The following is a 276,600-nucleotide window of genomic DNA, read 5'->3' on the forward strand; positions in this document are numbered from 1 at the left end:
AAAGGCTCCCATAGACTTCAATGTTAAAGGCTCCCATAGACTTCAATGTTAAAGGCTTGTGCAATTTGCGCTTCAATGCACTGTGTTATTTTACCCGGTAAGGCCAACTGAGCTATGAAGCTCTTTTTTCAGAAGCGACCTGGCCACAAATGATAGCTCAACGAAGTGGCTTATCGCGTGGAAATGTATCGAGGCCAAATACTCTAAACGTACGTTGATTTTAAACGTCGAGGAAAAAACCGGAGGATACGGAGAAAACTCCACTCGACCACGGGGAGAACATGCAGACTGCAAATATACAGGTCGGAATTTAACCCACGAACTCCTCACCACCGTGGTGCCTATAATTTCCGCAGCGCTGGACAGGGTTTAGACGTCATGTTGCGTAATTGGACAGATGAAGTGTTTTGGCCACTGGGCATTTGGGTAAGGTGTGCAGTGTCCAGACTTGTTTGTCCTGTAGATAAAGTGAGTTTGGAATGCAGCTACGTGTGCGTGGTGAACTCGCCTGTGTGCATACACAGGTACAAAAAAGACAAACAGATGCACGCAGATACACAACGATAACATTAACACACGCAAAGAGAAAGATTCCCCATATAACCTTATACATAATACACATTTTTTTGTGTTAGCGTAAATATAAATTAATAATAATTACGCGATCTAACCAAAAAAAACTATCATGGATTATATTGGTTGCGAAAGCCTACGTGTTTAACATCCTTAACATACTTGTGGGGTAATTGATGTGGGCGAGCACCTATGAAGGCCGGCACGGGCCACGACGGGGTGGGTGGCCTTTTTTGTCTTCCCAAGTGGCGATGTTTACAAACCGCACTCGGTACTGATTTGAGCCTGAGTCGACGTAGGGGAGGGTCGGGACCAGGCGGAGTTGTGGCGCGTTATTTGCGCAGGGGTATGATCCGATCACCGCCATGACGAACACGGCGTGAGGAGGCCTTCATCCAGCAGTGGATTCACAAGGGGCTGCTGTGTAAGTTTGAAAGTGCCAAAAGTTGAAAATGTTTTTTTTAGATGGATATATTTGTATGTATGTTGAACTTCTTTCGCACCGTACGTAACCAACCGTGCTAATCGGAGGTGAGATGGAAGGACAACAAACTAAACACAAAAAGCAGTTCTAAAGAAATTGGTTTTCAATTTGGGAAGAGCGTTTCAGACGGTCACAAGTTTCAAGTTTCATTTATTAGGTTTTGCCCTGTGAGCCATTCGGCTCTTGAATCGGGTGCAACCGCAACAAACAAACAAAAACATGAACAAGAAAACATCTTAAAGTGACTATGTTCAAACAGAAAATCCAAGAAAAGACAGCAAAATATTGCAGAAAAAGCACCGTGGGATGCAAGTCAAACAACAACAACCAACGACAACTTAGATTAAGGCACAACTTAGATTAAGGCAGAAGGGCATCTGAAAGCTTGCGATGCAGTGGCCGTCTTTGTTCGATGGCCAACCAAAAGCCGCTCCTGCGAGGGTGATAACATCTGCCAAACCTTTATTATCATCATCATCATCATCCATGATCAATCCACTGCTGGATGAAGTCCTTCAAAAGCCGCCGCCTATTCTCACAACCCTCCATTGATGCAACAATCCAATCAGCACCGACTCCCCACGTGCTGATTCCATCGATCCGTTTCCTCGGTGGCATTGCTCTCGGACACGTTCCAACTCCTTGGCTGCAACTCAACACGCAGTTGCTTTTTAAATATCCGTACCAGAGAATGAAAATCTTAATTTATAGTGCAGGAGGAATCTGATGAGCTATAAAGTTTTTATCACGTATGTCCAAGTTAGGGAGGAGGAAGATGACTGATAGTATCATTGACCATATTCCATAAACGTTCTAGATTTGAAGCTTTCGTGACTGCAAGGATTCATATTCTTAGTTTTTTTTCTGGTAAAGTCACGTTGGTAAAAAATTCAAATTAATAAAAAGTAAAATAAAAATAAAATAAAAATCACGACGTTTCGGAGCCAACACAAGCTTCCGTCTTCAGGTGGAACAGTTTGTGTTACCTCCGAAACGTCGTGATTTTTTATTTTATTTTACTTTTTATTAATTTTAATTTTTTCCATTAACGTGTTGGATGCTGCCATGAATCTCGCGTGTGCGCTGTAATTCACGTGTGTCCCCCCCTCCCCCCATGCGAATCTCTCAATGTAATTCAAATCGTGCATCTCTCCCCGTGCATTTGTAGTGAGTTGCAGGGAGACTGACGACGGAGTTGAGGCACACTCTTTTTATTAACTCAAGGACAGACACAATAGTTGAAGGGGTAACGGCCCCTTCACCCGTACTAGCTGGGAAACCACCCCTAGTACTAAGTCCCCTGTCCTGTTCCCAGTCCTCCTCTAATAGGCTACGGGAGGCTGTCTGACCCGGCCCTGGTAAGCACAGATCCCGGCACCCAGCTAAGCCGGCCTTGCCCTTACAAGAGCAGAGGTCCGGAAGCTCTTGGGCCGCGCCGCTGGCTTACCCAGCTCGGCCCTGACAAGGGCAGCGAGACAGGGGAGTCCCAGGGCCTATTCTGCCGTTCTTCAGAATTCACTGGTCAGCTTCTTCTTAAACTGGCCCCGAGCTCTCTGGCTTCCCGCCTTTTATAGGGATCCCCTCGGAGGGGCGGGGTTATGGGGGATCACAGAGCCCCCATGGCCCCCCAGTGGTTAACGAATGCGGACGTTGGTGTAGACACCCGTGTGTGTGGGTGCAGACACCCTTGTGTTTCCCGTCCGCCTTTTCTCCCGTAATAACCCCTACACATTGTTCTTCAAGTGTCACGTCTAGATTTGTCGTTAACGACCACGCGTGTTTTCTTGAACCGAATTTCACGGCAGGTAATAACACTCTTTACAGCCGCCTTTCTACAATCGGAATTCACGTTAGAATAGCTTCCGACCGTCTGGTTTCCTGTGAGTATGGGGTTGTCAGATTTGTAGGTCTGTGTCTGTGCGTGATCTCCGTGCATGCTGTCTGTATCTCAAAGTGCACCTCGCCTGGGACAAGCGCCGTGGTGATGCCACGACCATTTAGTGGCGAATGGCCGTTTCTGTCTTTTTCTTTTATGTCTGCAGCCTCAAATGAATACCTGCTGCGGTGTGTAAAGATGGCTACTCGGGAGACAAAGGCGGCCGGGCGTGGTGCTGGCCACCCATCTCCTCGTGTGCCGTGCCGGTCTTCATAGGTGGTGCTTTTCGCTACCTCGTGTGCCGTGCCGGCCTTCATAGGTGGTGCTTTTCGCTAACGGCACTTGCCCCAACAGTCTGTTAAGGCTATACAGGCTACCTTTGTCTGCGCGTGTGCATTGGCTGTGCGTAACCTCGCGTGCCTCACGTGGGCTGTGTGCATTGTGAAGTTACTGGAATCGGATTATTAAGGCGATCGTATGGGCCATTCAAACGCCGCACACTGCAAAACACAATGATCTATTGGCTCTATGGTTAAGCTTATAGTGCGTAGATTGTGCAGGTTTTGCAAGATCCCCTCGCCCTCATCACTTTACTTCCGTCGTAATCATCATCAGCCGTGACCATTCATAGGGTGACAACATTGTACAAAGGCAACGATCTCCCGCGTAGCCTGCATAGACTTTTGGGGGCAAGTGCTGTTCGCGAACACCTCCTTAAAGGCCGACACAGCAGACGAGGTTCGTTGTGTGTTCCACAATGCTGATGCTTACACACCGCACAAGGTACGTACTCCACGTAAGGATGCTTCAACCGAGGGGAGGCCCAGCCTTAAAATATTCGCCAATCACTGCACCACCACTCCGCATAAAAGACAAAGATCCCCCGTGTAGCCTTAACAGACTGTTGGGGCAAGTGCTGTTAGCGAGGAGCAGCTATGAAGGACGGCTTCGGCACACGAAGGGGGTGGGTGGCCAGCACCACGCCCGGCCGCCTTTGTCACCCCAGTGACGATGTTTACACACCGCACCAGGTACTAATTTGAGGCTGAGTCGACCTCGGGGAGGTCCAGGACCGGTGCAGATAATCGTCACTCGGTGTTGGCCAGGAGCGGGAATTGAACTTTGGAAGCTGGGTTCGTAGCGCAGCGCGCTAACCACTACACCTCCCATCCCCATACACACAGACAAGCCAGGGACGTGCGGTCAGGTGAGGCAGGGGAGGCAGAGCCTCACCTGTCATACTCCAAAGAAAATAGCTTTTACGAAAAGTAAAAAAAAAGAATAATCAAATAAAATAAATATTAATATTTTCCCACTGATCTATGTGTTAAAAATGTAATTTCTGTACGATTCCAATAAATTTCATCGTCAAAATCGCAAAATTTGCGGAGCTCCGCTGCGAATACAGGAAGAGACGAGAGGTGAGGCAGCGACGAGCTCTGCCTCCCCTCAGATTGCGCAACCCCTCAGTAACTGGATGGAGCGCGGCCAATAAGCGCGTGCCTCTTTTTGGTTCTGTCGGTAAAGTCACGTAGAATGGAAATAATAAAATAATAAAAATCAAACATAATAAAATAATTCTCACGACGTTTCGGCCACAACGCAAGCAGCCGTCCTCAGGTGGAGGACAGGTCTGTCGGGAAGACAGCGTCTGAATGACAGACCTGTTCTTCACCTGAGGACGGCTGCTTGCATTGTGGCCGAAACGTCGTGAGAATTATTTTATCATCTTTTATTCTTATTATTTTATTATTTCCATTCTACGTGACTTTACCGAAAGAACCAAGAAGATGCATCCCTGCAGTCACGAAAGCTTTAAATCGAAATTTAAGCGCGTGCCTGGTACTCTCTCTGTATGTCATCAATGTCATGTTTGTAGACCCCTTCAGTTCATGTCCTCCCCTTCCATTCTCCAGGTTAACTTATTGCACGTGTGTGTGTACAGAGATATTTAGGCTCGCTGGTCTCGCCATGAAACTGCAATGAAAAAGCACCTCGCACCGCACGCCACTGATACATGCACACAGACACGCACGCACACACACAGAGAGTCCGATCGGTGTGCACAAGACAACTCAGCCCGTCACGTTGCGTAAGCCGGTGGCGTGTGAGTGAGCTGAATGAGATCGAATTGGATGTCATGCGAGCCACGGTGCCATCGCTATAGGCCCTGGGGCTCAATGTACACGCCGAAGATGGGAGGAGACGCTGGGAGTTCATAGAGATTTTTTTGGTGTTAGATCGCGTAAAATATGTGTCGTTAAAACCCGCCACCAGCCGACACAGCCAACTGGTAAGGGTTGTCACGTAAACAGAACATGCCTGTACTAAATTTCGATTTAAAGCTTTCGTGACTGCAGGGATTCATCTTCATGGTTCTTTCGGTAAAGTCACGTAGAAGGGAAATAATAAAATAATAAAAATGAAACATAATAAAATCATTCTCACTACGTTTCGACCACAACGCAAGCAGTCGTCCTCAGGTGAAGACCAGGTATGTCGGAGAGACAGCGTCTGACAGACCTAGTTGTGGCCAAAACGTCGTGAGAATTATTTTATTATGTTTTATTTTTATTATTTTATTACTTCCCTTCTACGTGACTTTACCGAAAGAACCAAGAAGATGAATGCCTGTACTAGCGTTGAATTGGCACGTTTCGTTTACGTGACAACCCTTACTAGTTGGCTGTGTCAGCTGGTGCCGGGTTTTAACGACACATTTATATATTTACACGATCTAACCCCCCAAAAAAACCTCTATTGTGGATGATATTGGTCGCGAAAGCCCCCTTACGTGTTAGACTGCACTGGGAGTTCTTAGCTACGATCTCTCTCCACACCGCGCGGGTCTTGGAGGGGTGGTGTTCATTGGCCATACTTCACTCCGCTGGCCAATGTGGGTTGATGAAGGTCGGGCTAACAGAGACTTTAAACACAACAACGGATTTCGCTTAGCAGTGCCATCTGCTGCCTCGAGCCGCCGAAAAACACCGGTTCAATGTGCACAGTGCATCGCCCGTCCATGCGCTGTCCAGGCTCACTGCCTGCTGAGCTTTCGAGATCTGGCGAGATCGTGCGCGTTCCTGGTGACAGGGCGACAGGGACACGGGGAGACAAAGAGACAGAGGACACGAGGAGGCAGGTGCACGAGAAGACAGAGACACGGGAGACACGGAACACAGGGAGACAGAGACAAAGGGAGACGTGGTTACAGGGACACGTGGAGACAGGGGACACGGAGACAGGGACACGTGGTTACAGGGACACGTAGTTACAGGGGACACGGAGACAGGGACACGGGGAGACAAAGAGACAGGGGACAAACAGAGGACACGAGGAGGCAGGTGCACGAGAAGACAGAGACACAGGGGACACGGAACACAGGGAGACAGAGACAAAGGGAGACGTGGTTACAGGGACACGTGGAGAGAGGGGACACGGAGACAGGGACACAGAGACAGGGACACGTGGTTACAGGGACACAGAGACAGGGACACATGGTTACAGGGACACGGAGACAGGGACACTTGGTTACAGGGACACGTGGAGACAGGGACACTTGGTTACAGGGACACGTGGAGACAAGGGACACGGAGACAGGGACACGGGGAGACGAAGAGACAGGGGACAGACAGAGGACACGAGGAGACAGGTGCACAAGAGGACAGAGACATGGGGGACACGGAACACAGGGAGACAGAGACAAAGGGAGACGTGGTTACAGGGACACGTGGAGACAGTGGACATGGAAGACAGGGACACAGAGACAGGGACACATGGTTACAGGGACACGTGGAGACAGGGACACGTGGAGACAGGGGAACACAGGGAGGCCGGGACGCTTGAGACTCGACAAGCGGACGGGAGAGATGAAGGGAAGGAGTCACCCACCCTGGTGGTGCTGGGGGACCTCACGCAACCGGTTCTCAGGCCCGAGGTCACGCGAGCTCAGAGCGACAGCGACACGGGGGGGGAGAGATTTATGCGGCTCCTCGGGGCAAGCGGAGGAACTCTGTGGTGGTAGTGGTGGGGGGGGGGGGTCACGATGGTAGCGCTGTGGTTTAATTTGATTTGCCGCTGTTGTTTTCATAGCGCGGTCACCTACCGTGCAAATGCATTGATCGTTTCTCAAGTTCGTACTCGCCTTTGTCATCATCGTAACCACAAAACATTGATGGTTATCACCAAGCGAGAGCCCCTTGAGACGATACCCTTTTAGAGGACATGGCTTAAAAACAAACAGCCGAAATAAATATTTATCACCACAATGATTATTATCATAATCCTTATCACCATCACAATACTCATCACAACATTTATCACCACTATCATTTTGCACCTCCGATTAGCACGATTGGCTACGTACGGGGCGAAATAAGTTCAACATACATATATCATCATCTCCAACATCAGCATCACTACCATCACCACAGTCTTCATCATCACCACAATCATCAGCAAGTTTCAAGTTTATTTTGTTTGAACCAGGTGAGAACTGAAGACGCAAGGATAAGTCTTACTTGCAAGAGTAACCTGTCAGCACAATGATAAAAGCCATACACATCATAGCAGAGTACAACAATGAAGCACATATTAATAAGAGCAAAAACTACCAAATATCAACCAAAAAGCAGCAAAATAACAACCTTACATACATTTCGATTTAAAGCTTTCGTGACTGCAGGGATTCATCTTATAGGTTCTTTCGGTAAAGTCACGTAGAAGGGAAATAATAAAATAATACAAAATAAAACATTATTAAATACAATTCTCACGACGTTTCGGCCACAACGCAAGCAGCCGTCCTCGGGTGAAGAACAGGTCTGTCGGAAAGACAGCGTCTGAATTATTATGTTTTATTTTTATTATTTTATTATTTCCCTTCTACGTGACTTTACCGAAAGAACCAAGAAGATGAACCTTACATACAGGTACGAAGCAGTACATTGGAGTTTAGATTGATGTCGCGCCTAAGGGCTGTACAGACACCGTCGGAGTTACAGAGAGACAGCGAGTCGTAGGCAATGGGTAAGAGGAAAGAAGGTCTTGGGCTTGGACTTCAAGTTAGTTCAAGTTCATGTATTAGGTATAGCCCTGTGAGCCATTCGGCTCTTGAATCGGGTGCAACCGCAACAAACAAAAAACAAAAACATGAACAAATAAACATCTTAAAGTGAATATGTGACTGAGTGCAAACAGAAAATCCAAGAAAAGACAGTAAAATATTGCAGGAAAAATCACCGTACACCAACGCTGTGTGCAAAAATCCCAGTGGGATGCAAGTCAAACAACCAACAACAACCACGAGACAACTTAGATTAAGGCCATCAGTCTAACTCTGTACTACAACAAACAAACATGGCTAAACCAATACACTTTTCGAAATCACCAAAATAAAGCCATAAAAGCAATGAAACATGTGATCATAGGAATTGTGACGGAATTTTCACAATAAACGACATAAACATGTACTACCAAAAACTCTGCAGCCATAGCTGGCTGCATGAGTCACTCCACAACAGCAGGAGCATCAATCGGAGTATTAGAATGTTTCAATGCACATTTAAGATCAGCACACTAAACTTGAATTGAGGCATGGAGCCGACAGCACGGGCGACTGGGGGGAGCCGGGGGGGGGTGGGTGGCGATGACAGACACGTGACCTGTCATCCAGCACTGTGGAGTCAGCAGCGAGATTGGGTGGCTCGCACGATTCCCGCTCCTGGCCGGTCCTGGGCCTCTCCTAGGTCGACTCGGTCTCAAATGAAGACCCGGTACGGTGTCCATAATCAACGTTTTTGGGTTTAGATCGCGTTATTTATAAATGTGTCGTAACCCTCCACCACCCGACACGGCCAATCAGTAAAAAAGTGTCACGTTGACAAAAGACAAATAGTTCACTGCTTTAGCCCACCGGTGTGTTGAAGCGTGAAACCACAACATTTACAATTTGAGTACGACGTTTCGCTGGTAATTGCATCCAGCATCATCGGGCAATTCGCCAGTGTGTAAACATCACCACTGGAAGACAAAGACGGCCGGGCGTGGTGTTGGCCACCCCACCCCTTCGTGTGCCGTGCCGGCCTTCATAGGTGCTACTCGCTAACAGCACTTGCCCCTACAGTCTGGTGACGGCTTCACGTGCAAAAGGTTGATCTTGACCTGTTACTGCGCGTGTGTTTGCTGAAAGGCGTGGGTTTCTGCCAAGACATGTCAGATGTGTGCCTCACTTATCCCCCCTCCCCCCATCCCCCCCCCAAAAAAAAAGTTGAACCTCATTATGAATTAGAGGAATGCGGGAGTGACCCCCCCCCCCCCTCGTGTCAAACAAGATCACGTGATGCTCACGACAGGGCTGGGTCCCTGTCCCTTCACTGATTTGTGCGTATCTGTTAGAGCGGTGTAGAGGAGTAAAATGGGGACGTGACGTCAGGTGTGCCGTTCAGTGCGATGACGTCACGTCTCCTGGGGTACTTAAGGGATACCCCGTGACGTAAGCGGGGTCACTGTGGGAACGGGTGGAGTAAGCAGGGTGAAGAGGGAACCAGGGGTAGAGAGAGGGATCGAGTGGTGAGTCTGGGGAGAAGCCGGTGGTAGCCGTAGAGGTGCTTCTCTCTCCGCTCGGTGGAGCGGTGGTTCTTAACCTTCTACTACAGTCTGCATCCATTTGGTTCTCAACCATTAACCACTGTGGCAACATGCAAAATGGTTAGGGGGCCTGGTTCAGTTATCACTCGGCAATGGATGCGACCAGTGTCCCTGGATCGAACCCAGGTCACTGGGAGGGGGGAGGGGGGGGTGTTTGTTTCGGAGCGAAATGTTCCAAAAGCTGCGCCACATCGCAGCAATGTCCTACGTTTGGTGTGTTTGCTCTGTGGGATGGTGACATCACCACGCGCTTGGGGTTGGGGGAGCCGGGGCAGCAGGGGAAGAAGGGAGGAGGGAGCGAGGTGTGGGGGAGAGGGGTTACCTGGGCGAGGAGGTGCACGGATAAGTGGTCGCAGATTATGTGGAGTGAGCAGTGATGAGATGATGAGGATTGTCCCCCACCCACCACCCACCCACCCACCGCTCCCATGACACTCCCCAAGGCGCTGTAATTAATTGGGGGGACAAAAAAGAACAGCAAGGAACTCCTCTTCCTCCTCCTCCTCCCTCCTCGTCCTGCGGGTAGGCCAGCCCAGCTCGCCAGGGCAAGACGCCGCAGCGCGCACACCTCAATCCCCGTTCTAATTCACAGCCCCGCGGCCAAATTTGAGGACGGTGATGAACGTAACATTTCAACTGGGAACGCCGCCGCCGCACAGAATTCACTTATTAAAATACATGTTTTTTTTTTTCTTTAACAGGTAAGGCACACTGACCTATAACAGCTCTTTTTCAGAAGCGACCTGGCCACACACGTGATAGCTCAATGAAGTGTTTTTATCACGTGGAAATGTGTAACAGCCAAATACTATAAACGCATGATGTTGATTCCCAATGTGGAGGGAAAAACCGGAGGACCCCGGATAAAAATCCACGAGACCACATGGAGAAAGAGAGACTTTTAAACTCAGAATACACAGCCGGCGTCAGGGTCGAGATCGAACCCATGCCCTCCTGCATACCAGGCGAGGTAGTTAACATTTCCTAGCCACTGTGGTGATGATGAGAGAGAGAGAGACGCAAATATACAGCAGCAGGCGTCAGGGTCGGGATGGAACCCATGACCTCCTGTATACCAGGCGAGGTGATTAACATCTCGCAATCTCTGGCGCCCTCTCTTTTGTTGCGTGCAACTTCATTGTCACCAAAGTCGCCTCCAACACCGAAGCGATCTGTTGCGTGACAAAATCGCTCATCCCGAAATCCGTGTGATTTCATTGCTACCTGCAACTGCTTTGTCCACATCTGAGCAAGCAGGCGCGCAGCAATTGAACGAAACAGCGAGTGTTGTGGTCAGTATAGTAGCGACCAACCGGAGGTTTGCAAATGTCCATCACGTGATGACGAAACGCGTTGCCGCAGATCGCTCGCTTGAAAACTGAGTGTGTCTCTACTGCGAGCAACCGGTTGCGCAACTCGACTGGAAAGAAGAGAGACCCCAGGTTTACAAAAGCGATGCAGTTCCATGCAACCAAGTTGGACACAGCTGATCGCTCGGGTGAGGAATGTGCGTTTATGTATGCGTGTGTGGACCCCCTCTTGCAACCAATCGCGCAATCAGTTGCTTGCAGTAGATAGTCAAATTCGGCTTCTCAATGGATCTGCTCGGCGGCGATTTGGAGCGATCCGTTTCGTACCAACGCGTGCCGCGCGTTCGCAGACTCCGACCGGAGCGTCCCGATCGTCAATAAACGGGCACGCTCCCTTCGACCGTTCCTCGTGGTGCTCGCCGCTTGCTTGGATGTGGACAGGGGAGTCTATCCCAGGGTTTTAGATTTGAAGCTTTCGTGACTGCAAGGATTCATACTCTTAGTTCTTTCGGTAAAGTCACGTAGGTAAAAAAATGAGATTAAAATTAATAAAACATAAAAACAATAAAATCACGACGTTTCGGAGGCAACACAAGCTTCCGTCTTCAGGTGAAACTGTCACAGCAAAAAATCTGCATCAAGTGGACTTGATACAGAGTTGTTATTTCGGTAAAGTCACGTAGAAAGGAAAAAAACAATAAAAAGTAAACAATAAAATCTGTATCAAGTCCACTTGATGCAGATTTTTTGCTGTGACAGTTTCACCTGAAGACGGAAGCTTGTGTTGCCTCTGAAACGTCGTGATTTTATTGTTTTTATTTTTTATTAATTTTAATTTCATGTTTCATCTACATATCTATCCCAGGGGTTGTTAACCTTGAGGTGCAATCACCCCCTTGGGGTTGCGAGATGCCCTTTCTGAGAACCACTGCGCTGTCCCGTCGCGTTGAAACCTCCCGCCCCAGATTGCGCGAAAAACGAGCAGATAGATAATGAACATGTCAAGATAATTACCAGTCCTAGGAGAGCCCCGGGGTTTTGTTCTATCGTTTTATTCCTTCTTTTATGACTCTCAACCGAGCTGGTATTTAATGTTTATCACCAACTGCGTCGACTTGTTTGCTTGTGACCGACACCACTGTTTGTTAGCATCGTCATTCTTGCTTCACACCCAGAAGGTCCTGCGTTCGATGCCTGACACGGGCGCCTTAAACTATTTGGAGTTGGTATGTTCTCTCCATGATTTTGAGGAGTGTGTGTGAAAGCGTGCGTTCATGGTCTCAACCCGGTCACCAATTACTGCAACGAAAAAAAATATCCGTATTATATTTTGTGGTTTCACTTATATTTTGGATAACTTCCAGCTCTGAGAATAAAATGTGTTTTGTCATGCGACTGAGGCTAATCTCAAAGGCAGAGTGGGTGATGAAGTGCTGCCCCACGGTATGTGAACCCGAGGTCACTTAGAAGGGATCTCAGAGGTAGCTCTGTGGTATCGGCTTCAGTTGGCCGCTTTTTGACACGAAAACCAAAATATGAGTTTGATCGCCACATAGATAGATGGGTTGCGAGTTCACTTGCGGATTTATAAAGCATCACAACATATTCTTGGTTATTTCGGTAAAGTCACGTAGAAGGGAAAAAAACAATAAAAATTAAACAATAAAATTGTTTATTATTTTCTCTTCTACGTGACTTTACCGAAAGAACCAAGCATATGAATCCCTGCAGTCACGAAAGCTTTAAATCGAAACATAACAACAAAGCGAGTCGTGGCTATCAGAGAGAACAGACAGGGACGAGACAATTCTAGCCGTGGAGCTATCCAACGTTTCTCACATTGCCGATGACTGCCCAACCAAGTCCAGCGGAGGGGCTGACGAGAAAACGCACAGGACCACCGAGCACACTTACCGCCGAGTGAATGTTGTTCATGGACACTCCCCCACTGCGGCGCAGGTCAGGGGGACTCGGGTTAGGGTTGGGTAGCGGCTGCGGGGAGAGGGGGGTGTTGGTCAGGATGCGGCGGTGTGGGGGATGGGGAGCGCGTTGTGTGTGAGGTGGGTGTCTGTCGAGACCGGCTTACGCATTTCTCCGGTGAGTTTGCGCGGAGCGTGCGCGTCTACTGCTCAGTGGAGCGGCGGGTGTCGTAGCGGTCAGCGCTCTGCACCGCGAAAAACCTCAGCGACGCCGGGCTCTATTTTCACGCTCACAGCCGCCAAGACCGCCGGCGACTATCTGAACCGGTCGTGGTTCTCCCCTTAGGTCGACTCAGCCTCAAATTAGTAGTGTGTAGTCAACATCGTCACTCGGCAAAAAAGCGGCCGGGCGCGGTGCTGACCACCCATCCCGCTCGTGTTCCCTGCCGGCCTAATAACACTTGTCCCCAACAGTCTGCTAAGGCTACAGGGGTGGGAGGATCTTTGTCTTTGTGTCTTCTACCAGTGGACGACGCTGACAGGCTCGTGATCAACAGAAGTTTCGACGAACTGAGCGCGGGGGTCATGGCGCGCGTATGGATTCTCCTCTGTCTCTGTTGTGGGGTGAGTGCCAAAGTTTGTTGATTTTTTTGTGGGGGTCATTTAACTACCCAGAGTTCATCCCAAATTGTGCTCTGGGCATCACGCCCAAGGGAACAATAATCCCCTTTTCGGGATCTCTCTCAAACAAAATGCGATGGAATTGTATTCGCAATGTATTCGCATGGGCGATGTGTCGCGAGGATTAGAGTTTGGGATACCCTGATTCACATTTTTGGTAGAATCAAATATTTGACTAAACCAAGTTCTTTCGCATAGCGAGGGAGCGCTTGGTTTCAGCCATGCTCTGATTTGCATTTTTCTTGCTTCTTAAAATATATTTTTTTAAACTCCTATTGAGACGGCAGGTGGAAATTCCACATTCCCATGACTGAGATCAGTCTACTCATAGTACGATCGCTGAAACGGTTGTGGAATAGATTCGCATTTATTGGGCGCTTACATTACATGGTCGCACTCATCTTCTTGGTTCTTTCGGTAAAGTCACGTAGAAGGGAAATAATAAAATAATAAAAATAAAACATAATAAAATACAATTCTCACGATGTTTCGGCCACAACGCAAGCAGCCGTCCTCAGGTGAAGAACAGAGCTGTCGGAAAGACAGCGTCTGAATGAGCGTTCAACATACGTTCAACATACGTACATACATTCAGACGCTGTCTATCCGACAGCCCTGTTCTTCACCTGAGGACGACTGCTTGCATTGTGGCCGAAACGTCGTGAGAATTGTATTTTATTATGTTATATTTTTATTATTTTATTATTTCCCTTCTACGTGACTTTACCGAAAGAACCAAGAAGATGAATCCCTTGCAGTCACGAAAGCTTTAAATCGAAAAAAATGCTCGCACTCATTACAACACACAATGCTTGCCATAAATGCACCGCAAAACCTTGCTGATCGTCTTGGTTCTTTCGGTAAAGTCACGTAGAATGGAAATAATAAAATAATAAAAATAAAACATAATAAAATGATTCTCACGACGTCAAGGAGCATAAACCATCAACCACGTGAACTGCGGTCACCCTCGCAGCAGCAGCAGCAGCGCTTTTGTCGAACCACCGAACAAAGACGGGTTTCACCGCGTCGTGCGGCGCTTTCAGATACGCTTCTGTGGCCGTCTGGAACGCTCTTCCTTCAGATATCAGGAAGCCGCTGGAGCTAAGCACTTTAAAATAAGCTAGGTTGACAAACTCATTTCTTTAGAACTGCTTTTTTGTGTTAAGCGTGTCCTTCCTCCGCAACTCCGATTGACACGGCTGGCTACGTACCGTGCGAAAGACGTTCAACATAAATTTCGATTTAAAGCTTTCGTGACTGCAGGGATTCATCTTCTTGATTCTTTCGGTAAAGTCACGTAGAAGGGAAATAATAAAAAAGATCATGTTTTATTTTTATTCTTTTATTTTTTCCCTTCTACGTGACTTTACCAAAAGAACCAAGAAGATGAATCCCTGCAGTCACGAAAGCTTTAAATCGAAACGTTCAACATACGTACATACATGTGCTCGCCTCTCAACGTGTATCCCGTCTCATCTCCATCATTCTACTGCCCGGCTTTAAATTTTGATTTAAAGCTTTCGTGACTGCAGGGATTCATCTTCTTGGTTCTTTCGGTAAAGTCACGTAGAAGGGAAGTAATAAAATAATAAAAATAAAACATAATAAAATTATTCTCACGACGTTTCGGCCACAACGCAAGCAGCCGTCCTCAGGTGAAAACCAGGTCCGTCGAAGCGACCTTGTTTTCACCTGAGGACGGCTGCTTGCGTTGTGGCCGAAACGTCGTGAGAATAATTTTATTATGTTTTATTTTTATTATTTTATTACTTCCCTTCTATGTGACTTTACCGAAAGAACCAAGAAGATGCCCGGCTTTACTTTGCACGTGGTCTATCGTAGGAAACCCCGTGATTGAACGCTGTCCCCGTGCGCCACAAGGTGAACGCAAGCAAGTAGGCATTCCTCTATCAGTAGGCGGCGATGGTTATTCCATTGAAGTAATTCGGCAAATGTTGGGTATGACGCCAGCACACATGGTGGTGATGATGATGTTAAAATGTTGACCTGCTTGGGTGTGTACTTGTTTTGAGAATAGGTTTTCTACTTTTTTCTGGCAACAAAACAGGTGTTAAGATGTTAAAACACCAAACTGAAACCTTTTACAAGTAACCATGTCTGCATTAACCACAATACTTGTGGTCAGAATGCAAACAAGAACATACTCTGATAATCTATGCATTGCCTTTGAAACTGATGGGTCCACACCAGAGACAGCTTTCGTTTGAGCCTAGTCTCAAACGGTGTTCGACCAGAGGACGCCAAAAGGGGGAAAACCGATTCTTATATTTTGGTACTGGCAAAGGAGGTCCCATGATGTGTACTTCTTGTTGAGTAGATTAACAACACCCACCCACTCATCAACAAACCCTCCCACCCACTCACCCATGCATACACACAAGCACTCATCCACCTACCCACCCAGCCACTCGTTTATCCACCCATCTGCTCATCCATCCTTCCACCTATTCACCCACTTATCCATCTATCCACTCAACCACTCAATCATCCACTCACCTATGTACTCAACCACCCACGCACTCACCCATCCATCCTCCAACCCACCTGTCCACCTAGCTACCTACCATTCACTCATCCACCTACTCACCCACGCACGCACGAACGCACTCATCATCCACTCACCCTTCTATCCACCCATCCATTCATTCAATAACCCACCCAATATCTCACCCATCCACCCACCCACCCAACCATTCACTCATCCACCCACTCACCCACTCACCCACACACGCACTCATTCACCCACCCATCCACCCATCCACCCACCCAAATACAAAGATCCCCCGTATAGCCTTGACAAGACTGTCGGGGCAAGTGCTGTTCGCGAGCACCTATGAAGGCCGGTACGGCACACGAAGGGTGATTGGCCAGCACCAGGTACTCATTTGATGCTGAGTCGGCCTAGAGGAGGTCCAAGACTGGTTAAAATAATCGTCGCTGGTGTTGGCCGTGAATGGGAACCGAACTTGGGATGCCGGGTTTGGAGCGCAGCGCGCTAACCACTGCACCACCGCTCCCCACCAATTAATTAACCATATTTCAATCCACTCACCCACTCACCCACCCACCCCTGACCACGAGGGCGATGCTGCATTCCACTGCGTCTTTCTTTCTCTCCCCCTTTTTTTACGATCAGTGGAAACAAGAAGATGCTCGGTGTATTCGGCACTTTGCTTCGTTCATCATTTCGTAATTTTTTTTTATTTAAATTTATTTTTTGTTACTTTGCTTTATATAAACCCCCACCTCTCGCTCGCTCTCTCGCTCGCTCTCTCGCTCGCTCTCTCGCTCGCTCACTCTCTCGCTCACTCTCTCGCTCACTCTCTCGCTCACTCTCTCGCTCACTCTCTCGTTCTGCACGCAGCCCTTCTCGCATTCCGACGGCCTCCGACGGGTAGCTCATATCAGCATGTCCGTGTCCCCCCACCGCTCTCACTTATCCCCACGCCAACCCCTTCCCCCTCTCCTCTCCTCCCGAAATCCAAACTCTGCCTCTAGGTGTCAAAGTGGTGGGGTGCGGAAGGATCCCCCTCCTCTGCCATCAGACGACGCAGGAGCTGGGGGACCCCTCCCATCGCCGTCACCGAGGGCGATGGGCAAGGAGTGCCCAGATACCTCAGATTCGTAAGGAGGAGGAGGAGGACGATGAAGACGACGATGATGAATGCTGATGATGATGATGATGTTTTTTCTTGGTTCTTTAGGTAAAGTCACGTAGAAGGGAAACAATCAAATAATAAAAATAAAACATAATAAAATAATAAAAATTAAACATAATAAAATAATTCTCACGACGTTTCGGCCACAACGCAAGCAGCCGTCCTCAGGTGAAGAACAGGGCTGTCGGAAAGACAGCGTCTACGTGACTTTACCGAAAGAACCAAGAAGATGAATCCCTGCAGTCACGAAAGCTTTAAATCGAGATGATGATGTTGTTGTTCTTGCTGTTGCTGATGGCGGTGGTGGCGATGGTAATTGATGGGAGGCTGACTATTGTGGTTGCTAAGGGATCGTCCATAAATGACGTCACGCACCTAGGGGGGGGGGGGGGGTCAGACATTTGTGACGATGTGTGACGAGGGGGGGAGGTTGAGAAATGTGACGTCACATCAAAATGCGCAACTTTAAATAAATATAGACAACACGTTCTACTTAATTAAATTGACTTTTTAATAAATGTTTTCTCCTACAACATCAGAGTGCAGCGCCACATTAAATACGCACTACAATGACAATAGTTTAAAGCGATTTGAAGCATTTTTTTTTTGGGGGGGGGGGACAGAGCTTTGTGACGTCATATTTGAGGGGAGGGCTCTCACTTTTTGTGACGTCGTGTGACGAGGGGGGGGGTCAAAAATCGTCCAAAATCGCGTGACGTCATTTATGGACGGCCCTAAATGGTGGAGTTGCTAGCGGTGAAGATTATATCCGTTGCTGCGATTCTAATGATGATTGTGATGGCGGTGATGATCATATCTGGCTCTGTGCTTAAACATCGCCACTGGGGAGACAAAGGCGGCCGGGCGTGGTGCTGGTCACCAGAGGTGGGACAAAGTCATTGTTATGCAAGTCCAAGTCGAGTCGCAAGTCATCAAATTCATGACTCGAGTCTGACTCGAATCCAAGTCACATGACTCGAGTCCACACCTCTGCTGGTCACTCATCCCCTCGTGTGCTGTGCCGGCCATCATAGGTGCTCGCTAACAGCACTTGTTCCAACAGTCTGTTAAGGTTATAAGGGAGATATTTGTCTTTGATGATCATGATTGTGATGATGATTGGAGTGGTGATGATGGTTATGGTGATGGTAATGATTGTTGTGATCGTGATGATTGTGTTAATGAATGTGGTGATGATTGTAATGATGATGATTGTGGTTATGATGACGATTGTGGTGGCGTTGATGGTTATTGTGGTAATTCTAATGATAATGATGATTGTAGTGATGATTGTGGTGATGGTAATGATTATGGTGATGATTGTGGTGATGGTAATGATTATGGTGATGATTGTGGTGATGATTATGGTGATGATTATGGTGATGATGGTAATGATGATAATGGTGATGATTGTGGTGATGGTAATGATTATGGTGATGATGATGGTAATGATTGTGGTGATGATTGTGGTGATGGTAATGATTGTGGTGATGATTGTGGTGATGATTGTGGTAATGATTGTGATAATGAGTATGGTGATGATTGTGGTGATGATGATGGTGATGATTGTGGTGATGATTGTGATAATGATTATGGTGATGATTGTGGTGATGATTATGGTGATGATTGTGGTGATGATTGTGGTGATGGTAATGATTATGGTGATGATTGTGATAATGATTATGGTGATGATTGTGGTGATGATTATGGTGATGATTGTGGTGATGATTGTGGTGATGGTAATGGTTATGGTGATGATTGTGGTGATGATTGTGGTGATGATAATGGTGATGATTGTGGTGATGATTGTCGCGATTTCCGCAGGTGATCTCGGACATCTCAAAGCTCATGGAAGTGACATACGTGATGACAGGGGAGGGGGTCGACCGACCCCCGCTCGGGGTCTTCTCGATGGACCCCAAATTCGGACGCATTTACCAGCAGAAGGTGGTGGACCGTGAGGAGATCCCCACTTACACCGTAAGGCTCACTCGCTCACTCTCTTGACAGCTCAATCACCCAGCCAACCACCATCCTAACCATTCATTCACTCAATCACTCACTCGCTCACTTACTTTCTCACTTGCCTGCTCGCTCACTTTCTCACTCGCTCGCTCACTTACTTCCTCGACGGCTCAATCACCCAGCCAACCACCATCCTAACCATTCATTCACTCAATCACTCACTCGCTCACTTACTTTCTCACTTGCCTGCTCGCTCACTTTCTCACTCACTCGCTCACTTACTTCCTCGACGGCTCAATCACCCAGCCAACCACCATCCTAACCATTCATTCACTCAATCACTCACTCGCTCACTTACTTTCTCACTTGCCTGCTCGCTCAATTTCTCACTCGCTCGCTCACTTACTTCCTCGACGGCTCAATCACCCAGCCAACCACCATCCTAACCATTCATTCACTCAATCACTCACTCGCTCACTTACTTTCTCACTTGCCTGCTCGCTCACTTTCTCATTCGCTCGCTCACTTACTTCCTCGACGGCTCAATCACCCAGCCAACCACCATCCTAACCATTAATTCACTCAATCACTCACTCGCTCACTTACTTTCTCACTTGCCTGCTCGCTCAATTTCTCACTCACTCGCTCACTTACTTCCTCGACGGCTCAATCACCCAGCCAACCACCATCCTAACCATTAATTCACTCAATCACTCACTCGCTCACTTACTTTCTCACTTGCCTGCTCGCTCAATTTCTCACTCACTCGCTCACTTACTTCCTCGACGGCTCAATCACCCAGCCAACCACCATCCTAACCATTCATTCACTCAATCACTCACTCGCTCACTTACTTTCTCACTTGCCTGCTCGCTCACTTTCTCATTCGCTCGCTCACTTACTTCCTCGACGGCTCAATCACCCAGCCAACCACCATCCTAACCATTAATTCACTCAATCACTCACTCGCTCACTTACTTTCTCACTTGCCTGCTCGCTCACTTTCTCACTCACTCGCTCACTTACTTCCTCGACGGCTCAATCACCCAGCCAACCACCATCCTAACCATTAATTCACTCAATCACTCACTCGCTCACTTACTTTCTCACTTGCCTGCTCGCTCACTTTCTCATTCGCTCGCTCACTTACTTCCTCGACGGCTCAATCACCCAGCCAACCACCATCCTAACCATTCATTCACTCAATCACTCACTCGCTCACTTACTTTCTCACTTGCCTGCTCGCTCACTTTCTCACTCGCTCGCTCACTTACTTCCTCGACGGCTCAATCACCCAGCCAACCACCATCCTAACCATTAATTCACTCAATCACTCACTCGCTCACTTACTTTCTCACTTGCCTGCTCGCTCACTTTCTCATTCGCTCGCTCACTTACTTCCTCGACGGCTCAATCACCCAGCCAACCACCATCCTAACCATTCATTCACTCAATCACTCACTCGCTCACTTACTTTCTCACTTGCCTGCTCGCTCACTTTCTCACTCGCTCGCTCACTTACTTCCTCGACGGCTCAATCACCCAGCCAACCACCATCCTAACCATTCATTCACTCAATCACTCACTCGCTCACTTACTTTCTCACTTGCCTGCTCGCTCACTTTCTCACTCGCTCGCTCACTTACTTCCTCGACGGCTCAATCACCCAGCCAACCACCATCCTAACCATTCATTCACTCAATCACTCACTCGCTCACTTACTTTCTCACTTGCCTGCTCGCTCACTTTCTCACTCGCTCGCTCACTTACTTCCTCGACGGCTCAATCACCCAGCCAACCACCATCCTAACCATTCATTCACTCAATCACTCACTCGCTCACTTACTTTCTCACTTGCCTGCTCGCTCACTTTCTCACTCGCTCGCTCACTTACTTCCTCGACGGCTCAATCACCCAGCCAACCACCATCCTAACCATTCATTCACTCAATCACTCACTCGCTCACTTACTTTCTCACTTGCCTGCTCGCTCAATTTCTCACTCACTCGCTCACTTACTTCCTCGACGGCTCAATCACCCAGCCAACCACCATCCTAACCATTCATTCACTCAATCACTCACTCGCTCACTTACTTTCTCACTTGCCTGCTCGCTCACTTTCTCATTCGCTCGCTCACTTACTTCCTCGACGGCTCAATCACCCAGCCAACCACCATCCTAACCATTAATTCACTCAATCACTCACTCGCTCACTTACTTTCTCACTTGCCTGCTCGCTCAATTTCTCACTCACTCGCTCACTTACTTCCTCGACGGCTCAATCACCCAGCCAACCACCATCCTAACCATTCATTCACTCAATCACTCACTCGCTCACTTACTTTCTCACTTGCCTGCTCGCTCACTTTCTCACTCGCTCGCTCACTTACTTCCTCGACGGCTCAATCACCCAGCCAACCACCATCCTAACCATTCATTCACTCAATCACTCACTCGCTCACTTACTTTCTCACTTGCCTGCTCGCTCACTTTCTCACTCGCTCGCTCACTTACTTCCTCGACGGCTCAATCACCCAGCCAACCACCATCCTAACCATTCATTCACTCAATCACTCACTCGCTCACTTACTTTCTCACTTGCCTGCTCGCTCACTTTCTCACTCGCTCGCTCACTTACTTCCTCGACGGCTCAATCACCCAGCCAACCACCATCCTAACCATTCATTCACTCAATCACTCACTCGCTCACTTACTTTCTCACTTGCCTGCTCGCTCACTTTCTCACTCGCTCGCTCACTTACTTCCTCGACGGCTCAATCACCCAGCCAACCACCATCCTAACCATTCATTCACTCAATCACTCACTCGCTCACTTACTTTCTCACTTGCCTGCTCGCTCAATTTCTCACTCACTCGCTCACTTACTTCCTCGACGGCTCAATCACCCAGCCAACCACCATCCTAACCATTCATTCACTCAATCACTCACTCGCTCACTTACTTTCTCACTTGCCTGCTCGCTCACTTTCTCATTCGCTCGCTCACTTACTTCCTCGACGGCTCAATCACCCAGCCAACCACCATCCTAACCATTAATTCACTCAATCACTCACTCGCTCACTTACTTTCTCACTTGCCTGCTCGCTCAATTTCTCACTCACTCGCTCACTTACTTCCTCGACGGCTCAATCACCCAGCCAACCACCATCCTAACCATTCATTCACTCAATCACTCACTCGCTCACTTACTTTCTCACTTGCCTGCTCGCTCACTTTCTCATTCGCTCGCTCACTTACTTCCTCGACGGCTCAATCACCCAGCCAACCACCATCCTAACCATTCATTCACTCAATCACTCACTCGCTCACTTACTTTCTCACTTGCCTGCTCGCTCAATTTCTCACTCACTCGCTCACTTACTTCCTCGACGGCTCAATCACCCAGCCAACCACCATCCTAACCATTCATTCACTCAATCACTCACTCGCTCACTTACTTTCTCACTTGCCTGCTCGCTCAATTTCTCACTCACTCGCTCACTTACTTCCTCGACGGCTCAATCACCCAGCCAACCACCATCCTAACCATTCATTCACTCAATCACTCACTCGCTCACTTACTTTCTCACTTGCCTGCTCGCTCACTTTCTCACTCGCTCGCTCACTTACTTCCTCGACGGCTCAATCACCCAGCCAACCACCATCCTAACCATTCATTCACTCAATCACTCACTCGCTCACTTACTTTCTCACTTGCCTGCTCGCTCACTTTCTCACTCGCTCGCTCACTTACTTCCTCGACGGCTCAATCACCCAGCCAACCACCATCCTAACCATTCATTCACTCAATCACTCACTCGCTCACTTACTTTCTCACTTGCCTGCTCGCTCACTTTCTCACTCGCTCGCTCACTTACTTCCTCGACGGCTCAATCACCCAGCCAACCACCATCCTAACCATTCATTCACTCAATCACTCACTCGCTCACTTACTTTCTCACTTGCCTGCTCGCTCACTTTCTCACTCGCTCGCTCACTTACTTCCTCGACGGCTCAATCACCCAGCCAACCACCATCCTAACCATTCATTCACTCAATCACTCACTCGCTCACTTACTTTCTCACTTGCCTGCTCGCTCAATTTCTCACTCACTCGCTCACTTACTTCCTCGACGGCTCAATCACCCAGCCAACCACCATCCTAACCATTCATTCACTCAATCACTCACTCGCTCACTTACTTTCTCACTTGCCTGCTCGCTCACTTTCTCATTCGCTCGCTCACTTACTTCCTCGACGGCTCAATCACCCAGCCAACCACCATCCTAACCATTAATTCACTCAATCACTCACTCGCTCACTTACTTTCTCACTTGCCTGCTCGCTCAATTTCTCACTCACTCGCTCACTTACTTCCTCGACGGCTCAATCACCCAGCCAACCACCATCCTAACCATTCATTCACTCAATCACTCACTCGCTCACTTACTTTCTCACTTGCCTGCTCGCTCACTTTCTCATTCGCTCGCTCACTTACTTCCTCGACGGCTCAATCACCCAGCCAACCACCATCCTAACCATTCATTCACTCAATCACTCACTCGCTCACTTACTTTCTCACTTGCCTGCTCGCTCAATTTCTCACTCACTCGCTCACTTACTTCCTCGACGGCTCAATCACCCAGCCAACCACCATCCTAACCATTCATTCACTCAATCACTCACTCGCTCACTTACTTTCTCACTTGCCTGCTCGCTCAATTTCTCACTCACTCGCTCACTTACTTCCTCGACGGCTCAATCACCCAGCCAACCACCATCCTAACCATTCATTCACTCAATCACTCACTCGCTCACTTACTTTCTCACTTGCCTGCTCGCTCACTTTCTCATTCGCTCGCTCACTTACTTCCTCGACGGCTCAATCACCCAGCCAACCACCATCCTAACCATTAATTCACTCAATCACTCACTCGCTCACTTACTTTCTCACTTGCCTGCTCGCTCACTTTCTCATTCACTCGCTCACTTACTTCCTCGACGGCTCAATCACCCAGCCAACCACCATCCTACCTATTCACTCGCTCGCTCAGTGGCTCGCTCATTCGCTCACTCAATCGACGGCTCACTCGCCCACCATTTAATTCACCATCTATCGCTTCACTCACTTATCTATTCGCTCACTTGCCCATCTACTTGCCTGCGCGCCCACTCACGCGTTGACTCACCTGTTGACTCGCTCATCCACTCGATCGCTCTCTCACTCAAACACGTTCCTTCGGAGTGGACAGGTAGGAACTTATTAAACAAATAATAATTCCTGCAGTCACGAAAGTTCTAAAATTAAGGTAGGAACTTGGTTGGACAGCGCATTCGTGCACGACAGAAAGCTCGCGGTCACGTGAATCACTTCAACCAATCCGGGGGCGTGCTTGTTTGGGAGGGGCTATGCACGACAGACAAATAATCCCTGGTGGGCAGTGTGGAACTGTTGTTCCTACCTGTATAATCCACCGACCTACTCACTCACCCATCCATCCACTAACTCAGTCATTCACCTAGTGACTTACTCACCCATCCACTCTTTAAATGGAGTTTTATTTTTACCGAAATCTAAAAAAAAATTGTTTTTTCTTATTTTGGTTGCCAACCCCTGGTGTAGGCTATATCATACGGTGGCAAGATGTTAACTCCCTCGCCTGGTATGCAGGAGGTCGTGGGTTCGATATCTACAATTACGCCTGTTTCTTTGGAGTTTGCATGTTCTCCCCGTGGTCGCGTGGATTGTTATCCGGGTCCTCCGGTTTTTCCTCCACATTAAGAATCAACATGCGTTTAGAGTCAGTTTAACACGTAGGCTTTCGCGACCAATATCATCCAAAATAGAGTTTTTTGGGGGGTTAGATAGCGTAAATCTAACCCACAAAAACCTCTATTATCGATGCGCTTAGAGTATTTGGCTGCTATACATTTCCACACGATGATAAGACACTTCGTTGAGCTGTCATTTTTGATAGCCAGGTCGCTTCTGAAAAAGAGCTACACACAGCTCAGTGACGCCTTCCCGGCCGCGGTGATTGAGATGTTAACTTCCTCGCCTGGTATGCAGGAGGTCAGTAGTAGGGGCCTTGTACATGTGTGGGTTGGTGACCTTGGTGTTAATTCTAGATTTGAAGCTTTCGTGACTGCAAGGATTCATATTCTTAGGTTTTTTCGGTAAAGTCACGTAGGTAAAAAATTTAAATTTAAATTAATAAAAGTAAAATAAAAATAATATAAATATATTTTTCCCCTTTTATTTTTATTAATTTTATTTTTTTACCTACGTGACTTTTTACTTTTAGTAATTTTTATTTTATACCTACGTGACTTTACCGAAAAAACCTAAGAATATGAGACCTTGGTGTTGTTCACGTGGTGTGTGTGTGTGTCGGGCGGCAGCTGAAGGTGCAGGCCTACGATGAGCAGGGCAACGCGCTGGAGACTCCGTTCGACCTCGTCATCCACGTGAAGGACATCAACGACAACGCGCCGGAGTTCTCGCGCGCCACATACCCGGCCAGCGTCACCGAGGGTGCCGCCAAGGGTACGTCCTCACCACCCCACGGGGCTGCGTGTGGTCGAGCAGTGGAGTGGATTTTTATTTATTTTATTTTGTTACAAAAAATTGTATCAGGTAGAAAGGTCCCCCCACCTCCCCCTCCCCAACTAACTGGAGCTATGTACAGTAGTTTGACACGTAAGGCTTTCGCGACCAATATTATTCATAATAAAGGGTTTTGGGTTAGCTCGCGTTATTTATAAATGTGTCGTAACCCGGCACTACCCGACACGGTTAAAACAGTAAAACATGTACTCTTAGGTTTTTTCGGTAAAGTCACGTAGGTAAAAAATTAAATAAAAAATTACTAAAAGTAAATGTAGAAATAAAATAAAATAATAAATCACGACGTTTCGGAGGCAACACAAGTCTCCGTCATCAGGTGGGACCGTCACAGCTAGATTTGCTGTATCAAGTGAGGCAGAGATTCCAAGATGCAAGTTCTTAAATACAAGTTAAGGGGGGAGTAGGGAGGGAGGGGCTCATCACGAAAGCTTCAAATCTAGAAGTGAAACATGTGTCACGTTTACAAAGGACAAATAGTTCACTGCTTTTACAGGTAGGAACAACAGGTTCCACACTGCCCACCAGGGATTATCTGTCTGTCTGTCTGTCGTGCATATCCGGAATTCCGCCCACCCATGCACCTCCCCACAGAGCACCGAGCTACGCCGAGATTGGCAGTGGATTGACTCTGGCCGACGACAATCGTGATGAGGGTTCGTTGCATGCACGCCATGTGCGTGCACGCCATGTGCGTGCAGGTACATTCGTAGTGCAGGTGATGGCATCGGACCGGGACGAGCCCGGAACCCCGGCCACTGCCCTCGCCTTCCGCCTCATATCCCAGCATCCGCAGGGGACCGACTTCAGGGTCAACCCCGCGGACGGTGTCATCCGCACCAATTCCCAGCTCGACCGCGAGGTCAACCCACTTTGATCGCTCGCTCACTCGCTCACCCACGCAACCACTCGCTTGGTCACTCAGCCACTCACTCGCTTGGTCACTCAGCCACTCACTCACGCAATGATCAGCAGCTCACTCACTCGCTCGCACGCACAGTCACTCAGCCGCCTGTGAAACAATTCAAGCATCCAAACGCTCAGCTACTTAACGGCTCACTCAGCCACTCGACCACTCACTCGCTCATCCGTTCACTCATTCACTCACACAGCCATTCACTAATTCACTCACTCAGCCACTCAAATGTTCACTTGCTCATCCACCCAGTCATTTGCTCACTTGGCCACGTGAGCATGTGAGAGCGTGGTCACGTGTGTGTATGTGTGTATGTGCGCACCTGGGTCTGCCCCGTGACCTCCTGCCAGCGGGCGTTCGACACTTCACGTGGCCTCAACGTGCACATGGCCTGGCACAAGCGTCGTGGTGACGTCACTTCCACTTAGTGGCGAATGGCGGTTGTTGTTGTTGTTGTTGTCTGGTACCACAGTGGTTGGCGCACTGCGCAACGAACCAGGCTAACCGACTTGAATTCCCACTCACGGTCAACGTTCAGGTGTTGAATATCTGAACCAGTTGTGGGCCTCCCCTAGGACAACTCAGCTTTGAATGAGTACCTGATGAGTTGTGCAAAACATCGGCATTGGGGAAGACAAAAAGGCCAGGCATGGTGCCCCCCGCCCCTCCCTCCACCCTTGTAGGTGTGCTACAGTCCCGGCCTTAATAGGTGCTCGCTAACTGCACTTGCCCCCAACAGCCTGCGTAGGCTACAAGGCCGTAATTATAATATACATTGGGGGGGACACATCCCCCCCCAATTTTCAAATGTGCTCAAAATGTCCCCCTCAATATATTGCTGTAAACAATATTTTTTGTTTTAATAGCTATGCTGTGTAAATAAAAATAACAATTTGCTAACCCTTGGCCACAATATCTGGACTTGTCTTCATGTAACAATGCATAGATTTCTGTTTTTATGATTGTAGTTATGGTTGTACTTTATTCATCCCTAATCTCTGCCATTACATACAATGGAACAAGAAAAGGTGAAAAACAGAGCAACGTAATACAATACACTATTCGACATTATTGTAAAAAAGAATAATGACAAGTCCATCCAATGTGTTAGTGAATTTTGAAATATTTTAGGCAGGAAATTAGTTTTCGAATTTAGATTTTTTTTCTGGGGGGGGTGACCTCTAGACCCCCTGGAAGATTTGGTCCCCACCAATGTTGACTCCATGGCTACGGCCTGCGTAGGCTACATGGGTGTTGAGAGATCTGTGCCTTTATCTTTGTGCACAGACGGTGGAGTACTACGCGCTGGTCATGGAGGTGGCCGACAACAACGGAGATGGAAGCGGATTGTCCAGCACGGCCACCGTCTCCATCACTGTGGCTGACATCAACGACAATGCCCCCAAGGTCGTGGCCAAGGAGGTGCGGTAGAAACTTCCCAACGCCCCTCCCATGTCCAGGCTCACGAGTAGGTCATTCGAGGCAGACTGGAGGTCACGAGGCGGAGCGTACAAAGAAGAGCGTGGAAGCTAAAATATGACCGGTTGCCCCAGGGTGTGTGTGTGTGTGGTTTGTATGTACGTAGGTATGTATGTTTAACTTCTCCTTGGATCTTTCGGTAAAGTCACGTAGAATGGAAATAATAAAATAATACAAATAAAACATAATAAAATATATTTTTTTATTATGTTTTATTTATATTATTTTAAAATATATTATTTTATTATGTTTTATTTGTATTACTTTATTATTTCCATTCTATGTGACTTTACCGAAAGAACCAAGAAGATGAATCCCTGCAGTCACGAAAGCTTTAAATCGAAAAAAAACATGTATTTATATGATAGGCGACGTTTCGGGCAAGGGCCCTTTTTTGCAGCTATTCCACAAACAAGGCAGGAGAAACGTCGTCAATACTCACTTCTATTATTTGGGTCTTTCGGTAAAGTCACGTAGATAAGTTCAAAGAAAATAACCAAAAAACTACGACGTTTAGATCGCTTGTGTTGCCATCGAAACGTTGTAGTTTTTTGTTATTTTCTTTGAATCTATCTATGTGACTTTACCGAAAGACCCAAATAACATGAAATGCTGCAGTCACGAAAGCTTTAAATCGAAATATGTTGAACTTATTGCGCAATGTACGTAGCCAACCGTGTTAATCGGAGGGATGGATGAAATGTGAAATTCGAAATTCGGGCTCTGACCTCACAGGACGATAAGAATCTTGAGACGGGTGGTCGGTGTGATGAGCCACCCAACTGTTGCTAGGTCACTGCCACAGCTGGACTTTAAGCTGATGGTTTAGGGTTTGATAACACTGGTCAACACACTTTTTCTGGTATGAGGTATTCCAACGGGTTTAAGGTAATTTTGGGGTGCTGATTCCAAATCTGGCATCAGTTTTTGTCTATCACGTCAGGTTTTTGAGATATAAAATATTGCATTTTCAATAAAATCTGCGGAAGAAAAATATTAAATAAATGTGGATATCTACATAAAATGATATTATAAACACACTATCCTAAAAATACAGCACCATATTTTAACACTAAAGCAGTCACTGACTCGCAACAACTTGCAATCATAAGTGACAGAGTTAATTTCGGGTAAAATCAATGAAAATGGGGTATGCCGATAGCATAAAAATCGATGTGATAGAGCAAATCTGAGATCAGATTTGGAATCAGCACCCTGAAATTAGTCTAAAACAGTTGCAAAAGTCCAGGCCAGAAAAAAATGTTTTTTTTTTTGTTGACCAGTGTTATTATTATTCTTTATATTGGCCGTGAAATCCTATGTATAACATATTGCACTATTGTTGTTATCATCTATCAATACGCGTGTATGCGGTGGATCAGTGGTAGAGCGACCAGCTCACAATCCTTATTTCCTGCGGGGGTCGATAAAACGAGTACCAGTTTGTGGGGATATCAACAATGGGTGTCCCGTGGATAGACTCGGCCCCATCGTATGTGTTGAACTTCTTTTGCACAATATGTAGCCAACCATGCTAATTAGAGGCCAACAAACAAAACACAAAAAGCAGTTCTAAAAAAATGAGCTTTCAATCTAGATGATTTAACAGTGCATAGCTCAAGTGGCTCCCTCATATCGGAAGCAAGAACGTTCCAGACAGCCCGGGAAGCGCATCCAAAAGCGCCGCGATGCGGTGACCACCGTCTTTGTTCGATGGCGAACCAAAAGCCACCACCGCTCAGAGGTCGCAACCGGGTACCCGATACCCGTACCCTACCAGATACCCGGCTACCTGTACCCGGCCGGGTACGGGTAGCGTTTGTCACTCATTTCCCAACGTCTTGTCTCTTCTCATAATTCAAGTTCCTAGAATCAACCCACCCGCGCCTGCAACATGGCTTCATCCCAGAGGTCGCAATCGGGTACCCGTACCCTACCCGATACCCGGCCGGGTACGGGTAGGGTACGGGTACCCGTTTTTGACCCTGGTGCGGCCGGGTACGGGTAAGGAATCAAAACCCGTTTGCGACCTCTGCGACCGCTGCAAGGAGTTCGCGACTGGGAGCAAGAGACAGGGCATCAATTACCCCGACGCCCATTGTTATTGAATCAGCACAACAGCCCCAACTCCTAACCCTGACCCTGTCCATCTCCTCCTCCCCAGCTGTCCGGGGAGGTGGACGAGAACACGAAGGAGGTGGTGGTGGGGCGCGTGCGCGTGTCGGACGCCGACAAGGTGAACACGAGCGCGTGGCGAGGGCGCTACACCATCGTGCGGGGCAACGAGGGAGGCCAGTTCCGCGTGGACACCGACCCCGTCACCAACGAGGGCGTCATCACGCTCATCAAGGTGCCCAGCCACACCCCCACACCCAGCCCCCACCCCCCCACCCCACACCCATATATACAGATAGTCCCCGAGTTACGATGGGGTCCGACTTACGATATTTCGAACTTACGATGGCGATAGCGATTCGACAAAATTGCCATCAACAACCTAACATCGTATTCTTGGTTCTTTCGGTAAAGTCACGTAGAAGGGAAATAATAAAATAATATAAATATGAAAATATATATAATAAAATAAAATAAAAATTTGTTTTAATAATAAAATCATATTAATATACAACTATTTTTATTTTTTAAAGTCACGTAGAAGGGAAATAATAATAAAATAATATAAATATAAAGAACCAAGAATATGAATCACTGCAGTCACGAAAGCTTTAAATAAAAATTTTACCTAACATCGTTCAAGTATGCAGACGACGGACAGAATCTTGGTGAGTACAGTACAATATGATACGTTACGATACGTTCAATGCATGTATGATACGTAGCTTTAGCGATTTCATTTTAAGGTTACCACGATACGATACGTTCAATGCATGTTAAACGTTTTTTTAGCAGATAGGATTGTTTCCTGAAAAAACTTTCTATTAAATTGCAGTTCATATAGGTAGGCTAAGAATTTACCTTGTTTTTTTTTGTTTACACTGTACTGTGCAATACAGTATTGTAATTAATAAATGCATACAGTGGATAGTTTATACAGTACGGTAATGTAAATTGCTGTTTTGCTAAATTATCACCATTCTTTAAGACTCTTGGGTAGGCTAGGCCATCTTCGACTTACGATATTTTTGACTTACGATGGGGTCGTCGTAACGCATCTCGATCGTAAGTAGAGGACTACCTGTACTACACTAAACTATTTTTATTTTAGCAGCAGATGAGGCTCACACTGAGCTACGTAGCTCAGAAGCGGCCTGGCTATCACTAATGGTAGCTCAACGAAGTGGATTATCATCGTGTGGAAATTTATAGCAGACAAATACTCTAAACGCATGTTGATTCTACCACTACTACCAGGTAAGGCCCACTGAGCTATATAGATATGTTTAGAAGCGATTTGGCTACCATAAATGAAAGCTCAACGATATTGGCGAAATTGTCATTTGGAAATTGATAGCAGCCAAATACTCTCTAAATGCGTGACGACGATTCTAAATGTGGAGCGTAAAATTGGAGGACCTGGAGAAAAAATCCATGCGACCATGGGGAGAGAGACATGGATACTCCAAATGTACAGGTGTCAGGGTCGGGATTGAACCTCCTCCTGCATTCCAGACGAAGGAGATGTATTTATGTTGAACTTTTCTTTCACACTGTACATAGCCAACCATGCTAATCGGACGTGCGGTGGTTAAACACAAAAAGCAATTCTAAAGAAATTAGTTCCAGTGGCCTCCTAATATCGGAAGAGCATTTCAGACTCGCTCCACCACTGCTCCCCACCCAGAGGTCGCAACTGGGTACCCGATACCCGTACCCTACCCGATACCCGGCTACCCGATACCCGGCCGGGTATGGGTACGGGTACCCGTTTGCGGCCCTGGTGCGGCCGGGTACGGGTAGGCCGTGAGTCACTGGTGAATCACCGTTTGTCACTCATTTCCAAACGTCTTGTCTCTTCTCACAATTCAAGTTCCTAGAATCAACCCACCCGCACCTGAAACATGGCTTCATCCCAGAGGTCGCAATCAGGTACCCGATACCCATACCCAGGCAAGTACGGGTAGGGTACGGCCGGGTACGGGTGCAGGTACCCGTTTTCGACCCTGGTGCGGCCGGGTACGGGTAAGGAATCAAAACCCGTTTGCGACCTCTGACCCCACCCCACCTCACTGCCGCCTCCCCCCCCCTCCCCACCAGCCACTGGACTTTGAGAAGGTGAGCTCGCTCAAGCTGGCCGTGCTCGCCGAGAACGAGGTGCCGTTCATGGGGCCCCCCCCAGACTCGGCCACGATCGCCTCCTCCATGGCCAAGTTCACGCTGCGCGTGCGCGACGTGGACGAGCGGCCCGTGCTCACGGCGCGTCACTTGGACGTGAAGATGCTGGAGGGCATCAGCTCGGGGGGCACGATTGCCACAATGCACGCCGTGGCCTTCGCGCGACCTGATGGTCCGGCGCAGAGCGACATCAGGTGGGGGCAGGTGTTTGTCTCACGGTGTTGTGTACGCGTGCGCGTGCGTGCATTTGGTATGTGTAGCGGTTAGCGCGCTGCCTTATGAGTTCGATTCCTGCTCACGGCCAACACCAGTAACGATTATATTTCGATTCAAAGCTTTCGTGACTGCAGGGTTTCATCTTCCTTGGTTCTATTTGATTATGATAAACGTTTTTTTACCCTTCTATCTGGCAACAAAACTGACACCTTTTTTTCCAAGGTGTCATGTTTGCATAGACCAGAATACCTGCAGTCATAATGCAAACAAAAAACATAACTCTGATAATGTATGCACTGTCCTTGAAGTTGATTGGTCCACACCCGAGACAGCTTTCCTTAGAGCCTAGTCTCACATGGTTTGGACCAGATGACGCCAAAAGGTGTCAGTTTTGTTGCCAGATAGAAGGGTAAAAAAACAATTATCATATTTTTTTACTGGCAAATGAGGTTCCCATGGTGTAAATCTATTTTATTATGTTTTATTTTTATTATTTCCCTTCTACGTGACTTGACCGAAACAACCAAGAAGAGTAACGATTATCTGAACCGGTCCTGAGCCTCCCCTAGGTCGAGTCAGCCTCAAATTAGTACCAGGTGTGGTGTGTAAACATCGCCACTCGGGAGACAAAGGCGGCCGGGCGTGGTGCTGGCCACCCACCTCCTCGTGTGCCGTGCCGGCCTTCATAGGTGCTTGCGAACAGCACTTGCCCCAACAGCCTCTTTGGGCTATACCGGGGATCTTTGTCTTTGGTGGCTTTGGTGGTGGCTCCCTACCACCAGTATCCACTTGGCCGAATTGATCTTAATAGGTGCTCAGTCATTACTCTTCTTCCTGGCAGGTATGGTGTGCTGTCTGACCCGGCAGGATGGCTCATTATCGACCCAAAGACCGGCGCCATCACCACAAAGCGTCCACCCGATCGCGAATCGCCCTTCGTGGTCAACAACACCTACACGGCCACCTTCATAGCAGTCGACCCAGGTGTTGCCACGTGGGCGCCGCAGTGGCGAGATGTTAACTGCCTCGTCTGGTATACAGGAGGTCGTGGGTTCCATCACGACCCTGACGCCTGCTGTGTATTTGGAGTTTGCGTGTCTCTTTTCCCGTGGGCACGTGGTTTTTCTCGGGTCCTCCGGTTTTCCCCTCCATATTTAGAATCAATATTGGCTAATAGAAATGTCCACGTGATAAACCACTTTTTGTGAGCTATCATTTGTGGCCGGGTCATTTCTGGTAACGAGTTATACAGCTCGTTGGGCCGTTCCTGATAAAAAAATAAAAACACTTAAAATATGTTTTAGTTTATCCGCCCTATCCCATAGACATCTACCCTAGAGCCAGGTCCGCATCTGAGCCATCAGTTGCACAACCAAATCGCTTTCGACATCACGCAACATGATCGCCTGCAATTGCTTCGTCCGTGTCTGAGCGGGGCTGCAACAAGGAGCTTGAACAGCTTGCGCAGGATTTTAACGACCAATGTTGGTTGCCTCAATATTGCTACGTGATTAAATACATCACTGAGCAGATCGCTTGGAGGGTGAGTCCGTCTCTGATCGCAGCAACCGGTTGCACAACTGCTCACAACCGGTTGAGTTGCATGCAACCAAGTTGTGCAACTGATTGCTCAGGGTGTGGACACAGCTTAAATGGGACACATGGTAAGCTGTCAGCCTCTTCCTCTGTCAGTTTAGCCCCTTTATCAATAACCACGCCCGCTCAATTTCTTTTTGTTACAAACTATTATTAACATAATTACTTTTTACGTAATAATTGGTGATCAAACGTGGTCTAGTTAAACTAACTTGAAATGCTACCCTGCTACAAGCAAAGTGTATTCATGAGTAATTGGCCCAGATAAATGAGTCGTGAATAATATCATTGGTCAATAATACTAATTAGTTGTGAATAATATAAATCGTCACACCGATCGCGAATCACAATATTGCCAATTGTGAATCACAATATTGCCTGCAAAATCCTGCCTGCTAAGAGACTGTGACGACGATGATGATGACAATGATAACACTGGTCAACACACTTTTTCTAGCATAAGGTATTCCAACGGGTTTAAGGTAATTTTAAGGGGTGCTGATTCCAAATCTGGCATCAGTTTTTGTCTATCCCATCAGGTTTTTGAGATATAAAATATTGCATTTTCAATAAAAACTGCAGAAGAAAAATATTAAATAAATGTGGATATCTACATAATATGATATTATAAACACACTATCCTAAAAATACAGCACCATATTTTAACACTAAAGCAGTCACTGACTCGCAACAACTTGCAATCATAAGTGACAGAGTTAATTTCTGGTAAAATCAATGAAAATGGGGTATGCCGATAGCATAAAAATCGATGTGACAGAGCAAATCTGAGATCAGAGTTCAGGCCAGAATTTTTTTTTTTTGACCAGTGAATCAATGAGAGGACAGCGTCACACGGAAACCGGCCGCCGTTTCAATCCCACGTCCCCCCCTCCCTGTGCAGATTCTCCTGGAGGCACGAGCACAAGCACCCTGACCATTCAACTGGACGACGCAAATGACAACCCCCCTGCATTGGTACAGCCTGCCGTGGCCCTGTGTGACACGGGGCCCAACTATGTCAAGGTGAAACCACTTCGCCGCTCTGTTGGGGGTGTTTGGTTTTGGTTTTAAAATGAAATAATAATTTCGATTTAAAGCTTTCGTGACTGCAGGGATTCATCTTCTTGGTTCTTTCGGTAAAGTCACGTAGAAGGGAAGTAATAAAATAATAAAAAATAAAACATAATAAAATACAATTCTCACGACGTGAGTCCTCACCTGAGGACGGCTGCTTGCGTTGTGGCCGAAACGTCGTGAGAATTTTTATTTTATTATGTTTTATTTGTATTATTATATTATTTCCCTTCTACGTGACTTTGCTGAAAGAAGTCCAACATACGTACGTGTTTCGATTTAAAGCGTTCGTGACTGCAGGGATTAATCTTCTTGGTTCTTTCGGTAAAGTCACGTGACTTTACCGAAAGAACCAAGAAGAGGAAACAATAACCCGCACTGTGCATAAATCTTGCTCCAGGGTTCAATGAATGTGGGGTACATCGAGCTACACTCGGACGCACTTCATGCTCCTTTAATTCACCAGCAGATAAAGTGCAGTGCTCTTCTTGCTTCTTTCGGTAAAGTCACGTAGAATGGAAATAATAAAATAATAAAAATAAAACAAAATAAATAATTCTCACGACGTTTCGGCCACAACGCAAGCAGCCGTCCTCAGGTGAAGAACAGGTCTGTTGAGAAGACAGAGTCATTCAGATTCTGTTCTTCACCTGAGGACGGCTGCTTGCGTTGTGGCCGAAACGTCGTGAGAATTATTTTATTATGTTTTATTTTAATTATTTTATTAATTCCATTCTACGTGACTTTGCCGAAAGAACCAAGAAGATGATTCCCTGCAGTCACGAAAGCTTTAAATCGAAAAAGTGCAGTTCCTTTGGGACACTTGCAACATCGCCCTGCCTTGCAAGGGTGGCCTGGGTTACGTCGATACAATTTGTTTGGCGAAATAATTAGACAATTTTTTAAAATATATATATATGCATTACAATTCTTAACGTAAATGTAACGATCATTTAGCACAGATGTTAATACGGCGAAGAAGGTGAATTGAACTTCACGGAAATCCCAAGGAAACCTGTGGCACACGCACGAAGGCCAGGAAAATCTATATATTGTTGATATTTACCGGAGAAAATACATTTAATGTATACATATATTTATTCATGTAGGGACTCTGTTTAGAAAAAAATACATTACAGACCCCCCCCCCCCGCCCATTCCAGCACTGTGTATTCATATGGTGCTATAATGAAAGATATAAACCATACATCCTTTACTACATTTCATTATTTTCTGTAAGGGGAGGAGAAAACATTTAATGCTCTGGTTTTCCCAGAAAAGATTCCCAATTCCAGCCCTGGTCATCGCCAATACCCAGAATATTGATATTTACGGGAGAGAACACAGTGCATGTTTTTTTATTTATATCATTATTATCTTCATGCAGAGAGGTCAATAAAAAAAAATCTGAGAGTTCAGGATTCCACACTCCCACCCTTTTCCACTCCTTAACGTTTTAAATCAGGCTCTGGCAGGATCTCTGTTGACGTGACACGTGGTGTGTGTGTGAGTGCGCGTGTGGGTGTGTGAGTGCGCGTGTGGTGTGCGTGCGGTAGTGTAGCGGTTAGCGCGCTGCGCTACGAACTCGGCGACCCGAGTTTGATTCCCCCTCATGGCCAACACCAGTGACGATTATCTGTACCGGTCCTGGGCCTCCCCTAGGTCGACTCAACCTGAAATGAGTACCTCGTGCGGTGTGTAAACATCGCCACTGGGGAGACAAAGGCGGCCGGGCGTGGTGCTGGCCACCCACCCCCTCGTGTGCTGTTCCAGCCTTCATCGGTTCTGGCTAACAGCACTTGCCCCAACAGTCCGTTAAGGCTATACGGGGATCTATGGCTTTAGGGTGTGTGTGTGGTGTGTGTGTGTGGTGTGTGTGGTGTGTGTGTTTGTTGTATGTGTGTGTGGTGTGTGTGTGTGGTGTCTGCCTGTGTGTGTGGTGTGTGTGTGTGTGGTGTGTGTGTGTGTGTGTAAGTGCGCGCGTGTGTGCGTGCGTCTCTGCGTGTCCACAACCCCCATGTGCTCGCAGGTCACGGCCAACGACTCGGACTCGGACGCCAACGGAGCTCCGTTCACGTTCGAGATCCCAACGGAGGCTCAGGAGACCTGGGCCATCACCGAAACTGATGGTGGGCAGTCCGACTGACCCATAGTCCCAACAAAATTCGTCACGGCCGGATTCCCATCCGAGCACGATCTCTCCCGCTCACACGAACCATGCCACTAAGCCTACCTCTAACACAAGCTGGACTATAACACGAGCCCTACCATTGAAACTAACCATGTCACGAACACTAGCTCTACCACTAACACTAACCATCCCACTAACACTAGCCCTACCTCTAACACAAGCTGTACCATAACACGAGCCCTACCATTGAAACTAACCATGTCACTAACACTAGCTCTACTGCTAACACTAACCATGTCACTAACACTAGCCCTACTGCTAACACTAACCATGTCACTAACCCTAGCCCTATCTCTAACACAAGTTGTACCATAACACTAGCCCTACCATTGAAACTAACCATGTCACTAACACTAGCTCTACTGCTAACACTAACCATGTCACTAACACTAGCTCTACTGCTAACACTAACCACGTCACTAACACTAGCTCTACTGCTAACACTAACCATGTCACTAACACTAGCTCTACTGCTAACACTAACCATGTCACTAACACTAGCTCTACTGCTAACACTAACCATGTCACTAACACTAGCTCTACTGCTAACACTAACCATGTCACTAACACTAGCCCTACCACTAATACTAACCATAACATTAGCACTAGGCCTACTACAAATCTTGCCCCACAATTAACCCACTACAACTAACCGAACCACGACACTAAGACCTACCACCAAATCTGTCACTATCTGGTACCATTACTGCGCCACTGACACTAACCGGGACTTTTTACTGTGTCTGATGGGATTATCAATCCCAGGGGAGTTACCTTTTGTTCTGGATTACAAGGCACACTTACCCTCCCCTCCCCACCTCCCCACTTAGTTTAAAGTAAAAAGTCGGGTGTGGGTCTTACAATCTGGTGCGTGCGCGCGTGTGTGTGACAATATTTGTGTAACTTTATTGGCACCTTGTACAAGTTTGGGGTGCATTTTGCTTTGCGAAGCATCTTATGTATGCATTTATGTTGAAACTTCTTTCGCACCGTACGTAGCCAACTGAGGATTTGGTACTCACTACCTGCTATGATGTATGGTGTGTAAATATGGTCACGAACAAAAAGTACACAAAGCAGCGTGGAGAAATGAATGCTTTGAATTACACTGAGAAACAGGAAGAGGAACCACGTGGATTAGAGAGCACAGGCTATGTACCAACATCATCCAAACTGTTAAATATACATTTTTTTAATATGTTGTGGCTTGGCTCTACAACACACCGGCGTGCTGTACTAGTGACGAATTGGCATGTTCTGTTTACGGGACAACCCTTACTCGTTGGTTGTGTCGGGTGGTGGTGGGTTTCACGACACATTTATATATTTACGCGATCTAACGCAAAAAAACCTCATGGATGAAATTGGTCGCGTACGCTTACGCGACCAATATTTTTTTTCTCTCCACCTGAAGAAGGCCGCTTGTGTTGCGATCGAAACGTCGTGGGTTTTTTGCTTTTCATTTTCATTTTGGTTTTCTATCCACGTGACTTTACCGAAAGTACCATGGATATGTAAGCCAACGTGTTAAACCAAAAAAAAATTAAGTGGGGACTTGGGCAGGACATGTCATGGCTAAAACGGATGATGGACGGTGGTCAAGAATAATGAGAGAGGGACAGCCAAGGAATGGGAACGGCATTTTAAAACGCGTCCACCAGGGAGATGGAGTGACAAAATCCGTTCATGTGCGGGTGCTTAATGGATTATTGCATCGCGGGATCTTCAGAGGTGGTGGTGACTTTGTTATGCTTTCGTGCGGAATGATCACGGCTGCTGCTGATGATGGTGATGGAATGTGTGTATGTATGTTGAATTTCTTTCGCACCGTACGCAGTCAACCGTGATCATTGGCGGTGCGGGGTACCTTAGATGGAGGGCGACTCTGGGATAAGTAAAACCGGGGCGGGCACTTACTCAGAGTCAGAATATTTATACTGGAGGAATCCGATGAGCTATTAAGCTCTTTTGCACACATGTTTCCACTGGTACGCGCACGCATGCGCACACACACACGTTGTTTAAGCTTTATTTTGGTGATTTCGAAAAGTTTTTTGGTTTAATTTCGATTTAAAGCTTTCGTGACTGCAGGGATTCATCTTCTTGGTTCTTTCGGTAAAGTCACGTAGAATGGAAATAATAAAATAATAAAAATAAAACATAATAAAATAATTCTCACGACGTTTCGGCCACAACGCAAGCAGCCGTCCTCAGGTGGAGAACAGGTCTGTCGAGAAGACAGACCTGTTGTGGCCGAAACGTCGTGAGAATTATTTTATTATGTTTTATTTTTATTATTTTATTATTTCCATTCTACGTGACTTTACCGAAAGAACCAAGAAGATGTATTGGATTAGCCATGTTTGTTTGTTGTAGTACAGAGTTAGACTGATGGCCTTAATCTAAGTTGTCTTATGGTTGTTGTTGTTGTTTGACTTGCATCCCACTGGGATTTTTGCACACAGCGTTGGTGTACAGTGATTTTTTTCCTGCAATATTTTGCTGTCTTTTCTTGGATTTTCTGTTTGCACTTAGTCACATATTCACTTTAAGTTGTTTCTTGTTCATGTTTTTGTTTGTTTGTTGCGGTTGCACCCGATTCAAGAGCCGAATGGCTCACAGGGCTATACCTAATAAATAAACTTGAACTTGTTGTACCCGTGCGTGCGTGCGTCCAGGCGTGTCGGCGATTGTGAAGTACCGTGGAGGCCCCCGAATTCCACGTGGCCTCCACTCGGTGCCCGTGCACGTGTCGGACCGAGCCGGCCTCGGGGCCACGCGGACCCTCAACGTCTCCGTGTGCCCATGCGACACCAGCGATCATCCCGAACCGGACTGCGTCGTTGCGGCCGGGGAGGCTGGGAAGGCCTTGGGCAGCCATCTCTCGGACGGCGCCATCGCTGGGATCCTGGCCGGGCTACTGGGACTGCTCTTGGCCGGTGCTGGTTTTTGCACGCGCAAAGACAATGCACACTTACACAAAACTAACACACAATCACATGCAATCACACTCACAAAACTGACACATTTTTTACAAGGAGTCATGTTTGCATTGACCACAATACCTGCGGTCGGAATGCAAACAAAAAACACAACCCTGATAATGTATGCACTGTCTTTGAAATTGATCGGTCCACACCCGAGACAGCTTTTCTTAGAGCCTAGTCTCACATGGTGTTGGACCAGATGACGCCAAAAGGAGGTTCCAATGGTGAGTCTCTTGAGCTTATATGGGGGGGTGGACGGGGGGCCTTTTTGTCTGTTTTGTGCACCACAGCAATCCTGTTGCTCTGCTGTTGCTGTAAGCGTGGGAAGAGCGCCAAGTCGGTCCTCTACTCGCTGGTGGACGCCCCCCACAGCTCGCTGTCCACCTGGACCAAGGGCGAAGAGGTGGACAAGGTGAGCACCCGTCCACCTCTATAGCCACAGCTCACTTCCAGCCCCGCTCGCACGTGGGCCCTCTTAGCGCTCGACCGCCCAGGTTGCTGTGGTCACAATATAGGGAGGGAGAGAGAGAGGGAGATCTGCATGTCCACGTGTTGTGTCAACACTGGGTTAGTATAAGGTACGTGGTAAAAATGTTTTTTAAACTCAACAATTTTTTGTTATTTTTCCAGGTAAGGCCCACTGAACTATTATGTTATTTTTCAGAAGCGACCTGGCCACAAATGATAGCCCAACGAAGTGTCTTATCATCACGTGGAAATGTATAGCAGCACAAATACTCTAAATGCATGTCGATTCTAAACGTGGAGGGAAAGACCGGAGGACCCGGAGAAAAATCCACGTGACCACGAGGAGAGAGACACGCAAACTCCAAATATACAGCAGCAAGCATCAGGGTCAGGATCGAACCCACGTCCTCCTACTCTTAGTTTTTTCTGTAAAGTCACGTAGGTAAAAAATGAAATTAAAATTAATAAAAAATAAAATAATAATAAATATCACGACGTTTAGGAGGCAACACAAGTCTCCGTCATCAGGTGGGACCGTCACAGCCAGATTTGCTGTATCAAGTGAGGCAGGGATTTCAAGATGCAAGTTCTTAAATACAAGTTAAGGGGGAGGAGAGGGGGGGGGGGCTTATCAGAATGTGGTAGCCAATGAATGGAACGTATACCAGGCGAGGCAACATCTTGCCACCAACAACGCGGCTGCACCAGCAAAATTAATTACGAATCATTATCGTTGTTCCTCCTCCCACAGGTTCCGATCGCAGGAGCAGTGGCGGCAACATCGCTAAATGCGCCCAACGGGACCCAGGTTGCAATGGCTGCAGGGTCCAGAGCCGCCGTCCAAGAGTCGCGCTTTGTTTCCGAAACCAAAACGTTCACGGCGGCAAATGGAGCTCGCGCGGCACACGGATCATCTGCGGCAGCGGCGGCCGTGGCAAATGGAGGCGCAGCCGTGAGAACGGAGGTACGTTTCGTGGGTATATGTGGCGGTACCAGCGGTGCCAAAATCGGCCTCCATGGGGGAGGCTCGTAAAGGACACTATTGGGCGGCTTGGGGCGTCCACCTCCAACAATAGGGAGGGGGCTGGGGGGGGGCGTGAGCGGAGGAGCGATGTTCACAACAACGAGCAGAGCGACGGGCGGATAAAACGCAGCGAGTTTGCACAGTTGCGGAGCACAGTTGGTGCATCTGCTAGTCAATTGAGTCAGTTATCCCATCATAATACTTTAGATTGTTTGCCTGCTATAAATTGCCACATGATAAGCTATCATTTGTGGCCAAGGGCGCTTCTGAAAAAGAGCTACTCTATATAGCTCAGCGAGCATTACTTGGTAAAATAAAGATTTTGTTTTATTTGTATGTATTTTTTGTGTGATTTCATTACCTTTCTTATACTTTACACTCCTATCGTGTTTTTGTATCGTTTGTCGTTGTAACGCTTTGACCCGATCCCTACTGGACATCTGTGAAACAAGAGTTTTACAGCTCATCGGATTACTCCTTCAGTCTAAACAAATATTATGATTTCGATTTAAAGCTTTCGTGACTGCAGGGATTCATCTTCTTGGTTCTTTCGGTAAAGTCACGTAGAATGGAAATAATAAAATAAGAAAAATAAAACATAATAAAATAATTCTCACGACGTTTCGGCCACAACGCAAGCAGCCGTCCTCAGGTGGAGAACAGGTCTGTCGAGAAGACAGTCTGAATGACCGTTTTCCACCTGAGGACGGCTGCTTGCGTTGTGGCCGAAACGTCGTGAGAATTATTTTATCATGTTTTATTTTTATTATTTTATTATTTCCATTCTACGTTACTTTACCGAAAGAACCAAGAAAATATGATTCCGATTCTCGAACAGGTATCCGATTGCGAAAATGGTTGCAAGGTGAACCGGCTGTTGTTGAGCGAGCCTAATGCCACGAAAACACCCCCTGGGCTTCCCTTAGCAGGGCACCACGGTCGGGCTGGGAAGCGCCGCTCACATCACCGCCGCCGCCGCTACGGACGACGGAGCTCAGAGATTGGGGGGTTGGGCCGTCGCGTCCGGCGGGACAGGGGCCGCTGTGGGAGGCATGACGGCCCTGCTGGGGGGCGACGGTGCGGCCCTGGTGAGTGACACTCACGGACCACCACACCCCCCCCCCCCACTCCTCTACCCCCCCCCCCCTTTTCCCCAAATAGTCCGTGAGCCAAAGGGGGTTAATCGGCACCGTCTAGGGTGGCAAATGCTACCACCGTCCTCCATCATGGACTAATTGGGCTGTAAAATTTCGATTTAAAGCTTTCGTGACTGCAGGGATTCATCTTCTTGGTTCTTTCGGTAAAGTCACGTAGAATGGAAATAATAAAATAATAAAAATAAAACATAATAAAATACTTAATAAGAAAACATGAAACATTATTTATTTTACAATGTTGTATTTTTATTATTTTGTTATTTCCATTATTAGGTTTTATTTGTATTATTTTATTATTTCCATTCTACGTGACTTTACCGAAAGAACCAAGAAGATAATTTGGCTGTGTGCACCCTGGGCAAAGTCCACCATATATACCAGCTGTTTTATAGACACGCTCGACTATGTATTTTGATGTTTCGTAGATGTTTCACGTGACATTTAGTGACGTATTCAATCTCCGCACCAATAATCAAGATCGCACGTACTCCAGTGCCCTTGTGTGACGACATTTCTGTCATACAAGGCTACGACGCTGACCTTGCTGTCATACATGTGTAGTTTAGAGGTGAAATTCTTCAAGAAAATCGCTAATTAACTTGGCCACCCCGAGGGGTCCTGATAACGCATGTCTTGAGTTTGATGGCTCTAAAGGACATCTCTGCACTCCCACGTTCCCATGACGAATGGGAAAGGAGATAACTGGCCTCGGTTTACAAATTTATCTTAACGAACTGGTTCCAACTTCTGGTGAAATAACGATTGGATTGGACTGCATTTAATAAATAAAAACGTTGATAATATGAATTTCAAGGTCAGGCCAGGTCAAAGTGATTAAATATATTTCAAATGAGTTGTTTACCTTTCCGCTACTTTGCACTGAAATAATGTTTTTGTATTGTTTGTTGCTATAACGTTCTGACCCGCCCTCATTGGACATCTGTGAGAAAGAGCTTCGTACCTCATCGGATTCCTCCAGTATAAATACTCTGATTTCCAGCTCAAATGAGCGAGCGGTGCTGATCGCCCGCTTGCAGCTCTGTCCCTAGCGGTGGACATTCCTCATTCCTATGGCGGGGGACGGGGTGGTTGAGTCTATCCATTGGAGAAGCACTGTTGACTCCCCCACCTCAATCAAACGCTCGATCTTTATTTTACTAAAAGTGGCCATCAGTGCGCATCGAAACAGCCGAATGGGAAATTGTGCTGGGGGGGATGGGGGGGGTAGAGAGCAGCAGCAGGGAGTGAGTAACGCCGACCGAGCAACAGCCAAATTGCAGCCGCGCGCAAAATCACGTGCAGCCGTGCACAGCGAATCGCGTAAGAAATGTACGTCGTGAATAAAAAAATTAATTAAAAGTACCACCCTAAGTAGTACTCGTTTTATCGACCCGGAGGGTGACGATGGGCTGAGACGAGTTGCGGTTTATAGGGTCGCGGATAAAAAGGACCTCCACCGCATGGCGCTACGTGTGCAGGAATCGTGGCCGATAACCACACTGGGCTCCTCGGGGTTCCGCGCGGGAGTCGCGACTTTGAGCCAAGAGAACAGAGGATGGGCGGACAACGAGGTGAGAGATCCTGGAGGAGGAGGTGGAGGTGGTGATGATCACTGCCATCATCATCGTCATAATCGAAACCATCTTTACCATTACCGTCATGGTCATCAATGACCACAACAACACTGCTGTCATCACCACTAACACTACCGTCATCATCATTATCATCAACACTGCCAACACAAGAGCACTGGCCGTGATGATGATTTTTTTTCACTGTTGTTGTTGTTGCCGCTGTCGATGTTGTTGTTTATTATAGTCGGTTATTGTTGCTTGTTGATTTTTAATTCATATTTTTGTCGTTGTTTGTCGATGTTGCGTATTTGTTGTTATTGGTTGGTATTGTTGTTTGTGTTGTTGTTGTTGCTGCTGCTGCTGCCCATTGACGTTGTTGCTACCGTGCGTACATCGCGAGCAGCACTCCGAGTTTGCGTCTATGGGCCTCGCCTCGGAGGGGATCCTCGCCTCCGCTGTGGATCGTCGCGATGGCGCGTTCGTTGACGCCTCGAGGGACAGCCAGATCTACAGCTTCATGGCCGAGGTGTGAACGCCCCAACCATGAACATGTGTTTCTTCATCATAATCTACATCAACGTCGTCATCATTTGTGTATGTTGAACTTGTTTCACCCGTACATAGCCAACCGTGCTAATCGGAGGTGCGGGGGAAGGACAACAAACTCAAAAACAAACAAAAATGCACGCACCCTGCGATTGAGATGTCCGTCGTATGTAACGCTTAACTGATTTTTGTATTCCTTTTCGGGTGAGAGAATGGCCCACAGAAGTGGATACCACAGAGCTGCCTTTGAGATCCTTTCAAGTGACCTCTTATCCCCACTAGCGGTTGCTGGACTTTTCCACACAGCCTGCTATTGAGAAATGTTAATTGCATGGCAGTAAAAATAACGGCTTGATTTTAAGAACCATGAATTTAACGAAATTAAGTGAAAAAACCCAACTCTTCTTCCTCCCTCCCCTCCTTCTGTTCTTCTTCTTTCTTTGCCCCCCCCACCTCCCAACTAAAACACTCAAAACCCCACCCCATATATTCCGGCATCCACCACAACCAACGACACACACACACAACACGCACACGCACGCAGAGCCTGCGGATTATGGACTCGGACTCCAGTAACGCCGCCGCGGACTCGCTGCTCATCTACAGCAGGGAGGGCCAGGGAGGGTCCCTGCTGTCCCTCTCCTGCAGCGAAATTCTGCCCCGACAAGAGCCCCTGTGACCCCCCGAGCCGCCCCGTTTTTTTCATGCGAGCGGTTCAAGATGGTCGCAGTTAAATGTCACGTCTGGGTCTTGTTCGGGTATCGCCGTCCGCAACTTTTTTTATTTTTTATATATGTTGAAAAAAAAAAGCTTTTATTCTCATTCAAGAAAGGCAGAATACAAAGTAGATTTTAATGAAAGGGGGAAGGGAAAAAAAACCCAGCAGGCAACGCGAAACAAACTCGGGCAATACATTCCCCATCGATTGGGATGTGTCCGGGCTCGCTTCCCCACCGCGATTAGCACGGTTGGTTACATTCCGTTCAAGAAGTTCAACATACATACGTCCGTAGGGGTAATGGTCGGGAACAGTATATTTAAGGAGGAAGGGGTGACGATGGAAGAAGGGAGCAGGAAATAATGTAACTCCGTTTGCCACTTTTTAAAAACGTTGATGTTGTGTATTTTTTAGATCCCTTTTCACACCACTCCTCGGTTTATATTGGTTGCGTCGACGGCAATCGTTGCATGGATGAAGAATCCATTCCGAAAGAGGGCATCTAAAAAAAATAGAGCCTAGGATAGGGCGTCACAGTGGCTCGGAGATGTCGCCCCCTACTGCGATAACGTAGTGGCACCCTCCTCGTTCTAGAGCCTTGAAAGTCAGTGAGGGTTGTCATTATTTAGTTTTGAACAAGTTTTGAACACAACTAAATAAAAACAAACAATACAAACTAGGTGCTAAAAATAAGACAAAAAAATATTGAGATTATTAAATTGCAACCTCATATGGTGACAATATAATGTCTTGGTTGCTGGGTGTAGTTAATCGCTCCACGCTTAGTGGTTCGTACATTTTTATTTTTCAAGCACTGGTAAAAGACCGACCACTGCCATAAGGAAGAGTTAAATTTCCAATCTCAGTTCTGGTCTGCCAGTGGGACACGAGTACTGCTCATTGCTTATATTGAGCAGGGAGACCGCGACGCATATTGGCTTTTGTATCGGTAAATTTGCTGGAGTGGGTGGCTTTTAATTTCCGTCTGAGACAAACGTTTATTACTCGTACCGTAATTAGATACTTTTCTTTAAAAATTATATATTTTTATGTCAGACCATGTGGTTAGTATAATTACGCTTTTGTCAATTTCGCTGCTGGATTAAGGCCTCCACATGCCTTGTCAGCCGTTGGCCGTCTTATCATATTTCGCTAAACTGGTCATTGTGGGTTGGGGAAGAGGTTGCTCTGGACTGGTTCAACTTATCGCCACTGGTGTTAGCCATGGACAGTCATTCTCACTCAATTCACTGCTTGATCAGAGCCTGCCCATGTGGGTCGTGGGGGTTTTTTTTACCATATTTCACCACTCTGGTCAAGTGTGAGTTGGTGAAGGCGGGGAGTGTATTTACGCAGGATCATTGAGGTACAGTCTAACAATGTATTTTTGCTGCGCTGCCCGCAATGTAGCCCTGCTGTGGGTTAATGTTTATCGAATAACAATCACTACTGATAATTATGAATGGTTACCCATTAAAGCGAAAGTCACGGAGTTTGTCATTCATAACCAATTTCCCAAGGTCTAATACTCAATAGGAGCCCACCTAAAAGACAAGACGATATTATTTCAGAGAGAGCAGGACTCTGTATTCATATCGTGTTAAACTGAACGATATAAACCACACAACCTTTGCTACCTTCATGAATTGCTGTAAGGGGAATGGAAGGTTTTTTCTGTTCTGGTTTCCCCATGAAAGTTACCTGATTCCAGCGCTGGTCGTCGCTGATTCCCCGAAAACGTGTGTTTTATTGACATTTACAAGAGAGTATCGACACTCTATGTTTTATGATGAATGTAGAGCCCAATAAAAAAAGAGTTAAAGTTCAGGCCTCCAGCCCTCTGACCCCACAACTTGGAACGTTTCTCAATCCACCTCTCCCGTGATGAATTGATCAGGTGTAGCTTATTTTGACGTTACGCTTATTGCCACCTTTATGAATGCTAGCATTTGCCGAAATATATCGGACACGTAAATTTGCTGTATCCCATTCACGAGCAGGATAAGTATTTGGAAGGACAAAAACATTCTCATGTGTCCTGCCTATTTACCAAAACATTTCCATTGACAAAAATAAAACACTGATTAAAATAAAATTGTGTGAGTGAAATGTGTGTCAGGACTCTTTTATAGGCGGGTCTGTCTTGGTCCGTTCAACTAATAATTTGTATTAGAAGAAAACTTGAGTACGCGGAGAAAACCCATACACATAAGGGGACTGAAACACTAAAATTGCAGATGAGCCTCCTATAACTCAAAAATCACATAAAAAATAAGTGAATAGTATGTCTTTAAAAAAATATATTTTACGTGTTGGGATTTATTTTGTTATCTGTGTCACGAGCACCCCTAGGAGTACTTGCACTTTCGTCTGGTTGGGAACCAGAGTATGGACAAATGTCAAAAATGGACGAATTTCAAGGCAGAGCCTTTATTTAGCCTGCAAATGTATTATGCCCCGCGAAAAACGTACATGCAAATAACTACAGTAAGTATAAAAACGTACGTGCAAATAACTACAGTAACTATATAACACATGCGTGCGAAACCTAAATAAACAAATACAAGACAAATAAACAAAACTAAATAAATAAGCAAAACTAAATAAATAAGCAAAACTAAATAAATAAACAAAATGATACCTTAAAATATTTTTATTCACCAATAAAAATGTGCCGTTTTCTAATGAGTTTGGTATGCACTGGCGTAGCGTTTTTGATTTCCACTAGCTTTATTCTTCAGAATTGTCCCGTTGTGTGGGGTACGCCGAGCTTGCGACTTAGGGGCCGTCCATAAATGACGTCAGGCACCTAGGGGGGGGGGGGGGTCAGACATTTGTGACGATGGGGGGGGGGGGTTGAGAAATGTGACGTCACATCAAAATGCGCAACTTTAAATAGATATAGACACGTTCTACTTAATGAAATAGATTTTTTAATAAATGTTTTATTCTACAATATCAGAGTGCAGCGCCACATTAAATACGCACTACAATGACAATAGTTTGAAACGATTTGAAGCATGCTTTTTTATGGGGGGCGGGGCAGAGCTTTGTGACGTCATATTTGAGGGGGTGTCTGATCTTTTGTGAAACCTGATGACGAGGGGGTGAGGGTTAAAATCGTCCAAAATCGCGTGACATCATTTATGGACGGCCCCTTATATCAGCAGGGGAACTACCTTGCTAATTACGTTTGTCAAGATTTTCTTGCAAATTGAGAACCTTATGGGATATTTTAGCTTTACTATCACCATACTTAGGACCCATTATGAATATATTAAAGTACAAAAATTAATATTTTACAGTAATCACGAAAATAAGCACAACATGAATACTGTACACGTGTTTTATATATAACTATGAACACTGTAGTATTATACGATTATCACAAAAATAACTATGAATTGTTTACAATATAATCACAGAAATAAGTATAGTATTAATAATACATGAATAAACACAAATATAAGAGATGCTCACTGAACGACTTCTATTCAAAGACTGAACGAAAAAGATGATGCGTGGCGCGAACGTCGTGGAAGGTTTGGGGATGAAAAAGAGAGCCACGTGGACGAAATTACAAATGTGGTTATTATTGAAAACGGCCGAAAGAGCGAAGCGACGAAAGTCAAGGTATCGCTGTAGTTTGATGTCCTTGCGCCGCACCTCCGATTAGCTTGGCTACGGACGGTGCGAAATAAATATGCCTGACGTATACGTGACGTCACTATGGGGGTGTGCGCGAAATGACATAATGGCGGTTGCCAAGTGTGGTACAGTTACGTGGAGTTACCAAGCAGTGTCGCTGTGCGTGTGTAATTAATGTCAATTCTAAGCTATGTCAAGTCCACACTTATCTGTGGTATAGAATTCTGCCTCATTCTTCCACGTGCCCTGTTAGAGCTATCGCTCATTTTTTCACATTTTACAACTGCACAAAATAAGTTCGTTAAGTCCCGTCGGAAAAAAAAGTTTCAGCATTCCACTTCCAGTGAACCTCAGCCTCCCCCTTTGCTTTTGACACATCATTCGATCGAGATGTCGGAAGTGCGGAGCCCTTAGCTCAAAGGCCCTCGTGTCCCAGCCTGAACAGGTGAGCGTTGAGCTGATGCTTGAAGGTGGGTGGTGCTTGGATGCTGTCTGTGATTGATGCACCAACAGAGAAACACGACTCAGCCAGGACAGTCCTGGTTCTGAGTATGATCTTCTGGCGTATGGCAAGTGTTTGTCAATTATGTGTCCAGGTTTAAGTTTGTGAGCCATGTGATAGCTTTAGTAGGAGTGCGACGAATACTCTCCAGTCTGCCGGACAACATGCGTAAGATGTAATTGTTTGGGTAATTGTTTGGGCTGTTTTCAGGCATTAAACGTGATTCCAATCGGGTATGGCCATACATATTCAAATCATGTTGTAAGCGGATTTTAGTTTTGTCACGTATTTTTTAGATATTTATGAGTTGTCTTTCCGACAGACCTGTTCTTCACCTGAGGACGGCTGCTTGCGTTGTGGCCGAAACGTCGTTAGAATTGTATTTTATTGTTTTATTTGTATTATTTTATTATTTCCCTTCTACGTGACTTTTCCGAAAGAACAAAGAAGATGAATCCCTGCAGTCACGAAAGCTTTAAATCGAAATGTTTATGAGTAATTTGAGGTTTTTGAATAAACTTAGATATTCGCTAGAAGAACACATGCATCAGGGTGTCATGGTATTTTTGTGACGTTTATAAGGAATTTCGAGATTTCGGAATAGACTAGGAAACTCAGATATCTGTTAGAGGAAAAGAAGTTTCAGTGTGATGGTGGCCGAGTGGTTAAGGTGTTGGACTCGAAATCCAATGGGGTCTCCTGGCACAGGTGCAAATCCTGTCCATGACGGTGTGAGGTTTTCTCACTTATTGTGAGAAGTTTATACGTAATTTTTGCTGTTAATGGACCGGACTAATAAACTTAGATATTCGTTAGAGGAACATATGGATCAAGGTGTCATGGTGGCCAAGTAGTTCAGGCGTTCGACTTGATTTCTAATCGGAATTGGCCACACACATTCAAATCCTTCCGACTAAGGTTTTAAGTGTTCTCACATATTTTTGAGATGTTTACGAAGCATTTTGAGTTATTGGATGAGACTAAGAAACTCAGATATGTTAGAGGAACGTTAGGTGACAGTGTCATGGTGGCCGAGTGGTTAAGGCGTTGGACTCGAAATCCAATGGTGTCTCCCTGCACAGGTTCAAATCCTGTCCATGACGGTTTGAAGTTTTCTCACTTATTGTGAGAAGTTTATACGTAATTTTGATGTTAATGGACCGGACTGATAAACTTAGATATTCGTTAGAGGAACACATCGATCAAGGTGTCATGGTGGCCAAGTAGTTCAGGCGTTCGACTTGATTTCCAATCGGAATCGGAAATGGCCACACACAGTCAAATCCTGTCGATGATGGTTTTAAGTGTTCTCACATATTTTTGAGATGTTTACGAAGCATTTTGAGTTATTGGATGAGACTAAGAAACTCAGATATGTTAGAGGAACGTAGGTGACAGTGTCATGGTGGCCGAGTGGTTAAGGCGTTGGACTTGAAATCCAATGGGGTCTCCCCGCACAGGTTCAAATCCTGTCTATGACGTTTTGAAGTTCTCTCACTTTCTTTTTTCAATGTTTATAAGCAATTTGAGGTTAATGGACCGGACTAATACACTTAGATATTCGTTAGAGGAACACAAGTTTCAAGGTATTCTGGTGGCCAAGTAGTTCAGGCGTTAGACTTGATTTCCAATTGGGTATGGTCATACACATTCAAATCCTGTTGTTAGCCGATTTGCGTTTTTCACGTATTTTTGAGATGTTTATAAGTAATTTGAGGTTATTGAATAAACTTAGATATTCGCTAGAAGAACACATGCATCAGGGTCTTCATGGTGGCCGAGTAGTTAAGGCATTCGACTTGATATCGAATGGGGTATATCCACACAGATTCAAATCTTATCCTTTGAAGTGTTCTCACGTATTTTTGTGACGTTTATAAGGAATTTTGAGATATTGGAATAGCCTAGGAAACTCAGATACCTGTTAGAGGAATATCAGTTTCAGTGTCATGGTGGCCGAGTGGTTAAGGCGTTGGACTTGAAATCCAATGGGGTCTCCCCGCACAGGTTCAAATCCTGTCCATGACGTTTTGAAGTTCTCTCACTTTCTTTTTTCAATGTTTATAAGCAATTTGAGGTTAATGGACCGGACTAATACACTTAGATATTCGTTAGAGGAACACAAATATCAAGGTATTCTGGTGGCAAAGTAGTTCAGGCGTTTGACTTGATTTCCAATCGGGATTGGCCACACACATTCAAATCCTGTCGATGATGGTTTTAAGTGTTCTCACATATTTTTGAGATGTTTACGAAGCATTTTGAGTTATTGGATGAGACTTAGAAACTCAGATACCTGTTAGAGGAATATCGCTTTCAGTGTCATGGTGGCCGAGTGGTTAAGGCGTTGGACTCGAAATCCAATGGGGTCTCTCCGCACAGGTTCAAATCCTGTCCATGACGGTTTGAAGTTTTCTCACTTATTGTGAGAAGTCTATTCTTAATTTTGATGTTAATGGACCGGACTAATAAACTTAGATATTCGTTAGAGGAACACATGGATCAAGGTGTCATGGTGGCCAAGTAGTTCAGGCGTTTGACTTGATTTCCAATTGGGATTGGCCACACACATTCTAAATCCTGTCGATGATGGTTTTAAGTGTTCTCACATATTTTTGAGATGTTTACGAAGCATTTTGAGTTATTGGATGAGACTAAGAAACTCAGATATGTTAGAGGAATATAGGTACCAGTGTCATGGTGGCCGAGTAGTTAAGACATTCGACTTGATTTCGAATGGGGTATATCCACACAGATTAAAAGCTTATCCTTGGAAGCTTTGAAGTGTTCTCACGTATTTTTGTGACGTTCATAAGGAATTTCGAGATTTTTGAATAGACGAGGAAACTTAGATATCTGTTAGAGGAAGATAAGTTTCAGTGTCATGGTGGCCGAGTGGTTAAGGCGTTGGACTCAAAATCCAATGTTGTCTCCCTGCACATGTTCAAATCCTGTCCATGACGGTTTGAATTTTTCTTACTTATTGTGAGAAGTTTATACGTAATTTTGATGTTAATGGACCGGACTAATAAACTTAGATATTCGTTAGAGGAACACATGGATCAAGGTGTCATGGTGGCCAAGTAGTTCAGGCGTTCGACTTGGTTTCCAATCGGAAATGGCCACACACATTCAAATCCTGTCGATGATGGTTTTAAGTGTTCTCACATATTTTTGAGATGTTTACGAAGCATTTGGAGTTATTGGATGAGACTAAGAAACTCAGATATGTTAGAGGAACGTAGGTGACAGTGTCATGGTGGCCGAGTGGTTAAGGCGTTGGACTTGAAATCCAATGGGGTCTCCCCGCACAGGTTCAAATCCTGTCTATGACGTTTTGAAGTTCTCTCACTTTCTTTTTTCAATGTTTATAAACAATTTGAGGTTAATGGACCGGACTAATACACTTAGATATTCGTTAGAGGAACACAAGTTTCAAGGTATTCTGGTGGCCAAGTAGTTCAGGCGTTAGACTTGATTTCCAATTGGGTATGGTCATACACATTCAAATCCTGTTGTTAGCCGATTTGCGTTTTTCACGTATTTTTGAGATGTTTATAAGTAATTTGAGGTTATTGAATAAACTTAGATATTCGCTAGAAGAACACATGCATCAGGGTCTTCATGGTGGCCGAGTAGTTAAGGCATTCGACTTGATATCGAATGGGGTATATCCACACAGATTCAAATCTTATCCTTTGAAGTGTTCTCACGTATTTTTGTGACGTTTATAAGGAATTTTGAGATATTGGAATAGCCTAGGAAACTCAGATACCTGTTAGAGGAATATCAGTTTCAGTGTCATGGTGGCCGAGTGGTTAAGGCGTTGGACTTGAAATCCAATGGGGTCTCCCTGCACAGGTTCAAATCCTGTCCATGATGTTTTGAAGTTCTCTCACTTTCTTTTTTCAATGTTTATAAGCAATTTGAGGTTAATGGACCGGACTAATACACTTAGATATTCGTTAGAGGAACACAAGTATCAAGGTATTCTGGTGGCAAAGTCGTTCAGGCGTTTGACTTGATTTCCAATCGGGATTGGCCACACACATTCAAATCCTGTCGATGATGGTTTTAAGTGTTCTCACATATTTTTGAGATGTTTACGAAGCATTTTGAGTTATTGGATGAGACTTAGAAACTCAGATACCTGTTAGAGGAATATCAGTTTCCGTGTCATGGTGGCCGAGTGGTTAAGGCGTTGGACTCGAAATCCAATGGGGTCTCCCCGCACAGGTTCAAATCCTGTCCATGACGGTTTGAAGTTTTCTCACTTATTGTGAGAAGTCTATTCTTAATTTTGATGTTAATGGACCGGACTAATAAACTTAGATATTCGTTAGAGGAACACATGGATCAAGGTGTCATGGTGGCCAAGTAGTTCAGGCGTTTGACTTGATTTCCAATTGGGATTGGCCACACACATTCTAAATCCTGTCGATGATGGTTTTAAGTGTTCTCACATATTTTTGAGATGTTTACGAAGCATTTTGAGTTATTGGATGAGACTAAGAAACTCAGATATGTTAGAGGAATATAGGTACCAGTGTCATGGTGGCCGAGTAGTTAAGACATTCGACTTGATTTCGAATGGGGTATATCCACACAGATTAAAAGCTTCTCCTTGGAAGCTTTGAAGTGTTCTCACGTATTTTTGTGACGTTCATAAGGAATTTCGAGATTTTGGAATAGACGAGGAAACTTAGATATCTGTTAGAGGAAGATAAGTTTCAGTGTCATGGTGGCCGAGTGGTTAAGGCGTTGGACTCAAAATCCAATGTTGTCTCCCCGCACATGTTCAAATCCTGTCCATGACGGTTTGAATTTTTCTTACTTATTGTGAGAAGTTTATACGTAATTTTGATGTTAATGGACCGGACTAAAAAACTTAGATATTTGTTAGAGGAACACATGGATCAAGGTGTCATGGTGGCCAAGTAGTTCAGGCGTTCGACTTGGTTTCCAATCGGAAATGGCCACACACATTCAAATCCTGTCGATGATGGTTTTAAGTGTTCTCACATATTTTTGAGATGTTTACGAAGCATTTTGAGTTATTGGATGAGACTAAGAAACTCAGATATGTTAGAGGAACGTAGGTGACAGTGTCATGGTGGCCGAGTGGTTAAGGCGTTGGACTTGAAATCAAATGGGGTCTCCCCGCTCAGGTTCAAATCCTGTCCATGACGTTTTGAAGTTCTCTCACTTTCTTTTTTCAATGTTTATAAGCAATTTGAGGTTAATGGACCGGACTAATACACTTAGATATTCGTTAGAGGAACACATGGATCAAGGTATTCTGGTGGCCAAGTAGTTCAGGCGTTAGATGTGATTTCCAATTGGTTATGGTCATACACAGAGGTGTGGACTCGAGTCATGTGACTTGGACTCGAGTCAGACTCGAGTCATGAATTTGATGACTTGCGACTCGACTTGGACTTGCATAACAATGACTTTGTCCCACCTATGAGATGTGGACTCGAGTCATGTGACTTGGACTCGAGTCAGACTCGAGTCATGAATTTGATGAATTGCGACTCGACTTGGACTTGCATAACAATGACTTTGTCCCACCTATGGTCATACACATTCAAATCCTGTTGTTAGCTGATTTGAGTTTTTCACGTATTTTTGAGATGTTTATAAGTAATTTGAGGTTATTGAATAATCTTAGATATTCGCTAGAAGAACACATGCAGCAGGGAGTCATGGTGGCCGAGTAGTTAAGGCATTCGACTTGATATCGAATGGGGTATATCCACACAGAGTAAAATCTTATCCTTTGATTTGTTCTCACGTATTGTGACGTTTATAAGGAATTTTGAGATATTGGAATAGACTAGGAAACTCAGATACCTGTTAGAGGAACATCAGTTTCCGTGTCATGGTGGCCGAGTGGTTAAGGCGTTGGACTCGAAATCCAATGGGGTCTCCCCGCACAGGTTCAAATCCTGTCCATGACGGTTTTAAGTTTTCTCACTTATTGTGAGAAGTTTATACTTAATTTTGATGTTAATGGACCGGACTAGTAAACTTAGATATTCGTTAGAGGAACACATGGATCAAGGTGTCATGGTGGCCAAGAAGTTCAGGCGTTCGACTTGATTTCCAATCGGGATTTGCCACACACATTCAAATCCTGTCGATGATGGTTTTAAGTGTTCTCACATATTTTTGAGATGTTTACGAAGCATTTTGAGTTATTGGATGAGACTTAGAAACTCAGATACCTGTTAGAGGAATATCGGTTTCAGTGTCATGGTGGCCGAGTGGTTAAGGCGTTGGACTCGAAATCCAATGGGGTCTCCCAGCACAGGTTCAAATCCTGTCCATGACGGTTTGAAGTTTTCTCACTTATTGTGAGAAGTTTATACGTAATTTTGATGTTAATGGACCGGACTAATAAACTTAGATATTCGTTAGAGGAACACATCAATCAAGGTGTCATGGTGGCCAAGTAGTTCAGGCGTTCGACTTGATTTCCAATCGGAATCAGAATTGGCCACGCACATTCAAATCCTGTCGATTATGGTTTTAAGTGTTCTCACATATTTTTGAGATGTTTACGAAGCATTTTGAGTTATTGGATGAGACTAAAAAACTCAGATATGTTAGAGGAACGTAAGTGACAGTGTCATGGTGGCAGAGTGGTTAAGGCGTTGGACTTGAAATCAAATGGGGTCTCTCTGCACAGGTTCAAATCCTGTCCATGACGTTTTGAAGTTCTCTCACTTTCTTTTTTCAATGTTTATAAGTAATTTGAGGTTAATGGACCGGACTAATACATTTAGATATTCGTTAGAGGAACGCATGGATCAAGGTATTCTGGTGGCCAAGTAGTTCAGGCGTTAGATGTGATTTCCAATTTGTTATGGTCATACACATTCAAATCCTGTTGTTAGCTGATTTGAGTTTTTCACGTATTTTTGAGATGTTTATACGTAATTTGAGGTTATTGAATAAACTTAGATATTCGCTAGAAGAACACATGCAGCAGGGAGTCATGGTGGCCGAGTAGTTAAGGCATTCGACTTGATATCGAATGGGGTATATCCACACAGAGTAAAATCTTATCCTTTGATTTGTTCTCTCGTATTTTTGTGACGTTTATAAGGAATTTTGAGATATTGGAATAGACTAGGAAACTCAGCTACCTGTTAGAGGAATATCAGTTTCCGTGTCATGGTGGCCGAGTGGTTAAGGCGTTGGACTCGAAATCCAATGGGGTCTCCCCGCACAGGTTCAAATCCTGTCCATGACGGTTTTAAGTTTTCTCACTTATTGTGAGAAGTTTATACTTAATTTTGATGTTAATGGACCGGACTAGTAAACTTAGATATTCGTTAGAGGAACACATGGATCAAGGTATTCTGGCGGCCAAGTAGTTCAGGCGTTAGATGTGATTTCCAATTGGTTATGGTCATACACATTCAAATCCTGTTGTTAGCTGATTTGAGTTTTTCAAGTATTTTTGAGATGTTTATAAGTAATTTGAGGTTATTGAATAAACTTAGATATTCGCTAGAAGAACACATGCAGCAGGGAGTCATGGTGGCCGAGTAGTTAAGGCATTCGACTTGATATCGAATGGGGTATATCCACACAGAGTAAAATCTTATCCTTTGATTTGTTCTCTCGTATTTTTGTGACGTTTATAAGGAATTTTGAGATATTGGAATAGACTAGGAAACTCAGCTACCTGTTAGAGGAATATCAGTTTCCGTGTCATGGTGGCCGAGTGGTTAAGGTATTGGACTCGAAATCCAATGGGGTCTCCACGCACAGGTTCAAATCCTGTCCATGACGGTTTTAAGTTTTCTCACTTATTGTGAGAAGTTTATACTTAATTTTGATGTTAATGGACCGGACTAGTAAACTTAGATATTCTTTAGAGGAACACATCGATCAAGGTGTCATGGTGGCCAAGTAGTTCAGGCGTTCGACTTGATTTCCAATCGGAATCAGAATTGGCCACGCACATTCAAATCCTGTCGATGATGGTTTTAAGTGTTCTCACATATTTTTGAGATGTTTACGAAGCATTTTGAGTTATTGGATGAGACTTAGAAACTCAGATATCTGTTAGAGGAATATCGGTTTCAGTGTCATGGTGGCCGAGTGGTTAAGGCGTTGGACTCGAAATCCAATGGGGTCTCCCCGCACAGGTTCAAATCCTGTCCATGACGGTTTGAAGTTTTCTCACTTATTGTGAGAAGTTTATACGTAATTTTGATGTTAATGGACCGGACTGATAAACTTAGATATTCGTTAGAGGAACACATCGATCAAGGTGTCATGGTGGCCAAGTAGTTCAGGCGTTCGACTTGATTTCTAATCGTAATCAGAATTGGCCACGCACATTCAAATCCTGTCGATTATGGTTTTAAGTGTTCTCACATATTTTTGAGATGTTTACGAAGCATTTTGAGTTATTGGATGAGACTAAGAAACTCAGATATGTTAGAGGAACGTAGGTGACAGTGTCATGGTGGCAGAGTGGTTAAGGCGTTGGACTTGAAATCCAATGGGGTCTCCCTGCACAGGTTCAAATCCTGTCCATGATGTTTTGAAGTTCTCTCACTTTCTTTTTTCAATGTTTATAAGCAATTTGAGGTTAATGGACCGGACTAATACACTTAGATATTCGTTAGAGGAACACATGGATCAAGGTATTCTGGTGGCAAAGTAGCTCAGGCGTTAGATGTGATTTCCAATTGGTTATGGTCATACACATTCAAATCCTGTTGTTAGCTGATTTGAGTTTTTGACGTATTTTTGAGATGTTTATAAGTAATTTGAGGTTATTGAATAAACTTAGATATTCGCTAGAAGAACACATGCAGCAGGGAGTCATGGTGGCCGAGTAGTTAAGGCATTCGACTTGATATCGAATGGGGTATATCCACACAGAGTAAAATCTTATCCTTTGATTTGTTCTCACGTATTTTTGTGACGTTTATAAGGAATTTTGAAATATTGGAATAGACTAGGTAACTCAGATACCTGTTAGAGGAATATCAGTTTCCGTGTCATGGTGGCCGAGTGGTTAAGGCGTTGGACTTGAAATCCAATGGGGTCTCCCCTCACAGGTTCAAATCCTGTCCATGACGGTTTGAAGTTTTCTCACTTATTGTGAGAAGTTTATACTTAATTTTGATGTTAATGGACCGGACTAGTAAACTTAGATATTCGTTAGAGGAACACATCGATCAAGGTGTCATGGTGGCCAAGTAGTTCAGGCGTTCGACTTGATTTCCAATCGGAATCAGAATTGGCCACGCACATTCAAATCCTGTCGATGATGGTTTTAAGTGTTCTCACATATTTTTGAGATGTTTACGAAGCATTTTGAGTTATTGGATGAGACTTAGAAACTCAGATATCTGTTAGAGGAATATCGGTTTCAGTGTCATGGTGGCCGAGTGGTTAAGGCGTTGGACTCGAAATCCAATGGGGTCTCCCCGCACAGGTTCAAATCCTGTCCATGACGGTTTGAAGTTTTCTCACTTATTGTGAGAAGTTTATACGTAATTTTGATGTTAATGGACCGGACTGATAAACTTAGATATTCGTTAGAGGAACACATCGATCAAGGTGTCATGGTGGCCAAGTAGTTCAGGCGTTCGACTTGATTTCTAATCGTAATCAGAATTGGCCACGCACATTCAAATCCTGTCGATTATGGTTTTAAGTGTTCTCACATATTTTTGAGATGTTTACGAAGCATTTTGAGTTATTGGATGAGACTAAGAAACTCAGATATGTTAGAGGAACGTAGGTGACAGTGTCATGGTGGCAGAGTGGTTAAGGCGTTGGACTTGAAATCCAATGGGGTCTCCCTGCACAGGTTCAAATCCTGTCCATGATGTTTTGAAGTTCTCTCACTTTCTTTTTTCAATGTTTATAAGCAATTTGAGGTTAATGGACCGGACTAATACACTTAGATATTCGTTAGAGGAACACATGGATCAAGGTATTCTGGTGGCAAAGTAGCTCAGGCGTTAGATGTGATTTCCAATTGGTTATGGTCATACACATTCAAATCCTGTTGTTAGCTGATTTGAGTTTTTGACGTATTTTTGAGATGTTTATAAGTAATTTGAGGTTATTGAATAAACTTAGATATTCGCTAGAAGAACACATGCAGCAGGGAGTCATGGTGGCCGAGTAGTTAAGGCATTCGACTTGATATCGAATGGGGTATATCCACACAGAGTAAAATCTTATCCTTTGATTTGTTCTCACGTATTTTTGTGACGTTTATAAGGAATTTTGAAATATTGGAATAGACTAGGTAACTCAGATACCTGTTAGAGGAATATCAGTTTCCGTGTCATGGTGGCCGAGTGGTTAAGGCGTTGGACTTGAAATCCAATGGGGTCTCCCCTCACAGGTTCAAATCCTGTCCATGACGGTTTGAATTTTTCTCACTTATTGTGAGAAGTTTATACTTAATTTTGATGTTAATGGACCGGACTAGTAAACTTAGATATTCGTTAGAGGAACACATCGATCAAGGTGTCATGGTGGCCAAGTAGTTCAGGCGTTTGACTTGATTTCCAATCGGAATCAGAATTGGCCACGCACATTCAAATCCTGTCGATTATGGTTTTAAGTGTTCTCACATATTTTTGAGATGTTCACGAAGCATTTTGAGTTATTGGATGATACTAAGAAACTCAGATATGTGAGAGGAATATAGGTTCCAGTGTCATGGTGGCCGAGTGGTTAAGGCGTTGGACTTGAAATCCAATGGGGTCTCCACGCACAGGTTCAAATCCTGTCCATGACGGTTTGAAGTTTTCTCACTTATTGTGAGAAGTTTATACGTAATTTTGATGTTAATGGACCGGACTCATAAACGTAGATATTCGTTAGAGGAACACATCGATCAAGGTGTCATGGTGGCCAAGTAGTTCAGGCGTTCGACTTGATTTCCAATCGGAATCCTGTCGATTATGGTTTTAAGTGTTCTCACATATTTTTGAGATGTTTACGAAGCATTTTGAGTTATTGGATGAGACTAAGAGACTCAGATATGTTAGAGGAACGTAGGTGACAGTGTCATGGTGGCCGAGTAGTTAAGGCATTCGACTTGATATCGAATGGGGTATATCCACACAGAGTAAAATCTTATCCTTTGATTTGTTCTCACGTATTTTTGTGACGTTTATAAGGAATTTTGAGATATTGGAATAGACTAGGAAACTCAGATACCTGTTAGAGGAATATCGGTTTCAGTGTCATGGTGGCCGAGTGGTTAAGGCGTTGGACTCGAAATCCAATGGGGTCTCCCCGCACAGGTTCAAATCCTGTCCATGACGGTTTGAAGTTTTCTCACTTATTGTGAGAAGTTTATACGTAATTTTGATGTTAATGGACCGGACTGATAAACTTAGATATTCGTTAGAGGAACACATCGATCAAGGTGTCATGGTGGCCAAGTAGTTCAGGCGTTCGACTTGATTTCTAATCGTAATCAGAATTGGCCACGCACATTCAAATCCTGTCGATTATGGTTTTAAGTGTTCTCACATATTTTTGAGATGTTTACGAAGCATTTTGAGTTATTGGATGAGACTAAGAAACTCAGATATGTTAGAGGAACGTAGGTGACAGTGTCATGGTGGCAGAGTGGTTAAGGCGTTGGACTTGAAATCCAATGGGGTCTCCCTGCACAGGTTCAAATCCTGTCCATGATGTTTTGAAGTTCTCTCACTTTCTTTTTTCAATGTTTATAAGCAATTTGAGGTTAATGGACCGGACTAATACACTTAGATATTCGTTAGAGGAACACATGGATCAAGGTATTCTGGTGGCAAAGTAGCTCAGGCGTTAGATGTGATTTCCAATTGGTTATGGTCATACACATTCAAATCCTGTTGTTAGCTGATTTGAGTTTTTGACGTATTTTTGAGATGTTTATAAGTAATTTGAGGTTATTGAATAAACTTAGATATTCGCTAGAAGAACACATGCAGCAGGGAGTCATGGTGGCCGAGTAGTTAAGGCATTCGACTTGATATCGAATGGGGTATATCCACACAGAGTAAAATCTTATCCTTTGATTTGTTCTCACGTATTTTTGTGACGTTTATAAGGAATTTTGAAATATTGGAATAGACTAGGTAACTCAGATACCTGTTAGAGGAATATCAGTTTCCGTGTCATGGTGGCCGAGTGGTTAAGGCGTTGGACTTGAAATCCAATGGGGTCTCCCCTCACAGGTTCAAATCCTGTCCATGACGGTTTGAAGTTTTCTCACTTATTGTGAGAAGTTTATACTTAATTTTGATGTTAATGGACCGGACTAGTAAACTTAGATATTCGTTAGAGGAACACATCGATCAAGGTGTCATGGTGGCCAAGTAGTTCAGGCGTTCGACTTGATTTCCAATCGGAATCAGAATTGGCCACGCACATTCAAATCCTGTCGATTATGGTTTTAAGTGTTCTCACATATTTTTGAGATGTTCACGAAGCATTTTGAGTTATTGGATGATACTAAGAAACTCAGATATGTGAGAGGAATATAGGTTCCAGTGTCATGGTGGCCGAGTGGTTAAGGCGTTGGACTTGAAATCCAATGGGGTCTCCACGCACAGGTTCAAATCCTGTCCATGACGGTTTGAAGTTTTCTCACTTATTGTGAGAAGTTTATACGTAATTTTGATGTTAATGGACCGGACTCATAAACGTAGATATTCGTTAGAGGAACACATCGATCAAGGTGTCATGGTGGCCAAGTAGTTCAGGCGTTCGACTTGATTTCGAATCGGAATCCTGTCGATTATGGTTTTAAGTGTTCTCACATATTTTTGAGATGTTTACGAAGCATTTTGAGTTATTGGATGAGACTAAGAGACTCAGATATGTTAGAGGAACGTAGGTGACAGTGTCATGGTGGCCGAGTAGTTAAGGCATTCGACTTGATATCGAATGGGGTATATCCACACAGAGTAAAATCTTATCCTTTGATTTGTTCTCACGTATTTTTGTGACGTTTATAAGGAATTTTGAGATATTGGAATAGACTAGGAAACTCAGATACCTGTTAGAGGAATATCGGTTTCAGTGTCATGGTGGCCGAGTGGTTAAGGCGTTGGACTCGAAATCCAATGGGGTCTCCCCGCACAGGTTCAAATCCTGTCCATGACGGTTTGAAGTTTTCTCACTTATTGTGAGAAGTTTATACGTAATTTTGATGTTAATGGACCGGACTGATAAACTTAGATATTCGTTAGAGGAACACATCGATCAAGGTGTCATGGTGGCCAAGTAGTTCAGGCGTTCGACTTGATTTCTAATCGTAATCAGAATTGGCCACGCACATTCAAATCCTGTCGATTATGGTTTTAAGTGTTCTCACATATTTTTGAGATGTTTACGAAGCATTTTGAGTTATTGGATGAGACTAAGAAACTCAGATATGTTAGAGGAACGTAGGTGACAGTGTCATGGTGGCAGAGTGGTTAAGGCGTTGGACTTGAAATCCAATGGGGTCTCCCTGCACAGGTTCAAATCCTGTCCATGATGTTTTGAAGTTCTCTCACTTTCTTTTTTCAATGTTTATAAGCAATTTGAGGTTAATGGACCGGACTAATACACTTAGATATTCGTTAGAGGAACACATGGATCAAGGTATTCTGGTGGCAAAGTAGCTCAGGCGTTAGATGTGATTTCCAATTGGTTATGGTCATACACATTCAAATCCTGTTGTTAGCTGATTTGAGTTTTTGACGTATTTTTGAGATGTTTATAAGTAATTTGAGGTTATTGAATAAACTTAGATATTCGCTAGAAGAACACATGCAGCAGGGAGTCATGGTGGCCGAGTAGTTAAGGCATTCGACTTGATATCGAATGGGGTATATCCACACAGAGTAAAATCTTATCCTTTGATTTGTTCTCACGTATTTTTGTGACGTTTATAAGGAATTTTGAGATATTGGAATAGACTAGGAAACTCAGATACCTGTTAGAGGAATATCAGTTTCCGTGTCATGGTGGCCGAGTGGTTAAGGCGTTGGACTTGAAATCCAATGGGGTCTCCCCGCACAGGTTCAAATCCTGTCCATGACGGTTTGAAGTTTTCTCACTTATTGTGAGAAGTTTATACTTAATTTTGATGTTAATGGACCGGACTAGTAAACTTAGATATTCGTTAGAGGAACACATTGATCAAGGTGTCATGGTGGCCAAGTAGTTCAGGCGTTCGACTTGATTTCCAATCGGAATCAGAATTGGCCACGCACATTCAAATCCTGTCGATTATGGTTTTAAGTGTTCTCACATATTTTTGAGATGTTTACGAAGCATTTTGAGTTATTGGATGAGACTAAGAAACTCAGATATGTGAGAGGAATATAGGCTCCAGTGTCATGGTGGCCGAGTGGTTAAGGCGTTGGACTTGAAATCCAATGGGGTCTCCACGCACAGGTTCAAATCCTGTCCATGACGGTTTGAAGTTTTCTCACTTATTGTGAGAAGTTTATACGTAATTTTGATGTTAATGGACCGGACTCATAAACGTAGATATTCGTTAGAGGAACACATCGATCAAGGTGTCATGGTGGCCAAGTAGTTCAGGCGTTCGACTTGATTTCCAATCGGAATCCTGTCGATTATGGTTTTAAGTGTTCTCACATATTTTTGAGATGTTTACGAAGCATTTTGAGTTATTGGATGAGACTAAGAAACTCAGATATGTTAGAGGAACGTAGGTGACAGTGTCATGGTGGCCGAGTAGTTAAGGCATTCGACTTGATATCGAATGGGGTATATCCACACAGAGTAAAATCTTATCCTTTGATTTGTTCTCACGTATTTTTGTGACGTTTATAAGGAATTTTGAGATATTGGAATAGACTAGAAAACTCAGATACCTGTTAGAGGAATATCAGTTTCAGTGTCATGGTGGCCGAATGGTTAAGGCGTTGGACTCGAAATCCAATGGGGTCTCCCCGCACAGGTTCAAATCCTGTCCATGACGGTTTGAAGTTTTCTCACTTATTGTGAGAAGTTTATACTTAATTTTGATGTTAATGGCCCGGACTAATAAACTTAGATATTCGTTAGAGGAACACATGGATCAAGGTGTCATGGTGGCCAAGTAGTTCAGGCGTTTGACTTGATTTCCAATTGGGATTGGCCACACACATTCTAAATCCTGTCGATGATGGTTTTAAGTGTTCTCACATATTTTTGAGATGTTTACGAAGCATTTTGAGTTATTGGATGAGACTAAGAAACTCAGATATGTTAGAGGAATATAGGTACCAGTGTCATGGTGGCCGAGTAGTTAAGACATTCGACTTGATTTCGAATGGGGTATATCCACACAGATTAAAAGCTTATCCTTGGAAGCTTTGAAGTGTTCTCACGTATTTTTGTGACGTGCATAAGGAATTTCGAGATTTTGGAATAGACGAGGAAACTTAGATATCTGTTAGAGGAAGATAAGTTTCAGTGTCATGGTGGCTGAGTGGTTAAGGCGTTGGACTCAAAATCCAGTGTTGTCTCCCCGCACATGCTCAAATCCTGTCCATGACGGTTTGAAGTTTTCTCACTTATTGTGAGAAGTTTATACGTAATTTTGATGTTAATGGACCGGACTAATAAACTTAGATATTCGTTAGAGGAACACATGGATCAAGGTGTCTTGGTGGCCAAGTAGTTCAGGCGTTCGACTTGATTTCCAATCGGAATCCTGTCGATTATGGTTTTAAGTGTTCTCACATATTTTTGAGATGTTTACGAAGCATTTTGAGTTATTGGATGAGACTAAGAAACTCAGATATGTTAGAGGAACGTAGGTGACAGTGTCATGGTGGCCGAGTAGTTAAGGCATTCGACTTGATATCGAATGGGGTATATCCACACAGAGTAAAATCTTATCCTTTGATTTGTTCTCACGTATTTTTGTGACGTTTATAAGGAATTTTGAGATATTGGAATAGACTAGGAAACTCAGATACCTGTTAGAGGAATATCAGTTTCAGTGTCATGGTGGCCGAGTGGTTAAGGCGTTGGACTCGAAATCCAATGGGGTCTCCCCACACAGGTTCAAATCCTGTCCATGACGGTCTGAAGTTTTCTCACTTATTGTGAGAAGTTTATACTTAATTTTGATGTTAATGGACCGGACTAGTAAACTTAGATATTCGTTAGAGGAACACATCGATCAAGGTGTCATGGTGGCCAAGTAGTTCAGGCGTTCGACTTGATTTCCAATCTGGATTTGCCACACACATTCAAATCCTGTCGATGATGGTTTTAAGTGTTCTCACATATTTTTGAGATGTTTACGAAGCATTTTGAGTTATTGGATGAGACTTAGAAACTCAGATACCTGTTAGAGGAATATCAGTTTCCGTGTCATGGTGGCCGAGTGGTTAAGGCGTTGGACTCGAAATCCAATGGGGTCTCCTCGCACAGGTTCAAATCCTGTCCATGACGGTTTGAAATTTTCTCACTTATTGTTAGAAGTTTATACGTAATTTTGATGTTAATGGACCGGACTAATAAACTTAGATATTCGTTAGAGGAACACATCGATCAAGGTGTCATGGTGGCCAAGTAGTTCAGGCGTTCGACTTGATTTCCAATCGAAATCAGAATTGGCCACGCACATTCAAATCCTGTCGATTATGGTTTTAAGTGTTCTCACATATTTTTGAGATGTTTACGAAGCATTTTGAGTTATTGGATGAGACTAAGAAACTCAGATATGTTAGAGGAACGTAGGTGACAGTGTCATGTTGGCCGAGTGGTTAAGGCGTTGGACTTGAAATCCAATGGGGTCTCCCCGCACAGGTTAAAATCCTGTCCATGACGTTTTGAAGTTCTCTCACTTTCTTTTTTCAATGTTTATAAGCAATTTGAGGTTAATGGACCGGACTAATACACTTAGATATTCGTTAGAGGAACACATGGATCAAGGTGGCATGGTGGCCAAGTAGTTCAGGCGTTTGACTTGATTTCCAATCGGGATTGGCCACACACATTCAAATCCTGTCGATGATGGTTTTAAGTGTTCTCACATATTTTTGAGATGTTTCCGAAGCATTTTGAGTTATTGGATGAGACTTAGAAACTCAGATACCTGTTAGAGGAATATCGGTTTCAGTGTCATGGTGGCCGAGTGGTTAAGGCGTTGGACTCGAAATCCAATGGGGTCTCCCCGCACAGGTTCAAATCCTGTCCATGACGGTTTGAAGTTTTCTCACTTATTGTGAGAAGTTTATACTTAATTTTGATGTTAATGGCCCGGACTAATAAACTTAGATATTCGTTAGAGGAACACATGGATCAAGGTGTCATGGTGGCCAAGTAGTTCAGGCGTTTGACTTGATTTCCAATTGGGATTGGCCACACACATTCTAAATCCTGTCGATGATGGTTTTAAGTGTTCTCACATATTTTTGAGATGTTTACGAAGCATTTTGAGTTATTGGATAAGACTAAGAAACTCAGATATGTTAGAGGAATATAGGTACCAGTGTCATGGTGGCCGAGTAGTTAAGACATTCGACTTGATTTCGAATGGGGTATATCCACACAGATTAAAAGCTTATCCTTGGAAGCTTTGAAGTGTTCTCACGTATTTTTGTGACGTTCATAAGGAATTTCGAGATTTTGGAATAGACGAGGAAACTTAGATATCTGTTAGAGGAAGATAAGTTTCAGTGTCATGGTGGCTGAGTGGTTAAGGCGTTGGGCTCAAAATCCAGTGTTGTCTCCCCGCACATGTTCAAATCCTGTCCATGACGGTTTGAAGTTTTCTCACTTATTGTGAGAAGTTTATACGTAATTTTGATGTTAATGGACCGGACTAATTAACTTAGATATTCGTTAGAGGAACACATGGATCAAGGTGTCTTGGTGGCCAAGTAGTTCAGGCGTTCGACTTGGTTTCCAATCGGAAATGGCCACACACATTCAAATCCTGTCGATGATGGTTTTAAGTGTTCTCACATATTTTTGAGATGTTTACGAAGCATTTTGAGTTATTGGATGAGACTAAGAAACTCAGATATGTTAGAGGAACGTAGCTGACAGTGTCATGGTGGCCGAGTGGTTAAGGCGTTGGACTTGAAATCCAATGGGGTCTCCCCGCACAGGTTCAAATCCTGTCCATGACGTTTTGAAGTTCTCTCACTTTCTTTTTTCAATGTTTATAAGCAATTTGAGGTTAATGGACCGGACTAATACACTTAGATATTCGTTAGAGGAACACAAGTATCAAGGTATTCTGGTGGCCAAGTAGTTCAGGCGTTAGACTTGATTTCCAATTGGGTATGGTCATACACATTCAAATCCTGTTGTTAGCCGATTTGAGTTTTTCACGTATTTTTGAGATGTTTATAAGTAATTTGAGGTTATTGAATAAACTTAGATATTCGCTAGAAGAACACATGCATCAGGGTGTCATGGTGGCCGAGTAGTTAAGGCATTCGACTTGATATCGAATGGGGTATATCCACACAGATTCAAATCTTATCCTTTGAAGTGTTCTCACGTATTTTTGTGACGTTTATAAGGAATTTTGAGATATTGGAATAGACTAGGAAACTCAGATACCTGTTAGTGGAATGTTGGTTTCAGTGTCATGGTGGCCGAGTGGTTAAGGCGTTGGACTCGAAATCCAATGGGGTCTCCCCGCACAGGTTCAAATCCTGTCCATGACGGTTTGAAGTTTTCTCACTTATTGTGAGCAGTCTATACTTAATTTTGATGTTAATGGCCAGGACTAATAAACTTAGATATTCGTTAGAGGAACACATGGATCAAGGTGTCATGGTGGCCAAGTAGTTCAGGCGTTTGACTTGATTTCCAATTGGGATTTGCCACACACATTCAAATCCTGTAGATGAGGGTTTTAAGTGTTCTTACATATTTTTGAGATGTTTACGAAGCATTTTGAGTTATTGGATGAGACTAAGAAACTCAGATATGTGAGAGGAATGTAGGTTCCAGTGTCATGGTGGCCGAGTGGTTAAGGCGTTGGACTTGAAATCCAATGGGGTCTCCCCGCACAGGTTCAAATCCTGTCCATGACGTTTTGAAGTTTTCTCACTTATTGTGAGAAGTTTATACGCAATTTTGATGATAATGGACCGGACTAATAAACTTAGATATTCGTTAGAGGAATACATGGTTCAAGGTGTCATAGTGGCCAAGAAGTTCAGGCGTTTGACTTGATTTCGAATCGAAATCAGAATTGGCCACGCACATTCAAATCCTGTCGATTATGGTTTTAAGTGTTCTCACATATTTTTGAGATGTTTACGAAGCATTTTGAGTTATTGGATGAGACTAAGAAACTCAGATATGTTAGAGGAACGTAGGTGACAGTGTCATGTTGGCCGAGTGGTTAAGGCGTTGGACTTGAAATCCAATGGGGTCTCCCCGCACAGGTTAAAATCCTGTCCATGACGTTTTGAAGTTCTCTCACTTTCTTTTTTCAATGTTTATAAGCAATTTGAGGTTAATGGACCGGACTAATACACTTAGATATTCGTTAGAGGAACACATGGATCAAGGTGGCATGGTGGCCAAGTAGTTCAGGCGTTTGACTTGATTTCCAATCGGAAATGGCCACACACAGTCAAATCCTGTCAATGATGGTTTTAAGTGTTCTCACATATTTTTGAGATGTTTACGAAGCATTTTGAGTTATTGGATGAGACTAAGAAACTCAGATATGTTAGAGGAATATAGGTGCCAGTGTCATGGTGGCCGTGTAGTTAAGACATTCGACTTGATTTCGAATGGGGTATATCCACACAGATTAAAAGCTTATCCTTGTGTAATAAACGACTGGACCACGATGTCTGGCTCAGTGTCCTTTATTATTCGGTTCGTGCTGTACACCCACACGGCTGTCTTTACTCTGTAGCTTCTCCACGGTGCTGACTCCAATGTCGGCCCGATCCACAACAGCAGCTCCGCTGCTGTTTCTCTCACACAGCCCCCCTTGGCTGTACTCTCTGCTGCTCTTCTCCCTCCGCAGCTCTCACAGCTTCTTGCTCTCTCTCTCTCTCTCCGCAGCTCCTCCTGGCAGCCACACCGCTGCCTCTAACAAGCAGCCCCCTCTCTCTCTCTCTCCGCAGCTCCTCCTGGCAGCCACACCGCTGCCTCTAACACGCAGCCCTCCTGGCTGTCTCCTCCCCAGCTGCACACCACTCCGCAGCTTCCTCTTATCTTCGGGGTTGGCTCCCGATGGCCGTCGGCGCCCCCCCTCTCCACACTTGCCCGCGTGGCCTCACTCTTTTCCGCTCACACCCCGACTGACTTCCCCTTCCGGTTTACCCGCTTAAAGCCCCGAACCTTCCCCCCACGTCACATGACTCGACCCCCCGTGACGTCACATCCGGAAGGTCGCTTACGCCCGCATTACACCACCCTCCCCCGTAGAAAAATCCCAGCCGACCTCGGCTGACCAATAGCAAATCGTAATGCGGCGAACCGAGCTTCCCCCCCTAAAGGACACTAAGCATACAATGTAACAGCAAGAACAACAACAACAACGCAATTAACATCAACGAGCGTACAAAAAGCATGCAATAAATACAACTGTAAGAAGAAAATGACAAGACAACAACACTCAACGAAACGTAAGCGATTTGGAACGTGTGCGGGTCGCCGGCCCGTCCCGGACGGTCGGCGGCCCACTCGCAGAACGGGAACGCGATGAAAGTCGAGGAACGACAGGGGGTAATCCCCCTGTCGCAGCTGGAAGTCCACCGCCGTCCCGTGTCTCTAAAGAGTTAGTCTTGGGCTTGTCCTGTGACCGTGCCCGCAGCTGGGTCGGAAGGGCTGCAGGGCTCGAAGGTCCCGCAGACCTGGCAGGCGTCCTCCGAGCAGGGCCCCTCGTCCCTCGCAATGTCACGGCCGGCCTGTTTCGGAGGATCTTTAGCCGACTTGACCGGTGCCGAGGCCTCCTGCTGCGGCGGAGCCGGGAAGCGGGCCCAGCAGTCTCTGGCGTAGTGGCCCCTACGCCCGCAGCGGAAACATTCGGCCTCGTTGCGCCGAAGCGCAGGCCTCGCCTCCTGACGGCCCCGTTCTGGTAGCACCGCGCGCGGTCTCGGCCCGCCGCGTCCCGTCCATGGAGCGGAGGCGGCCGTCAGTTGTTGAGGGCCCCGGTCATCCGGAACATAGACGGCCTGTGCAGGGTTCCACCCCAGCGCATCCCCATCTTTGACGGGCCCCCCCGTCCACGCCGTCACTTGTTTCCAGCGACGGAGGTTGAATTGCGCATCGAGACACTTAGCAGCCATCCGGGAAGTTAGCTTCTCATGCCCACACACAGGCATGGGGATCCCTAGATCCCGAGACAGCTCCAACATTTTCCCTAATATGAGAGGCTCAAGCAGGTCCTGTGGCGTCTCAGGATAAGCTGCCATGGCCAGCTCCAGCACCGCACCCCTGAACGCCACGGGCGACTCCTCTGGTGCTCGTTGTCGTTGAGCGAATCGCCGATGCGCATCATCTGGTGGCTCATAAGCATCGGCCATTTCTTGAAAAACACCACATAAAGTTGCCTTCTTATCGGTCGCTATGGAACGGAAGAATCGGACAGATTCGTCGTCCAGGAGAGTCGGCAACACCTCCAAAGCCTCCGCATCGGTCCATCTTGCTGTGCGTACCGCCGCCAAGAAGCGGCAGGCGAACGCGCTCCAGTCCCCACCGACGGAAAATTCTTTAACTGTTGTAAGGTGGCGACTCCGACTCCTCTTCCCGCCGTCTTCCAATGGTGGTGGTTGTGATGGCCAATTCAAAATGGCGTCGGCCCGCGGCGTGGCCAAGATGGCGGTTTGGCGCCACGGAGCGCGCAAAATGGCGGCCTCTTGCCGCGTGGGCAATGGCGGCGGCAGGACAGGCAACGTGGCGGCCCGCGGAGCACCACTTGCATCATCCATCGTCCCTGGCGCGACGAGATGGCATAGATGCGCCAGGACGTCCTGAAGTGCCTCCAGTTGTACCGCCATCGCTTGCCATCGTTGATCCGCGTCTGATGATGTCGACGGACCCGCCACCGCGCCAACATCCTCCACTCCCGTTCCCGTGGTCGCCTCAGCCGGGCTCTCCTCCACCACCCCAACAGGATCCGCGGTTGGAGGGAGTTCGTCGTCGTCGGACGAAGAAGCCGATGCAGGCGCCGGATTAACTTTCTTCCTCACTTGTTTCGACATGCCGTTGCACTTCCGACACCAGTGTAATAAACGACTGGACCACGATGTCTGGCTCAGTGTCCTTTATTATTCGGTTCGTGCTGTACACCCACACGGCTGTCTTTACTCTGTAGCTTCTCCACGGTGCTGACTCCAATGTCGGCCCGATCCACAACAGCAGCTCCGCTGCTGTTTCTCTCACACAGCCCCCCTTGGCTGTACTCTCTGCTGCTCTTCTCCCTCCGCAGCTCTCACAGCTTCTTGCTCTCTCTCTCTCTCTCCGCAGCTCCTCCTGGCAGCCACACCGCTGCCTCTAACAAGCAGCCCCCTCTCTCTCTCTCTCCGCAGCTCCTCCTGGCAGCCACACCGCTGCCTCTAACACGCAGCCCTCCTGGCTGTCTCCTCCCCAGCTGCACACCACTCCGCAGCTTCCTCTTATCTTCGGGGTTGGCTCCCGATGGCCGTCGGCGCCCCCCCTCTCCACACTTGCCCGCGTGGCCTCACTCTTTTCCGCTCACACCCCGACTGACTTCCCCTTCCGGTTTACCCGCTTAAAGCCCCGAACCTTCCCCCCACGTCACATGACTCGACCCCCCGTGACGTCACATCCGGAAGGTCGCTTACGCCCGCATTACACTTGGAAGCTTTGAAGTGTTCTCACGTATTTTTGTGACGTTCATAAGGAATTTCGAGATTTTGGAATAGACGAGGAAACTTAGATATCTGTTAGAGGAAAATAAGTTTCAGTGTCATGGTGGCCGAGTGGTTAAGGCGTTGGACTCAAACTCCAATGTTGTCTCCCCGCACAGGTTCAAATCCTGTCCATGACGGTTTGAAGTTTTCTCACTTATTGTGAGAGGTTTATACATAATTTTGATGTTAATGGACCGGACTAATAAACTTAGATATTCGTTAGAGGAACACATGGATCAAGGTATGATGGTGGCCAAGTAGTTCAGGCGTTCGACTTGATTTCCAATCGGAAATAGCCACACACAGTCAAATCCTGTCGATGATGGTTTTAAGTGTTCTCACATATTTTTGAGATGTTTACGAAGCATTTTGAGTAATTGGATGAGACTAAGAAACTCAGATATGTTAGAGGAACGTAGGTGACAGTGTCATGGTGGCCGAGTGGTTAAGGCGTTGGACTTGAAATCCAATGGGGTCTTCCCCGCACAGGTTCAAATCCTGTCCATGACGTTTTGAAGTTCTCTCACTTTCTTTTTTCAATGTTTATAAGCAGTTTGAGGTTAATGGACCGGACTAATACACTTAGATATTCGTTAGAGGAACACAAGTATCAAGGTATTCTGGTGGCCAAGTAGTTCAGGCGTTTGACTTGATTTCCAATCGGGATTGGCCACACACATTCAAATCCTGTCGATGATGGTTTTAAGTGTTCTCACATATTTTTGAGATGTTTCCGAAGCATTTTGAGTTATTGGATGAGACTTAGAAACTCAGATACCTGTTAGAGGAATATCGGTTTCAGTGTCATGGTGGCCGAGTGGTTAAGGCGTTGGACTCGAAATCCAATGGGGTCTCCCCGCACAGGTTCAAATCCTGTCCATGACGGTTTGAAGTTTTCTCACTTATTGTGAGAAGTTTATACTTAATTTTGATGTTAATGGCCCGGACTAATAAACTTAGATATTCGTTAGAGGAACACATGGATCAAGGTGTCATGGTGGCCAAGTAGTTCAGGCGTTTGACTTGATTTCCAATTGGGATTGGCCACACACATTCTAAATCCTGTCGATGATGGTTTTAAGTGTTCTCACATATTTTTGAGATGTTTACGAAGCATTTTGAGTTATTGGATGAGACTAAGAAACTCAGATATGTTAGAGGAATATAGGTACCAGTGTCATGGTGGCCGAGTAGTTAAGACATTCGACTTGATTTCGAATGGGGTATATCCACACAGATTAAAAGCTTATCCTTGGAAGCTTTGAAGTGTTCTCACGTATTTTTGTGACGTTCATAAGGAATTTCGAGATTTTGGAATAGACGAGGAAACTTAGATATCTGTTAGAGGAAGATAAGTTTCAGTGTCATGGTGGCTGAGTGGTTAAGGCGTTGGGCTCAAAATCCAGTGTTGTCTCCCCGCACATGTTCAAATCCTGTCCATGACGGTTTGAAGTTTTCTCACTTATTGTGAGAAGTTTATACGTAATTTTGATGTTAATGGACCGGACTAATTAACTTAGATATTCGTTAGAGGAACACATGGATCAAGGTGTCTTGGTGGCCAAGTAGTTCAGGCGTTCGACTTGGTTTCCAATCGGAAATGGCCACACACATTCAAATCCTGTCGATGATGGTTTTAAGTGTTCTCACATATTTTTGAGATGTTTACGAAGCATTTTGAGTTATTGGATGAGACTAAGAAACTCAGATATGTTAGAGGAACGTAGCTGACATTGTCATGGTGGCCGAGTGGTTAAGGCGTTGGACTTGAAATCCAATGGGGTCTCCCCGCACAGGTTCAAATCCTGTCCATGACGTTTTGAAGTTCTCTCACTTTCTTTTTTCAATGTTTATAAGCAATTTGAGGTTAATGGACCGGACTAATACACTTAGATATTCGTTAGAGGAACACAAGTATCAAGGTATTCTGGTGGCCAAGTAGTTCAGGCGTTAGACTTGATTTCCAATTGGGTATGGTCATACACATTCAAATCCTGTTGTTAGACGATTTGAGTTTTTCACGTATTTTTGAGATGTTTATAAGTAATTTGAGGTTATTGAATAAACTTAGATATTCGCTAGAAGAACACATGCATCAGGGTGTCATGGTGGCCGAGTAGTTAAGGCATTCGACTTGATATCGAATGGGGTATATCCACACAGATTCAAATCTTATCCTTTGAAGTGTTCTCACGTATTTTTGTGACGTTTATAAGGAATTTTGAGATATTGGAATAGACTAGGAAACTCAGATACCTGTTAGTGGAATGTTGGTTTCAGTGTCATGGTGGCCGAGTGGTTAAGGCGTTGGACTCGAAATCCAATGGGGTCTCCCCGCACAGGTTCAAATCCTGTCCATGACGGTTTGAAGTTTTCTCACTTATTGTGAGCAGTCTATACTTAATTTTGATGTTAATGGCCAGGACTAATAAACTTAGATATTCGTTAGAGGAACACATGGATCAAGGTGTCATGGTGGCCAAGTAGTTCAGGCGTTTGACTTGATTTCCAATTGGGATTTGCCACACACATTCAAATCCTGTAGATGAGGGTTTTAAGTGTTCTTACATATTTTTGAGATGTTTACGAAGCATTTTGAGTTATTGGATGAGACTAAGAAACTCAGATATGTGAGAGGAATGTAGGTTCCAGTGTCATGGTGGCTGAGTGGTTAAGGCGTTGGACTTGAAATCCAATGGGGTCTCCCCGCACAGGTTCAAATCCTGTCCATGACGGTTTGAAGTTTTCTCACTTATTGTGAGAAGTTTATACGCAATTTTGATGATAATGGACCGGACTAATAAACTTAGATATTCGTTAGAGGAATACATGGTTCAAGGTGTCATAGTGGCCAAGAAGTTCAGGCGTTTGACTTGATTTCGAATCGGGTATGGCCATACACATTCAAATCCTGTTGTTAGCGGATTTGAGTTTATTCACGTATTTTTTCAATGTTCGTAAGTAATTTGTTATTGGACCGGACTAATACACTTAGATATTCGTTAGAGGAACACATGGATCAGGGTGTCATGGTGGCCGAGTGGTTAAGGTGTTAGACTTAAAATCCAATGAGGTATGTCCACACACATTCAATGCCGATGACTTGTTGCAAATGTACTTTCATTTATTTTTTCATTGTAACTATGGCTGCGTTTAAGAGGCTTTTTTTTGCTTCTTTGGGTCAGCTGTTGTTAAGTTGCTGACCTTTTGATTTGCTCTCGGAGAATCAGGGGTCCCTTTGCTTTTGCTCCTTGGGTCATCATTGGCCAGTTGCGGTCCTTTTTATTTCCTCTCACAAAGCAGCTGTTGCCTTGAGGTCATGAACCCTTTTGTGTCTGGGTGTGTGTCTTCACCACCGCCATGTTTGGTTCGCTTGTGAGCAGGGTTCACAGCACTCGCATCGCAGTTGGAACTCTTGCATGGTACGTGATCAATCATAGGGAGGCCCTCCCCACATAACATAATTTTCTGCTACCACGTGCTATGATAGCTACTGGGAAGACAAAGGTGGTTGGGCAGGCTCTGGTTATACCCATGGAATACATATTATTTTGGTCATGGAGAATTGACATAATTTGTATTGTATATCTTTTAAATGATCCTTTGGTTCACTACTTCAATACAAAACTTCCATAATTCGTTATCATGTGTAACCCAGATCTCATGACACTTATGTATAAATAGGTGGGTGTTCACAAACATGCAACTCGTTGTATTCAAAACCTCCTGAGCTACATCATATAACAATACATTCTATTAAGTTAAATATTACGATGAGGTGGTGGTCAATCCAACTTTACCACTTTCCCAAGACAAAGCTTGTGAATAATTCATCTCCAGATGTCTTTTTTGTATGGAGCGGGGCAGCGGGGGGGGGGGGGGGCTCCTCTCCATTACTGCGTTTAAAAAAAAATCCTTTATATTAAGTTCGCTTGCTTGCTTGCGTGCTTGCGTGGTTGCTTGCTTACGACCGTGCAAATCTTTCGGTCGTTTTTTTAACCCACTTCTCGTCCCCAATCGAGCTGACATTTTCCACACAGACTCGTTGTGCGTGAAAATGAATTTGTGAAATTTTTTTTCCAAAATTGTACACTGTTTAGGGGATATTTATTTATTTACCAATTGCTTAATGCTGGCAGACAATCATCTGACCCATAGGTGGCAGCCATCTCAAGCCAGAGGACGAGAGGACTCTAGCCGCCACGCATATAAAGGATTTAAGAGTGATAAACTTAATTTTTACGGGTTAATTTTTTCACTCGCTAAATTCAGCGAGGTTGTTGACCGAGACCCCACCTCCTGGGGCTGACTGAAGGGGGGGGGGGGTCTCCTCTTCGTCCTCTTCCTCATCATCCAAAGTCGCTTCAGGTGGGTTTTTTTGCCGGTTATATCGTGACATAATGATATCAGCACTTCTGACACCAGTTGTAACGACTCCAGGAGACACTGCCTTTTGATGATTCTTTTTTGAAGACACAGTTGTAACTTGACAGGCGAAGACCCCGACTCCAGCAGCAGCCTCAGTCTCTCCTATAGACCCCTTTTATCCCCAGCGTGGCCATCCCTTGACTCTTGGCCACGCCCATACTCTCGAACCCTCTCACTGGCTCTCAATCCTTGATCCACACCTGTCCCCTTCGATCACTTGGCCACAGCCCTTATTCTCGATCCTTCTCGTAGACCCTAGATCTTCCCCTGTCTGTCCCTAAACCTGTGATTACCCCCTGTGGCCCCTAGTCTCTTCCTATGATAATTCCGCTGTCATTACCCCGTGGCCGCTAATCCCCTGTACTGTCTTTACAAATGCATTGCTTTCTCTGGAACGTTAACAACAGCGGCTACTCAAAAACAATAAATATAAGTGCTACTCTATATGTAGATATAAAAATATATATTAGTTTGGAGCTGGAGAGTTCTCCCGCAAAACGACTTGCCGAACATAAGCATATACATCAGAACGGAGGTCAAAGTTATTCAACAGGACAGAAGATTACTTCCAAAAAAATGAACTGGAGTAACAGAGGTATAAATATGAATGGAGAAAATATTAAGAATCATAAAAATACGACAAACACATGTATACAATATCTCTACATTAATGTGTTTCATGAAAGAGGCAGTGTTCTGATATTTCCCAGTTGAATTGTATTGCTGGATGGACGGTGTGAGCATAAAATCTTGACTCAAAGCATAAGGGATTACTAAACAGGAAACCGAACAGTGTTACTCGAACTTATATATTTAATATATACACACAATCACACATACGTTTAGTACTATACAATCTTATAAAAAACGCACAAACGTGTATGTTACATTGCAAAATAAATTTGACGCACTGCTGAGTTGACCAGTACTCAGTAACAACATATATCGGTTCCCAAACTTTCTTGGCCCTTTCTGAGCTCACAGAACTTTGTTTACCCTCACACATATTTCACGGCCCACCAATGCAGTAAAAAATACGGGTTTGTGAAAAAAATCCTATCTACAAACGTGCCAGGGAATACTTCCAAAGGTCTTGCGGACCCACCAGTGGTCCGTGGCAACCACTGATCCCAAGGTTTCCGAACTGCCATGCAACCTTGCCCAGTGGACCATATAGTAAACCATTGTCGTCTGCACTCCGTCAATGGAGGAATAGCAAAACTACACAAATTCTTTCCTGAAACTTATTTAGCTCTTAAAGATATTAGAATGAAGAGCTCTGCTGACCGACTATGCTGTGGAGGCTATTAGGTTTTCTGCTGTGGTGGACATGTCTAATTTACTAAAACTAAGGCTGGTGATGGTCTCAGATCCACCTTGCCTTGAGATATAGTCATATATGACCAATTAAAACGTAGATTTTCACAACCAATATGTTGCTTCATTATTGATTTTTGGATGAGGCGACGTCATGATCTGTCCAAATGTATGTGGAAAGACCCTCCACCACCCGACAGCCAAACCATGCAGCCTCGCGCCCCGCACGTGGCTCAGCTGACTAACTTGCGCTGCCTCTTGCCGGCGGCTGGGCTGGCGTAGTCACCTGCGCCGCTGCCCCCGGCCGGCTTGGCGCGCTTGCCCATCTGCACCTGCGACTGCGCCGTCAGCTGCAGCTTGATGGCGCTCGTGTTGAGCTTGGCGCTCACAAACAGCTCCTTCATGCCCTTCATCTTCTTGCTGAGCAGGGCAAGGCCTGGGTTGCCGGTCGCCGTGGGGACGGGCGGGGGAAGCTGCTGGTGGCACGTCGCGGCCCGATCGCCGTCTTCCGAGGGAGCTGGCGGCGCTGCGTCACCAGAGTTCTGGCGCGACACACGGCGGCTTGCCGCTGCCTCGTCACGGCCGCCCCTCCCTGACGCGGCCGACGCTGTAGCTGCCGCGGCCGTCGCAGCCCCCTTCTTGCCGCCCGCAGCTCTGACCCCATCTTCGCGAGCCCCGGCCTCCTCCTGGCTCTCGTCCGAATCCGATTCTGGGTCCTGAGACTCCACCGTCACCAGCTGCCGTGCCTAAACCGATCATCACACGGTACAAGTGCAGGAGCAAGGAAATTATTGCGTGCGTTTATGCTGGCTAGGTGTGTAGGTATATTTGGTTGTGTGCTGGTTGTTGGGCGGAGTGGTAATGTCATCGGTTAGTGCACTGTGCTGCGAACCTGGCGACCTGTAATCAATTTCCGCTCAAGCCAAACATCATTAACGAATATATTAACTAGTCCTGGGCCTCTCCGAGGTCAACTCGGCTGTAAATGAATACTGCAGTGTGTTGAAAACATCACGATCCCCTCGGGCGCCTTGCTGGCCTTCATAGGTGCTCGTCAACAGCACTTCCATACTGTGCACCTGTATATCCAGGTTTTATCCGGTCATGCCTAATATAAGTGGGAAAAAAGCTGTATAATTGCTGAGCCTCGCCTGGTCAACTCAACCTAACATAAGCACTGGAGAGATGACGGCGATCAGGCGTGGTGCTAGACCAGAGGTCGCAATCAGGTACCCGATACCCGTACCCTACCCGATACCCGGCTACCCGTACCCGGCCCGGGTACACGTTTGCAGCCCTGGTGCGGCTGGATACGGGTACGGGTAGGCCGTGAGTCACTGTTTGTCACTCATTTCCCAACGTCTTGTCTCTTCTCACAATTCAAGTTCCTAGAATCAACCCACCCGCGCCTGCAAACATGGCTTCATCCCAGAGGTCGCAATCGGGTACCCGTACCCTACCCGATACCCGGCCGGGTATGAGTAGCCGGGTATCGGGTAGGGTACGGGTACCCGTTTGCGACCCTGGTGCGGCCGGGTACGGGTAAGGAATCAAAACACGTTTGCGACCTCTATGCTAGACACACCATCCCCACATGTTCTGTGCCAACCTTCACAGCTGCTCACTACCAAGCACTGCCTCAAAAGCCTGTGAAAGCTGCGAGCTGGGTGTGAACATGCGAGCATGTGTGTATGTGGGAAGCGGTAATGTAGCGTTTAGCGTGTTGCACCATCAACCCAGCGACCTGAGTTCAATTCTCGCTCACGGCCAACACCAGTGATAATTATCTGAAACGGCTCTGGACCTCCCCTAGGTCGACTCAGCCTCAAAGTAATATCTCGTGTTGTGTGTAAACTTTGCCACTTGGAAGACAAAAACGTGGTGATGGCCACCCACTCCCTCATGTCCTGTGTCGGCCTATAAAGGTGGTCGCTAAGAATAGAATTTATCTTTCGATTTAAAGCTTTCGTGACTGCAGGGATTCATCTTCTTGGTTCTTTCGGTAAAGTCACATAGAATGGAAATAATAAAATAATAAAAATAAAACATAATAAAATAATTCTCATGACGTTTCGGCCACAACGCAAGCAGCCGTCCTCAGGTGGAGAGCAGGTCTGTCGAGAAGACAGTCTGAATGCTGCTTGCGTTGTGGCCGAAACGTCGTGAGAATAATTGTATTTATGTTTATTATTTTATTATTTCCATTCTACGTGACTTTACCGAAAGAACCAAGGAGAAGAATTTATCTTGTTTTTTATGGCCAACAACGGCGACAAATATCTGAACTGGTCCTAGGCCTCCCATAGGTAGACTCAGCCTTCAAATGAGTAACTGGTACGGTATGTAAACATCAGCACTGGTCAGACAAAGGTGGTCGCGTGTGGCGTTGGCCACATCAACCTCTAGTGGGCCGTGCTGGCAGCTCCCGCCGCTGCTGGCCATCTGTGCAAAAGAGCTTCACAGATCTTCAGATTCCTGCTCCAGTCTAAATAAAGATTCTGATTTAACAACTCTGGCACCCCCCCCTCTCAGCCAGTCTACATAACAAAGGCTCAGTCCTTTGTTATGTAGACTAGCCGTAGTTTCAGCCGCACCAACCTTACCATAATAATAAAAAGGGGGCCTGTCCTGGCTCCTCCCCCCTCAACCAGTATATATACGGGGTCGGATCTCTTGGAATTTCTCATTTACTTGATACAGCGAGCGTGCTGTGACGGTTCCACCTGAAGACGGAAGCTTGTGTTGCCTCCGAAACGTCGTGATTTTTATTTTATTTTTATTTAACTCTTATTAAATTTAAATTTTAAATTTTTACCTACGTGACTTTACCGAAAAAACCCAAGAATATGAATCCTTGCGGTCACGAAAGCTTCAAATCTAGAATTCTGATTCCGCTTTGTAGCCGCCACTCACTAACAGCGCATGCCTCAAACATTTTGTTCGGGTCACGTGGATGGACCTTTGCGTGCATGCGTGCGTGCGTTTCGTGTGCGCGTGCCTTGCTGTCGAAGCGCGACACGGACTGCACGAGGAAGGTAGCCCAGCCGACGTGCAGCACGGGCGTCGTGCTGCCCTCCTCCCACTTGCAGATGCCGTCGTAGAAGCGGAGTAGGTGCGCGAACGCCCAGGGGTCGTGGAGCCCCGTCGCCTTCCCCGCTGCTCCCACCGCACCGTCCTGGTCACGGCCAGCAGCATCGGATCAACAGCAGTAGCAGCAGCAGCAGCAGAACTAGCAGAGTGGCCAGCTAGCGGTGTGGTCGGGGTGGAGGTGTGGCTGTGGGTGAAGGGGTGGCTGAGATGGTGGCGTGGCCAGGATGCCCGGGTTTGCGGTGTGGCCCAGTTGGCAGTGTGGCAGGAGTCTGGCCAGTGTAGTTAGCGTGGTGCGGCAGCTACCTTGCCCTCGCTACCTTCTGCCTCCACCTCCTCCTCGCTGCTCGCCATCTCCTTGAGCAGGCTCGGGATCACATCGTTGGCGATGTCAAAGAACTCCTTGTATATTTCTTCATCCTCCCGGTTATAATTGTAGCTGCCAAGACAGAGAGAGAGAGAGCATCGCGCCTTGACCAATTGCGAACGCCGACGCGTGGACTGCCGTGACCCTTCAACGCTACGGAACAATACAACGAAATGCATTTACCTGACGTCTACAACGGGACTGTATCTCACAACGATGCTCAGAGACGTTGGGCATGTTTACAGAGACCGCTGGTCAGGCATGAGCAGAGGATAAAGCGAAGGTCTTTAGCCCTGAACTTGGAACAGCACGGACAGGTAGGGAAAACCCAAGAGGAACTTTCCACTATTTAAACTATTTTTAGTTTACCAGGAAAGGCCCACTGAGATATGTAGATATTTTTCAGAAGCCACCTGACCACAAATGATAGATCAACAAAGTGGCTTATTACGTGGTAATTTATAGCAGCCAAAACACTCCTTAATACCAGCGAGGCAGTTCAAATCTTGCCACCGCTGCACCCCAGACCCATCACACACTGGACACAAGACCCATCACAAACTGGCTCACACAGTGCTTTGCCTCCTTTTCCCCCCATCTGTTTTGCCCACTGAACGAAAATCGGGAGTTGGTGCAGGTGCCCATTTCCACAATGGCAGCATGTGACATAGAAACCTTAGTACGTGATATCCGTAACTCAGCGCGTGGTAGGGAAACCTCAGTCCATGATATCCAGAACTCGGTGTGTGGGTGGCTGTGTCTCGAGATACCTTGGCAAAGTCTTCGCCATTTTCTCATTAAATGTCTGGGTGGTCCAGGTAAGCACTGCCTGATATGTGGAACTCTTTTGCACCATACGTAGCCAACCGTCCAAATCGGAGACTCTTGGGCAAGTGCTGTTATCGAGCACCTATAAAGGCCAACAATGCATACAAGGAGGTGGGTGAGCAACACCATTCCCGGTCGCCTTTGTCTCCCCAGTGGTGATGTTTACGACACACCACACCAGTTAACTCATTTAAGGTTGAGTTGACCTAAGGGAGGCCCCGGACCTGTTCAGATAATTGTTACCGATGTTGACCGTGAGCGGGAATCCAGCGCGTGTCACCGGGTTCGTAGCGCAGCGCACTAACCGCTACACCACCACTCCCCGGCACTGCCTGACACAGCACTGCCCGACAAACACGGCCGGGTAAGTACTGTAGCTTAGTACTGTGGGTTGGTGCTGTGGGTTAGTGCTGTAGGTTAGTGCTGCGGGTCAGGGATGCGGGTCAGTGCCGCGGGTCAGTGCAGTGGGTTAGTGTTGTGGGTCAGGACTGCGGGTTAATACTGCGTGTTAGTACTGCGGTGGCTTAGTACTGCGGATCAGGACTGTGAGTCAGTACTGCAGGTAATTACTGCGGATAAGTACCGCGGGTAAATACTATGGGTCAGTACTATGGGTCAGTACTGCCGGTTAGTCCTGCCAGTTAATACTGCGGGTAAGTATTGCTGGTTAGTACTGCAGGTGAGTACTGCAGGTCAGTACTGCGACAACTCACGTCTGCACCACGCTTGCTGCCTCGCCCCAGGCCTGCAGCGCGCTGCGCAAGTGACGGTGGCGCTGGTGGAAGCTGGCCAGGTACAGGTACGGGTAGACGTGCTGGTTCCGGTAGAACTTTTGAGCCGTACCGATTGCCTGCGAGGTGAATAAGAAATATATAATAATAATAATCGCCGCCAATGATGGGTTACACAATTCACGTATTCTCCCGAACCGTGACTCCTGCACTCGTACAGCTCAAGAGTTCGGTGGTGCACCTGCTGATAGAGGGCGAGGGGTTCGGGTCGGCCTGGCGTCGCCTCCATGTCCTCCAGGTCGGCGAGCGTGCCCAGCGCCATGGGATACCTACAAAGACAAAGATCCCCCGTGTAGCCTTAACAGACCGTCGGAGCAAGTGCTGTTCGCAAGCACCTATGAAGGCCGGTACGGAACACGAGGCGTTGGGTGGCCAGCACTACGCCTGGCCGTCTTTGTCTCCCAAGTGACGATATTTACACACCGCACCAGGTACTCATTTGAGGTTAAGTTGACCTTGGGGAGGACCAGGACTGGTTCAGAAAATCGTCACTGGTGTTGGCTGTGAGTGGGAATTGAACTCAGGTTGCGGGGTTTGTTGCGCAGCGCACTAACCGCTACACTACCGCTCCCCATAGTGGACACACATACACAGTAACACACACACGCAGAGACACCGCATTGATAAGTGTACACACACACAAAGTCACTCGCGGACACAGGCAGATGACACATGGCACCGAACCAAACCAAGAGATGTGCTCACCTGTCCAGGTGGCCCAGGTCATAGAGCAGCCACAGGAGTTTCTGTGGAATAAAGCACAAACATAATCATCTACACAACAAAGGCTCAATCCTAACAGCGTCCTTCAGCCTCACAATAATAATATCCAGGGCCTACCTTGGCTCCTCCCACCCTCAACCAGTATATATACAAGGACTGTTTTCTTGGAATTTCTCTTACTTGATACCGCTATCGTGCTGTGACGGTTCCACCTGAAGACGGATGCTTGTGTTGCCTCCGAAACGTCGTGATTTTTATTTGATTTTTATTAATTGAAATTTTTTACCTACGTGACTTTACCGAAAAAACCTAAGAATATGATCATCGGGGTTCCACTCAGAATTCAAGTTTGCTATTTTCAAGGTCACACCGCCCAGTGGTATTCATTCCCCCGTTAAACTGAAGCCACTGCGCTATAGAGGCGAAGACCCAGAGAAGAGTAGGAAGTTCTGAATGAGCGGGTGAGTAGGTACGTCAGTAGTTTAGGTGAGCGAATAGGAGAGCAGGTGCGCGAGTAGGTGAGTTATTAGGCGAGTGATTAAGTGAGTGAGTAGGTGAGTTGTAGGGTGCAACTCAATGCACACAGAGTCGTGGTATAGAGGAATAGACGCAGAGAAGGGGAGGAGGGGGGGGGGGTCCAAGAGCGAGCTGTGATGATGAGCAGAATAGAATGTGACACGTTGAGAGGAAGGGGTGGGATCCCAGAAAACTGACTTCACTTTTCCCACGTGCACATCGAGGGCTTCACCGAGTGTTTCTCGTCAGTGTGACACCGAGCCCCTGCTGAGCTGACATCATCACGTCCCTCACCGACTCCCCCGTGTTTCACTTTTTACTGCATTAAAATCGCAACTAATTCCACACGTCTATACGCTCGCCTACAACATTAGCTTATGACCACATCTCTTAGGTATGTTGAACTTATTTTTCATCGTACGCAGCCAACCGTGCTAATCAGAAGTGCGGGGGAAGAACAACAAACTTAACACAAAAAAGCCACTGCCGATGACGGTAGTGGCAAGGATGATGGTGGAAAAATCTTCCAAGAATTTTCAGAATTTTATTGGATTTTTTAACGCACGTCCAAAATAATTTCGAGCAGAATTATTTTGTGTGTGTTGGTGTAATGGCTCGTTAGGCAGGGCCCATGGCGGCCATCGGCAGGCTCCCACCTGCTGCAGCTGGCACAGCTCCAGGCTGTCGGTGTGGCTGTCAATGGACGGGTTGATGGCCGCCACCATGCACGCCACCTCCATCTTCCTGGTGCACCGCAGATACGCCCCGTTCAGGTACAGCCACATCTGTTGGACAAACATCACAGAGTGGGACCACAGAGCTCGGGCAATTGCTGGTGCCGGTTCTGGCTGCCTTCCTGCGGGTTTCCCCCCCCCGCCCCCCTCCGTATGAAAACGGTGCGCATTACAAATCCAGACTCACGGCACAACCCATCATTTTCTCATCAAGGAACATAAACCATCACGCAAAATCGCAGCAGCTTTTGACCAGCCATTGAATAAAGACAATGACCGCATCGCGTGCTTTCAGATGATCTTCTGCGGCCATCTGGAATGCTCTTCCTTCCGATATTAGGAAGCCACCGGAGCTATGCACTTTTAAATCATCTAGATAAAAAAAGTGCGTCTTGTATTTAGTTTGTTGTCCTAGCCCCACACCTCCGATAAGCACGGTCGGCTATGTACGGCGCGATAGAAGTTCAACATACATAAGTACAGGTAGGTAGTCCTCTACTTACGATGAAGATGCGTTACGACGACGCCATCGTAACTCGGGGACTACCTGAGCTTGGCTCCGCGCCTCTGAGTTGCGGCCACTACGTCTGCAAATTTGCGCGCGTTACAAATTGAACTATTATTATTATTATTAAACCCATGGCTCTTGGCAGTGTCTTCTCAGCTACCGGTTAGGAGCCTCAGCCCCCCCCCCCCCCCCCCCCCCGAGAGGCTCCTAACTGTGAGCAGCGACCTGTTACCACCCAGCCGCGGCTCGCTCACCTTCTCGGCGACCCCGGCGTCCACCGTCTGTCCACGCTTGTCCTCGTTGCCCTTGCCGTGCCACGTCACCTCCACCGTCTCCTCGCCGACGGGGCCGAACGCGAGCCACGCGTGGTCCTCGGACAGCGCCAGGTGAACGTCGCGCAGGCCCAGGGCCTGGCACGCGGCTGACACGGCGAACGCGACGCCGAACGCATCGAGTTTCGCTCCCGAGAAGTTCACGGGCTTCTCAAAGCCTGCACCGGCACATGGCAGCGGGGGGAGGTGGCGAATCATCAGTATAGGCATTCACTCATTGCCGGATCATCGTTATGTATTATGCACAATGTCATCACCATCACCCACACAGCATCTTCATTCGTATAGCATTAAAAGCGAGCTGGCCACAAACCATAGCTCAATGAAGTGGCTTATCACGTGGAAATGTCTAGCAGCCAAATACTCTTAAACGCATGTTTAGAGATGTGGAGGGAAAAACCAGATGATCCGGAGAAAAATCTACGCTTCCACGGGGAGAACACGCAAGCTCCAAGTATGCATGTTGAACTTAATGCGCACCGTGGAGCCAACCATGCTAATCGGAGGTGCGAATTACATGGTCAGCTAAGGAGGTCAGAGTCGGGATCGAACTCACAACCTCCTGTATACCAGGCGAGGTAGGTAACATCTTCGCCACCAGAACAACCAGCTTTTTACTCATCCTAATCTACGACTCTCCTGAAGGCAGGATCAACTTCCTTAATGAACTTTCAGACTTTTTTTTTTATCTCCAACGTGACCAAACGGTTGGTATTCACAGGCGACTTCAATTGCCCAGGCCTGACAGCTGTCTCGAGGTAACTTTGGCTCATGCTATAATGTGGCAATTACCACCGCTGACCCAATCCGAATATCACCATCAGCACCTCTTCATTGAATCTGATCTTGGCTGTTGACCCTCTCCGGTCGGGTCGTTCCAAGTCAGCTATTCTGACCGACCACCTGATCGTCACTTCTCCACAATCACCCAGACCTCTCGTCATCAAAACTACCCACTACCTGCACATTCTCAAAGGTATCGAATTTTCCACTCTCTTATCCCCTTCACGCAAACTGTGCGTTTGCGCCCATCAGAGCAAAGCTCATCTCAGGACAGCGTTGATCAAAACTGGCTGGACTCTCAGACCTGGAACCACCCCACGCATCATTCCATGACTCCTGCTGGCTATCCGCTAATTTCATCCACGTTGAGGGATTCAGGAGGCGATCGGAACGAACCTACTCCCAGTGGGCTCACCAACGACTGGACCCGTTGCAAGATAGCCAACAAGCTGGGTCTTGATTCACACACCTCCTGTATCATAACTCACATCGAAACTGCCTCGGGATGCCCTCGCGACCTCAGGAAAGTCCTCAAAGACCTCCTCCATCCCAGCAGCAGCCTGGTGCCTCAATCACAATGCTCCACAAGCATCGTTGAAGCTCACAGCCTCCTTCAGCACCGACTTCATCGACAAACTTGTCACCTTTAAATTTCGATTCAAAGCTTTCGTGACTGCAGGGATTCATCCTCTCGGTTCTTTCAGTAAAGTCACGTAGAAGGGAAATAGAAAAATTAAAACATAATAAAATAATTCTCACGACGTTTCGGCCACAACGCAAGCAGCCGTCCTCAGGTGAAGAACAGGTCTGTCGGGAAGACAGCGTCTGAATGAAACACCCCAGTCTTGTCACCATCATCGCCGAAACCATCAACGCATCCCTCAAATGTCACCCAAACCCATTTTGTGGTTTGGGTGACGTTGGCTACGCACACCCCAGCCCCCATACCGCAGACTCTACCTCCCTCGGCGAGCCCTAGCCACTTCAAGTGAAGTGTACCTTGCCTGGCGTGAGCGTTGCGGCGACGTCACCGGCACTCTGTGGCGAAACAGCGGCTGCCAGAGGTCGCAAACGGGTTTTGATTCCTTACCCGTACCCGTACCCGGCCGGGTACGGGTACCCGTTCCCTGTACATACCCTACCCGAAATGAGTGACAAACGGTTACTCACCAGTGACTCACGGCCTACCCGTACCCGGCCGCACCAGGGTCGCAAACGGCTACCCGTACCCGGCCGGGTACGGGTAGCCGGGTATCGGGTAGGGTACGGGTATCGGGTACCCGGTTGCGACCTCTTGCGTCTGCCGCCGTGGTCCTACCAGTGAGGTAGCTGTAGAGCGAGTGGATGTGCGCACGGTCCTTGTTGTAGGAGCGGTGCAGCGTGCCCCACACCACGTCCGACACCTTGTTCACGAGCTCGCGGCCCGTGCCGCCACCCGCGCCACGCCGGAACTGCGTCAGGTCGACGGTGCCGAGCACGTGGCTCACGAAGCGGCAGCGCAGCGCCTCCACGGGCTGCCAGGGAACGGGCGGGAATGAGCACGCCGCCTCTTCCTCCCCCCTCTCCTCCTCGACCGCCTCTCCCGGCGGTGGGGCGGCGGCTGTTGTTGTGGCGGCAGTGGCACGGGCCGCGACGGCCACCGTGAGCTGGTGCTCGACGTAGCCCAGCACGATGGAGAGGAGCGCGAGGTCGGGCTCGTCCGAGCCGAGCTCGAGCGCGAAGAGGCGCACGACGCTGTCCACGCTGAGCAGTGGGAACAACCTCCTCGCCTCCTTCATGCCCATCGCGGCGCAGGGAAACGGCGCCGCACAGCACCACACGGAGCAAACCTGCACCGCACAGATCCACACCACAGCGTACCACACAGCACTACAATGCACTACACCACACCAATCCCTGCACCACACCACCACCACACAAAATCACAATCACACAGAACCACACCACCCTATACCACACCGCTCCACACTGCACACTACACCACACCGAACCACATTACACCAAGGGTGAACCGGAAGAATGAGAATGGTTCATAGAATCGAACCGACGACCTCTGATTGCAATTCTCGTATGCTAACCATCACAGCTCTATGGCAGCTCCCTTCATTTCTTAGTTGACAGGTTAACCCGTTGTGTATTGCCAGACACATCGATATACGTATTTGCAAAAAACAGTGTTTTTTAAACACATTCCTGCGGAGGAGGCTGGTAGGAACGTTGGGTTGCTCGGTCAATGGCCAGGGTCAACGGCGGCGTGGTGTATTCCGCAAATATGCCCGACCGTGAGGGCGGGCACAAGCCGGTGCGAGTAGGTTAAACGTTGAGTTTTATAAGGGCACCACGGGGTGACCAGCCCCTACCCACCCCTCCCACCCTCCCCACCCAGCCCCTCCCTCCCGACCCAGCCCATCCCTGCACGACGGACGGGCACAATAATCCCCTGTGGGCTGGTGTAACCAGGAGGGTCCTACCAGTAATCCACAGTATATAGGTGCTACTCGCTAACACTTGCCTCAAAGGTCTGTGAATTAAAGGTTTTTACAGCACAACATATGGGGGTGGGGGGGATATTTGCGTTGGTGTGACCGACACGCAGCGTGATGGTTGTGGTTGAGCATCGTGTGTGGGTGCGATTAAGGGCCGTCCATAAATGACGTCACGCACCTAGGGGGGGGGTCAGACATTTGTGACGAGGTGGGGGGGGTTTGAGAAACGTGACGTCACATCAAAATGCGCAACTTTAAATAAACATAGACAACACGTTCTACTTAATTAAATAGACGTTTTGATAAATGTTTTCTCCTACAACATCAGAGTGCAGCGCCACATTAAATACGCACTACAATGACAATAGTTTAAAGCGATTTGAAGCATGTTTTACTTTTTGGGGGGGGAGGGTGGGGGCAGAGCTTTGTGACGTCATATTTGAGGGGGGATCTGACTTTTTGTGACGCCGTGTGACGAGGGGGGGGGGTCAAAAATCGTCCAAAATCGCGTGACGTCATTTATGGACGGCCCGTTAAACAGCCGGCTGGGGCAGTCGACGAGCTGCGTGCGAGATGCGCTGTGCGGTGTGTTCCGTTACCACCAAATCGTTAAAACACGACGGTGGAGGAATCAATGGGTTCACGTTCATGGGGGGAGGGGGGTACAGGAGAAACGCACGACCCCTGCGCGTAGCGTGGGTTGGTTAGTTAGGTGGTGAGTGGGTTGGTGAGTGGGTTGGTGATTGAGGTGATGAGTGAGGTGGTGAGTGAGGTGGTGAGTGGGTTGGTGGTGAGTGGGTTGGTGAGTGGGTTGGTGAGTGAGGTGGTGAGTGAGGTGGTGAGTGGGTTGGTGAGTGGGTTGGTGAGTGGGTTGGTGAGTGAGGTGGTGAGTGGGTTGGCGAGTGGGTTGGTGATTGAGGTGATGAGTGAGGTGGTGAGTGAGGTGGTGAGTGGGTTGGTGGTGAGTGGGTTGGTGAGTGGGTTGGTGAGTGAGGTGGTGAGTGAGGTGGTGAGTGGGTTGGTGAGTGGGTTGGTGAGTGGGTTGGTGAGTGAGGTGGTGAGTGGGTTGGCGAGTGGGTTGGTGATTGAGGTGGTGAGTGGGTTGGTGAGTGAGGTGGTGAGTGGGTTGGTGAGTGAGGTGGTGAGTGGGTTGGTGAGTGAGCGAGGTGGTGAGTGGGTTGGTGAGTGAAGTGGTGAGTGAGCTGGTGAGTGGGTTGGTGAGTGGGTTGGTGAGTGGGTTGGTGAGTGAGGTGGTGAGTGGGTTGGTGAGTGGGTTGGTGAGTGGGGTGGTGAGTGGGGTGGTGAGTGAGGTGGTGAGTGGGTTGGTGAGTGAGTGAGTTGGTGAGTGAGGTGGTGAGTGAGGTGGTGGTGAGTGGGGGTGGTGAGTGGGGTTGGTGAGTGGGTTGGTGAGTGGGTTGGTGATTGAGGTGGTGAGTGGGTTGGTGAGTGGGTTGGTGAGTGGGTTGGTGAGTGAAGTGGTGAGTGAGCGAGGTGGTGAGTGGGTTGGTGAGTGAAGTGGTGAGTGAGCTGGTGAGTGGGTTGGTGAGTGAGTGGGTTGGTGAGTGGGTTGGTGAGTGGGTTGGTGAGTAAGGTAGTGAGTGAGGTAGTGAGTGAGGTAGTGAGTGAGGTAGTGAGTGAGGTGGTGAGTGGGTTGGTGAGTGAGGTAGTGAGTGCGTTGGTGAGTGGGTTGGTGAGTGGGTTGGTGAGTGAGCTGGTGAGTGGGTTGGTGAGTGAGTGAGGTAGTGAGTGAGCTGGTGAGTTACCTGCGCAGGAGTCGGGGCTTGTCGTCACACAGCTGTTGGTGGATGGAGCCGAGTTGAACGAAATGAATGAACGTGAAAAATGCGCGGGAAAGCGCAGCTCGGGGTGGAGGGGATTACTGCAAGTCGATGAAGAAGCTGTTTCTACACCAACCTCCTCAACCTCCAACACCGTGACCACGACGATGATGATGATGATACCGCATGCTGACTGATGGCGATGATGATTGCCGGTGGTTGTTTGCACGATGGCGTGGTTTTCTCACCGCTTCTCTTAACGGGAGTTGCGCAGGCCGCCGAGGTGGTGTGGATCGATTCCCGGTAACGATTAAAATCGCGAACGAATCAATTCTCGGATTGTAGGGAGGCGCGCATTGAATTCCGATTCCTCGCGATTCCATTAATCGTAGGATCGATTTAGAAATCGATTACTTTGACGGATTAAGAGCCCCTCCTCCCCCAGCTGCCGCGAGGGGGTTGTTTGACCATACTTCACCACGCTGGTAAGAGCGGTTGGATGAAGTGGATCGTGCCGTGGCCGAGAATTGAGCTTAGATTTGCTTTTGGGGAGAATCGATTAGACCTTTTCAATTCTCGGATCGCGATTCTTAACGTTAGTGAAGCCAAATGATCGATTCTAACGATTTCCTCGTGTACGGAGAATCGTAAGGATTGATTCATTCATGAAAGTAAACAATTCCAAATGTGTCTCACCAAGTGCAAATTTCGATTTAAAGCTTTCGTGACTGCAGGGATTCATCTTCTTGGTTATTTCGGTAAAGTCACGTAGAAGGGAAATAATAAAATAATAAAAATAAAACATAATAAAATAATTCTCACGACGTTTCGGCCACAACGCAAGCAGCCTTCCTCAGTTTTATTTTTTATTATTGTATTACTTCCCTTCTACGTGACTTTACCGAAAGAACCAAGAAGAAGTGCAAATTAGTTTTGGTATTTGCATTTTTTTTACATTTAATCAGCCTTCACAAGAGGGCCTTCATTCACGTTGTGCAGAATTTCAGCATCCATTGGTTCAACACGAGCAGAATCAGAATCTGTATTTATCCTTTGAGGAATCCGATGAGCTATCAAGCTTTTTTTCACGTCGCCATTGCGATGGTGACGTCACCATAGCGCCGGTGCCAGGCTAGGTGCACCCCGAGACCATGTGGCATTGTAACGGGCGAGTTCAGCTTCAGCTGATGCTCTTATTTCAGCCAATGAGAGCCTAGCTTTCACCTTCACTGCAGCCAATGGGAGGCCACGTCTCACTCCCTCCCCCCCCAGCTACGACCAGTCGCAGCCAATGGGGGAGCGCGCGTCTTCCTCCCGGTCGAAGGCTCTCAGCCAATGGGAGCTCGCGTCTCATCCCTGGTGTCAAGCTCCTGGCCAATGGGAGAGCGCGTCTCATCCCACTGCAACAGCTCCCCCCTTCGTCTCGAGCTCTCAGCCAATGGGAGCTCGCCTCACATCCCTGGTGTCAAGCTCCTGGCCAATGGGAGCTCGCGTCTCATCCGCTGGTCTCAAGCTCTCAGCCAATGGGAGCGCGCGTTTCATCCACTGTCGCTGGGGTGGTTGTTTACCCCACCGCAGCGCGTCCAACCTTCCCCGCGTCTCCGTCTTTTCGTCTCTCCTCCTCCTCTTCGTCGTCTCCTCGGGCCCCCCTAGACACTTCCAAGGTGAGGGGGGGATGGGGGGGGCTCTTGCGCAGCGATGCAATTGTTGAGAGGCGAGGTCTCGGCCATAGGAACGTGGAAAGCGCTCTCGAGGCGAGGCGGGAGTTTCCGTGCTGGATTTTTTTTGTTGCGTGAGACTCGACGATTCGCGTCGTGACGCAGTTAACGCCGCGCTAATTTATTCTCTGCCACGTTACCCCCCTTCCCCTCCTGCGTTACGTTACACCGTGTGGCGTTACATTTGCGTTACAATGTAACATTCCTCTCTCGTTGCGTTACGTTACTCTGCGTTACGTTACTCTCTCGTGTTCACGTCAATCTGCTGCTGCTGACACGAGATGCGTTTCGTGGGTCCCCGTAGCATTTCGAGTTTGTAGGAAATCGGGCGTGGAATCACATGACATGGATTCGACCATTAGTTGTATTTATCTGATAAGTCACGGGCCTCCCCTAGGTCGACTCAGCCTTAAACGAGTGTAGTGTGTACTGGGGAGATAAAGGTGGCCGGGTGTGGTGGTACTCGCTCACAGCACTTGCCTCAAAGGTTTTTGTCTTTGTGTGTGCGAGTGTATGGGGAGCGGTAGTACAGTGGTTAGCGCACCGCGCTATGAATCCGGCCATCCAAATTCGTTTCCCGCCCAGGACCGATAACACTGATCAACACACTTTTTCTGGCATAAGGTATTCCAACGCTTTTAAGGTAATTTTGGGGTGCTGATTCCAAATCTGGCATCAGTTTTTGTCTATCACATGTTTTTGAGATATCAAATATTGCATTTTTTATAAAAACTGGAGAAGAAAAATATTTAAATAACGTGGATATCTACATAAAATGATATTATAAACACTATCCTAAAAATACAGCACCATATTTTATAACTAAAGCAGTCACTGACTCGCAACAACTTGCAATCATAAGTGACAAGTTAATTTCGGGTAAAATCAATGAAAATGGGGTATGCCGATAGCATAAAAATGAGATGTGATAGAGCAAATCTGAGATCAGATTTGGAATCGGCACCCTGAAATTAGTCTAAAACAGCTGCAAACGTCCAGGCCAGATTTTTTTTTTGTTGACGAGTGTAATCAGTGGCGAATATTTGAACCAGTCCTGGGCCTCCCCTAGGTCGACTCAGCCTCAAGTGAGTACTTGGTGCGGTGTGTAAACGTCAGCAGTGGGGAGACAAACGCGGCCCGTCGTGGGGTGTGGACCGCCTGCCCCGTTCTTGTGCCACATTAGCGTCTAAAGGTGCATTTCTAACAGCACTTTCCTAGTCTAGATTTGAAGTTTTCGTGACTGCAGGGATCCATACTCTTTGGTTCTTTCGGTAAAGTCACGTCGGAATAAAATAAATTAAATCACGACGTTTCGATTGCAACACAAGCAATCATCGTCTGATGATGATCATCGTCTGATGATGATTGCTTGTGTTGCAATCGAAACGTCGTGATTTAATTTATTATATTTTATACCTAAGTGACTTTACCGAAAGAACCAAAGAGCACTTTCCTAGTCTGGTGAAGGCTACATGGGGGACGTCGTTGTTGTTGCTGCTGCTTCTTGTTTGTGTGGCCGCAATCACCCCCCGTTATTGCAGCAGTCGTAGTGGTGCCGGTGATGTCCTCGGTGGAAGCGATGGACTCCCTGGAGGTGGCACCGGTGGCGCCTGAGCTCCACGCTGAGGCGCACTCCGACGACCAGGACCCGGACGTCGTCGCCAGGAAGGGCAAGGCCAGGAAGGCCAAGGTGGCCATCAAGGTGGGCGTCAAGCCGTCTCCCACCAAGCCGCCCTACCTGCACGTCGGTGGCGGCGGCGGTAGCATTGGCGCCGGCGGCAAGAAGAAAAAGAAGAAGAAGAACCAGCCGGGAAAATACAGCCGGCTGGTGATCGACGTGATCCGCGCGCTGGGTGAGCGCGGCGGTTCATCGCTCGCCCGCGTGTACGCCGAGGCGCGCAAGGTGGAATGGTTCGACCAGGAGCACGGGCGCACCTACCTCAAGTACTCGGTGAAGGCACTGGTGCAGAATGATACGCTGCTGCAGGTGAAGGGCACGGGCGCCAACGGCTCCTTCAAGGTAAGTGGGGTCGGCGGGCGGGCGGGCAGGCGGTCGGGTGGCAGTCGGCGCCTCTAGGATATGTTGGAAATTGTCAAAAATTTTATTGGGCTTTGCAGCATTCTGGTGTTGCTGAAAAACGGAATCAATTGGTACATTTGCCCACATGACAACTACATTTGATTCTCCGTCGCAAAGCAGAGGGTTATAGTAAAAAAATTACATACTTGCACGGCGATTCAAACCCAAAATAAACGAATTCTAATTGGTAAAACTTTTAATTGAGTCTCTGTGCATTTCATTTTGTGATTAAAATGAAATATGCTGACTTAAATTAAGTCAGCAGACTGAGACTTGACTACAAATCCACAGGTGGTCCTCGAAGGAACGGAATTCTGTCTAAATTTACACTGAGGACCGATGTTTGTCCCGTACTATACTGCATGTCCACCCTGTGTGTGTCTCCAGCGCGATTGAATTGTCTCACTAGGCTGTCGGCTGATTCTCTTGAGCTCGTGTCTCCACCTCGTGTGTGTGCGAGAGTCTCTCAATGTTCTCACGTCATTTTCCGGCAGCTGAACAAGAACAAGCTGGAGAAGAAGGCGGCGGAAGAGAAGGGCAAATCCAAGCCTCCCGCCCCCACCTCCTCCAAGCCGGTGGTCAAGAAGAGCGTGGTGAAGGCCGAGCCCAAGGCGCTGAGGGGCATTGCCGAGGAGAAGAAAAAGAAGAAGGAGCAGAAGCAGAAGAGCCTCAAGGAGAAGAACAAGAAGGCTAAGCATTCCAAGAAGTCCGTGAAGACCTCGGTGGGAAAGTCGGTGTCCAAGGCCATCGCAAAGGGGAAGAAGCCGACCAAGGTGTCAAAGGTCAAGAGGGTGTAGGTCCCCCGCGGCCAGCGCTGGCGTTCTGTAACCAGCCCCGGGCTTTCTAGCGTCACTGAGTTAAGGAGTAAATGCCGTCGTCGGTTTTCGCCGCCATTATTACGGAGCGTAATTGATTTTTTCGGTAATTCGGCCAAGTTTATTTCGCGAGACCTTCCACCAGCAGATAAAAGCCAAAACCAGGTCAATGGTCGCGTGTAAGAGTGTTTAACAATGCGCCGATTATTCATGCGTCGGGTCCCTCACTGGAGATTTGACGAAACATTTTTCGAATGGCTGAATTTAGCAGCAATTGGGTTCTGGAATTTGGTTCTGAAAATTACGTAGCCTAACCCGGAGCTCGCTTCTCAGTTGCCAGCATTAGTCTCGCGCTGCTGTGGTTGTCAGTTTGGTTCTCGGTTGGTTATTGAGTACACTGAGTAAACGTGACATTCTTGTCGGGTGGTAGAGGGTTAATGACAAGACATTTGGCATAAAACTATAACGTGGCCTAACACCCAAAAACAATGGGATTGTCTTATTGGCTGCAGACACCTACATTTCATACGTTTTCTATTTCATTGGGATGGTCAGCGACCAGAATCAGAATCTTATTTAGACTGTAGGAATCCAATAAGCTATGAATCTCTTTTTCACAAATGTCCATTATTTCAAAGGTGTCCAGATTAACAATCAAAACGAGGCGTAATTGATCACACACACATAGTCAATGCAGCTCTACATTGACGCAGTCATTAATGTTGGGTTGTTTTTTTTTTTCTCAAGGCTTATGTTGCTATAATTGTGCGTGCTCCTCTCTACAGAGCTCCCTTTACCCTGCAAAAATATCCGAGCTCAACTATTTTCATAATGTATGTCCGCCACGGTATCAAAATATTCTATTGTCCAGCGCTGGGGGATTGTGAATCGGTCACTCCGTGCCCTCGCTCAAGAGACAAATTCGCTTGGCGAGAATCGCTTAGCTGGCATCCCCTGAGCCACGAGATCGGCAGCAGTGTCGTACACACTCAGTGCCCGCCCACTCCACTCTCGCCAAATTGACCGCCGCCCCGCCTTGGGTTCCTTACAAATTCGGGATCACTCTGAAGATAACGTTACCTCGGACGACTCTCACACCAACTCGGAATCGTTTGCGGTTGATGCTGTTGCTACGGCAAAGTCCTTGAGTTGGTGCTTTGGTCTTGCTGGGTGTGTGGGCTTAATGCCGCTGTGGTTGCTCACGTTGGCTGGCCGTGCTGCCCCCCCGCCCACCCACCCTCTCCCGCTGAGTGAGGACACCAGAAAGTAATTTTAAAATTTGAATTGAACAGTTTAATGGGCAAAAACATTGAACAGAAAGTCACATCTGTCAATAACGCCTCAACAAAAAATATTTTAAAGAAGTTCATGAATAACACTGAGGCCTTAATAGGAAAAGTATACGATAGGCCATGTTTCGGGCAAATGGTCCTTTATCAAAGCTAAGTATTCAGTAGTGCACAAGCACAATTCATAAACTCGCATTCGTGAACAACAACAGCGTCTCCACAAAAAACAGATCGTTGTGCGCAAATCAAGTTTAATGTTGCACAAAATTAACTGCATTGTACAAACACTTCCATGGGTGGTATCTCGTCAAGGAGCACAAACCATCGCGTGACCTGTCATCGCTCGCAGTGACGGCTTTTAGCTCATCAGCGAACAAAGACTCCACGTATTGCGCTTTTGCAGATGCGCTTCTGCGGCAATCTGGAAAGCTCTTCCGATATTAGGAAGCCACTGGAGCGATGCGCTTTTAAATCATATAGATTGAAAACTCATTTATTTGCAACTGCTTTTTGCGTTCACTTTGGTTGCCCTTCCCCTACACCTCCGATTAGCACGGTTGGCTATGTATGGTGCGAAAAAAGTTTGACATACGTACACACGTAGGGTGGACCGCCTGATTCGAACTGCGTACTCTGGACTCCAGGGTGCATGAGTGGCCAATGTTTTTTATTCTAGGTCAAGGCTTGAACGTCATGGGCTGGGTCAGTGTCAAGTAGGTCAAGGTCAACGTCTGGGAGGCCTACACCATAATCCACAATCCAGATTCTGGACTCCAGCGTCCTGAATCCAGTCTCTAAACCCAAGAATCTGGAGTGCAGGTTTTTGTATTCCAAGCTCCATGGTCTGGGTCTTTAGGCGAAACTCTCCTCGCTCAGCACGGAGGCAGAGAAGCAGAGCCAGGAAGTGAATTTGACATTGGTGTAGATCAGGGGTCAGAAACCAAAATAACAAGAAGAGCCTTTTTCGAATTCGGAAAAAAATGCAATATTTGAAGAGCTGCAATACATGTGAATATGAGACGGTGATCCTGAATACATAACATCACGAAGCAGTCCTGAAAGAGCCGCAGGTTTCTGACCTCTGGTGTTGATGAACCGAGGCAGCTTGCACGATCCAAATGTCAAGTGTAGATCCCTGTGTGATGTCTTTATCGAGTGTACATGTGGTGCAGCTGCACCAGACCTATGAGCCGGAGGGTTCCAGGCATTCAGCTTAAGAGAAGGGGGTGGGGGAGGGATAGTGGACACTGCCAACCACGCTACGTCACTGATGCCAAAACACGGCTACCCCGGTGATCTGTGCACCTATTTGTGTCAGGTCACTTTGCTGCACAAATTACCATCTGGTGAAGTGGAGTTTTCTCATCATTTTGGTCAAGCACCGCTTGGAGGGCAATATGTGTGTAGTTAATAGGATGATGTAGTGAACCACTGCATGTGCGGTTTATTTGTCAGTCCGCCGCTGCATGATGGCCTCTCCATGCCATGCGGTTCGTGAGGGTTATTTGACCATACTTAACCGTGCTGGTCAGTGTGGGTTGGTGAAGGTGGGGAGCAGAGTTGTCAGACTCGTACATTACGTAGCTGAGCCGCCCTGTCCCTGTGGGGGACAGGTTAGCTCAATAGACAAAAAAAAGTTCGGAGACGATGAGTAGATACTGTGTGTTGTGTTCTGTCCTCCAGAGAAGTGGGCGACTCCATAGCAGTTGAGCACCAAAGGTTTGTCGAACGGCTAAACGTTATTTCAAAGTGCTCAGCACGAAGTCCGCCTAAATTTATATTGAGGGCGTGCCACGTGCTCTACAGTGCATGTGGGGCTCGCCGTCCTTTCCCTAGTCATTGCCTTCTCATATAATACAAAAACGCACCTGTAGCAATTAGAGTACACAATTATAAGTGTAATTGATCAAAGGTGAGCTCACACCGGCTACAATTAAAACTGCACGTTTCTGCACTACCCTCTGCTGATAATGTAGCGAGTGCCGTGCAGGAGTGTGGAGACAGGACATGGACAAGGGAGGTCGTTTGAATGGTCACCTTCAGGGTTTGTGAGTGATATCTCCCTGCTCCCTCGTGTTTGGCCAGTCCTACGAATGGACCCTTTGCCTTGTGTCTGGGGAAGCGGTGCGATAGTGATCGTGCAGCGGTAGTGATCGTTGCCCCTTCAGTTTTACAACCACCGGCTGAAGCTTAAGAAATGTTTAAATGATACCTTTTTGCAAACAGGTAAAGCCTTATATTTACTTGTGTGGCCATATTACAACATCTGGGCGGTGGTGACTATGCACGTGGCCTGCAATCCATCACTGTGAAGGCAGTAAGGGTTCGTGGATCACCGCACACATTTTGCATAACTTCTTTCCCGTGGGAATCAAGGAGGAGCCATACCCTGGCTCGCCAGCAAAAGGGAGTAATGCAAAGTACGGACAAATATCTGTACTGGATAGAGTGTTTCCCCCTCGCACGGGTGGGTTTTCTCCTAGGTGCTCCGGTTTCCTCCCACACGTAAAAACGCTCATCAATTGTCAGAAAACATCTAAATATATAGAGGACCGCAGAGCTTGGGCAATTGTTGGTAGTGCCGGCTCCGTGCGTGATTGCTACCTTCCAGCTTTTGTGGTTCGCAAGGAGATTGGGAGATGCTATTTGTATGGACGATGACGCTATATGTAATACTAAACAATTATGCATTGGCAATTTGCATTATTATTGTTGTGACTGGCCGCTGCGTATTAAAAAACGATTGCAATACAAAGGTGAAACATTTTAAATTTCTTGTAAATAACAGACCCAGGACCAAAAGCTTTGCCCACCTGGGGTGTCGCAAATTGGTGTCACATAAACCCTGTCACATTCTAATTTTCTATCATTTGTCCAATCCAAGTTCTTTTGCAGAACATTTTCACCAAGCAGACACTTGCTGCCACAACAAAAATTGTATAACCCGCGTACAAATATATTTTCTTGGGTTGCCACACTGACGATCACACCTTCAACTCCGTGACTTAGAGGTAAAGGTTGGTGAACCACAGAGATCGGAGATCTGCATCGGGTTAGGTGACATGGCTCAACGTTCGCGGAGACAACCGCTTATTGCAGATGTTCCCAGCTGAAATATGGCAAGCCGGCCTGGTTAATACTATTAAGTGTCCGTATACTAAGCGCCGTCTGCATCACTTAGTGGACAGTAAAGATCTTGTGATGTCATTCGCAAGAGAAGGCTATCGTGTGCTGGCTTCGTGATCCAAATTCTGAAATATTTAGTAAATTTCAGATAATTTTTCAGCTTTCGGATGTCTTGGTGAATTCCAGTTTACTCAATTGAGATTACACAGCAGCAACCATCGCCCCCCTACTGGCAGACTAATGGACTCATATTCTTAGGTTTTTTAATAAAAGTTAAATAAATTGTATTTTATTTTACTTTTATTAATTTTAATGTTTTTACCTACGTGACTTTACCGAAACAAACCTAAGAATATGAATCCTTGCAGTCACGAAAGCTTCAAATCTAGACTAATGGACTTTGCTGCACTGCCCTCTGCTTTTAATATAGCCCAGCAGCAGCCTACCACCACTGAATCCCTGCATGATGGTTGCCCATCCAGGCAATAGCCAGGCTGCAACTTGTTAAGCTTCTGATATCTGATTAGATTGGCCACATTCTGGGTGATTTGGTCGTCGGCTCCCTATGGAGTCAAAGTGTCCACGTGTTGCCCCCGACTCGAATGAGCCGTCCAGCGTCATCGGACCGACGGCTGACCCGATGGTTTAGCTTGCCTGGCTTTGTGCTGTCCGCTTACCGTTTTGCGAAACACGTTTTTGTTGTGTTGTTTGATTTTTATCGCTTTTTTTCTATACATAAAATGTTTTTCAATATTTGTCAGTTGTGAAGACCATTTTTGTTTAATTTTTTTGGCCTTTACAGTACGTCTGGGTGACGCGGTGGCGAGATATTCACTCTCTTGCATGGTATGCAGGAGGTCGTGAGTTCAATCCCGACCCTGACGCCTGAATATTTGGAGTTTGCGTGTTCTCCCCGTGGTCGCTTGTATTTTTCTCTGGGGACTTCCGGTTTTCCCCTCCACATTTAGAATCAAAATGCGCTCAAAATATTTAGCTGTTATACATTTCCACCTGATAAGCCACTTCATTGAGCTATCATTTGTGTGACCAGGTCGCTTCTGAACAAGGGCTATAAATGCAAGTTCCTTTGTCAAGGCGCTCTTCCCCCTCCAACCCAGCTTAAATATACGCTGCCAAGCGTGGTGCTGTTCATTCAGACGCTGTCTTTCCGACAGACATGTTCTTCACCTGAGGACGGCTGCTTGCGTTGTGGACGTAACGTCGTGATAATTATTTTATCATGTTTTATTTTTATTATTTCCCTTCTACATGACTTTTACCGAAAGAACCAAGAAGATGAATCCCTGCAGTCACGAAAGCTTTAAATCGAAATTTAAGGACTATAAACTTCAGTGGTGCTTACCTGAGTACTGCAGATGTTGGGCAATTGTTGGCGCCGACACGCCGCGTGGCTGCCTACCAGAGGTTTTGATTCCTTACTCGTACCCGGCCGCACCAGGGTCGCAAACGGGTACCCGTACCCGGCCGTACCCTACCCGTACCCGGCCGGGTACGGGGTAGGGTACGGGTATCGGGTACCTGATTGCGACCTCTGGGATGAAGCCATGTTGCAGGTGCGGGTGGGTTGATTCTAGGAACTTGAATTGTGAGAAGAGACAAGACGTTGGGAAATGAGTGACAAACAGTTACTCACCAGTGACTCACTGTCTACCCGTACCCGGTCGCACCAGGGTCGCAAACGGGTACCCGTACCCGGCCGGGTACGGGTAGCCGGGTATCGGGTAGGGTACGGGTATCGGGTACCCGGTTGCGACCTCTGCTGCCTACCTGTTTGTGGTTCCTCGTGCCTCCGAGCCTGCCATTAGTTGAAATTGTCATGCTCATTGCACAACCCACCACGTTTATGCCGCTCTCACATTTATTATGAATGAATCGTCGCTACGGCCTTGCCTTCGTGTCCTCAAGATGTCATCACCAATGCCACTGCTACGAACCCGGCCGCCCGAGTTCTATCCCCACTCACGGCCAACACCAGTGACGATTACCTGGGCCTCCCCTAGGTGTACTCAGCCTCAAATAGGTACCTGGTGCTGTGTAATCATTGCTGCTGGGGAGACAAAAGCGGTCGGGCGTGATGTTGGCTACCCACCCCCTCGTGCGCCGTGCCGGTGTTCATAGGTGCTCACTAACAGCACTTGTCCCAACAGTATGTCAAGGCTATACGGGGGATCTTTGTCTTTAGTTACTTCCCCACACCTTGCAATCCGTTTCTTCTAATGGCAGGTCTCACAACTGCCACATGATGAACTCAACTCTAAAGGGCCTGTTTTATTGTCTCAACGCCATCACCAGCAGACAATTTAGTTTTTGCTCACACCCATCACATGAATTATAATCACTAATTAAAAATGCTATACAATGAGAAAATTATATACACTATGCAAAATATTCACGTGTTATATAATGTTTACATCCAACTAGGAACCAATATCTTTATTAATAGTAGTCAGACTTGCCTGGATCATGGCTGGTCAACTCGGCAAGGGCCCCCTGTTAGAAATGGGTCACAGTTCCACGCAGCAAACCGAATTGGATTAACACGACAGCTTCGCCCAGGCATGTCCAAAGTCCGGCCCGCGGGCCAATAACGGCCCGCGGTTAGATTTCATACGGCCCGCAGCTTCGGTCTTATAATGTGTTATTTATGGCTCGCTAGCTCTGTCAGAATAAATACATCATAAAACTCATGGAAATGTAAGGTATTCTATACAGTTTGTTCAATGTTATCTGACTGAATGAAAGGCAGAATTGCGTTTTTAGAGTTGTTCACGTTCTGCCTGAGTGGTTTATATTTGATTTTTCGATTTAAAGCTTTCGTGACTGCAGGTATTCATCTTCTTGGTTCTTTCGGTAAAGTCACGTAGAAGGGAAGTAATAAAATAATGAAAATAAAACATAATAAAATTATTTTATTATGTTTTATTTTTATTATTTTAGAAAATTATTTTATAATAAAATTATTAATTTAGGAGCTTTCGTGACTGCAGGAATTATTCTTTGGTTCTTTTCGGTTAAGTCACGTCTAAAAATAAAATAATAAATTAAAATAACATATTACGACGTTTCGATTGCAACACAAGCAATCATCATCAGGTATAAAAGAAATAGCAACAAAAATCTAACTAGAAAACTATAGACAGACATACAAGCAGACAGACATCACAACGGCACACAGAGAGAGGACACAAATCGGCACAAAGAGAGGGGTCGTTTCTGTGACGGTCCCTTAAATATAGAGAGGGGGGGCGGGGACGGAGAGAGGGAGGGGGCAGAGAGAATTAGCATATCAATGAGTGTACGGCAACGTACTGCTGTTGCAAGTAAGATGACAATGTGGAACGGGCACGCAAAATTGAAAACGGGCACGCAAAATTGAAAATTAGGAGACAGGCACACGAAAATTAAATAACCTAGCAAAATATCGAAATATGATGTAATACAACACAGAGAGTCGGTTAACACACAATTAACGCATAGCCTGGTTGATTACGTGTTTCAAAATTTGCTAAGTTAGAATTTTAAGTGTGAAAATTCCAAAGAGAGGACACAGGCAGAGAGAACAAATTGCCAGAAAGAAAAAGGATAAGCTTAAAACTTCCCCGTAGAAGTGGTTCAATCTTAATTTAGGAGCTTTCGTGACTGCAGGAATTATTCTTTGGTAATATGTTATTTTAATTTATTATTTTATTTTTAGACGTGACTTAACCGAAAAGAACCAAAGAATAAAATTATTATGTTTTATTTTTATTATTTTATTACTTCCCTTCTATTATTTTATTGCTTCTCTTCTACGTGACTTTACCGAAAGAACCAAGAAGGTTTATATTTGGTTGCATTGTCATTTGAAAAATAAGGGTAATTGTGACAATGAAATTGTTTTATAACAGTGTGTATTTCCACGTAACTTTTGTGGTTAAAAAAATGTCAGAAGGAACTATAGTCCCCCGGGCATCTTCACTTTATCAAATGTGGCCCTCTTTGCAAAAAGTTTGGACACCCCTGGCTTACTGGCTTAGCCAATCGGATAGGGGGTGTGGTCACTGGACATGGGGTGTGACTTGTGTAGGAGGTGCAGACTATTGGGCAGGCCGCGTGACGACTAATTAGGGGGCGTGGCAACGGCCCACGTTGCCACGCCCCCAAATGCGTGCACACTGGATAGGGGGTGTGGCCTTATAGAGGCACCGTCACGTGATGCCGCCCGAAAGGGCACAGTATTCTTAATATGGGCAAACCTTACTCCATATATGGGACTAAAACATTAACATAATTTATCATTCTGTCGCGGATTCATTTCATTTGGTGCAGCGCGCATCCCCACCCCCCCGGCCGTGTTGGGCTTGTTAGCATAAGAGGGTTGGTGTGGCTACCGGGCAGGAGGACACTGGAAAGGGGACGTGGATATTAATGTAGGCGTGGCTATTGGACAATTGGGGGGGCGTCAAGAATGTGAGGGGCGTGGTTACTGAACAAGGGGGCGTGGCGGTTGGGCGAGAGGGCGTGGCTGTGGAGTAAGGGGGCGTGACTACGGAGTAAGGGGGCGTGGCTACTGAGTAAGGGGGCGTGGCTACTGAGTAAGTGGCGTGGTTACTGAGTAAGGGGCGTGGCTGTGTAGTAAGGGGGCGTGGCTACTGAGTAAGGGGGCGTGACTACTGAGCAAGGGGGCGTGGCTGCGGGCTAGGAGGCGTGGCTGTATTAGGGGCACGTGGGTTGCCGGTCTTAGGCCGCGGTCCGAGGCCGCGTTGTTTGTGTTTGTGCGGGTGGAGGCCGGGCCGCTTGGACGGAGAGAGACGCCGAGAGAGAGACACCGAGAGAGAGACGCCGAGAGAGACGCCGAGAGAGGAGAGGCACTTGAGTACGGCGGAGCGAGACACTGGGGCTGCGAGCCCCGTGTGGAGGTGGACCCCCCTTCGCCTGTCTCCCTTCCTCGCGGGGCAGTGAATCTCCCCCTCGTCGCGTGCGGCTCCAGGCGAGGAGAAGGCTCCGGTGCGTGCCCCGTGTGGTTTGAGGAAACAATCGGCGGGTTTTTGTTGTTGTGTCAACACCGATAACCAAAAAAAAAACCACAACCGGTCATCGGTTTGCCGCGCGGCTGAAATGTCGAGCGATACACGCAACACGTTTACGCCTTTTTGACCGACCCTACCATCCCTGTATTAGGCAGATCGCATATTTGGTGGGGTAAAGTGTGGGTACGCCGAACCTCTTTACAAGACGTCTCGTAAACGTGGAAGAGGAGACCAACACATACAACCACCCTCTAGCGCAGGGCTGAGGCCCGCGAAATCATTTGGGTCTGGCCCTGCCAAAGCAACCACAGGCGGGACTCGAAATTCAATACATCTAAGAGCAAACCTGGAAAAGCATACTATTAGTTCTTTCGGTAAAGTCACGTAAATTTTTGTTTTAATTATTAATTTAAAATTTTTCTACCTACGTGGCTTTACCGAAAGAACTAAGAGTATGAATCCTTGCAGTCACGAAAGCTTCAAACCTGGAAAAGCATACTATTAGTTCTTTCGGTAAAGTCACGTAACATTTTTAATTAATTTTAATTTTTTCTACCTACGTGACTTTACCGAAAGAACTAAGAGTTTGAATCCTTGCAGTCACGAAAGCTTCAAACCTGGAAAAGCATACTATTAGTTCTTTCGGTAAAGTCACGTAAAAAATGTTTTTAATTATTAATTTTAATTTTTTCTACCTACGTGACTTTACCGAAAGAACTAAGAGTATGAATCCTTGCAGTCACGAAAGCTTCAAACCTGGAAAAGCATACTATTAGTTCTTTCGGTAAAGTCACGTAAAACATTTTTTAAATTTTAATTTTTTCTACCTACGTGACTTTACCGAAAGAACTAAGAGTTTGAATCCTTGCAGTCACGAAAGCTTCAAACCTGGAAAAGCATACTATTAGTTCTTTCGGTAAAGTCACGTAAAAAATTTTTAATTATTATTTTTAATATTTTCTACCTACGTGACTTTACCGAAAGAACTAAGAGTATGAATCCTTGCAGTCACGAAAGCTTCAAACCTGGAAAAGCAGTTGCGAGTAGCGGCAACATCATCAATAGCAGCTAACATCACACACACCTCGCTAAAGAGAAGCAGTTCCAGCCATCGCATTAGGGGCGTGTTAATTAAATGTTTGACCAAATTTCACAGGCTAATTTTTAAGTTGATACTTTTGTATGGCCCGCGAATGATGTTATACATATTCAAATGGCCATTGGCAGAAAAAAGTTTCCCCACCCTCGCGAACGCTACAGAAACGAGAGGGCAGACGTGCCACTACTGATATTCTATTGTAAACGGTTACCGGTTTACCGGTAGAACCAATGATACATCCCACCACAGCTGATCTTCGTAGCGTGCTCAGGGCGCCGCGGTGGCTAGGAGATGTTAACTACCTCGCCTGGTATACATGAGATCGTGGATTCCATCGCGACCCTGACGCCTGCTGTGTATTTGGAGTTTGTGTGTCTCTCTATCTCATCATCACGGTGGCTAGGAGATGTTAACTACCTCGCCTGGTATACAGGATATCGTGGATTCCATCCCGACCCTGACGCCTGCTGTGTATTTGGAGTTTGTGTGTCTCTCTATCTCATCATCATCACGGTGGCTAGGAGATGTTAACTACCTCGCTTGGTATAGAGGAGATCGTGGATTCCATCCCGACCCTGACGCCTGCTGTGTATTTGGAGTTAGTGTCTCTCTCTCATCATCATCACGGTGGCTAGGAGATGTTAATTACTTCGCCTGGTATACAGGAGATCGTGGATTCCATCCCGACCCTGACGCCTGCTGTATATTTGGAGTTTGTGTGTCTCTCTCTTCCTGTGCACGCTTGGATTTGTCTCCAGGTCCTCCGGAGTTTCCGTCCACATATAGAAGCGTGCGTTTAGAGTATTCGGCTGCAGTACATTTCGTTTTACGCTGCCCGTTCGCCACACGAGACCGATTCCTCGTTATCCGGCTACCGTAATCCGAGTGCCAGTTCTCAAATGTATTTTGTCTAAACCAGGTGTGCGAACTCGGAAAGAGGCCAGCCAGGATGAGTCTGGTTTGCAGGAATCACCCGTGGCATTAGTCTCCCATTCCTGGGGGAGCGGTGTGGGGAGGCGGTAATTGCAGCTGTGTTGTTCGTGTGTGTGTGTAATCCAAATGTAGTTGATTTATAGTGACAATTCCGAACGTGGCAAATTTGAAATGCCATCACACGATGGCTTACGCTTGCGATATATGTTTGGGGGGGGGGCAGCTTTAAACATCTACTGTGAATGAAGCAGACGGCATGTGTTAATATGGTGAAACATCGCATATTAATTAGGGCGGCTGCTGGATTTGAACCGTGCACCTCTGGTGGATCACGATGTCACCTACCCTGCAAGCATCTTAGCTCCACTAATCCGGGCGGGGGGATGTTATATGTTTGACCTGCAAGCAACAGTGCCTAATTCTGGTGCACTGCTCGCTTTAAGTGACAGAAGTGACCGCCTTGGAATATCATTAGGCCGATGCGTAGTAACATCACCTTCGTGAACGGAACATGAAAGACCCCCACTGCGGTTGTGGCCATGTAACCCCAACTATGGATCGTGCAGTCAACTAAAGCACTGTGGTTTTAAGTTTGTTTTCTCTCTGTGTTGTCTCTCTCTGCCCGTGTGTCTGTCTTTGTGTCTCCGTGTCTGTGTTTTGTCTCTCTCTCAAATTTCACACTTAACTTCTAATTTAGCAATCCTTGGAAGAACGTAATCAACCAGGCCATGCGTTAATTGTGTGTTGACCGACTATCTGTGTTGTATTGCATTATATTTCTAGGTTTTGTTTTCTCTTTCATTTGTACCTGATGATGATTGCTTGTGTTGCGATCGAAACGTCGTATGCTATTATTTAATTTAATATTTTATCTTTCTACGTGATTTTACCGAAAGAACCAAAGAGTAATAGTGAAACTATACACAAACTCTCTTCCTTAAGCCCTCTAGTCGTGCCTGTGAGACCTTGACATTGGCGTTTAGCTCCTGTACATATTGCTACCATACGCAAGAACAGAGTAGAAACAAAATTGACCGAGGTGCGAATGTTAATGTGTGGCCCCTGTTTAAATATTCACCCACTGGTATGTTGCGGTTATTAATTAATATACAAAGCAAGCACAGGTGGACGCCACAGAACCAGTGGTGTCATGCCACCCAGGTCACATTAATTATGTGACCGTACTTCACCACGGTGGTTGCTACGGTTGGTGATGGAGTGGGGGAGCATAGACGGAGCTTAGACGTACAGGACAACAATGGATTGAAAAATATACCCCCATATATTTATTTCATTATCGTCTTGGCCTTCCCAAGACTTGTGTTAATTAAGGAGTCAATCTTTGCGCGCTGGTTTCTCTCTTCTGGGTCTCATCAGTGCAGTCAGGCGTTTTAACATTTGCTGGTTTGCCACTAGTTATTGGCTGGAGCCCTCTCTTGACACCATGGGCTGTCTTCACCATGAGCGTAAAAACAACTTGGCGTAAAACATTGTTTAAAAATAAGGCTGATTTTACTGTTGAGCCCCATCAGTCAGCCAGGGATTTTTAACGACATTTCCCGGTGAGCAACATCGTAATATTGCTGGTCTGCTAGCATCCACATCGACGTTATAACTTTCTGAGCCACCCTTACTGGACATCTGTGAAAAAAGGCTTCGTAGTGCATTGGATTTCTCCAGCATAAATAAATATGATGATTCTGTAGTAGTAGGTTTTTACCCTTTAAACTGGTACAAAAACTGACACCGTGTACCAGTTTATAGGGTAAAAACCTACTACTATATTTTGCCACTGGTAAAGGAGATGTCTCATGGTGTAAATGATGATTCTGATTCAGTAGTAATGTGTAATCTCCATCATTGTCTCGGCCAGGCTTGGTGGAGCAGGAATCTCTGCATCTTGGTCGTAACGCTCAGCTGCGGTGTCGCGACAGACGGCCCCACGGATTTCGCCCGTGTATAGGCCGGTGCCCGGGCCCAGGCGGCGGGGGGGGGGGGACCCCGGTCGTGAACCGCCCGCCGCCATGAGCGGCTCCCGGCCGGATGTGGTGTGGTGCCCGCAAAACGGCAACCGCTTCGTGATCTGCGACTCTGAAATCTCGCTGTACCGCGTGGACGCGGCGCGTGGCGGCGGCGGGGAGGCGCGCGATGGCAGCCACCGCCTGTCGGAGGATTCGACCGCCACCCTCCTCGACGTCAACTCGGAGACTCCCTACATGAAGTGCATGGCCTGGTGCCCTTGGCAGAAGTCCGAGTGCCTCCTGGCCGTGGGCCAGGCCAACGGGCGCGTCGTGCTGACGAGCTTGGGCCAGGACGGCCTGGCTCGCCACAAGGAGCTCGTGGGCAAGGAGTTTGTGCCGAAGCACGCGCGGCAGTGCAATGCGCTGGCGTGGAACCCGCACGACCGCAGCCTGCTGGGCGCCGGACTCGACAAGCACCGCGCGGACTTCTCCGCGCTGGTGTGGGACGTCAACGCCAAGTTCGCGGCCTCCGAGGGCGCCTCGGCCGCCGCCATCATGGAGCGCGGGCGGCTGCTGCTGTCTGGCGAGGCCGAGACGAACATGGTGGTGACGAAGCCCGTGTGCGAGTTCGGGCAGAACGACGCGTGCCTCTCGCTGGCGTGGCTGCCCCGGGACGCCCGCCTGCTGCTGGCGGGGATGCAGCGCAACCTGGTGACCTACGACCTGCGCGACACGACGCAGAAGAAGCTGTTTGCCAACACCAAGGCGGTGCAGGGCGTGACCTTCGACCCGCACTTCCCCGACCGCTTTGCGTCATTCTTCGAGGGCCAGGTGGCCGTGTGGGACCTGCGCGTGCCCGACAAGCCGGTGCTCACGCTCAACGAGCCGTCGCGCCAGCTGAGCAAGGTAGCGTGGTGCCCGACGCGCACGGGGCTGCTGGCGACGCTGGCGCGCGACAGTGGCGTCGTGCGGCTCTACGACATGCAGCACACGGCGCCCGGCGCGCTGGGGGACGAGGCGGAGCCGCCCATCATCGAGCGCAGCGTGCAGCCGTGCGACGGCGCCGTGGCCTCGTTCGCGTGGGTGCCCACGTCGCAGAACGGCATGCTGGCGCTCAGCCAGTCGCGCGCGCTTGTCGACTTCACGGTGTTCGAGCGCATCGCGCTGGACTGGTGCCCCGCCGCCTCGCTTGTGTGGGCCTGCGGCCGCCAGCTCTACAACTGCGCCGAGAGCCCTGCGGGGGCCGGGCAGGCGGCCGAGCAGGACATCTCGGCGAAGATGAAGCGGCGCGCGCTGAACCGCTACGGCGTGGAGACGGAGCTCGTGTGGACCAACCACGTGCTGGCCATGGACGACGACCCGCAGCTCAAGTCGCTGTGGTACACGCTACACTATATCCTTTTTGGCGCAGAGGCCGCGGGAAGCAAAAAGCCCCATGCGCTCGCTCGCTCGTCCGCTTGCTCGTCCGCTCGTTCGCCGCTCCCTTACCGCTCGCCGGTCGCTCAAACAGCTGCGAGCTTCACGGGAAGGAAGGGGATGAGCGGTGTGGGGTAGCACAGGGGTGCCCAACCTCTCTGGGCCCATGGACCGCCACCACACAGTGAATGAAAATGTGGCTTTAGGTGAAAATAATTGGTGTCTGCAGAGTGGCTGTGTGGACCGCCTCCACCCCTCCGGCTGTGCGGATCACCAGGGGTTCCGCAGACCATGAGCACGCCGATAGTTTAGAACGTAGGTTTTGGTTGCCGATACTTTTGAGTGGTATTTGTGTTCAGCTTTGGGCCGCGTGGTAATAGTTTAATGCCAAATTTACCATCCTTAACCATGCACCACACGGATTGATTGCAACCTTGACAAAGAAATGACTTTTACGTGCGATGAATTGGTTGTATGTATGTTGAATTTCTGTTGCACCGTACGTAGCCGACCGCGTTAATCGGAGGTGCGGGGTAAGGACAAACAAACTAAACACAAAAAACAGTTCTAAAGAAATTCGCTTTCAATCTAGATTTAAAAGTGCATAGATCCCAGTGGCATCCGAATATTGGTTGATATAATGAGTACCACATTGTCAACAGTGGTGGTCCACTAAGGAGTCTCATAGCGCCCCACAATAGGAATGGGTAATGTTCGCCACTGGCTTTGCAGAGCTGTGTATTGGATGAGCACTGATGCCGCAATGCTCACGTGAGCAAGGGAATCACTTTGATTTGATACATTGGCGGCAGGTGTGATGTTGCTCCCTCGCCTCATATACAGGAGGTCGTGGGTTTGATTTGGACCCTGATGCTTGTATGTTTGGAGTTTGCGTGTTCTCCCCAAGGTCGCGTGGATTTTTCTCCGGGTCCTCCAGTGTTTCCCCTCCACATTTAGAATCAACACGCGTTCAGAGTATTGGGCTGTTATAAATTTCCACGTGATAAGCCACTTCATTGAGCTATCATTTGTGATCGCCAGGTCGCTTCTGAAAAAGAGCCACATAGTTCAGTGAGCCTTACCTGGTAAAATGAAAAAATGTTTAAATAGTCTTAGAACCTTACCTGCACGCCTCTGCATTCATCACGAGTGTAAGAGTTAATACAAATTGACGAGTCGTTAAATTCTGCGTAGGTTCTTTCATGGATGGGACTCCCCCCCCCCCCCCCCCTCGTACGACTCCCCTCCGATGCGTTTACGTTTCGCTCCATGTACCATGTGCCGCTGCTGCTATTGGGAGCATGGAGCGGAACATCGGACACCTTGCCCAATAGCACACGGTTCAACCCGCGGTGCGGCGATCGTCGGTTCACAGGCAAGCACAACTCGCGGTTTGCGAATCCCACCTCCTCCCACCCACCCCGTAGCCATCGGTCGCGTCCCCCACGGCTGTTGCTGCTGTAGGGGACGCAGCATCATCGCCGTCCGTCGTGTTCATCGTCCTTGACGGGAGACACTCATGAAGCGCTACGTGCAGGAGCAGGAGGACAAGCCCGGCAGCCAACCGCCCGCCGTCTACCAGGGCATCAAGGCCATCGTGCGGCCAGATCCCGGTGAGCTCCAACCCTCACCCGTACCGTGACCGCGCATGCTCACTCAGGGGGTGCTGCGCGATGAGTTTAATGCCGGCCCGGTCTAAACTCCTGCCGATGTGATGTGTGAGTGATTTGTGTGTGTGTATGGTGGTGAGCTCGCTGTGTTACGAACCTGGCGATCCGAGTTCGATTCCTGCTCAGGGCTAACACCAGTGATGATTATCTGAACCAGTCTTAGGCCTCCCCTAGGTCGACTGGTGCAGTGTGTAAACATCGCCACTCGCGAGACCAAGGCGGCCGGGCGTGGTGCTGGCCACCCACCCCTCGTGTGCCGTGCTGGCCTTCATAGGTGCTACTCGCTAACAGCACTTGCCCCAACAGTCTGTTACAGGCTATATGGGTAATATAATATATAGTATCGTAATTGTATAGTGAATATACAGCAGTGTGGTATACAGTAGGGTGGGTAGAATAATACATAGTGTAATATTACAATGTTTAGTCTAAGGTGGTGTACAGTAATGCAGTATGTGATTTAATGTTGGGTTTGTCTATGGCAGTATATAGTACAGGGTAGATCCGTGTGATGTAAGAAAAAAGTTTAGCTGGAGGCATATTATATTTTTTGCGACATAGAATTGTAATGTATGACTGACTGTTAGTAGCTCAGCTTATTGGAGAGTATATTTAGTATATTGATGATATTGATGTAGTTTATATTTTAGTTTTTTACGTGGTGGTTTGGGCTGCTGCAGCTCCTTACTATTAAAATTCCTTCCCTTTATTACTGCTAACCCTACTTCCTCCCTTTGTTGCTGCTAATCCTACATACTACATAATGCACGGGCATAATATGACTTTGAGACCCCCCCCCCTTACCTACTACACATTCCACAAGTAGTGACTAATCCCATATCTGCATTTTCCATAAATATGCTAAATCCCTCTGTTTATATGCAAATTCCTTTGTCAAGGCGCCCTTCCTCTAACCCAGCTTAAATATACGCTGCCAAGCGTGGTGGTGTTCATTCAGACGCTGTCTTCCCGACAGACCTGTTCTTCACCTGAGGACGGCTGCTTGCGTTGTGGCCGAAACGTCGTGAGAATTGTATTTTATTATGTTTTATTTTTATTACTTTATTATTTCCCTTCTATGTGACTATATGGGGGATCTTTGTATTTGCGCGCGTCGCAGGGAAGCCGGAGAGCCTGCGCTTGTCGTGCTCGGACCCCGAGCGCCGCCTCGAGGTCTACACTTTCGACAGCGCCGAGCGCCGCTTGGCGCTTCGGCTCTGCGGGTGGACTGGGCCCCCGGCGCTCGCCGGGGACGAGCGCGATGACCAGGGGGGCGACGAGGCCTCCACCGTCACGTCCGCCGCGGCGCCGTCGCGGCCCTCTCCGGGACCCGCGCCGGGCCCCGCTCAGGAGCGGCCGCCACTGCGCTCGGCGCTGGAGCCGGACGAGGAGTGGGAGCGCCGCGCCGCGATGGCGCTCTTCCACCTGCGCATGCGCGCCGCCATTGACATCCTGCAGCAGGGGGCGGCCTGCGCGAGCGGTGAGCGGGAGCGGTGAGCGCGAGCGGTGAGCGCGAGCGGTGAGCGCGAGTGGTGAGCGGGAGCGGTGAGCGGTGAGCAGGAGCGGGGAGGGCGCGCGCCGAGCTGAAGCGGGAGTCCTACTGTTTCGTGCGCGTGATGGTGGTGCCGGTAGCGGTAGCATGGGTATCAGGAGCTAGATGCCCATCTTCTCGGTTCTTTCGGTAAAGTCACGTAGAAGGGAAGTAATAAAATAATAAAAATAAAACAATCAAATTCTCACGACGTTTCGGCCACAACGCAAGCACCTGAAGACGGCTGCTTGCGTTGTGGCTGAAACGTCGTGAGAATTGTATTTTATTATGTTTTATTATTTTATTATTTCCCTTCTACGTGACTTTACCGAAAGAACCAAGAAGATGAATCCCTGCAGTCACGAAAGCTTTAAATCGAAATTTAGATGCCCATTGTTGGCAGCGGACTCCATGGTGGCGAGATGTTAACTACCTCGACTGGTATGCGGGAGGGGCTATGGTTTCGATCCCGACCCTTTGGAAGTTCGTGTGTCTCTCTCCCCGCTATTGCGTAGATTTTCTCTCCAGGTTCTCTGGGACAGGGTAGCCTGGGGGTGAGGGAAGAGGGGCAGCGTGACCCTATATCGACCCCCTTGTTAACCTCACCTGTGACCCCCGCGTTGACCCCTGGCGCCACCACCACCACAGGCGACGTGAACCTGAACGTGGTGGCCATGGCGCTGTCTGGCTACTCGGCAGAGCGCGCGTCCCTCTGGAGGGAGATGTGCGCCGCGTTGCGTCTGCAGCTCTCCAACCCGTACCTCCGCGCAGCCTTCGCCTTTCTCACCAGCGACGCAGGCAGCTACGAGCACGTGCTGGTGAGGGGCCTACGCGGACACTCGGCGACGCACGCCACGTGCAGGCGTGTGCGCGTCTTTCTGTCTGTTGGGGGAGCGGTAATGTAGCGGTTACTGCGCTACGAACCTGGCGTGACCCGAGTTCGATTCCCGCTCACGCCAAACACCAGTGACGATTATCTGAGCCAGTCCTGGGCCATCCCGAGGTCGACTCAGCCTTGAATGAGTACCTGGTGCGGTGTGTAAAACATCGCCACTAGAGAGACAAAAGCGGTCGGGCGTGGTGCTGGCCACCCACCTGCTCGTATACCGTTCCGGCCTTCATAGGTGCTACTCGCTAACAGCACTTGCTCCAACGGTTTGCTAAAGGCTATACGCGGGATATTTGTCTTTTGTGTATGCGTGTGGTCTTAAAATGCACACAGCCTGGCACAAGCGCCGTGGTGAAGTCACCGCCGCTTAGTAGCGAATAGCAGCTGTTGTCTTCGTGTGCATCTATATATACACCCTCTATGGGGGTCTTGGTACAGAATTTGTCTTAAATAAGTGCCCGCTTAAAAACACTTTCTCCAAAAGTCTAAGCATGCTGTATGAGGATCTTTATATTTGTATGTATCATGGCGTGCTGTGTGTGTTCACATCTATCTATCTATCATGCCAATTTGCTCGCAATTGCCCACCAGTGTGCGGGGGCTCTATGGGGGTCTCTTTAAGATGTCGCTTTAAGATGTTTTCTTGTTCATGTTTTTAGTTTTTTGTTTGTTGCGGTTGCACCCGATTCAAGAGCCGAATGGCTCGCAGGGCTATACCTAATACATGAACTTGAACTCTGTCTCTGTGCAGAACGAGCGAGGCATGGCTGTGCGTGACCGCGTCGCCTTCGCCTGCATGTTCCTCAGCGATGCTCAGGTGAGAGCGGGGGGGGCGTAGTGTGGGGCTGCGAGTCAGAACATCGCTCGTAGATCGGCATGTGTGAGTGGTCACGAGATGTTCACTACCTCGCTTGGTATGCAGAAGGTTGTGGGTTTGATCCCGATCCCGACGCCTGTATATTTGCAGTTTGCGGTGTCTCTCTCCCTGTGGTCGCGTGGATTTTTCTCTGGGTCCTCTCGTTATACCCTCCACATTTAAAATCAACATCACAAGTTTAAGAGTAATGGCTGCTATACATTTCCACGTGAGAATCCACTTTGTTGAACTATCATTTTTGGCTAGGTTGCTTCTTAAAAAGAGCTCAGTCGGCCTTCCCTTGTAAAACAAAAAAAATGGTTTAATGAGTGTGTTTAGGGAGCGGTAGTGCAACGGTTAGGGCGCTGCACTACAAACCCGGCGACCCGAATTCGATTCCCGCTCATGGCCAACACAAAAACAAAGCCACCTGCCTGGCTATTTTATGTCATCAAATGGTCCCCTCTGCTGAATTCCCCATGAGTAATGGGGGCAGTTGTTGTGGAGGAGTTTCCATACCTGGGCAGCGTGCTCATGGCCAGCTTTGTTCTGGCAGTGGGAGGTCTCGCTACTAATCAGTCGAGCTGCATCTTTTCATCAGTTGCTTCATGCTGTGTGAAAAGCTACCCGTCCTGTTGCTCAGTACGAAGCTCCGAGTCTTCTCAGCCACAGTTTTGCCTTTTCTGCTTGCTTGCAAAACATGGGCCCCTTTAAATGAAAATCTGCACTGGTTTGAAACACTCAGGCTGGTCTGGCAATTATCGGTCAAGGATTCAATCAGACTGGATTGAGCTCAGAGATCCCCTGAAAGATCTGGACCAAGTCCCATCAGTGAGCTCCTCCAGCAGGCAAGGATGCATTGGCTGGGTCATGTAGCTCACATGCCCAGCCTCCACATGCCCAGGCAGTTTCTGTTTAGCTGGATATAGGGGGACTAATTTGGCACTGTACAGGCTGGAGATATAGGCTCATGTGGTACAGAAAGATGTGGAGCTGAGTGAACTTGCCGATGAATGGAACCAGCAGTGTCAAGATCAGTCTCTGTGGAGAAGGAGGTTCATGAAGGACGCTACTGGACAGTTTATAGGAAGTAACCCTCCAGCAATAATGGTGGTCAGAGGAGCGGTGCTCACAAGTTGGCACAGTGGGGAGTACAGCTGGTGCATCTGCCAGTCCAACCCACACCACCTGGGTCTGTCACGTGACCTCCTGCCAGCAATGGTGTCAAAGCGCACCTAGCCTGCCACAAGCCCTGTGGTGACGTCGTCGTGTGTGCATGTGCAGCTGTCGCGCTTTGTGGAGAAGCTGGCTGTTGAGATGCGGGAGGCAGGGAACCTGGAGGGGATGCTGTTGACCGGCCTCACCAGGGATGGCATCGACCTCATGGAGAGCTACGTGGACCGCACGGGCGACGTGCAGACGGCATGCCTCTACATGCTGCAGGTGCTGGCCCTCGCTCACCCCGGTTACTGTGGTCCCTCACCCGCCGCTCACTCGCCCCGCTCGCTCGCCCCACTCACTCGCCCCGCTCGCCCCAATCACTCGCCCTGCTCACCCCACTCGCTCGCCCTGCTCGCTCCACTCGCTCGCCCCGCTCGCCCCGCTCACCCCACTCACTCGCCCCGCTCAGTCGCCCTGCTCGCCCCACTCGCTCGCCCCACTCGCTCGCCCCGCTCGCCCCGCTCGCCCCGCTCACTCGCCCCGCTCGCCCCACTCGCTCGCCCCGCTCACCCCACTCGCTCGCCCCGCTCGCCCCGCTCACTCGCCCCGCTCGCCCCACTCGCTCGCCCCGCTCACCCCACTCGCTCGCCCCGCTCACTCGCCCCGCTCGCCCCACTCGCTCGCCCCGCTCACCCCACTCACCCGCCCCGCTCGCCCCGCTCACTCGCCCCGCTCGCCCCACTCACTCGCCCTGTAAAGAGCGCCGCTCTCTGCTCGCGCGCGTGCCCCAGGCCTCGTCGAGCGACATCGTGATGGAGGCGCGCGTGCAGCACTGGGTGGAGAGCTACCGCACACTGCTCGACACGTGGCGCCTTTGGCACAAGCGAGCCGAGTTCGACATCCACCGCAGCAAGCTCGACGCTACGGCCCGCCCCCTCCAGCAGGTGTGCACGCACGCGCACCCGGCTCGCAAGCGGAGCCTTCCGCTCTCTCTCTCTGCCTTCACTACGAGCACCAACAGCAGCTGCTGGCAAGTGCTGGCAGCTGCTGGCAGGTGCTGGTAGTGCTAAAAGCAGCTGGCAATAGCTGACAGTGCTAACATCAGCTGGCAATTGCTGACAGTTGCTGACAGCATCTGCCAAGTGCTGGCAGCAGCTGGCAGTGCTTGACAGCAACTGGCTGTGCCGGCAGCAGCAGAAGTGGGGGCAACCTGTTCCTTACCGAGCGTCAAACAGGGAATAGAGCGCACGCCTTGGCGAGGCAGTCCAATAGAAACAAGGGCCTGCTCCCCGCTCTACCCTCGCGCTCACATGGCGTTGTCGGTACGTCACATCCCAGAAAAGCAGGGCGGCGCATGGTGGAGGTGAGGACGGTTTGTGTTGTGATAGCCCCTCTCAATGGCTCGGGCGCACGGAAGCGATTACAATTCTCCCTCGTTTATCAGTTGAACGGTAAAGCCGTAGTCCTGCAATTGCTTTCTCACGGTGCTGTTTGAGGGAAGGGCCATCGCTTAGAGGGAGCTCTTGGGGATATTTGGCCTACTCTTCCAAGCTGAGCAGACGTCTTGGAAGAGGAGGGGCGTACACATACTTTACCCTCCCGTACCTCCGATTAGCACGGTTGACTACATATGGTGCGAAAGAAGTTCAGCATGCAACACCTAAACGTGCCGACCGTAGACTCAACTATGGCGAACCCTGGGCGGACAGAGGCGGCGGGATTGGGGCGAGGGAAGAAAATTTAAGAAGCTTCCACCGTTATTTCAATTGCCTCGCCGGTAGGTGTAGTTTAACTGGTGACTTGGTACGCTGACTTTCATCCCAATGGTGGTGGTGGTGGTGGCGGCAGCTGCCTCCGTGTCTCTACTGAAGAGGACGTTTCCATTGTATGGCAAGTAGAAACCCGATGTTAACTTCCTCGCCTGGTGTGCGATTCCGGCCCTGACCGCCTGCTGTATATTTGGAATTTGCGTGTCCCTCTCTCCGCTTGGTAGTGTGGATTTTTTTCCAGGGTCCTTTAGTTTTTCACCTCCACATTCAGAATCAACATGCATTTTAGAGTATTCGGCTGCTACAAATTAACACGTGATAAGCCACTTGTTGAGCTATCATTTGTGATAGACAGGTCACTTTCAGAAAAGACCCAAAGCGGGTAAAATAAGAAGTTTAGTTTATAACTTACTCCCCCCCCCCCCCCCACCACAGGTGTTTGTGAGCTGTAATTTCTGCGGGAAGTCCATCTCCTTCAGCGGCTCGACCACCACTCACCCCACCCGCAGCGGCTTCTCGCAGTATGGGGGCAGCGGCTCCCCCGTCAAGTCAAAGGTCACGAGCTGCCCCGGCTGCCGCAAGCCCCTGCCGCGCTGTGCCCTGTGTCTCATCAACATGGGCACGGCGGCCTCCAACTACACAGGTGCCGCGGGGGAGGGGCACGGGGACAGGGATAGGGGGACAGGGACAGGGGGATATACGCAGACATGTGGATATGGGGCAGAGGTCGCAAACGGGTTTTGATTCCGTACCCGTACCCGGCCGCACCAGGGTCGCAAACGGGTACCCGTACCCGGCCGTACCCGTACCCTACCCGTACCCTACCCGTACCCGGCCGGGTACGGGTAGGGTACGGGTATCGGGTACCTGATTGCGACCTCTGGGATGAAGCCATGTTGCAGGTGCGGGTGGGTTGATTCTAGGAACTTGAATTGTGAGAAAGAGACAAGACGTTGGGAAATGAGTGACAAACAGTTACTCACCAGTGACTCACGGTCTACCCGTACCCGGTCGCACCAGGGTCGGGTACCCGGTTGCGACCTCTGATATGGGGTACAGGGACAGGGTGACACGGAGAGGAATAGAGGGCAGGGGAATAGGGTGACGTGCAAACGGGGATATTGGGTCAGGGATGGGGTGGACGCAGATAGAGGGGGACATGAGCCACCTGGACACACCACTGGACGTGGCGACGCAGGGGCTGGTGCTGTGGTTGACGGCTGTCACCAACTGCTGTGGCTGCCGCTGCTCTCAGGTCTATCCAAGCCGGAGGCGAAGGGAGGCCTCAGCAAGGAGCGCAAGCTCTCGCAGTTCAACAGCTGGTTCACCTGGTGCCAGAACTGCCGGCACGGTGGCCACGCAGGCCATATGATGAGCTGGTTCCGGTGAGCTCAATCTCCGTCTTTGTGCCTCTCCGTGGCAAGCTCGTAGCTTGACTGTTAGCTGCAGGGAGGTCTTGGTAAAGTACTGCAATATCGATTTAAAGCTTTCGTGACTGCAGGGATTCATCGTCTTGGTTCTTTCGGTAAAGTCACGTTGAAGGGAAATAATAAAATAATAAAAATAAAACATAATAAAATAATTCTCACGACGTTTCGGCCACAACGCAAGCAGCCGTCCTCAGGTGAAGAACAGGTCTGTCGGAAAGACAGTCTGTCTTCCCGACAGACCTGTTCTTCACCTGAGGGGGATGGCTGCTTGCGTTGTGGCCTAAACGTCGTGAGAATTGTTTTATTTTTATTATTTTATTATATCCCTTCTACATGACTTTACCGAAAGAACCAAGATACTGCAATATCATCGTCGTCATATCCATTACCCCTATAGTTTAACCCAACGCTGCAGGAAAGTCCTCGAAGTGCCGACGTTGTGTCTGTGTGCCGCCCCCCCCCCCCACCTTCCCGTGTCTCAGAGAGCATGCCGAGTGCCCCGTGTCCGCCTGCACCTGTAAGTGCATGCAGCTCGACGCCACGGGCAGCCTGGCCCCCGCAGAGCCACTCTGAAGCACGCCGTGTGGGCCTGGGACACTTGAGACCTGGGACACGGAGCCCTCGGCCACAGCGATCTTGGCAACGGGAATTCTGATATCGCCACTGTGCTTGCTGACCCTGACACTACCAACCTCTTCATTGTTAAATGGACATGAGGGTTTCCCCAGGGCGTCTCCTTGGGTGAGGTTGTGTGAGCGAGTCTGTGCATCTGTGGGTTTCGCCGTGTGTGTGTGTGTGAATCCAGTGCCTTGTTAGCTGGGTTTGTGTGTAATACATGGGGGCGATATACACACACACTGCGTGAAGGGCAATGAGAGGTGTGCTGGTCGCGATAGTAAAGTAAGGAGAATTCTGTTTTGGGTTGGTGGCGTATTAGCACACTGTGCTCTCCGAACTTGGTCATCTGAATTTGATTCACAGCCACGGCCAACGATACCTGCACCGGTGTGGATAAAGCAAATTAGGTTGAGTTGTCAATAAAAGTGAATTGTAACAGTGTGTGGAATGTTTTTCTGTGTGAATTACAATGGGAAACAGATCCCAAATGAAGTTAAATATGCACCTATCACAAAGGAAGTGTACGTGAATGACACCAATTATACCTGCGCAAAAATAATTTACATCAAAGAATTAAAAAGACTAATGGACATTTACGACTTAATAATTGTAAATATTTACCAAGGAGACCCTCGCCCCTCCTCGCCCTGTCTCAATGGCTATTGGGAAGAAACCGCTGACTCGGGTTTGATCTCTCGTCCCAGGCAGAGCTTAGTAAATCAATGATTGTGTTGTCTTATATAGTTTAGCATCTAACTCAAGGACCCATAACGCAAACGTTAACCTGCTTAGCAGGCTCGGGTGAACGTAACAACACAACAAGAGGGGAGACGGACTCGAAACAGACAACGCAACAGAGACGGACAGAGATTAAAAAAAAATGATTATTTTGAATCACACTGACCTTGAATCGTGACAATTTATCATACATGCCCATTCTCGAACGCGACGAGACCAAAGTGCCGGCAGCCAGCACTCTGCTCCACTGCACACAAAACAAGGCGTGCTGCTCATCACCACTTGACGATGGGTGTGAGCAAGTGGTGGAAATTCCACATTTCTCATGACGGGAACCGGTCTTTCCACAGGAAAACAGGCGTACACATGTACAATTAACACCTCGATGGAAACATCCACGACGCTACTCATGTTCATAAAAGTGTAAATGGCACGGATCAAACCGCTACTGGTGCCTGGTCACTCAAGTCTTTTATTAAACCACAGGCTCTGCTCCAAGGCATGACAACCACAGTTTCGACAACACTGTCGCAATCGTCATGCTTCAGTGAAAAGCGGAAACAAATAAAAATGCACTCAAGACACTCGCGACGTAAGAAGCGGACACATTACAAATCCCGCGGTTCGTGGGGGCAGCCAATATTCTACATGGGCAACGTCGCCACTCGGGCCCTGTAACAACACACGGACATGCCCTCGACCCATATTGGAAGCCAAGTCTTGTGAAAAATGTTGTGCTTTGTAACGCTGCCGAGAGAGGAGGAAAAAAAAAAGTCTTGAACCGTGTTGAATCCACACGAAGACCTTACAAAAAAAACCCTTGGCATGCGGCCCACCCAGTGAATGTGGTCAACACCCCACTGATGTGTGACCATTTCACCTGGGGGTCAAACGCAGGTGCGAGGGAGCCACCGGAGAGAGTGTGCAATGTCACGAGAAAAGTTGACACATAATCTGCTTTGAATGATGAAGCTTAAATGGAAGCTTTTGACAACGTTGGGCCAGAATAATACAAACCCTCACCTTGGACAGACACTCTCGCGAAAATGATTATCATATTCAACTTGTTTACCCACGAGAGCCTCAGGACTCTTTTTGCAAGAGGGTCCTGCCAAATGTTTGCGGGAGGGGTGACGTTGTTGTGCGTCTCTGTGTGATCACCAATTGAGTAATTTGATTGGCCGATAGCATTTACATTAGCCTTTTGTTGTTCTTAGCTACGAAAGGAAACCAGAGGACTCGGATGAAACCCATTCAGAACGGAGAAAGGCGCCTCTCCCATCCCCCCCCGCCCCCCCCGAGTAGGGGATTAAAGCCAGGCCCTTCTTGCGAGTGTTCCCGCTGCGCCATTCGAGTTTAACCGCGACAAGAATGGATCTCGTCTCTGCCGAGCCTACGCACGTGTATGTACGCAGATGTTTCTTACGTTCAACTGAATTTTGCGCCATGCGTAGCCACACCCGTGCGCCGATGTTGTGTGCATTTCGGAGCACATTTACGCAAAGGGAGACTTTCTTGATACTCTTAAGTTTTTTCGGTAAAGTCACGTAGGTAAAAAATGCAAAAAAAAAAATTCTTATTTAATTTTTATTTTTTTTTCAAAATGAAATTAAAATTAATTATGTTATAATTTTTGTATATTTTTTAAAATAAATGTTTTATTTCTAAATGAAAAAAAACATTCATTTTTTACCTACGTGACTTTACCGAAAAAACTATGAATCCTTGCAGTCACGAAAGCTTCAAATCTAGACTTTCTTGAGCCTGGCGACTAAACACGCCGAGGGCATGGGCCACGCGGACGGCCGACATGGCCCAGTGAAGGTGACCGCGTGACAGCAAAACAACAGGAGGAGCCAGTGGCGGCGAGTGACGGGACGCTTCAGATGCCACCAGGACACCGGGGCATGAATCCGCACAATAATCCAGCGTCCCCCCTGGCGGTTACAGAGACCTATGTGGCCAAGGGCAAAATCGGGATGGTTTCGCAGTCAGTACATTTCAACTGAAATTCACTTAAAACATCGCACTAACACTTACTAATAAGAATACTAGTACGAGTAAATTGAAAGCTCGACCGAGCAAAGCCTCGGCTGAGTCTTCACGCCTCTTTGCAGAGAGGCCCTGCTGGTAAATGTCAAGAACCAAGTCCTTTTTGATTTATACTTTGCACGAAACAAAGCAACAAAAAAATCCCACCCTCCCACACACACACAGGAGAGCACCACTCAAACTCGGCTATCGCAAACAAAACATCCAGCCAAAAACCTACTTGCCACAACTACCCCCATCGCAGGCAGAAACTCGTGAAAATGTCTCGCGTGTGCGCAACACACCAACTCTAACAGACATCGACTACACGCGTACCACCGCACAAGGGGGGCCAGCTCAATATGTTGCTGTCTTTTCTTGGATTTTCTGTTTGCACATAGTCACTTTAAGATGTTGTCTTGTTCATGTTTTTGTTTGTTGCGGTTGCACCCGATTCAAGAGCCGAATGGCTCACAGGGCTATACCTAATAAATGAACTTGAACCACCCACGGGTGAAGCCACCCAGACCTGGGTCGAACGCGGGCTATTGCGTTTACACGACCTACGGTGGACCAAACCTGCACAGATGCTGAAGGGCAGGTGAAATGTCACGCGCCATGCAACCCAGTGACCGGTCTAGCGCAGTGTTCTTCACTGCAATGCCACCGCGGCCCCCTGATTTGCTAGCCCCCGACAATACGCAAATGTGAAAACACTCCCTCGTGCTGTCACAAATCAAATTGTTTCAAATGCGTGGCGGCCCTCGGCGAAAGCCGCATACGCCGCTCCCTGTGAAAATTAGTGAAGAACGCTGGCCCAGGGGCACGGCAGTTGACTCGACGATCAATATTGCACTGCGTCATTTCAAACGTGAAATGTCCCGTTAAAAGGAACTCTAGTGGCACTCCTGGGTTTCGGCGTATTGTGTGCATACGACACGTTAAATGACCGCGCAAAATGTATGCTTGTGACACGTGGGTGATCGATGCAGTAGATACGAAGGTCGCAGCTTTGTGAACTACGGCGCTTGAACGAGAAGACCGTCGCGTGAACATCATGAATAAGCAACGGAGGCGTACGGTGAAAAAGGAAAACCGCCAGAACTGTGCACCGTGATGGAAAGCTGGAGAGTGAAGTATTTATGGACGCGTAGCTATAGGACCTATGGGGCCAACACTTGGGATTCAAAACGACGACAGCGGGGAGGGTGCTTAAAATTCAGCTCCGATTGTAACCTGGCATGAGATTTGCCCTGAGCTGCCCTGGCGACTTGAATCACATCGCAGCCGTTTGGCAAACCTCGTCAGTGCTACCTGTGGAAATTATTTTCTAAATTAGCGACGCCCTTTCATCGTCAGTGTACCCCAGCAGCAGTAGCAGCAGCAGCAGCAGCAAGCGAGCGACTGCGACCACAGGGCAACACGGCTGAGCCGAGGGATTGCCTCGGCCAATCGCGCACGAAGGGCTTGACACGTACATCGAATCCTCGTTTAACGCGGCAGTAGTAGATGCGTTCCTGAAATGTGCCACGCCAAGCGAAAACAATTTTCCCCATAAAAAATGTGACGATAAAGTTTGGTTGCGATACGATGCTACTACGACTACGCACACCGCGCGGTGAGGTGGTGGGACAGATAACGGAGGGAACCCCGCCACTGCGTTACTGTTTCATTCTGCGTTCTGTAGCACTCAGCTGCTCAGCTCAAGAAAGTAGTTTGTCGTCGACCGCGCAGAACCGCGTTATAACGGGGCGCGCGTCCGGCGTTATAACGGGGGGGGGGGGGGGGACGTCTCGCGTTATAACAGGGGAGGGACGCACACTTTCGCGTTGTGCGAAAAGTGTTCCCGAATGGAAGAACCGCGTCACAGCGTCACGTGGGCAAGCGCGCGTTAAGCGAGGAGGCTTTCCGTATGGTGGCGCCTCCCTCAGCAACTCAAAAGCACCTTACATCTCGCCCCCCCCCAGTGGCATTCGTCCCCTCGCGGCACAATGCCGCGGCACCGGCATGCGTCTAAAACGTCGGTGGTCGCCGTTCCACATAACGGCGTTAGTGGACTTTGGCTATACAGGGGGGGGTTTGGTAAAAAAAACCACGACGGCCGTACGGTTCGTCTGTGTGCGCGCGTTCACTTGGCGGCGTGCGTGTGCATGCGTGTAGTTCAGCGTTAACCCGAGGAATAAATCGGACGTCGTTGACCGGGAGGTGTCCTCGCCGAATTCCCCGGGGGACTTTGAACGGCAACATCCCGCATCTCAGGGTTAACTGCCCCCCCCACCCCATGCCCCTCTCTCCGCGTTCCGAGTAAATCTGCGCATGAGTGGTGGTGGTGGTGGTGGACTCGTGCAAAAGCTAGGCGGGTGTAACCTCATCCACGGCCTCATCGATCGCGATCCATCCTTAGCGCTCATAGTGCCACGCGTGCGAGAGCCGATCGTTTAGAATGTATGCAAACTATAAGCAGTGATATGCTGTTAAGATCAGGCTAATGGAGCAACAACAAAACTGTACAGAATGAGACGTAATACCTAGGAGACAATAAAAAAAAAACATGAAATTCTTGAATCGTGCACCGAGTCAAGACCATTCACCGAACTACTTTGGGGTTTCATTGATACCTGCTTATTACATACCTACTTGCTGTACCTCCCCCGTAAAATCAGGCAGGCACAGTGCTATTTACCACTCACTTTGCTCCTCGGCGGACCTTTCTTGTTATCGTAACGCTTGTGACCCATTGCTCGTTTTCCAGTTTAAAAAAAATTGACGTATTCTTGAAAATGACAACAGTTCTAAGTGTATAAAACATCAGAATGGGTTGGGTGCAACAGGGAGGGGGAGAGAGACAGGGTCGATGGAAAAACGCGCAAATGAGAGCTGGACAATGGCTTCATCGTGAGCGAGACGACCAAGGCAACAGCCATAATCACCAATGGTTCAAACTGCAAACGCCAATGAGAAAAGTAACTTAGTAATACAAACCTGTCAACCCCTTATCGGTGCCTACCTTATTACAGACCAATTCAGACCTTATTGGTCACCCCGTGCTCCTTATAAATCTCAACGTTCATCCTACAAAGTCCCATCGCAAGGGAGAAACACAAACAAATAGAAATGTTTTTCTTTGCCCGTATTGAAACGGCTGTACGCCGTATGGACTTGGAAACTCAATTTCCCTGTACAAGAATGCGGGGTAAATCGTAGGGGCAGACAGGGATGTGACATCATCGTTTCTCTCTCTCTCTCATCTTCTCGTCGCAGGGTAAAGAAACGATGAATTGAGTGCGCGCACGTTTTTGCGTTCCGTGCCGACCGCGTCCGAACCGCGGGCAGAGCATCTGGACGCGAGCGAGAGGCCAAAGCGCGTTTTTTTTCCGGCACGGAAACTCCCGAAGGACACGAGACCCAAGAGACGCGTCCGTAGGCCTTGGCGCAACAACGTTCCCGGAACGACTCTTTAACCACCACCTCTAAAACCAGGGGGGGGTCCGGCAACCAAAATAACAAAAGAGTCATTTCTTTTCAAATCCGTTAAAAAAAAAAACAAACTCAATATTTCACGGGCCGCAACACATTGTGAAGAAGACGTACATACATGCGTTACGTCGCGAAGCAGTCCATAAAGATTCTAGATTTGAAGCTTTCGTGACTGCAAGGATTCATATTGTTAGGTTTTTTCGGTAAAGTCACGTAGGTAAAACATCAAAATTAATAAAAATAAAATAAAATGATTTTTATTTTATATTAATTTTGATGAAAATGATTTTTATTTTATTATATTTTTATTCATTTTGATGTTTTACCTACGTGACTTGACCAAAAAACCTAAGAATATGAGTCCATAAAGAGCCGCGTGCGGTTCTGGAGCTGCAGGTTTGCCGACCCGACCCCTCCTGCTCTAAGCTGTGCTCTTTAGCTGCGTGGTGGGACACAAGTGGTCACTACTCTGTGCCTGTCCGTAACGCGCTACGTCCCCCCCCCCGCTCCCTGCCCCCGCACAGGTGGGCAAGACCAAATTAAGTGCAAAAAGAAAAATGGAGGGTGTTTTGTGCAGTGTACTCCGCTCGCAAAGCTGGTTTGTGAATGTGAGCCCAGGGTATGAGCCCTGGGCACGAGCGACGCTGGTTCAGTGGCTCCCCCGACGACACCCGCCGTCGACGCGAGCCACCTGAGCCGCCCACTCGTGGACGCTTGAGGAGGTAGGGCCCAAGGTTACGACAACACTTGACTGCGCGGGTCACGGACCAGCGTGCGGGCTTCGTTTAGAGATTCCGTTTGCGTGTTGGTCGGGGGGGCGGGGGAGGAGGAGGGGGAAGGAGGGGACTGTCCGCCGAACTCCTCGCACGGAACGAGCTGCCATCACTCCCCGGTGAAATGTTCGGCGGTCGAAGAGTTGATTTTTCATTGACGGACTTGACACGACGGAGAGTGCGAGGATGATGCTTCGGTTCTTCTTTGGCCAGCGGAGAGCCGTGTCGTCGGGTGGGGCGGGCGGGCGGGGTGGGGGAATGGATTGGGGAACACACGCCACTTGCAATTGTGCGATTTCGGCCGGAAACCAAATTCCACTTTAGTGCAGGGAATGAACGGGCCCCCCCCCTCTCCCCTCCTCACTCCCCAAACTTCCAATGATTTCCCCCCCACAAAAGGAATCGGGAAGGAAAAAAAACGGTCTCCTCCGGGGCTTGGGTCATTCAGCATCGTCAAGTGGAATTTCGTTTGGCCTTTAAAACGAACGCAGTCGACGGCACCACGAGGATCTACGAGGACAACCCGGTGGGGCGCGCCGGGTAGCTGCGTCGCCTGCTCAACCAGCGACAACCTGTGGACGACTAATGCTCCATCTAGCCTGGGCGGGTTTTTAGTTTTAGAGTGGAAGCTGGGGATGGGGAACCTTAGGGAATTCGCAGTGGTAAAATGCGTGGCTCACTTCAGCCAACACATTCCCCAGCTCCAGAAGAACCACCGTTTTGGTTCTGCTCAAAGCTTTTTTATTATTTTACTTTTTACAATCTGGGCTTTGTGAACCTGTTCCGGATCTCTGTGTCCACACACACAGAGCCACGTGCCAACTTTTGGGAATAACCCCGAAAATGAGGCGAGGGATCTTCCTCCTGTAACCCCTTACGCCATTCTTCTACACCGTGCTGGCTGAGCGCTGTGCAGTCAAAAGTGAGCGGGTTTCACCGGTGCCTGTGTCCGCTAAAATAGACCCTCAGGGATCTGGAAAAAAGCCAAACAAGGAGGTACAAAACCGAATTCATATTTTCTTATTGTTCATTCGCTGCTTGCTTGGCCGACTCTACAGCGCCCTCTCCGTGCCGGAGAGTCCGGTGAAACCTCCGGTAGGTCGGTGAAGCCTGAAATGTGGACCTTGCGTAGGCGCTGGCTTCAGCACTTCCCGGCACAGACCTCGGCCTCCCGACACAGACACCCCCCCGGGGCCTCCCTGAACCTGACGGCAAAAAAAGGCCCTCCCGCAGACACGCCTGCGCGCTGCTCGCATGCGTCGCCAGCATTTGTGGGGTGTTTTTAAACCAACGGCCGCCAATTGTTGGCGGCCCAAACCTGACATTACTCTGACGCAGGGGTTCCCTTGTGAAACAAAAACCCGGGGTGGCTCGTAGTGTGAATCGGATCTGGAGCGGAGCTGCTGCTGCTGCTGCTGGCGTCAGTCTGTGGGTTCATGCGTCGTTGTGACGGACACCGCCCACCGCCCGGGGCCAGTAGAGCGTCACCGACGCAATGTGTCCGTTCGCCATCACCTACCGCGCACACACACACACACACCACAAAGACAAATTTCCCCCGTATAGCCTTTAATTAACTGTAGGGGCTGGTGCTGTTAGTGAGTAGCACCTATGAAGGCCGGCACGACACACAAGGGGGTGGGTAGCCAGCACCACGCCCGCCCTCCTTTCTTTCCCCAGTGGTGATGTTTACTACACACCACACCAGGTGCTCATTTGTGGGCTAAGTTTGACCTAGGGGAGGCCCAGGATCGGTTCAGATAATCATCACTTGTGTTGGCCGGATTGCTGGCAACGGTGCGTTGTGTGAAGAGTGTTCCCTGACAGAAGAACTGCGTTAAATCGAAAACGCATCGCGTGAACACCGCGCGTTAAGCGAGGATTTTTCATGTTCCCCTCTAGCACCCGAATAGCGTGGCAAGTCGCTTCAATGCCACAGCCATGCGAACTGAAGCCACGAAGCGTAGGTGAGAAACCCCCCCACCCCCATCCCCCACCTCTCCAACTACGGTGAGCGCTAAACGCACACGACTTCAAATCCCGCTCATGGGTTTACTCGGCCCATCATCCTTCCAGGACGGATTCAATAAGTACCACAATGTGAGAAGCCAACTGTGGTCATCCTACAAAAAAAATCCTGCTTCACCCTACCTCCCCCCCCCACCTCACCACGCTAATGCCAATAGAGATGAGAGCCACTGCTGGTACGTAGCGTAAATCACCGTCACGCGAGCTCCGGTCATCCTCGCTAGCAGCGACGGCTTCTGGCTGGCCGTCGAACAAAGACGGTCACCACATCCCGCGCATTCAGTTCTGCTTCCGCGGCCGTCTGGAACGCTCTTCCTTCAGATATTAGGAAGCCACTGGAGCTTTACACTTTTTAAAATATTCCAATTATCAAGGTCGGCTACGTACGGTACGAAAGAATTTCAACTTATATACATATATGAGCAGGGAAGCAGCCTTCACTTGCACTGAAAACAAAGGGGCAAGCAGCATCCTCACCTCAAATATCATCCTTTGGAAGCCATAGCAGAAGGTGGAGCCAAATGGGTTCGTGTTGTTAGCAGACGACGACCTGAATACACACGTGTGAGATTGCGCAATCCACAGTTTTACAAACTATCATGCCGACCACTTTGTGCTTCCGATAAGAGCCCCCCCCCCCCGCCCTCCTTAAACGCCAGGGCCGTCTCGGAGAGCTCATTACACCACACACAAAGGGCACGCCACCAAATGAACCGCAATACCTTGCTGCGACCTTGTCAAGGAGCATAAACTATTTATCGCGCGAACCCCGGTCATCCTCTCAGCAGCAACGGAGGCTTTGGGTTAGCCGTCAAAAATTAACCCGTCAAAACAAAGTTTTTCACTATAAATCCTTTATATGCGTGGCATCGGGGCGGCTAGAGTCCTCTCGTCCTCTGGCTTGAGATGGCTGCCACCTATGGGTCAGATGATTGTCTGGCAGCATTAAACAATTGGTAATTAAATTTTTTTTTTTTTCCCTAAACAGTGTAAAATTTTGGAAATGTTTTTTCACGAAAATGCATTGTCACGCACAACGAGTCTGTGTGCAAAATGTCAGCTCGATTGGATAACGGGAAGTGGGTTAAAAAACGACCGAAAGATTTGCACGGTCCTAAGCAAGCAAGCGAACTTAATATAAAGGATTTTAAAAAAACAAACGGTGGTTACCGCATCGCACGGCGCTTTCGGATGCGCTTCTGCGGCCATCTGAAACACTCTGCTTTCCAATATAAGGAAGTCGCTGGAGCTATGGACTTTTAAATCATCGAGAGTGACTGACTAATTTCTTTAAAACTGTCTTCTTGGTTCTTTTAGTAAAGTCACGTAGAAGGCAAATAATAAAATAAAAACATAATAAAATACAATTCTCACGACGTTTCGACCACAACGCAAGCAGCCGTCCTCAGGTGAAAAACAGGTCTGTCGGAAAGACAGCGTCTGAATGAGACAGACCTGTTCTTCACCTGAGGATGGCTGCTTGCGTTGTGGCCGAAACGTCGTGAGAATTGTATTTTATTATGTTTTATTTTTATTATTTTATTATTTCCCTTCTACGTGACTTTACCGAAAGAACCAAGAAGATGAATCCCTGCAGTCACGAAAGCTTTAAATCGAAATTCTTTAAAACTGCTTTTAGTGTTGTTTGTTGTCCTTTCCCCACACCTCCGATTAGCACGGTAGGCTACGTACGATGCAAAAGAAGTTCCACATACTTACAGACTAAAGACTGCTCGCAGGCCAATATCGATACACATCGTGCCCACAGGGACAGCCACTGCTGGAAGTCCCCCTTTGAATGTTTGAGCTGAGATGTGATGCAAAAAGGCACTTTCAGTTGCCGAGGAATTTCAGTAACGCCAGATAAATGCAAAGAGATTATTATTCATTACTAGCATTATTGTTCATATGTTAAGCATTGTCTATGCAACAAAACGTAAACTCCTGCACTTGTGGTCGCAGCCAAATGTTTTGCTGTGCGCTGAGGGGCTACTCGTATAGGGCTGAGACAGCGTTAGTGGCACAACTGGCGCGGTAGATCCCTCCACGGCATCGTCCCAGCTGATTTTGCTTCTATCATCTCTCGCTGCTGTCCCGTCCTCTATGCTACCAATCTCCACTGTCCCTCTCTGCGCCGCCCTCGCCCTGCTGCGGCCAATCTCGCTCCCGCGCTCCTTCTCGGAACCAACTCCCCTGGAACCAACTCCCCCTGCAGGACTCGGAGCAATCATCTTCACTATCACCTTCTTAGGTTTTTTCGGTAAAGTCACGTAGGTAAAACATTAAAATTAATAAAATAAAATAAAAATCACGACGTTTCGGAGGCAACACAAGCCTCTGTCTTCAGGTGGAACCGTCACAGCCACGACAGCTGTATCAAGTAAATGAGAGATTGCAGGAGCTACCACCTGAAGACAGAGGCTTGTGTTGCCTCCGAAACGTCGTGATTTTTATTTTATTTTTATTAATTTTAATGTTTTACCTACGTGACTTTACCGGAAAAAACCTAAGAATATGAATCCTTGCAGTCACGAAAGCTTCAAATCTAGAATTCACTATCACCGGCTTCTGTTCCTTAAAACAACCCCCCATCGCTTCTCCCCGAGCCCATCATCATCCTGCTACTGCTGCTCCTCCCTGCCTCTCCCCCCCAGGTACGACCAGGCCTAGCCCTATCACTACCCCTTATCACCACCCCTACCCCCTATCATGACCCCAATCACTACCCCTTATCACCACCCCTACCCCCTATCATGACCCCTATCACTACCCCTTATCACCACCCCTACCCCCTATCATGACCCCTATCACTACCCCTTATCACCACCCCTACCCCCTATCATGACCCCTATCACTACCCCTTATCACCACCCCTACCCCCTATCATGACCCCTATCACTACCCCTTATCACCACCCCTACCCCCTATCATGACCCCTATCACTACCCCTTATCACCACCCCTACCCCCTATCATGACCCCTATCACTACCCCTTATCACCACCCCTACCCCCTATCATGACCCCTATCACTACCCCTTATCACCACCCCTACCCCCTATCATGACCCCTATCACTACCCCTTATCACCACCCCTACCCCCTATCATGACCCCTATCACTACCCCTTATCACCACCCCTACCCCCTATCATGACCCCTATCACTACCCCTTATCACCACCCCTACCCCCTATCATGACCCCTATCACTACCCCTTATCACCACCCCTACCCCCTATCATGACCCCAATCACTACCCCTTATCACCACCCCTACCCCCTATCATGACCCCTATCACTACCCCTTATCACCACCCCTACCCCCTATCATGACCCCTATCACTACCCCTATCACTACCCATATCACTACCCCAACCCCTATTACAACCTCAACCTCTTCTTAACCACTCCCACCTGTTCTTCAGTCATCATAACGACACCACCACTTTTAATAACAACCCCACTTCTTTATTTCAACCACTGACATATTATGTACAATGCTATTATTCTTCTTGGTTCTTTCGGTAAAGTCACGTAGAAGGGAAATAAAGTAATAAAAATAAAACATAATAAAATAATTCTCACGACGTTTCGGCCACAACGCAAGCAGCCGTCCTCAGGTGAGGAACAGGTCTGTCGGAAAGACAGTGTCTGAATGAACACCACCAGGCATGGCAGCGTATATTTAAGCTGGGGTGGTGTTCATTCAGACGCTGTCTTTACAACAGCCTGTTCTTCACCTGAGGACGGCTGCTTGCGTTGTGGCTGAAACGTCGTGAGAATTATTTTATTATGTTTTATTTTCATTATTTTATTATTTCCCTTCTACACGAGTTTTACCGAAAGAACCAAGAAGATGAATCCCTGCAGCTTTAAATCGAAATTTAATGTTATTATTTTTATAAAGCAGTCGTGGGATAAGGTGCCGCTAAATAAATACATGCAAAATACGGGACAGGAAGGTAAAGATGCCAATCCTCACCTGTTGAGCACCACGGGATGTTCCATGGGATGGGGGAGGACCTCCTGCACCGAGTCCCACTGCACAGCACAACATCACACACGCAACAAAGATCCCCCGTGTAGCCTTAACAGACTGTAGGGGCAAGTGCTGTTAGCGAGTAGCACCTATGAAGGCCGGCAAGGCACACGAGGGGGTGGGTGGCCAGCAATACGCCTGTCCGCCTTTGTCTCTCCAGTGGCGATGTTAACACACCGCACCAGATAAACATTTAAGGCTGAGTCGAACTAGGGGAGGCCCAGGACCGGTTCAGATAATCGTCACTGGTGTTGGCCGTGAGTGGGAATCGAACCCTGTTTACTGGGTTCGTAGCGCAGCACGCTAACTGCTACCTTCCCACAACTATCAGCTCACACAAACAATCATCAGCTCACACACTGCACACACACAACTATCAGCTCACACACACGATGCCGGAAACGCACACAACAGCGCTGGCAATATAGGGGGGTTTCCACCATGGCGAGAAGATGTTATTTATCTCGAGGCCGAGGATTCGATACCAGAGCCTTGCGATGCCCGTGCAGTATATTAACCAAATAGGAGCGCCAAAAAACGATGCAGAGGCTTCAGAAGAGAAAAAACAGAGGACGATACAATGTGGATGTACACTAGACTGTTGCATTACAGACACGGTGGTAACAATGATATAAGAGAGTGTGAGGCAGTCAGTCGTAGGCAGAAGAAAAGAAAAACGTGTTGCGCCTAGACTTGAATAGGGGGGAACAGGGAGCCGACAGCACGGATGGAAGGGGTGGAGGAAGACAGCCCCAGACTGTGGGTGCCGCAGAAGAGAACGAACGACCATCGATCGGATCAACAGCAGAGCTCGCCGTACAGACGGTGCTAAAACGAACTAGTATTTTTATCTTACCAGGTAAGGCCCACTGAGCTATGTAGCTATTTTTCAGAAGCGACCTGGCCACAAATGATAGCTCAACGAAGTGGCTTATCGCGTGGAAATGTATAACAGCCTAAATACTCTAAAAGCGTGATGTCGATTCGAAACGTGGAGGGAAAAACCGGAGGACCGGGAGAAAAATTCACGCGACCATGAGGAGAGAGTGATATGCAAACTCCAAATATACAGCAGGCGTCAAGGCTTGGGATCGAACCCGTGACATCCTGCATAGCAAGCGAGTTAATGATGACGTCACCCTGCTGCTGCTCTCTATAAGAATGGGAGACAGAGCAGAGCCTCACCATTCTGGCGAATTGCCCGATGATGCTGGATGCAATTACCAGCGAAACGTCGTACTCAAATTGTAAATGTTGTGGTTTCACGCTTCAACACACCGGTGGGCTAAAGCAGTGAACTATTTGCCTTTTGTCAACGTGACACTTTTTTACTGATTGGCCGTGTCGGGTGATGGAGGGTTACGACACATTTAGAAATAACGCGATCTAAACCCAAAAACGTTGATTATGAATACCAAGCGAGGTAGTCAACATCTCCTAGCCATTGTGGCGCCCCCCCACTCGCCACTGTGGTGCCGAGCCACGGAGCGCTGCGCGCGTAAGGGGACAAACCCCCGCTAGGCCGTCTCTTCGCGCGCACCGCTCTCTCTCTCGTCACGCACGGCACTCACCTTGGTGTAAGCGGTGATGACGAACGGCTCCTTCTGCAAGTCGCTCGAGTCTGCGAACACAAAGCGGCCCGTCACGATGCAGTCCCACTAAACGTAGTTGCGGTCGCCCGACTGAAGGTCGCGGACCTCGCACACAGTCAGTCACCACCGGCGCTACCAGGACGTGGAAATTGAAAGGCCTCTGAAGCTATGAAGAGATTTCTCCACGTGTGGATAAAAAATATAGTTTGTTGAACTATCGCTCCATCTCCACGGAAAACGTCCTATCGGGGCGTGTTCTCCTCCTTTGACTGCCACTTCTTTTCCGGTCTCGACCGGCGGTCATCATCGTGCCTACTGGCGACGACGTGTGCACACTTTTCAACTTTTATCACAAATAAGAAGTTGCGCTCGGAAACCAAGACTGTCTCAAGCTAATACAACTGTCGCCGGAAAAAACATTTGATTGTGAAAAAAATTACCCTGCGAAAACATTTCTCAAATGGGATTCTGCAAAGGGGCAATATCGTCCCCCCCACCTGCGAAAACTTGACAGGAACATCCTGACAAAGAGTCTTTGAGATTCAGTTTTCATGGGTAAATTAGCCGGGCGGTTGGTGGCTATGCACGTGGCTGCCTGTCATTCAGCACCGTGGAGGCGGCAGCAGCGAGGATTGATGGATCACCGCACAGATGTTGTGAAACTGCCTTTCCGTGGGCGTTGAGGTGTCATGCCCTGGTTTGCCAAGAGGAGGCAGTACAGCAAGAGGACTAATCGCCATCTGTTTGTATCTGTACGGTGGATAGAGCGTTGTCCCCTCGCACGTGTGGGTATGCTCCGGGTGGATCAGGTTTCCCCCCCACATGGATACACACTCATTCATTAATTGGCTGAAAACAACTTAACCCTTTCCCATTCCAATGTACGTACGTGTACGTCATCAGTTTTTCTTCAGATTCTCTTCCGGTGATGTATGTGTAGATCATCAGAACAGAACCGGAAGGAAAACAAAGATAACTTTATCGTCACCGAGACTCCCACAAGGCCATACGGTGAGGAGGTGTGGCACAGTTTGGCATCAGCTATCATAGAGTGCGGTCGTGTCACTACAGTTCTGTGCGGTGAGTAGTGTTTTATAAACAGCGTTGCTACGCCCCTCTAACTAAAGCTAATGCTGAGCCGCTCACACGTTCCGAGATTCAGCGGTGAACGGGAGCCACACCCTGCAACTTGCGGTCGTCTTGGAACGGAAAATGGTTCAAATAAAAACCCAACGTAGCGGCAGGAGCCCCCTGAAAATGAGCCCTACGACTCGATGTGGCTCTCCTGGAATAAAAAGCAAGTAAACCGCAAATAAAACAAACGTGAAGTGCGAACCAATTGACGAAACACGTTTCTCCGTGCAAGAGCGACGTGCACTTTTCAAGTCGAAGTGAACGACAGAGACGCTGGTTGCCCTCTGCTGGTGTTTGCGCTTTGAATGGGCCCTGGGCGAAGCCGACGAATGTTGAGGGGGTGGAGATGAGAGTGAGTGCTCACCGAATCGAGAAGAGATTGGGATCCGGAAGTCGCATCGGTGGTATCTGTGGATAGAGGAGCACCAGCGACATTCTTAGCCCTAGTCATCGCTGTGGGTGTATCAGACGCTTCGTGTGCTATTTCAGAAAACAAAAGTTTTGCTGGCTGGTTTCCAGCCTAGACTCCTGGCTAGCTGTTGCCGCGCAAGCACGCGTGTGTGCGAGGTTGACGTCACCGGCACATCTACGCGATATCGTCACCTGAATCGCAGGGCGCTGCGCCGTGTACGTGACGTTATGCCCGCCCCCTATCCACCCTCCACCCCGGCTGTGGATCCACGGCGATCGTACTAACATCCTACTAGATTGAAAAACAGTTGCTGGCCGGCTGGATAAGTCCACAGGGCATGAGGGCTGCTAGTTTGGTAATGAAGACACGTGCTAAACATTTTCAAGCCTTTAATTCAGCTCCCAAAACCAGTCTTTAAAACAGTAGTACAGTCATCATTATACGGCAACTCAAGAACTGCTTTTTGTATTTAGTTTGTTGTCCTTCCCCCCCCACTCGCGACTTGAGTACTATTATTGATTTCTTACCAGAAATTATCTTTTCCGCATTCTTAAGTGTCATTTTATTTCGTCTTGGGGCTGAATCGGTTTTCCCAAGGAACGCGTACTCCCAATTGCAAATCGTAAGTCAATGGGTAAAAAAACAGGGCTCGACAAATGGAATTTCACTTTACGGACAAAAGTATTAGGAACGTTTCGATTTAAAGCTTTCGTGACTGCAGGGATTCATCTTCTTGGTTCTTTCGGTAAAGTCACGTAGAAGGGAAATAATAAAATAAAAACATAATAAAATAATTCTCACGACGTTTCGGCCACAACGCAAGCAACAAACTCCTCTTGATATGCAAATTATTTTGTCAAGGCGCTCTTCCCCCCCTCCATCCCAGCTTAAATAGACGCTCCAAGCCTGGGGTGTGTCATTCAGACTCTGTCTTCTCGACAGACCTGTTCTCCACCTGAGGACGGCTGCTTGCGTTGTGGCCGAAACGTCGTGAGAATTATTTTATTATGTTTTATTTTTATTATTTTATTATTTCCATTCTACGTGACTTTACCGAAAGAACCAAGAAGATATTAGGAACGTATCCGTTCGATATATCATGGAGGGATGGCCAGGACTAAACGATGGGCATGTGACTCGATGAAGAGACCGCAGGCGATCGCACCACGCGCCGCCGGCGTTTGGCGCGGCACTCACATATTGAAGTTGTAATGTCCCGGGTAGTTTGTGTGCAGCACAAACTTCTTCACCTGATGAGATGCCGCGTCAAATAGAATGTCCTGTGGTGGAGGCGGGGGGCGGATGGGGGAAGGGGGGGACGCACACAGATGGCAGATGGCGTTAACTGCTTTGCCCGTCGCGTGGGAGACGTGTTTCATCCTTTCCCCTTCAGAGACGTCTGCAAGTTGCAGGGTGGTGGGTGTCCCGTTCATCGCCAAATTTCGGAACGCACAAGCGGCTCAGCATTAATTTTACTTTGAGAGGCGTTGCACCGCTGTTTTTATAAAGACATTGTGCTCGCCGCAGAGGTCCGTAGCTACACGACCGTTGCACTTTACGATCGCTGGCGCCAAAACTGCCACGTGCCCTTTCCCTGCACAAACATGAACATGTGTACGTCATCGGAATGGGAATCGGAAGCCAAATTGATGACGCGCATGCACGTCATCGGAATAGGAAAGGGTTAAGATGATCATCATTGGGTGTGTGCAGCGTGTGCAGCATGGAACGAGTCAATTTGTCTTTGAGTGCGGAGGAGTGAGGCCTTCTGGCTAGTGGTGGTGGTGGCAGTGGGCCGTGATGGACTTGAGTTTGTGAATTTCTGCTCGACAGCGAAGTTAGAGAGCCCCCCCCCCACCCCCGTGGTGAGTGCTCAGCCAAGAGCTCACCACTCCCAGAGTGAAGTAATTGTAGAAGTAGTCGTTGCACTTGGAGGGCACCTGCTTGTGTGGAGACGCCGAATGAATTTTCATCTAATGAGGAGAACAGAGAGCGGGGGAGAGAAACCATCGTAAAACACCCTTTCTCTCCGACAGGTGTCATTTCTCCACGGAAATTGATTATCCCACGAGCTGTAACGCGAATCAAAACCTGCCACATTGGAGTAATTCACCTCCGAGTCTACCTTTTAAAGCTATTTCAACTATTAAACCTATTTTGATTTAAAGCTTTCGTGACTGCAGGGATTCATATTCTTGGTTCTTTCGGTAAAGTCACGTAGAAGGGAAAATAATAATAATAAAATATATAGTTTAATATATTTATTATTTTATTATTTCCCTTCTACGTGACTTTACCGAAAGAACCAAGAATATTAAAACTATTGTTTATATTACCGGGAAAAGGCCACTGAACGGTTAGCTCTTACTTTAGAGATGACCTGGCCACACATGATAGCTCACCATCTCAGTGGCTGACATCACCACATGTGGGAATCTATAGTCGCAGACAAAGCATCTGTGCGTGTTTCTGAAATGTGGAGGGGAAAACCGGACACCAGGAGAGCAATCCACACGACCACGAGGAGAGAGACACGCAAACTCCAAATACACAACAGGTGTTAGGGTCGAGATCGAACCCACAACCTCCTGCATAGCAGGCGAGGTTGTTAACATTTCGCCACCGTAACAGGGGGAAATCGGTGTGCATCCGTCTCCCTGGGCGTGACAACGCAGTGCCAGCATCAGAGGTCGCAAACGGGTACCCGATACCAGTACCCTACCCGATACCCGGCTGCCCGTACCCAGCCGGGTACGGGTACCCGTTTGCGACCCTGGTGCGGCCGGGTACAGGTACGGGTAGGCCGTGAGTCACTGGTGAGTAACCGTTTGTCACTCATTTCCCAACGTCTTGTCTCTTCTCACAATTCAAATTCCTAGAATCAACCCACCCGCACCTGCAACATGGCTTCATCCCAGAGGTCGCAATCGGGTACCCGTACCCTACCCATACCCGGCCGGGTACGGGTAGCCGGTTATCGGGTAGGGTACTGGTATGGGTACCCGTTTGCGACCCTGGTGCGGCCGGGTACGGGTACGGAATCAAAACCCGTTTGCGACCTCTGGGCAGCATGCGTCACCGCCGCGTGAAGACGTAGGGGCAACGGGGGGGGGGGGGGCGGGGGGGGCTCACCTTGTCCTCCGATTTGTAGAAGACCTTGTGGGGGCAGCCCAGGGCGGAGGACACTTCCTGGCAATGATCGCCGAAGCGCACGCAGCGGTCGAACGCCTGCAGCTTGGTCTCGGCTCGCATGACCGGGCCGCATCCTGAACGGTACGCACCGCGCGTCATGAGCCACGCGATGCTGCCGTGACGCCGCTGCCTGCCCCCCGCTCATCGCTCCGCAGAGACAGCAAGGGAGGCGGACAAGCCTATGGCCGCCGCTTCGCTTCGTACGGCACACACTAAAACTCATAATCAACGTTTTTGGGTTTAGATCGCGTTATTTATAAATGTGTCGTAACCCTCCACCACCCGACACGGCCAATCAATAAAAAATTAACCCGTAAAAACAAAGTTTTTCACTATAAATCCTTTATATGCGTGGCATCGGGGCGGCTAGAGTCCTCTCGTCCTCTGGCTTGAGATGGCTGCCACCTATGGGTCAGATGATTGTCTGGCAGCATTAAACAATTGGTAATTAAATATTTAAAAAATTTTCCCTAAACAGTGTAAAATTTTGGAAATTTTCACGAAAATGCATTGTCACGCACAACGAGTCTGTGTGCAAAATGTCAGCTCGATTGGATCACGGGAAGTGGGTTAAAAAACGACCGAAAGATTTGCACGGTCCTAAGCAAGCAAGCAAACTTAATATAAAGGATTTAAAAAAGTGTCACGTTGACAAAAGACAAATAGTTCACTGCTTTAGCCCACCGGTGTGTCGGCAATTCGCCGATGATGCTGGATGCAATTACCAGCGAAACGTCGTACTCAAATTGTAAATGTTGTGGTTTCACGCTTCAACACACCGGTGGGCTAAAGCAGTGAACTATTTGTCTTTTGTCAACGTGACACTTTTTTACTGATTGGCCGTGTCGGGTGGTCGAGGGTTACGACACATTTATAAATAACGCGATCTAAACCCAAAAACGTTGATTATGAATAATATTGGTCGCGAAAGCCTGCTATGTGTTAAACACATTAAAACTACACTTTTCTTTTTACCAGGTAAGGCCCACTGAGCTATGCAGCTCTTTTTCAGAAGTGACCTGGCCACAAATGATAGCTCATGGGAAGTTGGCTCATCACGTGGAAATTTATAGCAGCCAAATTCTCTAAAAGCGTCATGTGTATTTCAAATTTGGAGGGAAAAACCGGAGGACCTGGAGAAAAATCCATGCCACCACGGGGGAGAAAAACACGCAAACTCCAAATACACAGACGTCAGGGTCGGGATCGAACCCACGACCTCCTACATGCCAGGCAAGACAGTAAACTACCGTGGCCTATCGGTGAACAAACGAGATGTATCAGTTGTGCTTGCATAGGTGTGGGTTTGTATTTGCATGTGTGTGTTTAAATATATATAATTGCCATGGTGGTGGGAAGTGGTGGCGCAGTGGTTAGCGCATTACGCTACGAACCCGGCGACCTGAGTTCTATTAACGCTAATATTTGAACCAGTCCTGGGGCTCCCCTAGGTCGACTTAGCCTCAAATGAGTACCTGATGTGATGTACAAACATCGTCTCTGGGGAGACAAAGGCGGCCGGGTATGGTTCTGGAAACCGATCTCCTTGTGTGCCGGTGCTCGCTAACAGAACTTGCCCAAGAGAATCAGAGCCAGACAACTCGGATACTGGAGGGGAATATATTTGACCCGGGCAACAAGGCTGTGTTCCTAAATTGTAGCGCCATATCTCCGTCAATTGTGTCACTTCAAGAGGCCTGGTGAGTGGGTAGCGGTGTTGTGAGCTGGAGAGTGAGTAGTGTCCCGAGTCACCTGGAAAGCGGTGTTAGTGAGGCGGGGTAATGCAGTGAGTGAATTGGTGAATGGGTAGCGCGGTGAGCTGGAGAGTGGTGCTAGAGTAGCGGTGGTGTACAGTGAGCTGTGTATGTTGAACTTCTTTCGCACCGTACGTAGCTAACTATGCTCATTGGAGGCGCGGGGGAAGGATAACAAATAAAACACAAAAAAAGCACTTCTAAAGAAATTCGTTTTCAATCAAGATTATTTAAAGTGCGTGGCTCTAGTGGCTTCCTAATATCAGAAGGAAGAGCATTCCAGACAACCGCCGAAATGCAAATGAACGCGCGCGATGCGGTAACCGTCTTTGTTCAACGGCCAGCCAGAAGCCGCCGCCGCCGCTGCTGCTGCTAGCGAGGATGGCCGGAGCTCGCGTGACGGTGGTTTACGCTCCGTGCGGTGTCGAGCCCTTGCCTGTCGTCTGCAGTTTGAAGCGAAGACCCGTGGGTCCTGAGCTGTCCCTGAGCACGTCCACACTCTCCGCATACACGTTTCCACCGAAGCAACTGAGCGGCATTAGGGGGGCCCTGGGGGGGGGGACGGCGAGTGAGGGGGGGGGTTGGGCGGAGGTGGGTGAGGGTCAGAGGTCGCAAACGGGTTTTGATTCCTTACCCGTACCCGGCCGCACCAGGGTCGCAAACGGCTACCCGTACCCGTACTCGGCCAGGTACAGGTAGCCGGGTATCGGGTAGGGTACGGGTATCGGGTACCCGGTTGCGACCTCTGGTGAGGGTGCAAGAGACATTGACCAGAGCAGATATGTTAAACCTTTACTGTTCCGAGATGCCTGCAAGTTGCCGGGTGGGGTGTCCCGTTCACTGCTAAATCTCGGGAACACGCAAGCAGTGAGCGTTAATTTTATTTAGAGAGGCGCCGTTCTTTTTAAAGACACTGCACTCAATGCAAAGACCTGTAACGACACGAATGCACTCTATGATAGCTAGCACCAAACTGTGCCACAAGTCCTCCCGCATGGGCTTTTACTTCCGATCCCGTTCCGATAGGTGGCCGCCTTTGTCTCCCCAGTGGCGATGTTTACACACTGCACCAGGTACTCATTTGAGGCTGAGTCGACCTCTGGGAGGCCCATGACCGGTTCGGATAATGGTCACTGGTGTTGACTGAGCAGGAATAGAACTCGGGTCACTGGTTTCGTAGCGCAGCGCGCTAAGCACTACACTACTGCTCCCTATAACGTACAGACACATGCACGCACGCACACACACACCTGGTGTCCTGTAGCGAGTTCCCTGTGTAAATGTACATCTTCTCCACCGTGGCCCCATTGGGGATCTGCAAGGACGCGAGGCCATGCGCGTAGTGAGGCTGCAAAGGAAACGGGAGAGCAACCGGTGACGTGTGGCACGTGGCGGCAGGCAAAGGCGGCACGATGCTCCACAGCGCAGGGATCGCTGCCACGTTAAACTATAAAAAGTATAAACTATTTTTCTTTTACCAGGTAAAGCCCACTGAACTATGTAGCTCTTAAATTTCGATTTAAAGCTTTCCTGACTGCAGGGATTCATCTTCTTGGTTCTTTCGGTAAAGTCACGTAGAAGGGAAATAATAAATTAATAAAAATAAAACATTATAAAATAATTCTCACGACGTTTCGGCCACATCGCAAGGAGGACGGCTGCTTGCGTTGTGGCCGAAACGTCGTGAGAATTATTTTATGTTTTATTTTTATTATTTTATTATGTAGCTCTTTTTCAGAAGCGACCTCGCTATCATAAATGAAAAGCTCAACGAAGTGGCTTCTCATCATGTGTAAATTTATAGCAGCCAAATACTCTACAATGCATGTTTCTGAATGTGGAAGGAAAAAAACGGAAGACCCAGAGAAAAATCCGCGAGGCCACGGGCAAAACACGCAAACTCCAAATATACAGGTCGGGATGGAACCCACGACCCCTGCATAACAGGCGAGGTCGTAAACATCTTGCCACCGTGGCAACCCGTTGACTGCTTTCAGAATCTGTCAGCGGTTCCAGAAGTCGGCAGCCAACGGAGATTTCCTTTCGGACGCACGGATTGGCATGCGCGGACGTAAAATTAAAATACGGCAGCGTGGGTTACGTTCGCCCCCTTGTTTCTCAGCTACAAAGTAAAGGCGCAACCCTGCAACTGCTCGCTCACGCCACTGCTGACGGGTCGTCACTTCTCCGTGGCAGCCCCCACTGTCTGGAATGCCATGATCCCACTGCACATTCACAGCAGCAGCAGAAGTGTTCAATCAACACCGACTTTGAAGAGATACATCTTCTTGGTTCTTTTGGTAAAGTCATGTAGAAGGGAAATAATAAAATAATATTAATAAAACATAATAAAATACAATTCTCACGACGTTTCGGCCACAACGCAAGCAGCCGTCCTCAGGTGAAGAACAGGGCTGTTGGAAAGACAGCGTCTGAATGAACACCACCAAGCTTGGCAGCGTATATTTAAACGTCGTGAGGATTATTTTATTATGTTTTACTTTTATTATTTTATTATTTCCCTTCTACGTGACTTTACCGAAAGAACCAAGAAGATGAATCCCTGCAGTCACGAAAGCTTTAAATCGAAATTTAAAGGAGACACTTAAAGGTCCCACCAGTTCCCCCGCGACAGTGAACTTGGTTCCGCACCTTAAGAGTCACGGTCAATTATGTCTGTGAAATATCGCGTGTATTACAAATCGCATTCTTCTTGATAATTGGTTTTTTACCCTTCTATCTGGCAACAAAACTGACACCGTTTTACAAGGAGTCATGTTTGCATAGACCACAATACCTGCAGCCATAATGCAAACAAAAAACATAACTCTGATAATATATGCACTGTCCTCAGAATTATGTTTTTTGTTTGCATTATGACTGCAGGTATTGTGGTCTATGCAAACATGACTCCTTGTAAAAAAAGGTGTCAGTTTTGTTGCCAGATAGAAGGGTAAAAAACCAATTATCATATTTTTTACTGGCAAATGAGGTTCCAATCACATTCTTCTTTTTTATGACTGTTGATGAGTACGACTTAGTGTCCTCAAAAGCTGCCCCAGACAGTAGGAGCACAGCTGCTGTGTGGTAACGGCAGCGCGGAGTAAAACGTTAACATCCAGGTGTCATGGGCCGATGCCTGGCGGACACCGGGGGAGACGACTCTTCCACGGGAGACATCGGGCAGCAGCGCTTACCGCAAACTTGGGCGCCTCGTAGCCCGTGTCGAGCTGGAAGGAGAAGGAGAGGCCGCGGAAGTTGAGGTGGAACAGCTGCTCGGCCGAGTTGTACACTGCAGGGGGGACACACACGCAAGCGCACACACTTGGTTTTTGATTTTGCTTGGTAGTAGGGGTGTTTATTTTCTTGGTATGTGTGCGATTAATTAGATTATTATGGTGCGATAAACGTCCAAATGATGGGTAACTTCATTGAGCTATCATTTGCGGCCAGGTCGCTTCTGAAAAATAAGTTAATACATCAGCGGGCTTTGCCTGGTAGGATGTTGAAGTTGTATTGGTATGTGTTTGGGCGATTTGTTTAGCTTTCTCGTACTTTGCACTACTCTCATGTTTTTGTATTGTTTGCTGATGTAACGTTCAAAACCTGCCACTACTGGACACCTGTGAAAAAGTTCTTTCTAGCTCATCGGATTCCTCCAGTATAAATAAATATTCAGATTCTTATTCTGTGTGTTTTGAGCTTCTTTTGGGCCGTATGTAGTCAATCGCGTATATGTTATTTGGTCCTCCTATATAATTAATGTACAGGGTTGTGGGATGCTGTTGGTGTGAATGATGCAATATAAAATTAAAGTACGATTAAACTAGCAGAATAAATGAATAAATGAGTAAGCCGTGGTGAGTTCATCGGCATGGAGATGCAGGTAGGGGTGTGTGTGTGTGTGCGTGTGCGTGTGTACGTACCGCCAGGGTGTGTCGCTCCAAACGACTGGTCGATTTGCTCGATGGTCGGAGGGATGGTCGGGGAATTAAAGTGCACTCCGCTGCAGTACAGCGCACACACAAAGACAAATGTCCCCCTGTATAGCCTCAACAGACATCTGGGGCAAGTGCTGTTAGCGAGTACCGGCACACAAGGGGATCGGTTTCCAGAACCATACCCGGCCGCCTTTGTCTCCCCAGAGACGATGTTTGTACATCACACCAGGTACTAATTTGAGGCTGAGTCGACCTAGGGGAGCCCCAGGACTGGTTCAAATATTAGCGTCAATAGAACTCAGGTCGCCGGGTTCGTAGCGTAATGCACTAACCACTGCGCCACCACTCCCCACCACCATGGCAATGATATATATTGACACACACATGCATATACAAACACACACCTATGCAAGCACAACTGTGAAGAATACACACAGCACAGCAGAATATTGTACACACAGCAGAATACACACGGAGCACAGCGGAAGCCTCAATGAGTCTCAACGAATAATTTTCAGGAGGATCCTGCCAAGTCTTTGTTCGCAGTAGCAAGGGGTGATGTTGCTACATGTATAATCCCAATTGAGTAAATTGCAGCGTGATTCATCTTCTTGGTTCTTTCGGTAAAGTCACGTAGAAGGAAAATAATAAAATAATAAAAATAAAACATAATAAAATAATTCTCACGACGTTTCGGCCACAACGCAAGCAGCCGTCTTCAGACTCTGCCTTCTCGACAGACCTGTTCTCCACCTGAAGACGGCTGCTTGCGTTGTGGCCGAAACGTCGTGAGAATGATTTAATGTTTTAATCGTATTATTTAATTATTTACCTTCTACGTGACTTTACCGAAAGAACCAAGAAGATGAATCCCTGCAGTCACGAAAGCTTTAAATCGAAAATGCAGCGTGATTGTTTCAGCGTCTAATAATATCTGGTAATCCAGCAGCAGTTGTTTAACAAGGCTGACTCAGAATATGAATCGTTATTGAGACTGGAGGAATCTGATGAGCTATGAAGCTCTTTTTCACAGATGTCCAGTCGGGGCGGGTCAGCAAGTTATTCTGCAGATGAGACACAGAAGGTTGAAACCGGTCCAGTTCGCCTGCTTAACAAAATGCTGCTTAAATTTCGATTTAAAGCTTTCGTGACTGCAGAGATTCATCTTCTTGGTTCTTTCGGTAAAGTCACGTAGAAGGGAAGTAATAAAATAATAAAAATAAAACATAATAAAATAATTCTCACCACGTTTCGGCTGCTTGCGTTGTAGCCGAAACGTCGTGAGAATTATTTTATTATGTTTTATTTTTATTATTTTATTACTTCCCTTCTACGTGACTTTACCGAAAGAACCAAGAAGAAAAATGCTGCTTGATATTTGAACCTTATGGCGGTACCCCGGCTCCCGCACAATGTCCGTGATGCAGTCATTTTTAGTCTGTTCATGGTCGGCGATGCGGCAATCGACTCATCTCGACGAGCTGGACACGATGCACTACTACGGTGCGTACGAGCGTTCAGGGTTTCGGCGCTATCGTCCTCGCTGCGTTTAGACATCGCGGAGTGGCAACGATTTCGGATTGATTGGTACCCCCAGTCGTGGAGTTGAGTACCCCCCTGGACAAAAAAAGTGTCCCAGAAATAAAATATTTAATTGCCTCGGCCAGTTTGTATTATTTGGTACCCCCGGGTACCGCCATGAGGATCCTTTGTCTGGAAAGCCAATAGGTTCTAGATTTGAACCTTGATGCAGCAAATCTGGCTGTGACGGTCCCACCTGATGACGGAGACTTGTGTTGCCTCCGAAACGTCGTGATTTTTATTTTATTTTTATTAATTTTAATTTCATTTTTTACCTACGTGACTTTACCGAAAGCACTAAGAGTATGAGCCAATAGGTTAATGGATGACAGTTATTTGTATGACATATGTGGAAACAGAGGTCACTTACAGTATTTAATACGAGAGAAATAAATGTAGTGTTTACGTGCAGAATCCAACAGGAGTGACTCACAAGGATTGAGATATCTAAGGTTTTAAAACTATAAGGTAAAATATCAACTGCCAACTAAAGTTTGGATGGTTGACCCAGTCTCAAGTGGGTTAACCGGAATTGAAAATCAATACAAGGCAGTTTGTTGTGCACACCCAATCATGTGCCATGCCCGCCTAAGTTGATATTCGCGAACAGCATTTATCAAAATGGCATAATGGGTTCAGAAGGAGAGTCTTGTCTGTTTCTTTTTAGAATGCTTTGTGTTTTAAAATCCTTTATATTAAGTTCGCTTGCTTGCGTGCTTGCGTGCTTGCTTGCTTGCTTACGACCGTGCAAATCTTTCGGTCGTTTTTTAACCCACTTCCCGTGATCCAATCGAGCTGACATTTTGCACACAGACTCGTTGTGCAAGACAATTAATGTTCGTGAAAATTTTTTTCAAAAATTTTACACTGTTTAGGGAAAACAAATTAAATATTTAATTACCAATTGCTTAATACTGGCAGACAATCATCTGACCCATAGGTGGCAGCCATCTCAAGCCAGAGGATGAGAGGACTCTAGCTGCCACGCATATAAAGGATTTATAGTGAAAAACTTTGTTTTTACGGGTTATACTTATTAGATTGTTGTCCTTCCCTCCGCACCTCTGGTTAGCATGGTTGGCTATGTACGGTGCGAAAGATGTTCAACATACTAAACTCCAAACTAAACTAAGGCTAAGCTGAGCTATATAGCTTTTTTCAGAAGCGACCTGGCCACAAATGATAGCTCAACGGAATGGCTCATCACGTGGAAATTTATCGCAGCCAAATACTCTAAATGCATGTTTCTAAATATGGAGGGAAAAAACGGATGGTACTCCAAATACACAGGTGTCAGGGTCGCGATTGACGCACGACCTCCTGCATACCAGGTGAGGGAGTTAACATCTCGCCACCGAAGCACCCATACATACATACATATAACCAAGAAGAACAGGAGTCACAGAGGGGATACATTTAACGTGTGCGAGTTTTAAGAAGGCAGACACATACTCAAGCAGTGTTGCATTCCCGTTCGTCCCACTGCAAAGCCAAATCTAGCAATTTCACTTGAGACCACGTCAAGCATCATCGGGACAAGATCGAGGAAGCCAGAGTAACAATCCAGGAAATCAGAGTCGCTGTGTCACCTGACCCCGCTAATATGTAAACGTGGCAATCACCACGACATTAACACAACAGCCCTGTTAAGAAAGATCGATGAAGAAAACACGACTTACCAGTATTTAAGCTTCACCTTGCTTAAATTGTAAACTTCAATTATCTGTAACACACGGGGGAGACAGTGGTAAGGGGGCTAACGACCAGGCGAGGTAATTAACATTTTCCCATACAAGACCGGGCAGGAACAACCCGTGGCTATGAATTCTGCTTCTTTCGTACGGCTGCTGATGTAGATGCAGAGCAACAACTACAATTTCACATTCAGGTGGTCAAGCCAGACAACCATGTCAGGAGCAGCGGAATGTATCGCTGTGTCCTTTGTATTTGGTGATCGGGGTATTGCGGTGTTATACGTTGGATGGTCTATACTCTTTGGTTTTCACGGTAAAGACACGTAGGTAAAAGAAATACAATTAAAATAAATTAAATCCCGACGTTTCGGAGGCAACACAAGCTTCCGTCTTCAGGTGGCACCGTCACAGCAAAATTACTGTATCAAGTGTGACGGAAGCTTGTGTTGCCTCCGAAACGTCGTTATTTAATTTATTTTAATTTTATTTTTTTACCTACGTGACTTTTACCGAAAAAACCAAAGAGTATGGACCCTTGCAGTCACGAAAACTTCAAATCTAGAATCAAATCTAGAAGTTAGATGGTCTGTTCTGGATGACCACAATCGCACAATTGGAGAGTTGTGGCTCTAAATAGGAACACATTACATTAATTCCTGGTTTAACACTGTCGGTGCATTCCTAAAAAGTGTAGCGTTAAGCAAAAAACTTTTAAGTGAGGTACTACTGTTACTGAAACACATGCAGAACAGGCGGAGAACAGACAAACTCCGCACACACAATGATGCCAGAGTCCGGAATTGAACCCAGGGCCTTCTTGCTACGAGGCACACGTGTTAGCACGGCACCACCACCCAGCTGGTTCAAAATAGTAAACCTAATTATTTTGTTAGTTTCTAAAATTTAACACGTAGGCTTTCGCGACCAATATCATCCATAAGTTTTTTTTTTGGGTTAGATCACGTAAATGTATAAATGTGTCGTTAAAACCCGCCACCACCCGACACAGCCAACTAGTAAGGGTTGTCATGTTCAAGTTCATTTATTAGGTATAGCCCTGTGAGCCATTCGGCTCTTGAATCGGGTGCAACCGCAACAAACAAAAAACATGAACAAAAAACATCTTAAAGTGAATATGTAACTAAGTGCAAACAGAAAATCCAAGAAAAGACAGCAAAATATTGCAGAAAAAAATCACCGTACACCAACGCTGTGTGCAAAAATCCCAGTGGGATGCAAGTCAAACAACCAACAACCAACATGTAAAGAGAACATGCCTGTACTAGTGACGAATTAGCACGTTCTGTTTACGTGACAACCCTTACTAGTTGGCCGTGTCGTGTGGTGGCGGGTTTTAACGACACATTTATATATTTACGCGATCTAACCCAAAAAAAAACTCTATTATAGAGTTTCAAAAATATGTCCTGTTCTACGATCATGAAAGACAAAATGTACAAAAACCAGGCAAGACAAATACTGGAGTGTTCAACACGACCAGTGGACCAAGGCTCAATAACACTGGTTGCATAACCATTCCGCCAACACACAATCCTCACAATTTCAAATCTATTTTGACATCATACCGGTCATAGTGACTTCAGAAACCAGCGTGTGAAAACATGTTTATAGACTGAGAAGACTTATTTCAATGTTCCCGTCATACAATGGTTCATTCAATCACTTTCCTTAATCAGAACCAGGAGACACCAACCCAACAAATAAGATGAACAATAAAAAGCCAGTAAACATGGGATTTACGACTTGCAATTATTATTTTAAATAAACAGTTGTTTAGCACAGTTCTAGATTTGAAGCTTTCGTGACTGCAAAGATTCATATTCTTAGTTTTTTCGGTAAAGTCACGTAGGTAAAAAAATGAAATTAAAATTTATAAAAATAAAATAATAAAAATCACGACGTTTCGGAGGCAACACAAGTCTCCGTCATCAGGTGGGACCGTCACAGCCAGCAAATACAGCAAATCTGGCTTATTAATTTTAATTAAATTTTTTTACCTACGTGACTTTACCGAAAAAAGTAAGAGTATGAATCCTTGCAGTCACGAAAGCGTCAAATCTATAACATCGTATCTCGCCACATATTATCGTTACATTATTTCTGGGCAAATCGTTTTCGCTTCACGCGTTTTTCGCTTTAACACACAACTTTTCAAGAACGCATCTACTACCACCGTGTTAAATGGGGACTCGCCGTACTTGAACAAGGTCACGCACAGCTCCAGTCTTGCGATGTCAGAGGTGCGACCACAGTGCCGTGAGGGCCGCATTCTGCCAGCGGACACTGGGCTGCCCCTAAGCCCCAGACACTCACCTTCAGTCGTTGACTGTATGGGTCAAACAGCAGCTTGATCCCATCCTGAGTGAGGGTCAGCACCAGGTCACTACTCACAGGACTCTGGAACGCAAAGGAACATGGCCACACGTACACAGCTGTTTAATCCTAGATTTGAAGCTTTCGTGACTGCAAGGATTCACATTCTTGGGTTTTTTCGGTAAAGTCACGTAGGTTAAAAAATTTAAACTAAAATTAATAAAAGTAAAATAAAAATACGGCTATCGTGCTGTGACGGTTCCACCTGAAGACGGAAGCTTGTGTTGCCTCCGAAACGTCGTGATATTTATTTTACTTTTATTAATTTTAGTTTTAATTTTTTACCTACGTGACTTTACTGAAAAATATACTCTTAGTTCTTTCGGTAAAGTCACGTAGGTAAAAAATGAAATTAAAATTAATAAAAAAAATCACGACTGCATCAAGCAGCAAATCTGGCTGTGACGGTCCCACCTGATGACGGAGACTTGTGTTGCCTCCGAAACGTCGTGATTTTATTGTTTTTATTTTTTATTAATTTTAATTTCATTTTTTACCTACGTGACTTTACCGAAAGAACTAAGAGTATGAATCCTTGCAGTCACGAAAGCTTCAAATCTAGAATTTACCAAAAAAACCCAAGAAGAAGCTGTTTAATCCTTTCCCAATTATTTTAGGAACGCATCTACCACATTAAATGTACACATGTACGTCGTTAGAACGGAAACGCAAGGAAAAACACCATGCGGGAGAGCGTGTGGCACAGTTTTACGCCTACTATCACAGATAGTGATTATATCGCTACGTACTCTTAGTTTTTTCGGTAAAGTCACGTAGGTAAAAAATGAAATTAAAATTAATAAAAATAAAATAATAATAAATAATTTTCTACCTACGTCACTTTACCGAAAAAACTAAGAGTATGAATCCTTGCAGTCACGAAAACTTCAAATCTAGAATATATCGCTACGGTTCTTTGTGGTGAGTAAAACGTCTTTAAAAACAGCGGTGCTACGCCTCTCTAAACAAAATGAATGCTGTACCACTTGCGCGTTCCGAAATTCAGCGGTGAACGGGACACCCGGCCTGCAACTTGTAGACGTCTTGGAATGGGAAAGGGTTAAACGCAAGGATTTGGGAACCGTTGTTTTACCGACGGCCTTTGCCGGGCAAATGAACATTAACGTACTACACCTCATGGCAAGAGGCCCCTGCAGTAACAGATGTGATCGAGCACGGTGCATCAATTAGAAATACAAATTCTTGATTTGAAGCTTTCGTGACTGCAAGGATTCATATTCTTAGGTTTTTTCGGTAAAGTCACGTAGGCAAAAAATAAAAATTAATAAAAGAAAAAATAAAAATAAAAGAAAAAACCACGACGTTTCGGAGGCAACACGCCGTGATTTTTAATTTTTATTTTATTTTACTTTTATTAATTTAAATTTTTGACCTACGTGACTTTACCGAAAAAACCTAAGAATAGAAATACAAAGTCGCCGAGGCCTAAAGTATTCCACTCCAGTACCCCATGAGTGCGGATTAAATGCTCACAGTGATGGATACAGTGGTAGGCCACCGTGAACAGGGGGAGAAGAAACTCCAAGCAGAAAAGGCACTCGAGTGAGGGCGCCGAAGCACAAATGTAACCACCGCGTCACTGCTACGAAAAATGTATTGTATAACATCTTTAAATCTGTGAACGGTGCAAGAATGGGGCTTACCTGGTCACTGTACCAGACCTGCACGTTCTTGATGAGGTGGCACTGCTTCTGGAGGATGGCCACGGCCTGGGCAAATGGCATTCCTACACACACACAACAAAGACAAATATTCTTAGGTTTTTTCGGTAAAGTCACATAGGTAAAAATTTTTAATTAATAAAAGTTAAATAAAAATAAAAATCACGACGTTTCGGAGTACTTGATACAGTTATTGTGCTGTGACGGTTCCACCTGAAGACGGAGGCTGGTGTTGCCTCCGAAACGTCGTGATTTTTATTTTATTTTTATTTTACTTTTATTAATTTTTTACCTATGTGACTTTACCGAAAAAACCTAAGAATATGAATCCTTGCAGTCACGAAAGCTTCAAATCTAAAGACAAATATCCCCCGTGTAGCCCTAACAGACTGTTGGGGCAAGCGCTATTAGCGATTGGGTTGCCCCCATAAGAGGGTCACGGCTGTGCTGCAGAACTCACTGTCGAGGCCTCATGCGTAGCGTTGCAATGTGTGTTTAATTGAGGGTTAATTTAGACTAAGTGCAGGCCATAAATATAACCCCATGTCTGTGTGATGGGATATAATTGTTTACGTTACACAGTGGGCGAAGATGATCTAATTATCTGAAGGTGTGTACTTTCGGCATGCCTATACGGTACATTGTAGGTGTTGTCATATTTAACAAGGTTGTTATTCGTATACCTGTCAACCCATACGCTTTACCCCGTATTCTTGTACAGAGAAATTGAGTGTTCAGGTCCCATACGGCGTACGGTCGTTTCAATACGGGCAAAATAATTGTGTCTGTGTTCATCCCTGGTGATGGGACTTTGTAGGATGAACGTTGAGATTTCTAAGGGCACGGGGTGACCACTAAAGTCCGAATTGGTCTGTAATAAGGTAGGGCACTGGTAAGGGGTTGACAGGGATGTATTCGTCATAGTAAAACCATTAACCTGCTGGGTACAACGATCTCATATGACTTGTCATGGAATGGTTAATATAGTGTAGTACTGCATTGTATTGCTAACCCGGTTTATGAAGCATTGAAGCTTTGTTTTCCTATCTGTGCCAACGCACCCTTAACTCGTGGCTGATATACAAAGCAAACATTTGTCCACAGCTGGAATTCCTGTTGTGGAGTACTCAATTAACGAGCCCACTGCGCTTGACAGAATTAAATTTCACTGGGGTCATGGTTAGACTGATCCAGACCTCTTCAATAATCTCCAATCACTCGCTCAATGTCGGCCAGTCGTCTCCTTATCACTCTTCTATCGCTACGAGCATCGTCACCGTTCCCGTTAACTTAATCGATTCCTCCACCCGTTTAAAGAACTCAAGTCATCTCCGCCATACTGTGTTGCTCAACCACCACAAACTCACTCGCCCACCCATTTAACAACTCACCAACCACCCACCCATTTAACAACTCACCAACCACCCACCCATTTAACAACTCACCAACCACCCACCCATTTAACAACTCACTCGCCCACCCATTTAACAACTCACCAACCAACCACCCATTTAACAACTCACCAACCAACCACCCATTTAACAACTCACCAACCACCCATTAAACAACTCACCAACCAACCACCCATTTAACAACTCACCAACCACCCACCCATTTAACAACTCACCAACCACCCACCCATTTAACAACTCACCAACCAACCACCCATTTAACAACTCACCAACCACCCATTAAACAACTCACCAACCACCCACCCATTTAACAACTCACCAACCACCCACCCATTTAACAACTCACTCGCCCACCCATTTAACAACTCACCAACCACCCACCCATTTAACAACTCACAAATCAACCACCCATTTAACAACTCACCAACCACCCATTTAACAACTCACTCGCCCGCCCACCCATTTAACAACTCACCAATCACCCACCCATTTAACAACTCACCAACCACCCACCCATTTAACAACTCACCAAACATTCGTTCGCCCAGTGCAGGTCTGCATACTGCTCCCAATTTGGAATTCCCTCCCATCGTCTATTTTTCCCTAGAGCTCTTAATAACATCGCTCAATTCAAGGAACGTATCGATTACAATTTTGACAGTCGATGATTATTGCTGGCCGCTTGGGGTTTTGGCCATATGGGCCTTCGCTTAGCAAGTGGGGTTTTAAAGAAAACCTACAGAATTGCTTTGCCGTTGTATGCCACTGCGTATGCGTTGTGCATTTATGCGTGTTGTGTAGCAACAATGGTGTGAGTGCTCTTAGGGCTTATTGTACCCTGTGTATACGCGTGCTGTGTATAATTACGTATGCGTTGTGAATAACGGTGTACTGCGTGTATTGTTGTATATAACTGTGTTCATCTTCTTGGTTATTTCGGTAAAGTCACGTAGAAGGGAAATAATAACATAATAAAAATAAAACCAAATAAAATACAATGTTATTATGTTGTATTTTAAAATCGAATTTTATTATGTTTTATTTGTATTATTTTATTATTTCCCTTCTACGTGACTTTACCGAAAGAACCAAGAAGATGAATCCCTGCAGTCACGAAAGCTTTAAATCGAAATTTATAACTGTGTTGTTGTTGTGTATAATCGCGTTTCTGTTGTGACTCACGTAGTGTGATGTATTCGTGTGTTGTGTATAATCGTGTCCGAGGGCAGAATTATGTCGCTATGCATTACTAAATGTTGTGTATAACCGTGTTGGTGTGTAAAGTTGTGCTGTGTATCACGGTGTTGTGTATATCGGTAACTGTGTTGTCAATAACTGTGTTGTTAAGTATAATCGTCTCGTGTATAACTTCGTGTTGTGTAGAACTGCGTTGCTGTACGTGCGTTTCTACGTGTAACTGTGTGGTTGTCGTTGTGTTATGTGTAGTTACATGTTTGTGTGTAACTGTGTGGTTGTCGTTGTGTAGTTACATGTTCGTGTGTAACTGTGTGGTTGTCGTTGTGTAGTTACATGTTTGTGTGTAACTGTGTGGTTGTCGTTGTGTAGTTACATGTTTGTGTGTAACTGTGTGGTTGTCGTTGTGGAGTTACATGTTTGTGTGTAACTGTGTGGTTGTCGTTGTGTAGTTACATGTTTGTGTGTAACTGCGTGGTTATCGTTGTGTAGTTACATGTTTGTGTGTAACTGTGTGGTTGTCGTTGTGTAGTTACATGTTCGTGTGTAACTGTGTGGATGTCGTTGTGTAGTTACATGTTTGTGTGTAACTTAGCGAGAGTTCGATTCCCGCTCACGACCAACACCAGTGACGATTTATCTGAACCCGTCCTGGGCTTCCCCTAGATCGACTCGGCCTCAAATGAGTACCTGGTGCGGTGTGTAAACATCGCTACTAGAGAGACAAAGGCGGCCGGGCGTGGTGCTGGCCACCCACCCCCTCGTGTGCCGTGCCGGCCTTCATAGGTGCTCGCTAACAACACTTGCCCCAACAGTCTGTTAAGGCTACACGGGAAATATCTTTGTGGTCTGTGTGATTGTAGTCGCCGTGTAGTTACGCGTAACTGCACGGCTATTGTTGCTGCGCTATGTATAGTTACGTGTGATAGTGTATGTATCCGTTGTGTCTTTGTTGTTTGTATAATATGAAACGTTCTTGCGCAAGGCATTGTTCAACCCCCCTCCCGTCTCCCCATGCGAAGCTCACCCAACGTGAACTCCCATCTCTCGTTCCCCACGGAGCGCTCGGGCACCACCTCCAACTCTAACATTGGCCCTGGGCTCGCGGCGTCTCTCTCTCTCGGGGTCTCGGGGTGTCCCAGCTTCTCCGGGAGTCTCGGTCGCGAGTGGCGGCAGCGGCGGCGGTGTCGGCGTCAACGTCTCGGCCCGGCCATTGCAAGCTCCTTGTCAACACGCACACTTCCGGTATTGTGAGTGACGTCACTTCCCTCGAGGCGGTGCCGTCATCGAGCGACATGACACTCCCCTCCCCCCCCCCGTTTAGGGGTGACGTCATCGCGCGACATCACACTCTCCCATTTTGGGGTTGACGTCATGGCGCGATATCACACTCCCCGGTTGGTGGTAACATCAATCGGTCCGATATCACACTCCCCCGTTGGGGTGACGTCATCGCGTGACATCACACTCTCCCATTTTGGGGTGACGTCATGGCGAGACATCACACTCCCCGGTTGGGGGTGACGTCATCGTGACATCATACTCCTCCATTTGTAGGTGACGTCATGGCGCGACATCACACTCCTCCATTTGGGGGTGACGTCATGGCGCGACATCGCACTCCCCCATTTGGGGCTGACGTCATAGCGCGACATCACACTCCCCGGTTGGTGGAAACATCAATCGGTTCGATATCACACTCCCGTGGAGGTGACGTTATAGCGTGACATCACACTTCCCCATTTGGGGATGACGTCATCGCGCAACATCACACTCTCGTCTGTGTGACGTCATCGTGCGACAAAGCACTCCCCAGTTGGAGGTGACGTAACCTCATAAATCTACTCCACCATGGCATTGACGTAATCGCTACTCGGCCACCTAAGTTTGATTCCCGGCCACGGCTAACATCAGCAGCGAATTATATTGACCAGTCCTCGCCACCAATCCCAACGGATCAGCGTAAGTCATCCAGCAGTAGATTGGGCATGGCTGATTTCTATGATACGGCCTCTAACCTCCTGAGAATCAGAATCTTTATACTGGAGGAATCAGATCTGAGCTATAAAGCTCTTTTTCACAAACGTCTAGTCGGGACGGGTCATAAAGTTACAAGGGGCCGTCCATAAATGACGTCACGCGATTTTTGACCCCCCCCCCCTTCGTCACACGGCGTCACAAAAAGTCAGACCCCCCCCTCAAATATGACGTCACAAAGCTCTGCCCCACCCCCCCCAAATAAAACATGCTTCAAATCGCTTTAAAACTATTGTCATTGTAGTGCGTATTTAATGTGGCGCTGCACTGTTGTAGGAGGACACATTTATTAAAAAGTCTATTTAATTAAGTAGAACGTGTTGTCTATATTTATTTAAAAATGCGCATTTTGGTGTGACGTCACATTTCTCACACCCCCCCCCCCATCACAAATGTCTGACCCCCCCCTTAGGTGCGTGACGTCATTTATGGACGGCCCCTTATTACAGACCAATTCAGAGCTTATTAATCACCCTGTGCCCTTATAAATCTCAACGTTTATCCTACAATGTCCCATCACAAGACATGTTTTGCCCTTATTGAAACAGCTGTCCGCCGTATGGATCTGAACACACAATTCCCCTGTACAAGAATACAGGTAAAGCGTATGGGTTGACAGGTATGGGCCAAGGAACCTGGTGTAGTAAAAAAAGTATAACCCGTAAAAACAAAGTTTTTCACTATAAATCCTTTATATGCGTGGCGGCTAGAGTCCTCTCGTCCTCTGGCTTGAGATGGCTGCAACCTATGGGTCAGATGATTGCATGGCAGCATTAAGCAATTAGTAATTAAATATAATATTTTTGTCCTAAAAAGTGTAAAATTTTGGAATTTTTTTTTAACGAACATTCATTGTCACGCACAACGAGTCTGTGTGGAAAATGTCAGCTCGATTGGATCACGGGAAGTGGGTTAAAAAACGACCGAAAGATTTGCACGGTCCTAAGCAAGCAAGTGAACTTAATATAAAGGATTTAATAAGTATAACCCGTAAAAACAAAGTTTTTCACTATAAATCCTTTATATGCGTGGCAGCGAACTTAATATAAAGGATTTAAAAATATATTCGCCTGTGGAGGACGCGGGGATCGATCCCGCGACCTTTGGCATGGGAAGCGAGGGCGCTACCAACTGCGCTACTCCGCCACGGCCTGTGGAGGGGTTATGCTCTGGGCTCTTACACTCTGACGTTCAGCCAAAGCCATGAATGCGTTCTATTTGAATATATGTAAAATAATTTTTTTGCCTAAAAAGTGTAAAATTTTGGGAATTTTTTTTCACGAACAATAATTGTCTGGCACAACGAGTCTGTGTGGAAAATGTCAGCTCGATTGGATCACGGGAAGTGGGTTAAAAAACGACCGAAAGATTTGCACGGTCCTAAGCAAGCAAGCACGCAAGCAAGCAAGCACGCGAACTTAATATAAAGGATTTAAAAATGAGGCTGAGGATCGTCCCAACAACATTCGGCAGCGGATTCCATCGAAGAGGTGTGGGCTCAGCACCTGGGAGCTCCCCACAGGACAATCTGCCTGCTTATTACCCAAACCTGTCCTACACAGCAAGCCGGCTGGTGCAGTCACACAATCGTTCACCATCACAGCTGTATCTTGTTGGTTTCCATCGGTAAAGTCACGTAGAATGGAAATTATAAAATGTAAACATAATAAATTAATTCTCACGTTTCGGCCACAACGCAAGCAGCCGTCCTCAGGTGGAGAGCAGGTCTGTACTCCACTGGTAAACATTCAGCGCCGTGCTACATTCCCACTCGTACAGTGGTACCTCGGTATACGACCACTTTGGAATACGTCGAATTTGGTATACGTCGTGTTTTGACCAGAAAACAAATGTCTTGGGATACGACGTCTTGCTTGGGATACGACGCGCTTGCTACAACTTGTATGGGTCGGGATGAGTCACCGCGTATCTGGGAATACCCCGTTCACGACTGAAACAAGCGCCACTCCTCAGTCAACAAGCCGTAACAGTATTGTGTGGAATGACCAGACAATGTCACACTTCAGGAACATTCTTAGAAGGCAAAAACAAACTTCAACGGACAGGTTTTTAGTAAAACTCAAACCCGGTGAGCCTCAACCAGGTCCAAGTCAAGAAAAAAGACAGAAAAGAGAAAAAAAAATTAACCCGTAAAAACAAAGTTTTCACTATAAATCCTTTATATGCGTGGCGGCTAGAGTCCTCTCGTCCTCTGGCTTGAGATGGCTGCCACCTATGGGTCAGATAATTGTCTGCCAGCATTAAGCATTTGGTAATTAAATATTTAAAAAAAATTCCCTAAACAGCGTAAAATTTTGGAAAATGTTTTTCACGGAAATTAAAAACGACCAAAAGATTTGCACGGTCGTAAGCAAGCAAGCAAGCATGCAAGCACGCGAACTTAATATAAAGGATTTAAAAACCCCAGAATTTCAGCTTCCTGAAGTTTTAATGGAAGGGGACTCTCCTTCCCAAAAATAACATCTCCTCCCCTTCCTCACCACCATCTTCGTAGGCTATCCACTCCTCAGAAAGGTGAAGTGATGTTAAATGTTTTTATTTAAATTTATTTATGCATTTATTTTAATTTATGTATGCATTTTAGTAATAAGTGTTGTCAAAATTATTTCATACAACCCCTTTAATGTATAATGTCACATAAAATATAATTTCTTATACTCTGGAACGGATTATTTCCTTTCCCTTTATTTCTTATGGGAAAAATTATTTGGTATACGTCATTTTCGGTATAAGTCCGACCCCTTCTGGAACGAATTAACGACGTATACCAAAGTACCACTGTAACTTGTTTGCCTGTGTGGCCTACGGAGATCGGGTGGAAGGGCAACTTAAGAAACAACATAAGTCACACAAAGTAATACCAAAGTACATATTAAAAATAATTTTAAGCAAGGCTCCGTAAACCTTAGATGTAATGCTCCTCTGGATGCCAGTAATGACTATCAAAACACAGTATTTACCAAGGTAGAAAAACCCTTGAACACTTTGCACGCAAGCTCAATGTTATCGTTGTGTAAACCGATGCAAAATCTCTCAAAATCAAAACAATTACAAACCCAGCACCAGCCGTGTTAAGCACCACGCCTTTTGCCTTCCCAGTTCTCATGTTTACAAACTGCACCAGGTACGCGTTTTAGGTGGAGTCGATCAAGCGGAGGCCTAGGATCGGTTCAGATATTCGGCACTGATGTTGGCTGCGATAGAGTATCGAACTCGGGTAGCCAGGTTGTTAGTACAGTTCACGAACCGCTACGCTCCCGCTAAATGCACACACAGACACATGGAAACACCAAGAGCAAGGCGTTAAGTTTGAATGGGCATCCACACGGTCTGCAGTAGAATGGAAGAGACCTTTATCACACTGCGTTTTTCTTTGCTTTTAATCGTCACATTCCCATTGCCGCCTACAACTGGAAGCGGCCTTCTTGATCAGCGAGATGCGTTCGACTACAGCGAGTTAATATTTACAACTGGCGACAGTCCGCACTTGTGCGTGTGCGGTTGGGGGGAGGGGGGGGGGAGATAACGCTTTACACCGCGTCGAGCGAGCTCGATGACTTATGCGACACTGATGCCAAGGAGGAACCGGTTGCTTTAAAAAAACTTTAATACATAAACATTATTTCCCGCGGTCCCAACCAAACAAACGCCACCACCATGGGAAGAGTGAAATGAGCTCTCTTCTCTCCCCACGGGCGGCATGTGCTCCCCAATCATGGGGATTTTTACTTTTTCACCAGACGGAACGTGGATCGGCAGGAACAGAACTCGAGACTCTCCACGAGTGGTTCCACCCTTTGCGGGTGGCGGCTCCGTCTGCGTAGAGATGACTCCATCTCCACACGAGGGACGCGGCGCCCGACTGTAAGATGACCTGATCCAACCTCCTTGAGCGTGAGAGACACTTTCCCGCCTTCAAATGGATTGGTTCAGGAATTTGAGCAGCTCTGCCCGATTTCTGTCTCGCTGTGAACGTAAGACAGTACGCGGATTAATGTCAAAACAGAACACATACTTAATTTGGAGCTTTCGTGACTGCAGGAATTACTCTTTGTTTTTTTCAGTAAAGTCACGTATAAAGAGAAAATAATAAATTAAATACTAGCATACGTTTCCTCCCTCTCTCTCCGCCCCCTCTCTCTATTTAAGGCCTCGACACAGAGGCGTGGTTTCTCTGTGTGCCTATGTATGTGTCTCTCTCTATGTATCTCTGTGATATCTGTCTATATGTCTCTGGTTCTGTGTTTTATCTCTCTCTCAAATTTAGCATTCTCAGGAAGAACGTAATCAACCAGGTAGGGTGTTGACTGTTATGTTATCCGACTCTCTGTTGTATTACATTACATTTCTAAGTATACTAGATTTTTTTTCTATTTCATTTATACCTGATGATGATTGCTTGTGTTGCAATCGAAACGTCGTATGCTAGTATTTAATTTATTATTTTCTCTTTATACGTCACTTTACCGAAAGAACCAAAGAGTAAAACAGAACATGCGCGTATGCGGCAGTTCACGCTCTCGTTCACACTACTGTCAGTGAAGCACAACACCGTTTGTGTGTGTTAACTATGGGTGAGTTCTGCAGTTAAAGATGTGAGGGTGCTGTATTGCATGAGATGGGTGTTTTATATTCTTAGATTTTTGCGGTAAAGTCACGTAGGTAAAAATTTTTAAATTAATAAAAGTAAAATAAGATAAAAATTACGACGTTTCGGGGGCAACACAAGCTTCCGTCTTCAGGTGGAACCGTCACAGAACGATAGCTGTATCAAGTATCCTCTTACTTAAGTATCCTCTTACTTGATACAGCTATCGTGCTGTGACGGTTCCACCTGAAGACGGAAGCTTGTGTTGCCTCCGAAACGTCGTGATTTTTATTTTATTTTTATTAATTTTAATTTTTTACCTACGTGACTTTACCGAAAAAACCTAAGAATATGAATCCTTGCAGTCACGAAAGCTTCAAATCTAGAATTAATGGGTATTTTACATTGGATGAGTCAAGCGTTCTGCATGTAACGGGCCCACTGCAATAGAAATTGGATTAAAATACGGCTGCTGCGGATATGCTTGTGCCTCACAGCAAGAAGGGCCCTGGTTTAAATTCCCAAATCGGACACCTTTCTGCATGGGTTTACTGCAGATTTTCAGGTTTCTCCCATATAACCCCCCCAATACATGTGTATGTGTATGTACGTTGAACTTCTTTCCCACTGTACATAGCCAACTGTGCTATTGGCGAATCAATATCCCAATGCTGGAAAAAGATAGCACTGAAAATTAATCGATTGGGAACACAGAGCAATTTATTGACCACCCCCCCCTTCCCCCTAACTGCACACTTTTTGCTGTTTTTTCCTGGATTTTTCTGTTTTTGTTTGTTGCAGTTGCACCCGATTCAAGAGCCGAATGGCTCACAGGGCTATACCAAATAAATGAAACTGAAAACTGAACTTGCAGGACCATCCTGAAAGGGAGTCTCGAAACTCGGTGAGGCTTTCTTTGGTAATACAAGAGGAATAATTCCTGTAGGAAAAACATCGTACTCAAATTGTAAATGTTGTGGGTTTACTCTCCAACACACCGGTGTGCTGAACGAGTAATTGGCACATTTTTGTGACAAACCTTACCAATTGGCTGTGTCGGGTGGCGGTGGTTTAAACGACATATTTATATTCACGCAATCCAACCCAAAATAATTTATGGATATTGGTCGCAAAAGCCTACGTGTTCAACTGGAATAATACCTAATAGGGTTTTTGCCCTTTTTTTTTCTGGCAACAAAACTGAAACCTTTTTACAAGGAATCATGTGTGCATTAACCACAATACTTGTGGTCAAAATGCAAACAAAAAACACACCGATAATATATGCATTGTCCTTGAAACTGATTGGTCCACTCCAGAGACTGCTTTCTTTTGAGCCTCGTCTCAATTGGTGCTCGACCAGATGATGCCAAAAGGCGTACAGCTCAAAGACAATGCACTATCAAAGTAATGAGGGCTCGGGTTAAGCATCTACATCATTAGACCTCCTTTGCCAGTACCAAGGTATAATAAAGTAAAACCTTGGATTGCGAGCATAATTCGTTCCGGAAACGTGTTTGCAATCCAATGCACTCATATATCAGTTGTGATCACGTGACGCTCGGCAGCCAAAGCGTATACACGTACTACTCGTATTGCAAGACCTCGCTCGTTTATCAAATGAATATTTATTTAAAAATTTTGCTCGTCTTGCAAAAGACTCGCAGACCAAGTTACTCGCAATCCAAGGTCTTACTGTAATAGGGGTTTCCCCCCTTTTTTTTAAAGGGGAAAAAACCCTATTATTATACTTTGGTACTGGCAACGGAGGTTTAATGATGATGATGGAATCATACCTCTTTGTCAGCTTTTGACTTCTTCACCTTCATCTTGATCTTCCTCCCCGTGACCATGCTGTACTTCTTATTCTTACGCTTCAAGAACTGCACAGAGAGAAGAACTTCCATCAAACAAGTAACTCACAAATGGCAGTTGTTTTTAATCATTACCCACATACGTCTCACTGAGCCTTTTAGGGCTCTTTATGATCATCATGATTTACGATGGATAAGTTGGGCCATCTCAAAGCACTGGACATGCAATAAATAAACTTGTATCGAATCTCATCTCAACACATTTGAAGGGTCATATCGCCAGTGGCAGCTATACCTGCGTAGCACAAGGTGATTTAGCACCTGTCCCACAAGTGGGCATGAGTCTGGCAATGATAGATTTGGTGTTCTAGACTTGGGCACGCCCAGTGGCAGCTGTCCCTCTGCGGCACAAGGTGACTGAGTCACATTACCCCTTTTTAAGGAGGGTCCTACCAAATGTTTTTTGAAAAAGGGGGCGAAGATAGCCGATGTGTGTGATCCCAATGGAGAAATGTGCAGGTAAATTTTCATCTTTGGGATGTTTGCCCAATACCCGTTACATCGTTTGTATTTTTTTAGCCATGGGGAACAAACCGTAGAACCCGTTGGAAACCCAAGTGTCTGTGTTGAACTTCTTTCACACCGTACATAACCAACCGTGCTAATCGGGAGGTGCAGAACAGGGAGAGAAGGAATGAAAGAAAACATACAAACTCCACACGCAGAAAGCAGCCCGGGTCGGGGATCAAACCCAAGGCTCCTTCTTGCTGTGAGCCACAAGGTGTTACCACTGTGTCAAATCCCGTCCAATCAGAAGTGAGGTGTCTGCGGTGTCAAAGGCTCCACAAGCAGCCCCCCCCCCACCCTCCCCCCCCTTTCTGCCGTGGCTCAGGCAGACCTTGGACAGCTGGACGGGGCCCTCGCCATCACCCTCGGTCTTGCTCTTGTGTGGCTTCTTAGTCTTCTTCTTTTTCTTCTTCTTCTTGTCCTTCTTATCTTTCTGCACCCACCAAAGACAAAGGATCACCCCCATTCGGCCTTCACGGACGGTTGGGCAAAAATCGCCGTTAAAAGCGAGCAGCGCCAACGAAGGCCGGCACGGCCGTTAGCGATAACGGGGGTAGGTAGGTGGCCAACACCACGCTCGATTGGCTTTGTCTCCCCAATGTTGATGTTTACACATCGTACCAGGTATTCATTTATGGCGGAGTCGACCTAGTGGTAGACCCAGGATCAGTTCGGATAACTGTCAGAACTTCGAGAAGGAATTTAACTCGGGTCATCTGGTTCGTAGCACAGCGCACATCACAGACACACACAAAGCTCCTTATTAACTGGGGCCCTGTCACCAGCCCCCAGCTGGCCTGTTTCAGTCGTTCGCGGGCAGTAGCTTCTTCCGTGGGCAATGGTCTAAATTAACGGTCACATGCAATTCACAACCACTGTTGTCAAGTCTGCATTAACCACAGGCGTGCGTGGCTAGATGTCTCTTTGACACCCAGTCAGGTGTTTGAACACCGTAACACCTCCTGTATTATTTCGGGAAAAGGTTAAAGTCTATTCTTTTTACATCATCTAGATACCGGTAAGGAGGGGTCCCATAGATAATGTTTCAGCACTGGGATGTTTTGGTCAATACAGGAGAACCCCGGAGGAAACCCATGCAGAGCAGGGGAAAGTACAAACTCTACACATAGAAATTTCCCAGAGTTGGGTATCGAACCCAGGCACTCTTCTTGCTGTGAGGCTCAAGAGTTACCACTGCGCCACCACCACTCTGCTCGACACGAGCCAAGTTAATTAAACAGCAATTGGCCAAACACTCAAATGCATGACCATCCTGAAATGTCTCAAGTCTACATGAGGTTGAATTATGACATCATTAGTGGTATTCCACGTGTAGAGATCCAGCAATTTAAATTTCGATTTAAAGCTTTCGTGACTGCAGGGATTCATCTTCTTGGTTCTTTTGGTAAAGTCACGTAGAAGGGAAGTAATAAAATAATTAAAATAAAACATAATAAAATAATTCTCAGACGCTGTCTCCCCGATAGACCTGGTCTTCACCTGAGGATGGCTGCTTGCGTTGTGGCCGAAACGTCGTGAGAATTATTTTATTATGTTTTATTTTTATTATTTTATTACTTCCCTTCTACGTGACTTTACCGAAAGAACCAAGAAGATGAATCCATCAATTTGTCTATTAATAAAACTCTCTATTCTCACGATACATGCCCTACGTACGTAAGAACGCAAAACAAATTTTTAGCACATCTACAATTAACGTGCAAATTATGAAGTCGCGGGTCAAAGTGATTTCCCTGCTCACCTGCACAAGTGATCGAAATTCCACAATCATATGGCAAGGGGCACAAGTCTCTCCATAGGACAACCACGGTTACCTTCCCCACCAATTGACAGATATTTTATCGACCACAGAGGGATGATGGGGCGAGTTAACCCCCACTTCCCCCTATCAGGCATTGAACTCGCAATCTTCCGGTTGCAAGTCGCTCGCTCTTTCGCATTCACGCCCGGCTGGTTTACATTATATGCAAATATATTTGAATTCCTTCATATGGAATGGCTGCTGTGTTGAGATAAAAATAAACTATTTTTTATTTTACCAGGTAAGGCCTACTAAGTTATATAGCTCTTTATCAGAAGCGACCTGGCTATCACAAATGATAGCTCAACGAAGTGGCTTATCACGTGGAAATATATAGTGGCCAAATACTCGAAATGCATGACGTTGATTCTAAATGAGGGAAAAAACTAGAGGACCCAGAGACAATCCACACGACCACGGGGAGAGAGAGAGAGACACGCAAACTCCAAACATACAAGCGTCAGGATCGAACCCACGACTTCCTATATACCAGGCGAGATAGTTAACATCTCGCCACCGTGGCACCCAAAATTGTATACACCCACAGGCAGAGCCAGTGGGGGGGGGGGGGGTGACACGTGCCCCCCCAATGATCCGATCGAAATCCCTAATTTCGATTGGATCATTGGTGTTTATTAGTAATAAATCGGCATTTTGCGACCCCCACTGCCACTGTGTAGCATATTATTACGTGCCAGGGACTCTTATGAGATAGGACAACATTCTGAGTCCATAATTGCCAATGAGTAACGGCAACGCAGTTATAAGTGACTCAGAATTGTGCGCAGTTGCGTATACAGCACGTGACTTCCCTGAAGGCATTCACCTTCAGCGAGCGCGATGCCAATCACACAACGCGGTTCGAATTCGACCCTCGATCGATGGCTGCGCCATCGCTGCACACGCGTCAAATAAAAAGCAAGGGACAAGTCCTTACTTACTAACAACTCAAATAATTGTTCTATACACCAATGTTCATATTATCAAGTGGTAAAAATATCTGCTCAGAGACCGGGTCGTTACCTTTTTGCTGTTTTTCTCTTTCTTTATTTTCTTTCTTTTTTTCTTGTCGGATTCTGCATTGTTAAAAGTTGACCAGTGTTAGGTCAGCCACGGGGAACATTGCATTTGGCGTTCCCCCAGCCAACGAGTGCGCGCCTTCAGCAGTCAACGTCACTTGCAGGCGTAACTTTCATCACCGTGATTCTCATTGTTCCGCTTGTTTGCCAAGGGAAACCTCAGTGACTCCCAAGAATCTCTTTCAGGAGGGTCCTGCCAAGTCCTCTCATGGTGTTTGTTTTTTGTTTTTCCGGGAGGTAACCGGGCAACCCCGGATGAAACCCATGCATGAAGCCGCCTCCCCCCCCACCAGCAAGTCAGGCACAAGTGTTAACCATGACGCTGCTACCACCCTGTCACCCAAACGAGGGGCATTAGTGTGTGCAGGTTTTGTCGTCGGGCAAAGGCAGTTGGCATCACTTTCCAGGGCTGTTGCAAGATGATGATGACTTGGCATATTTGTTAATCGCACTATTCTTGGAGCGCACAAAGGCGCTAACGTTTCGCGCAAGGCACCGGGAGTTTCAGAATCGCGGGTGATGTTCTGGTATATGTTATCGCAACCGAGTACTTTGCGGTGTAATTTTTTGAAAGGAGAAAATTACGGACCGCGACACGGGCAGTACACAATAGCCTACTCGTTTTTAATGGAGTAAGGGAACCTTTATAGTCGGCTGCGAAACGGACGGCACACATGTGACTAATACACGTTGCAGTAATAACCAGGGTGGCCTGCCAGATTCCAACGGCGAACCTCTGAAACAAAGCAGCGAAGCGCTACTGCTGGACCACATAACAGCCCCAAATATGGGTCTGCTATCTGAACGGGTTCCCAAGTCCCTCTACCTGTGCCCAAACACAAAGACTGCCGGGCGTGTGAGCATTTCTACGTGTGTGAATGTGTATCTATCTGTGAGGAACGTTAGTGAAGCTGTTAGCGCTACGTTGCGCTACAAACCCGGTGACCCGGGTTCAATTTCTGCTCACGGTCACCAGCAGTGACGATTATCTGAACCGGTCCTAGGCCTCCCCTAGGTCGACGAAGCCTCAAATGAGTACCTGGTGCGATGTGTAAACATCGTTACCGGGGAGACAAAGGCGGCCGGGCATGGTGTTGGCCACCCACCCCCTTGTGTGCCGTGCCGGCCTTCATATGTGCTCGCTAAAAGCACTTGCTCCAATAGTCTGTTAACGCTATACGGAGATTCATCTTCTTGGTTCTTTCGGTAAAGTCACGTAGAATGGAAATAATGAAAATAAAACATAATAAAATAATTCTCACGACGTTTCGGCCACAACGCAAGCAGCTTGCGTTGTGGCCGAAACGTCGTGAGAATTATTTTATTATGTTTTATTTTTATTATTTTATTATTTCCATTCTACGTGACTTTACCGAAAGAACCAAGAAGATGAATCCCTGCAGTCACGAAAGCTTTACATCGAAAAGCTATCCGGAGATCTTTGTCTTTTTTGTTGTTATCTATCTGTGAGAGTGTGTAGGAGTCCGTAAGCGAGTTTCTGTGTGGCCGTGCCCTCACCAGCACTGGAAGAGCTGCTCTGTGAGCACGAGGAGGAGGACGATGAGGATGCGGATGAGGATGAGGCGGAGGAGGCGGAGGAGGAGGACGCAGATGATGATGAGGACGACACGGACGAGGAACGGCTCCTGCTCCGACTCCTCTTTCGCTTGCGTTTTTCCTTCTCTGAAACACAAGCACGGTCCCCCAGTACTGGGAAATCAGTCACAGGGGAAGAGATCTCACCCACCTCACCACCATCAACACTCCCCGCTAACAGAACCACACGCGGCACGCTCTCACGTTCGGGTCAACGACCAAAAGAACATTGTGGGGTTGTTAAATGACAACCGATAAAGCTGTAAACGTTTTCAAAATAGATTACTGGTCCTGAGAATCCAGGACCAGAAATCGATTCCAGAGGAATATTGATACTTGGGAACCTCTCAAGCTTTTAACTGCTGCCCCAGGAGATAGAATGGAACCAACGACCTCTGGATTTCAGGTGCAATGTGCTGGGCATTCGACCACAGCAGTATCTAATTTTTCAATTAAAAAAAGATAGATACACCATGTTCATTGCTGGACGTTTCCACATGTGTGGATTTTGGTCATGTTTTTACAATCGGTTATTCAAATACGTAAATGATGCGAAAACTCATCACAGCAGAAACATTCATGCAGGCTCGAAACAGATGGAACAACACACAAAGGTGTGCAGCATTGCATGTGCAAAACTCTCTCAGCCTTATCCAGACCACCAGCTCTAAAGAACTGAACGTTCTTTTTCGTGTTTAGACACGTTGTCGTTAAGACCCCCAAACTCTTTTCGAGTTGTTGGTCTAAACGACAAAACTGGCAGATGCTTGGAGTGGCCATCACAAAAAACCACCTTTGTGTGTTGTTTAACCCATTTGCAACCCTCGTGAACGCTCACCTCGCTCATCGCGCTCTCTCCTGGAGGTGCTGGCGCTCTCCCTGCTCTCCCGGCTTCCCCGGCTCTCCCGGCTGTCCCTGCTTTCCCTCCGCTCCCTGCTCTCCCCCCAGCTGTGCTTGCGCTTCCTGTCACCTGCGATGCACACAGCAGCAGCACGAGGCTTACGGCTCCACCGTGACGGCGGCGGCAGCAGTAACGTGGTCAGATCTCCGCCGTTCACCCAGTAGCCCCACCGCTCATCCAAGAGCGCCACCGCTCACCCAGGAGCCCCACTGCTCGCCTAGTATACAGAAGGTCGGGGGATCTATCCCGACCCTGACGTCTGTATAATTGGAGTTTGCGTGTCTCTCTCCCCGTGGTCGCATGGATTTCTTCTCCGGGTCCTCTGGTTTTTCCCTCCTGCATTTAGAAACATGCGTCGATATTATTTAGATTATTTTGCTGCTATACATTTCTAAATGACAAGCCACTTTGTTGAGCTAGGTCGCTTTTGAAAATGAAACTAATAGCTCAGTGGGCTTTACCTGGTGAGATAAACAAACGTTTAGTCTGTATATTTTTAAATGCTTTGTTTACCTCTCCTATACTTTGCACTCCGTTTGTGTTTTTAGCATCGTTTATTGTTGAAACGTTCCGACCTGCCCCTTACTGGACATCTGTGAAAAAGAGCTTAATAGCTCATCGGATTCCTCCGGTAAAAATAGAGATTCTGATGTGTGGTGAGCAGCTCACCCTGATCCGCCATCACTCAACACAGCTCCGGGTCACAGCCGTCACCTGCATCAGAAAACAACAATTAATGCGGCAATGCGGCAAAGTGGCAATGTTTGCACCTCGCAACAAGGAGCTCCTAGGTTCAATCCCCAGCTCGAGTGCCTTTCTGTGTGGATTCATATTCTTAGGTTTTTTCGGTAAAGTCACGTAGGTAAAAAATTAAAATTAATAAAAGTAAAATAAAAATCACGACGTTTCGGAGGCAACACAAGCTTCCGTCTTCAGGTGGAACCGTCACAGCCCGACAGCTGTATCAAGTAAATGAGGGATTACAGGAGATACCACTCCGTATATATAATGGAGTGGTATCTCCTGTAATCCCTCATTTACTTGATGCAGCTGTCGGGCTGTGACGGTTCCACCTGAAGACGGAAGCTTGTGTTGCCTCCGAAACGTCGTGATTTTTATTTTACTTTTATTAATTGTAATTTTTTACCTACGTGACTTTACCGAAAAAACCTAAGAATATGAATCTTTGCAGTCACGAAAGCTTCAAATCTAGAATTTCTGTGTGGAGTTTGTGCATTCTCTCCCCCCCTGTTCTGCATGGATTTCCTCTGGGTTCTCCGCTTTACTCCCACTGCTAAAACAACCGTACATTGTAAATGGTGTTGGTCAAACATCCCCAATTCTGAAAGATTACCTGCACATTACTAAATTGGGATGTCACACGTAGCAGCAATATCACCTCTTACTGCAAAAAACTTTGCAGAACCCTCCTGAATCTTCAGCCTCAGTGAGGCATTCCTGGCTGAAGTATAATAAAATACAAATAAAATACTGCACATTGCTCAACAAAGCCTTGGCGAGTCTCAGGACTCATTTCCCAGAGGGCCCTGCTTTGTAATGTTCGAGCAATTCCATTATGAGTTTTGCACTTGGGAGGCAAATTGCACAAATTGGAGAAACTCCTTCCATATGAGATGTTAATAATTAAAAAAAATACGTACAGCAATGCTGTAACCTATTTGCTATGCTGCCAAAGCTCACCTTTGAAGCACGAGACAACAGGTGTGTGCTGCGATTGAAAAGATCATTGCATCGCTCATGCAAATAAAAGCTTCTCCGAACACAGAAATGTCTCAAGGTGCACAGTTTTCACACGGAGACACGGAAGACCACGGACGAGCCGGAAGGCAGCCAACAATTGCCCAAGCTCTGTGGTCCTATATTTGCATGTTTGGCCAACTCCATTGAGTGTATTTATAAATGTGTGAGAAAACTAGAGAAAACCAACTCTTCGCGAGGAAGTTAACACTCAAGGGGTGTATTAGGAGATGGGGTTAGTGGCAGGATTAGGGGAAAAAGTGGGGGATAGAGGACAGTGTTAAGGGATAGGGACCAGATTTGTGGACACGGTTATGGGATTGGGACAGCAATAGGGGTTAGGGAAAAAAATCATAAGGGGATAAGGTTAGGGGATTGGGACAGCGATAGGGGACAAAGTTCTGGGATAGGGACAGAGTTAGAATTAGGGGATAGGGGAAAGCCTTAGAAGACAATTTTAGGGTTAGGGATATAGCTGAAATTAGTGACAAGTTAGGGGTTAAAGGTTTTTTTGGGGGTTAGATCGCATGAATATAAATGTGTCGTTAAACCCGTCACCACCCAGACACAGTCAAATAGTCAGGGTCTGTCACGTAAAACAAAAACGCGCCAATTAGTTACTTCAGCACGCCCGGTGTGTTGGAGAGCAAATCAGCAGCATTTACAAATCGCCAGCGAAAACGTGGAGAAGTGAGGCCCTTCTCTTAAAGAGTGTCTCCCTCTCGTGCAGGACGATCCGCCGGGAGTGGCGTTGATCAATCGAATTCCAGGGCAGTACCTTCCTTAATGAACCCTTTTACAGCAAAAGTGTTCACTCCATACCTGTCAACCCCTTATCAGTGACTACCTTATTACTGATCAATTCAGACCTCATTGGTCACCCCGTGCCCTTATGCATCTCAACGTTCATCCTACAACGTCCCATCACAAGGGAGAAACTCAAAGAAACAGACAAAATAATTGCTACTATTATTCTGCCCGTATTGAAATGGCTGTGCGCCGTATGGACCGCACACGTGCCCTTATGCATCTCAACGTTCATCCTACAACGTCCCATCGCAAGGGAGAAACTCAAAGAAACAGACAAAATAATTGCTACTATTATTCTGCCCGCATTGAAATGGCTGTGCGCCGTATGGACCGCACGTAGCCAACCGCGCTAATCAGAGGTGCGGGGGAAGGACAACAAACTAAACACATAAAACAGTTCTAAAGAAGTGGGTCTCTGTGTGAGGCCATATGGACTTGAAAACTCAATTTCCCTGTACGAGGGTACATCGTATGGGTTGACAGCTATGCCACTGATAATTGGTTCTTTACCCTTCTATCTGGCAACAAAACTGACACCTTTTTACAAGGAGTCATGTTTGCATAGACCGCAATACCTGCAGTCATAATACAAACAAAATAACATAACTCTGATAATGTGCACTGTCCTTTAAAGTTGATTGATCCACACCCGAGCTATGCCACTCTGACGTTGTCACCTCCCAACACTATTCTCGACGTCTCAACTCACACAGTATCGTGTTTTGTAATGTATTTTTGTTGTTGGAACTCTGGTCTGACACCGGTGAGAGAAGGCCACAAAGTAGGCTGCTGCATGCCAATTCGTTACAAAGCCAATGCATACATTACGATCAGAGCACGTTTGTTTGCATGTTTTGCCACAAGTACGTGTGTTTATGTGTTGTTTGTTGTTGTAATGTTCTAACACGCTCCTACTGGACATATGTGAGAAAAGAAGAGCTTCATAGCTCATCGGATTTCTCCAGTGTAAATATTCTGATTGTCATTCAGCCCACCATACTGAACACGTTGTAAAATTTTACCAGGTCAGGCCTACTGAGATATATATAAACACACAACCTCCAGTGACAGCGTCTCCACGCACGGTACAATACAGCTTATTATATGGTGGTAGACCAGCGGACGCCTTTTGCTGTCTGTGGTGTGGACCAATCAGTTTCAAAGACAATGCATATATTATCAGAGTATGTTTTTTGTTTGCATTCTGACCACAAGTATTGTGGTTAATGCAGACATGATTCCTTGTAAAATGTTTCAGTTTGGTGTTTTAACATCTTAACACCTGTTTTGTTGCCAGAAAAAGGGGAAAACCTCTTCTCATATTTTGGTACTGGCAAAGGAGGTCCCATGACCCTGGACGCGTGTTGATTTTAATGTGGAGGGAAACCCGGAGGATCCGGAGACAAATCCATGCGACCTCCACGGGGAGTGTGAGAGACACGCAAACTCCAAATACACAGCAGGTGTCAGGGTCAGGATCGAACCCACGTCCTCCTGTATACCAGGCGAGGTAGTTAACATCTCCTAGCCACCGTGATGATGGTGATATAGAGACACGCAAACTCCAAATACACAGCAGGTGTCAGGGTCAGGATCGAACCCACGACCTCCTGTATACCAGGCGAGGTAGTTAACATCTCCTCGCCACCGTGATGATGATGATGGTGAGATAGAGACACGCAAACTCCAAATACACAGCAGGTGTCAGGGTCAGGATCGAACCCACGTCCTCCTGTATACCAGGCGAGGTAGTTAACATCTCCTAGCCACCGTGATGATGGTGATATAGAGACACGCAAACTCCAAATACACAGCAGGTGTCAGGGTCAGGATCGAACCCACGACCTCCTGTATACCAGGCGAGGTAGTTAACATCTCCTCGCCACCGTGATGATGATGGTGAGATAGACACGCAAACTCCAAATACACAGCAGGTGTCAGGGTCAGGATCGAACCCACGTCCTCCTGTATACCAGGCGAGGTAGTTAACATCTCCTAGCCACCGTGATGATGGTGATATAGAGACACGCAAACTCCAAATACACAGCAGGTGTCAGGGTCAGGATCGAACCCACGACCTCCTGTATACCAGGCGAGGTAGTTAACATCTCCTCGCCACCGTGATGATGATGATGGTGAGATAGAGACACGCAAACTCCATATACACAGCAGGTGTCAGGGTCAGGATCGAACCCACGTCCTCCTGTATACCAGGCGAGGTAGTTAACATCTCCTAGCCACCGTGATGATGATGATGGTGAGATAGAGACACGCAAACTCCAAATACACAGCAGGTGTCAGGGTCAGGATCGAACCCACGACCTCCTGTATACCAGGCGAGGTAGTTAACATCTCCTAGCCACCGTGATGATGGTGAGATAGAGACACGCAAACTCCAAATACACAGCAGCTGTCAGGGTCAGGATCGAACCCACGACCTCCTGTATACCAGGCGAGGTAGTTAACATCTCCTAGCCCCCGTAATGATGATGAGTAGTGGGTGAGTAGTGGGGTGAGTGGGTGGTGGGTGAGTGGTGGGGCGAGTGAGTAGTGGCTGAGTAGTGGGGTGAGTGGTGAGTGAATAGTGGGGTGAATGGTGGGTGAGTGGTGGGGCGAGTGAGTAGTGGGTGAGTGGTGGGTGAATAGTGGCTGAGTGAGTAGTGGCTGAGTAGTGGGGTGAGTGAGCAGTGGCTGAGTAGTGGGGTGAGCGAGTGGTGGGTGAGTGGTGGGGCGAGTGAATGGTGGGTGAGTGGTGGGACGAGTGAGTGGTCGGTGAGTGGTGGGGCGAGATAGTGGTGGGTGAGTAGTGGGGTGGGTGAGTAGTGGGGTGAGTGAGTGGTGGGTGAGTGGTGGGGCGAGTGAGTGGTGGGTGAGTGGTGGGGCGAGTGAGTAGTGGGTGAGTAGTGGCTGAGTAGTGGGGTGAGTGGTGAGTGAGTAGTGGGGTGAGTAGTGGGTGAGTCGTGGGGTGAGCGAGTGGTGGGTGAGTGGTGGGGAGAGTGAGTGGTGGGTGAGTGGTGGGGCGAGTGAGTAGTGGGTGAGTGGTGGGCGCGAGTGAGTGGTGGGTGAGTGGTTGGGCGAGTGCTGGATTCGTCACCCGCTCTGGCGCGGCCGAGTCGTCACCATCACCGCGGGGCCAAGCAAAATGGCGGCGTCGCCAGAGCGAAGCAATCGAAGCCGAGCGAGTCGAGCGCGCGATGTGATTGGTCGATTGCCTCGCGCTCCGCACACCCCAGAGGGTGGGGGGGGGCAGGAAGAGAGGTCGAGAGCGGCGTGAGCAGCCGAGAGTCGAGCGAGTGGATTGAGGCCCCTCCCCCCACATGCTGTGACCACGTGAATCATTTGCCGTATTACACCCGAGTATAAGACGCAATCCCCAGCTCTCTCCCCTTCCCGTAACGTTGGTCAAAATAAGCATGAGCGTTGCAGAAGCATCCCTGTCAACCCCCTTTTCAGTGGCAACCTTTTTACAGACCAATACGGACCTTGTTGGTCACCCCGTGGCCTTATAAATCTCAAAGTTCGCCCTACAAAGTCCCATCACAAGGGAGAATCACAAACAAATATACAATTTGTCTAGCCAGTGTAGGGGTGTTACGGGAGGGCAACGGACAAGCTCACAGGGGTGTCCACATCCACGTCCGCAAACGGTTACCACCCTGGGGGGGCTGTGGGGGGATGCTGGGATCCCACACAGCCCCACCCCTCGGTGGCAAATTGGTATAAAAGGCGGGGAACGAGAGGGCTCGTGGTTCAGTGTTGGGGAGCTAAGGAGGGAAGAACCAGTGAAGAAGACTGGCAGATAGGCCCTGGAACTCCTCTGACTCGCCGTCCTTCTCAGGACCTGAGGTCGCAAACGGGTTTTGATTCCGCACCAGGGTCGCAAATGGGTAACTGTAACCGTACCCGGCCGGGTACGGGTACCCGTTCCCTACCCGTACCCTACCCGAAATTAGTGACAAACGGTGACTCACAAGTGACTCACGGCCTACCCGTACCCGGCCGCACCAGGCTCGCAAACGGCTACCCGTACCCGGCCGGGTACGGGTAGCCGGGTATCGGGTACCCAGTTGCGACCTCTGCTGAGGACGGCTGCTTCCTGAGGACGGCTGCTTGTGTTGTGGCCGAAACGTCGTGATAATTGTATTTTATTATGTTTTATTTTTATTATTTCCCTTCTACGTGACCTTACCGAAAGAACCAAGAAGAGGTGGAATGCTTTGATGTTGTGTACTGGGCGAGTGGTCCACTTAAAATATATATCCTTAGTTCAATGGGCTTTACTTGGGGGGTGGGATATAAGCCTCAGATTAAATTCGGTCAAAAAACCCTAAATATTTCAAGAGCCGCAATATGCATGTGAATACAAGACGGCGGTCATTAATGAGCCACAGGTTGCTGAACCCCTGCAGATGAACTGTACTTCTATGGTAAATTGTTCTCCCATGGTGAACAGGACTTCTATGGAAAACTGGACTTCCATGTTGAACTGGATTTCCATGGTAAACTGGACTTCCATGGTGAACTGGACTTCCATGGTAAACTGGACTAACATGAACTGGATTTCCATAGTTAACTGGATTTACATGAACTGGATTTCCATGATGAACTGGATTTCCATGGTGAACTGGATTTCCATGGTGAATTGGATTTCCATGGTGAACTGGATTTCCATGGTGAACTGAACTATGATAAACTGGACTTCTATGGTGAACTGGATTTCCATGGTGAACTGGATTTCCATGGTGAACTGAAATTCCACGGTGAACTGGATTTCCATGGTGAACTGGACTTCCATGGTCAGAGCCGCAGGTTGCCGACCCCTGCGACTAATCAAAGTGCCTTAAGTAAAGGATAGAAAACACACGCAATGATATTGTGTTAATTTTATTGAGAATTATAACTCAAAAAAATGCGAGGGACGTACACTTGAATGTGAAACGTTTAGCACAAGCCTACCGATATCTTTAATAAGAGTAATTGAGACGCAATGTCAAAGAGAGACACACAGCCGGTGGTGGGATTTTGCTATGGTTCCCAAAACGGCGCCTGTGACCGATCGTAGCCTCCGTGGAGTTGGGACTGCCAGCAACAAGGCGCTTTCTTCAGTACAAGTATATATTTTTTTATCGTTCAAACCTGTAAATTCTGAGAAGTCATCACAAGACAAATTAATGCGGGCTCGAAAAAAAACACAAATTAAACACACAGGCACGTGTGCAGCATAGTTGTATTAAACCGTCTCAGCCTTATCCAGACCACCAGCTCAAAATAACTGAACGTGGCCATTTTGTCATTTCGGCCTACCAACCCAAATTGTTGAGAAAATGTGGCCCCTCCCAATGTCCTCTCTCCGTATACAGGACACACACACAGACGTCTGCAGCGAAAGTTGTACGGCACCAATGAGTCCCAAGGACAATTTAATCTGGTCGGTCAACAGTTTTGTTAGTTTCTTGATGGGATGGTGACATTCCCCCTCCCCAACCCCTCAAAACTCTTGCGTTTGTGGATCTGTATGACAAATTATCACTCAATTATCCTTGTGCCAGGGGTCTCGATAAGGCCAAGCCAGCGTTTGGTTGTTTCCTTCAGTGTCACTACGTGCACACGATTCGTCCCTCCCCCACTCCCCCCACCCCCCTTTTGAGACTCCGACTGCAAGAGGTCTCGCGTCGTCCGGTCAAGCGATGAAGTCGCAGAACCACATCGATACATGTCTCCTCTCCAATACGGGGTTCTCAACACGACCGCCAAACAGCAGGCCTTCAGAGAGAGTGTGGAAGATAGCAAGCCGCCTGTACACCCTTCAGGCGTGGAATCGGCCAAATGAAAAGACAACGTTCAGTATTGTTACCGATTACTCAATTGGGATTACACATAGCAAATACATAGCTCCCTGCTGGCAGGGTAATGCACGAATGCAGGCCAGATGCCGATTCACCTCGTCACACAGGGACAGCTGCTGCTGGGGGTGCCCCTTTCAAATGCGCCGAGGTGTGACGCCAGTCGCTTTTTGCGTTTGAAGGGCGCAAAATCAAACAAACCATTGCTGCGATTTCGTTTCGGTGCAGTCACGGGGGGGGGGGGGGGCTGTACTTGAGAACCTGGTTTTATTAGGGGAGGAAGCCAAATCTTTGATACAAACCCAGGTGTTCAGAATTGTGGGCTCGGTTGATTTAAGCATGGGCATCACCTTCCCCATGAGCCACCCACACACAGCTCCAATACGTCCTTTTAAATGCAAGTTATTATTTTAAGACGCGTTTTGTTTTACCCAGGAGAGCCACACAACTCTTTTTCGGGAGGGTCCTGTGTGCGTGGTTGTGATTTTAACAGGAGGGACTATGATGATAATGCTACTGCTGCTGCGTGCGATCCCAATCGAGTGATCTGCCGGTAATTTTCCCCGCAACGAGATGTTCGGCAAACACCAGTTAGAGTGTGTAAATTTTGTTGGTTTAAGCGTTGGAGCAATTTGGTATCAAAAGTTTATCTGATTGCAATGACAAAATAACACACGTCCTTTTTATATTTTGTGGAAGCGTTCTATTGCCAGGTCACGTCACAGTCCAGATTTTGGCACCATGCACGCTGCAGGGTGAACCAAGGTAACAGTCATTAAGCACGAAAGAGGGCAAAGATTTTGTCTCTCTATGTCCATAGCCTGGAAATCATTGTCAAGATGTCCCGACAACCAGCACACACGTCCTGTGAGGATTGGTGCATGGTGGGTTATGTGCCGCGAGCGTGGTGCACGGTGTGGTGTGCAGTGTGGTGCACTGCAAGGTGTGTGGATTGGGGCACAGTGCATAGTGGAATGTGTGCGTGGAGTGGTGTACGGTGCGGTGCGTGTGGTGTGCATGGTGAGGTATGTAGCCAGTGTGGTGCACGGTGCGGTGAGTGGTGCAAGGTGGGGGGTGTGTGGTGAGTACGGTGCACGGTACGGTATGAAGTGGTGTAGCCGGACCAATGAGCAGCCGTGTAACGTGGAGCATGCGTTCACAACGGCACCGTCACCGCTCGCTATGCAAGCCGGCTGTGCTGCGCCGAGATAAACACCTGCAACTAGACACACGCATCAAACAATTGCTGCCACCTCGACTACCGTTTGGTAGGTCTCCGTTGCAAAACAATTAAAGACGAGTAATCACAAAGCTATTTCGCTTGGGTTGTGTCAATGCCAAATCGATATAATAATGCCGTCCCAGTGCCGGGCTTGAACCAGGCCAACTTTGCTGGGAGGCTTGCCCCAGATGGACGACGGCAAAGAATGCTCCGATGTCGTCAAGAGTATGTTCGTCGCACGGCCGCCAATGTTTACCAAGGAGCTTGCAATCATGTCTCTACCTTTATTGTTGTCCCGACTTGTAAAAAAAAAAGTGGTTGTAGAAGAAAAGGCCGTGAGGGGGGGGTACGGAACGATCGTGAGCGATGGCATCACCGCATCGAGCCAGTGCGATTCTTTGTGGTGCTCTGTGAAGACTCACGCCACACACGGAATCAGGTCAAGGTCACACTCACGGCCGCCCCACTTTACCCAGACATGCGGCGAAGACGCAGCAGCAGCAGCAGCAACAACATCAACAAAAACAGAGGTGTGGAGAATCGACCCGATAAAAATGGGAGAGCGTTCGTTTCGAATCAGAACGGGCGGCAGCCGAGTGACAACACGGGAGCACGGGAATGGCGGCAGAGAGAGACCCGGCACGGAGCGTCACTCGGGTGCGGCCTGGGGCCAAGCACCGGGCCCGGCGCGGTCCCGTTAATCTAAACTCATGTCCTCCTCCTCGTCCTTCTTGTCTCCGGATGGCTCCACGTCGCCGCTCGGCGCTCCCTCCGTGGGGCCGGCGCCACCGGGCCGGCCCTGCATGGCGCGAGCAAATCCTTCAACGTCTACGGGGGAAGGAAGGTGGGCGAGGGTGGTGGGGGGGGGGGGGGTTTGAGAGGGGGGAAGAGGTGGAACACGGGAGGGCAGGAGGATAAATACAAACAGCACTCACGACGCGCAGACCACAGAGGTGATTGGAAGAAGGCGGAGCTTCAATGCCGCCCAGTTCGGTGGTGGCACCGTCCAACTAGGAGCGCCTCTCCTTCTCGAGGGCATGCGAAAAGCAAATTACATTACGCGAGTGTGCGTCGTGTCTCGTAACGCCTTAGTACCTCCTGTGTAAGCGTATAACGTTGCACCGATACACAAATTCCGCACTACACACACTAATACTGCACTACACACTACTACCTATACAAAACATAAACACTCATACTGCACAAGGCAAATACTTCACACAACACGGCAGTGCTGCTGATGATGGTGGTGGTGCTACTGGAGATGACGGTGGTGCTGGTGATGGTGCAAGAGATGATGGTGGTGCCGGTGCTAGAGATGGTATTGCTTGTGGTGGTGGGCGAGAATGGTGGTTCTGGTGCTGGAGATTATGATGGTGGTGCTGGTGATGAGCAGTGTAATCACCTCCATGGCCGGCTGCTTGGACGGCCTCATCCGGGAGCCCAAACTGGGACATGAGCGGACCCAGCTGCCCCGACCCCAGCGCGGCACTGAACATGCTCATGGCCTGCTGGGCACAAAGAGCGGCGAGGGAGCCACGGTTAAACTTACACAGCTGGGCATAGAGAGGGGGCATGAGAGCCACGGATACACTCATGCAAATGGGCACACAAGCTTATACACATGTAATGTGAGGATATATCCGGGCCGCTGACGGATCACAACTTGTCACGATGATTGGCTCTGCCGGTCCAGGTCCATAGCCAATGGGGGGAAGCCTAGGGGCGTGGCTCTGACGTAACCGGAAGGTGACATCTGTAAATAGAGGATTGGTTCTGCTGGCTTTAGCCACAGCCAATGGGGAGACGAGTCAGGGGCGTGGTCCCGGGAGCCTACGATGGAGTCTGGAAGATTCCATAGAGGCTAACCAGGATTGGTGGAAAGGTACCACGTGACCCGGGTAGTAAATAGGGGTGGAGACGAACAACACGTGGTCAGAACTGGAACGAACGGAGGGAGAGGCCACGCGAGAGCGGGGGTCCAGGCTGCCACGTGGCTGCGCGTGTCTCTCCCTCTCTCTATCCCTCTCACGCTGTCTGTCAGCAGCGTGAAGGAGTGTTGTAAAGAAAGACAAATAAAGACCGGATTCCAGAAGTCGCTTCCACGACCTTTATTACACACACACTCCTCACACACGGCAGGGGAGGGCGGGTGGAGGGGTGTGGTTTAGGGTGGCTGGGTACTGCCCCTCACCTGCTGAAACTGCGGGGAGCTCATCGTGCTCTGGATCTCGTCGGGCGACAGGGGCAGGGCCTCTCCGGCCGGCAGAAACGGCAGCAGCCGCTGTTGCACCTCGGGGTTGGCCAGGATGGGTGCCATGATGTCGGGCGTGAGCACCGCAGCCAGGTCCAGGGCTGAAGTCCCAGGGGGGAATCGGGGTATCGGGGGGTGGAGGGGGTTCCAAAAGTCAGGAACCGGGGAGCAAATCCAGTGGAATGACAGTCACAAGTACACCGGTTAGCCCCCCCCTCCCCTGGAATTGAACCGGCGACCTTTGGATTGCAGGTCCAGTCGAGCTGAGAACCGGGGCAGAGAGCCGTCTCTTGGTTCTCTCAGTTAAAGAGGTTACAGGTTAGTTTAATACGTAGGCTTTCGCGACCAATATTATTCATAATCAACGTTTTTGGGTTTAGATCGCGTTATTTATAAATGTGTCGTAACCCTCGACCACCCGACACGGCCAATCAGTAAAAAAGTGTCACGTTGACAAAAGACAAATAGTTCACTGCTTTAGCCCACCTGTGTGTTGAAGCGTGAAACCACAACATTTACAATTTAAGTACGACGTTTCGCTGGTAATTGCATCCAGCATCATTGGGCAATTCGCCAGAATGTTATAGGTTACACGCTAAACAACGACGGAATTTAACCGCCCGCAGAGCAACAACCGAGCAGTCATCCTCAAGAGCGCTGCTCCAACCGCCGCTGATGTGCGCAGCGTCGCTCGTTACCCAAGCCGCGCGATCACTGCGTGGAAACGGCGGCTCAACATCGACTCGGGAGAGCGAACCATTCCCCGTGTGACTTGGCAACGAGAGAGGCAACACACGTCAGCGGTGGAGGAGCGTTCTTGATGGCGGCTGGCAAGATGTTAACTACCTCGCATGGTATACAGGAGGTCTTGGGTTCGATTCCAACCACGACGATGCCTGTTGCATATTTGGAGTTTGGTTGCGTGTATTTTTCTCCGAGTCGTCTGATTTTTCTCTCCACATTTATAAACATGCGTCGAGAGTATTTTGGTTGCTATACATTTCCACGTGATAAGCCACTTTGTTGAGCTATCATGTGAGGCCAGGTCGCTTCCGAGAGAAACGGCAATACAGCTCAGTGGGCCTTACCTGTTTAAACAAAAACAGTTTCATCGTTTAGTTTCAACGGTGATAATCACTAACCTACCCAGGAAGGCCATTCCCGGTACTAAGGCTCTTATTCAAAGAGTCCTGCATTGGAATATTATGGACAATGCCAGTCACATTGTATGTTTGTTGTTGTTAGCCATGTCGCAGAAACTAGAAAACCTGGAGGGAAACCCGTGCCGTGAAGCTCGCGTGTTCAAATAAAAAAAACCCAGATGCACAGCAGCGCTGGTTAAGCGCTCCGAAACATTTCATCACCATTGGACACCTTGGCCACCACGCGAACAGGGCTCAAACCCAGGTCCCCTCAAAGAGTTGCTGCTGGCTGAGGTTCTGATGCGGTCATTGTAAGCCTGCCTCAAGACACCCGGCTCTACTATGGGGCTCGATCCCCAGGTCCTCAGGACGTGCCGGCTTAGTGACCCGGACACGGCCGTTACGAGCCACACTTACCGGGCTGCGTGGCCGTGGCCCCCGGTGACGTGGGCACGTTCATGCTGGTGAGGATGCTCTGCAGGTCCGACAGCTGGATGGGTTGTGTGGGCACCGCGGTTGGCACGGTGGGCAGCATGGTGGGGGCAGTGGCGGGGACGGGCGTGGCGGTGGCGGCGGTGGGGACTGGCGTAACTGGTGGGACCGGCGTGACCGACGGGGGGGTCTCGGCGGTCGGCACGGCAGTGGTCGTGGTGGTGGTGGTGGTGGCGGTGGAGGAGGAGGAAGAGGCTGAGGCCGAGGAGGCCGAGGCGGCGGCAGGGCGGGCCGAGGAGACGGAGCGTGCCAGGGAACCCACCTGGCCCCGCGAGCTGCGAAGAGGACAAGCGCGGTCACGCAACGGCGGCGAGATATTAACTACCTCTCGCCTGGTACGCAGGAGGTCGCGGGTTCGATCCCGAACTGGTGTGGTGACTGAGAAAGAGGAAGGCAAGCCATGTATCACAGCGCGCGCATCACTACTACAGTGCCAGTACTACAGCACCAGCTTCCAGCATCACCGAACAATGCTGCCAACACCCACGAACAATGCTGCCAACACCCACGCGCCTCTCAGAATATCAGTACATCCCACGAGGACAGCGATGCGTTGTTCAGCAAAAAATGTTACGTGCGAACGCGCGTTAAACGGGGGAGTTCCTGCACTTGCTGTGGAGATGCAGGGGGGAGGGAGGGAGGGTGCGAGGGAAGGAACTCACCCCGACGAGTGACCAGATCCCAGCAGTCCGGCCAGGGCCCCGAGTCCTCCTCATGACGACAAACAAAACGCACACGCTCGCTTAGTGGGTTACGCGACACTCCTTGCCCTTTCACTCCAGGCCCTCTCTCTCTCTGACATCTCCAGCTGGGCATGGCTCAACCGATGAGCCCCACTGAAGGTGAACATGCCCCCAGTCTTTCGTGCTGCCTGATGGTATTCACGCAGCCGAACGCTTGACCAAAGTATTCGTGAGTGATCAGCACCCAGCTGTAAAAAAAAACTCTACTGTCATTTACTCCTCCTGCGATCCACTCATCTAGTCATCTACTCCTCTAGCCCACTAAACCTCTAGTCATGTGCTCCTTTCGAAACGTGCCCAACAGCTTAGCCTAGGCCAGGGGTCGGCAACCTACGGCTCCGGAGCCGCATGCGGCTCTTTACGGGCTGCTTCTTGACGATATGTACGTATGTATTGCGGCTCTTGAAATACTGAATTTTGTACCGAATTGGAAAGAAATGGCTCTTCTTGTTATTTTGGTTGCCGACCCCTGGCCTAGGCGGTCACTAATGGTCACCCGCTCTTAAGGCCGGAGTTACGGGCATCCCTTGGCCGAGAACTCCGAGGCTCTGGAGAGCTCCACATTCGAGTGCTCGGCCAATCCCTTGGTAAGCTACATCAATCAATTCATTTTTATTTTACCATGTAAGGCCCACTGAGCTATGAAGCGACTTGGCCACAAGTGATAGCTTAACGAAGTGGCTTATCACGTGGACATTTATAGCGGCCAAATACTCTGAACGTATGTTGATTATAAATGTGGAGGGAAAAACCGGAGGACATGGAGAAAAATCCATGCGATCACGGTGAGAGACATTTGGGTCGGGATTGAACCCATGACCTCCTGCATCTCGCCACTGCGGCACCCTTAGAGAGGACGCATGACAGAGTACACTAGGGAGCCCGGAGAAAACCCACACGAGGGGGGAGACAAGGGAGCGAGAGGGGGGGAGGGTGAGAGGGAGGAGCGAGGGGGCGGCAGTGAGAGGGGAGAGCGAGTGAGCAGAAGGTGGAAGGTCTCACCAAGCCCGCCAAGACCGCTGGCGCCCATGAGCTGCATCAGCTGCTGCTGGTCCATGTTGCCCAGGAGGCTCTGCAGGCCTCCTTCACCTGCCAAGAAGCGGGCACAACTGCACAATGTGCGACACAGCGGCGCCTTGCAAGGAAGAGTAGCGTGGAGGAGCAGTGCGGAGTAGAGGTGCAGTGGTGTGGAGGAGAGGAGGAATAGTGTGGAGGAATCTGAGAAGCATTGTGGAGGAGCCCTGGGGACACTGTCCCACCACGCGCAGCGACACGGAGGCAAGCTCATAGTAATTAGGTTCATCTTCTTGGTTCTTTCGGTAAAGTCACGTAGAAGGGAAGTAATAAAATAATAAAAATAAAACATAATAAAATAATTCTCACGACGTTTCGGCCATAAAAATAAAACATAATAAAATAATTATCACGACGTTTCGGCCACATCGAATTATTTTATTATGTTTTATTTGTATTATTTCTCTTCTACGTGACTTTACCGAAAGAACCAAGAAGATGAATCCCTGCAGTCACGAAAGCTTTAAATCGAAATTTCACGCACAGCTCTTCGCATTCGTAGGGGCGGTGACGTGGCCCAGCGGTAGTGTGTTTGTCGCCTATTGCAGAGGTTTGCAGTTTGAAGTGAAAAAATGAATTGCGTCTCCAGCTGTGACGTGCATCAGAGTGTGCCGGGCAGACCGGTCGCCATGCACGTGCTAGAGGAGGAGGCTGTCACATGGCTCTGTGGTTACGTAGGCCGACGTCCACTCACATATGAAAATGACGTAAAAAGTAGCAATTTAATTATTAATTTTTCTAGTGTATCTGGTGCTGTGTGTAAAAGCATTCGCTAAATAAATGCATCTCGGGGGAAGAGCGAATCGATATCGGCTCGGCAGGCAAGCAGGCTCCCTAGCCGGGCCCGGTGTGAGTGGGTGATCCCCTGGTGCGGTGTGCAGTACGAGTGACAGAACCCCCCCCCACCCCCGTGTGGTGAGCCCTGTGGGGAATGGAGGCGCAGTGGTTAGCGGCGCCACGCTACATGCCCGGCGACCCGAGTTCAATTCCCGGTCACAGCCATTACCAGTGACGATTATCTGAACTGGTCCTGGGCCTCCGCTAGGTCGACTCTACCTCAAATGAACCTGGTGCGGTGTGTAAACATCGCCACTCGGGAGAAAAAGGTGATCGGGCGTGGTGGTAGCCACCCACCCCCTCGTGTGCCGTGCCGGCCTTCATAGGTGCTGCTCGCTAACAGCACTTGCCCCAACAGTCTGTTGAGACTATACGGGGGATCTTTAGTGTGCCCTGTGGTGGTTTTCCCAGTGCCACTGCCACGTGGCATGGTGATTTAGGGACAGGGTGACCGCCCCCCCCTGCCGCCTTCCCCACGATGCGGTGAGCAACCCCTGCCCCGGCCATACCGCCCAGGGCCGCCAGGTCGCTGGAGAGTCCGTGCGAGGACGATCCGCTCCCGACCGAGCCCGGCACGGGAGGGTTGTTGAGCAGGTCGTTCACCTTCTTGCACAACTCGTCATCCTTGTCCGTCTTGGGTTCCTGCGACAAGAGGAGCACAAGGGGGGAGATGAGGGCACGTGGGGGGAGATCGGGGCAAGTGGTGGGAGATCACAGACCACGGAGGTCACATGTGGGTGAGGAGTGGGGAGTTAAATAAGATAAAATTAAAATAAATCACGACGTTTCGAACGCAACACAAGCGTTCGTCATCAAGTGGAAATGGGGTACAACATAGCGAGGGAACACATAGGGTGGACATCACGCACATAGAGAACGGTAAACTGAAAAATTTTCTTGGATTTTCTGTTTGCACATAGTCACTATAAGATGTATTCTTGTTCATGTTTTAGTTTTTTGTTTGTTGCGGTTGCACCCGATTCAAGAGCCGAATGGCTCACAGGGCTATACCTAATAAATTAACTTGAACAACCCTAGAAACATAATGAATTATGTTCATTTTGTTTCTAGGGTTGTTGAGTGCTTGCCTCTCATCTTTTTGTTGAATTTTCCTCCGTGCAGTTTACCGTTCTCTATGTGCTATGAGCGTGATGTCCCCCTATGTGTTGCCTCGCTATGTTTTACCCCATTTTCACCTGATGATGATCGCTTTTGTTGCGTTCGAAACGTCGGGATTTATTTTATTTTATTTAGTTATATTTTATTTCTACATACCAATGAGTATAGTAATTTCTGCAGTCACGAAAGCTTCAATTCTATATGAGTGGTGAGTTATCCGAGTTGTGGTGAGTAGTGATGAGTTCTGATGAGGGCGAGTTTTGGCCAGTTGTGCAGAAAGGTGAAGGTGATAGGTAGCGAGGGGGAGGTAACTTGTGAGGGGTGGTGAGGGTGTGGTGGTGATGGAGAGAGTAGTGGTGAGGTGAGGGCGAGATGTGAGGCAGTCCCTCCAGAAAAACGCGGAGTTTTTTGGTGATTGTTGCGGGCAAAAATCGTTGATTATGCGGCACGTTTTCTTTAAAAATGCGATGGAATATGCGGGATATTTGTGCAATTTTATGCGATTAAATTGTGGGAACTTGCAAAAATTGCGGGAACTTGCAAAAATTGCGGGAACTTGCAAAAACTGCGGTTTGATGAAAAAGATTAAAAAAAGTGATTCCCCCAACACCCTATTCACTAGGCTACTACTTTAATGTAAAGAGTCATTTCTTATTACTTCCTATGATAAGCAAGCATACTACATCACAGAAAGTGCTGGGAATATTTAAGTTCTCATCTTGTTTTATTTCAGACCTTAACAAACAGATGGCTCAAACTTACAAAACATTGAGTCGAACAAGTTCTGTAGCTTTACAAAATGAATATGCTACAACTTCTGTAAAAATGAATAAATAAAATATTAAAAAATAAAATGTGTGCTTCCTGTTTTACTTTACAGAGGTAGCTATGCAAAATAATTTGCCCCCACTGTCATGTAACACACTGGGGAACTGCTTTGCGCGGTCTTTTGCGCTTATGTTTGTTGGCAAATGAGAAAGATTTGCGGGCTTCATCATGGTTTCATTGGCATCGCGGGGTTTGCAGCTTTTCAATGATGTCGCGTAATCAGTGACGTCACTTCATAACGTTCCCATGGCAACAGGGGAAATGGCTGCGCTTGTGTGAAGTAAACGCAACATTTTTCAACTTTCTGCTAAGATATATATGACTTTTTGCAACGAAAATGCAGGGATTATGAAATCATGCAAGCCCGCATATTTTGCGCGTGGAAATCTGCAATTTATGCGGCGAAAGTGCGGCGTATTTGAAAAAACGCGCCCCCCGCATAAATATGCGGACTTTGGCTGATTTTGCGTGAAATCTTGCGATCGCATAATCGCGTTTTTCTGGAGGGACTGGTGAGGGGTGTCTTGAGGATGAACGACGGCGAGTTGTGAGGCGTGGCGAGGGTACATGGTGACGAGGTGATGGTGAGTTGTGAGGGGTGGCGAGGACGAGCGGTGCGTGGTGTCGATGGCGGGCGGGTGCGTGGTGGCGAGCTACAGTGGCAGTGTGAGCGACTGCTGCCGCGTGTCGTGGTGTTGGCGACGAGGTGGCGGGGAGGGGAGGGCCTGAGCAAGCTGAGCAAGTCTCTCACCTGCATCCAGAAGAAGAGTCGCCGGGACCCGGCTTTGAACTTGAGCACGAACACGCGGCCTGTGGTGCACTGCGGCACGCGCTTGAACTCGCAGTCGTCCGGGAAGATGATCAGATCCTGCGCGGACACGGCGTGGGCTTCTTAGATCACAAGCAAAAAAAGCAAAAGGCCCAACGGCGGCGGCAGAGGGAGGCCGGGTGGTCACGTGGCACGGAGCTGGCGTGTGGCAGAGGTCGCAAACGGGTTTTGATTCCTTACCCGTACCCAGCCGCACCAGGGTCGCAAACGGGTACCCGTACCCTACCCGATACCCGGCTACCCGTACCCGGCCAGGTATCGGGTAGGGTACGGGTATCGGGTACCCGATTGCGACCTCTGGGATGAAGCCATGTTGCAGGCGCGGGTGGGTTGATTCTAGGAACTTGAATTGTGAGAAGAGACAAGACGTTGGGAAATTAGTGACAAACGGTGACTCACCAGTGACTCACGGTCTACCCGTACCCAGCCGCACCAGGGTCGCAAACGGGTACCCGTACCCGGCCGGGTACGGGTAGCCGGGTATCGGGTAGGGTACGGGTATCGGGTACCCGAATGCGACCTCTGGCATGTGGTCGCAACGCCCGTTGCAGATTGTCTTCATATTCAAACGAACAGGCCGCCCTGGGAATTACTGCTGTGTGCGTATTAACCGTTAAATACTACGCGCCGTCTGCTTTGCTGGCAATGGACGTTAAAGATCTCCCGACGACGCTCGAAACGAGCGAGCCATTTTGTGAGTGTCATGGTCCAAAATGTGCCAAATTATAAAATTGCCCTGTAAATTACTCAAAAGGAACTACACATAGCAGCAGTCATCGCGCCTCCCCCTCCCCCCCCGAATAGACACCAGGTGGCGAGATGTTAACTACCCCGCCTGGTATGAAGGAGGTCGTGGATTCGATTCCAAACCATGACGCCTGTATATTTGCTTGGAGTTTGCGTGTTCTCCCCATGGTTGCGTGGATTTTTCTCCGGATCCTCTGGTTTTCCCCCTCCACATTTAAGTTCAACATGCGTTTTGAGCATTTGGCTACTATTAATTCCCACGTGGTAAGCCACGTCATTGAGCTATCGTTTGTGGCCAGGTCGCTTCTGAAAAAGAGCTATATAGCTCAGTGGGCCTTACCTGGTAAAAGATAATAGAGTATAGTTTTAGTTTAGACTGTGAAAGACAGTAGCGCCTTCCTTCATAACAACCTTGAGCTTGTGAGCATGACAGAGTGAATACCAACTGCATCGTTGAGGAGTATATCTTGTAAGCGATGTCTCGTGAATGTAACTGTGATAACAATGTAACAATTATTAAGCCACATAAACTGTGAATTTCCTGTAACTTAATCGTTCGTGTTTCCAAAATAATGTACATCATAATTATTACGTAGCAAATACCGCCCCTAAAGGCAAATTAAGTTTTGTGACGCTATGGTTGCTCTTCATGGCCGCGTGTCTATGATGCTGTGTGGTTATGGTGGTGCGTCTACGTGTGTCTATAGGTGTGTCTATGTGTGTGGCTATGGTTGTGTGTGTGTGGCCATGGTTTTGTGTCTATAGGTGTGTCTGTGGCTATGGAGCAGTGTCTGTGCGTGGCTACGATGCTGTATCTACGTGTCTATAGGTGTGACTGGCTATGGTGCTGTCTACAGGTCAAAAGGCGTCTATTTGTGGATATGGTGCTGTGTCTACAGGTGTCTGTGTGTGGCTACGGTGCTGTATCTACGTGTCTATAGGTGTGACTGGCTATGGTGCTGTGTCTACGTGTCAATAGGCGTCTGTTTGTGGATATGGTGCTGTGTCTACAGGTGTCTGTGTGTGGCTACGGTGCTGTATCTACGTGTCTATATGTGTGACTGGCTATGGTGGTGTGTCTACGTGTCAATAGGCGTCTGTTTGTGGATATGGTGCTGTGTCTACAGGAGTTTGTGTGTGGCGATGGAGCTGTCTGTGTGGCTATGGAGTCGTGTCTGTGTGGCTACGGTGCTGTCTGTACGTAGCTACGGCGCGGTGTCTGTGCATGGCTACAGGTGTATCTGGCTATGTCGCTGTCTCTACAGGTGTCTGTGTGGCTATGCAGCGGTGTCTTTGTGTGGCTACGGAGATGTCGTGTCGCTACAATGCCGTGTCTGCGACTGGCTATTTGTGCTGTGTCTACGCGTGTCCCATAGGTGCGCGCGTCTGTGCCGTGTGAGAAGAGTTCGGCCTTGCCTCCTCGAGCTGGCCCGTGGTGCGGTCGCGCCAGCATAGGTGCAGCAGCGCGTCCTCGCTCTGGTGAACGAACACGAGGCCCTTGCGCGAGTCGGGAGTCACCGTACCGCCACGCAAGCTCATCTTGCCCGCGCGGAACTCCACCAGGTACTTGGAGGCGGCGCCGCGACTCGAGGCGACGGCGCTCGGGAAGAGCGCGCCCGAGGAAGACGACATCGCGCGACACGCGGTAGAGCGAGAGGACACGGGGAGAGAAAGAGAGACGTGGATACGAGCAGGGCAGACGCACGGAGACACGACGGGCAGACACGTGCGTTGCTCCTCCACCCCTCTGCTGCTGGTTCAGCCTCCACCTGCCTTGCGTTCCCTCTACTCTATACACGTTCACTGGCTACTCTCGGTGGCTCGCGCGCGCGTCTTTGTATCTCCCTCTCCCGTGTTTGGTGCGAGCGAGCGAGCGAGACGAGCGCAAGTGACAGCGATGAAACAGCACTTTGTGTTCCACGCCGTTTCCACTTCCGGGTTAACGGGCGGAAATGACGTTTGGCGGTAATGGCGGTGGCGGCACCGCCAAGGGGGGTGGGGTGGGGTGTAGGCCAGGGGGGAGGGGCCGCGGGGGGCAGTGGGGGCTGGGAGACCGCGGCGATTTGCGAGAGAATAAACATGTTTAAAAAATAAATTAAATAATAGAATACGACGTTTCGATTGTAAAAAAGTTTTTTTTAAATTAGCGGTTTTATTAGCAACTTCGTTTAAACTTGATTTGAAGCTTTCCTGACTGCAAGAATTAAACTTTGGTTCTTTCGGTAAATAGTAATAGGTTTTTACCCTTTCAACTGGTACAAAAACTGACACCTTTATACAAGGCATCATGTTTGCAATAACCACAACACAAGCAGTCAAAATGCAAACAAAAAGAAACAACTTTGATAATGATAATGATTTAAATTTCGATTTAAAGCTTTCGTGACTGCAGGGATTCATCTTCTTGGTTCTTTCGGTAAAGTCACGTAGAAGGGAAGTAATAAAATAATAAAAATAAAACATAATAAAACAATTCTCACGACGTTTCGGCCACAACGCAAGCAGCCATCCTCAGGCGAAGAATGAAACACCCCAAGCTTGGAGCGTATATTTAAGCTGGGTTAGAGGGGGGGGAGGTGGGAAGAAGAGCGCCTAAACAAAATAATTTGCATATCAAGAGGAATTCAGCATACGCTCTTCTTCCCACCTCCCCCCCCTCTAACCCAGCTTAAATATACGCTCCAAGCTTGGGGTGTTTCATTCTTCGCCTGAGGATGGCTGCTTGCGTTGTGGCCGAAACGTCGTGAGAATTGTTTTATTATGTTTTATTTTTATTATTTTATTACTTCCCTTCTACGTGACTTTACCGAAAGAACCAAGAAAATGATAATGATATGCACTGTCCTTGAAGTTGATTGGTACACACCCGAGACAGCTTTTCTTAGAGCCTAGCCTCCATTGGTGTTGGACCAGATGACGCCAAAATGCGTACAACTCAAAAACAGCGCACTATCAGAGTATTGAGAGCTCGGGCTAAGCATTTACACTATGAGACATCTCCTTTACCAGTGGCAAAATATAGTGATAGGTTTTTACCCTTTCAACTGGTACAAAAGTTGAGTTGTACGCCTTTTGGCGTCATCTGGTCCAACACCAATGGAGACTAGGCTCTAAGAAAAGCTGTCTCGGGTGTGGACCAATCAACTTCAAGGACAGTGCATACATTATCATTATCAGAGTTGTTTCTTTTTGTTTGCATTTTGACTGCTTGTGTTGTGGTTATTGCAAACATGATGCCTTGTATAAAGGTGGCAGTTTTTGTACCAGTTGAAAGGGTAAACACCTATTACTATATTTTGCCACTAGTAAAGGAGGTCTCATAAAAACTGTTGATAAGAGCTGAGTCCATTGCTCAACCCAAAGCAGAAGATCCCTGGGTTTGATCTTCCACGCAGCTCATGATCCACCCAAAACTGCATCCGCACAAACCATGGCAGATGCTGATTCCTGATGCACAAATGGAAAATGAAAAACTCTCCCAAGTGCGACTGTGGTCTTCCAGAACAAACCGTACAACATTTATCGACATAATGCCCGATCCACAAATACGATGGAGACGTCACAGCGTTACACTCCACTATTCCTGACGCCGTTAACTGGCTTGATCACCTGAATGTGAAATTGTAGTTGTTGCTCTGTATGTACATCAGCCACATGAAAGAAGAAGATTGCTGTTCTAATATCTCCCAGCTGCTCTGCAATCTGCGGCCTGATGCACTGCTGGTCAATCGTCCAAACACAAACCAAGTTCAGCCCTGCTGAGCTTGCAAGATGCGTCGAGATTGGATACAAAAAATACGTTTAATTAGCTGCTTTATCGAGTATAATCATTCACGCATACAATTTCAACACATTAATTAAAAGTAATGAAAGTGATTCCACAGCTCATATTATTGTAATCTAATCAAATAACCTAATTACTTCGATTTAAAGCTTTAGTGACTGCAGGGATCCATCTTCTTGGTTCTTTCGGTAAAGGCACGTAGAATGGAAATAATAAAATAATAAAAATAAAACATAAATAAATAATTCTCACGACGTTTCGGCCACAGGTGAAGAGCAGGTCTGTCGAGTAGACAGACTGTTTCCATTCTACGTGACTTTACCGAAAGAACCAAGAAGATGAACCTAATTACTATGAGCTTGCAGGCTGTTCTCATTCACCTGAATACAAGGGACTGTACGCTGCTTCATTGACGGAAAATGCGTGCATACCACACTCGTGTAAGTGCACTGCAGTCGAAACACAAAGGCATCAATAAGTGGCCCGAGAGTTAATTGAACAGCGTGTGACTGCGACCAATCAGAGGAAACGCTGAGCGACTATAAATGGCCGAACAAGACACCCATTGCGGTGTATCTCGTGCGCGCAGCAAGATGGAGTTTCAACTTCGCTGGGTCGTGGTGCTCTGTGCCGTGGGTGTTTTGTCTGCGGATTCTGACTTCGTGGGTGAGAGTTTCGCACGGTGCACACTGCATATTCCCTCCCTTAAAAAGATCAAGCGTTGAAGGTTCGAAAGAGACTCGTATGCAGTAACGGAATGGTTTGACTTAAAAGTGGTTATTACGTTTTGAAACGAAAGCATCGTTGAGAATCGAACCTCCTTTTCCTGCATTGACTGGCAAGCTTCACACTAGGAGGGTGGATGTGGTATGATATCCCATTTTGAGTAATATTAAAAGTCGCCCGTCACGGATTTGACCATTTGCGAGTTTGCAGACTAACCCCCCTGCTGTGGGCAAGATGTTGGTGTACGTTAGCATTAGTGTTTGACGAATACCGATTTCCATGTACGTTAAGCGTAACCAAATTATTAATTTTGTGCTTTTCTGCTTACTACCTTTACCTACACTCAAATTGCATATTTCTTTCGACTTTCATCTATTTCGTTTACTTGTATTTCAATTCTGTTTTAAATTGACTTCAATTACATTTCTTGGTTTCCATTATGAAAAGGTTTGGTCTTGACCTAGTGTGCTGGACCATGGTCAAACAAGCTTAGGGACTAAATGGCAGATGTGCTGTTATACGAGTGTACGAGATGTTTCTACTCGTATTTTGATGCAATATTAACGCCACATTTGTGCTGTCGATCTTCTCTTGAAGGACATCGCGCTGCCAATCGTGGCTTGAGGGCTATCGATGATGAGGAATTGCCTCCCTCTACGATCCCAGCAGGTATAAGTAATACTTTGCACGTGACACGAGACTGCCACTAGATTAATCTCTTGCGTTTCCTTGTGCCCCGTCTGATTTGTAACCATGTAAACTCTCCGTGATTTGTTTTTTGTTAAGGCAAGACATTTTTAAAGGGAACGCTTCAGGAAGTGTCTCGGCTATAGCAACAACTGTTCAAGGGACACTACCCAAAGCATAGCCTCTTGTCTCAAGAGTAATTTCTCCTTTAAGAGCCCCAGTGTTGACTGGATTATTTTAGAGATTGTAAACATTGGCTTGGTGCTGATTTGGAGACTGATTATTAAAAAAAAAGTATTCTACAAATGACTGCAGAATTGTTACATCCTAATGCAGTGTCGTTTTCTTTCCTGTACTCCAGAACGGATGAGAACATTTGCATTATGGTTGTGCTGGAAGCTGGCTTTGCCTAATTGAGGGATGGGGACGTTAAAATGCTGGGATGCATGGCTCTTCCTTAGGAATGCAGGGACTAATATGAGTGATACCCCTTTTGTACAGACGTAATAAGATGGAAGAGTGTCACGTTTTTGTTTTTTACTGAAATTTCGAATTTGCTGGTTTGGCTTGTGCGTGACCAAGGTGTCACCTACGAGGTGGAGTGCTTCAAAGAGAGGATGTCTGCGAAGGTCGCGAAAAGCGTCCTGCTGGGCTATGGCGCTTCTGATCTCGTCATGAACTCTGCAACTCCTGCATGCAGATTGACAGACTCTGGGCCGTACATCACGTTCAACATCTCGCTCGGAGAATGTGGCACCGTCTTTGAGGTCTCCAATATTAACCTTTCTTTTTTAATGAAAGTACTTTACTTTTACTTAACTGCCTGCTTTTTAAATCATTTATATTAAGTTCACTTGCTTGCTTAGGACCGTGCAACACTTTCGGTCGTTTTTTAACCCATTTCCCGTGATCCAATCGAGCTGACATTTTGCACAGACTCGTTGTGCGTGACAATTTCCACTTTTTAGGAAACATTTTTTTTCACATTTAATTTAAAATCCCAATGTGATTTAAAAATGAAACTCTTACTCAAGAAAAACAGAAATGAATAATAAAATAAAACCGATGCCACGCATATAAAGGATTTATAGTGGAAAACTTTGTTTTTACGGGTTAATTCTTTTTCAAACGACTCTATTCTGCCTCATCTCTCCCCCCACCCCGCCCCCAGGAAACGAGCACAGACCTCGTCTTCTCTCAAACGATTTCTCTGCCCAGTACCACGTTTGGCATCATCACCTACGACTTCGTGTACATCATGGTCAATGCAATGTATGTGACCCAAACCCATGCTTGACACGTAGATTATTGCAGTCTGCTAAACCATTCTTGCTATTCCACGTAATGGCGTGACCAAGCCTGTCGTAACGACCCTTCCAGTAACTTCCTGGATTTTGTCGTGATTGGCATGCCTTCAATTGAAAGGTCTTGTCCAACAAAGCTAAATTTGTCATTCGGTTCACAACTTGCTGCCGAACTGAAAAACATGGTTGGGATTTGTTCGTGACCCATTTGGTTGAGGTAGAGGGTCTTTATACACCTCGGTTTGAACTAAACTCTGCTATTGTAATGATAGGATTTCATTCAGACCTACACACTGATGCTCTTTTCGCATTGTCCCCTTCATTTTTATTAGCTGCAAGATTCCGAGGACTGAGCTCTTGTCGTCTTTAGCACTCCAGCCCAACAGCACAAAGGTTGTGCTCAACCAGACCGTCTATGCTGAACTGGAACTGAAGATGGATTTCTACAAAAGCTCAACGTTCCTGGCGCCATACCTGCCCACCGACTACCCCCTAGTGGTGCAGCTGCGTCAAACCCTCTATCTCCAGTTGTCCCTCAAGACCGGCCTCGACCTTTCCCTGTTCACTGTCGACCTCTACGCAACTCCCACCAATAGCCCCCTTGATCCGCTGAAATATTATCTCGTGAAAGAAGGGTGCGTCGTTTTTCTATTCTTGCGCTTGACACTGGCTGAAGTGTACTTGAGCCTATTTCTAGCTTAATCTGTGGACTTTCTCTTTCTGTAGGTGTCTGCGTGACAGCACTGTGAATGTCACCGTCACCGCCACTGCCCGCCGCTTCACCTTCCCAGCCTTCGCATTCACTGCTCAAGATAAAAAATACGTGAGCTCAATGTTCCACCATGGTAAAAGCTATCATGAACTTCGAGTGGTAGGGTCGACGAGCCTTGGTTATGCTTTGCCTTGCATCAAGAATGGCCTGGGGAAAATTTACAGCTTGCGCTCATTTGTCTAATTTAGGACTTCTGTTCTGCAATGGGTTTTCCTCTTTTATCAACACTTGGACTGGTCCAACAGTCCCAATGGTTAAACATTGCTTGTTAATGATTCGATTGGGTGTCTCTGGGGCGTTCACATCCCCATAAATTGCACATGCTTTTTTAAAACCTTCCCTTTCACTCCTGCAGGTGTACATCCACGCTGCATTGATAGCTTGCAAGGCTTCTTTGACTGCCTCTCGCTGCCAGCAAGGATGTCTGGCCAGGAAAAGGAGGAGCAGCTTGGAAACCGTGGATACCCCAGTCTACATCTTCACCAGAGGACCCTTTGTCTACAGCGAGGATGCTGCCCTACCCCGCTGTGCGTTTGTGTTTTTCATTTCGCGTGGTGCTGGTTTCTAAAGCAACATGATGATAATTTCCACTGTATTTAGGCCAGGTCTCGATTTTAAAACTCTAGGCCCTCCTAACAGAAGTGTCAATCCAGCAAGCTAGAATTCGTCTTGCTTATTTCTTCAATGATTTTGCAATTTTAAACGCATCCTGGTATTCTAATTGCAAAATGTATTTCCATGACTTCGCCTTACCTGCTGCCCCATCGATTGCCTTCTTTACAGCGGAGATCCTGAACTACCCTGGTGTGGTGGCCATTGCAGCAGTTGCTTCCATCATCCTCGTGGGCTTGGGCTTTGCTTCGAAGAGGATGCTGGCTAAGAAGTGATGCAGATGTTTAATATGTATACACGTCATGGAATAAAGCAAGGATTCAAGCGAATATTTTGGCTTGAATGGTGCTTATTGCACATCGGCTCCACCTGGTCGCCTTGCATGCTTGTCTCCTGGTTAAAAAAAATAAAAAACACATTGCCTTGAAATGTCCACTTTGGGTTGATCTTAGATTCCAAAGAACACAGCATGAGATGTTACTATCCTTTGTGCAAGCACTTACAAGAGTTCATGAACAGTGAGCCTGGTGAAATTTGGGGAGCGCATCGTCAGTAGTGAACCTTTGGTTCCTAGGGTGTTTCGGTCTTTCATACTATACACCCTCCCCAAAGGTGGCCAGCAACAGGGTGATCAAGCCTATGCTTGCGTCCCATTCCCAATTGGTCATAGGAGTTGCCTTGTTGTTCTTAGCCAACATTCCCTTTGGACTATGCATGGCAGGGGTGTCCTCCCTTAGTCAAACATTGACTGCATACCTCCTGGCCCTCTCACTTTGGGGCCCAGCTGGTGTCTTTCCTCTTCATCCAGAGCCACTGACTGCTGCCTTCTGCCGCCTCTGATACAGCTCTGATTGCCGAACGCTGGCTCTGGCCCTTAATTCCCAGGTCTCTAAGCAGTCTGGTTGTAGATGTTGCCACAAAACCTCTGCAGCCCACCTCCACTGGTCGGACTTCTGTGTTCCAGCCATGATGCCGTGCTTCGGCAGCTAGATCGGCATAGCGCAGATGTTTTCGCTCATAAGCCTCGTCTACTGAGTCCTCCCAGGGTACTGTGAGCTCAATGATGAAGACCTTCTTGAGCGAATGGGACCAGAGCACCATGTCAGGTCTTAGGGTGGTGGTTGCGATCTCCGGAGGAAACACAAGTTGCCGGCTAATGTCTGCTAGCATTTTCCAGTCGTGGACCAAGCGCAGCTGGTCTCGCTTTATTGGTGTTGAGCCGCTCTTCGGTGGTTTGGCCCCTTCGCGGACAAAGGTCGTCCGTAAGGGGTGTGATGCTGCTGGGGGTGGTAGGGAGTTGGTGGCAGCTCGCTTGTCCTCCAGGGCGGACGCAAGGTTTTTAAGGACTTGGTTGTGATACCAAGTGTAGTGTCCTTGGGTGAGGCTTGTTTTACACCCTGTGAGAATGTGCCTGAGGTTGGCTGGCATGGAACAGAGGGCACAGTCCGGATCTTCACCATACCATTGGTGAAAATTAACTGGTGTTGGAAGGACGTCATATGTTGCTCTGATGGAAAAGCTCAACCGCCTCGCTTCCATGGCCCACAACGAGGGTCTCCCTGGAGAATAAAAGGCAATGCAATTGACAGCAATTTGCTTCTAATAGCACTAATGGATCCAGCATATCTTGGTATAAGACTTTAACAATAATGCACCATTAGGACCGGAAAAGTTGATTGGACTAGATTGAACCCCTGAAAATCATTTTAAAGAACACTGGAAACAAATGAAATGGTGCGTGGTAGAGGTAGGGGGTGTTAAAACAAACGCGTCTGACATCCGCGTTTTCTCAAACCCCACGTTCTCATTGCTGAACCTTATCCTCGCCACTTATATTGTCTTCGGTCTCTAACTCCACATGGTCACCCATCAATCTACTAATTGAATTTCCATCGTGTTTTCCGGAACCACATTTTACATTCCCATCTGCTCTTGTTTCTTGCTTACCAATCTTAAACCATAACGCACCTTAAGGTGATGAGTAAGTGTAGGAGAAGATCTCTAAAGTGCACCACTACAATGCATCTTTCTAGAATCAAACTCCCTATCTGCGTTGATGACTGTTAACCAATTTTTTTTTGGATTTCATGCATCTATTCCAAAAACTAATACAGGTTTTAGTGGGTTCCAATTAGGCGCACACACACGCAGTTTGGAGGCAACACTATTTATTAAACAGTAAGTAATATGACACTACATGAGGTGGTGACCACCTTCCTCAACTCACTAATCACTCTGGAACACGACACAGAGTGGACCAGGCAGGCAACGGGCTGCCTGGTCCAGGACGACGACCCGGGACTTGAGGACCGATGATGTCTTCACTTCGGAGTTCAACAGCCCCGCTCTGCATCCACACCCCGCTTATATCCCCTTCCCAGGCCATGCCTCCCTTTCCCAGGCCACGCCTCCATTCCCAGGCCACGCCTCCCTTTCCCAGGCCATGCCTCCCTTTCCCCACCTCACGGGAAGGTCTGGGTCCCTCCACCACGTGACCCCCCCAGGCACCCCCTTGGGCCCCCCAGCCCTCGTACGGGCCGACACAGTAGTGACGTCATATGTCACTACAGAGGTTTAATGACGATTTGACACGATTCTCTTGATGACACTTTATTGAAGACCCGTTCACTTGACCTGACTGCAACGGGCCCAAGTCTCCTGCGCATCTCCCTTGTATACCAACTGAGGCCCACACCCCTTCTCGATCCTTCTTGCTGACTGGAGACGCTTGCTCCACTGGCTGACTAGTCACCTGACCACTCCCTCTATCATTCCCATAGCCACAAGTCCTTTCACTCACAACTGATACCCCTGGCATTACCTCCTGTGGCCACTAGTGCACTCGGAGCGCATGTAGCCTCTATTGTCATTACATAGATATAAATTACGTTTGACTTCAGAAAAGTGAGTTAAACGGAACAAAAATTCAAGAAGAATGTGATCTTTTCTTACAAAATTATATTGAAAAACTATTAAGCAATTTAGGTACAATATCCAGTTTCTGATTTGAAATTGAAACATTTGTTTCTCTGTCATTACATAGCTTAGAAAATTTTAACTCAAGCTGGTTTCTGCCACGGCTGTCGTACCTGTGACAGCCGGTGTTCCTTGGAGTGACATTTGACAGGAGCCTGACGTACTGTTCTCCCCTAGAACACGTTCCTACGGAGTGGGCAGGTTGGAACTTGGTTGGACAGCGCATTCGTGCACGACAGACAGACAAATAATCCCTGGTGGGCAGTGTGGAACCTGTTGTTCCTACCTGTATAAAGATCACTTGACTTGAGGTAGCCAGGCAGCCAGCCAGGTAGCCAGCCCCCTAAACTATCGGCCCCTCCCCCTTGCTTAGGCACCTCCCCTTGACCCCCCCTCCCTTAGACCCCTTCCCTGACTCCCCCTCCCTCGGGCCCCTCCGCTGACCCCCCCCCCTCCCTTAGGCCCCTCCCCTGACCACCCCCTCCATATCCTTAGGCCCCTCCCCTGACCCCCCTTCCCTTAGAGCTTAGACCCTCCCTTGACCACCCCCTCCATATCCTTAGGCCCCTCCCCTGACCCCCCTTCCCTTAGACCCTCCCCTGACCACCCCCTCCATATTCTTAGGCCCCTCCCCTGACCCCCCTTCCCTTAGGCCCCTCCCCTGACCACCCCCTCCATATCCTTAGGCCCCTCCCCTGACCCCCCTTCCCTTAGACCCTCCCCTGACCACCCCCTCCATATTCTTAGGCCCCTCCCCTGACCCCCCTTCCCTTAGGCCCCTCCCCTGACCACCCCCTCCATATCCTTAGGCCCCTCCCCTGACCCCCCTTCCCTTAGACCCTCCCCTGACCACCCCCTCCATATCCTTAGGCCCCTCCCCTGACCCCCCTTCCCTTAGGCCCCTCCCCTGACCACCCCCTCCATATCCTTAGGCCCCTCCCCTGACCCCCCTTCCCTTAGACCCTCCCTTGACCACCCCCTCCCTATCCTTAGGCCCCTCCCCTGAGCCCCCTTCCCTTAGGCCCCTCCCCTGACCACCCCCTCCCTATCCTTAGGCCCCTCCCCTGACCCCCCTTCCCTTAGACCCTCCCTTGACCCTCCTCCCTTCGGCACCTCTCCGTACCCGGCAGTAGGTCTCCACCAATCAAAGAGCTGTTTGTATTATATATTTATTTATGCACGACAGACAGTCAGACAGACAAAAATTCCCTGGTGGGCAGTGTGGAACATATTGTTCCTACCTGTATAAATATCATAGAATATCCCTGTAATCGGAGCACGTACGGTGATCCAGTTCATTGCGTTGCTTGTCAGTGACACTCTTCTCCACAGTACGGGTGAGGCACTTTGGATTATCATCAATTTCCTACCGATTGAAAGGCGACTCGTTTCGGTACCTGATCTTAAGTTGGTCGACAATGTGGGCATAGGCAATGTGGGTCTGCTCGGTCCATGTACGTCCAACCAGCATTACCACTGGTTCCACAATGTCTGGCACGACAAGGACGATTACCTTTGTTCCCTTTATCAATTTAGATTTCAACCTTACCAAGTACGGCGGTTGCAGCTGATCCTATGTTGCCGAAGCCAAATACCAATGCATCCATCATTCAATCCTTTTTCCCGACGGCATAGGGCAGCAGTGAGTCTCGAGAAACTGAAGGCCGACCTTGTAATTGGCTACAGTCCACTAGCAACAGATGCCATATTACTTCAGTCTGGAGCACTGATAGAATCAGGGCTCAGGTTGCGGTTGTCCTCTGGATCCATCACCGCATGCGATGTTGTAGCCTCCGTAATAGCAAAGTCGGCGCTTTTATAGGTTTGTTTGCGAGGCACAACGGCGGCTGAAGCACGAGGCTGTGTTGTAGCCACCAGACGAAGAACGAAGTCGGTGCTCTTACAGGCGCCGCTTAGTGGACGAAACGGGTCGGAGTGCTGGCAGTCAGCAGAACACAGGCACAATGCGTTTTTACAGGTAGGAACAACAGGTTTCACACTGCCCACCAGGGATTTTTTGTCTGTCTGACTGTCTGTCGTGCATATATATATAATATAAACAGCGCTCTGATTGGTGGAGACCTCCTGTCGGGTACGGAGAGGGGAGGTGCCTAAGGGAGGAGGGTCAGGGGAGGGTCTAAGGTAAGGGGGGTCAGGGGAAGGGCCTAAGGGAGGGGGAGGGGCCGATAGATAAGGGGGCTGGCTACCTGGCTGGCTGCCTGGCTACCTCAAATCAATTTATCTTTTATACAGGTAGGAACAACAGGTTCCACACTGCCCACCAGGCAGTGGCGGCTCCTGCAAAATCTCTCAGGGGGGGCAAATGTCTGGATGATTGATAAGGATAAGGTCCACCCATGCAATGGATAAATTAACAGCTTAAGCATGTAAAGGCAACTTCACTTCTTTAATATTAATGAAAAATAAAGTGACTCTTACAATACATCTTGTTTGTTTCTATACTCACTATTAATACAATCCACTCAAGTTTCTTTTATTAAAGATTCCACTAGGTGGCGACAAATTATATTGTTGGATGAAACGTGCTTACGTATGATGACGTAAGCACGTTAGTGTGAGCCCTCCCGGAAGCCATAGAGAATGCATTGCAGCGCCCCCCGTTCGAAAAAAAACATCTTTGAATGTAAGTCTATGGGGCCACTCGGGGCGATTCTCAGCCGGAGTGAAATCGCCCAAAAAGAGGCGGTACTCCACAGAACGTGACATGACGCTGATTGGACTATATCCAGAGGCACAGTGACGGCTAGCGTGACTCTGTGGTTGAATGACATTGGTGGTGCGTCGCCCAATCGCCCTAATGAAGAAACCGCCCCTGCCACCAGGGATTATTTGTCTGTCTGTTGTGCACAAATGCGCCGTCCAACCAAGTTCCTACCTGCCCACTCCGAAGGAACGTGTTTTGTAGTTTAATTTTCTTAAGGCTTTATGCGAATCCTTCTTAACTAGTGTAGTGAAAGATGCTCACACTCACGGTGGTCTTTGAGTTTCAATTTATACTGGTAGTAACGAAGTGAACCAGCCTACAATAGATTATATTGTCCGTCCGATGTCCGATTAGGTGTAGCAATATCGCCCCCTACTGCAAACACTTGGCAGGACCCTACAAAAACCTATAGACTCAGTGACACTTTCTTGGCTAAACAAGTGTAACATTCACTATGGGAACCTCATTTGCCAGTAAAAATATGATAATTGGTTCTTTACCCTTCTATCTGGCAACAAAACCGACACCTTTTTACAAGGAGTCATGTTTGCATAGACCGCAATACCTGCAGTCATAATACAAACAAAAGAACATAACTCTGATAATGTGCACTGTCCTTAAAGTTGATTGATCCACACCCGAGACAGCTTTCCTTAGAGCCTAGTCTCATATGGGTTGGACCAGATGACGCCAAAAGGCGCACAACTCAAAGACAATGCACCATCAGAGTATGAGAGCTCGGGGCAAGCATCTACACTATGGGACATTCCCTTATAATTCCCTGATAGCTTTTAATTAAAACATTTAATTAAAAAATTAACTCACAGCAGCCTAAAGCCTACAGCTAGGTCTAAAGCCTAGAACTAGGCCTCAAACTCCCTTTGTATCGTCCGATTTGGTGTAGCAACATCGCCCCCTACTGCAAACACTTGGCAGGACCCTACAAAAACCTTGACTCAGTGAGGCTTTCCTGGCTAAACAAGTGTAATAATACATGAGGTTTATATTCTTTGGTTATTCGTTCCTACCAGCCCACCCCGCAGGGACCTGTTTGTTTAATGAAAAGCACGAACAGCCACAAAGCATGGCCTCATTCAGACTCGCGTGATAGCTTCACCTCACTGCTACCAAACGGTGGGAAAACATTGCCAACCCTTTTACCAGGAAAATGAAAGTTGTCAACGTAACAAAACACACTTACCATGGCAGTGGCGCTGTTGGTAAGGTGTTAAGGACCCCAGGGATTTGTGAAACAGACCAAACGTTCCGTGAAGTCTTACCTGGTAAACTAAAGTTCCCACACGGGCCGTCGGTGCACAGAACTGACACTATTAATCTGGAAGCATTAGGGAAGAGCATCTATCGTGTAAACAGCGTCTCCATCCGTGTGCATGTCCACACCTGTACAACATGAACACCCAAAAAGGGTTGTCATTCTATTCCACAAGCTTCGTTAAAATCCTGCTATTATAATACCCCCATTGAAGATCTAAGGCTGATGGGCCCACAAACCATATAACTGCTAACATTAAGAGCTTCAACCTATGCGGACCTTTCAAGGCAATGTTTATTTTAGCTTTTGACACAAAGGGGTAAAAGCATGCAAGGCAACCAGGTCCAGACGTTGTGCAAAAAGCAGCATTCAAGCCAAAACACGTTTGAATCAATTGCTTTATTCCATGATGTGTATACATGTTAAACATCTGCATCACTTCTTAGCCAGCATCCTCTTGGAAGCAAAGCCCAAGCCCACGAGGATGATGGAAGCAACTGCTGCAATGGCCACCACACCAGGGTAGTTCAGGATCTCCGCTGCAAAGGAGGCAATAGACGGGGCAGCGGGTAAGGCGAGGTCATAGATATACATTTCGCAATTAAATTTGAACGCATCAGAATGTGTTTACAAGTCGGAAATTAACAAATAAACATGTAAAAGGATAACATTTTAGCTTGCTGGATTGACTCCTGCTAGGAGGGCCTAGAATTTTAAAATCGAGACCGGGCCTCATCCAAATCATGTTGCTTTGGAAGCCAACACCACGCGAAATGAAAAACACAAACGCACAGCGGGATAGGGCAGCATCCTCGCTGTAGACAAAGGGTCCTCTGGTGAAGATATAAACCGGGGTATCCACGGTTTCCAAGCTGCTCCTCCTTTTCCTGGCCAGACATCCTTGCTGGCAGCGAGAGGCAGCCAAAGAAGCCTTGCAAGCTATCAATGCAGCATGGACGTACACCTGCAAAAGCATAAGGGAGGTTTTTAAAAATCAAGACATTTGCAATTTAAGGGGATAGGGAACACCCCTGACACCCAAGAGTCTTGCCAGGTTTGAGCATGTGCAAGTCCAATCGAATCACTAGCAAGCAATGTTTCACAAAAAGGACCCGTTGGGCCAGTGGAAGTTAATACAATTGTGAATTAAATCACGACAATCACATTCCAGAAGAAAGTCTTCAATTACACAAATAGCAAATTTTCCCAAGGCCATTGCTGCAAGGCAAAATGGAGCCAAGGCTAGACCCTGCCACAGAACGCTCATGATCGCATTTAGCATGAAGCTCACGTATTTGGTATCTTGAGCAGTGAAGGCAAAGGCTGGGAAGGTGAAGCGGCGGGCAGTGGCGGTGATGGTGACGTTCACAGTGCTGTCACGTAGACACCTACAGAAAGAGAAAGGCCACAGATCAAGCAAGAAAGAGGCTCAAGTACACTTCAGCCAGTGTCAAGCGAGAGAAAAGAAAAACTACGTACCCTTCTTTCACGAGATAGTATTTTCGGGGATCAAGATGGTCATCAGTGGGAGTCGCGTAGAGGTCGACGGTGAACAGGGAAAGGTCGAGGCCGGTCTTGAGGGACAACTGGAGATAGAGGGTTTGACGCAGCTGCACCACTAGCGGGTAGTCGGTGGGCAGGTAAGGCAGCGGGAACGTAAAGCTATGGTAGAAATCCATCTTCAGTTCCAGTTCCGCATAGACGGTCTGGTTGAGCACAACCTTTGTGCTGTTGGGCTGGAGTGCCAAAGACGACAAGAGCTCCGTCCTCGGAATCTTGCAGCTAATAAAAATGAAGGGGATAATACATAGACGGCATCAGTGTCTAGGTCTGAACAAAGGAAATCCTATCATTACAAGAGCAGAGTTTAGTACAAACTACGGTGCATCATACTGCTCTACTCAACCAAATGGGTCACGTGAACAAGTACCAACAATCATGGGTTTCAGTTCGGCAGTAAGTTGTGAAACGAATGACAATTTAGCTTTGGGATAAGACCTTTCATTTGAAGGCATGCCAATCAGGACAATATCCAGGAAGTTAATGGAACGGTCGTTACGACAGTCTTGGTCACGCCATTACGTGGAATAGCAAGAATGGTTTAGGAGACTGCGAACAGGACCCTGCGGGGTGGGCTGGTAGGAACGAATAACCAAAGAATAAACATAATGTATTATTACAGTTTAGTCAGGAAAGCGTCACGGAGTCTAAAGGTTTTTGTAGGGTCCTGCCAAGTGTTTGCAGTAGGGGGCGACGTTGCTACACCTAATCGGACATCGGACGGACGATATAATCTATTGTGGGCTGGTTCACTTCGTTCCTACCAGTATAATCTCCGTGTCTAGCATGGGTCACATACATTGCATTGACCATGATGTACACGAAGTCGTAGGTGATGATGCCGAACGTGGTACTGGGCAGAGAAATCGTTTGAGAGAAGACGAGGTCTGTGCTCGTTTCCTGTGGGGGGGGGGGGGGGGGAGGGAGAAAAGGCAGATTAGAGTAGTTTGAAAAAATGTACCCGTAAAAACAAAGTCTTTCACTATAAATCCTTTATGTGTGGCGGCTAGAGTCCTCTCGTCCTCTGGCTTGAGATGGCTAACACCTATGGGTCAGATGATTGCATGGCAGCGTTAAGCAATTGGTAATTACATATAATATTTTTTCCTAAGAAGTGTAATATTTTGGAAAAAAACTCACGAACATTCATTGTCACGCACAACGAGTCTGTGTGGAAAATGTCAGCTCTATTGGATCACGGGAAGTGGGTTAAAAAACGACCGAAAGAGTTGCACGGTCCTAAGCAAGCAAACTTAATATAAAGGATTTAAAAAGCAGGCAATTAAGTAAAAGTAAAGTACTTTTATTAAAAAAGAAAGGTTAATATTGGAGACCTCAAAGACGGTGCCACATTCGCTGAGCGATATGTTGAACGTGATGTACGGCCCAGAGTCTGTCAATCTGCATGCAGGAGTTGCAGAGTTCATGACGAGATCAGAAGCGCCATAGCCCAGCAGGACGCTTTTCGCGACCTTCGCAGACATCCTCTCTTTGAAGCACTCCACCTCGTAGGTGACACCTTGGTCACGCACAAGCCAAACCAGCAAATTCGAAATTTCAGTAAAAAACAAAAACGTGACACTCTTCCATCTTATTACGTCTGTACAAAAGGGGTATCAATCATATTAGTCCCTGCATTCCCAAGGTCAGAGCCATCAAGCCCAGCATTTTAACGTCCTCACCCCTCAATTTGGCAACGCCAGCTGAGAGCACAACCATAATGCAAATGTACTCATCCGTTCTGGGGTACAGGACAGAAAGCGACACTGCATTAAGATGTAACAATTCTGCAGTCATTTGTAGAATACCTTTTTTGTAGAGTCTAAATCAGCACCAAGCCAATGTTTTACAATCTCCAACACTCCCGTCAACACTGGGGCTCTTAAAGATAAATTACTCTTGAGCCAAGAGGCTGTTTTGGGGAGAGTCCCTTGAACAGCCATTTCAATAGCCGAGCGACTTCCTGAAGCGTTCCCTTTAACATTTCTTCCCTTAATAAAAGACAAAATCACGGCGAGTTTCCATGGTTACAAAATCAGACGGGTCACAAGGAATCTCAAGAGATTATTCTAGTGGCAGTTTCGTGTCACGTGCAAAGTATTGCTTATACCTGCTGGGATCGTAGAGGGAGGCAATTCCTCATCATCGATAGCCCTCAAGCCACGATTGGCAGCGCGATGCCCTTCAAGAGAAGATCGACAGCACAAAGGTGGAGTTAATATTGCATCAAAATACGAGTAGAAACATCTCGTACACTCGTGTAACACCACATCTGCCATTTAGTCACGAAGCTTGTTTGACCATGGTCCAGCACGCTAGGTCAAGACCAAACCGTTTCCATTATGCTAACCGAGTCAATTTAAAACAATTGAAATGCAAGTTCACACGAAATCCAGATGAAAGTCGAAATAGATGCAATTAGTGTAGGAAGGGGTAGCAAGCAGAGAGCTTAAAGTACATGGCAATCGGTATTGGTCAAACATTCTAATGCCAAAGTACACCAAAATCTTGCCCACAGCAGGCGGGTTAGTCGGCAAACTCGCAAATGGTCAAATCTGCGACGGGAGACTTTTAATTTATTAAAAATGGGATATCACACATCCACCCTCCTTGTGCGAAGCTTGCCAGTCAAAGCAGGAAAAGGAGACTCGTTTATCAACGATGCTTTCGTTACAAAACTTATTAACCAGTTTTAAAGCAAAACCAATTCAATCCGTTGCTGTATACGAGTTTTTCAACGAGTCTACTTCGAACTTTCAACAATATATATTTTTAAGAGAGGTAATATGCAGTGTGCACCGTGCGAAACACTCACCCACGAAGTCAGAATCCGCAAACAAAACACCCACGGCACAGAGCACCACGACCCAGCGAAGTTGAGACTCCATCTTGCTGCGAGCACGAGATACACCGCAATGGGTGTCTTGTTCGGCCATTTATAGTCGCTAAGCGTTTCCTCTGATTGGTCGCAATCACACGCTGTTCAATTAACTCTCGGGCCACTTATTGATGCCTTTGTGTTTCGACTGCAGTGCACTTACACGAGTGTGGTATGCACGCATTTTCCGTCAATGAAGGAGCGTACAGTCCCTTGTATTCAGGTGAATGAAAACAGCCTGCAAGCTCATAGTAATTAGGCTATTTGATTAGATTACAATATTATGAGCTGTAGAATCACTTTTATTAATTTTAATTAATGTTTTGAAATTGTATGCGTGAATGATTATACTCGGTCAAGCAGCTAATAAAACTTTATTGTTTGCGTCCAATCTCGACGCATCTTGCAAGCTCAGCAGGGCTGAACTTGGTTTGTCTTTGAATTACTGACCAGCAGTGCATCAGGCTACAGATTAAAGAGCAGCTGGGAGATAGTAGAACAGCAATCTTCTTCTTCCGTGTGGCTGATGTAGATGCAGAGCAACAACTATAAATTTCACATTCAGGTGATCAAGCCAGTTAACGGCGTCAGGAATAGCGGATTGTAACGCTGTGATGTCTTCATCGTATTTGTGGATCGGGTATTACGTCGATATATGTTGTACGGTTTGTTCTGGAAGACCACAGTCGCACTTGGGAGAGTTTTTCATTTTCCATTTGTGCATCAGGAATACGCATCTGCCATGGTTTGTGCGGATGCAGTTTTGGGTGGACTATGAGCTGTGTGGAAGATCAAATCCAGAGGATCTTCTGCGTTGGGTCTAGCAATGGACTCAGCTCTTATCAACAGTTTTTCCTTTATTTGGACTGCCTTTGCGTTGAATCTAGATTTGTGGAGCCCTCATCAATGTCCTCTCGTTTATTGGGTTTTCTCAGAGAACGAAAGTTCTTTCCCATGTGTCCAGCACATGTTACTGGAATTGGCTAAATACTCTACATCCCTTGAAGGCCCCCGACAATTCCATGGAGGAGTTAAAGCAGCATCTACAGCAGGAATTAATGCAAAAAATTACGTAATTCTCCGGCTGCCCAAAACTTGTCTCGCCACCTATGCATATAGTTCTTCTGGACTGACAACGATTTGAGCAGGTTGACAACTTTATATATGTCGGCTGTATTCCACCTCGACATCGCCCTAACATAGAGTTGTAACAACAATCCTGCCCACATTTCATTTTTGTGACGTAATCTACCGCCTACCATAGAACTCTGTACATTAACTCAAATCTGTCCTCCCTTAATATCCAGAGAGACCATCACTGGGCAGTCTTCATCTTAAATGTCCTCGCAAACAAATCCACCAGTTTCGTAAAGTAGCACTTCGTTCCTCCGACTTCCACCCATAGCCTTAGAACTGCCTTTTTTATTCCTACTTGACATTAACTTAACGACAATTCCATGGAGGATTTAAAGCAGCATATACAGTGGGACTTAATGCATAAAAAATACGTAATTCTCCGGCTGCCTCAAACTTGTCTTGCCATCAAATCGGAGTTATTTTATTTTTTTAACGGGTTCGTGGCTTTTTTTTGTCTCTCTATGTATTATTTAAAAGTGCACAAAACATGTAAAAAATGTAGAGTTAATTTGTTTTATGATATTATTTAATCGGCACGTTGACTTAACAGAATGCCGCGTCATTTGTATATAATGTAGCCAAAGTTTGGTCAGGGCAAATCCGACGCAATATTACGCCACGGTGAAAAATGTCCACACATTCACAACGCTGAGCTTCAGTAGGAACCAGTTGAGCTATCATGGGCGGTGGGTGCATTGATAATTATATAAAGCTGACATACAATTTGGCACGCTCTGTGACGGTCTCCAAATCCAAAGGGACACTCAAGGTGATTGTGATTGGATTGTGTGAGCATGCGTTTCCAATTGAAAGATAAAGGAACGTTTTTAAATCCTTTATATTAAGTTCGCGTGCTTGCTTGCTTGCTTGCGTGCTTGCTTGCTTAGGACCGTGCAAATCTTTCGCTCGTTTTTTAACCCACTTCCCGTGATCCAATCGAGCTGACATTTTCTACACAGACTCGTTGTGTGTGACAATTAATTTTCGTGAAAAAAACAAATCCAAAATTTTACACTGATTAGGGAAAACAAATTAAATATTTAATTACCAATTGCTTAATGGTGGCAGACAATCATCTGACGCATAGGTGGCAGCCATCTCAAGGCAGAGGACGAGAGGACTCTAGCCGCCACGCATATAAAGGATTTATAGTGAAAAACTTTGTTTTTACGGGTTTACTTGTTTTAAATTTCTTTCTCTCTCTCTCATACGGAAGAAAATTTATTCGGGGCCAGATGTCTGTATCAACAAATCTAGTCACAAGGTGGCAGTCCTGACACACGTTCGGTTGGCATGCTGTTTGGTCTGCCAGGAGGTCGTGAAAAGAGAACATTGATTGCAGTTGCGTGACGATCGATCCATTTTAATGGCATTAAGCCGCATTCGAATGATGTATATACGCTACATCGATATATCGCCGAATTATCGACGTTTGAAAGAATATGACATGGACGGGCAATATTTTGCTGTCTTTTCTTGGATTTTCTGTTTGCACATAGTCACTTTAAGATGTTTTCTTGTTCATGTTTTTGTTTTTTGTTTGTTGCGGTTGCACCCGATTCAAGAGCCGAATGGCTCACAGGACTCTAATAAATGAACTTTGAACTTTGAGTGCGTTATTGTAGTCCACTTTTAAAGGGGTGATTTTCACTCCATTCCCATGCGGTGTTGTGATCGTTTTGTTGAACAAGCACGGTGAACAAACAAACAACAACAACTCAAGACGATTGTTCAATAACAATGTAAGCTTACCATGAAAAATGTATAATAGGCGACGTTTCAAGCAATGGCCCTTCTGTATAGTATGTAAAAAATCGAAGAAATGCTATTGCTCGAAACGTCACTTACGATATTTGTTTTAATTTTTTTCGATTTCTAGACTCAATGAATTCACTGGACCCCTTAAACGCTTCTATTGGACAAACCATAAATGACGTACGAATGGGCATCGTACTCGCGCTCGGGTTGGTCGAAAGCATGTGCAGGGGCACGTGGCACCTTTCCCACTGGATTAACACTTAACTTTAAATCCAATAAACATAACTCATGCGAATAGAAACCTAAATTGTATACCCTTAATTTAATTGTGACGCAGTTTTTATTTAAGTCCATGGATCGTTATGTGAGTCTGTGAATCTGTGTGAGTCTATGAATCTCTGTTAGTCTATGAATATCTGTGTGAGTCTGAATATACGTGAGTTTATGGATCTATGTGTGAGTCTATTAATCTCTATGTGAGTCTATGGATCTCTATGTGAGTTTATGAATCATTGTGTCAGTCTATGAATCTCTTTGTGAGTATGAATCTCTGTTTGAGTCTATGAATCTCTGTTAGTCTATGAATATCTGTGTGAGTCTGTATATATGTGAGTTTATGGATCTATGTGTGAGTCTATTAATCTCTATGTGAGTCTATGGATCTCTATGTGAGTTTATTAATCATTGTGTCATTCTATGAATCTCTTTGTGAGTATGAGTCTACAGGGCGGCCCAAAGGTGAGGACACAGGGTTATTTAATTTATCTTAACACTGCCATGAAAACATGTTATTTGTTTATTCTTTAACTCAAATTTAGTGTAATTTATCATTATTACGAATTAAAAAATGAAAAGACAACAACATTGACTGAAGATAATTGATGAATGTTCAAATATTATACGTGTACACCTGCAATATTTGAAAAAAAAGTCCTAACTTCATTTCCAAAGAAAATTAAGGCGTACATTAATGTTAATCGAAGTCAGTTTGAATATTCGTAAATATACGTGAAATAACCTGATGTTATTTGTAAAGACAAATATAATAACCTAATGTTTCCTGACTTTTGGGCCACTCTGTATATCTCAAACCACGGACCACATGATAACACCACCACCACCACCATCTGCTTCCAAGCACCGTTCACGTGCAACGTTACAGATGTTCACCACGAGGCTAACCGTGAACACAGCTCACTCACCAACATCGACAAGAACTCATATTCTTAGGTTTTTTCGGTAAAGTCACGTAGGTAAAAAATTAAAATTAATAAAAGTAAAAAAAATCACGACGTACATAACAAAAAGCTGCAAATGAGACCGAGCCTCTGCCATGTAGATGGTAATAGACAACATAACAAATACCTAATAAATGAACTTTGAACTTTGAGTGCGTAACTGTAGTCCACATGCCAGAGGCTCGGTCTCATTTGTAGCTTTTTGTTATGTAGGCTAGGCGTAGTCACAAACCGCACCTCTCCATAATAAAGGCTCAGTCATTTGTTATGCAGTCTATTCATAGTCTCAAGACGCACCTTACCATAATAATAAAAAGTGTGCCGTTCCTGGCCCTTCCCCCCCCCCTCAACCATTATATATACGGAGTGGTATCTCTTGTAATCTCTCATTTACTTGATACAGCTGTCGGGCTGTGACGGTTCTACCTGAATACGGAAGCTTGTGTTGCCTCTGAAACGTCGTGATTTTTATTTTTTATTTTTATTTTACTTTTATTAATTTTAATTTTTTACCTACGTGACTTTACCGAAAAAAACCTAAGAATATGAATCCTTGCAGTCACGAAAGCTTCAAATCTAGAATCGACAAGAATAGTAGATCCACTGCGGATCGGCTTCCTTCCCAACCGTACGAAAAACGACGGAGTTCTCCAAGGAGCGAGGGGCACGGAGGACGAGGATGTGTTGGAGGTGAAGAATGTGGCGGAGACGGTGGGGGAGGTGGTGGAGATGGTACTGCACGTTGAGGTGGTGGTGGAGAAGGTGGGGGAGGTGGAGGAGGTGGTGGAGATGGTGCTGTAGGTTGAGGTAGTGGTGGAGGAGGTATTGGGAGGTGGAGAAGGTGGTGGAGGAGGTGGAGGAGGTGGTGGAGGTGGAAGAGGTGGAGATGGTGGTGGTGGAGGTGTTGGAGGTGGAGGAGGTGGTGGAGGTGGTGGAGATGGTGCTGCAGGTGGAGTTGGTGGTGGAGGTGGAGGAGGAGGTGGTGGAGGTGGAGGAGGTGGTGGTGGAGGTATTGGGAGGTGGAGGAGGTGTTGGAGATGGTGTTGCAGGTGGAGGTGATGGTGGAGGTGTTGGAGGTGGAGGAGGTGGTGGAGTTGGAGGGGGTGGTGGAGGTGGAGGAGGAGGTGGTGGAGGTGGTAGAAGAGGAGCTGTCGCCTTTCTAAGACTGTTCAACTACAACTTGAGCACTCATTCCACGAGCACCCACCAGCCACTCAACGTAATCTCACCTTCGCTGGGTCGAGGGGTGGATTGCGAGTGACACACACACACACAGAGTGAGAGCGAGCGAGAGAGAGCGTGCGAATGTGTTTAACCCGTGGCCACGTCAAGATCTAGGCCGGAGTTTGTCAGATCTCTAACGAGCGTGCACGGTGCCACGGCCCCATGCATTTGACACGCGGAGTCGGCTTTGTCAGAAACTATTAATACGCGTAAAGAATAACAACGCGAACCCAAGGCATTGTGTTAGACAAAGTCCCCCCCCCCTTACTCCTTGTCCACCTCTATTCTTTTAAAATGTACAAATGCAGCCCAACTTGATCGTGTTTTTAAAGTTGATGGAAAAAAATGAAACACAAGGTGGCACATTTGGTGAGACAGTTCGTTTTTTATGTGTGTGGTGTGTTTAAAATAAATAAATATATAATGGATGTCTCTGCACTCGGGGGATTAGGTGGGAAGCTCAACGCTTCCACGCATTAACGAGTCAAGCGTCGACTTCCTGACTTAAAACTTTCGTGACTGCAGGAATTCGCATTATATGGTTGTTTCGGTAAAGTCACGTAGATGAAAGAAAAAAAATAATACAAAATTTAAAATAAAGTGATTAAAATATCATGTTTCGATGTGTTGCGATCGATACGTCGTGATATTTTAAATCACTTTATTTTTCTTGATTATCATTTTTTATATCTACGTGATTTTATGGAAAAAACCCATATAATTAAGTCGCCTTCCTCTCTGCTCACCGATGCTTGGGGGAAGCGAAGGGGGGGGGGTTTGGGGGGGGGCGTGCTTGGGGGGGGGGTCTGTAAACTGAGTCGTGTTGTTCAAAATCAAAACCATGGCTCCACGTTTTAGCAAAGGCACGTGGAGCTCACTCACACAACCACATCATCATCATCACGATCCATGTTGCAGTAGCAGGCGTGCCCACTGCGCGTTTCGTCATTTGGTTGTTTCCACTTCCCTGCTGTCTTGCAGCACCAATGTGCTCAAATGGTGGCAACATCTTTCTAGCACCAAGCCTCTTGTGATGTCGTCGCTAAGCCATTCTCCGTTGGTCCTTCCTCTCTAATCCGATTCCTTCCATTGTTTTTTTCCCCGAACAACAACAACTTTCAATTTCACACGCACCGGAACAAATATGCAAAGGTCCACCGTGAATGTGCTGTAGCTCACGCAGGGGATGGGCCCGTCGTGGCCGGGATTTACACCACGCCAGGCCGCCTTTGTCTCCTCCACTGCTGATGTTTGAACACCGCTCGATTACAACAATTTGTCACTCTGCCGTCGAATGAAAGACTCGTCGCGATGTGTGTGTGTGGCCGTCGTGGTGCTCGCTTGAACCTAACTTCACCGCGCGCGGGTCGGTGAAGGGTTGACGAAGGGGCAAAGACCCGAGACCGGTCCAGATGTCACTTGCTACTGATGTTTGCCTTGGCCGATTATAGTCGAACTCGAAGATCGCTGGGTTTGCAGCACAGTGCGTGCTAACCACTGCACTACCGCTCACCATAGCGCGCGCGTGCACGTGTAATGTGTGTTTTTGTATTTATACGGAGGGGGGGGGGGCGAGGGTCTTTGTTATAAAAAAGACAGACAAACCTCTTCTTGGTTCTTTCGGTAAAGTCACGTAGAAGGGAAGTAATAAAATGATAAAAATAAAACATAATAAAATAATTCTCACGACGTTTCGGCCACAACGCAAGCAGCCGACGTTTCGATCGCAACACGAGCGGTCGTCATCAGCCAAGCTTGGTGGTGTTCATTCAGACGCTGTCTTTCCGACAGCCCTGTTCTTCACCTGAGGACGGCTGCTTGCGTTGTGGCCGAAACGTCGTGAGAATTATTTTATCATGTTTTATTTTTATTATTTTATCACTTCCCTTCTACGTGACTTTACCGAAAGAACCAAGAAGATGAATCCCTGCAGTCACGAAAGCTTTAAATCGAAAGACAGACAAAGATCCCCCGTGTAGCCTTAACAGACTGTTGGAGCAAGTGCTGCTAGCGAGCACCACCTATGAAGGCCGGAACAGCAAACGAGGGAGTGGCTGGCCAGAACCACGCATGACCGCCTTTGTCTCCCGAGTGGCGATGTTAACACATTGCGCTTGGTACGCGTTTTGAGGCTGAGTCGACCTAGGGGAGGACCAGGACCGGTTCAGATAATCATCACTGGTGTTGGCCGTGAGCGGAATCTAACTCGGGTCGCCGGGTTCATAGCGCAGCGCGCTAACCGCTGCACCACCGCTCCCCACCTACATTCACACACACACACGCGCGCGTACGTGTTTATTTGCACAGTTTGGCATTCGCAATCTTTTTTCAGAATCGCTAACGTCCCCCCCCTCCCCACCGAATAACCCCCCCACCCCTTCATCCCCATTCCACTATTGGCCAAAACGCTAAAACATGAAATATACAAATTGAGAATAAGAGAAAAAAAAAATTTTCCGCCAATTAATGGCGGCGATTTATGGCTAAGAGCACTTTTGTGCGCGCGGCATGAATTCGGTTCTGATGCGTTCACTCATCGAGGTCTCGAGCAATAATTAAAACTCGGAGGCGCATCAAAAAGTAATTAGAATGAATCACTGCTGATGGCCGGGTGTATCTGAAGGTTTGGCATGGAACATCTGCTCTGAAATTAATTTCCATTAACGCTCTCCGAGCAATTCCTTCTATTCTATTTCTGCTCTCTACATCATCATCATCACCCCCCCCACCACCAGCAGCACCCAAAAAAACCCAAACATCCCCCGTATAGCCTTCACCGATTTTTTGTGGCAAGTGCTGTTAGCGTGTAGCAGCAGCAGCACATATGAAGGCCGCACGGCACACGAGGGGGGTGGGGTGGCCAGCACCACATCTGACCGCCTTTGTCTCCCCAGTGGCGATGTATACTCACACAGCACAAAAGTGCTCATCTAAGGCTGAGTCGACCTAGGGGAAGGCCCAGGACCTGTTCAGCTAATCGTCACCGGTGTTGGGTGGCCGTGAGTGGTAACCACTACACTACCGCTCTCACCATTAGCAAGCACCACCACCACCACCTGATATTAACGCGCCCACATTTGTGTGGCAAGAAACTGGCAGACCCATTTTTATGTGGCGGTGTGCCCTGCATGTCCCGAATGTCTCCCGCATCTTCTCCACGCTATAGTGGGAATTTTAATTTTAATGTTTTTGTTTTTTTTGTTGTTGTTGTTGTCGTTGTCGGTGCCATTTCATGGCTGAAACCCGATCCAAGAAATGCATTTTTGTTCGTCTCATTTTACCGCCCCCCCCCGTGCCCCCCGCTACCCCCCCCCCCTATTTGGGGCGCCACGGTGGCGAGATGTCAACTACCTCGCCTGGTATGCAGAAGGTCGTGGGTTCGATCCCGATCCTGACGCCAGCTGTATATTTGGAGTTTGCGTCTCTCTCTCTCTGTCTCTCACCATCATCACGGTGGCTAGGAGATGTTAACCACCTCGCCTGGTGTGCAGGAGGTCGTGGGTTCGATCCCGACCCTAACGCCTGCTGCTGTATATTTGGAGTTTGCGTGTCTCTCTCTCTCACCGTGGGCGCGTAGATTTTCCTCTGGGTCCTGCGGGGTTTTCTCATCCACATTAAGAATCAACATGACGCGTTTAAAGTACTTGCCTGCTTTAGATGTTAACCTGATAAGCCACTTTGTTGAGATAAAATTTGTGATAGCCAGATCGCTTCTGAAAAAAGAGCTGTAGAGCTCAGTGGGCCTTAGGGGCCGTCCATAAATGACGTCACGCGATTTTGGACGATTTTTGACCCCCCCCCCCTCGTCACACGGCGTCACAAAAAGTCAGACCCCCCTCAAATATGACATCACAAAGCTCTGCCCCCTCCCCCCCCCCCAAAAAACACATTTCCATTTTGAAAATAAAACATGCTTCAAATCGCTTTAAACTATTTTCATTGTAGTGCGTATTTAATGTGGCGCTGCACTCTGATGTTGTAGGAGTGTTGTTATAACAATGAGTGTTGTTATAACAATTCTATAACGATTTAAAGTTGCGCATTTCTCAAACTCCGCCCCCCCCCTCGTCACACATCGTCATAAATGTCTGACCCCCCCTTAGGTGCGTGACGTCATTTATGGACGGCCCTTTACCAGGTAGCATGCGGCGGCCTGTTGCGAACGGCCACGCGTTTCAACTCTTCTCGAGCCCGTTGTGGTTGGATGCCAAAACAGGGCCCAGCGTGGTTGAGAGAATGCGCCCCACAGTTCGCAGTTCGCGTGGTGGTCAAGGGGCTAGCGACGGAGAGCGAAACGGTTGCCGCGAGAGAGAGAGAGACAGAGTTGCGAATTCCCTTCCGCTGTTTGTGAGTAACAATCAGAGGTCGCAAACGGGTTTTGATTCCTTACCCGTACCCGTACCCGGCCGCACCAGGGTCGCAAACGGGTACCCGTACCCGGCCATACCCGTACCCTACCCGTACCCGGCCGGGTACGGGTATCGGGTACCCGATTGCGACCTCTGGGATGAAGCCATGTTGCAGGCGCGGGTGGGTTGATTCTAGGAACTTGAATTGTGAGAAGAGACAAGACGTTGGGAAATGAGTGACAAACGGTGACTCACCAGTGACTCACGGTCTACCCGTACCCGTACCCGGCCGCACCAGGGTTGCAAACGGGTACCCGTACCCGGCTACCCGGCCGGGTACGGGTAGCCGGGTATCGGGTAAGGTACGGGTATCGGGTACCCGGTTGCGACCTCTGGCAACAACGGAGCTTTGGGTTGTTGATGAATATTTTTTTTTTAAACCGCCGGGGAATTAACGGGCAGCGAACGGCACATCACGTTCGCCAACGTTCACAGAGCAATGTGTGTGCATAGATATATTTATAATAATAATAATAACAACTGTGTGATGAGCGGTTGCAAACGTAAGTCTTCAACGCTTAATTGGCAGTTTATAAATCGTGAACACTGACAGCGGCGGAATTAGTCACGGGGGTATTTGTTGGTGGCAGGCGAGCGACATCCGGAGGTGATAGCCTGCTAAGTGTTGTCACGGCGCCCATCTTAAGAAGTGAGAATTGGATTTTTTCTCGAAACACACACACACACAAAATCTATTAAGTGTCGTTTCGCCTTCACAGACTTATCAGCACTTGCCAATACGTGGCGGGGGATAGGAGAGGGGCGGGGTAGGAGGGCGAGTTGGAGGGGAGGGATTGGAGGGGCTGATTGGAGGGGGGAGGAGGGGGGGATAGGAGGGGGGAGGAGGGTGAGGGGTAAAAGGGGAGATAGTGGGGGGGGGGTAGAAGGGGGGTAATAGGTGGGGGGGGGGGTAGGAGGGGGGGATAGGAGGGGGGAGGAGGGTGAGGAGTAAAAGGGGAGATAGTGGGGGGGGGGGGGTAGAAGGGGGGGATCGTGGGGGGATAGGTGGAGCGGATAGGAAGGGGGTAGGAGGGGGGATAGGAGGTGGGGGGGATGAGAGGGAGGGGTGCAAACTCTGATTACGGCTCAAGCCTTCCTTGACTACAGACAGAGGAAAATACAAAAAAACACATTACAGAAATTATTAATTAACAACTTCTCTTGGTGCGTGTGTGTAACATCAGCAAGTAGCAGCAGCACCAACGGTGAAGGAAAACAACTTTAAACCGAAAATAATGTGAAGTGTGTTAATTGTTTAAACTGGCTGATTGTGCGTGAGGATGTTTGTTTTATTATTTTTTCACTCGGTACAGGGGATAGAGGCGCGACCCTGCAATTTCTTGCTCACGCAAACTGCTGCCGGCAGAAAGGGTTTTTAAATCCTTTATATTAAGTTCACTTGCTTGCTTGCTTGCGCGCTTACGACCGTGCAAATCTTTCGGTCGTTTTTTAACCCACTTCCCGTGATCCAATCGAGCTAACATTTTGCACACAGACTCGTTGTGCGTGACAATTTATTTTCGTGAAATTTTTTTTCCATAACTTTACACTTTTTAGGAATTGTTTTTTTTATTTAATTACCAATTGTTTAATGGTGGCAGGCAATCATCTGACCCATTGGTGGCAGCCATCTCAAGCCAGAGGACGAGAGGACTCTAGCCGCCACGCATATAAAGGATTTATAGTGAAAAGCTTTGTTTTTACGGGTTAATTTTTTATTGTTGTTGTCAAGCTCTCACTCTTACACGCTGACCAAGACACAACCGTCTTGGATAGAGGTGGGCAGTCATCCACACGTTAGTCCACCCCAGGCCAGTTCTTGATGGTGAAACCCAAATTTTATATCGCAGGGTGGACAGAGTGGGGCCCCAGGAAAACGAACCCGGTGACCCTCTGGATTGCAAGTCACGTGTGCTGAGCCACGTGACGCTCAAAACAACGAGCGGAGCGCCGTGCGCATAAAGCACAGGTGGTGCATCGGCCACTCATCTCAGTCAGTCGACCCGTAGCGCCTGCTGGGTCTGCCCTGTGACCTCCTGCCAGCGGGCGTTCGACACTTCACGTGGCCTCAACGTGCACATGGCCTGGCACAAGCGCCGTGGTGACGTCACCACCACTTAGTGGCGAATGGCGGCTGTTGTTGTTGTTGTGTGTGTACGTGTGCGTGTGTGTACATGAGTGAAGGACGCTGCTGGGCAGTTGGAGGCAGTCCCCCTCGAGCAACAACAGAGGACAGAGGAGCGTTGTTGTGTGTGGGGAGCGGTAGTGTAGCGGTTAGTGCGCCGCGCAGTGGCTAAGAGATGTTAACCACCTCGCCTGGTATACAGGAGGTCGTGGGTTCGATCCCGATCCCGACCCTGACGCCTGCTGCTGTATATTTGTTGTTTGCGTGTCTCTCTTTTTCTCCGGGTCCTGCGGGATTTTCCCCTTCGCCGTTTAGAATCAACATCACCACGCCTTCAGTACTTCCTCAACAGATGGCACCTCAGCCAGCCACTCACAGGGGGTGATTTCTTCCTCCAATATTTGTGGCACCGCAGACTCAGCAGGGTCATCCCCACTTTGGCAATTCAAACTTGTCCCCCATTGGCACCGTTCGGCACCAACGAAGAGGTAAAGGGTTGTTTTGCCGGCATCTACGCTTTCACACACATCAAAAAATGTAAATTAACGACAAAAAAACCCCGATGCTTCAGTGGTCTGATTACCGCAAAAGCCGACGGAAATTAAACTGTTGAGAGATGGATGCGGGGTGGTAGTGGGGGGTGTGTGCGAGAGACAGCGGCGTGGCGCGTGTGCCAAATGCGTGCCACTCACATCACACCGCAGACGCGAGAGTGAGGATGGGGGATGAAACAACACCGAGGGAACAGTGGGGTGAGATCGAAGCGTTTATCACCAATTTAAACGCGAGAGATAATTACTGCTCGCCAATTTACGTTGTTACAATCTTACATCTCGCGGGCGTGATGGGCGCAATGAGACGTGTTCGCAATGCATCTTGGGTGGTGTTTGTTGTTGTTTGTTATAGATTGTATAGTGTAAATTGTATAGTGTAGATTGTATAGTGTATATTGTATAGTGTAGATTGTATAGTGTACGATATTACTACCGTATTCATCTTCTTGGTTCTTTCGGTAAAGTCACGTAGAAGGGAAATAACAAAATTATAAAAAATAAAACAATATTAAAATAATTGTTATTATGTTTTATTTTTACTATAAAATTTTATTATGTTTTATTTTTTATTATTTGATTATGTTTTATTTTTATTATTTTATTATGTTTTATTTTTTATTATTTTATTATTTCCCTTCTACGTGACTTTACCGAAAGAACCAAGAAGATGAATCCCTGCAGTCACGAAAGCTTTAAATCGAAAAATACTACCGTATCCTCCGGCTTATAAGGCGTTCCGGAAAGTAAGACGCACTTCCCAAATCTGATCCCACAAACGTGCGCGCACACACACACACGATGCTGATGCCTACACACCGCACAACGGGTACCCAATCAATGCTGAGTCGACCTAGGGGAGGCACAGGACCGGCCGTGAGCGAGAAGAGAAGTCTGAGGTCTTTGCCTGGCGGGTTCGGAGCGCGGCACGCTAACCACCGCGCCACCGCTCCCCCACTGGGTCTCTCTCACACACACTCACAGATACCGGATTATAAGATGCATCCCCCGATGTTATTGCTTTTCAACTGCAAGGGGAGAGGTGGGGGAGGGTGTGAGTGCGTCTTAAAATCGGGATAATGCTACTCATCAACAGCGCAAAGAATTCTTCTCTGCAGCGAGAGGAATATCTGAGTTGTATATATGAATTTTTCTTCTTACTTATTACAAGGGCTGGTGAATGTGGGGCGAGGGGGGTGGGCGGCGGGTGGTGTTGGGGTGGAGGGATTGGTGGGTGTGAATGTAAATTAAAATTCAGATCACGGCACGATAATAACTCCTGACATTAACAGCCCACACCCCCCGTTCCCCCACCACTCCCTCCACCACAATTCAAAGCGCACACTCATTACAATTAATTTCTCGTCTGGGCCCCCGTCTGCCCTGATAAGAGTTCAGCATCGCCCCTCCTCCCCTTTATCTCCGGGCGAGAATTAATTAGCCGCTCGGACGGAGTTAAACATCGCACCGCATTTTGACAGACGACTCTGCGCAGGCGTTTGAAATAAAATGTAGAGGGGGGGGGGGGAGAGAAAATAAAAAAAAATGCATCCCTAAATATAAACCCCTCGCAATGTGCAGACGCTGAAACGAGCAAATTATTTTTTTTTATTCCACCACGCGTGATATATTTTTTTTAAATAAAAGCGCACACATTTAACTCATATTCTGCAAGTGCGTTATGTATTTGTGTGTTGGCGGGAGGGGAGCGGTGGCGCAGCGGTTGCGCACCCGGCAGCCCCAGCTCAACTGCTGCTCACGACCACAAACAGTGGTGGATTATCTGAATCGGTCATTGGTCGACTCAAATGAGTACCTCGTGCGGTGGTGTGTAAACATCGCGGGAGACAAAGACGGCCGGGTGGTAGTTCTTGCCACACTCCACCCCCCCCCCACCCCGTCATAAGTGTTTAATTCCGTCCTTAATAGGTGCTCGCGAACAGCAGCTTGCCCCGGAAATCTGTTAAAGACGATACGGGGGATCTTTGTCTGTAATACGTGAAACCAGAGTTGGCGATTTCCGGAGCACGGCAGAGTGTTTAATGCAGCCGACAGATAATGAAATGGCCATTTCTTGCGCTCTATCGCACTCCAAACAGACCCGCTTATTGTTTGCACGGCACATCCGTGTCTCTGGCTGCCACGCGGCCCTCGGCAGAGAGCGAGGCTTCTTCAATGCGCATCCATGTGTCCTCCCCACGCCACTGGGGCAGTCAGACAGCCAATTAGTCATGCAGTCAACCAGCCAGCCAATTAGCCATGCAGTCAGTCAGGCAGACAGCCAATGAGCCATGCAGTCAGTCAGCCAATTAGCCATGCAGTCAGCAAGGCAGCCAGCCAATTAGCCATGCAGCCAGCCAGCCAATTAGACATGCAGTCAGTCAGCCAATTAGACATGCAGCCAGCCAACCAATTAGAAATGCAGCCAGCAAGGCAGCCAGCCAATTAGCCATGCAGTAAGCAAGGCAGACAGCCAATGAGCGACGTAGCCAGCCAGCCAATTAGCCATGCAGTCAGCAAGGTAGCCAGCCAGCTAATTAGCCATGCAGTCAGTCAGCCAATTAGACATGCAGCAGGCCAACCAATTAGAAATGCAGCAAGCAAGATAGCCAGCCAGCGAATAAACCATGCAGCCAACCAGCTAGCAAATTGGCTATGCAGTCAGCAATGCAGCTAGCCAGCCAATTAGCCATGCAGCCATCCAGGCAATTACCCATACAGCCAGAAAGGCAGCCAGCCAATCAGCCAGCCAATTAGCCATGCAGCCAACCAACGAGTTAGACAATTAGCATTGCAGCCAGCAAGACAACCGGCCAGACTGGCAACTAGGAAGCTATCCAGCCAGACAGTCTGTTGAATAGCAAGTCAGCCTACCAGATAGCCAGGGGCCAGTCTGCAAAGCAAATAGACACAACGGGCGGACATATAGACAGGCACACAGACAGGTAGTCAGAGAGCCAACGAGGCCTGCCAGAAATGTGTAGATAGCATGGCTTGCCAGCTGGGCAAAAAAATCTAGCTGGCTTACTAGCTCGCTAGCTAGCCAGTCAGTCATTATGTTAGCCAGTAAGGCAGTCAGCAAGCCACGCAGCAAAACAGCCAGCTATAGAGCAGACAGGTCGCCAAGTGGGCAGTTGTCCGGCTAGTAAGAAAGGCAGGCTACCAGTCAGCTAGCCAGGCTGCTGGATGGCCAGGCAGGCAGGGCATGCAGGGCAGGCGGGGGCAAACTCACGCCAAGGAAGGCGGTGAGCTTGTGACCGAAGGCCATAGCCATGCAGGAAGAAACCAACGCTGGTGGGTAGAGGGAGCGGGTTAGGTTCGAGAAGGTGACGCAACATGAAGGGGTCAACATGAAGGGGTCAACATTAAGGGGTCAACATTAAGGCGTCAAAGATTTATAGGTCAGCATGAAACAGTTAACATAAAGGGGTCAATAAAAAGGGATCAACAAAAAAGGGTTCAACATTAATGGGTCAACATAAAGGGGCAACATAAGGGGTCAACGTATCGGGGTCAACATTCAAAGGTCAACAAAAAGGGGTCACCATAAAGGGGTCAACATTAAGGGGTCAACATTCAAAGGTCAACAAAAAGGTGTCAACATTTAGGGGTTAGCATAAAGGTGTCAACATAAAGGGGGCAATAAAAGGGGTCAAATGAAGGGGTCCACATACAAAGGTCAACTCAAATTGGGTCAACATAACGGGGCTACATCTGTAGACGGTCGTGGAACTGTGCGAGGGAGCGCGTCGGCGAAGCTGCTCCGAAATTGAACCCCCAGGGCACGGTGGGGGGTGGGTGGGGTGTTGGTGGGGTGGGGGGGTGTGGGGGGTGTGGGGGGTGTGGGGGGTGTGGGGGGGTGTGGGTGGGGGCTTCCGGGCGGGGTGCTAATTGGATCCCACTGTCACGCACGCCTCGTGAACAGCGCCATTCATTCTCAAAATACTGCTCCTCTCGGCCACGCGATGCACATAGGATAAACATTGTCAATTTTAGGGAGCGAGAGAGAGAGGGCGAGTCAGCGAGGAGGCAGGAGTGTGGGTTGTTTTCTCACTCTTCTTCTTACGTAAAACTCATGGATTGAATCATGGAAAGCCACGCTGCAATGCGCAACGCAGACAGAAGCCCCTTGCACTCATGTAATCTGCTATGGCAACGCAGAGTGCAATACACAGGAGTGCAGGGGGTTTCCAGAACAACAACAACAACGCCAGTCCTCACGGCCCACCACCACGGCGCTCAGGCTCCTCATCCGCGTTCTCCAATTTACGCCTCCCCAATTCAACGCTGAAATTCACTCGATGATTGTATCGATTTAAAGTTTTTGTGACTGCAGGGATTCATCTTCTTGGTTCTTTCGGTAAAGTCACGTAGAAGGGAAGTAATAAAATAATGAAAAAGAAAATAAAACATTTTATTTTTATTAATAAAAATAAATTAAACATTTTATTTTTATTATTTTATTACTTCCTTTCTACGTGACTTTACCGAAATAAAATAAAAAAAAATATTTTTATTAATAAAAATAAAATAAAACATTTTATTTTTATTATTTTATTACTTCCCTTCTACGTGACTTTACCGAAATAAAATAAAACATTTTATTTTTATTAATAAAAATAAAATAAAACATTTTCTTTTTATCATTTAATTACTTCCCTTCTACGTGACTTTACCGAAAGAACCAAGAAGATCGATGATTGTTGTGCCACGTGACGCGCCAGGGCGTCCCGTCGAGGCAGCCGCTCTCCGTTCGAAGGGTGACCTCCTCGCCTGTCCCTCCCACCACATGACCCCCACATGCCCTCCCCCCATGCCCCCCCCACATGCCCCCCCCCCCCCCCACCGAGAAGGTGGCCGGGTCGCTGCACAGCCACCCGGGTTTGAAATTCGGGCTTTCAGCCAAGCTCTCGAGTTGATGGACCCGACCTGTTCACCCTTAAAACATCTAAAGCACGTGTGCGTGTGTGTCTATGAGCTCCTCCGACAGGCAAGGCTGCGTTGGCTGGGTCATGTAGCCCGCATGTCCAGCCACCGCATGCCTAAACAGCTTTTGTTCGGCCGGATCGAGGGGGCTAAACGGGCGCGGCACGGGCTAGAGAAGAGATGGAGTGATGTGGTACAGGAGGACGTTGAGCTGAGTGGACTTGCCGATGACTGGTACCAGCGGTGACAAGATCGGCCTCTGTGGAGGAGGCTCGTGAAGGACGCTACTGGGCAGTTGGAGGCAGTCGCCCTCCAACAACAACGGAGGGCGGAGGAGCGACGCTCACAACAACGAGCGGAGCGCCGGGTGGCTAAAGCACAGCAAGTTGGTACAGTAGGGGGCACAGGTAGTGCATAAGCCAGTCATCTCGGTCATCTCGGTCAGTCGACCCGTGGCACCTGCTGGGTCTGCCCCGTGACCTCCTGCCAGCGGGCGTTCGACACTTCACGTGGCCTCAAGGTGCACATGGCCTGGCACAAGCGTCGTGGTGACGTCACCGCCACTTAGTAGCGAATGACGGTTGTTGTTGTTGATGTATTTGTATGTCTGCTGGGTAGCGGCAGTGCAGTGGTTAGGGGCCGTCCATAAATGACGTCACGCGATTTTGGACAATTTTTGACCACCCCCCCCCCCCCCTTCGTCACACGGCGTCACAAAAAGTCAGACCCCCCCTCAAATATGACGTCACAAAGCTCTGCACCCCCCCCCCCAAAAAAAATAAAACATGCTTCAAATCGCTTTAAACTATTGTCATTGTAGTGCGTATTTACTGTGGCGCTGCACTCTGATGTTGTAGGAGAAAACATTTATTAAAAAGTCTATTTAATTAAGTAGAAGGTGTTGTCTATATTTATTTAAAGTTGCGCATTTTGATGTTACGTCACATTTCTCAACCCCCCCCACCCCGTCACAAATGTCTGACCCCCCCCCCCCCAGGTGCGTGACGTCATTTATGGACGGCCCCTTAGCGCGCTTTGCTACAAACCCGGCCACCCGAGTTCGATTCCCGCTCACGGCCACCAACACCAGGTTCTGGGCCTCCCCTAGGTCGACTCAGCCTCAAATGAGTACCTGGCGCGGTGTGTAAACATCACCATTGGGGAGACAAAGGCGGCCGGGCGTGGTGTTGCCCACCCACACCCTCGTGTGCTGTTCCGGCCTTCATAAGTGCTCGCTGACAGCACTTGCCACAAAAAAGAATGTTACAGGGGGATCTTTGTCTTTGTCTTTGTTGTTGTTGTTGCTGCTGCTGGATTAGACATTGGCGCGGTACATGGGCATGCACAGACGTATCATCCAGAGACAGTTGTAGCCAAAGGGCACAGGGAGGAGGATTAGGAGACAGCGAGGAAGAGATGCCAGCAGGGAAATCAATCACGAGGGGGGGGGGGGTGTTTAAAAAGAAAAAAAACCGTTCACTATTTGGGCAAATAGTTGTCGTCTTACCCGGCGATTCGATTTAAAGCTTTCGTGACTGCACGGATTCATCTTCTTGGTTCTTTCGGTAAAGTCACGTAGAATGGAAATAATAAAATAATAAAAAGAAAACATAATGATTATTTTATTATTTCCATTCTGTCTTCTCGACAGACACTGTTCTCTACCTGAGGACGGCTGCTTGCGTTGTGGCCTAAACGTCGTGAGAATTATTTTATTATGTTTATTTTTATTATTTTATTATTTCCATTCTACGTGACTTTACCGAAAGAACCAAGAAGATGATTACCCGGCGTTTTTTGTAAGAGCCCTGCCTCTCTAAGTGACGATGCTCCGTCACTTCAACAAATAAAAGTTATTGACGTTGCTCATTTCTTGCGGCGGTGACGCGGTGGCTAGGAGATGTTAACGACCTCGCCTGGTACGCAGGAGGTCGTGGGTTCGATCCCGACCCTGACGCCTGCTGCTGTTTATTTGTAGTTTGCGTGTCTCTCTCTCTTCCCGTAGTGAGATGTTAACTACCTCGCCTGGTACGCAGGAGGTCGTGGGTTCGATCCCGACCCTGACGCCTGCTGCTGTGTATTTGGAGTTTGCGTGTCTCTCTCTCTCCCCGTGATGGTCGCGCGGATTTTTCTCCGGGTCCTCCGGGTTTTCGTTCCACATTTCGAATGAACATCGCGCGTTCATATTATATGGGCAGCTTTTTATTTCCACGTGATAAGCCACTTGGTTGAGCTATCATTTGTGGCCAAGTCGCTTCTGAAAAAGAGCTACGTCGCTCAGTGGGCCTTACCTCGTTAAAAAAGTAGTTTATTAGCATATTAGTATGCCATCGGTATAGGGTCTATGGAACAGAGCAAGAAGGCGAGTGCCTGTTGAATTCCTGCCACAAATTGGTGCCTATTTTATCGACCTCTGAGGGCGAGGCCTAGCCCACTGAAGCGACCTGTCCACAAATGATAGCTCAACGAAGTGGCTCATCATCATCATCACGTGGACATTTACAGGAGCCACATTCTCCAAACGCGTTATTGTTGATTCGAAAAATGTGGAGGTCGACAAAAACCGGAGGACCCGGAGAAAAATCCACGCGACCATCACGGGGAGAGAGAGAGACAGGGGGGGACACGCAGACTATAAATATGCAACAGGCGTCGGGATCTAACCTACGACCTCCTGCACACCAGGCGAGGTAGTTAACATCTCCTTTGCCACCGTGATGATGGTGAGAGAGAGAGACGCAAACTCCAAATATACAGCAGCAGGCGTCAGGGTCGGGATCGAACCCACGACCTCCTGTACACCAGGCGAGGTAGTTAACATCTCCTAGCCACCGCGGTGCCTCATCTAGACATGTTAACTGCACGCAAACCCGGATTCGAGCCCGTGCAGGATCTAATCTCGAGTCATCTGCACCACCCGGACTCCCTCGACTGTGAGTGCGTGAAGAGGCAGAGCTGAGGGTCCTTCACTCAGAGCTGGGGGGTGAAGGGGGGTGGGTAGTGAGGGGAGGGGTGCGAGGGTTTGGGGGGAGCGGTTAGGCTGCATGTGTATTCTGGTAATGGGGAGCGGTGGTGCAGCGGTTAGCGCCCTGCGCCACGAACCCGGCGACCCGAGTTCGATTCCCGCTCACGGCCACCAACACCGGTGGAGATTATCTGCAACGATCCGGGGCCTCCCCTAGGTAGGCTCGGCCTCAAAACGAGTACCTGATGCGATTTTGTAAACATCGCCATAGGTGCTATTCGCTAATAGCACTTGCCCCGAAATTCATGTTAAGGCTATACGGGGGCTCTTAGTATGTGTGTATCCTGGTGCTTGTCGCCACTGAGTGGATGATGCGCGTGGCCATGTGGAGGTGCCACGTAGGCGCACTTAAAGTGTCGCTTCACTCACCATCGCCTCCCTGGCAAACGGCAGCTTCAGAGCCGCCAACAACGTGGGAAGACGCATTCGCCGTGGTCTGGATGAACACAAGCGTTCAAATAGTTTGTTTTTAAGACTCGTTTTTTTGAAAAAAAAAAAAAGTATTTTAAGTGTTATTATCATAATTGTTTTGCAAAACGTATATGTCATTTGAAATACACTTAGTATTTAATGTTTCTTCCTGTTTCTGGCTTTTGGGCATGGGGCTAGAGAGGCGAGTTTTCAAATCAAGGCTGTGCGTCCATTAACAAAGGCAAAGACAAAGATCCCCCTCATAGCCTCGGTAGACCTTTGGGGCAAGGGCTGTTCGTGAGCACCTTTTAAAGACATCGTTACACATCCCCCCCCCCCCCACCTTGTCGAGCCTTAACTGACTGTTGGTGCAAGTGCTGCGATCATTAACAGAGACAAAGACGCTCACACACACACGGGCGCGCAGTAGATCCCACCACCCCCCCACCTCTCTCCCATCTACCCACCGCGAACGGACGAGGCAACCAGCGGTGCGCTGGGACAAGAATGGGCTCGATGAACGCCTTCCAGATCGCGCTGATGTGCGTGCTTCTCGCACACAAGACGGCGGAGGCGCAGGTGAGTTTGACTTGAAAAATGATAATACCCGTATTCTTAGGTTTTTTCGGTAAAGTCACGTAGGTAAAAAAAGAATTAATACAAAATAAAATAAAATAAAAATCACGACGTTTCGGAGGCAACACAAGCTTCCACCTGAAGACGGAAGCTTGTGTTGCCTCCGAAACGTCGTGATTTTTATTTTATTTTTTATTTTATTTTTATTTTACTTTTATTTTTTGACCTACGTGACTTTACCGAAAAAACCTAAGAATATGAATCCTTGCAGTCACGAAAGCTTCAAATCTAGAATATAATACTCCGATTGATGCTCCTGCTGCTGCTGTGGAGTGACTCATGCAGCCAGCTATGGCTGCAGGGTTTTTGGTAGTACATGTTGTTTATGTCGTTCATTGTGAAAATTCCGTCACAGTTCCTATGATCACTGTTCCATTGGTTTCATGGCTTTATTTTGGTGATTTCGAAAAGTGTATAGGTTTGGCCATGTTTGTTTGTTGTAGTACGGAGTAAGACTGATGGCCTTAATCTAAGTTGTCTTGTGGTTGTTGTTGGTTGTTTGACTTGCATCCCACTGGGATTTTTGCACACAGCGTTGGTGTACGGTGCTTTTTCTGCAATATTTTGCTGTCTTTTCTTGGATTTTCTGTTTGCACTCAGTCACATATTCACTTTAAGATTTTTTTTTGTTCATGTTTTTGTTTTTTTCTTCTTGGTTCTTTCGGTAAAGTCACGTAGAATGGAAATAATAAAATAAAAAAAAGTAAAACATTTATTTTATTATGTTTTATTTATATAATTTGTATTATTTTATTATTTCCCTTCTACGTGACTTTACCGAAAGAACCAAGAAGATGAATCCCTGCAGTCACGAAAGCTTTAAATCGAAATTTTAGTTTTTTGTTTGTTGCGTTTGCACCCGATTCAAGAGCCAAATGGCTCACAGGGCTATACCTAATCAATGAACTTGAACTTGAATTTGCGGCCCAAGTCACACGCCTTCAACCTTCAGAGGGGAAAGCCGCAGGGCAGCGAGTCCATAGGGCAAATAACCCGGTGGCGGCGGTGGGTGTGAGGATATTGTAAAGTGTGATAAAAAAAACTATATTAACACTTGCAGTCTAACAATATTATTCGTAATGAAGGTTGTTCCGTTAGATCGCGTAAGCATAAATGTGTCGTAACCCTCCACCACCCGACACGCACAGCCAATTTAGTTTTGTTAACGTGGCAAATCTCTTACTAATTGGCTGTGTAGGGTGGTGGAGGCTGACGACACAATATTTATACTTGCGCGATCTAACCCAAAAACGTTCATTATGAATTCAAATGTTTAATTAAAATATATTTTATTACCACAGGGAGTCACGTGCAGAAAGCGTAGCTTCCACCACTGCGCAGCTATTGACGACGACGATGATGATTATTGATGATGATGATTATTGATGATGATGATCAGGCCTGGACTGACCATAGGGGCAGCAGTCGGTAGGGAAAATGCTCCGATAGGACGATGTGTGTGGGGAGATATTTTCAATGTGATCAGAGTAAAGAGTAAAACAAATCAAAATACATTTTAATTAAAATGTTTTTAATACTTCGAATGTGTACGCTTCATTGCGTATTTACGCTCTCAGTTGGCATTAAAAGTCCCGCCACATTCGACGTCCTCAAAAGATTCTTCCTCACCGAATGCACCAACCCAATGAGATCGCACGACAATTTGGGCCCGGCTGCGTTTACAAAATGCCTGGGCCGATTTTCTTCTATTTTAATTTTACTTGTTAATCTTTTTTAGTCCCAATCCCCTCGCCGCGCACATGGCAAAAATAAACACACGAGCAAGTCCGAGGCGCAACCATTCCTCTGGCCACGTGCCGTGACGTGACAGCTACCACGTGGTCTCTGACGTCACAGTGATCGCCGAGCTGCGATTGGCTTACGCTTGGCCGAGCGAACGCGTGGCAAAAAAGGGTCGCACTCGTCACGCGCACACACCCGCGACAATATCTCGCTGTTCTGACCAAGGAGTAGAACGCATCACCACGCAAACTCCGGTTGTCCTCGCTGGCAGCGGGTGCTTTGACCGCTGGCCATCGAACACCGGATCGCGCGGCGCTTCTTTCAGACGCGCTCCCTCTGCGGCCGTCTGGAACGCTCTTCCTTCCGATATGAGGAAGCCCACTGGGGCTTTGCATTTTGAAAATCATCAAAAAAGATTGAAAAAATAATTTCTTTACTACTGCTTTTTTGCGTTAAGTTTGTTGTCCTTCCCCCGCACCTCCGATTACACATTTGCCGTGTCATACTCCGTGCCATACCACGTGATGTACCCCGTGCCATACCACGTGATGTACCCCGTGCCATACCACGTGATGTACCCCGTGCCATACCACTTGATGTACCCCGTGCCATACCCCGTGCCGAACCCACGCCACACCTCAGGGCGGCCTGCGCACCGTGACTGCGCGGGTCTTCCTGGACGTGTCCGTGGGTGGGGAGCCGGCGGGCCGCGTGGTGCTGGGCCTCTACGGCCACACCGTGCCACGTACGGTCGAAAATTTCGTGGCGCTCGCCGATCCGACTCGTGGGCCCAAGAGCGGCTACAAAGGCTCGCGCCTCCACCGCATCATCAAGGGCTTTGCCATCCAGGGTGAGACACGCATGCTCCTCCTCTTCCTCCATCAGGATCATCGTCATCATCATCGTCGTCGTCGTCATCATCGTCGTCGTCGTAATTTTCATCATCATCGATCGATCGTCGTCATCATCGTCGTCGTCATCATCACAGTCGTTGTCGTCGTCGTCATCACCATCTTAATCATCGTCATCATCACTGATCATTATCGTCATCATCAATGATCAATCGTCCACTACCATCACCGTCATCATCAATCATCATTATCGTTATCATCGTCATTATCATCAGCAACGATCAATCCACTGCTGGATGCATGTGGTAATCGTGTTGTTTATTGTGTTATGGACGTGGAATTTCTATCGCACCGTACGTAGCCAACCGCGCGAATCGGAAGTGCGGAGGAAGGACAGCAAACTAAACACAACACGCGGCTCTAGATAAACGAGTTCGTCAACCTCGATGACTTTGAAGCACATCGCTCCAGCGGCTTCCTAATATCGCAAGGGAAGAGCGTTCCAGACGGCCGCAGAAGCAGCAACGGCATCTGAAAGCGCCGCGCGATGCGGTGACCGCCGTCTGTGTTCGACGGTGTTCGCTCGCTGCCGTAGAGAGAGAGGGGGGGGGGGACACAGGCGGGCCAGGAGGAGGAACCACAGGTCGGTGGAGACAGCAGGTGATCAGTGAGCCTGTCCTGTATACGCACCCCCACCCCGCGTCCCAAGCTCTGCGGTCCTCGATATATTAAAGTGTTACCCGCCAATGGATGAGTGTGCAAACATGTGGGAGGAGACCGGAGCACGCGTGCGAGGGGGAAACACTCTATCCCATGCCGACGGGACGCAACGAGTGTGCATTTGTTCGCTGTGCCGCGTTCTCCTGGCAGAGCCAGGGGCACGGGTCCTTCGCAACGCCCACTCACGGGAAAGGGAGAGGTTCACGACAGCGTCTCCGTGTCTGCGATCCACAACCCTCGCTGCTGCCTCCACAGTGGCTGGATCACAGGCAGCCACGTGCAACAGCGTAGCTTCCAATACTGCCCAGCTATTGATGACGTTTCGGAGGCAACACAAGCTTCCGTCTTCAGGTGAAACTGTCACAGCAAAAAATCTGTATCTTTTTTTTTTGCTGTGACAGTTTCACCTGAAGACGGAAGCTTGTGTTGCCTCCGAAACGTCGTGATTTTATTGTTTTTATTTTTTATGAATTTTAATTTCATTTTTTACCTACGTGACTTTACCGAAAGAACTAAGAGCATGAATCCTTGCAGTCACGAAAGCTTCAAATCTAGAATTGATGATGATGATGATGATCAGGCCCAGACTTGACCACAAGGGCAGCAGTCGGTAGGAGAAATGGCCTGGTGGGGCCGGTCCGTTCCGAGGGCCGGTGGGCCGGATCTGTTTGGCGAAATAGCAAATGTGATCAGAGTAAAAATATATCCGTATAAAAAGAAAACATTGGAAAATGTTAAAATGATATTACATCTAATGTGTACGCGTCATTGTTTACGCTCTCAGTCGGGCTTTAAGCCCCTATACATTTGTTTGAGTTTGTTTGGATGCAGCTACGAATGGGCCCCCAATGAGATCGCACAGCAGTTTGGGCCCCGCTGTGCGTCCACAAAATTCCTTGAGGCCAATTTCTCGTCCCCAGTTCGTCACTGATGATGGCGACGATGACGACGACGGTACGGTGATGATGATGGTGGTGGTGTCACCTTTTCGCCCCCCCGCTCCGCTCGTCTCTCCCCACACTCCACCCCCCACCCCACCCCTCCGATGGGATGCCCAGGCGGCGACTTCGAAAAAGGCGACGGCTCGGCGGGTTTCAGCATCTACGGGAAACACTTCGACGACGAGAACTTCCGAGTGAAGCATTCGCCGTTCTGCATCGGCATGGCCAACAGCGGTACCTAGCCCACGGGTTGACGACGCTCACCCCCCCAGCCCCCCACGAATAAGCAAATGCGCGCGCGAGAACGAGAGGAAAGCGAGAGAGAGAGCGAGCGAGAGAGCGAGCGAGAGGTGGGGGGTTTACATAAAGCAAAGTTTAAAAATGTAAAAAAAAAAATTACGAAATAATGAACGAAGCAAAGTGCCGAATAAACCGATCATCTTCTTGTTTCCACTGATCGTAAAAAAATGACAAAAAAAAAGTCAAAGTTTGTAGTAACCCACAGGGCGTATATCTCCCCCTTCCTACCCCCACCCTCGCCATCTGCAGGAGAGAACAGCAATGGCAGCCAGTTCTACATCACGACGGCACCCACCGCGTGGCTCAACTACCGTCACGTGGTGTTCGGCCGCGTGCTCACGGGCAGACACGTGGTGCGCGTCATCGAGGCAGTCCCCACGGGTAATGTTGGGGCGGGAGGTGGGGGAGGGGGAAGTTGGGGCGTGGTCGGCGATTGGAAAGGGAGCCATAGATTCAAACAGAGACACATAGACTCACACAGAGAACCATAGACTCACAGATCCACAGACTCACACAGAGACCCATAGATTCACACACAGACCCATAGACTCACACAGAGACCCATAGACTCACACAGAGAACAATAGATTCACACAGAGACACATAGACTCACACACAGAACCATAGACTCACACAGAGACCCATAGACTCACGCAGAGAATAATAAACTCACACACAGAACCATAGATTCACACAGCGACCCATAGACTCACACAGAGATCCATAGACTCACACACAAAACTATAGACTCACACAGAGACCCATATACTGACACAGAGACCCATAGACTCACACACAGAACCATAGACTCACACAGAGACCCATAGACTCACACAGAGACCCATAGACTCACACAAAATTCGTAAGACTCGCACATAGAACCATAGATTCACACATAGAACCATAGATTCACACAGAGACCCATAGACTCAAACAGAGATTATTATTAATATTAGTGCATGACACATGAATCGTGGTTTTAAATGAATTTTGTACTTAAAGAAAAAGAAGATCACAGCTGTATTCTTTGAACATTCATCAATTATGTTTCGTTATCACAATTCATTTAGGGTTCGTCGTGGTCGAGTTTTGTCAATGTCATCTGAAAAGGAAGAAGAATAAAACAAATAGATAATCATAACGATAATAGATACAATATTAACTTCAAGCGTACACTTCTTTATGCCAGTGTTAAAGTAAATCATACAACCCAATGCCTCCTGACATTTGTGCCACTCTCTATAATAATGTAGTGGCTTCCAATTAGGTGCACACACACACACAGCTTGGAGGCAACACTATTTATTAAACAATAAGTAATATAACACTGTACATGAGGTGGTGACCACCTTCCTCACCTCACTAACACTCTGGAACACGACACAGAGTGGACCAGGCAGGCGACGGGCTGTCTGGTCCAGGACGACGACCCGAGACTTGAGGACCGATGATGTCGTCTTCACTTCGGAGTTCAACAACCCCGCTCTGCATCCGCACCCCGCTTATATCCCCTTCCCAGGCCACGCCTCCCTTTCCCAGGCCACGCCTCCATTCCCAGGCCACGCCTCCCTTCCCAGGCCACGCCTCCCTTCCCCCACCTCTGGGAAGGTCTGGGTCCCTCCACCACGTGATCCCCCAGGCACCCCCTTGGGGCCCCCAGCCCTCGTACGGGCCGACACAGTAGTGACGTCCTATGTCACTACAATAAACAGGTCCCTGCGGGGTGGGCTGGTAGGAACGAATAACCAAAGAATATAAACATCATGTATTATTACACTTGTTTAGCCAGGAAAGCCTCACTGAGTCTAAAGGTTTTTGTAGGGTCCTGCCAAGTGTTTGCAGTAGGGGGCGATGCTGCTACACCTAATCGGACGATACGAAGGGAGAGTTTGAGGCCTAGTTCTAGGCTTTAGGCCTAGCTGTAGGCTTTAGGCCGCTGTGAGTTAATTTTTAATTTAAATGTTTTAATTAAAAGCTATCTCAGGGGATTATAAGGGAATGTTACACTTGTTTAGCCGGGAAAGCGTCGCTGAGTCTAAAGGTTTTTGTAGGGTCCTGCCAAGTGTTTGCAGTAGGGGGCGATGTTGCTACACGGACGGACGGACGATATAATCTATTGTAGGCTGGTTCACTTCGTTCCTACAAGTATAACAACCCTATGTGTCCTGACATTTGGGCCACCCTTTCTACGTGTCCCCATGTTATTGTTGAGTACAGAGACGTCCGCAAACTCCCGTGTAGTGGACGGTGGGTGAACGTGCGCTGGGTGGACCCAAAAGGTGGTGTGGGTGATAGGGGAGGGGTCAATGATTCTAAATCGTTGTGCTGCCCCGCAGATGAGAACGACGTCCCGGTCAAGGAGGTGCTCATCGTCAACTGCGGGATCGAGGAATCGACTGCGGAAGATCCGGAGACGGAGGCAGCTCAAGACCTTTGATCCCTAGCAGCGGTTCGCCCCAGTTGCCCGGTTAGAGTTGCCACTCGTCCCGGGGGAGAAGAGCGGGGTGATGACCGTCTCATAATCTATAGAACACGGTAATAGCACCCGCAATATTAACCAGGCCGGACGCTGAGCTCGAACCAAAAAACACGCTACCGATAATGGCTATGGAGGGCAAGGGGGAATGGGGTTGGGGGGGGTTAAAATGTAAACAAGGGACGGTGCGCGTGCGTGCGCGTGCGTGCGATGGCATCTTCACACGGCCATCGGCGCGTTCAAACAATCATCGTGCATCGTGGAGTGAGTCAATTTGTATTTGAGTGGGGAGGGCTTGAGGACTGGAGTTGTTTGGGAAACGCTGCGTTATGTTGTTGAGGACAAGTTTGGTTTTCTCGGTCTCTCTCCCTCTCTCGTCGACAAAGACAAAGATGCCCCGTGTAGCCTGTAACAGACTGTCGGGGCAAGTGCTGTTAGCGAGTAGTAGCGCCTATGAAAGCCGGCACGGCACACGAGTGAGCGGGTGGCCAGCAACACGCCCGGCCGCCTTTGTCTCCCCAGTGGCGATGTTTACTACACACCACCGCACCAGGTACTAATCTGAGGATGCTGCTAATCCTGCATAATGCACGGGCATAATGACTTTAAACCCCCCGCCAAACCTCCTACGCATTTCACAAGTAGTACTAATCGCATATCGGCATTTCCCATAAATATGCTAAATTCCTCTTGATATGCAAATTATTTTGTCCAGGCGCTCTTCCCCCCTCCATCCCAGCTTAAATAGTCGCTCCAAGCCTAGGGTGTGTCATTCAGACTCTGTCTTCTCGACAGACCTGTTCTCCACCTGAGGACGGCTGCTGGCGTTGTGGCCGAAACGTCGTGAGAATGATTTTATTATGTTTTATTTTTATTATTTTATTATTTCCATTCTACGTGACTTTACCGAAAGATCCAAGAAGATTAATCTGAGGATCGTCCATCGGCGGTCATATTATTACAATACAGTCGAGTATTAATTATTATTCATCCTCTGTCCCCGTGTTTTGAAAAGCCACGCTCAGATCCCTGCTGTTAATTGCAATATCGTCTGGATTTATGAAAAAGAAGAAGAATTAAAAAAACAGCTGCAATGTGTGAAATGCTAATGCCACGAAGGCGAACGCTAAGGAATGTGTTGCAGCGTGCCTGAGCGACGCTAATGGCTTTGCCGGCCATTGGCTCTGAACAAAAGAAAAAACGGAGAATAAATAACGGGACGAAAACACGTGAGAGTTCGTTTATTGCCCGAGGCGTAAATAACGCGCTTCAAATATTTCACTTTCCATCCGGATTATGGAACGCTCCGCAAAATCGTAAGTCGCGACCCAAAATGTGTGGCCCGATGTACAATAAAGGAATATACGTCAACCGGGGCATTGGTGAATCACAAAAACAAAGGACACTTCCCGTGTCGCCTGTGTGAGACTGCTGGGGCAAGTGCTGTTCGCGAGCACCTATGAAGGCCGGCACGGCACACGAGTGGGTGGGTGGTCAGCAACCACGCCCGGCCGCCTTTGTCTCCCCAGTGGCGACGATCTTTACACACTGCACCAGGTACTCATTTGAGGCTGAGTCGAACTAGGGGAGGCCCAGGACCGGTTCAGATAATCGTCACTGGTGTTGGCCGTGAGCGGGAATCGAACTCGGGTCGCCGGGTTCGTAGCGCAGCGTAGCGCTAACCACTTACACTTTGTGGATCACACACAGGGATGTTGTGATACTCCCTTACCGTCAACGAGGAGATGGTGTCATACCCCTGGATCGCCAGGAGAAGGCGGTACAGCAAGTGGGACTAATCTGCTTACATCTGTCTGTATGTGTGTGTGTGTTCAACTTCTTTTGCACCGTACGTAGCCAACCATGCTCATCGGAGGTGCGCGAAAATCGGGGATAGAGTGTTGCACCCTCGCGCAAGGCGTGGGTTTTCTCCGGGTGCTCCGGTTTCTTCCTCCGCACGTGAATAATAATAAATTTCGATTTAAAACTTTCGTGACTGCAGGGATTCATCTTCTTGGTTCTTTCGGTAAAGTCACGTAGAAGGGAAATAATAAAATAATAAAAATAAAACATAATAAAATAATTCTCACGACGTTTCGGCCACAACGCAAGCAGCCGTCCTCAGGTGAAGAACAGGTCTGTCGGAAAGACAGACAGCCTCAAATGAGTACCTGGTGCGGTGTGTAGTAAACATCACCACTGGGGAGACAAAGGCGGCCGGGCGTAGTGCTGGCCACCCACCCCCTCGTGTGCTGTGCCGGCCTTCATAGGTGCTCGCTGACAGCACTTGCCCCTACAGTCTGTTCAGGCTATACGGGAGATCTTTTTTTTGCTTCTGTGTGTGCACGTGTGTGTGTGCGCGTGTGTGTGTGCATGTGTGTGTACATGCACGTGTGTGTGCACGTGTGTGTGCGTGCACGTGTGTGCGTGTGTGCGTGCACGTGTGTGTGTGTGCGTGCACGTGTGTGTGCGTGCACGTGTGTGTGCGTGTGCGTGCCATGCGTGCGCGCGCGTGTGTGTGTGCGTGTGTGTGTGCATGCACGTGTGTGTGTGCGTGTGTGTGTGCGTGTACGTGTGTGTGCACGCGTGTGTGCATGCGTGCGTGTGTTTGTGCGTGTGTGTGTGCATGTGTGTGTGCACGTGTGTGTGTGTGCACGTGTGTGTGCATGCGTGCGTGTGTGCGTGCACGTGTGTGTGTGCACGTGTGTGTGTGTGCACGTGTGTGTGTGTGCACGTGTGTGTGTGCGTGCAGAACTGTGAACGTGTGAATGGGAAAACTTTCGTGACTGCAGGGATTCATCTTCTTGGTTCTTTCGGTAAAGTCACGTAGAAGGGAAATAATAAAATAATAAAAATAAAACATAATAAAATAATTCTCACGACGTTTCGGCCACAACGCAAGCAGCCGTCCTCAGGTGAAGAACAGGTCTGTCGGAAAGACAGCGTCTGTTCTTCACCTTTCCGACAGACCTGTTCTTCACCTGAGGACGGCTGCTTGCATTGTGGCCGAAACGTCGTGAGGATAATTTTATTATGTTTTATTTTTTATTATTTTATTATTTCCCTTCTACGTGACTTTACCGAAAGAACCAAGAAGAAGAATAATACAGTTATAGAAACTCATTACCATTCATCGGCTGAAAACATCTTTAAAAAAACTATAAAAAAAACTAGTAACACGACTTAGTGTGGCTCTCCTGGATTCAAACAAATATTGATATTAAAGTTATACGAATCTGGGAAGGCACGCACAAACACAAACAGGCACATCTACCACTGGATTATACAGCGGGCACCCACAAATACCATGGGGAGCGACAAAGCTGCATCCTAAACCCTGCCGATTAAAAAGTGCAGAAAAAAAAGTCGAGATGCGTTTCGTTCCAAATCGCTCTCCACAAACACGCACAACACATCCATCAGAGAGATGAGCTCAACCCGAATAAAATTCACAATTCAATAGCCAATCCGCACAATTCAATAGGCAGTCTGTACAATTCAAAAGCCAGTCCGTACAATTCAATAGGCAGTGTGTACAATTCAAAAGGCAGTCCGCACACTTCAATGGCCAATCCACACAATTCAATAGCCAATCCGTACAATTCAAAAGCTAATCCGTACAATTCAATAACCAATCCGCACAATTCAATAGCCAATCCGTACATTTAAATAGCCAATCCGTACAATTCAATAGCCAGTCCGCACAATTCAATAGCCAATCCGTACATTTAAATAGCCAATCCGTACAATTCAATAGCCAGTCCGCACAATTCAATAGCCAATCCGTACATTTAAATAGCCAATCCGTACAATTCAATAGCCAGTCCGCACAATTCAATAGCCAACCTGTACAATTCAATAGCCAACCTGTACAATTCAATAGCCAATCCGCACAATTCAATAGCCAACCTGTACATTTCAATAGCCAACCTGTACAATTAAATAGCCAATCCGCACAATTCAATAGCCAATCCGTACGATTCAATAGCCAATCCGCACAATTCAATATCCAATCTGTACAATTCAATAGCCATTCCACGCAATTCAATAGCCAATCCGTACAATTCAAATGCCACTCTGTACAATTCAAATGCCAGTCCGTACAATTCAAATGCCACTCTGTACAATTCAAATGCCAGTCCGTACAATTCAATAGCAAGTGCGTACTATATGTAATAATATATCCACATGTTTTATATATATATCTAAATACCGGTGTATATTTATTTAATTATTCACCAGACCCTGCATGTGTTTTGTATCGTGAGTGAAAAACACTGTTGGGAAAGAGCAGTCATTCCTTTGCTAAGTACTTAAATAGCAGCCAGAGGAACGTGCAGCATGTGCCAGAAGAAATATATATATACATACAGTCTTCTTGGTTCTTTCGGTAAAGTCACGTAGAAGGGAAATAATAAAATAATAAAAATAAAACATAATAAAATAATATAATAATTATTTCCCTTCTACGTGACTTTACCGAAAGAACCAAGAAGATGAATCCCTGCAGTCACGAAAGCTTTACATCGAAATATATATAGAGTGTTTCTACCTCTTCCCGTGTGTGTGTATATATTTATGCTACGACCACTTCTAGAATAGCACATGTGGTGCGCACATGTGGCACGCCGCGGTGACGAGATGTTTAATCCCTCGCCTGGTATGCAGGAAGTCCGTGGGTTTGATCTCGACCCTGACGCCTGCTGCTGCATTTTTGGAGTTTGCGTGTCTCTCTATCTCTCTCATCATCATCACGGTGGCTTGCAGATGTCAACTACCTCGCCTGGTATGCAGGAAGTCCGTGGGTTTGATCTCGACCCTGACGCCTGCTGATGTATATTTGGAGTTTGCGTGTCTCTCTGCCTCTCATCATCATCACGGTGACTTGCAGATGTCAACTACCTCGCCTGGTATGCAGGAAGTCCGTGGGTTTGATCTCGACCCTGACGCCTGCTGATGTATATTTGGAGTTTGCGTGTCTCTCTGCCTCTCATCATCATCACGGTGGCTTGCAGATGTCAACTACCTCGCCTGGTATGCAGGAAGTCCGTGGGTTTGATCTCGACCCTGACGCCTGCTGCTGTATTTTTGGAGTTTGCGTGTCTCTCTATCTCTCTCATCATCATCACGGTGGCTTGCAGATGTCAACTACCTCGCCTGGTATGCAGGAAGTCCGTGGGTTTGATCTCGACCCTGACGCCTGCTGCTGCATTTTTGGAGTTTGCGTGTCTCTCTATCTCTCTCATCATCATCACGGTGGCTTGCAGATGTCAACTACCTCGCCTGGTATGCAGGAAGTCCGTGGGTTTGATCTCGACCCTGACGCCTGCTGCTTTATTTTTGGAGTTTGCGTGTAAACCCTATTTACGTCTCGGTGCTCGAGTCACGTGCTCGATCCGATACGGTCCATTCGATCGTCGCCCCGTGGCCACTCACTTCGAGTTTTCAACGAGACGGCGGCTTGTTTAAAGGCAGGTCCGGAGGCGGTGGGAGGTCGTTGCGAATTGCCCACGGGTTTTTTTGCGCGAATCGCAGCAGCCGTGACGGGGTTTGGACAGCGACGTATTCATCTAGCGGTGGATAGACGCCGGATCGCTGCGATGAAACGACGGAGACCCTGTAAAGGGAGAGGCGAATTTTCTGGTTGTTCCCTAAGAAGGGGTGGGGTGGGGGGCGGGGGAGCTGGCACTCACCGCACTCAGAATATGCAAGAGAGTCATATTTTTTTAAACAAAAAATTGTAACTTTGTACGTCCAACGTACATATGCTCCAGTGTCCTTGTACTAACAATAGCGAGATATGATAATTGTTTTTTTACCCTTCTATCTGGCAACAAAACTGACATCTATTTTACAAGGAGTCATGTTTGCATAGACCACAATACCTGCAGTCATAATGCAAACAAAAGAGTTGTGTTTTTTGTTTGCATTATGACTGCAGGTATTGTGGTCAATGCAAACATGACTCCTTGTAAAATAGGTGTCAGTTTTGTTGCCAGATAGAAGGGTAAAAAACCAATAATCATACTTTTTTACTGGCAAATGAGGTTCCAATGGTGTAAATAGCGAGATACTAAAACAAAACGATGCCCATGTAGCTTCGAAGACTGCTGGGTGGGGTGCAAGTGCTGCTGTTTAGTGAGCGCCTATTGTTACAATCGTCATCGTCGTCGTCAAGGCTAGTGGAGGAAGTCATCCACGTCCCTCTACAGAAACCTACACGGACCCAGGTGGCGAAGTATGGTCGTATAATCCACACCTCCTCCCCCCCTCCCCGAACCATCCTTCTTCCATGACAAACACACGCCGCGCTCTTGGAAGGCTTTGCATGCAGAAGTGGATTGAAAAGTGGCTGTAAATATTCTCGAAGACTGTATATCACGTAAGTACGAGGGTCCCCGAATCAACAGAGAGAGAAGGAACAAAACATTATTGGATCTCATTGGAACCTCATTTGCCAGTAAAAAATATGATAATTGTTTTTTTACCCTTCTATCTGGCAACAAAACTGACACCTGTTTTACAAGGAGTCATGTTTGCATAGACCACAATACCTGCAGTCATAATGCAAACAAAAAACATAACTCTGATAATGTATGCATACATAATGCAAACAAAAAACATAATTCTGATAATGTATGCATACATTATCAGAGTTATGTTTTTGTTTGCATTATGACTGCAGGTATTGTGGTCTATGAAAACATGACTCCTTGTAAAAAAGGTGTCAGTTTTGTTGCCAGATAGAGGGGTAAAAAAACAATTATCATCATTGGACCTCCTTTGCCAGTATCACGATATAAGAAAGTTGTCTCGGGTGTGGACCAATCAGTTTCAAAGACAATGCATCTGTGGATAATGCGGACATGATTCCTTGCAAAAAGGTTTCAGTTTGGTGTTTTAGCATCTTAACACAACTGTTTTGTTGCCAGAAAAAAGGGGTTAACCTATTACTCTTTGGTTTTTTCGGTAAAGTCACGTAGGTGAAAATAAAAATAATAATAAAAAATAAAATAAAAATGAAAATAACTATAGGGTTAACCTATTCTTAGGCCAAAACATGTTACGGAAAAAAATCATTCAAATTGTTTGATATTCACACAAAAATTACCTGCGGTCTACCATGGACCATATCCGATGATTAACGCGTCTGTGGAATCAGATCAAGAGCATGAAGTTAGTGCGATCCACCCCCTTTTTAAGGGACCCTTAAAAGGGGCTGGAACCAGTGGTTCTTAAACTGGGGGGGGGGGGGGGTGTGAGACACGGCCAGATTTATTTTTTGGAAGGAAAATAATCGAAAAGACAAATTAAGCACGGGCACATTCAGTTACAACGTTGTTTTAATTCATCAAACCCTCGATGTGTTTATTAACATTGCACATTGCGTTACGATTGTGAATCCAAGGGAGGGTGAGAGGCTGTGAGTCAAGTTTAAGTGCCACGTTCCTAGCCCGATGGAGCCGTCTTGACAGCAAGACAAACTATAACTTAAATGCGAGTAGTGTAACCTTAAATTAAATTTCGATTTAAAGCTTTCGTGACTGCAGGGATTCATCTTCTTGGTTCTTTCGGTAAAGTCACGTAGAATGGAAATAATAAAATAATAATCTTCTCGACAGACCTGTTCTCCACCTGAGGACGGCCGATTGCGTTGTGGCCGAAACGTCGTGAGAATTATTTTATTATGTTTTATTTTTATTATTTTATTATTTCCATTATACGTGACTTTACCGAAAGAACCAAGAAGATGAATCCCTGCAGTCACGAAAGCTTTAAATCGAAAAATTAAAACAACATATATACAGTGCGCTTCAAAAAAATGTTAACACTTCAGAGAATTTTGCAACAATAACCACGAGGAATGTGCCTCCGGGCGCTGGAGACCACCGGGAGAAGATTCCAGGCCACGTGTTGACAATGATGGTGAACAAGTGGGGAGACTCATTAACTTCTTCTTGGTTCTTTCGGTAAAGTCACGTGGAAGGGAAATAATAAAATAATAAAAATAAAACATAATAAAATAATTCTCACGACGTTTCGGCCACAACGCAAGCAGCCGTCCTCAGGTGAAGAACAGGTCTGTCGGAAAGACAGACAGCCTCAAATGAGTACCTGGTGCGGTGTGTAGTAAACATCAACACTGGGGAGACAAAGGCGGCCGGGCGTAGTGCTGGCCACCCACCCCCTCGTGTGCTGTGCCGGCCTTCATAGGTGCTCGCTGACAGCACTTGCCCCTACAGTCTGTGCAGGCTATACGGGAGATCTTTTTTTTGCTTCTGTGTGTGCACGTGTGTGTGTGCGCGTGTGTGTGCACGTGTGTGTGCGTGCACGTGTGTGCGTGTGTGCGTGCACGTGTGTGTGTGTGCGTGCACGTGTGTGTGCGTGTGCGTGCCATGCGTGCTCGCGCGTGTGTGTGTGCGTGTGTGTGTGCGTGCACGTGTGTGTGTGCGTGTATGTGTGCGTGTACGTGTGTGTGTGCACGCGTGTGTGCATGCGTGCGTGTGTGCGTGCACGTGTGTGCATGCGTGCGTGTGTGCGTGCACGTGTGTGTGTGCACGTGTGTGTGTGTGCACGTGTGTGTGTGCGTGCAGAACTGTGAACGTGTGAATGGGAAACGGGCGGAGCAAAAGGAGGTGGTGGGGGAGGGGGGAGCACAGCGCGCGTCACGATCCCAATGAGCAAACCTGGGTCCAATTATATTGCATTGCGGAAAACATCGGTGGCGAGCGGTGTCTGAACTCGTTCTCGTCCTCCCAGTGGGTCACGGCGGCCTGAAAGGAGTTCCTGGTGTGGTGTGCGAACGCGCGCGCGTGTATGTGTGTGTGTATGTGTGTGTATGTGTGTATGTGTGTGTGTATGTGTGTAGGTGCTCGCTAACAGCACTTGCCCCAACAGTCTGTTTCCAGGCTATATGGGGATCTTTGTCTTTGTATGTGTGTATGTGTGTGTGTGTATGTGTGGTAATAGCTGCTCATTCAGAAGAGGAGTTGGAGACGCTGCTGCTGAGACTGGAGCGTGCCACTAAGAGGTGGGGCCTTACCATCAGCCCCACCAAAACTAAGCACCTGCCTGGGTATTTTGTACCATCGGGCACTCCACCCCCACAACTCCCAATCGGTGATGGGGCAGTTGTGGAGAGAGTGGAGAGTTTCCCATACCTGGGCAGTGTGCTTATGACCGGCTCCAGTTTATCAGCAGAGGTCTCACTCCGAATCAGTCGAGCGGCAATATATTTTCATCGGTTGCGTAACGCTGTGTGGAAGCTACCTGGTCTGTCGCTCCGCACGAAGCTTCAGGTCTTCTCGGCCACGGTCATTCCCTCCCTTCTCTACGCTTGCGAAACGTGGACCCCCCTAGTGGAGCATCTTCGCCGGTTGGAAACATTTAGGCTGGCCTGCCTACGATCCATCCTGGGTTTAACCAGGCTGGATTGTGTGAGGAGCTCACAAGTCCTTGAAAGATCTGGGCAAAGTCCCATCAGTGAGCTCCTCCGGCAGGCAAGGCTGCGTTGGCTGGGTCATGTAGCCCGCATGCCCAGCCACCGCATGCCTAAACAGGTTTTGTTCGGCCGGATCGAGGGGGCTAAACGGGCGCGGCACGGGCTAGAGAAGAGATGGAGTGATGTGGTACAGGAGGACGTGGAGCTGAGTGGACTTGCCGATGACTGGTACCAGCGGTGTCAAGATCGGCCTCAGTGGAGGAGGCTCGTGAAGGACGCTACTGGGCAGTTGGAGGCAGTCGCCCTCCAACAACAACGGAGGGCGGAGGAGCGACGCTCACAACAACGAGCGGAGCGCCGGGTGGCTAAAGCACAGCAAGTTGGCACAGTAGGGGGCACAGGTGGTGCATCAGCCAGTCATCTCGGTCATCTCAGTCAGTCGACCTGTGGTACCTGGGTCTGCCCCGTGACCTCCTGCCAGCGGGCGTTCGACACTTCACGTGGCCTCAGGGTGCACATGGCCTGGCACAAGCGTCGTGGTGACGTCACCGCCACTTAGTGGCGAATGGCGGTTGTTGTTGTTGTTGTTGTATGTGTGTAGCACTTGCCCCAACAGTCTGTTCCAGGCTATATGGGGATCTTTGTCTTTGTATGTGTGTATGTGTGTGTATGTGTGTGTGTATGTGTGTATGTATAGGGGGAGCGGTAGTGTAGCGGTTAGCGCGCTGCGCTATGAACCTGGCGAGCCGGGTTCGATTCCCGCTCACGGCCAACACCAGTGACGATGATCTGAATCGGTATTGGGCCTACCCTAGGTGGACTCAGCCTCAAATGAGTACCTGGTGCAGTGCTTACACATCGCCATTAGGGAGATAAAGGCGGCCGGGCGTGGTGCTCGCCACCCTCCCCCTCGTGTGCCGCCGTGTCCGCCTTCATAGGTGCTCGCTATCAGCACTTGCCCCAACAGTCTGTTAAGGCTACACGGGGGATCTTTGTCTTGTGTGTGCGCGCGAACATCAGCACTGGGGAGAGAGACAGAGACAGAGATGGCCGGGATATGGATGCTGGCCACATTACCGCCAATTCGTTTGGCTATCACATGTGACGAGGTCGCTTCTGAAAACAAGAGCTACATAGCTCGTTGGGCCTTATCTGATTAAAGCAATTTTTAAATCCTTTATATTAAGTTCGCTTGCTTGCTTGCTTACGACCGTGCAAATCTTTCGGTCGTTTTTAACCCACTTCCCGTGATCCAATCGAGCTGACGTTTTGCACACAGACTCGTTGTGCGTGACAATTTATTTTCGTGAATTTTTTTCTCCAAAATGTTACACTTTTTAGGAAAAAATAAATTATATTTAATTACCAATTGCTTAATGGTGGCAGGCAATCATCTGACCCATAGGTGGCAGCCATCTCAAGCCAGAAGACGAGAGGACTCTAGCCGCCACGCATATAAAGGATTTATAGTGAAAAACTTTGTTTTTACGGGTAAATTTTTTTTATAGTTAAAAAAAATATTTTTTTTATTTGTAGTTTTAACATGACTTTTCCTCCCATCATTCCTCCCCTTTCTCCTCGGCGATAGCAATCTTATTCCTCCCTACAAGGCGGCGCCGTTCAGTCAACCACGGGACATTGTTCGTGCCTCTCACCCTGCCCCCCCCCCGCCAAACCCACGGATCAGACGTTCGAATCTCATGGCAGGAACTAACAGTCTTATTTCTGCCACGGGACTTACACTGCGCGCTGCGCAGTATCCCGTGTCACGGCACCAAAACGATCCAGATGCGCCCATCTCTGAATGAGAACACCCATGGCTCGGAGCATTAAATGTGGCAGGCAGAATCGCTCAGAGTCATCACGTGTTTATCTAATGCATACCGTGTGCAAATCGAAACCAGATTTCGCTACATTGGACTGGAGAAAGCTATTTTTTTTAACTCTCCACCCACCCCCTCTCTCTCTTTCTCTCTCCCCACACTCCCGCCCGCCCCCCCCTCTGTCCCCCACCAGTCTTCCTGCTCCGATATTTCATTACGGAGTCTGAGCCCCTTCAGGAGTACGGGCTTGTCGTGGTTTAATTGAACGCACGTGCTTTCCCACACTCGTAACCGCTAACGGCTGGAGCGCTGTCAAGTCAGGCTGGGCTGGTACAAGATTTTTGGACCTTTTTTTAGGTGGTTGTGTGTGTGTGTCTCTCTCTCTCTCTGCCCATCTCTCTCTCTCTTTTTTTACGATCAGAGGAAACCATAAGATGCTCGGTGTAGTCGGCACTTAGCTTCGTTCATCATTTCGATTTTTGTTGTTGTTATTTTTCAATGCTTTTCTTTATGTGCCTCCCCCCCCCCCCCTGTTTAAATGAAAGATTTCACGAAAGATTTAACGCTCTGCTCTCCTCCCTTCCTTCTTTCTACCCCCTCTCTCTACCCCCCTCTCTTGTTTTGCTCCCCCCTCTCTCTCGCTCTCCCCCCTCTCTCTCGCTCTCCCCTCTATCTCTCTCGTTCTCCCCTCTCCCTCTCTCCCCCTGCCTCTCTTTTGTCAGCGCTAGATGACTCTCTCTCTCTCTCTTGCTACCTCTCTCCCTCGCGCGATGGCACGAGCGGCCGCGTAACGAGAGTCGTGTCACCCCGTCCGGAGCGACCAAGGATGAGGGGCCTCTGATGCACTGCACCGTCAACCCGAGGAGCTCACGGTCTCAGGGTGATGCTCAGCAGACGCGCGGTCTGGGAAACGGCCACGGCCAAGTTTCATGTCTAATTGTATCCGGAGCGCGTGCACTGTTTAAGTTTACATCCCACAGACTCCCCACCCACCCACCCCACCCCTCCATCAGTTGTGGGTGTGAACCCTGTGGCCACGTTTGTTATCTTGGGCAGAACTCGCGGCTAGAGGGGACTATGACCGATGGTCAGTTTCGTAGCCAAAGGATGATGATGGTGGTGGTGGTAGTGATGATGATGGTCATGATGATGATGGTGATGATGTTGGTGGTGGGGATGATGGTGGTGATGATGGAGATGATTATGATGATAGTGGTTGATGGTGGTGGTGATGATGGTCATGATGATGATGGTGATGATGATGGTAGTGATGGAGATGATTATGATGGTGGTGGTGATGATGATGGTGATGATGGTAGTGATGGAGATGATTATGATGATGGTGGTTGATGGTGGTGATGATGGAGATGATTATGATGATGGTGGTTGATGGTGGTGGTGATGATGGTCATGATGATGATGATGGTAGTGATGGAGATGATTATGGTGGTGGTGGTGGTGATGATGGTGATGATGATGGTAGTAATGGAGATGCCTATGATGGTGGTGGTGATGATGGTGATGATGATGGTGATGATGATGGTAGTGATGGAGATGACTATGATGGTGGTGGTGATGATGGTGATGATGATGGTCATGATGATGGTAGTGATGGAGATGACTATGATGGTGGTGGTGATGATGGTGATGATGATGGTCATGATGATGGTAGTGATGGAGATGACTATGATGGTGGTGGTGATGATGGTGATGATGATGATGGTCATGATGATCATAATTGTCATCATAACACCAAGCACGATTCTTCCTCCTCCACCCCTCCGAGGTTCCCTCCCTCCCCCTCCTTTTCTTTCCCCCAAGATGTTGGTTGTCTTCCCCACCTACCCTTCCCCCTCCCCATATGAACTTTCATGTCGCTGCTGGTAGTCCCCACTGATCACGACCAGTGACTGAATGGGGACTGGCAACACTCCATCATCCAGCAGTAGACAGACCACGGCTAATCACGATTCAGTGGTTTGAATGGGGACTGGCAAACACTCCATCACCCAGCAGTAGACAGACCACGGCTAATCACGATCCAGTGGTTTGAATGGGGACTGGCAAACACTCCATCATCCAGCAGTAGACAGACCACGGCTAATCACGAACCAGTGGTTTGAATGGGGACTGGCAAACACTCCATCATCCAGCAGTAGACAGACCACGGCTAATCACGATCCAGTGGTTTGAATGGGGACTGGCAAACACTCCATCATCCAGCAGTAGACAGACCACGGCTAATCACGATCCAGTGGTTTGAATGGGGACTGGCAAACACTCCATCATCCAGCAGTAGACAGACCACGGCTAATCACGATCCAGTGGTTTGAATGGGGACTGGCAAACACTCCATCATCCAGCAGTAGACAGACCACGGCTAATCACGATCCAGTGGTTTGAATGGGGACTGGCAAACACTCCATCATCCAGCAGTAGACAGACCACGGCTAATCACGATCCAGTGGTTTGAATGGGGACTGGCAAACACTCCATCATCCAGCAGTAGACAGACCACGGCTAATCACGATCCAGTGGTTTGAATGGGGACTGGCAAACACTCCATCATCCAGCAGTAGACAGACCACGGCTAATCACGATCCAGTGGTTTGAATGGGGACTGGCAAACACTCCATCATCCAGCAGTAGACAGACCACGGCTAATCACGAACCAGTGGTTTGAATGGGGACTGGCAAACACTCCATCATCCAGCAGTAGACAGACCACGGCTAATCACGATCCAGTGGTTTGAATGGGGACTGGCAAACACTCCATCATCCAGCAGTAGACAGACCACGGCTAATCACGATCCAGTGGTTTGAATGGGGACTGGCAAACACTCCATCATCCAGCAGTAGACAGACCACGGCTAATCACGATCCAGTGGTTTGAATGGGGACTGGCAAACACTCCATCATCCAGCAGTAGACAGACCACGGCTAATCACGAACCAGTGGTTTGAATGGGGACTGGCAAACACTCCATCATCCAGCAGTAGACAGACCACGGCTAATCACGACCCAGTGGTTTGAATGGGGACTGGCAAACACTCCATCATCCAGCAGTAGACAGACCACGGCTAATCACGATCCAGTGGTTTGAATGGGGACTGGCAAACACTCCATCATCCAGCAGTAGACAGACCACGGCTAATCACGATCCAGTGGTTTGAATGGGGACTGGCAAACACTCCATCATCCAGCAGTAGACAGACCACGGCTAATCACGATCCAGTGGTTTGAATGGGGACTGGCAAACACTCCATCATCCAGCAGTAGACAGACCACGGCTAATCACGATCCAGTGGTTTGAATGGGGACTGGCAAACACTCCATCATCCAGCAGTAGACAGACCACGGCTAATCACGAACCAGTGGTTTGAATGGGGACTGGCAAACACTCCATCATCCAGCAGTAGACAGACCACGGCTAATCACGAACCAGTGGTTTGAATGGGGACTGGCAAACACTCCATCATCCAGCAGTAGACAGACCACGGCTAATCACGATCCAGTGGTTTGAATGGGGACTGGCAAACACTCCATCATCCAGCAGTAGACAGACCACGGCTAATCACGATCCAGTGGTTTGAATGGGGACTGGCAAACACTCCATCATCCAGCAGTAGACAGACCACGGCTAATCACGATCCAGTGGTTTGAATGGGGACTGGCAAACACTCCATCATCCAGCAGTAGACAGACCACGGCTAATCACGATCCAGTGGTTTGAATGGGGACTGGCAAACACTCCATCATCCAGCAGTAGACAGACCACGGCTAATCACGATCCAGTGGTTTGAATGGGGACTGGCAAACACTCCATCATCCAGCAGTAGACAGACCACGGCTAATCACGATCCAGTGGTTTGAATGGGGACTGGCAAACACTCCATCATCCAGCAGTAGACAGACCACGGCTAATCACGAACCAGTGGTTTGAATGGGGACTGGCAAACACTCCATCATCCAGCAGTGGACAGACCACGGCTGATAATGATGAGGGTGATTGTCAATAGCTGGGAAATTTCGTACAATGGTCAATCAACAATGCAGACGATTCGATGCCACGTACGAGCAATGGATAAAAACAAGGCAACATGACTGACAGCAGAAATTAAACGAGTTTATTTGGTATTAATTTTAAATGAATTCAGATCAGCCCAACCTTGGTAATCGTCACGAATTAAAATTGTCGGTACATTGCGTTTTCGGCCTCGTTGCATGAACGCAAGTCGCTTGGTGACATTTTCAAAATTTAAAATGTGGATGTGCATAGAACAATTTTGAACGTCGTCTCTGGTGGTGATGATGCTAAGCTGGCATCCGTGCACGAGCACAAACAACAACAAACAACAACAACTCAACACGCTCGCCAATTCTGCGGCCGTCTGGAACGCTCTTCTTTCTGACATTAGGAAGCCACTGGAGCTACGCACTTTAAAATCATTCTGGATGAACAAACTAATTTCTTTAGAACTGCTGTTTATCTTTATGTTGGTATCCTTTCCTCCGCGCCTCCGATTACGTACGGTGCGAAAGAAGTTCAACATAAACCCGTACGTACAATAACACTGCGTGTGGCCTTAAAAGGAACACAAATAATAGATAATAGGCGACGTTTCGGGCGATGGCACTTCTTCATGGCCCATATAAAGAGAGGCCAGTAGAGAGACAGAGTGAATGATAGACCAGTTTTAAAATGTCCATTTGCATAATTACGCTTCGAACAGCTATTCAAACACATTCCTGCGGAGGGAGCTGGTAGGAACGTTGGGTTGCTCGGTCAATGGCCAGGGTCAACGGCGGCGTGGTGTATTCCGCAAATATGGCCGACTGTGAGGGCAGGCACAAGCCGGCGTGCGTAGGTTAAACGTTGAGTTTTATAAGGGCACCACGGGGTGACCAGCCCCTCCCCACCCAGCCCCACCCCTCCCACCTCCCACACAGCCCCACCCTCCCCACCCAGCCCAGCCCAGCCCCTCCCCACCCTCCCCACCCAGCCCCTCCCCACCCTCCCCACCCAGCCCCTTTCCACCCTCTCCTCCCCACCCAGCCCTTCCCTGCACGACGGACGGACGGACACAATAATCCCCTGTGGGCTGGTGTAACCAGGAGGTTCCAACCAGTAAAACGTACTACTACGACTACTACTACTAAGTGAACTAATTTATGTAAACGGTAACGTTCTGAAACGTTACTGATCGAGAATCTGTCTCTGAGACGTCCACAAACACGGGCGGTGGGTGGCAACGCCGCCGCAGGAGCCGTACCTCGGGGTCGCCAGGTGAAGGTGGGAACTGAAAAGTTGTGGACCAATCTCCATTTGTTCCATCTGCCTTCCCGTGAACGTCGAGGCGGAGCCGTTCCCCGGCTCGCCAGGACAATGTGGCAGGACTCAACTCTCCACCTGTTTCCATGTGAATGGGATCGAGGGTTGCCCCCTCGCACGCACGACTAAAATTTACTCCGCGTGCTCCGGTTCCATCCCACACGTATACACTCTCATCAAGTGGCCGATAACACCTTCACATACAGAGGACCGCAGAGCTTGCGGAATTGTTTGGTAGGGGCGGGCGGATCACCGTCCGTCTGTGGTCCCTCCTCACGTCTCTGAGTCGTCTTCTCTCTCTCTCTCTCGCTCTCTTGGACAGCGAGCGAGCGAGTGTATGATGCTAAACCAGCATCGAGGAAACAGTCGTTGTTGTTGTTGTTGGCGCACGCGTCGAGTTTCTTTCGATTTGTACATTTGTATTTCGTTTGCTCGAGAAACGATCGTGCAACTCCACTGCAAAAGACGAGGATCGTTTTTTTCTTTCAAAAACAGGATGCGTGGTATTCACCTGGGCCCAGTCGCGTAACGAGCGTGGGGGGCAGGGGTGCCTTGGCCCCCTATCTGGTGGTCAAAGCTACGAGTTGGGGAGGGGGGCCCTCTTGTCAACCACCATGAGCGCCCCCACAACGTTCAACGTTTGGAGCCGGCGCGACCGTACGAGACAAATCATAATGTGGGGGGCCCCCACCTGACCGACCGCTGCCGGGTACGGGTACCAAACGGTACCCGTTTGCGACCCTGGTGCGGCCGGGTACGGGTAGACCGTGAGTCACTGGTGAGTCACCGTTTGTCACTCATTTCCCAACGTCTTGTCTCTTCTCACAATTCAAGTTCCTAGAATCAACCCACCCGCGCCTGCAACATGGCTTCATCCCAGAGGTCGCAATCAGGTACCCGATACCCGTACCCTACCCGATACCCGGCCGGGTACGGGTAGGGTACGGGTACGGCCGGGTACGGGTACCCGTTTGCGACCCTGGTGCGGCCGGGTACGGGTACGGGTAAGGAATCAAAACCCGTTTGCGACCTCTGGCCCAGAGGTTGACGTAGCCTCTGCTGCCCTGGTGCCAATACCGTAGTCGTCTGCCTTGCACGGCAAACGTGCACGCGTTCCCCAAACCCTCGTTCCCAATCATGAATTTTGCGACGATCCCTGGCCCCGCTAATACCACGGCGGGCGGGAGAGACGGGCGGGGAGGAGGAGGAGATGGGGGGGGGGCTAAAGAGCGAGCGAGCGAGCGAGTGGAGCCCTGCAAACAAATCCCAAAGCAAAACCACATGTGCTCGGAGCAATTGTGTCCAATGTGGGGTGGGTGCTGGGGGAGTGGTAGGAGATGGAGGGAGGGGGGGCGACTGAATTGGTGGGGGGGGGGGGTACGACGTGAATTAACTCCACACACGTGTTACTGTTTATGCCCCAGACTTTTCACCACGGAACGAACGCATTCCTTATTTCATTTTTTTTTTCTGTTCTAATTTAATACGTCCATGTGAAATTCTACAAATGTACGCTCATTTTTATTGTAGATATATATTTTTTTGCAAATAGAAACGTGGTTATTGTTGTTGTTGTTTTTGCAACATCGCGCGCGCAAATCACGTTTCAGCACACAACACGAGGAGGGAGTGATTGTGGGCGGTCCTGGGCATCCCCTAGGTCGACTCAGCCTCAAATGAGTACCTGGTGCGGTGTGTAAAATCATCGCCACTGGTGAGACAAAGGCGGCCGGGCGTGGTGCTGGCCACCCACCCCTCGTGTGACGTGTTGACCTTCATAGGTTCTGCTCGCTAACAGCACTTGTCCCAACAGTCTGTTAAGGCTATACGGGGGATCTTTGGTGCATTTATCATACAAACTACGTAAATATTTGACCAGGTAAGGCCCACTGAGCTGTATAGCTCTTTTTCAAATGCGACCTGGCCACAAATAACAGCTCAACGAAGTGGCTTATCACGTCGAAATGTGTAGAAGTCAAATACTCTTTAAATAATGTTCATATATGTGGAGGGAAAACCCGGGGGACCCGGATAAAAAACCACGCGACCACAGGGAAAACACGCACACTCCAAATATACAGCAGGCGTCAGTATCAGGATAGAACCCACGGCATCCTGTATACCAGGTGAGGTTGTGAACATCTCGTCACCACGTGTGAGTGGAAGTTTGTCTGCCCGCGTGTCATGATGATGACGATGAGAGTCTGTAACTCTCCCTGCGTCGAGAGGAGGTCCCAGAAGATGTATAATCATCATCATCATCTTCTTGGTTCTTTCGGTAATGTCACGTCGAAGGAAAATAATAAAATAATAGAAATAAAACATAATAAAATAATTCTCACGACGTTTCGGCCACAACGCAAGCAGCCGTCTTCAGGTGAAGAACAGGTCTGTCAAGGAGTCAGCGTCTGAATAGGACTCTGTCTCCTTGAATAGGACCCTGTCTCCTTGAATAGGACCCTGTCCCCTTGACAGACCTGTTCTTCACCTGAAGACGGCTGCTTGCGTTGTGGCCGAAACGTCGTGAGAATTAATTTATTATGTTTTCTTTTTATTATTTTATTATTTCCCTTCTACGTGACTTTACCGAAAGAACCAAGAAGATGAATCCCTGCACTCACGAAAGCTTTAAATCGAAATCATCATCATCATCATCGTCGTTTTATGCAGAACACCGTTGTATAGACGGAGCGCTCTTGCTAATAACACCTGCAAAGGAAACTGCACGTGTGCTTAATTTCTCAATCGATCATTTCTCAATCGATAATCGATAATCGATATTTCCCGGAAGTTACTGCCAGGCTCGGCTGCTGACGAAACCGTCCCATTTGGGTCTCGCTTGTCTTCAAGTTCAAGTTCATGTATTAGGTATAGCCCTGTGAGCCATTCGGCTCTTGAATCGGGTGCAACCGCAACAAACAAAAAACAAAAACATGAACACAAATATCTTAAAGTGAATATGTGACTGAGTGCAAACAGAAAATCCAAGAAAAGACAGTAAAATATTGCAGAAAAATCACCGTACACAAAAATGTGCAAAAATCCCAGTGGGATGCAAGTCAAACAACAACAACAACCACAAGACAACTTAGATTAATGCCATCAGTCTAACTCTTTACTACAACAAACAAACATGGCCAAACCAAAAATCTTATCGAAAATCACCAAAATAAAGCCATTAAAGCAATGAAACAGTGGTCATAGGAACTGTGACCGAATTTTCACAATAAATGACGTTAACAACATGTACTACCAAACTCTGCAGCCATAGCTGGCTGCATGAGTCACTCCACAACAGTAGGAGCATCAGTCGGAGTTTCAACATTTTTCAATGCACCTTTAAGATCAGCACACTAAATCAAAACACAGATCATACTTTGAATCAATGTTGCTGAAAGTATCCAATTCACAGAAGGCCATGTGTGTGGCTGTTGGGTTGTGTATGAAATATTTAGCATTTCTTTTATTAGGTGGTGCCATGGTGGCGAGATGTTAACTACCTCGCTTAATATACAGGAGGTCGTGGGTTCGATCCCGACAATGACGCCTGCTGTACATTTGGAGTTCCCTCTGCACGTGATCGCGTGGATTTTTACCCGGGGTCCTCCAGTTTTTCCCTACACATGTGGAAACATGCGTTTAGAACATTTGGCTGCTATACATATTCGCATGTGGCCAGGCAGCTTCTGAAAAAGAGCTATGTAGCTCAGTGGGCCTTACCTGGTAAAAGTAGTTTAAAACAGTTTTATAGTTTAATGGATAAAAAAACATGTTTTTTTACAGTAAGGAATCATGATCGGGGCAAGGCACTACCTTGAAGCGCTTGTCCTGAAGGGCATCTGGTGACCCTGAGACACCCAATATCCACGCACGTGTTTTGCAGACCACAAAGACAAAGGTGCCCTGTGTAGCCCACACAGGATGTTGGGGCAAGTGCTGTTGGCGAGTAGCACCTATGAAGGCAGACACGACCACACGATAGGGGGGGAGTGGGGGGGGGTTGGGGGGTGGCCAGTACCACGACCGGCCACCTTTGTCTCCCCAGTGCTCATGGTTTACACATCGAGGCACTGATATTTAAGGCCTAGCCTACTTAAGGGATCCTCAGGATCGGTACGGATGTTCGTCGCCAACCTTGCCCTCGATGGCCAATCGAACGCGAGTCGCCGGGGATTTTTGCAGCGTAAGTGCTCCAACCGCGGCACCACCGCTCCCCCCGTGTGAAGTTGTGACGGGGCTTGAAATCTCCTCCGTAAATCTGAGCAGCGTTCAATTTGAGCCCCAGCTAAGTAGTCGACCTGTAGCCCCATCTGCGGCGAGAAAGCCGTGCTGCTTCTGCGTGCTGCTCGTATTCGATTCTATGCCTTTATTACCTTAAATCAACGTGGAAATTCAACCTCTGTAGCCCCTCCCAAACCCTCTTCATCTTTAAGCCCCGCCTCCTTTTCCTTTGGACCACGCCCCCTTCCTCCTGATGTTCCTTCCCCTTACTCAGTATGCCCCCAAACCTGTTCTCGATTAGGCGTCTTATTTTCTACTTCCGGTTTCCGCGCCTTTCCTTTTTAGGACCAGCCCCTTTCTGCTTTAGGCCCCGCCTCTTTATGTTTAGGCCCCGCCTCTTCCCTTGGACACGGGGTTGGGCTTGCTTCACTCACGGTGGACGTTGAAGATTCGCTGACGTCATTCACCTGCTAAAATTCCTCTTGATATGCAAATTCTTTTGTCAAGGCGCTCTTCCTCCTCCCTCCCAGCTTAAATAGACGCTCCAAGCCCAGGACGTGTCATTCAGACTCTGTCTTATCGACAGACCTGTTCTTCACCTGAGGACGGCTGCTTGCGTTGTGAGAATTATTTTATTATGTTTTGTTTTTATTATTTTATTATTTCCCTTCTACGTGACTTTACCGAAAGAACCAAGAAGATGAATCCCTGCAGTCACGAAAGCTTTAAATCGAAACTCATTAACTTGTTGAAGCTATGAACGTTACATTTGTTATCATCTTACAGCGTTATTATCCCTTCTCTTTCCATTATGAACGACAGTCCCGTGTAAGTGTTAACATATTTTTGAAGCACGCTAAGGCCTCGACACAGAGACGTGGTTTCTCTGTGTGCCTATGTATGTCTCTCTATGTATCTCTGTGATATCTGTCTGCTTATTTGTCTGTCTATATGTCTGTCTATATGTCTCTGGTTCTGTGTTCTATCTCTCTCTCAAATTTAGCATTCTCAGGAAGAACGTAATCAACCAGGTAGGGTGTTGACTGTTATGTTATCCGACTCTCTGTTGTATTACATTACATTTCTAAGCATAATAGATTTGTGTTTCTATTACATTTATACCTGATGATGATTGCTTGTGTTGCAATCGAAACGTCGTATGCTAGTATTTAATTGATTATTTTCTCTTTATACGTGACTTTACCGAAAGAACCAAAGGGTAATTCCTGCAGTCACGAAAACTCCAAATTAAGTATGAGTGCTCACCTGACAAGGTAGAAAAAGACGAACAGATGTGCGGGTGGTGAAGACAATGCACAGTCCAACAACGATGCCTCTGCAATTTTTTTAAATATATTTTTGGTGATTATTTTATTGATACTGCCACGAATACAGTGAGACCCCCCCCCCAAAAAAAAAAAAATTGAGAAGTAAAGAAGATATATATTTAGCCGAAGGGTTTTCTGTACATACAACCTCCCTCCACGAAAAAAAATGAACACAGTGAAACGTAAGGGGCAGAAGAAATGAAACAAAAATCGACAGACGACTCAATGCACAGACGCACGCTATTGTCTATGTGATGACGACACGTCTACGCCTGTGACGTCACCACGTTCACTATATGTACCGAACCGACCACGTGGTTCACCCGACTATACACGCACGAGTCGCTTTGCTATTTTCGAGTTATTAGACCTCGTTAATAATATATTCGCTTTAAGTGTGATTTTTTTTTTACTATTTTCATTATCATATCATTTGGGTTTAGTATTGCACGATCATGGTCTTTAAGAACTACAGTACATAGGATTTCAACATCCACCTCCCACCCCTAATAAACAGCCCCTCCCCTCACCTACCCCACCCACCTAACCCATCCCACCCCAATGCAAAGCAAAAATTCCATTGCAACTACGCACCCGATTCAGGGGTCGATCGCTATTACAATTGTACGCAACGATGGCCGTCTTTGTCTCTCTCTCTCTCTCTCTGTGATTTCACTAGGGCAGGCGCGCAAGTTTACGAGAAGCCATCGGAGAGGTCGCGGTTAGACCACTCCCTCTCTCACTTTCCGTGTTATTTGAGAAGCGACGGAGCGAGATTATAACGTGTGCATGTGAATCCTCAGCCTCAAACGAGTACCTGGTGCGGTGTGTAAACATCGCCACTGGGGAGACGAAAGCGGTCGGGCGTGGTGCTGGCCACCCATCCCCATGCCGGCATTCAAAGGTGCTCGCTGACAGCACTTGCCCCAACAGTCTGTTAATGTCTATACGGGGGACCTTTGTCTTTATTAGGTACGACCACATATCAATCCACCGGCAGTCAATGTCCTTCTCGCACACGCACACACCGCCATGGAGACAGTGATGGTTAGATTATTTGGCAATGATTAGATTATTTGGCTGCTATACATTTTCACGTAAGCCACTTTGTTCGCACTATCATTTGTGGCTAGGTCGCTTTTGAAAAACAACAGCTATATATCTTCTTGGTTCTTTCGGTAAAGTCACGTAGAAGGGAAATAATAAAATAATAAAAATAAAACATAATAAAATAATTCTCACGCTGTTTTCCCGACAGACCTGTTCTTCACCTGAGGACGGCTGCTTGCGTTGTGGCCGAAACGTCGTGAGAATTATTTTATTGGTTAATTGTTTTATTTTATTATTTCCCTTCTACGTGACTTTACCGAAAGAACCAAGAAGATGAATCCCTGCAGTCACGAAAGCTTAAAATCGAAATTTAACAGCTATATAGCTCAGTAGGCCTTACGTTGTCCGATGTATAGACTCGCCACCGTCATAGGAATGCGGAATTTCCACCACTATGGCTCAACACGGCTGTGAAACACATGAGCACCGCTTGCCTCAATGAGCATGGAAAATGACTCTTGACTTAAAAAAAAACTTTTTTAACTTGCGCACGTGACCTAAACCGCGAGAGAAAGAGAGAGAGGGTCCTTCTTGGTATGACACGGGCCCGTGTATAGAAGCTGCACTCGGCTGAACGTCGCTAATTCGTTAAGATTACACTGGTCAACACACTTTTTCTGGCATAAGGTATTCCAACGGTTTTAAGGTAATTTTGATTCCAAATCTTGCATCAGTTTTTGTCTATCACATCAGGGTTTTGAGATATCAAATATTGCATTTTCAATAAAAACTGCAGAAGAAAAATATTAAATAAATGTGGATATCTACATAAAATGATATTGTAAAAACACACTATCCTAAAAATACAGCACCATATTTTAACACTAAAGCAGTCACTGACTCGCAAAAACTTGCAATCATAAGTGACAGAGTTAATTTCGGGTAAAATCAATGAAAATGGGGTATGCCGATAGCATAAAAATGAGATGTGATAGAGCAAATCTGAGATCAGATTTGGAATCAGCACCCTGAAATTAGTCTAAAACAGCTGCAAAAGTCCAGGCCAGAAAAAAATGTTTTTGTTGTTGTTGACCAGTGTTATTCATTACCCGCACACACGCAACGCACGCACGCGCGTGCATGTGCGTGCGCGCGCGTGCCACCAGTTTTCCACCACTTTGTAATTATCATTATCATCACGCGGTCACTGAAAGAAGCAGGAGGTTGTGGAATTGACAGCGAGACACTCTCGCGACGGTTATGTACACAAGTTTCATTGGCGAATCCTGGTCGATGCTATCGATTGATCCGTTAGTTTGTTGGTGTTGTTGTTGTTGTAGTGTGTGTAGACCTCCGGGTCTGGAATCTCACTTCAACATCACTGGCCGAAAGAGGAGCACCCTGCTGTGAAGCTTTTTTGCAGTGATGGATTAGGAAGAGGATCGCATCCGAGAATCGTTGCCCCCTTTATAACGACAACAACACAATGGACGAGAACGCGAATCCCGAAAACGTTCAAAGTTTGGTTTGTGTAAGGGTTGTTTTGTCTTTGTGTTTTTGTTTGTTCTGTTATCACGCGGTATTGTACACTATTACACATTTCATTCCCCACGTAACTTATTAATCATCGTCGTTATTATCATTATTGAACAATTATTACTGTATTTAAATAAAGCGAGACCAGTTTGAAACGGTATATCTAACCACTAATTTATATTCAATATTCACACACGCGCGCGCAAGCACCGTACTGATGATACCGAACGACTGCAAGACGAGAGAGGGTAATATCCGCGTTAAAAACCACACGCGAAGAAAAATACAAAAACAAAAATCAAATCGAGGGAGAACGTGAAGTCGCTCGCCTTAAGTCTTCGCATCGGACGATATCGCAAAGGGATTAATGAGGTTAGATCTGTTGGAGGTTTGACACGCGGGGTCTCTCACCAGTCCGGGAGCTCATCTCAACCTCCCATCATTTGAGGAAATGTATCAATGGATGTGGTGCCCAGCGCCGCATGTCCGACCCAAGGTCAAGCCAACGGCTCAACCCGAACAGCGCAGAGGTCATGAGTAAGGAAATTGACCGGCCGAAATTAAGAAACAGCAAAGAGGCACCCCCCCCCCTCCCATCCCCCTATTTCTTGCAAAATGGTTTGTCCGCTATGAGCTGTACCAACTGCTGGGGCAATGCTAGTTGGTGGAACGTACCATTTGTGTGTGTGTGGGGGGGTGTGAAGATGAGGTTATGCTGCTCTTTCTAGATTTGAAGTTTTCGCGACTGCAAGGATCCATACTTTTTGTTTTTTTCGGTAAAGTCACGTGGGTAAAAAATAAAATAAAATAAATAAAAATGAAAACGTTTCTGAAGCAACACAAGCCTCCGTCTTCAGGTGGAACCGTCACAGCAAAATTGCTGTAGTGAATAAATAATTTATTTTATTTTTTTACCTACGCGACATTACCGAATAAAACAAAATGTATGCTGCTCTTGTCTCCCACGAATTGCTAGAAGTCTCGTTCAACTTCAAAGCCTACCACCCCCGCTTGAAGTGCCGAGTCGGTTTTTGCTGCTCGCTGGTGAGAGACCTTTGCTATGTATAAAGCCATACCTTGGAGGCAATGCTGTTTTGGTATTCTGATATTTTTTTTTATTAAAAAATGGTTTGGTTTTTTTTATCATTATTATTTCTATTCAACGAGGTCCATGTCTGTTGGTTTATTAAAGCAGAGAAAGTGAGGACGTTCAAAGAATAACGCGTAAATAAAATAAAAATACGATTTTTACCCGGGCACCAGAGCAAAAGCATCCAAATCACGTCTCTCTTGCCGTATCTTTGAACGAAGAAAAAAACAACTGCCCCTGTGGATACTTTTCAAAAGTATTCGTTTAAAGTAGCCTCTGAAAGTCATTTTGCTATTGTATTCCATTTTTACGTACACACATATTTATTTTTTGGTTTTCATCTTATTTTTTTGAAAACGCCGTTCGTGATATTTGAGGAGGTGGAGGTGGCAATATATATTTCAGTGGGAATATATATCATATATATACACATCTCGGTAAGCGGTCTGGTTTCTTCTAGATTTCAAGCTTTCGTGACTGCAAGGATTCATACTCTTAGTTCTTTCGGTAAAGTCACGTAGGTAAAAAATTAAATTAAAATTAATAAAAAAATAAATAAATCACGACGTTTCGGAGACAACACAAGCTTCCATCTTCAGGTGAAACTGTCACAGCAAAATATCTGTATCTTTTCATCTGAAGACGGAAGCTTGTGTTGCCTCCGAATCGTCGTGATTTTTAATTTTTTAATTTTTAATTTTTATTAATTTTAATTTCATTTTTTACCTACGTGACTTTACTGAAAGAACTAAGAGTACGGTCTGGTTTCATCATGGGGCCCAGGGTTTCGGAGTTTCAAACCCATGCATACGTTCCTGTGCTCGGGACCTTCCAGAAACACCTACAGCCACGGGCGTCAGAGGTACGACCGCACGTCACACTGCTACCGAGACGAACGCGTGTTCACCCACTCTGCCGGAGCACATCCGGGTAAGGTGCGAAGCGCAGCACCTGCAAATGCTCCGCTGACACCGCTGCTAGCAGAAGGGTTCTTCTGCGAGGTTTATCGAGAGCTCCCTCCCCTCTTCCGCATACACGCTCGCACTCTCTTTAACTCCCGCAAAGCGCGATCTGCTGCCAATCTCCAAACTGAACGCCCATTATTTAACCACACGTGTGTTTGCGTTTAAGATTCACGCGTCTGGCGAGGGATCACGCGTCTGGCTTTTGCGTCAGCGCGGGCACCGATTTGCCCGACTGTTCATCGCGCGGATCAACGCGTTCGCCGCTTACCCACGGAAGCAATACAGAAGGGGCAGAGCCAAACGAGAACACAGTCGGCTCCTACCGCCATCACCACCACCGCCACCAATTAGCATGGTTGGCTACGTACGGTGCGAAAGAAGTTCAACATACTCACCCACATCGCCACCGGCAGCAGCAGCAGCAGCAACAGCGCCACTTAAAAGCGAACCAAAAACAAACAAACTGCAGTCCGGCACGGAAGAGTGCCTGGAGAATGTTGGGCAATTGAGAATGCCGACATCAGGGATGGACCAACGCACGAGCAGCTGCAACATCGTCGAGCGGCGCACGGAGTGGCAGAGGTCGCAAACGGGTTTTGATTCCGTACCCGTACCCGTACCCGGCCGCACCAGGGTCGCAAATGGGTACCCGTACCCGGTCGGGTACTGGTAACCGTTCGCTACCCGTAACCCTACCCGAAATGAGTGACAAACGGCTACTCACCAGTGACTCACGGCCTACCCGTACCCGTACCCGGCCGCACCAGGGTCGCAAACGAGTACCCGTACCCGGCCGGGTACGGGTAGCTGGGTATCGGGTAGGGTACGGGTATCGGGTACCCGGTTGCGACCTCTGCGGAGTGGGCCCCATCGAGCGCTTGGGGAAACATCACCACCCTTACACCTGACCCTCACGGGTGTGTGTGTGCGTGTGTGTGTGCGTGTGTGTGTGCGTGTGTGTGTGCGTGTGTGTGTGTGCGTGTGTGTGGGGAGCGGTAGTGTAGCGGTTAGCGCGCTGCGCTATGAACCTGGCGACCCGAGTTCGATTCCCGCTCACGGCCAACACCCAGTGACGATCATCTGAACCGGTGCGGGGCCTCCCCTAGGTCGACTCAGCCTCAAATGAGTAGCTGGTACGATGTGTAAACATCGCCACTGGGGAGACAAAGGCGGTGGGGCGTGGTGTTGGCCACCCACCCCCTCGTGTGCCGTGTCGGCCTTCATAGCTACTCGCTAACAGCACTTGCCCCTACAGTCTGTTCAGGCTACACGGGGGATATGCGTGCGTGCGTGTGTGTGCGTGCGTGTGTGTGCGTCATTCCGATTCGGTTTCTGTTGGGTCAGATCAGGGGGTCGGCGACCTTGAAAAGAAGAAGAGACATTTGTTTTTTTTTTACCCAAATAGTTCCAGAGCCCAACCACGCGAGGAGCTACTTGTACACACACACACAAAGCAGATATTCAGTAGGCGACACATTATGATTCAAGTAAAACAAATAGGCGATGGAATAAACTGCGTCTATTTAGATTTCCCCCTCCTTAATCTTCAACACTAGGGTTTGACTGCTGTACATTTTGTCGTCACTAAGGCATTCCATTAGTCACCCCATTCCCCTGCCACATTTAACAACATTATCTTTACGTTAAGTTACGTTTAAGATTCACGTTTTAAATGAAGAAGAAGGAAAACAACGGCTTCCCGCAAAGGAGGCAGCCAAATGGCTGCAAGGGGACATCCAAAGATCCGCACGCGGTTCGTGAGTCGAAGGTTGCACGACCCCTGTGTTGGATCGGCGAGTCGTGTGGGTAGACGTCAATGTTTGTTTCCTGTAACCCTCCACCACCCGACCACAGCCGATAAGATGGAGTTACTGCATCAAGTAAGAGGACTTACTTGAGTAAGATGACTTACTTGATACAGCTATCGTGCTGTGATGGTTCCACCTGAAGACGGAAGCTCGTGTTGCCTCCGAAACGTCGTGATTTTTATTTTATTTTTATTTTACTTTTATTAATTAAATTTTTTTACCTACGTGACTTTACCGAAAAAAACCTAAAAAATAGAAAAAAATGTTCCCCACCCCTGGTTTAAAACCAGGAGACGGCACATGCGGCACCGAAAACGCATCATGCGGCTCTTTAAAGGACTGCTTCGAGACGTTTATTTATTAAGGACCACGCCGTCTCGTTGTCACCGCGTGCACTGCGCAGCTCTTGAAATGTTTAGGTTTTTTTTGTTGTTGTCTGTTCTTTTACAGAATTCGAATTAAAAAAAATGTCTCTTCTTGTTATTTTGGTTGCCGATCCCTGGTCTAAACAAATAGACTTTTGTTTAGACCACGGGTTCAGGCTCTGCTTGCAAAAATACAAAGATCCCCCGTATGGCCTTAACAGACTGTTGGGGCAAGTGCCCTTAGCGAGCGCCTTGTGACCTTAAACACACACACGCACTCAACTCTATCGTTTTTGGATACTGACTCGTCTCAATAAATTAAATCGTACACGGGCGTTCACCTGTGGCGTCGGGACTTGCCACGTGCTCTGGCTACTTACTAAAGCGGTCACCTCGAGCTGTCTCGGGCGAGTTACCGGGCCGAGGTTTCACTGGGCAGGCGCCGCGTGAGGATAACGCCAGGGCTGGTGAAGATGTTTGAGGAGGCCAGGCCTTTGAAGGGGTTTGAGGAAGATAGGCCCCATGAGCCCTGGCCAAACGTTCTCAGCACCAATGTTTCCTTTTTGGGATAATTGCGAACGTTTATAGCCTTTCACGCGGGGGCACCGTGCAGCGCAATTGTATTCCGTCTGCACCGATTGTAATTATACATAGTGGTTTTTCTCACGTCAAAACTTTTGGTCCTTGGGTTTATTCTTTGGTAGCACGAAGGGCATGATCTCTTTAATTATTACCGTATTCTCAGCATGATGAGGCGCTTCGTCCCACCTCCATCCTACCTCCGCACCCTCCCACCTCCCCAGGAATGTTGAAGCAAAAGTTAGGAGGTTGCACGTGTGTGTGTGCCACGAACCAAGCGACTCGAGATCGATTTCCTGAACCGGTCCTGGGTCTCACCTAGGTGGACTCAGCCTCAAATGAGTACCTGGTGCGGTGTTTAAACATTGCCACTGGGGAGACAAAGGCGGCCGGGCGTGATGCTGACCACCCACCCCCTCGTGTGCCACGCCCACCTTCATAGGTGTTACTCGCTAACAGCACTTGCCCCAGAAGTCTGTGAAGGCTATACGGGGGATATTTACCTTGTGTATGTGTAACCGGATCTGAGTTAATTTATTGACACCGGACACAGGTTTGTTTTTGCGGGGTGCGTCTTACTTTCCGAAGCGTCTTACAATTCGGAGAATACGGTAATGGTCACTATAGATTAATATAATTTTCAGCAATTACTTTTCTTAATTACCCACTGCATCTGTAGGTATAAAGGGGGTATGCACACAAGCTGGGACAAGAGGTCAAGCAGGTTAATTTCTTCGAACCGTGGCGTTTGTCATTGTTCATCAACGTTTGAACGTGACACGTTGTATATTTTAATGGGCGCAATCAGTCGACTGGATAACTACTAAACGATTTACTATTATTTTATTTAACCAGGTAAGGCCCCACTGAGCTATGCAGCTCTTTTATCAGAAGCGACCTGGCCACAAATGATAGCTCAACGAAAGTGGGTTATCATGTGGACATTTATCGTGGCCAAATACTCTTAAACGCATCACTGTGTGCAGACAACCACTTTACCCGTAATTATGATGCTACCTGCGATGGGCTGGGCGAGAAGCTATTCGATTTAATTGAGTGGTGAATTTACTTCCTATTTACTTTGTATTTACAAGTGGCAGATTTCCGAAAACCAACAACAAATGCCACCGGGGGAAAATAATTTGAATGTCGTTAACTTTTTCAGAGAAATTTCACGATGTTCTTTAACGTGGCAACAGTGGAAGGAACACAAATCCATGCACTCGGAATGGGTTGCGGATTAAACAAAAAAAAATTCGGATTAGTTTTTTCAGATTTGTGGATTGTTGACATCAGTCTGATTGAATCAACGTAAGCCTCCTGTAGATTACGTGATTTGTATGTGACCACCCCCATTCTGAACCCACCCCCTCTCATCTATAGATCTCTCCGTCTAAACCAGCTCAAGCCTCCAGTAAACCACGTGGGTTCCGTATGGCCACCTCCACTCTGAACCCATCCCCTCTCATCTATAGATCTCGACCTCTCTCCGTCTAAACCAGCTCACACCTCCAGTAAACCACGTGGCTTCTGCGTGACCACCCCCACCGAATCCCTGCCTTCTCCACCTCCACCCCCTGTGAAAACAGACACTTCTCCCCTGTTTAACACGTAGCAGGCTTTCGCGACCAATATTATTCATAATCAACGTTTTTGGGTTTAGATGGCGTTATTTATAAATGTGTCGTAACCCTCCACCACCCGACACGGCCAATCAGTAAAAAAGTGTTACGTTGACAAAAGTCAAATAGTTCACTGATTTAGCCCACCGGTGTGTTGAAGCGTGAAACCACAACATTTACAATTTGAGTACGACGTTTCGCTGGTAATTGCATCCAGCATCATCATCGGGCAATTCGCCAGAATTGTGCAGAAGCAGCAGCGTCTGGGATCTTGTGTAGCCTCCTCCTCCCGATACTCCTCTCTCCTGACCCTTCGCTCCCGATTTTTTTCCACGTCTTTTCCCATGACAGTATTCCTTCGTCATTCACGAACTTTCTCTCCGCGTTTTTGGCTGTCCGCGAATCGCATCTGGAACTCTACGCGACTGCATCGAGACAAAGTGATGAGATAAAACCCATGTGATTAAGTGATGAAATAACGTGGCGAGATAAAGTGGTGAGAGGTATTATTATGATAGCTCATTTAGGTATTCACTTGAGGTATTTAATTAAAAAAGCTAGGTTTTCGTAAGGGCAATATCATTATCCGCAAATTTTGCCATTCACAAGCATCTCCGGAAGGTATCACTCGCGAATAACGAGGGAATTACTGTCTTATCCTTATTCTATCTTCTCTCTCGTTCCCCCATTCCCCCACACATTACATCCTTGACTCCACTCCCATTCCCCGTGGTGTGTGCCACGGGTACAGAGTTGCCCGTCAGGTACGAATCTACCACTCCGTCGTGCACCATTGGAACCTCATTTGCCAGTAAAAAAATATGATAATTGTTTTTTTACCCTTCTATTTGGCAACAAAACTGACACCTTTTTTAACAAGGGGTCATGTTTGCATAGACCACAATACCTGCAGTCATAATGCAAACAAAAAACACAACTCTGATAATGTATGCACTGTCCTTGAAGTTGATTGGTCCACACCCGAGACAGCTTTCCTTAGAGCCTAGTCTCACATGGTGTTGGACCAGATGACGCCAAAAGACGCACAACTCAAAGACAATACACCATTGCATACACTCCGTCGTGCTCACAATGGTGATGGTCACCCTACGCCGCGTGACGTCACCTTGGGCGAGAAGAATCCAGTGAACGTGACGTCACTTTCTGCGACGAATTTTGTGTTTCCCCGGCGAAGTTAGTTATTTTCTACAAATACTCATCAAATTATAATGTAAAAAACAATTACACTCAGAAAGTGAGAAAGCCAGACAGAGAGATGGCGACAGACAGGCAAGAGGGCAAGGTGACATTACAGCATTCGCTCGGTGCCAGTGAAATCCATAGCGGGTGGAGCATTGCATGCACAGCCCTTGCCAAGTAACACAACACCGGGCGTTATGCCAAGAGGTGAAACTGCGCCGGTGAAATGAGTAATGCTTCACTTCCCCCCTCCTCTACGTCAAGTCCACAGCACTAAACAATACAGGTTATTTGTAAGTTCATGTATAAATATCTTTATCACAATATATATACGCAGAACATTTCGATAAAGTCACGTAGGTAAAAAAATTTAATCAATAAAAGTAAAATAAAAATAAAATCACGACGTTTCGGAGGCAACACAAGCTTCCGTCTTCAGGTGGAACCGTATCACTTGATACAGCTCTGGTGCTGTGACGGTTCCACCTGAAGACGGAAGCTTGTGTTGCCTCCGAAACGTCGTGATTTTTATTTTATTTTTTATTAATTAAATTTTTTTACCTACGTGACTTTACCGAAAAAAACCTAAGAATATGAATCCTTGCAGTCACGAAAGCTTCAAATCTAGAATTAGCCTGCCTTTGTTTTTTCGACGGCGAGGTACGATGGGGGAGAGCCAGTGCTCGCCGAACATTCGACGGAGATATTCCCAGCGCTGTTCGTTTCCACAGCGATCGCAAACCACCGGGGGTCATCGCACAGCGACCCATGGCAAGCCATTGGCACAACTTCACCCTGACCAGGTGGCAGAGGTCGCAACCGGGTACCCGATACCCGTACCCTACCCGATACCCGGCTACCCGTACCTGGCCAGGTACGGGTACGGGTACCCGTTTGCGACCCTGGTGCGGCCGGGTACGGGTACGGGTAGGCCGTGAGTCACTGGTGAGTCACCGTTTGTCACTCATTTCGGGTAGGGTACGGGTAGGGAACGGCTACCTGTACCCGGCCGTACCCATGAGCGTCTATTTAAGCTGCGAGGGAGGAGGAAGAGCGCCTTGACAAAAGAATTAGCATATCAATAGGAATTTTCTTATTTTATTATTTCCATTCTACGTGACTTTACCGAAAGAACCAAGAAGTTTGACGACGGCGTCAGGTGTTAAGGGCGGCGGGGAGACGCGCTTTGATGAGGTAGCTGTCCGATGAGGTGTTTCTCTATACCTGCGCGTTCGTTAAGTTTCGGCTCAACGTGCTTGCTGCGCATTGACTTCCTGAAGAAGCTCCCGGCCGATTGGAGCGGAACGTCGGGCGTCCCACCGAAACGGCAACGCACGTGGTTCAACCAGGAGGAGAGAGGCACGCGGCATCAACAACCGCGGGAAACCTGCACAGCAGTATGCCGAGTAGCGATGAGTATAGGGTTGCTTTTGGGATTATAGCATTTTGGGACCTCTTGATGAATTCACATTTTTTGGGTAATTTCCAAAATGTAATGATCATGTAATAGTATTACTTGTATTTGTGTCAGTATAAGCAACAGTGACGTCGCGCCCGGTGAGATAGCCCATGGCAATAAAAAAATTAACCCGTAAAAGCAAAGTTTTTCACTATAAATCCTTTATATGCGTGGCATCAGTTTTATTTTATTATTCATTTCTGTTTTTCTTGAGCAAGAGTTTCATTTTTATCACATTGGTATTTTAAATAAAATATGACATTTTTTTTTTCCTAAAAAGTGGAAAATTTTGGAATTTTTTTTTTCACGAAAATAAATTGTCACGCACAACGAGTCTGTGTGCAAAATGTCAGCTCGATTGGATCACGGGAAGTGGGTTAAAAAACGACCGAAAGATTTGCACGGTCGTAAGCGCGCAAGCAAGTGAACTTAATATAAAGGATTTAAAAAAAAAACTTCCGATGTGTTGAGGAATGGCTCAGTTTCTTACAACAAGGAGGGGGCTGGTGTGGGACCCCTTGAACCAGGTTGGTTTGTCGCCCAAAGCCACCGGGGAGGGACCACATTTCGCGCTCCGATTTCGACACGCGATTTGCTTTCGCGGGTCAAGCAAAAGCGACGCTCGTGAATTGCTCCCACGGCCGCCTCCGGGCAGATCTGCTACTTATGCGTGGCCCCGTCCGTAAATTGCGCCGATGCTGGCAACAGAGGGGAAACATAAAATTAAAGCTGAAGTGAACGGTTAGAAATGTTCAGTGTTGCTGCCAACGAATTTGTAACCGCGAGACGAGAAAACGTACGACCCCGCAGCACCATCTTCGAAACCGCAATTGCCAAACGCGAGTCTATTGTGACGCACTCACCGGCCGAAAGATCTGCTTCACGTCACCTCTCGGCCGTAGCTCCCGGGCAAGGGTCACCAAGGGTCACTGGACATAAGCAGAACCAAGCCGATGTTTAGAGCCCCGAGCGGCTCAGAGGGCCCCGAATTTACGCCGAATGGGCGAGACTAACATCAGCTCGTCTTTCAATCCTAATCAATGGCCACGAGTCAATTAACCCACCATGCGGTTCGACCTTTACTCCCATCCCTATCTTTCCCGCATCTCTCTAATGCACATCTCCTCTGTTATCGCACGCCCGCGTTTATACATTTAAAGCGGGGTGGTGGTCGGCGCGAATGGGACGTATTAAAAACTTCGACTTAGGGTCCTCATTGGACCAGCACCACCAGCACTGTCTACACGACGACTGTGCTCCTTACAGCCACGCCTGAGGTTCTTTTGCGTGGCTTCATAATTACCCTTGACCTGTGCCGTCATCTCCGATATTTGGTTCGTCGATTTGGGGGGAGGGGGGGGGGTGCGGAAGGAGGGGGGGGGGCACCGGATTCTGCATGCCCAAGCCAGTCATGGTTGATGTTTGGTATCTCTTCGGATGTATCCGTCCATCTCTCCATCCGTGGGCTTCGTTAATTTTTTGGACGTTTTGTCGACCACTTTGTTTCAGCGCGGCGGTGCAGCTTGGCTTCACAGTGAATAGCTGCATCTCCCGCTTATTTTTGACCAAGTAGTTCGCAACAAAACGCGATTACATCACGGCTGCAGTTGTTGCTCTTTTGTCTTGGGATTTGTTGCCCAGCCACCCGCTGTACGGGAGATTTCTGCGTTCTCTCGTTAAGCCAAAGAGGAATTTGCTTTAACCAATACACCGCTCGACCAAAACGCGTTTGCGCAAAAAAGAGAATCCTGTTGTCCTCAGATCGATGAATTCGCACGAAAATAAAAAGTCAAAACGAGAAAAAAAGCATGGGTGGTAAAAATTATAATAAAAAAAACCAAGAAGACACGGATGACAACAACAACAAAAGTTGAGAGGTCAAAAGAAATACCGGCCTTAATTCTTTCAGACGCATAAATAACAGAAGTGACCGCCGTCAAAAGGTAATCAAGTGCACAGAGAACGTGTTAGGGATAAACGCAGGCAGGCAGTGGCTGGTAGGCCATCACAGGCCCACACCTGCCTTTAAATAAGAAATTTAAACGCATCGCAAATAATCAACAATAACAACAACAACAAATGTCTGGATTTAAATGAAACCCACAATGAACAAAAATCATAATCCCGTAGAATGGTAGGCGATGGAGGACAGAACGCACGATGAAAAAAAACACCAACAACAAATCAAGGATGAAGAGCAAATGTTGTCCGCGGTCTGCGTCACTGTGAATTAAACATAAGCGCCGAACTGTGAGGAGTGGGGAGGGGGGCGCTTTGAACATCCAACCCAGCTTTCGATCAGTCCTGCAGGGTCAGTGAGCCGCTTGACGAGTACACGGTTCTGTGCGCGTCTTCACTTGCGTTCCATGAATTCACCGGGTCTGCACATTTCCACGAAACGAACGCGCGTCTTTGAATACAGAAACATGGATTTTACATTGGCTTCGTTTGTTTAAAGTAACATATTTTTTTGGCTGTCACCTTTTCCATGAAAGGTGCCGATTCATTGGTGGTGATTTCTCCCCCCCACCACTCACCACCCACCCACCTGATGAGGTTTTGCAGGTATACGTGTGCCGCCACCAACACCGCCATCATCATCGTCGTGACATCACAATCGTAATCTCATCATCGTCGTCGTCGCCACCATCGTCATCATCACCGCCGCCACGAACGTCACTCTCATGCAAATGATCATAACCATCGTCATCATCATCATATGCCGCGCATCGCCACCATTGCCACCATAATCATCATCATTTCTTGAAAATCCAACACCGACCATTACGCACTCTGACAATGAAATCAGCTGCATTGTTCGAAAACTCCAAAACAAAATAATCATCGCAATCATCATCATCATCATTATTATTATTATGCAGTGATAACAATAACTTAAAAAAGAAAAAGCTTTACCCGACCAACTTTGGAACGCGCACGATGCTTGAGAGGATTAAAACTGAGCACGGGAAACGAGCGCGTGGCTTTGGCGACAGAGATCCCACCCGGTGCGGCTTTTTTGATATAACGACGCGATTTCACGCGTACAATTTGGTTTCACTTGTGCACCAAACCAGCGTCACTAAAATTATAGACAGACACCCCGAACGCTACCAAAATGAATGTCACGCTGTGATTTGGAGTCACCGATCAAACATAATCCCTCTGGAGTGGGAAAATTCCATGGCCGGGTCTTCCACAGGACCTGGGGAACGTCGGGAGGAGGAACATCCCTTCCTCCCCTCTGCCCTATGAATCGCAAAGGTTTCCGTGCAAATCCTGGACCGGATTACCCTGCGGAGTTTGGTTACGGAGTTCCGATCGAAACAATATTTTTTTGTATAAAGGTGTCAGTTTTTCTACCAGTTGAAAGGGTAAAAACCTATTACTACATTTTGCCACTGGTAAAAGAGGTCTCATAGTGTAATTGTTGGGGCTTAATCCCTCCCCCCCCACCCCAAATAAATAAAGGCAAGCGACTTGCTGTGGGTTCACACACACAGCAAGTCGCACACACACACACTACAGCTCTGACCAATCAAATGCAACTGTGCGGACATAGGGCAGAGGAGGCAACAGTTGAGGCGCTGCGGTGGCTAGGAGATGTTAACTACCTCGCCTGGTATGCAGGAGGTCGTGGGTTCGATCCCGACCCCCGACGCCTGCTGCTGTATATTTGGAGTTTGCGTCTCTCTTTCTCATCATCATCACCGTGGCTAGGAGATGTTAACTACCTCGCCTGGTATACAGGAGGTCGTGGGTTCGATCCCGACCCCCGACGCCTGTTGCTGCTGTGTATTTGGAAGTTTGCGGTGTCTCTCTCTCTGCCCGTGGCCGCGTGGATTTTTTTCTCCGGGTCCTCCGTTTTTTCCCCCTCCACGTTCAGTTAGAATCGCCGGCGCGAGTCTCAGAGTATTTGGCTGCTAGAAATTTCCCCGCGACGAGAAGCCACTTTGTTGAGCTACCACTTGTGATGGCCAGGTCGATTCTGAAAAACAGCGACATAGCCCAGCTGGGGCTTTAACTGGTCAAATTAAATAGTTTTTAGTTTTAGATTTCATAGTTGGGGGGGGGGGGGGGTGCGGGGGGAGGTAGCGGTGGTGAGAGATTGCTAAATTGCCATGATTGTGTGTGTCTCTTGCCTTTGGCCAAACTTGACGTAAAGTCAGAGGTCGCAACCGGGTACCCGATACCCGTACCTTACCCGATACCCGGCTACCTGTACCCGGCCGGGTACGGGTAGCCGTTTGCGACCCTGGTGCGGCCGGGTACGGGTACGGGTAGGCCGTGAGTCACTGGTGAGTAACCGTTTGTCACTCATTTGGGGTAGGGTACGGGTAGGGAACGGGTACCCGTACCCGGCCGGGTACGGGTAAGGAATCAAAACCCGTTTGCGACCTCTGACGTAAACTCACTCTTTGCAGAAGACAGAACGGGGGGAGGGGGTCGAGATCGCTCGACCACCACGACGGTCGGGCGGTCGGGTGGCTGAGGGCTGGACAACACAGGACGAGGTCAGTTAAGAGAGACGCTTTCACATTTCACTTTGGGACATTTCCGAGGGAGGAGAGCGTCGTTACGCCGCGAGTTACAACTCAAGCAACGCGTCTTTTGGCCGCTACATTTTGTTTAGACTTTCTTGACCCCCCCCCCCATCCCTCCCCCACCTCCTCCCAAAACGGAACAGCACAAAACAAAATCAATCCATTGGCGCGCACCACAACCACTCGTTTTT

General features: G+C 47.7%; 8 protein-coding genes and 48 non-coding genes across 65 annotated transcripts; 52 read left to right on the forward strand and 4 right to left on the reverse strand.

Moving 5' to 3' along the window:
- Window positions 1-13,395: 13,395 nt before the first annotated feature.
- Window positions 13,396-46,605, forward strand: LOC144951620 (B-cadherin-like). Its single transcript, XM_078881902.1, has 18 exons — window positions 13,396-13,434; window positions 17,014-17,139; window positions 18,999-19,154; window positions 25,542-25,686; window positions 26,466-26,626; window positions 27,968-28,102; window positions 30,324-30,509; window positions 32,375-32,646; window positions 33,510-33,652; window positions 35,166-35,287; window positions 37,368-37,467; window positions 40,208-40,468; window positions 40,807-40,928; window positions 41,736-41,948; window positions 42,935-43,096; window positions 44,644-44,736; window positions 45,143-45,265; window positions 45,830-46,605. The coding sequence occupies exons 1-18, from the start codon at window positions 13,396-13,398 to the stop codon at window positions 45,962-45,964; spliced, it is 2,694 nt and encodes an 897-aa protein (XP_078738028.1). The 3' UTR covers window positions 45,965-46,605.
- A 4,195-nt stretch (window positions 46,606-50,800) lies between these two features.
- On the forward strand, window positions 50,801-50,882 carry TRNAS-CGA (transfer RNA serine (anticodon CGA)). Its single transcript has one exon. It is a non-coding gene; the product is annotated as a tRNA-Ser (tRNA).
- A 292-nt stretch (window positions 50,883-51,174) lies between these two features.
- On the forward strand, window positions 51,175-51,256 carry TRNAS-CGA (transfer RNA serine (anticodon CGA)). Its single transcript has one exon. It is a non-coding gene; the product is annotated as a tRNA-Ser (tRNA).
- A 296-nt stretch (window positions 51,257-51,552) lies between these two features.
- Window positions 51,553-51,634, forward strand: TRNAS-UGA (transfer RNA serine (anticodon UGA)). The gene has a single exon. It is a non-coding gene; the product is annotated as a tRNA-Ser (tRNA).
- A 465-nt stretch (window positions 51,635-52,099) lies between these two features.
- Window positions 52,100-52,181, forward strand: TRNAS-UGA (transfer RNA serine (anticodon UGA)). The gene has a single exon. It is a non-coding gene; the product is annotated as a tRNA-Ser (tRNA).
- Window positions 52,182-52,474: 293 nt separating this feature from the next.
- On the forward strand, window positions 52,475-52,556 carry TRNAS-CGA (transfer RNA serine (anticodon CGA)). The gene has a single exon. It is a non-coding gene; the product is annotated as a tRNA-Ser (tRNA).
- Window positions 52,557-53,034: 478 nt separating this feature from the next.
- Window positions 53,035-53,116, forward strand: TRNAL-CAA (transfer RNA leucine (anticodon CAA)). Its single transcript has one exon. It is a non-coding gene; the product is annotated as a tRNA-Leu (tRNA).
- A 290-nt stretch (window positions 53,117-53,406) lies between these two features.
- On the forward strand, window positions 53,407-53,488 carry TRNAS-UGA (transfer RNA serine (anticodon UGA)). Its single transcript has one exon. It is a non-coding gene; the product is annotated as a tRNA-Ser (tRNA).
- Window positions 53,489-53,953: 465 nt separating this feature from the next.
- On the forward strand, window positions 53,954-54,035 carry TRNAS-UGA (transfer RNA serine (anticodon UGA)). Its single transcript has one exon. It is a non-coding gene; the product is annotated as a tRNA-Ser (tRNA).
- Window positions 54,036-54,328: 293 nt separating this feature from the next.
- On the forward strand, window positions 54,329-54,410 carry TRNAS-CGA (transfer RNA serine (anticodon CGA)). The gene has a single exon. It is a non-coding gene; the product is annotated as a tRNA-Ser (tRNA).
- A 478-nt stretch (window positions 54,411-54,888) lies between these two features.
- Window positions 54,889-54,970, forward strand: TRNAL-CAA (transfer RNA leucine (anticodon CAA)). Its single transcript has one exon. It is a non-coding gene; the product is annotated as a tRNA-Leu (tRNA).
- Window positions 54,971-55,260: 290 nt separating this feature from the next.
- Window positions 55,261-55,342, forward strand: TRNAS-UGA (transfer RNA serine (anticodon UGA)). Its single transcript has one exon. It is a non-coding gene; the product is annotated as a tRNA-Ser (tRNA).
- A 692-nt stretch (window positions 55,343-56,034) lies between these two features.
- Window positions 56,035-56,116, forward strand: TRNAS-CGA (transfer RNA serine (anticodon CGA)). The gene has a single exon. It is a non-coding gene; the product is annotated as a tRNA-Ser (tRNA).
- A 292-nt stretch (window positions 56,117-56,408) lies between these two features.
- On the forward strand, window positions 56,409-56,490 carry TRNAS-CGA (transfer RNA serine (anticodon CGA)). The gene has a single exon. It is a non-coding gene; the product is annotated as a tRNA-Ser (tRNA).
- A 296-nt stretch (window positions 56,491-56,786) lies between these two features.
- TRNAS-UGA (transfer RNA serine (anticodon UGA)) lies at window positions 56,787-56,868 on the forward strand. The gene has a single exon. It is a non-coding gene; the product is annotated as a tRNA-Ser (tRNA).
- A 464-nt stretch (window positions 56,869-57,332) lies between these two features.
- On the forward strand, window positions 57,333-57,414 carry TRNAS-CGA (transfer RNA serine (anticodon CGA)). Its single transcript has one exon. It is a non-coding gene; the product is annotated as a tRNA-Ser (tRNA).
- A 463-nt stretch (window positions 57,415-57,877) lies between these two features.
- TRNAS-CGA (transfer RNA serine (anticodon CGA)) lies at window positions 57,878-57,959 on the forward strand. Its single transcript has one exon. It is a non-coding gene; the product is annotated as a tRNA-Ser (tRNA).
- Window positions 57,960-58,257: 298 nt separating this feature from the next.
- On the forward strand, window positions 58,258-58,339 carry TRNAS-CGA (transfer RNA serine (anticodon CGA)). The gene has a single exon. It is a non-coding gene; the product is annotated as a tRNA-Ser (tRNA).
- Window positions 58,340-58,635: 296 nt separating this feature from the next.
- On the forward strand, window positions 58,636-58,717 carry TRNAS-UGA (transfer RNA serine (anticodon UGA)). The gene has a single exon. It is a non-coding gene; the product is annotated as a tRNA-Ser (tRNA).
- A 464-nt stretch (window positions 58,718-59,181) lies between these two features.
- Window positions 59,182-59,263, forward strand: TRNAS-UGA (transfer RNA serine (anticodon UGA)). Its single transcript has one exon. It is a non-coding gene; the product is annotated as a tRNA-Ser (tRNA).
- Window positions 59,264-59,561: 298 nt separating this feature from the next.
- TRNAS-CGA (transfer RNA serine (anticodon CGA)) lies at window positions 59,562-59,643 on the forward strand. Its single transcript has one exon. It is a non-coding gene; the product is annotated as a tRNA-Ser (tRNA).
- Window positions 59,644-59,939: 296 nt separating this feature from the next.
- On the forward strand, window positions 59,940-60,021 carry TRNAS-UGA (transfer RNA serine (anticodon UGA)). The gene has a single exon. It is a non-coding gene; the product is annotated as a tRNA-Ser (tRNA).
- Window positions 60,022-60,485: 464 nt separating this feature from the next.
- On the forward strand, window positions 60,486-60,567 carry TRNAS-UGA (transfer RNA serine (anticodon UGA)). The gene has a single exon. It is a non-coding gene; the product is annotated as a tRNA-Ser (tRNA).
- Window positions 60,568-60,863: 296 nt separating this feature from the next.
- TRNAS-UGA (transfer RNA serine (anticodon UGA)) lies at window positions 60,864-60,945 on the forward strand. The gene has a single exon. It is a non-coding gene; the product is annotated as a tRNA-Ser (tRNA).
- A 450-nt stretch (window positions 60,946-61,395) lies between these two features.
- On the forward strand, window positions 61,396-61,477 carry TRNAS-CGA (transfer RNA serine (anticodon CGA)). The gene has a single exon. It is a non-coding gene; the product is annotated as a tRNA-Ser (tRNA).
- A 296-nt stretch (window positions 61,478-61,773) lies between these two features.
- Window positions 61,774-61,855, forward strand: TRNAS-UGA (transfer RNA serine (anticodon UGA)). Its single transcript has one exon. It is a non-coding gene; the product is annotated as a tRNA-Ser (tRNA).
- Window positions 61,856-62,319: 464 nt separating this feature from the next.
- On the forward strand, window positions 62,320-62,401 carry TRNAS-UGA (transfer RNA serine (anticodon UGA)). The gene has a single exon. It is a non-coding gene; the product is annotated as a tRNA-Ser (tRNA).
- Window positions 62,402-62,697: 296 nt separating this feature from the next.
- On the forward strand, window positions 62,698-62,779 carry TRNAS-UGA (transfer RNA serine (anticodon UGA)). The gene has a single exon. It is a non-coding gene; the product is annotated as a tRNA-Ser (tRNA).
- Window positions 62,780-63,229: 450 nt separating this feature from the next.
- Window positions 63,230-63,311, forward strand: TRNAS-CGA (transfer RNA serine (anticodon CGA)). The gene has a single exon. It is a non-coding gene; the product is annotated as a tRNA-Ser (tRNA).
- Window positions 63,312-63,607: 296 nt separating this feature from the next.
- On the forward strand, window positions 63,608-63,689 carry TRNAS-UGA (transfer RNA serine (anticodon UGA)). The gene has a single exon. It is a non-coding gene; the product is annotated as a tRNA-Ser (tRNA).
- Window positions 63,690-64,153: 464 nt separating this feature from the next.
- TRNAS-UGA (transfer RNA serine (anticodon UGA)) lies at window positions 64,154-64,235 on the forward strand. Its single transcript has one exon. It is a non-coding gene; the product is annotated as a tRNA-Ser (tRNA).
- A 296-nt stretch (window positions 64,236-64,531) lies between these two features.
- Window positions 64,532-64,613, forward strand: TRNAS-UGA (transfer RNA serine (anticodon UGA)). The gene has a single exon. It is a non-coding gene; the product is annotated as a tRNA-Ser (tRNA).
- A 450-nt stretch (window positions 64,614-65,063) lies between these two features.
- Window positions 65,064-65,145, forward strand: TRNAS-CGA (transfer RNA serine (anticodon CGA)). The gene has a single exon. It is a non-coding gene; the product is annotated as a tRNA-Ser (tRNA).
- A 1,010-nt stretch (window positions 65,146-66,155) lies between these two features.
- Window positions 66,156-66,237, forward strand: TRNAS-CGA (transfer RNA serine (anticodon CGA)). The gene has a single exon. It is a non-coding gene; the product is annotated as a tRNA-Ser (tRNA).
- A 292-nt stretch (window positions 66,238-66,529) lies between these two features.
- TRNAS-CGA (transfer RNA serine (anticodon CGA)) lies at window positions 66,530-66,611 on the forward strand. The gene has a single exon. It is a non-coding gene; the product is annotated as a tRNA-Ser (tRNA).
- Window positions 66,612-66,907: 296 nt separating this feature from the next.
- Window positions 66,908-66,989, forward strand: TRNAS-UGA (transfer RNA serine (anticodon UGA)). Its single transcript has one exon. It is a non-coding gene; the product is annotated as a tRNA-Ser (tRNA).
- Window positions 66,990-67,282: 293 nt separating this feature from the next.
- On the forward strand, window positions 67,283-67,364 carry TRNAS-CGA (transfer RNA serine (anticodon CGA)). The gene has a single exon. It is a non-coding gene; the product is annotated as a tRNA-Ser (tRNA).
- Window positions 67,365-67,842: 478 nt separating this feature from the next.
- TRNAL-CAA (transfer RNA leucine (anticodon CAA)) lies at window positions 67,843-67,924 on the forward strand. Its single transcript has one exon. It is a non-coding gene; the product is annotated as a tRNA-Leu (tRNA).
- A 290-nt stretch (window positions 67,925-68,214) lies between these two features.
- Window positions 68,215-68,296, forward strand: TRNAS-UGA (transfer RNA serine (anticodon UGA)). Its single transcript has one exon. It is a non-coding gene; the product is annotated as a tRNA-Ser (tRNA).
- A 464-nt stretch (window positions 68,297-68,760) lies between these two features.
- Window positions 68,761-68,842, forward strand: TRNAS-CGA (transfer RNA serine (anticodon CGA)). The gene has a single exon. It is a non-coding gene; the product is annotated as a tRNA-Ser (tRNA).
- Window positions 68,843-69,132: 290 nt separating this feature from the next.
- Window positions 69,133-69,214, forward strand: TRNAS-UGA (transfer RNA serine (anticodon UGA)). Its single transcript has one exon. It is a non-coding gene; the product is annotated as a tRNA-Ser (tRNA).
- A 296-nt stretch (window positions 69,215-69,510) lies between these two features.
- On the forward strand, window positions 69,511-69,592 carry TRNAS-UGA (transfer RNA serine (anticodon UGA)). The gene has a single exon. It is a non-coding gene; the product is annotated as a tRNA-Ser (tRNA).
- Window positions 69,593-73,076: 3,484 nt separating this feature from the next.
- TRNAL-CAA (transfer RNA leucine (anticodon CAA)) lies at window positions 73,077-73,158 on the forward strand. Its single transcript has one exon. It is a non-coding gene; the product is annotated as a tRNA-Leu (tRNA).
- A 290-nt stretch (window positions 73,159-73,448) lies between these two features.
- On the forward strand, window positions 73,449-73,531 carry TRNAS-UGA (transfer RNA serine (anticodon UGA)). Its single transcript has one exon. It is a non-coding gene; the product is annotated as a tRNA-Ser (tRNA).
- Window positions 73,532-73,824: 293 nt separating this feature from the next.
- TRNAS-CGA (transfer RNA serine (anticodon CGA)) lies at window positions 73,825-73,906 on the forward strand. The gene has a single exon. It is a non-coding gene; the product is annotated as a tRNA-Ser (tRNA).
- Window positions 73,907-74,384: 478 nt separating this feature from the next.
- Window positions 74,385-74,466, forward strand: TRNAL-CAA (transfer RNA leucine (anticodon CAA)). Its single transcript has one exon. It is a non-coding gene; the product is annotated as a tRNA-Leu (tRNA).
- A 290-nt stretch (window positions 74,467-74,756) lies between these two features.
- TRNAS-UGA (transfer RNA serine (anticodon UGA)) lies at window positions 74,757-74,838 on the forward strand. The gene has a single exon. It is a non-coding gene; the product is annotated as a tRNA-Ser (tRNA).
- A 464-nt stretch (window positions 74,839-75,302) lies between these two features.
- Window positions 75,303-75,384, forward strand: TRNAS-CGA (transfer RNA serine (anticodon CGA)). The gene has a single exon. It is a non-coding gene; the product is annotated as a tRNA-Ser (tRNA).
- Window positions 75,385-75,674: 290 nt separating this feature from the next.
- On the forward strand, window positions 75,675-75,756 carry TRNAS-UGA (transfer RNA serine (anticodon UGA)). The gene has a single exon. It is a non-coding gene; the product is annotated as a tRNA-Ser (tRNA).
- A 2,488-nt stretch (window positions 75,757-78,244) lies between these two features.
- On the reverse strand, window positions 78,245-91,997 carry MEN1 (menin 1). Its single transcript, XM_078882129.1, has 10 exons — window positions 91,685-91,997; window positions 88,754-89,264; window positions 86,575-86,810; window positions 85,735-85,863; window positions 84,545-84,585; window positions 84,021-84,108; window positions 83,762-83,898; window positions 82,160-82,292; window positions 81,765-81,941; window positions 78,245-79,512 (listed from the first exon to the last, which is right to left on the reverse strand). The coding sequence occupies exons 2-10, from the start codon at window positions 89,217-89,219 to the stop codon at window positions 79,000-79,002; spliced, it is 1,920 nt and encodes a 639-aa protein (XP_078738255.1). The 5' UTR covers window positions 89,220-89,264; window positions 91,685-91,997; the 3' UTR covers window positions 78,245-78,999.
- Window positions 91,998-93,230: 1,233 nt separating this feature from the next.
- Window positions 93,231-101,480, forward strand: H1-10 (H1.10 linker histone). Its single transcript, XM_078882003.1, has 3 exons — window positions 93,231-93,363; window positions 94,959-95,437; window positions 95,992-101,480. Exons 2-3 carry the CDS (start codon window positions 94,979-94,981, stop codon window positions 96,292-96,294), a joined length of 762 nt encoding a protein of 253 aa, XP_078738129.1. The 5' UTR covers window positions 93,231-93,363; window positions 94,959-94,978; the 3' UTR covers window positions 96,295-101,480.
- A 3,901-nt stretch (window positions 101,481-105,381) lies between these two features.
- Window positions 105,382-121,526, forward strand: MIOS (meiosis regulator for oocyte development). 2 transcript variants are annotated; one of them, XM_078881914.1, is made up of 11 exons: window positions 105,382-105,734; window positions 109,663-111,143; window positions 112,684-112,779; window positions 113,957-114,316; window positions 115,016-115,185; window positions 116,008-116,073; window positions 117,397-117,555; window positions 118,065-118,217; window positions 119,478-119,685; window positions 120,298-120,427; window positions 120,955-121,526. In XM_078881914.1, exons 2-11 carry the CDS (start codon window positions 109,814-109,816, stop codon window positions 121,043-121,045), a joined length of 2,763 nt encoding a protein of 920 aa, XP_078738040.1. In that variant the 5' UTR covers window positions 105,382-105,734; window positions 109,663-109,813; the 3' UTR covers window positions 121,046-121,526. The 2 variants fall into 2 exon arrangements, with proteins under 2 accessions (XP_078738040.1, XP_078738041.1); XM_078881915.1 differs by having other exon boundaries at window positions 109,724-111,143.
- Window positions 121,527-122,276: 750 nt separating this feature from the next.
- PHAF1 (phagophore assembly factor 1) lies at window positions 122,277-157,394 on the reverse strand. 2 transcript variants are annotated; one of them, XM_078881969.1, is made up of 17 exons: window positions 157,182-157,394; window positions 153,531-153,613; window positions 152,850-152,909; window positions 151,807-151,890; window positions 149,458-149,501; window positions 146,183-146,262; window positions 145,454-145,548; window positions 143,507-143,604; window positions 142,693-142,805; window positions 140,443-140,576; window positions 139,200-139,283; window positions 138,508-138,590; window positions 137,263-137,306; window positions 135,744-135,793; window positions 134,116-134,174; window positions 130,615-130,687; window positions 122,277-129,624 (listed from the first exon to the last, which is right to left on the reverse strand). In XM_078881969.1, exons 1-17 carry the CDS (start codon window positions 157,243-157,245, stop codon window positions 129,544-129,546), a joined length of 1,329 nt encoding a protein of 442 aa, XP_078738095.1. In that variant the 5' UTR covers window positions 157,246-157,394; the 3' UTR covers window positions 122,277-129,543. The 2 variants fall into 2 exon arrangements, with proteins under 2 accessions (XP_078738095.1, XP_078738096.1); XM_078881970.1 differs by lacking the exon at window positions 152,850-152,909.
- A 4,334-nt stretch (window positions 157,395-161,728) lies between these two features.
- Window positions 161,729-176,313, reverse strand: LOC144951777 (uncharacterized). Of its 3 annotated transcripts, XM_078882147.1 has the most exons (8): window positions 176,242-176,313; window positions 171,249-171,293; window positions 170,517-170,648; window positions 169,601-169,765; window positions 168,027-168,079; window positions 165,513-165,614; window positions 164,597-164,683; window positions 161,729-162,178 (listed from the first exon to the last, which is right to left on the reverse strand). In XM_078882147.1, exons 2-8 carry the CDS (start codon window positions 171,259-171,261, stop codon window positions 162,128-162,130), a joined length of 603 nt encoding a protein of 200 aa, XP_078738273.1. In that variant the 5' UTR covers window positions 171,262-171,293; window positions 176,242-176,313; the 3' UTR covers window positions 161,729-162,127. The 3 variants fall into 3 exon arrangements, with proteins under 3 accessions (XP_078738273.1, XP_078738274.1, XP_078738272.1); XM_078882146.1 differs by lacking the exons at window positions 161,729-162,178; window positions 164,597-164,683 and adding an exon at window positions 164,729-165,381; XM_078882148.1 differs by lacking the exons at window positions 161,729-162,178; window positions 164,597-164,683; window positions 170,517-170,648 and adding an exon at window positions 164,702-165,381.
- Window positions 176,314-178,280: 1,967 nt separating this feature from the next.
- ADRM1 (ADRM1 26S proteasome ubiquitin receptor) lies at window positions 178,281-192,208 on the reverse strand. 6 transcript variants are annotated; one of them, XM_078881995.1, is made up of 9 exons: window positions 191,694-192,208; window positions 189,453-189,569; window positions 187,264-187,396; window positions 185,846-185,926; window positions 184,763-184,808; window positions 184,026-184,375; window positions 182,407-182,567; window positions 181,618-181,723; window positions 178,281-181,040 (listed from the first exon to the last, which is right to left on the reverse strand). In XM_078881995.1, the coding sequence occupies exons 1-9, from the start codon at window positions 191,907-191,909 to the stop codon at window positions 180,910-180,912; spliced, it is 1,341 nt and encodes a 446-aa protein (XP_078738121.1). In that variant the 5' UTR covers window positions 191,910-192,208; the 3' UTR covers window positions 178,281-180,909. The 6 variants fall into 6 exon arrangements, with proteins under 6 accessions (XP_078738121.1, XP_078738123.1, XP_078738120.1 ...); XM_078881997.1 differs by having other exon boundaries at window positions 181,618-181,720; window positions 184,763-184,811; XM_078881994.1 differs by having other exon boundaries at window positions 184,763-184,811.
- A 38,677-nt stretch (window positions 192,209-230,885) lies between these two features.
- On the forward strand, window positions 230,886-238,006 carry LOC144951723 (peptidyl-prolyl cis-trans isomerase B-like). The gene is made up of 5 exons (XM_078882054.1): window positions 230,886-230,957; window positions 233,400-233,607; window positions 235,387-235,503; window positions 235,819-235,950; window positions 237,906-238,006. The coding sequence occupies exons 1-5, from the start codon at window positions 230,886-230,888 to the stop codon at window positions 238,004-238,006; spliced, it is 630 nt and encodes a 209-aa protein (XP_078738180.1).
- The last annotated feature ends 38,594 nt before the right edge of the window (window positions 238,007-276,600 follow it).

The sequence above is a fragment of the Lampetra fluviatilis genome, chromosome 63 (genome assembly GCF_964198595.1).
Source record: "Lampetra fluviatilis chromosome 63, kcLamFluv1.1, whole genome shotgun sequence".
Lineage (NCBI taxonomy): Eukaryota > Metazoa > Chordata > Hyperoartia > Petromyzontiformes > Petromyzontidae > Lampetra > Lampetra fluviatilis.

Coding starts and splice junctions, on each gene's coding strand:
- LOC144951620 (XM_078881902.1), top strand. CDS start 13,396: ATGGCGCGCGTATGGATTCTCCTCTGTCTCTGTTGTGGG. Junction 17,140..18,998: donor TGCCCAGATACCTCAGATTC/GTAAGGAGGAGG, acceptor CGATTTCCGCAG/GTGATCTCGGACATCTCAAA. Junction 40,929..41,735: donor AGGGCGAAGAGGTGGACAAG/GTGAGCACCCGT, acceptor CTCCTCCCACAG/GTTCCGATCGCAGGAGCAGT.
- PHAF1 (XM_078881969.1), bottom strand. CDS start 157,245: ATGTTAGAGTTGGAGGTGGTGCCCGAGCGCTCCGTGGGGAACGAGAGA. Junction 152,910..153,530: donor AGGTCTGGTACAGTGACCAG/GTAAGCCCCATT, acceptor TCCCATTCCAAG/ACGTCTACAAGTTGCAGGCC. Junction 134,175..135,743: donor TCATCACCGCTTACACCAAG/GTGAGTGCCGTG, acceptor TGTGCTGTGCAG/TGGGACTCGGTGCAGGAGGT.
- MIOS (XM_078881914.1), top strand. CDS start 109,814: ATGAGCGGCTCCCGGCCGGATGTGGTGTGGTGCCCGCAAAACGGCAAC. Junction 114,317..115,015: donor GGGGGCGGCCTGCGCGAGCG/GTGAGCGGGAGC, acceptor CCACCACCACAG/GCGACGTGAACCTGAACGTG. Junction 118,218..119,477: donor CGGCCCGCCCCCTCCAGCAG/GTGTGCACGCAC, acceptor CCCCCACCACAG/GTGTTTGTGAGCTGTAATTT.
- LOC144951777 (XM_078882146.1), bottom strand. Junction 169,766..170,516: donor GAGAGAGCGCGATGAGCGAG/GTGAGCGTTCAC, acceptor CTTGTGTTTCAG/AGAAGGAAAAACGCAAGCGA. Junction 168,080..169,600: donor GAGCAGCTCTTCCAGTGCTG/GTGAGGGCACGG, acceptor TTAACAATGCAG/AATCCGACAAGAAAAAAAGA.
- MEN1 (XM_078882129.1), bottom strand. CDS start 89,219: ATGGGCATGAAGGAGGCGAGGAGGTTGTTCCCACTGCTCAGCGTGGAC. Junction 84,109..84,544: donor GACCTGGGCCACCTGGACAG/GTGAGCACATCT, acceptor TTGTCTTTGTAG/GTATCCCATGGCGCTGGGCA. Junction 83,899..84,020: donor CCCTCGCCCTCTATCAGCAG/GTGCACCACCGA, acceptor TTCACCTCGCAG/GCAATCGGTACGGCTCAAAA.
- LOC144951723 (XM_078882054.1), top strand. CDS start 230,886: ATGGGCTCGATGAACGCCTTCCAGATCGCGCTGATGTGCGTGCTTCTC. Junction 230,958..233,399: donor ACAAGACGGCGGAGGCGCAG/GTGAGTTTGACT, acceptor GCCACACCTCAG/GGCGGCCTGCGCACCGTGAC. Junction 235,504..235,818: donor CATCGGCATGGCCAACAGCG/GTACCTAGCCCA, acceptor CGCCATCTGCAG/GAGAGAACAGCAATGGCAGC.
- ADRM1 (XM_078881991.1), bottom strand. CDS start 191,909: ATGTCGTCTTCCTCGGGCGCGCTCTTCCCGAGCGCCGTCGCCTCGAGT. Junction 181,724..182,406: donor GCTCCCCGCAGTTTCAGCAG/GTGAGGGGCAGT, acceptor CTTTGTGCCCAG/CAGGCCATGAGCATGTTCAG. Junction 181,041..181,617: donor CCAAGCAGCCGGCCATGGAG/GTGATTACACTG, acceptor CTTCCCCCGTAG/ACGTTGAAGGATTTGCTCGC.
- H1-10 (XM_078882003.1), top strand. CDS start 94,979: ATGTCCTCGGTGGAAGCGATGGACTCCCTGGAGGTGGCACCGGTGGCG. Junction 95,438..95,991: donor GCGCCAACGGCTCCTTCAAG/GTAAGTGGGGTC, acceptor ATTTTCCGGCAG/CTGAACAAGAACAAGCTGGA.